Consider the following 288,358-nt stretch of genomic DNA (forward strand, 5'->3'; position numbering starts at 1 on the left):
GAAGGGGTGGGGGAGGGCTGGGGAATCTCAGGGAGGGAGACCAATCCATCCCTTAGCCCAGCTGCCCGAGACAACCTCTCTGCCCTGGCACGTGATGCTCCAGCAACTACGGCCGGCCGTGGCTGAGACCTTTCTGTTCCCTCTATCTGCAAACCTCTTCTCCCAGCTCTTCTGATGGCTGGCCCCTTTTCCTCATTTCGGTGTCTGTTCCATTGTCACCTCCTCAGAGAGGTGTTCAGTAGCAGACACTCCCTGCACATTGGCTCCACGCACGCCCCTTGGCACACACCACCATGGCTTCCGACTGCAAGCACCTTGGCCTCTCTGAGCAAGGTCTTTCTCTGGCACAGGAAGGTGCCCAGACTGTGTACCTGTGGTACTGGTGGACCAGGTAGGGAGTTACCACCCCTGGGATGGCACTCAACCCATCAAGGACGAGTTGGTGGATAATGCCCTATCTTCTTTACTCCTGGGTTGGCCTGCATTAGAGGCATAACTACACATTTTCCCAGAAATCCATGCAGCACTGAGCCCCAGCTGCCCACGGCTCTAACCCGCTCACTGATGCACCCTTCACTGGCTCCAGCCCTTCCCCATCTCACGTCTCTACTCTCACTGGGTCTTCCTGGGACCACCTCCCAAATACTTGGTTCAGAGTCTGCTTCTAGGGGCCCCAAATCTAAGACCCTTTTCTGGCCACTGGAAACAAAGATCCGCCCACGTTCCCACCCCCTGCAGTCTCTCTGTCTCTCTCCCCCTCCCCCATCTCTCTCTCTCTGCTTCATTTTCTCTGAATTTTATCACGATGTGAGATCGCTTTGTTTCTAAGTTAGTGTGTGTTTCTCAGTAGTCTGTGAGTTCCCTGAGCCCTGGGACCCTCCCTGCTGGTTTATTACTCTCGCCCCAGCCTAACCCAGCGCTGGGCTCTAGCTGGCACTGAATGTCATTGGCAGTGACTGCAGACCCCCTCATTTCATCCTCCCCACCCTCTGTGGTGTAGAAACAGCAGATGAATCTTTCTCTTGGGCAAGTTACCTGCAGCCCCATGGAGCTGGATTGGAGCCCCCTCTACCAGCCAGCTCGGGGTGACCCCCTGTAAGCACTGCCCCTCCCGGGGATGCACTCACCTGAATGCCAGGTGAGACATTTCCTCTGCTCAGGGGTCATTTTCACCATTTGCCAAAGGACATGCCCCCACGGGAGGGCATCTTTCCAAATCCCACCCTCCTCCCTCTCAGAAACTGGAGGCTGCAAGGGCTTGTTTTAGTCTGTTTGTGCTGCCATAACAAAATACCACAGGCTGGGGGCTTAAACAACAGACATTTATTTTCTCACAGCTCTGGGAACTAGAAGTCCAAGATCAAGGTGCTAGAAAATTTGGTTTCTGGTGAGAGCTCTCTGGTGAGCTGCCTCCTCACTGTGTCCTCACATGGCCTTTCCTCTGTGTGCCCACAGATATAGAGAGAACGTTAAGTGTCTCATCTCCTTATAAGGACACCAGTCCTATGGGGTCAGCGTTAGGGTTCTGACCTCGGTTAACCTTAGTTACCTCCTTAAAACCTGATCTTCAAATACAGTCACCTTGGGGGTTACGGCTTCAACATATGAATTTGGGTGGGGGATGGAATTCAGTCCATAACAAGGCTCCTTAAAAGAAACATGATCTCGGCCCAAGTCCAGACAGCCAAGAGCCTGCAGAAGCTTGGCACCCACTGTGAGCTGTGCTAACCCAGCAGCAGGGCTGGTGTGAGATCATCAGTCACCATGATGCCACAGGGTAGGAAAAGGTGAGCCCTCGGATAGCGCTGAAGATGAATGGGGAAACCAACCTGCGATTAAACTGGGCTCCTCCGCTGATGGCTGATGGCCCTCTCTGAGTACAAAGTTAGCACAGCCAGGCCTGGGCTCCCGGCACCCACCGAGGCACATGCCCCTCCTCCTGCTAAGGTTAAAGGATTGTCCCTCCAACCACACAGCTCCCTGGGATCCCAGCCCTGTTAATGAGGGGGTGTGGCATGCCATGGGGCCAGAGCAGGTGCTGAGAACCATGCGGGAGATAATATCATTACCCACCATTTCAGGCTGCCTGGCTCTTGATGATAATTAATAATGATAATGACAGCCCTGAATGAGCACTTGCTATAGGTCATTTCCTCATTTTCACACATCAAACCAGGGAGGTAGAGTTAAGTCAGGTAGTGAGGACAACAGTTTCTGGAGGAAATAGAGGAGCAGAGAGGGATTCATGTATCTGTTCATTCATCCAGTGGATTTTTACTGAGCACCTACTATGCACCATTATATCCACAAAGGTGAGCAAAGTCCCACATGGTCTCTGCTTTCATGGGGTTACATATTAGTCAGGGTCACAGATGGGGAAAAACTAATTAAATATGATAATTTCAGGTAATGATAAATTCTAGGAAGAAAATTAATTAAGGTGATGAGAGAGAGAGAGAGAGAGAGGAAGAGAGGAAGCAACTTCAAACAGTTCAAAGGGGATGGTCAGAGAAGGACCCTGGAAGGAAGAGACATGTGAGCTGAGACCAGGAGGTGAAAGAAGCTGGCTGTGAGAGTAGCTGAGGGGAGAATGCTCTGGGCAGAGAGAATAGCACGTGCAAATGCCCAAAAGCAGGAATGAACCTGGTATGTCTGAGGAATGGAAAGGAGGCTCATGTGGCTGGTTCTGCAAAGTGACAGGCAGGGGGTGTGAAGTGTCATCAGAGACATTGGATGGACCTCATAGGCCAGGGTAAGGAGTTGGGATACTACTTTAAGTGGTGTGAGATCCCTCTGGAAGGTTTTCAGTAAGAGGCTTTTAATAGAATTGAATTTTTGTTTTACAAGGGTCACTATGGCTGCTGTACAAAGGATAGATAGGAGGGCAAGGAGGGAGAGTAGTTAAAAGGCATGGAAGCCACTGAGACTTTGTACCATCACCACCACCACCACCACTGCCATCAACAACACCCCCACCATCATCATCACCACCATCACCAGCACCATCATCACCACCACCATCATTATCACCATCACCACCACCATCATCATCATCATCATCATTATCACTACCACCATCATCATCATCATCACCATCACCACCATCATCATCACCATCACCACCATCACCACTACCACCATCATCATCATCATCACCATCACCACCACCATCATCATCATCATCACCATCACCACCACCACCATCATCATCACCATCACCACCATCACCACTACCACCATCATCATCATCATCACCATCACCACCACCATCATCATCATCATCACCATCACCACCACCATCATCATCATCACCATCACAGCCACCACCACCATCATCATCACCATCACCACCATCACCACTACCACCATTATCATCATCACCATCACCACCATCATCATCATCATCACCATCATCATCATCATCATCATCATCATCAAAGGCATCTAGATGACAGAGGCTTGGACTAGGATGATAGTAGGAGCAAAGGAGTGAAGTGGGGAGGGATTGGGGTATATTTTGGTGGGAGATCCAACAGGGCTTGGAGGTGGTTTGTACGGGGCAGGGAGGAATTGAGGAACAGAAGCAGCAACTCTAGCTGAACCCAATATGGAAAATCTACCCAATCTCCCTATGTCTGCTCTTGACTGTCCTCTCTCACTAGCACCTACCAGGGCCTTTTCCTGCTTCAGGCAGCAATCATGGTGTGGCTGAAAGAGCAATGGATTTGGAATCGGGCATCCAAGCTTCTCAATCTCAGTGTGACTTTAGACACATGGTTTAGCCTCTCTGAACTTCAGTTCCTTCATATGTAAAATGGGACCATGGTAATACCTATTTCACAGGACTTTGGGGCTAAACTCATGCTTCATCCAGTCTGTGCTCTTCGGATGGGGCTGATGGGGAAACTGAGACCACTTAAAGGCTTGTAACCTGCTACAATCTCCAAATGCCCTGCCAGGCAGTTATAGGATTAATGTCGATCCCTCCTCACTAAGTTTTCTTGGTTCCCTCTTTCTGCTTCTGAGGGTGTTTGCATTGTGGGAGGTGGGGAGAGAGAAGTGGAGACTGACAAAGTGATTATCATGAAAATATTTTAAAATATAGATATTTAAGGCAAAATAGTGTGGATTTGTAGTCTAAAATAGTTAAGAGCTTGCATCTTGACACCAGACTAACCTGCATTGGTCTTGAATCCTGTCATTTATTGGTCATAATAATATTGTGTTTCAGAAGATTGTTGTGAGGATTAAAGGAGTAACATATGTAAAGTACCTGGTACGAACTCAGTGCTTAGTGACCATTAGCTGCCGTCATCACATCCTCACTCAAACTAAAACACTGGATTATGGTGAAGACTAAGTTTATAAAACTCTTGGTATCATCACTGTCATCAGCATCACCATCATCACCATCCCCATCGCCATGATGGTCACCAACATCACCATCACACCCATTATCATCACCATCATCATCGTCACCTTACAGGGTCAAGCAGGTACTATCAAGGCACCAGCAATATCCTTTCATCACCTACCATTTCAGTGTCCAGTGGTTAACGTCTAATTGCCAGCATCTACATCCCTTTACCTGAGGGCTATCTCTGGCTACCAGAGCAAACTATGCCTGTGCTCATGCTGGCTGGAGGCGCCAGGGAACAAAATGCCCACGCCTGTCAGGAGGAGCCCTCAGCCAATCACTCACAGGAGCTGATGAATAAATATCCAGATCCCTTGCCCTCTGGGTGTGGATAACTGATGAGTATCTTCTCCATTGTTTCTCAGAGTTTTCCAGGAGAATTAAGCTCTGGTGCCCACAGTGGTAATTTGCTTGATGATGCATCCTTTTATGGGCTGCCTCCCCCTTTTTTTTTTGTGGGGGGTACACGGGCCTCTCACTGCTGTGGCCTCTCCCATTGCGGAGCACAGGCTCCGGACGCGCAGGCTCAGCGGCCATGGCTCACGGGCCCAAATCCCAGACCGGGGCACGAACCCGTGTCCCCTGCATCGGCAGGCAGACTCTCAACCACTGTGCCACCAGGGAAGCGCTGCCTCCCCTTCTTGACTTCCCACTCCCTTGTGTTTCCTGGGATCACTCTTTGCACTTGAATCATTATTTCAGGGTCTGCTTCTGGGGGAACACAAATGCAGACCTGGATTACTGTGAAGATTAAACTTATAAAGCTCTTGGCATATATGAAGGGCTTAATAAATTCATTGTTGAATGAATGAGGCTTCACCTGTCCCAAGGAGACAGACCCAGGGTAGGGGAAAGAGGAGGAAGAGACCTGGGACCATAGGAGAGGGGTGGGACAGGACCCCAGAGAAGCTGCCCCTGCAGCCCCCCACCCTTCAACAATTGTCGTCATGACTCCAACCCTCCCCCTCTGATTCTCTTCCTGGCCCCTCTGGGTGGCTGCAGGTTCAAGGTGTGAACAGACCACGTTGAGAAACACAGCAAGACGTCCTCATCACCAAGCTCCCTTGTTAGCTCCCTGGAAGGACGACACTCACTGAGAGCCAGACTGGGGAGAAAAAAACGTGAGTGAAGTAAGAGTGACATTTAACTGATGCCCTGAATGTTCAAACGGAACTTAAATACCATTTTACAAAATGACATGATTGTCCAAAGCAATATTTAAAATATGGGCGCCGTGAAGGGAGAGGTTTTTCCTCTTTCCAGTCCCTTCTGGGGCTGTTCCTGGCCAGTGCTTGCTCCCCTTCACTGAGGCCCAATCCTCTCATCTTTCACAAGGGCTCAGAGAGGGCAAGAGGCTTGCCCAAGGCCACAGAGCTCTCCTGGCTTCTCCTCCAGTTCTGTCCACTGTACATCATAGGGCCACTCTCAAAGCAATTTTTTCCTGGAAAAAAAGGAAAACCTGCCCCTTGATAGGGGTGCTATATTTTTTATTCTCCTTAGGGCTGGGAATCACAGACAAAAATCCATGCAGGTCTAAGTCCCCAAGAGGTGTTGGCATACAGCAAGCGTGGTGTAGGAGCCCACCCTGGAGTGAGGGCTCAATGCGTGTGGTTCTACGGGGTCCTTTGTGGGTTCTGAGAGGCATCTCAGAGGAGAAGGTCACCTTGGAGGACAATCTCGACCTTCTCCTTAAGTAACTGTGCTCCCACGCCGAGTACATCCAGCCCGCAGGGGCAGGGATGTGGCATCCAGGCTGCTTCTTAGAGCCCAGGGGCTTAGGTGGGGTTCTGTATGATGACCCCCACTCGCCATGGGGGTTGGTGCGGTACAGATCTAAAAGGTGGGCATCTGGGTCCAGGCGATGCTCACCTGTGGGAAGCAGGGGTGAAGGAGGTTGAGGTAGGAAAGACCAGCCTCCCTCCCCGCAGCCAAAGGGAACCGCTCTGATGCAATTTGTGCTCCAGAGCCCCCTTGTGGCCACAGCTGGACATCACCCCTTCTCCTCCTTCCCTCCCTCTCTTGTAAGGCTTTGCCTGAGGACCCTCCCTCAAAGCATCACTACACGCAAAGCCTTGTCTTAGCCTCCGCTCCTTAGCTGGTGGCTCTCAAAGTGTGGTCCTTGCGTTAGCAGGATGTGGAAACTGGTTAGAAATGCAGATTCTCAGGGCCCAGCCACCTGTGTCTTAATAGCCCTCTGGGTGATTCTGATGCACCACTCAAGTTTGAGAATCACTGCTCCAGAGAATGCAGCTGAGGACAGCTGCCTATCCTCGGTCCCCACAAAGCTGGGGACTCTCAGAGCTGGACACGTGTTTACAGAATTCCTTAAGGAATCCATGGTCACTGGCCCGGGAGGAGGCCAACTTCAGCTAGGCTGGCCCAGAAGCATCAGTTTCACTGGAGGTACTGACAACTGTCACACTAAACAAAAAATTCTGCCCCCTCCGTGTCTGATGCCAGCTCCAGGCAAAACTCCAGGACGGAATCCTAAGGCATGCACAAGCTGACCCTTGCCTCACAGCTGGGTTCCACTTGGTTTCACAGGAGACAGAGGGCTGAGGGGGAGATTCATCCCAGGGTGGACTCTGGCCTCCCCCAGAGGGGTCCAGTGAGCCCTCAAGGTCAAAGAGCTCCCAGTGATCTGGGCTCAGACTCATTCCCCCCTGGAAACTTACTGATATTCCCTCTGACTTCGAGGAGGAGGATGCCGGCTGACTTCATGGACCTGTTGCTGTAAGACAGAGAGAAGCAAGCCACTGGCTCTTCTAGAGGCAGCAAGAACATCCACTGCGTATGGAGCCCAGGACTGGAAGGGGCGGCCTCACTGATTTTTGGTCACAGGTGGGAGATGAGACATATGGACCCTCCTGAGAGAGCCGGAGCCCAGGAAGGAACCCAGCACCCAGAGGCAGGGAAGAGGCAGTTGGATGGCACTAGGGGAGGGCCAGCCATGGGTCCCCTGCCACAAGGCCCCTTCCTGCTGGGCATCAGAGTGGAAGCTATGGGAGTGGTGGGATGAGTGACAGATGAGGACAAGAGCCTGCAGTGAGGGGCAAGTTCTGAGTCAAGATGGATTATGAATGTTGTATGAGTATATATATTAATTATAACTAGTATATAAGTATCATATAATTATCATGTGATAATTATGGATATCCTGAGCTCAATTCCAAAGTCTGTCCCCAGTTTGCTGTGCGGCTCTGGGCAAGGCCCTTTCCCTCTCTGAGCCTCAGTTTTCCCATCTGTACAAGGAGGAACTGGACTAGACACTTGCTAAGGACCAACAGTCCAAGACTCCTTTGTGCCAATTCCATCAGGGAGGCTCCTGAGGGTTCAAGCTGTTTCTTACATCCTGGAGTGACAGCTGCAGATCATCCCCATGGATCCTCTTCCAGCTCTTTGGCCACACTGACTCAGGACCTTTGCACATGCAGTTTTGGGTGCCTAGATGCCTTACCTCATTTCCCACACTATACCAGGTGCCTTGTTTTACATTCACATGGTTCCCTGTATTTCTTATACAACCTAATACAGCTTGTAACTTGATATTTACTTTGTGGCTATTTGACTCATGTCTATGTCTTCCACAGGGCTGTGAACTTGTAGGTCCAGGGCCCCTGTCTGTTCTTTTCCTTGTGATTCTAGCATTCCACATGGTACCTGGTCTAGAATAGGCATTCATTAAATACCTGTGAAATGAATGAATGAATAAATGAATGAATCATGGCTATCACCATTACGATTTGGAGCCAAGAAGTTCTCTGAGAAGGCTGGAGAACCCAGCTCTGACCACCCCAGAAAGGGAAAGGTCAACAGCAGGCACAACTCCCCTCAATGGCCTTCAGCTCGAGGGGCTGAACTCTCACTGCACCAGCACCCTGTTCCCTGCAGGGGAGAGGCTCCTGTAAGGGGTAAGGGGAGGTGGCCTGCACTCAGAATACAGGATGCACACACACAACACACCCACACCAGCTGCTTGTGCACGGATCATATGTCCACATACACAATGTCCCCCAAAGCGTGCATACATAAACACAGGCTATAGAAACATGTGTGCACATGCGTTCACCCTCACACACAACAGGAGTGCGTGCAGGGCACCTCCAGACGCATGCATCTAGGTTTACATAAATACACATGATGCACAAGGCGACACTGCCAACTTCCCTGTTCTGGACTCCTCCTGGAAACACTCAGTATTCTTAGAAGTCCCTTCTCTTCTACTACCCCCCTCCCCACCCCAATCACTCGACACCCCACAAAGCAAACCCCACTTTCCTAACCCTTGGCAAAGCACACAAGTGCTGCCTAAAAATGAGGCAGGGGTGATAGCTTCCAGGAGACCCCGCACCGCCCCACCGTTTCCTCCTTACTCAGCCGCGTCACCTCCCTCGTTTCTGAGACCCCGCCTCCTCTGTCGCTGCGACGGGCCCGGGACGCCCCCTGTTGGCCACAGTCGGCAGCGCCGTTCCTGGCAGCTTGGTTGTGAGTCCTGGCTGATGCAGAGGATGCGAAGGCACGGCCACCAGGTGCCCTCCCGCCACCCCTTGCCTCTTTCTCTTCCACCTGTGGGGGCGGGGCAGTGGTGCAGGGCTCACTTACCAACTCGGGGCCGTCCGTCGCCTTGTTCCTGTCTGCGTGCATCCTTCGCAGCCAGGTCTTGAGTCCCCCATCGCAGAGCTGGGGGCACCGGCGAATGCTGTCGTTCAGTTTTCACACCTGGACCACCAAGAAAGACCTGGCCAGAAAGAATCAAGTCTTAGCAGGGGCGTCGGGTTGCTGGGGTGAGAAGCAGAGCCGCCAGGGTCACTGGGGCCTCTTCCCTGTCCCAGCGTCTCAAACAGAGCTTGGCAATATGTATTTGTTGAACTTGGGGCTGAAGCACTAGTTGGATGGGAGGAGGGGGGCCATTTAGTCCCTAAATGGAGCCATGGGGACTCTGAAAGCAGAACCCACCCTTGGGCTCCCTGACAGGGATCTCCCAAGACAGAGGCTGGAGGGTACTGCACCTTCTGTGGGACAGGTGCTCATTGTCTTACCCAAGCAAGGGTGTCCCCAAGAACACACCTGCAGTGGGCTAAGGCTTTGAGAACCCCAGCCAGCCCTCACTGGCGGATCCCCAAAGACCCCCGGATCAGCCCATACCCTCTGTCACATCAGAACCCAGCAGACAGTCAGGAGAATCCAGACTCCATGGACCCTGATAATAAAGGGCATGTGCCCTGGACTCTGACAGGACTGGGTTCCATTCTGGGCTCCTCTGTTTACTGGCTGTGTGACACCCAAACAAGGTGACACATATGAGAGGGAGAGGAAGAGGATTTTTCTATTTTACTTTACCTACATCTGTGTTGCCTGAAAGATTTACAAGAAGTCATTAAGGTATTTCTTGAATTTAAAAAACTGCGTACAGGGCTTCTCTGGTGGCGCAGTGGTTGAGAGTCCACCTGCCGATGCAGGGGACACGGGTTTGTGCCCCGGTCCGGGAAGATCCCACATGCCGCGGAGCGGCTGGGCCCGTGAGCCATGGCCGCTGAGCCTGCGCGTCCGGAGCCTGTGCTCCGCAGCAGGAGAGGCCACAGCAGTGAGAGGCCCGCGTACCGCAAAAAAAAAAAAAAAAAAAAAAAAAAACAAACCTGCGTACAATAAAAAGTGTTTTAGTAGTCCCATTAGCCCAGAGAGCTGAAAGAGCATGAAGAAAGGGACTCTGGGCATGTAGGAGGGTACCTGTGATGGGGAAGGGTGGGAGTTCTCAGCAGAAGAGTTGACTCTTGAACTGGGTCTTGAAGAATGAGCAGAGAGTACCAGCTTTCTGCTCTTTCTAAAATGGAAGGGAATCCCAGGCAAAGTGAACTACCTAAGCAAAAACGCAGAGGCATGCAGTGCAGGATGAGTTTGGAGAATGAGCTGGCATTTGGTGCATTTAGAACAGAAAAGATTGCTTGAGTTTGGAGGAGGGAGAAACTGGAAACAGTCAGAAAGCTTCACTTGTGGGTTTCTGGAATTAAAAAAAAACTATCTTATGACTTTATAGATGAAGGGAAGGATAGAAGGGAGGAAGGGAGAGAGGGAGAGAGTGAGAGAGGGAAGGTGAGAGAGAGAAAGGGAGGGGGCAAAAGTGAGTGGGTGGATGGGTGGATGAATGCATGGAGGGGTGGATGGATGGGTGGGTGGGTGGACTGATGGATGGGGGTGTATGGATGGGCTGTGCCCATCCGGGAAGCACCATTTCCTTCCAAGACCCATCTGCTTTCTTTAGAGAAAAAGTCTCAGGAAAGACTTGGCGGGACTTCCCTGGTGGTGCAGTGGTTAAGAATCTGCCTGCCAGTGCAGGGGACATGGGTTCGAATGCTGGTCTGAGAAGATCCCACATGCCCCGGAGCAATTAATCCCATGAGCCACCACTACTGAGCCTGCACTCTAGAGCCCACGAGCCACAACTACTGAAGCCCGCATGCCTAGAGCCCGTGCTCCACACCAAGAGAAGCCACCACAATGAGAAGCCCGCGCATCGCAACGAAGAGTAGCCCCCGCTCGCCGCAACTAGAGAAAAGCCCATGCACAGGAACGAAGACCCAACGCAACCAAAAATAAATAAATAAATAAATTTATTTTTTAAAATGTCTTGGCCATCATGGTTGGTGACCATTGCACCCCAGCACCTGGCATAGTTGTGGAATAAATGAATGAGCAGATTTGGAGGCGTTATTTTGGGTGTAGGCCGAGGCCGTAGAGTGAAGGCAGCTCGTGGTAACTTTTCCTTCGGGATGTTTCTGCTGGGTTCTGGGAGGATCAGGATGAACAGTGAAGGGCCTGCAGGCACTGGGTCAGGTCGGGGATGTCTGCGGGAAGAGGGAGGGCTTGGTCTCCTGTCCCCATGGGAGGTTCAGGAACCATCCCTCCCTGGGGTTGGAGGCCTCTTCTCGAGGAGGGGAGACTCTAGAGCTGGAAAGAACAGGAGTGGCCAGGAAACCTTTCCTCCTAAGGCCTGGAACTGTTTCCCGGGCTAGTGTAGCTCAGACAGAGGCCCAGCCAGTGCTGGTCTCAAGGCTCACTCTCTGCACTGTGTGAATAAAAAGTAACACACATGTGTGCGTGCACACACACATTCACATGCACTCACAGACATGTGCACACACACACACACACATGCCCAGATGTGCAGCCTCAGACCTGTGGCCCAGGGTCAGAAAGGCAAGGAACCAGCCATCACCTCTAGGAAGTGAATAGCTCCTGGAGACAAGGAGCCATTAATGAAAACCTTCGTGTTTTGAGGGTTGGAAAGGAAAAGCTGTCCCACACCTGAGGTCAGGATCTCTGGAGCTGTAGAATTCAGAGGAACAGTTCACCAGAGCCAGGCCACACCCATCAGCGGTGATCCAGCTGGAGCCCGGGGAACAGCTGTGCGGGGGACACAGAACCTGAGTGCCTAGGGTTTTGTCCCTCAGAGCCTGTGTGGCCTTCATTCATTCATTCACTCACTCAGCAAATATCGTTAAGCATCTTTTAGGTGCCAGGCTCCAGTCCGAGGACCCAGGACATTGTGGTGAAGGAAATAAAGGGGCAGGTTTGTAGAGTGTATGTTTCAGGGGGAGAAGACAGACAATAACAAACAAAGAAATAACTAAGTAGCTTCAAACACTGATTTGTACTAAGAAGAAAACAAGCAGAGTATTATAACAAGTGGTGCCTGGGTGGGCAGGCTTGCCAGGACAGGAGGGTCACTTTCCAGCCCTGACATTGAGCTGAAATATGAATGCCAAGATGCAGTCAGCCTAATAAAGGGGTGAATTTCCAGGCAGAAAGAGCAGCAAGTGCAGGCACTCAGAAGAAGGAAAGAGAAACGGGCACGTCGAAGCAGGGGAGCCTGGCCGGGTGGTGGTGACAGAGAGGGGCACAAGATGGGTACAGAGTCAGAGTTTATTCCCAGTGGGTTTCAGAGGGTTTGAAGCTGTCGAGTGATCGGCTCTGATTCCATCTATATGAGAAGCAAATGTTGGAGAGGATTTCTCAGGGTCTCTGCCCTCTGCTTGGGAGTGGATATCAGACTGCCTGAACTCTGAAGCTTTTTGGAGAATCACAGAGAGAGAGAAAGAGAGCGTATCCTTGGGTTTCCCTCAAGGTCAAAAGCTTTATTCTTCTGCGAAAACCAGAAGTGACTGTGTTTACTCTCTATGGATTGGGAGGAAGTCCAGGCAGGAACTTATACATGTGGGATATAAACAGAGAGAGATCCAATGTGATTCATGCCGGTCTGCAGACGGACACACAGGTGGACGGCTGTGCACACATGTGCCCACAGATACACAACTAGACAAACCCAGTAGGGTCGACCCCATGGATATCGTGAAGGGAAGAAAACCGGTCCAGTGGGGACTGATAGGGACTGTGGTGGGCAAACACTTGCCCTCCTCTCCTCCCCGTCACACTACACACACACACACGTGCATACACACACAGAACATGCATGGACACACATCCACACCATACACATGCACACATGTGTGTGCATGCACATGTACTTAGCATGCACACACATAGTCAAATGTGCATGCACTCACAGCTCGAGGTCACAGGGACAGTCCTGTCTTCCCACCACTTCTCCAACCAAGGCCAGTGTCATCAGACACTTTTCCCCCCAAACACAAAGGGCTGGGCATGCTCGCTGGGCACCACAGGGAAGGCCTGGAGGTACTCCGCGGTGAGCAGAGGCACCGGCAGTGCCTGGATGGGCATTTGGAGCAAATCAGATGCGTCGTTGTGATTCAGCTTGTGTTCCAGCCCCTGAAGGAAGGAGGGGCGCTGATGAGAAGTTGGCTTGAGGCTCCAGTAAAAGTCACTCTGCCACTCCTCTGGGCCTCAGTTTCCTCATCTGCAAAGTGGTGATAAGAGGATTAAATGGCCTAATGTGTGTAAGTCACTCAGCACAGGGTTTTGCTCAATAAATGTGAGTGGTCTGACTCCAGGGCCCGCACTCTCAACCCCTCTGCTGTATTGTGCCACCTTCACCCTTCCAAACTCTCCTGGAATTCCATGACCCAAACAGATACCAAAGACAGAACACTGATAAACCATGAAATGGATTCTCTCCTGGCTTAACACACGGAGGAGGGTGCTGGGAGATGCGGCCTCAACGAAGTGGGGAAGCCAAACCATGACTTTGACCCTGGCACCCTGGGAATGCCCGATGTGTCCAGCCCTCTCTCTTCCAAACAGGACAGCAGCTATGGGAGAAAGAAACCAATGTTTAAACCAGCAACCAATGGAAAGCGGGATTCAAACATGTGTGTTTGTCTCCCATGAAAACCAGAAAGAAGAGAGAGTTTGGAGGAGCTTTCCCTCAAAATGAGAAGAACAGCATTCTTGGCCGCTGCCATGAGCCAGGGATTGTTCTGAGAGCTTTACGTGCATTTATCTCATTTCATCCGTAATAAAAGGAGCATGCTGTTATTCTAACCTTCCTCTGCAGATACTGAAAGAAAGGCTCATAGAGGTTTAAAAATTCATCCCAAGGATGACTATAAGTTACACGTGGACTAACCTCCATGCTGTTCAAGGGTCAACTGTAATAATTTGACTCTCTTCCAATTGAATGTTAAATTCTGTTATTTGTGCAAAAATTTTTTAAGTTTAAGACATTATTAAAGACTCCTATGTTAAAAATTCAAAAAAAATTCATCCCAAGTTTCTCAGCTACCAAATGTCAGAGGCCGAATTTGAACTCAAGTCTCCCGATTCTATAGTTCACACTCATATCCCAGGCTAGACGTCTCCCAATAATGGCTCCAGAGCCAGCCTCTCTTGGGCTAAATGAGCCCAATCTGGGGATAACTTCCGGCTTGAAAGACCAGCGGGACCTGGGTGCTGGGGAGGGATCTACGGTCGGCTTCCAGCAAGGTGTCAAGGGACACGCTGAAAAGGCAAGTTTCTGAGGAAGTCAAAGAGCAGAAGGGGAATTTCACTTCCTGGAATGACAGCTGGGCTCCAACCTGCGAGATCTCGTGGGTAACTAGAATCAGACTCTTTTCCCTGCATGAGGACTGAGCTCTCTGGAGGATGGTTGAGCTAAAAATTCTCCACATCTCTCCAACAGAACCTTTGGCCTCAGTGATCATGAAAACGTTAGGTGCACCACAAAGCAGAAAATCTCAGCTGGATAAAGAGATGTTCAAAGGAAAACGTGCTGCAGCCCCAGGGAGTGCTGAGTATGACATGTGACAATGGCCTGGGGTAGAGGGTCTAGATCTGCAAGGACAGGCTGAGTTCTGAAGAAATGTATTTCTCATCCTGCCTTGCAGTCTTCTTGGGCAAATTCCTCCTTCCCAATCTTCTCTAATTTCCTTCCTTCTCCCTTCAACCACCTACATGTTTCTCTGAGAAACCCCTACCTCTGGCCTTTCTTATCCCCCATCCTCTTGTCTTTGAAGAAGCAAACAAAAAAAATCACAGTGTGTAATGTTGACAGTGATGCAGTGAGATGAACACTCTCATACACTATTGAAGGCTAATATATACCAAGAACTGAATAAGTATATTCTAAAATAATCTAAGATGCATTCAAAGTTGTGTGTGCAGCCATAGTGATTGTGTTTTATAATAGAAAATCATGAAATAATAAATGTCCACTAATAAGAAATGGTTAAATAAATCACATCCACAAGGAGGGAAATAGTGCCCTGATTAAAAATCATGTTTTCAAAGAATGTTTAATAGTTGTGGTAAATGATAATACTGTTCCAAGGTCATTACCCCTCCTTGTATCCATATCCTTTGCCATGTGAATTTGCAATCCTTCCTATGAAAGAAGCAGAAAGTACTTTCCCACTCCTTGCTGGTCAGTCAGGTGATAGCTTTGGCCAGTGGAACAGTAGATTCCGTGACGCACACAGAGGTTTAAAATGCATGGTGTGGTAGGGTTTGCCCTCTCGTGCCCTCTTGCCATAAGGACAGGCTCCAGATAGCCTGCTAGTCCCAGGAGAATGAGAGAAATATGAAGCAGACCCAGACCCTGCCAACAGCCTAGATCAGCCAACTGACCCCCAGTTCACCCCCAAACAGAGTAAATAATTGTTTTAAGTCATGAGTTTTTGGGGTCTTATTATGTAGCATTACTGTGACAATAGCTGAATGATACAGTGACTGAGAAGTGCCCATAATTCTAGAATACTTAGTGAAAAAAGGCTATACACACACATGAAAAACAAAAAGGAAGATGATACCCTGAAAGTTAATAGAGCTTATATCTGAATTGCATTTTTCGTTTTTGTATTTTTGATCTATTTCCCAAATGTCCTACAATGAGCAGGAATTGTTTTCACATGCAAAATTTTATATATATATATATATATATATATATATATATATATGAAAGAAATATCGCAGCTAAGCATATTTTGGTGGAACATTCCCCAGGCAGCTCCCTCGATGAGAAAGCTGGGACTTTAGCCTCAGGGTTTTTGATGCGCTGGAACCACTGACCTGTCCCCTTCCGTTTGCCGGCCTTGCTCTTTTTTAGGTCGAAGCCCAGGACATCACAGAGCATGGTCAGCTCGATAAGGGCTAAGGCAGGGACCTTCTGATATCCTGTAAGGACAAGTCTCCTACCCTAGTCAGGCCAAGTCTGCCCTTGGGGATCCTAATTTCTAAGGAGAAAAGGAAAAACAATCGTTCAAGCCATGCACCAGTATGTGCGTTGAGGCTCCCCCATCCGCCCAGGCCACCAGGAAGAGGAAGCGCAGAGTGGAGAAGCGCAGGGGCTGAGGACTCCATCCCAGGTTCAAGTTCAAGCTCTACCTCTGACTGATGGGGTCACATTCTGAGCCTCTAATTCCCCGTTTGTCATCATAAAATTGTGCCTACCTTGTGAGGTTTTTGCAATGGTAAAATGGGCTAAGGGGTGTAAAGTGCTTCGGGTGCCGGAGGCCCCAGTGAATGGAGGATGCTTTTACTACCTGCATTCCAACAGGAGGGGCAGGAGGAAAGTGGCCACCCCACAGGCCTCTTCTCATTATGTCTATTCAGGTCCTTTGTTGCTCTCTCTCACCCTATCTGTCCCTACGCTTGGCCGTGTCACCCACAGCTCCCCTCTTCCTCACTCTGCGTAACGACAGAATATTAATTGAAAAATAAATGATGTTAGACTGCGCCATCTAGAGGCAATAGTGGGGATCTGCAGGCATTCCTGCTATCAGAGGTGAAAAATGCCGAGAGACGGGGGGGACAGATTTCTTCAGTATTACCAGAAGACTTAACCAGAATACTCCCCAGTGCCCCATTAGAGTGCTCTAAGAAGGGAACGGAATCATGCTGTGGTTGTCGATAATAATGTTGTGGCTATAATACAGCCCAGTGCTCGTTGTATGGGCTATGGAGTCACACTCTCTGGGCTCGGATTCTGACTTCAGCTGTGAGTTTGGGTAATTTTACCCTTTTGTGTGTCAAGTTTCTCATCTGTAAAATGGGGCTAATAATAGCATCTACTTCACAAGGTTGTTGAGGATATTATATTGGATAAAGCATATAAAACACAGTTCCTGAGGGAATTCTGTTGCGGTCCAGTGGTTAGGACTCTGCGCCTTTGCTGCTGAGGGCCAGGGTTCAATCCCTGGTCGAGGAAATAAGATCCCAAAAGCCACGTGGCCAAAAAACACAGCACCTGACATATACTGAGTACTCAGGCATTATAACTATTACTATTTCTTAGTTTATTTATAGTTAATTACTGTCAACATAACAGAATGAAATTCAATCATGTATATAAAGTACTTGGTCTAATAACTGATCCACGGTAAAAGGTCAGCAATATGTGGTACCCTTTAGCATTAATTACTATCATTACTCATAGCTGAGTGGGGAAAATCAAATTACCAAGATGAGAAGATAAGATAATGTTGAACATTAATTATCTCCGATGCTTTAGGAATAGAAAGTCATTATTTAAAAATTTTATTTGATGAACTATGGTTACATAAGATATTAACACTGGGAGAAAGTAGGTGAAGAATACATGGGAACTCTGTACTATTTTTGCAACTTCTTGTGAGTCTAAGATTATTTCAAAACAAAAGGTTTAAAAGAAGATTCCATTCGAGGGAAAGACAGTGCTTTCACATTGGAGTGGGGTTCTTGTGGGGGTGGAGGGCAAATTTCCTAAGCAAGAGGGAGTAATGGTCAATCTGGAAGGCTGTGGGTCAGGCTGCTGGAGGCTCAGTTAGCTCCATCACTTCCCTCTGAGCTTCATTTCTCTTTTTTCTATCTATAAAGTGGGAGTACAATGACAGCACCCATCTCGTAGGGTGAGGTAAGGAAACAAGCCAGTGCATGTGAACGATGCCTCTGGAACAACTCCTGGGGCAGGGAAGCCCTCAGTAAAATGTTACCTAGGATTATCCAGCCACATCAAAATATGATCAATGAAGAACCTCTTCCTTCAGCAGCACGAGGACCTGGGAAAGACTCTTCCTGATGAGAGATCAGAAGCCTGGTTACCCTGGGGGGAGGGGGGATTAACTGGGAAAGGACATGGGGGAGCCTTGGGGTGATGGGAGGGTTCTATATCTTGATCTGGTGGTAGTTACACAGGTACACGCATCAAGATGTACAAGGTAAATATTTGTGCACTTTACTGGAAGTCTGGGACTGTACTGGGACAATTGAACATTTGGAAAAGAAAAAAACTAAGAAGTTGGGTCTCTCGCACCAGACACCAAAATTAATTTTAAAAACACAACTAGAAAAACACATGTAGGTAGATAGTTAGTTTGCTGGATGAGGGAGGACTTTCAATGCATAAAAGCAAAGAAGAAAAGGATAAATGAAAATAAAGAGGAGCATAAATGACTGTAGTTCCCTAGTCCCCAGTCCCTGACGTGGGCAGTCACTCATTAAATATTTGTGGAATGAACTAAAAGAATGTGTGATTCAACAACTGTCTGCTGGGTGCCCGGTAGCATGGAAAGGGTGAGGATGGAGGGACAGGATGTGCTGGTGCCTAAAGGCAGGGTCTAGCCACCAGCCCTCTGCGCAGTAGCAACACTTCCGGCAGGGAGCCCTTGCCCCAGGCACAGGTGCCTCCCGGGGGCCACCTGCCTCTCTGCAGAAGCAGCACAGCTTGTTCGGAGTAAGCGGGGTCCATGACGAAGGTTTCCCCCCCGCCAGCCTGCACCTGCAGCCCTTCAGACTCTGCTGCTGTGGGGAAACAGAACACAGAGGCTGTCAGGACCACTGGCTCCCTACTTCCTGCAAGCCCAGAGCCCCAGGAAGTGATTTCCCAGGCTTGTGCCCATGCTCAAGCCCAGTAACCTCAGTAACAGTTGCCTAGGATACAGGGGCCGAGGTCGTGACTCAGGGAAGCAAGCTCTTAGGCTGAGGACTGAGGCTTTTGGCCCAAGAACTGATTTCCAGGCTCAAGCTCAAAGCCCCAGGATCCTCGAATAAAAAAGCATACAGCTCAGACCCATTGCCCCAGGAAGTCGTTTCCTAGCTAAGGCCCTTGCCCCAGGAAGTGTTTTCTTAGCTAAGGCCCTTGCCCCAGGAAGTAATTTCTTAGCTAAGTCCCTTGCCCCAGGATGTGGTTTCCTAGCTAAGGTTCATTGCCCAGGAAGTGATTTTCCAGGCTGAAGCCCATGGGCCTGATAGGAAAAGTCCACTCAAGGGCCCAAGTTTTCCCCTCAGGGTTCCTTCCTACTGCCCTCAAGCTGGAAAGGCAAACAGATAGAAATGTTCAGAGGTGTGCACGTTCTCTCACTTCACAGAGCAGCCCCTCTATGAAGACTGGAGGATTCCCAGGGCCCTGGAGAGTGAAGGCCCCTTATGTGGAGGAGACTCAAAAGCCCCGGAACTGAGCTTGTTCCAATTCACACCCAAGTCCCCACTCTCTGGAGACATTTCCTTTGCAAATTACAGACAGCTTCCAGTTAGTCACGTGGGAAGCAGATGATACTCACACACCCCAGGGAAATAGGAGCCACTCACTACTCTTTCTTCATAGATGGAGCGGCTGAAGCTCAGAGATCTTCCCAAGATCCCGTGACTGCTAAGTGGGAGAGTGGGCATTGGGACCCAGGTCTTTCTGCTTTCAGTGCTTATCATTTCAATTGCTGGGTTATGCCACATCAAATCTATTCCAAGAAAGAAGATGCCCACAACCTATCAGGTTTCAAGTGCCAGCAGGACATATAAATGACAATAAAAAGTATGAGAGTTGCACTGATAATGGCTATAGAGAGAGAGAACCTAAGCTTTCAGGCCACCCAAGGACACACAGTGGCAACGGACATATGCATATTGGCCTACACAGCTGACGAAGACCTAATGTAAAATGGGGACGCAGCGCATGCAAGCTATGCAGTTAAAGAAACCTCAGCTAGGGGGCTTCCCTGGTGGCGCAGTGGTTGAGAGTCCGCCTGCCGATGCAGGGAACACGGGTTCGTGCCCCGGTTCGGGAAGATACCACATGCCGCAGAGCGGCTGGGCCCGTGAGCCATGGCCGCTGAGCCTGCGCATCCGGAGCCTGTGCTCCGCAACGGGAGAGACCACAACAGTGAGAGGCCCGCGTACCGGAAAAAAAAAAAAAAAAAAAAAAAAGCTAGAATTGGAGTCGGAACAGGCCTGTAGGGGGAGCTCTCACACCCTGCCATGCGTCACCAATTGCTCCGAACAGGAAGAGACCTATGCCTACAACTCCAACAGGAAGGGGCCCCTATTTATTTATTTATTTATTTATTTATTTTTTTTTTTTTTTTGCTGTACGCGGGCCTCTCACTGTTGTGGCCTCTCCCGTTGCGGAGCACAGGCTCCGGACGCACAGGCTCAGCGGCCATGGCTCACGGGCCCAGCCGCTCCGCGGCATATGGGATCCTCCCAGACCGGGGCACGAACCCGTATCCCCTGCATCGGCAGGCGGACTCTCAACCACTGCGCCACCAGGGAGGCCCGGGGCCCCTATTTAATATCCGTCAGGAAGAAGAAATTTTTTCTCCACCCCACGGACAGCCCAGCCAAAGACTGTAGCAGTCCAACCAATAAGAAGCCTCCATGCTTTTGTCTTCCAGCTTCCTCTGATGGGCTCTTTGGTTATCACACCCTTTCCCAATTTCCAGCTTTTCCCTATAAAAGCAATTTTCCTTTCCTTGTTCTCTGGATTTGCCTGTGGTCCCCCATAGTTGTGTATGCTTGGCCTGTTCTAGGCACTGAGGCTACAGCAGTGAGAAAGGACAGGAAATGTCCCTGGCCTCATGAGTTTACATTCTAGTGGAGGACATCAACAAATGCACAAATAAATGCACTATGTGATGTCAGGTGGTGATAAATCCTCTAACAATACATAAAGCAGGTCAAGGGGCTAGTGAGTGACAGGGAAGGGGGGCTGTTGGTGACAGCTTTCCAAGGAGGTGACGTTTGAGCCCAGTTCTGGTTGGAGAGAAGACGCCATGCAGATCCCCAGGGGAAGAGCATTCCAGGCAGCAGCAGCTGTGAGGACAAAGGCCCTGAAGCAGGAGTGGTCCAGGAACCACTTCATGGTCTAGGAACAGCAAGGAGGCCTGAGTGGCAGAAGTGGGGAGATGGGAAGGGGGGGTGGGAGGAGAGGAGGCAGAGTGGGGCACAGGACCAATTCTGCAAAGCCTGCTAAGCTGTGATGTGGTGGTTTTACATGTCTCCAAATTCTTTGACTCTCACCCCATTAAGAGATGGGAGTCTAATTCCTCTCCCTTTGAATATGGGCTGGACATAGGGAAATAGGATGTGGTAGAGTGATGCTTTCTTCCAAAGCTGGGTCATACATGGCGAGACAGCTTCTGCCTGGTTCTCTCTCTCTCCCCCTGCCCGCCCCCTCCCCCAAACTCTTGTTCTTAGAACCCAGTCACCATGCTGTGAGGAAACTCAGGCCACACACAGAGGCCTAGAGTAGGCTTTCCAGGCGATGGTTCCAGGTGAGGCCCAGCTGATGGTCACATCCACCACCAGACACAAGAGTGAGAAATCCTTTGAGGTGACTCCAGCCTCAGCCACCATCTGACTAACTGCGTGAGGGTCCCTGAGTGAGAACTGCCTAGCTGAGCCCTGTCAACCCCCATAACAGTGAGATATAATAATAGTAATAATAGTTGCTTTACACTGCTAAGTTGCTAAATTTGGGGTGCTTTGTTATGCATAATACATAATGGGAACATACAGTTGTCTATTATTCTGAAAGAGATGGAGACACATTTGGGAATTTGAGCCTAGGACTGAGAATTCCACTGGAATGTTCGCTCCACAGGGGAGACTTTGGTTTGTGTTCATACACACAGGAATATTATTCCACCATAAAAAAGAAGGAATTTGTGACAACATGGATGGACCTTGAGGGTATTATGTTAAGTGAAATAATTCAGACAAAGACAAATACTGTATGATGGAACCTAAAACAGCTCATAGAAACAGAGAGTGGAACGGTGGTTGCTAGGGGTTGGTGGGGGCAATGGGGAGATGCTGGTCAAAGGGTAACTCCTAGTTGTACAACGTGTAAGTTCTGGGGATCTAATGATTAGCATGGCGACTACAGTTAAAATACTTATACGTTGCTGAGAGAGTAGATCTTAAATGTTCTCACCACACACAAGTGCTAACTCTGTGAGGTGATAAAGCTCTTAATAACCTTTTTGTGGTAATCATCTCACAAAATATATGTGTATCAAATCATCACATTGAATACCTTAAACTTACACAATGTTATATGTCAATTATATCTCAATAAAGCTGGGGAAGACACATGTAATGTAAAAGAACAAAAGTTAAAAGTAAAAAAGGTGGTCCAAATATTGGGTAAATGTTAACACAACGGACGAAGATATCAATAGCACTTTCAGATTGAGAAGCATTCTAAGGAGGGAAAAAGAGTAAATCCACAAAGAACCTGTGACCGTGAGGAACCTTTATGCGCTTCGTAGCACAGCAAGAAAAATAAACAAGAACTGCTAGAAATGTGAGATTGACAGAAACACGTGGGCCTCATCATTTGCCATTTCCCCACGTGAACGTTGCTTTCCAGTTATGAGTTGGCAAGTTCTCCAGTTTCTCTTAGACCTCCGTGTCTTTGCATAATTCGTCCCCCCAGCCAAGGCTGGGGTTTCCCCAATCCTGGCCACCGTATCCCTTTTACATGAGACCTGGCCCACTCTTACTGCACGAAAGGCAGTCTTACAGCAAGAGCTTGGCGAGGTAAGGAAGGCATATTGCAGGAGGCCGTCAGCATCTCGGGGCCAGATGAGGACAAAGGGACATCACGACGTCAGGAGTGAGTGGAGCACAGATGTGGTGGGCCTTGTGGCTGCCTCCCCAGCATCCTTTCCACGCATCCCCCATTATAGCAGCTGTGACCCCCTCCCCCCCACCAGCCTAGTCACAGACGCAGGTCCAGGTAAGCTTGAATTAAGAACTGTTGTGTGAGTGCCTGCTGATGAGTACAGCGTTTTTTTAAGGGGATGAAAATGTTCTAAGATCAATTGTGATGAGGGTTACACAACTCTAGGAATAGACTGAAGACGGTTGGACTGCGTACTTTACAATGGGTGAATTATATGATATGTGAATTATAGTTCAATAAAGCTATTGTTTAAAAAAAACAGAAAAGAAAAGAACCATTGTGTGCATTCCTCCAGCCACAGGAATTGTTTCAAGAAGATAAAGCTCAGGGCTTTCGTTGGGAATTCTGAGATGTAGACAACTTGCTGAAGACATGTGCGAAAAATAAGTAGCCTCCCGGTGTTGGCAGTCACCCAGCGGGGATCTGGGCTTAGAACAAAGGGGATACCACGCACAGCAATAAAAAGAAATTTTAAAAGCGGGGCCTTAGATAATCTTGAGCAGTCGAATCATAAGAAGTTCACCCACAGAGTGCATTTTATCTGAAGTATCCTTACCTGGGGAGGTATCTTGGTTTTTTAATCCATGCCCTTTTTTAGGGGTGGGGGGGATACGCGGGCCTCTCACTGTTGTGGCCTCTCCCGTTGCGGAGCACAGGCTCCGGACACGCAGGCTCAGCGGCCATGGCTCACAGGCCCAGCTGCTCCGCGGCATGTGGGATCTTCCCGGACCAGGGCACGAACCCGTGTCCCCTGCATCAGCAAGCAGACTCCCAACCACTGCGCCACCAGCGAAGCCCTAATCCATGCCCTTTTGACAGATACTTGGATTGCTTCCATTGGGTCCAGATCATGAGTAAAAAGCAACCTCGTATTTGTTACCTTGTACCTTTGCACAGAGGTAGCAGTGGAAGAGAGTCGAAAGTGGAATTGCTGAATCAAAGGGTTTGTATAAAAATTTGACACTTCCTGCCAAGTTGCCTCCCCCGCAGAATTGTTCTATTGGATTTTTCTCTGTTTGTTGTCGTAGTTGTTATAGCCTGGAACAGGAGGCCAGTTTTGCTCCTGCTATCTACCTGGCTTCTGCCTCGTGGAGTCCTGTGCCCTGGAGTCTCTGAGGCTGTATTTTGCCCTCAGCCTGACACCCCACCCATGGATGTCCCCCCAACTTCTGGAGGTGTGATCCAGTACCTAGGACTAGCATCACAGGTGTGTGATCTGGTTAGTCCCACAGGATCCCAGGCTTAGGAGGAGCCCATGCTGGGTTTAGTGCCCTGCAGGCTCCGGATGCGCAGGCTCAGCGGTCATGGCTCACGGGCCCAGCCACTCCATGGCATGTGGGATCTTCCTGCACCGGGGCACGAACCCGTGTCCCCTGCATCAGCAGGTGGACTCTCAACCACTGTGCCACCAGGGAAGCCCCTTGAAATTCTTAATAATTTTTGAACAAGTGCCCCCAAGCTCATTTTGCACGTGGCCTGTCCCGCCAGCACCTTACCCACAGGCCCTGGCTTGCGCCTTTCCCCCAAGTGTCCTGCCCACACGCTGAGCTCCACCCTCCCATCCTGAAACGTCCTTGAAAGTGGTAAAGCAAAGCAATCCCAGGTCTGCCAGTGCCCGAGGAAGAGGCAGGGCACCAGTGCTCCCTGGACAACCTCTTGGCCAATTTTCCCGAGCGGAAGCTTAACTGGAGACTGATTCCCAGTTAATTATAAAATTGGCCGTTTAGCTTGATTTATGCTTTTTGAGAAAACTGCCAGTCCGGGAACCTCCTGTGTCTTTTTGGAAACCCCTGCTGGTGCACAACATGATTTCTTTAGTTGCTTTGTGATTTACTTGGAAATTACCAGCCTCTGGGTGTTTTCGTGACAATTTGAAAACTGCGGTGACTAAACCAAAACAAAAGTCATTACCTTTGTCCCCGTTTTGACAGCTAAGCAGGGAGAGGGGAGTGAACATTTCTTTGGGTGAACTTTTTGAGGAGGTCAGATGGGACACAGGAAGGGACAGAAATGAAACAAAACCCTAACAGTTCCAATGGCGTCACTGTCCCAAGGTCACATGACACAGTGCTGCAGTGAGTCCCGCATTTCACCAGAGAACAAGGGCACTCAGCACATCCACAGAATTTGTTCTGAGCATCACTAAGAGCCGATTTTTTGTTTGTTTTGTTTTCAGTGTTTTATTGACGTACAGTATATGCAGAAAAGTGCACAGATCCTCCATGTACAGCATGAATAACTGTCTCCTGTTGTCATTTTGTTTCCAGTGTTTCCTGAGCACTTACTACGTGCCCAGCACCAGACACGCGCCGGCATCAGTTTAATATTCACAGGTGGGTGCTATTGTCCCCAGTTTACAGATGAGGAAACAGACCCAGCAGTAGATGACCCACCCATACATACCCAGCTGGCAAGCAGCAGAGCCAGGATTCGAACCCACGTTGCAAGCCCCAGCTCTAGTGCTCTCAACTGGTATGCGCTGTGGTTTCAGGAAGCCCTTAGGTATGAAGGAAGTGATCTGAACCCATTCTTTCCCCACCATAAACTCTGATTCCCCTTCTGAACTCCTGGTCTCACCAGGTATTACCTTCAAGCACGCTGAGGGCCACTCCTGAAAATGCTCCCTTGTAATTCCCCACATTCAATTAAACACTAATTAATTCAGCCCTTCATACATCTCTTGCATCCACCCACTTCCCCCCATTCCCACAGCTGCCATCTTGGTTCAGGCTACCCTCCCCTCTTGCCTGGACCACAGCCTCATCACAGTCTTCCTACATGGCTTCTAGGTACCCTTATCTGGTTCAGAAGGATCTCCCAAGCTCTTGAAGCTGACTTATCAGTCTCCTGCTTGAGAGTACCCTGAGGATAAAATCCAGATACCTTAAGATGGCATGGGTGTGGCCTGACTCCATTTCCAACCTCATCCCCCGTCCTTTCTTCCTTCCTCTGCTTGGAGTGTCCTTCCCTCATCTGCCAGTTCTTCCTCAGGTCCCTGCCTGAAAGTCACTTTTTCAAAAAGACCTTCCCAGATCCCTTACCTGGATTAGGTCTCTGCTCTTTTGCTTTTGGATAACACACATTCATTCTTCCTGGAAATATCGATGGATTGTCTTCCCTAGTCACTGCTGTCTCCCCAGTGCCTAGAACACTGCTGGCAAATAGTAGGTGTAGTGTATATAGTAGACGGTCCCCGAGTTCTTTGACACCCTGCCATGGAGGGTGTCAAAGAGAGAGGTGGGGTCTATGGAGAGGTGGGGTCTGCATCTGCACCCTTTGAACCTGGCAGACTTGCAACCGCTGCAACCGACAGAACACAGCAGAAGTCAAGCTCTGTGACTTCTGAGTCGGGTCATGAAAGCCCCTACCTGGCTCTCTCCCTCTGCTTGCCCCTTCTCGGTGGCCATGCTGAGAAGCCCAGGCCAGGTACGAGGTCACCCCTAAGCGCTCCAGGTAACAGAGCTGGTCGAACCATGCCTTTGAGTCATTTTGGTCTAGGTTTCTGACATATGAGTAGAGAAGCTTCTAGATGTTTCCAGTCCCCAGCTGTGAAGTCACCTGCAACTGTTCAATCTTCCCAGCCAAGGCCCCAGAAATCATGGAGCTGAGACTAGCCATCCCCACTTGTCCTGCCCCAATCCTTACCCACGGAATCCATGAACAGAATCGCATATTTGTTGTCTTATGCCACTAAACATATTTTACAGTGTTTGAAAAGTTCTCCCAACAGAGTCCTAGGTGTGCAGCTTGTGTTGTCCCTCTGTCATTTAAGTTAATCACGGATAAACCAAATTATTGTTATCAATTCATTACCCCTCCCTCTACTTAAGGCATCTGCCATTCCTCCAACAGAGGCAGGGGCTACTGTCCCCCTGGCCCATCCACTGACTTGGGCTTTGGGTGCATGATGTGCCTTGGTCAGTGGAATGGTAGCAGACTTGAGGCTGTGTGGTGGGGCTGGCCCTCTTGCACATCCCATCACCATGGGACACGCTATCCCTGGATGGCTGCAGCCTGGGTCCCAGAATGAACTCATGTGGCACAGGCCAGAGCCCAGTGAGCACTCACAGCTTGAGCCTAGGGCCAGATCAGCCAACCCTCAACCGACCATCGACACATGGCGTGAATAAGTGTTACTTTAATAAATGGTTGCTGGTGAGTTTGGGATCATTTGTTACACCGCCATAGCTGACACATACAGTGTATTATTGAACAACCCTAACAGCTTGCCCAGAGGAGGAGAGGGCCCACTCTCTCCCACTCACACACATTCCTAGATGCTAGATGACACACACCCACACCGTGTCCCACCCTACCCCCAACCCCCAGATGAAACTGCACATCAGGCTCTGAGTCATGTGAAGGGTGAGAATCAAGCCTCTGAGAGCAGAGGTTGAAAAGTCAGTCTCAGGGCAGGGCGTAGCCAAGTGCACATGCGTGTGCCAGGGAATGTGTAGGTCCATACTCTCCCATGAACGTGTATGTGGTCATGTGCGCCAATAGGAGCTTATGAAGGAGGATCTCTCCTCTGCTGCTTTAGGACTTTCCAGGAAGTCTGGATTCTCCATGCCCACACAGGTACTCTCACATAACTTAGTATATGACTATGATGTGGACAGTGCCCCTTTGGATGGAACATCTTTATGCAGTACACAACCTGAACAACAGTACACAACAACACTGCCATCTATGAAGCAATCCCTGTGGGGACCGTGTGGGGGCCGGACAGGAATGAGATCTTATAAAAGGCAAATCCTCAGTTAACATTTTGAGTATCATCTTAACTGAGCCCCTAAAACCCCTATAAGGCAGCAACTTTCCCCTTAAGACAAGAAGGTTTATTCCTAGCAGTGTGCTCATTCTTTGAATTGTCCAATGATGCTCTCCACCTTTCTTCCACGAAGTAATTCTGCTAGAGCTGATGCCTGGGTTGCAAAATTTTCAAACATGACTATTTTGTGTTCTAGAAAACAAGAATGAAAACATCTTGAAATAGAATCAATATAATTTAGCTTCTTGAATCCGATCTGAGGCTGGGCCAGGAGACAGAGAAAGGCACAGCTGTGGGTGTTCCCTTCAGCTGGTCAAGGCAGGTGAGAGCCAGAGAAATAAGAGACCTGCTGGGCCAAGAAGCCACATTCTAGGTGTGGAGACCAGACCGACAGACCAGTGGTTCTCAACGCTGACTGTGCACTGGAATCACCCAGGCAGGCTTTCAAAGTCCCAGTGCCCAGGCAACACTCCAGACCAATTGCACCAAAGCCACTGGAAATGGGACATGGGCACCTGTATTATTTGAAGCTGCCCACTTCATTCCATTGTTCAGCCAAGGCTCGGGAGCACCGCTGGAAGCATCCTTATGCCACTTGGGTTCAGAGAATTGCACAGAAGTTTTCAAGAGTCGGGTGAAACGGATGGACTGCATCAGAATTGTCACATAGCACTTCTGGGAGGAACCACCTGCATTTCTGAGATGGCTGGGGGAGATTACGGTACTGCCTGTGACCTCTGAGACGACAGATGTTCCCACCCAGAAGACCAGGATCCAACAATCTCCATTCGAAGTAGCAGAGTGGCCACTGCCCCCACTGGTTGTTAACACATTGAATATAGCTTGCCATCGTTTGAACATAGGGAGGTCTCTCATTTAAAATCCTCTAGCTCCAATCCTCTCCAAAAAAAATCAAAAGAGAGGATAATCCTGGGGCCCCATCTCTGAGGGACGACAATTTGCTAAAGCTGAGCGGTGGCTGCACCTTCCATGGGCTTCCCTGCAGGGCTTGCCAGAGAGGTTCTGGAAGTTCCCCAGGGGGTTGAGACTTGCCCTGACCCTTCCTTTGACCAAGGTCATAGACACTAGCCTGTCCCTGCCTGAGTCACTTAATCAGCCTATTTTCTATGCTGTGTTGGCCAGTGCAGTAACCACTAGCCACGTGTGACTACTGGGCTCTTGAACTGTGGTTGGTATGACTGAGAAAATGAATTTTTATTTAATCTTAACTAAGTTAAATTTAAAACTGAATGCTTGAAAACTTGGATATGTGAATCCACTCTGCCAGTTCTCAGTCTTTGCCGGAGAATTGTTGAATTAGAAACTCTGGTCGGGGGCAGCAATCTGGTCCTCAGGTGGAAATGAGGAGAGCAACGGGGCTCCCTTGCTGCAGGCGTGTTCTGAGCTACAGCATTTTTTGGAGGACAATTGGGCAGGAACTATCAAGATTCTAACTGTTCCTTTAAAACCTACAATTACCCTTCTAGGAATGAGTTTTACCCACACAAATCCCCAAAGATGTCCATTACAGTATTGCTTAGAATGGTTAAAAATTGGAGCCAATCTATATGTCTAAATTAGCCAGGAACTAATTAACGAAAGGATACCCATAAAACTGGATTCTGGAAGATCATTAAAATGAATGAGTTAGATCGTTATGTTACTGACATGTAAAGATGTCCATAATAACATTAATTAAGGGTTGAAAGGAAGCGTAAAGGCACAACCACTACCATGATTGTATTTGCGTAGAACTATATAGGTACAGCTTTATATATGTCACAACATTCTCCCAAAGTATATGTCCAAAACTTAACAGTAGTAGGTTCTGGGAAATAGGCGCATATACTTCTGTACTGTTTGAATTTCTGTCAGAATCACATTTTGTAATATGCTGTAATCACAGTCAAGGAGAAATGACATTTTAAAAATTCTGATCTGGGCAATTCCCTAGTGGTCCAGTGGTTAGGACTGCATGCTTCCATGCCGAGGGTCCAGGTTCAAGCGCTGGTTGGGGAACTAAGATCCCACAAGCCGCACAGCACAGCCAAAAATAATAATAACAATAAAAATAAAAATTTTAGGGCCTCCCTGGTGGCGCAGTGTTTAAGAATCTGCCTGCCAATGCAGGGGACATGGGTTCGAGCCCCGGTTCAGGAAGATCCCACATGCCACGGAGCAGCTAAGCCCGTGCGTCACAACTAGTGAGCCTGCGCTCTAGAGCCCACGAGCCACAACCACTGAGCCTGTGAGCCACAACTACTGAAGCCCTCACGCCTAGAGCCCGTGCTCTGCAACAAGAGAAGCCACCGCAATGAGAAGCCCGCGCACTGCAACAAAGGGTAGCCCCTGCTCACCACAACTAGAGAAAGCCTGTGCGCAGCAACAAAGACCCAATGGAGCCAAAAAGTAAATAAATAAAATAAATTTAAAGACATTTTTCTAATAAATAAAAATTCTGGTCTTGCTGTGAGAGGCACACTGAGCAGGGGGAAAGGGGTGACGGTTCTCAGTTGAGATGACCACACTAACCCAGCTGAGACTCCACAGCTTGGGGTCCTGAATCCTGAGCCCCAAAGAAGCCCTGGAGTCCCTAATACTCTCTTCATCCAGAGGAAGGGGAAACGGCACATGTTGGGGGTTACTCACATCTCAAAGTATCCAAAAATCAGTGACCCAGTGTAGTGTGTGGCCCAGGAAAAGCTTGGGTTTGGGGTCCCACGGACCAAGGTTTGAAACCCACTCCAGGGACTTCCCTGGTAGTCCAGTGGTTAAGACACCGTGCTTCCATTGCAGGGGGCATGGATTCAACATGCAGTCAAAAAAAGAAAAAGAAAAAATGAAACCCGCTCCACCCCTTGGCGGTAACCTTGGGCCACTTACTTGACCTCCCAGAGCGTCTATTTCCTCATCTGTAGGATGAGAGGGGAATTCTTGCTTCACAAGTGTGTGGTGAGGGTGACGTGAGATGATGCACGCCCCCAGCACATATGGGTCCTCAACTTGGTCCCCTCGCCCCTCAGGCTTGGCCCTGAGACACCAGTGGCCCAAACCTTCCCTCTCCTCTCCTGGGATTCCTGTACCTGCATCCCAGGTCTGCCCAGCGCCAGGCACAGTGCCCCAGCCGCCTGGCGATGAGGGCCCGTGGGATCTGGGGACACAGTGGAGCCAGGGCCATCTGGGCAGCAGGGAGAAGGACACACACACACACACACACACACACACCCCTCCTGCCTTATCAGACAAAATGCCAGAAAGGGGGCCTCAATCCATCCCCCTCAGAGGCCTGGGGTCTCAGCCTCCCACCCAAGCAGGGAGGGCATCTTTCCACAGACAACCCGTACACACACAGCCAACAATCCTCCAGAGCTGCTAGCCTTCCAGGGGCTCCAGGGAGCTGTCTGGCCCGCCTTCTGCTGCAGGCGCCGCTCCGGGAGCACGGCCAGACGTTCTTCCTGCAGAGCCAGGCTGCGGCCGCCCTCCCTCAAGGCCTGAGCTCGCCCCAGGAGGCTCCTCTGGCTCCTGCAGAATGGCTGGGGGTGGGTGGTGGACAGGGGAGGGGCGCTTGGTGGCTTTTCTGGGTCAGCAGGAAGCTGAACGATGCCCCAGCAGCCCCCTACAGACAGCAAAGGGGCAGTGGCACTAAACGGTACGTGGCATTGCACGGAGCAGGGCAGTTGGGGAAAATGTCAGACAAAGCCGGGGGGGAGCTTCAGCCAAAGGGGAGCTTTTTGTTATTAAAAGTGTTTATTCGATGCCAGGAAAGCCCCCAGAAAGCACAGCACTGACAGAAGCTCGTGACAAAGCGTGTGTGGAGAAAGGGGCGTGTGTGTGTGTGAGAGAGAGAGAGAGAGAGACACACACACACACACACACACATACACACACAGAGACAGAGAGAGAGACACACAGAGAGAGGGAGAAAGATAGGGGTGGTGGGGAGAGACATGTTCCGATTTGTGTTTTGGATGGATTGTTCTAATAGGGCAGAAAAAAGCAGAGCCAGAGAGAACAAAGTCCAGGAGACTAGCTAATAATTCAGGTGCTAATAATTCAGACTCATTCTCTTGCCTTTGTTTAGAAGTCTTATAGTGGCTGGTGGGATGTGGGGTGAGAGAGAAAGAGGGGACACAAAGATGACACCCAGGTGATCCCTGAGAGGGCCTGTCCCCTTCTCCAGCCCATCAACCCTGCTGCTTGCCCGTAGCCAGTGGGGGTACAGGGACAGGGGGTTTCTTAAAAGGTCAGAACATTATGTCTCCTCCATATTCTCCTCCAACACCCCAACCTGGAGAAGAACTGGCACAGTGGATCGGGGACCAGGCGCTAGAGTCAGGGTCCAGGTTCAAATCCCAACCCTACCTGTGTGACTCTGAGCAAGTTGCTTGACCACTCTGTGCCTCAGTTTCCCCATCTGTAAACTAGGAATAACCAAAGACCCTACCTCACAGAATGCTTGTGAGGGTTAAAAACCATCATGTGGGACTTCCCTGGTGGCGCAGTAGTTAAGAATCCGCCTGCCAATGCAGGGGACATGGGTTCGAGCCCTGGTCTGGGAAGATCCCACATGCTGTGGAGCAACTAAGCCCGTGAGCCATGGCCGCTGAGCCTGCACTCTAGAGCCCGTGAGCCACAACTACTGAGCCCATGTGCCACAACTACTGAAGCCCACGTGCCTAGAGCCCGTGTTCCACAACAAGAGAAGCCACTGCAATGAGAAGCCCGTGCACCGCAACGAAGTGAGGCTGCGCTCACCACAACTAGAGAAAGCCCGTGCAGAGCAATGAAGACCCAACACGGCAAAAAAAGAAAAAAAAAATCATGTGTATAAAAAATGCATAGTGAAGCACCTGGCACACAGTAAGCACCCACTAAAGGTGAGCTCTTCCTACTGTAACTAGGCAAATGGTAGACAATGTACATAGTTATAAAATTAATATTTGTTATTAAAATCAACCTGAAGACTAATCAAGGAGTGAGTTTGAGGGAATTCCCTGGTGGTCCAGTGGTTAGGACTCGGCACTTTCACTGCCGGGGACCCAGGGTTTAATCCCTGGTCAGGGAACTAAGATCACGCAAGTTGCGTGGCATGGCCAAAAAAAAAAAAAAAAAAAAAAAGGATGAGTGATTTTGAGCTTGATTTCACATACAGTGAGTTTGAAATTAGAGAACAGAAGTTCAGAGCAAGATCCCCAGCCCTCTGAACGGGTGGGAAAGAGATTCCCAAAGGTCAGGATGGCTCAAGGTGGTGCCAGGGCTGGGCCCGGGCTGCACAGCTTGTCAGATGAGTGGACTTGGTCAGGCCCAGCAGGTTTCTCAGGGGCCTGCCCTCTCAGGCCTCTGAGTTCAGTCGGCAGCTTCTCCCCAAGGGCCGGCTTATACTGTCTTCACAGGCTCAGGCTCCTCCCTGGGGGGACTGGGAGGTGGTCTGTAACGGAGAAGAGCCGGGTCTCTGGAGGCGTTCGTGTGTCCATCAGTGGAGGAGATGAATCGGGGGTCCCTGGGGAGCACCTCACTCGCCAAAGTCCTCTCCCCTCCCTGGCGGGTCTCCCATCCACCTCGGCCGCTGCCGCAGCCCCGCTGACTCTGGGAAAACCAGGCTGGGAAGCACTGGAACATTGGATCTAGGGTGACAATGAGATGAAAGAGTAAGAGGGAGACAGACCCACGGTGGGGCAGGAAGGGCTCTATATCAGCGTCCGAATGTCTCCTTTTCTTACCCCATTAACTGTACACAAACAGGACGGGCTATGTGATTTGTGCGGCCCATTAAAAAAAAGAACCAATGTGGGTCCCCTTGTTCAAAAACTAAGAATTTCAAGGGAATTCCCTCGTGGTTCAGTGGTTAGGACTCCGGGCTTTCACTGCCGAGGGCCAGGGTTCGATCCCTGGTCGTGGAACTAAGATCCCACAAGTCACGTGGCACAGCCAAAAAAAATTAAGAATTTCAAGACAGTGACAGCAGAACATTAAGCAAAGCATAAGGCTCTTCTGAACACGTGACCTTGTGGAACCGCACAGGTGACAACCTGTGAACCTGGCCCTGAGCACAGAACTCTGAGTGCATGTCCAAGTGTGTGTTTTTCTGGGGAAAGGGCCCTCAACTTCCTTTTTCAACTGTCAAGGTCATGACCTGTCAAGGTCAGTGTGACTGAGGTTACGTGAGAGTCCCTGTTTCTCACCACCACCTCCTTTCTCCACTCGGACAGGCAGGGGCTCCAAGAGTGAGACATACAGGCAGACCTTGGGGTAGGGCAGGCCATGGTGGCCCTGGGGACAGAGAGGAGTGGACGCATGAGAGATGGCATTTAGGACTTGCTGATGGACTGGACGTGGGTGGGAGGAAAAGAAAGGCACGATGGCTGACTCCCGGGCTTGCGGCTCAAGCAACTAGACCAACCAACGGCAATGCTGTTCATGGAGATGGGGACCAGCTGGCAGAAGATCGGGTGCTGTGTTTTGCTTTGTTGGGTAGCAAAGGGAATTAAGAATCCCATTCTAGCCATGAAAAGGCATCGAGGGGGACAGATAATAGAGCTCAGAAGGGAGATTAGAGTGAGATACATTTAGAGTCACTGGCATAGAAATGGCATTTAATCCCACTGGGATGGATGAGGGGTTCAGTGAGGGTAGAGCTCTGATACTTGGGCACATTATTTAACTGCACTGACACTCTGAATTCCCATCTGTAAAATGAAGATAAGAATAATATCTTCTTCGTAGGACTTCCGTAAATGAGCTTGTGAATGTTTAGCACGGGCTCTGGTACCTATTAAACACTCAATGAATAGCAGCCATTATTATTACTATTACTATGACTATTGTTATCAAGTCTTTCTCCTTCCTTTTACAAATATCTATGGAGCTTCCATTGTGTGTCAGGCATTGTTATGGATGCTTTGGAGACATCAATTATCAAGCATGTCATGGGTAATAAGTGCTATGGCAAAAGAAAACGAAGAGCAGAGTCAGAGTGGGGAAAAGATTACAGCATTAAGGAAGGTGGTTGTCACTGAAAAAGTGACATTTGAGCAGAACCCTCTGAGGTGAGGTATGTGTGGGGAGAAGGGTTCCAGGCAGAGGGAACAGCCAGTGCAAAGACCCTAAGGAGGGTGCTCGGAGGTGAGGTCATAGAGATAATGGGTAGGGGGGCCTTTGTAAAGAAACTCTTCACGGCAGAGGTGACTGGTCCTCTAACGTGGCAAAAACAGGTCTCCCACACAATAAGGCAGAAGGTTCTCTGACATGGCAGAGACAGTATGATTTCTAACATGGTAGAGGGAGGAGAGCTCTAACATGGCAGCCGCCCTAGGCTTTGGGCAGGCCCTGAGACTCCTGTTTCCAGCCCCCCACCTCTTAGAGGGGTCTCACCTGGCAGAATAGGCTCACTAGCAGGGCCTCTCCTCCTCTTGGCTATGGAGTGTCTTCTGGCAAAACTTGGCGGGGCCTTTGCTCCGGGGCTCCCAATCAAAGCAAACATCTGAGTCATTTTCCTCTGAATCTGTGGAGGGACAAGACAAGGCCTCTTCAGTGGTCACATCCTATCTCCTATTTTCGATGCTAAAGGAGCCCCCTGCAGGGCCCAGGCATCCCCTGCAGCCTTATCTGAGGCCAGGGGGCCAAGGCAGAATCATGGCAGATGAGACAGCCCCAAGACCTCAGGAAGACTTTAGGGCCTTGAATGGTGAGCAGGGACCAAGAAAGAAGGTTGGCCCATGACACATCCACCTTCTAGAAGAGGAAGGACCCTAGGGGTGAGCAAATGACCTACGTGTATTGAGCATGGTCCAGGAGGGGACAGCGAGGAGACACAAGCCCACCCACCCACCTGTCCATCCATCCATCCACCAGTTCATTCATTATCAAATGTCTGAGTATATGTGTCCAATGGTTTCCCTTACACCACTGTTTTATGGTGAAACACACACACGCACACACACACAAAAAAATACCCTGGAAACCATGTGTGTGTCCATCATGAGAGGTCTGGGTGATGAAGTGTGGCACACTCACGTGTGGCATGTCATGAGGCTTGTAAAACACCCGCATTAGATCTGTATCTTTTAACGTGTTGGATGTCTATGGTATATTACAAGAAAGTTGCAGAGAAGTATATGGTAGAATCCCTTTTTTAAAAAAAAAGAATGCCCCCTTCCCCCGCCAAAGCCCCCCACCAGGGATCAAACCCAGGCCCTGGCGGTGAAAGCACCGAATCCTAACCACCAGACCACCAGGAAACTCCCTCAGCCTTTTCTTGGTCTGAAATCTGAGGGGCTGTCTTCAACCTCCTCTACTTCTCTGTAACCAGTGAAACAACTTGAGTATATCAGAAAAATAATCATCTCCCCTTCCCCCTCTTTTCTCACCTTGCCTTCCCGAGATAGGCCATGTTAGCAAGCTCAGGTACCCATCTAATAAAACGTGTAGGTTTTCCTGCCACTGGGAGGTGGCAGCGCTGGACGCAAAAGCAGGTCCCGGCTCCACAGTCCCGTGGAGTTCCATGGGGGCCCTTGTCCAAAGGCAGGGAATTTGGAGGCTTCATCCTCCCTTGCTATGTCAGGCTGGGGATCAGCACTGCCCTCCCTGGCCAGCGTCTCCAGGGCTCAGCTGCCAACCATCTTTTCTTGCCTCTGCACCCATCTCACCAGGTAGCTCCCTCCTCCGCCCCACTTGCTCTAGCCTCCACTTGGAAAAGCGCATTGGCATCCTCACATCCTCGTGGGCCACGTGGCACTTGCTGCTCAACCTTCTGCCTTCTGGGCTCTGAAACCGCCCTGCTGAGCCAGGCCAGGTGGGCGTGGGGAGGGGTGAATCAGAGCTCCTCTTGACGGCTGTTCATACTGGATTCCAGGCCAGACTGATTCCAATCAAGAGATCCATGGCAGAAGAGAAAACCCCAGGCCAGGGTGTCCCGAGCCCCAGCCCCCCACACCCCGGCAGGTCCAGACCCTGGGTTTGAGCCAATTCTCAGCACAAAGACAGAACACAGTAATAGTGAGATTCCCAAGAAGATGGGGACCCTGAGGGAGGGCTGCTTGCCTCACTTTAAGGACAGTTTCTCTTCAATGCAAAATCAACAAAAGGACCTGTTTCAAACCGCCACGTGAGATGTCGGTGGGTAAACAGCCTCTCAGGAGAAAGTCTGAGAGTGGGGTCGGACAGGGCAGGTTGTGGATGGCTTAGAGATGGGCCTCCAAGGAGAACGAACTGCTGGAGGAGATTAGTGCCTTGGACCTCAGGGAAGGTGTCCCACCTTCCGGAAAATCCATCCAAAGCTACGCCTACACTTCCTCCTACCTTGACAAAACCGACACTGCCTGGATTATTTCTCAGCTTCCAAGCACCTGCTATGTGCCATGTGTGTACAGGTACCCTTCCCCTGACATGCATCTCTCCACAGCCCCAAAGGGTAGGGACCGTTATTATCTCCATTTTGTAGGTGAGAAAACTGGGGCTCAGAGAGGATTTGCCCCAAGTCACACAGCTGGTAGGTGTCAGAGCCCAGGTGGGACACTGGACAGTCGGCACTCTTAAGGGTGTGGCCTTGGACAGGTAACGTCTCTCCAAACCTGAGTTTCCTCACTTGTATGATAAGGATTCTTTCACAGGGTTAGTCTGAGGATTAAATGAAATAAGGTACACCAGGTGTTTAGCACAAGGCCTAGCAGTGTTCGAAAAAGCTATTGTTATGAACGATTAAGGGGCAAAGCTGAAACCCGGGCCCACATCCCCTAGACTCTGGAGAAATGGGATTTTATAGCCACTGCAGGCAAGGGCTCTGCCTTCTACCCAACACTAGCCCTCAGGGAGGGCTGCCGTCCACCCTGGGAACAGGAGGAGAAGACACTTTAAACAAACATTTTCTGGAAGCTCTCGCCAAGAACTCCTAACAGTTGCACAATTGCCAGCCCCTACATGTGAGATTATGGGGCAAGTTGGGGGTGAGCTGCTCAGCTTGTCTGAGCACCATCTGAGCAGAGCTGGCAGCACACTCAGTACCCTCCCTGCCCAGGTGGTCAAAGGTCATGGGGCTGCTGAGCAGGAGGTGGGAGGTCAAACAGTCCCCAGGAAGAGGCCCCAGGTGATGGGAGTGCCGGGGGAGACGGGACACCTGAGGAGCAGAGTGTCATTCCTGCCACGTGGCCAGGCTGTCCCCCGTCCCCACCAGCCCACCGCTCCCAGCCTCCCTCAGGCCTGCTTCACCCTGCCTCCCACTCCTCTGGGTGGCATGCTGAGTTCAGGATGGCTGTCGGTCAGCTTCTGTGATCCTGTGTCCTACAGAAACCCAGATCCTCCCTGATGTGTGGTCTGGGCAGGAAACTGTGTGAGTGGTCTCTGGGCACCTGCTAAATGCTGAAGGCTGCTGTACCCATCGAGCTGGTTGTTGACTGCAAAAGCACAGGGCTGAGGGCCGAGAAGGGCTGAAAGCCAGCCCATGCTCTGCTCACTGGGCCTTGTGCCCTGGCTGCATTCACAGGAAGGGACATCTTTTACTAATTCATCTGCCCAGAGGGGCCACCTCTTTCTGATTTGTACCGAAGACCTTATGTGCTTGCTAGCTGTGGCCCTGAAGGGACACCTTTTTGTGTGTGTATTTATTTATTTGTTTATTTATTTATTATAAAGATTCAATTCCTTCTAAATTAATGACTGGTCACAAAAACAGAAAGCATTTACTGCCATGCTGAAACATACATTTTACATTTGACACATTTCACACAAAAATTATAGTTCCATTATTCTGTATATATATATAGTTTACATACACATTTTGATAATAATAGCTTCCATTACCGGTGGTATATGAGTACTGCTTCTTCAGAAATAAGATGAATTTTGTATACACGATAACCAATTCCAAGTCCATTTCTGCTCCAAGTTTATTTTACCACAAATATGTTTATATTATAGCACAAAAGTAATAAATTGTTTTATCTTCTATCTAGAATATCTTAACTAAATTCGCAATCACACTCACAATAATTTCCTATGTACCAAAGACCTTATATGCTAGCAGTGGCCCTGAAGGGAGCCATGTGCACACATACATATTGTTTTCCCAACTCAGGATTCACTCTGGGACTCCAGGTTAAGAAACGCTAAACTACCAAGTCAATGCTTTCTCGGAGCCAGCAGGAAACCCCTCTGCCTGAAGGACACCCCTCTCTCGGCAGTTGTTTTGGGACTCCCACCCTATCCCACGCCCTGCCCAGCCTCCAGGATTAGGGCCCGGCCTGGGCAGCTCACCTTGGCTGAGTAAGAAGTGTAGCCAGACGATCAGCAAGAGCAACAGCAAAGCCACAGGCAGACAGAGCCAGAACACCAGGAAAGAAAACGTCAGCTCGTTCACCAGCGGCACCAGAGGGTACTTCATGGTGCGTGTGTGGCTAAGCCAGGCTGGCCTGGGCTGGGCTGGCAGGGCTGCCCTGGGGAACTGGCCGGGCCACGCTCCGCTCTCAGCCCAATTGTGACTGAATGGGTGACGTAATAAGGAAACCACAAGGTCCTTCAGGCAGCTGAAGAGAGCTGTTTTGGACGAGTGGGAAGCAGCTGGGGTAGTGGGACAGTTTGACTGAGAACAGAAGCCCAGGCTTCCTGGCCTGGGTTTGAATCCTAGTAAGATGCTGTGGGTTCACGTGACACCTCCCCAACCCTCTTGTAGAATGGAAATAATCCTTACCTCGCCAAGCTGCTAAAAGTTAGAAAAGTGGATACAAATTGCCCCCAGGTGGGTGTTCATATATCTGAGGTCACATATTCCTTCTGGAGCCACCAAGGCCCTCAGTAAATGACTGTTATTTAATCTGGAAGCTTCTGCATCTCTCCTTATTAGGGTTTTCAGTGAAGAGCTTCTAAGACTTTAACCTTGTTCCTTTATCTCCCAAGTGGGCAAGACACCCCCAAATGCTGAGCTTCTCTCTCCCCCTCGCCTCTGTCATTCTTTCATTATGGAGTAGTCAGTAAATCTCCGCGTCAGGTCCCACGACAGGAAGGAGGCGCTGGACCTCCCAGGGCCTGACAGCCCCTGAGCTGGAGGGGGACTCTGGCCAGGCTGGGAGCCTGGTGGGTGCGGGAAGTCCACAAGAAGAGCGGCTGCTGCTTGTGGAGGGGAGGAAGGCAGAAGCGTGGTATTCTCCAACTGGCCCACCTGCCTCAGCCACTGCCAGCAGAGGGGCGGAGGGGGCTGGACGGTACTTATGAGACATGCCGACTGGCGTGCTCACCCTGCTCTGCTGAGTCAGAACCTCCAGGGGGTGAGGCTCGGACTCCACACATCAATGGGCAACTGGTCTGAGGCCGACCTGATTTTGAGACCACGGCATCTCGTGGAGCATAGGTTGGAAAGTCAGGCAGACCCAGTTCCAGGCTGGGGGAGCAGCTGTAGGAAGTGGGTGGTAGACCTAGGGGAGACATGGAGTGGAAGGACCCCCTTAGAGGAAGACACTGGCCCAGGGAGAAGGGTAAGAGGGCTCCAGCCACAGTAAAAACGGGGGCGGGGACAGCTGGGGTTTGGAGGGCCAGTGTGTTTAAAGGGAGTCTTAACCCAGCTGTGGAATGACCTGAGCCCCCAGCAGAGGGTCAGGGCAGATGGTATTAGAATGTGCATCCATGAAACACGGTAGCCTGGCAAGCTGTGCCACTCAGGGCCCGGGGGCCAAGACCAAGAGCTGGGTGGTCTGGATTGGGGTGATTTCTTGGCACTGTTTTTTGTTTGTTCGTTTTTGGCTGTGCCAGTCGTAATTGTGGCACGCAGGATCTTTAGCTGCAGCATGCGAACTCTTCGTTGCGGCATGCAGGATCCAGTTCTCTGACCAGGGATCGAACCCGAGCCCCATGCGTTAGGAGCACGGAGTCTTAGCCACTGGCCCACCAGGGAGGTCCCTTGGCACTGGGTTCTGAAGGGGCTGGGGTCAGAAAGAGCTGAGCCGCACAGCTGAGAAAGGCTCGAACACACATATCCTTGCCAGACCCCAAAACAGGGCCACCGTGCAGTCAGCCCAGGGCTAAGCACCCCCAGCCACCAGAACCCAGCAGCAGGTCCTGTGGTGAGGAGGCAAGCAGGTGCGGACACACACCTGAGGGGATGCAACTCGCAGCCCTGGCTTCCAGTTGCACTTTAGGGGGTCACGCATTGTCACGTGGAGTCAGTGCCAGGCTGGAGGGGTGGCTCTTGGCAGAGTCATGCACCACAGCTGTTTGCCCAAGTGGTACCCCACCCCCACGTGTGACCTAGGCATTAGGTGTTAATTGGCCCCATGGAACCTTCTGCAGCCAAGACCCTACTCAAAGGGCCAGTGGGCAGCGGGAGGACCTCCCCCTGCATCTCTGCTTTCCTGACTGGCCAGCCCTGGCAGAGCTCAGATCTTCTGCAGGCAGGGAGCTCAGCTGGCATTTCTGTGTTCCCAGGACACAGAGAGCCAGCCAGCTGCTCAGCAATTGCTAGCCTCTGTAAGGTGGGCCTCTGTTGGCAGTGCTTGTTACACAAGCTCCTTCCAGCATAGAAGACCAAATAATTTTCTTTTTAAATTTATCAAATTTTGAGTATTTCATGATACTCTACAAAACCAGGGTGAAAACCTACTGATCTAAATTATGAAGAACACCCATGCAAGAGTCAAACCAAAAGCACACATGACATTTTTAGATAAGAATCTCCTTAAAATTTAATTGACTAAATGTATTACATTCAATATTCCATGGGTTTCTTCTGGACAAAGGGACTGCATAAATACAAACAAGCCTCTGGGCCTTCTTCCCTAACTGACGAAGAGGAAACACAGGAGGCGAGGGTACACAGGACACCTTCATATTTACATTTCGCCTTTACTTTACAGTTCAGTGCCAGAAATATTTACAGAAAATACAATAAGAAAAAGATCATGTCTTGGCAACATACCAAAATTCATACAAATTGTGTATATGATTTCAAGCAAATAATGATACTGCTTACTTTTTAGCCACAACTGCCAAGCCCTTCAGAGGAGAAAGATGTTCTTGGTCACTGCAAGAGACAAGGACTTGGGAAACTTGGTTTGCTTCAACAAATATTTATTGGGCGCCTACTGTATGCAAGGCACTGTGGAATCCCAAATTATACCTTTCCCTCACCATTAAAAAAAGAAAAGCATCTGAAAAACATGAGTTGATACTCCGAGAAAAACACTATACAGTACATGGCTTCTTTAGCTACTGAGAACCCACAGCTTGATTCCACATTGAACGGGTGGATTACCTCCAATCTCTCCATCTCGGGAAAAGAGGCTATCATGGAAATCCCTAAAACAGACCACCTAACGCAACTTACCGTTTCATGTAAACATATAAATCAATTCTTTTTAGGAAGATATAACCTGAAAGGGTTTAAAAATGCTGAATGGAGAACTACCAGCAGGAGTGTCAAATTACCGCCGATACATTTTTTACCATTTACATGTCTTTGAGCAAGGCTGACTCCCACTTTCTTTGGGTAAAATTCCACCTTCCAATATAAATAAATACTCTTGAAGACACTGCTTCTCTAAAAATGACTCTGCAGAGTCTGACAAATGCTTCCTCAGTGTATACAGGAAGTAACCACTCATGAAGGCCTCACACACAAAACCTGTAGGGAACTGACATTACTGGCCAAAGATGTAGGTATTTTGTTTTTATAAATGAGTCCAGAGGAGAATGGGTGGCCTCAGGGGACCTGAAGACCTGGAAATGGAGGACAGCATGCATGCATGTTGTGTATATATTGCCAGGACGGGAGGCGGTCAAACCACCATGTAACTATCCAGGTCAAAGGGCCAATGGACAGGAGGGGGTCTTAGGAGGAAGCACTGGACAAAAGAGAGCCAGCTGAACAGGAAGGCAAAAGCCCTCCTCTCTGCCCTCAGTGCTCCCAATCAGAGAGGGGAAGAGAGCCCCTACCCCCCAAATGTGAGAAGGGACTACGAGGGGCTACCTGCCTCTGTCCCCTGGGTAATGCTTTCCTTGTCAACAAATGCCACACTCACCCACACCCTGGTGCACCTGTCACATGCAGCAACTAAACTGTTTAAGCCAAAGACCGAAGTGGTCCTGGCTTCCCCCCAAAGGTTCTGAACCTATGTTAGCAAATTTATCAAGTGGACTACTAGAGATTATTATTAGAGACTAAATATGCTCCTCTGGCATTACTGTACTCAAAGTGACTTTTACAAAGGCAGTTGAGAGAACTTAGTGGCCATGAACTCAAACCCACACTAGTGAAAGGTCCAAGGGTCCCCACCACACTCCCTTTTTAGGTAGATGTGATTTTGAGCAGAAGGAGTCGGCACCTGACGAGGTATGTGTGCCCCATACTCCGTCTGTGCTGTGCACACCAGGGTTTCACGCCTTAGGGAGCAGCACAGTCCTAAATCCATTCCTCCTTCCCTGGGAGACCACTACGTCTTCCAGATCATAAATGCATTCAACATGGCTGTTCACTGACTTATCAAAGCCATTAGAATTACAGAGTTGTCAGAAATTAGAGCAAACTGAAGCATCAGGAAGGCCACCCCAACACACACACACCACCGTACATTTTGCTGACAGCAGAACTATGCCAAAGGTAAAAGTGTTATCTGAAGAGTCACACTGAGGAGGCACACCTACATCAGTTATTTTTAACCTCTGGAATGTTATAAGTTGCACATTAATTTATAGCCTTCTTTGTCCACATCCATCAGAACAAGTGCCCATTTTTTCCCATGAAATGTCAATCTGGAAATTCCATGAAAGTTGTTAAACCTCACTTTACATCTGCTGAGCTACTAAAACATTTTTAGGGTAGAACGTGCTAATCATACAACCCCCTCCCCCATGCTACCATCTGGAAACATCAATTTATTGCCCAGATTAAAAAAAAATCAATTAGTGAATAATATTATACCCTGAATGGAAACTGGAGTCATAGAAGGAGGTTACCTTTACCTGAGCTTAAAACAAACACGAAGTAAAAGGTACGGCAAACTTAAAACCAAGAGCTGCTATGCCGTTTCTTGCTGATAGATATGAACATGTACTTCTGGAATAGAAATATCTGCACAGGGAATTAGGTCCTATACTATTCCCCACCCTCTAATTAAACTACCAAAACATCAAACCAAACAGACCGTTGTAGGCCTGACCTACAGAATCTACTGACATCAGAGTTCAAGTGGGAAATCACCCCTTATACAACTGTGATCACTCCTCTTTGGACTTTTAAATGTCACTTATTTTCTTAACATAAAATAATCTTAATAAAGAAGAAAGCACATAAGAATAGGAGAAATGAGCAGTGTATACTCTAGCACTGTAACAGGAATCCTTGTAAGGATGTTCTGGGTCTGGCCACCTCAAAACATTTATCCCTGGCAGAAAAGTAGCAGCGAGGTAACAGAAGTATTTCAAAAACCCGGGCAGGGATTTGTTGTGCCTTCAGCTGGCAAAGTCCAGAAAATGTAACAACAGCCATTTCTAAAAGCAGCCACCCAAGGAGGTGGTCACTAATGTTTGTCAATTATGATGAAACCTAGTAGCTCTCTGGGAGAGATCTGAATTAGTAGCATTGAGAGGCTACTTCCTGAACCCCAAATTAGAATCCTTCATAAACTACTGCAGTTTCCTGCTTGGTCCTGAAATGAGACAATGGATGAAACCAAATAATGTTTAACCTTTGCTGTGAATTTATATTTCTTAATATTTAACCAAGAAATTACCAAGGAATTACAAATGGTTAACCTGTCATAATGTCACGGAGCTAGACAATAACGGAGAGAGTGGAGGCATCACAGCTGTCTTCTAACTTAGCTCCACAAACTCCATTTGTATCCTCATTAAAGGACTGGGCCACGCTTCCATTTTAGATCTGTTCCTGGGCTGCCCAGAAACTGAGGCCTTCAGACAGACCTCTGCAGTGATGAGAGTAACTTTCTGAAATGTGGAGAAAAACTATGAAATATTTTAATCTCAGACTTCTTATCTGAGCAAAAAACACTTAAGTTCTTTTCCGTCAGTTTGACATTTGGATGACAGCTGGATGACAAATGGATCTACGAGTGAGCAGAAAGTTGAGGTTTCCTTCCTTCTCCTCCATGCCATCAACACGAGTCTTTAAATGTCCTGGAAGATTCTGAGACAGATTTTACTTTTGTACACAACCTCCTAAAAAGTGAGGTATAAAACTATCTTCAACTTCTAATTTGCAAATTTGAAACTACCAATGCACATGTTTAACTGAGATGCATAAAAGCCTTTCTCCTCAAAAGGCTTATATTTAACTAAAATTGTCACTTTTAAAAGAAAGTTTATGGCTAAAACGTATATCATCATTACCAGCAGGAATATGATTGTGTCTGGGAGCCCATTTCACTAAAAAGCCGAAAAGTCTTCTCTCAGATGGGTTTATAATGTGTCTCTTCTATTCTGGTGATTAAACAGTAAGCTCTTGGGGAGTGATTTGTTTTGTTACAGTGATCACCTATCAAATTGTTTTGCTTTGATATTATAGCTCCAAACTAGAGTTCAATAGTCCTAGACAGACAGTGGTCTAAGAACTACAGTTCTTGAGTCCAACCTCCTGAAAAAGTGAAGTATAAAACTCTGGCTCCAACTGCTTGTTCCGGTACTTGTTGACAATGTCGGTGATCTTCTGTTTCCGGCGGACATGTGGTGGACTGTACGAGTCACTTTCCAGTCTCTTTCTTCTACAAATGTTAATTACAGTCTGCCTCACCAGAAAACCTTGAAAACAGAGGGTTTTAGTCAGCTAGGTGAACTATCAGTATTCAAGTGAACTATTCTCTGCAAACTCAAACTATTTCATTACATTTGCAAAACTCCTTGTCCCCAGAGAGACAGAGCTCTACTAAGATAAAACTGTCAGAAGAAACACACAACGACATGGAAAAACAAAATCAAAATCTAGCCTGACAACCCATTTCCTGCCCTGGACTGTAAACAGCTATGCTTGTTTTCCAGTACTGGAAGTTTGTGAATTATAGTTGTGCTCCTACTTAGCAGATTAGGCACACTTCAAAACAGAACCAAACATGCTTCCTTTTAACAAGAGCCAGAGGATTTTCCACATGTGGGACCTACTAAGTAATATCACCATTTCCTTATTTATACTTCTTTTTGGTTCATGAAAATGTTAAATAAAAAAAAAAAATAGAAAACTCAATGGGACTTCCCTGGTGGCGCAGTGGTTAAGAATCCGCCTGCCAATGCAGGGGACACAAGTTTGATCCCTGGTCCGGGAAGATCCCACATGCCGTGGAGCAACTAAGCCCGTGCGCCACAACTACTGAGCCTGTGCTCTAGAGCCCATGAGCCACAACTACCGAGCCCGTGTGCCACAACTATTGAAGCCCGCGAGCCTATAGCCTGTGCTCCGCAACAAGAGAAGCCACCGCAGTGAGAAGCCCACACTCACCGCAACAAAGAGTGGCCCCTGCTTGCTGCAACTAGAGAAAGCCCACACACAGCAACGAAGACCCAACACAGCCAAAAATAAATAAACAAATAAATAAATTTATTTTTAAAAAAAGGAATGAAAAGAAAACTCACTCCTTCAGCCACATACGACTTACCGAGTGCTCGCCTACTGACAATCATCCCATCCACGAGAGGGATGACCATGTTAAATTTTCCAGTGGCTCCTTGAATTTTAATCCGGAATAATCCAGTGTTTAAAGGGTGGATGAAGATGACAGGAACTTCTTTTTCAAGAGCAGTAGATCTTAAGAAAAGAAAAAACTCTTCTTACTCCAGATATTCAAGAGCTAAAGTCCCCCATGTATAATATAAGAATACCAAGGGGACTTACTGCCAGGCAGTATTTGAGAAGAGACAAGTGATCACTCTGCTCAGAATCTTCTTTCTGGGAGCCCATGGTGAAGCTCCCCACACCAACACCTGACCCTAATTACCCATCACTGGGGTTGGCCTTTTGAAGCTGACCAAAAAAGGGGCTAAAAATTGTGCTTAGAAACACTGGGGACACGGGGTAGAAGGAAAGGCCAGAAAAATGTATGGTGGGGAACCATCAATAGCAACCAGCCATGGGACTTTTACTTAGTTCCTCCTTCTTGTAGGGAACAAAAGTGGGGCTGGCCAGAGGGCAGGGAATTCCACCACAGTCAATGCTGGCACCTCAGAGCAGAAGTGGAAATACAGTTTAGGCTCACTATGGGAATCCCTGATATGATTTTTTTTAGGTGCTGGGGAAAGAGGTCGGGAGGACCTTAGTCTGGGTCAGTTGCAAGTGTCCTCCTCAGCAGAGGTGATAAATGGCTGAGTCTTAGCACAGTCAAAGCCCTCAAAGCCTCTGAACAGGTAACACAGCTGCCAAGGTCAGCAACCGTACCTTTAGAAGACTGAATTACACATCATGTGTCAGGGCTATGCCAATGCATCTAGAGGTACCCATGTTACTCTTCGATGCTATATGCCAGGGTTTTGGTTTGTTTTTGTTTTGCAACACAATGAGCTTTCTTTCTAAAGTGATTTTGGCCAAAGGGACAGTGAGTCAATTTTTAAAGACATTTAATAAAAATCAATCCTATACTAATTCTGTCCCCGAGACAAATTCTAAACTTTGCTAAACTACTAGTAAAACACAAATTTTACAGTCCAATCATATTAGAACTTTTGACCTAAAAAGATTAAAACAACAACAAACAGTACAAGAGACTTAAAAGTTCTCTTCCAAACTAGTTCTAGAAAAGTACCCCTTATGAAATCTATCCTGGTCTCTTCAGCAAGTGTCAGTGTCATGGACGAAAAAAAGAAAAACAGGACTGTTCTGTATTAAGAGAGACTGAAAGAATTAACACCAGATGGATGAAATGGATGCTGGTTTAAACAAACCAGCTATAAAGACTATTTTAGGGAAAATGGAGAAATTTGAATGTGAGCTGGCTACTAGATAAAATTAAGGAATTGCTACTAACTTTATTACTGTGATAATATTATCTTTATCTATTTGAAAAGTGTTCTTAATCTTCAGAGGTGCATATTTAGAATGTTAGAAAATCTGTAATTTGCTTTAAAATACTTTAGCATAAAAAACATGGGGACTTCCCTGGCAGTCCAGTGGTTAAGACTCTGTGCTTCCACTGCAGGGCACATGGGTTCCAATCCCTGGTCGGGGAACTGTCAATACGATCCCGCATGCCACGCGGTGTGGCCAAAAAAAACCCCAAAACAAACATGGAAGTTTTAAGAATGACTTGCCCTATTCTAGAAATTTAATATGATAATGTTAAAATAAACCACCTTTACTGACTTCATTTCTACAACAGTAATATAAATTCATCTTACGTGCAATACAAACGAGATCATGTAAACAGAAGGAACTTACTCAAAGTTAAAATATCAAGTTTAGCTTGATATAAATTATTTGTTTAAACCAAAGACAAGCAAGCAAAAATCTTTGAAACGATAAAGCCTGAACAGATATATTCTTATTATTCTTAGAATCATATTATTCTGTTTTTATCCTTTTTGTACATGAAAAGCTAAAATAAAAATCTTATTATAATAAAGTTAGTATGACGTTTTACTTAGAAATATTTTTCCATTAAATAGCTCCTATGTGATGAGGATATTTTAACTGCTATCTATCCAGAATGTTTTGACCAATTTAATTCCATTATTTCTATCTAATATTGCTACTCTATTATCAGCCTTCACTAATACTTAATTGCCTCCACTTCTCCGTCTTTCTTTTTTGCCTCAGATAAATTTAAACAGCAATTAATTATGCCATTTAAAAATCCTTGCTAATTTGATCACCTTGTGCATTAATCTACAAACTTCTCTCTTTGATTCTTTTCCCCTAATTATGTTTACTTCTTACTGCCCTCATCCCTTTTGTTTCATTAAAGTCCTTATCTCTTAATGAAACTGCAATCAACATATTGTGAAAAATAGGTTCCTCTATGCTTAAACACAATGCTGATAAACTTCAAGCAAGTAAGGAGCGTACCTCAGAGAAGTGCTACTATTTGCAGTAGTTTCCACACCAGTACTGATTTCTGTCATCAGGTCTGAGAGGGGAAAGTTTTCTGGAAGAAAATCATAGCATTACAATTAATATCTCCCTCCTAGGAAACCTATTTTCCTAATCTCTTCACATAGCGGGCAACAAATATATGGACTGTGCTATCCTAAAATATATAATCCTAACTATTCTTCACAAATTAAAAAAAAAATTCTCCCTTAAGACGTATTTTAGATAAGTTCATCTAAAGCAGAGAGTTTTTACAGAACATAATCTATAGTCTTAGAGGGCTTGGAAATAGCTTTAGAAGTTCTGGAAAGCAACTATCACACTTTCTTATAAACTCTAAGCTGGATGAGATTCTAGAACATTTCTAATGTTCTTATGCAGCTTACATAAAAATCATGAAAAACATATCCATAGCAGAATCCCTAAGGACAAATTAATCTTTACACTAAAATAAGACAGTAGGGTCTGTGGAAAGAGGGTGAGGGAGGTGTTCCCCCTTCTCCTTTCCAGAGGTTCTGGGGTACCTGGGGGCTACATGCAGTGGGACCAAGTGGCCACAAACCAGTAACTGGCATACGAAGAAGAGCTAAAGGCTTTTTGTAACCATGAGTCTCATCAAATCTTCACAACTATGAAATAAGTGCTGGATCACTCATTTAACAGATGAGTGACCTAAGGCTTAATGAAATCGAGGCTTGCTGAACTCCAGTCCCAGCTCTTGGCCACCATATAGGGCCTATGCTGCCACTCCCTTTAGATATTTAACAAGTCATCGTCATCCTATTATAATCTTATTAATGGACAAAGTCCTTACACAGTACCTATATCATCATAGCGTTCCACCCAGACTACAGAAACTCTTGTCTCAGGTCCAAGGGGAGGCACAGGGCGCCCCTGAGGCAGCTTCTTCATTCTGGAACTGGGACTGAGCTATATGAGGCAGAGAAGAGCAGAAGAGAGGAAGAAAAACAAACAAATAAAAAACACTGGCTTAATAAAACTACAACCATACATTCATCAAGCTACCCAGTGAAATAAGGATCACGTCATGGGAAGTCACTTCTGGAAAAAAGTATAAAATACATTTGCAAAAAAGCCCTTCTTCGGTTCCTCTGTTTATCAAGTCTCAAACTAGAACAAGGAAATGAAGGTCTAGAAACTTCAAATGAAAAAAAGATAAGGAACAGTAAACAATTATAGTTATAAAAATAAAATTTGATGCAATGCCTTAATGAGTGCTTAAAAAGGATCTGAGTCTATCTCTATGGTCAGAAAGCAGTACAATTTTTCCATCATAGCAACATCACTGATTTGCCCGGGGATCCTTTCAGTGTTGAACTCTTGTCAACAGCTTTTCCTGTATCTACTGATATAATGATATGATTTTTCTTTCCTTAAGTTTGTTAGTAGTCTGCAAAGTATGTGGCAAATGAAAACATGGTGCTTTAAGAGTTGTCATTCTTTGGATTTTAAGAAATAACCAAGCTTTATGCGTTTTATTTCTTTATCTTATTTCCCTGCATAAAACCTCTACCTTGTGAATAGAAGTAGTGAGAGCAAACATCCTTGCCTCCATTTGGGGGGAAAGCTTTCAGAATAATGTGTAAGTATAATGTTAGCTGCAGGTTTCTAGCAGAGTTCTGTTTCAGGTTGAGGAAGTTCCCTTCTAATCGTAACCACGTTGGCGTTCAGAAAATGAGTAGCAATCCTTGACTATTAGATCTGACTAAAATTCTGCATTACCTGACTTGTTCTTCTCCAAACTGTATTCTGTATTCTATACCTTTTTAAAGGTAGCAACTCATGATTTTCAAAATCGGTCTACTTCAGAGAGTTTTATACAAGTTAACTTTTTTCCTAAATCAATTTTAAAGGTGAACCTCTCCCATATACTTTTAAGCAAATACTTAACGTTAAAAATAATTTTAAGTGTAGAAAGAGCCAAATTAAACCCCTTTACAATGGAAGAAGGGCTTCAGGAAAGTTTACATTACACTTCTTTTGTCTTTTTTACCATTTGTTCTAAATCAATTTTCTTACACCTGTAAACAGATCCTGTACTCTTGTTATCACTTAGTCACCTTCCAGTAAGGATTATGACATAACATGAGGGGAGAACACAGATAAGACATAACATCTGATAAGGTAAGAAAAAAGGATAAAAGTAAAATGCTGTCTTCTTGTAGTAGCTGCTGTGTTGCCTCACTCAGTGCATTTATTCAAACACTGGGCGATTCTTCAAAATGCTGTCATCTGTATGTTGTCAGACTTAAGTTGAATTTTGCATGATTAATGCTATGAAATGTATAGTAATTGTTGTATCTTTAGTGGATATTGTAGGGACCAAATAAAAACCTAGGCTTGAGACAGAATGGGTGAAAGAACCGAGCACGGAACTGAAATGGCTAAATCAAGGAAAACAACAAAGGCTGAATTAGAATTAAATATTTGTTGCAAAATGAAAAAAAGAAAAGCATAAGAATTTGATTAAAAAAATTAAGATACTAATGAATCAGTACTGCTATAATTACTCTCTGGGTTAAAGTTAAAAGCTTTTCAGGCGTGATTCTATAATTACTCCCATTTCACTACAAATTTTTGGAGGTTTATCAACAAAGTGACTTACCCTCTGTGAGGAATTAAGATTGTCTGTGTGATTAGGGAAAAGCTCAAGTGTCAGGGATGGCTGTTTCAGAATTCCTGGCATAAGATCCATATTTGAATCACTATCTTGGTCTGAGATGTTACTTTCCAATGAATCAGCTATAGCATAAAGAAAAAAAATAATTATAATACCTACTACTTCCTTAGAGCAAACATGTTTATTAAACTAGTTATGCTAACAGTCTAACCTAAGTCACTTAAGCAAAGCACTGCTTCTAGAGCAAGGGTTGGCAACGTTTTCCTGCAAAGGATCAGGTAATAAGTATTTCAGGCTTTGCTGGCTATACAGGTCTCTACAGCATATTCTTTTTTGTATTTTATTTACAACCCTTTAAAAATGTAAATACCATTCTTAGTGTTCTGAATTTTGCCTGTGTGCCATAATTTGCTGGCTCTGGCTCTACTGAGTTGGTGCAAACAGGCTGGGCCAGAGACACCAGGCAGGGACTCAGTTCACAGAGGACAGACGGGGCCTGGCTTCTGGAATCAGGTGGTAGATCACAGCCTTGACATGAAGGCAAACAGCTGCTAAGACACTGACCTAGAACATGGAAGGCCCCTCCTGCCAGGGACACAACTGGCCCCAGAGTAAGAGACAGAGAGGGGCCTAGAGTGCAAAATTAAGGGTCCAAATACAAAGGTTAGGAGGCTGCCTAGGTAGGCTAGAGTACACACAAAGTCATTAGCCTAGAGATGAGATCATCAAAGTGTGATGTGCAGCATCCTATCCTATGGATGGTCTCAATGAAGAAGCTGAAGTTTTCCACCTACTGCTTGGTCAGGCACAAAGAAATGAGTTTAATTTGCAGGAAGCAAAGGTTCTAGGCAAAATAAGACTAAGAATTCAGACTGAGAAGTAATGATCACTCCTGATCCTTGAGAAGAACAGGCTTAATCACCACCTTTTCTAGGCTGAAGTTTCTCCTCCTCAGTGTTAGAAGATCAGCCAGATGCCATCATGAGAGCCTTCCAATTGCAGGATTCTCTGGGGTTCCATATAAAGGCTCTCACATGGAAACAGGGAAGCAGGTGAGAGCTTACTCATAATTAGAGAAAGAAATGAATAAACTGGAAAATAGGGCTTCTATGTATTAATCAGATTTTAAAAAGTTAAAAAATGGGCCAAAGTGGATCTCCTTTATTTAAAAATTATTAGAGAGCCAGTCTTCTTGTTTTTTTTTTTTTTTTTTTTTTTTTTTTCTTTTTGCGGTATGCGGGCCTCTCACTGCTGTGGCCTCCCCCGTTGCGGAGCACAGGCTCCGGACGCGCAGGCCCAGCGGCCACGGCCCACGGGCCCAGCCGCTCCGCGGCACATGGGATCCCCCCAGACCGGGGCACGAACCCGCATCCCCTGCATCGGCAGGCGGACTCCCAACCACTGCGCCACCAGGGAGGCCCAGTCTTCTTGTTTTTAACCACCTTCCTTTAGTTAAGAGGGGATAACATCCTGTACCTCTGCATAATCTAAAAGCTATCATGCCTTCGAAGCTGAAGAATGTCTTAAGATGACTTCAGAATCTCCCCCAATGCAATACTACTGCACAAACCAGTGAATACAAAAATAGTTCCATACAAAAAATGCCCTTACTTAAGGACTCCACAGAAGAAGGAACCACAAAAGCTATTTCTGTAAGGGCATCAGCATAATACAGCACCTTCTTCTGTCCGTTGAAAATGCTAGCCCCAGCATCTTCAGAGGAAATCACTTCATCTAGGAATGAGAAACACTACATTACTGCTCTAAAAAGTGGGGAAAACCAGTATCATCCTGCTTCCTGAAATTTTAACTGGTTAATAAAGTGATAATAAATAGAAGGTACATTTCCAACATGAACCAATTAATGTGTAAGAAGAATAAACCATAAATGTTCATTAAATGTCTTTACACTAACTTTATTTTTTAAATTAGAAGTTGTATTTTTTTAAAATTTATTTTATTTATTCATTTTTGGCTGCATTGGGTCTTCGTTGCTGTGTGCGGGCTTCCTCTAGTTGCAGCGAGTAGGGGCTACTCTGTTGCAGTGCACGGGCTTCTCATTGTGGTGGCTTCCCTTTGTTGTGGAGCACGGGCTCTAGGCATACGGGCTTCAGTAGTTGTGGCACACGGGCTCAGTAGTGGCGTGCAGGCTCTGGAGTGCAGGCTCAGTAGTTGTGGTGCACGTACACTAACTTTAAATCATAAAATCTTAATTTCATACTTTCTGAAACTACTCTAAATCAGACCACTTCTTTTTTTTTTTTTTTTTTAAGATGTTGGGGGTAGGAGTTTATTAATTAATTAATTAATTTTTGCTGTGTTGGGTCTTCGTTTCTGCGCGAGGGCTTTCTCTAGCTGCGGCAAGCGGGGGCCACTCTTCATCACGGTGCGCGGGCCTCTCACCATCGGGGCCTCTCTTGTTGCGGAGCACAGGCTCCAGACGCGCAGGCTCAGTAATTGTGGCGCACGGGCCCAGTCGCCCCACAGCACGCGGGATCCTCCCAGACCAGGGCTCGAACCCGTGTCCCCTGCATTAGCAGGCAGACTCTCAACCACTGCGCCACCAGGGAAGCCCCAGACCACTTCTGATTAGCAGGACCTTTAGCTCATCTGTATAAGGCGGATTTAGGGAACAGTCTTTTTGGAAGAGGTAACAGTAATCAAAAGGGATAAGACTGCCACAGTCCCTCTGAAGGGAAGGGGGACAGATGTCTGCCTGTGTGTGTACTCTTGCTTTCAAGGCATTTCCTGTCCCTGGTCTCTCTCTACTGCTCCTCAGCTTTGCTTCTGTTCCACTTTCCCCAGTGATCAGTGATATAATATCAAAGTGTACAGGCAGTTTAGTAATAATATCTGCTCTAAGCCAGCAAGATTGAATTAAAAAAGTAACACTCCTGAGAGCTAGTATAGTTTTCAATTAAAATGGACACAATGAAGATGTGGCACATATATACAATGGAATATTACTCAGCCATAAAAAGAAACGAAATTGAGCTATTTGTAATGAGGTGGATAGACCTAGAGTCTGTCATACAGAGTGAAGTAAGTCAGAAAGAGAAAGACAAATACCGTATGCTAACACGTATATATGGAATTTAAGAAAAAAAATGTCATGAAGAACATAGGGGTAAAACAGGGATAAGGACACAGACCTACTTGAGAATGGACTTGAGGATATGGGGAGGGGGAAGGGTAGGCTGTGACAAAGCAAGAGAGAGGCATGGACATATATAGACTACCAAACGTAAGGTAGATAGCTAGTGGGAAGCAGCCTCATAGCACAGGGAGATCAGATGGGTGCTTTGTGACCGCCTGGAGGGGTGGGATAGGGAGGGTGGGAGGGAGGGAGACACAAGAGGGAAGGGATATGGGAACAGATGTATATGTATAACTGATTCACTTTGTTATAAAGCAGAAACTAACACACCATTGTGAAGCAATTATACTCCAATAAAGTTGTAAAAAAAAAAAAATGGACACAATGCCCTGCCAGTAATACATAAAAGATCAACAACCTGACAAAAAACTGGGAAGAGGAAATGAACAAGTAGTTCTCGGGTAAGAAATAAAAATATGAGAAGATGCTGAAACTCAATCATAATTAAAAATAGAAAATTCCTCACCTAACAGACCAGAAGACACCTAAATTGGTGAGGATGTGGAAAACAGGAAGTTTAGACCAGAGGTTAGCAAACTTTTTCTGCAAAGGATCACAGTAAATAAGGCTTTGCATGCCATATGGTCTCTGCCACGACTACTTAAGTCTGCCGTTGTAGCATGAAAGCAGTCAGATAATACATAAAGAAGCGTGGCTGAGATCCAATAAAACTTTATTTACAAAAACAGGCATGGGCTGTAGTTGCTGACTCCCGGTTTAGATGCTGGGCAGGCACTTGTGTCTACTGCAGTACACACTGTGGTTACTGCCCCAAGATCCACTCCACCCTCCCCTCCTCTATCTTGTTTGTTTCTGTCAGGATCATTCCATCTCTCTTGCCACAGGGACAGGCTCAGGGTGGTCCAATCACTGCGTATCTCAGGATTTGGGGAGAAGGGAGGTTCTGAGACTCAGCTAATCTCTCCTCTTCAGACTAGTGTGGTATGTGAATGTAAAGCCTAGAACTGCCTTATTTGCACTATGAGGAAAGCCAGGCTGGGACACAGCCAACACATGGAAAAGAGAGCTAAAGGAAAACTGCAGAGAAATAGAACAGGACTGCTGATCAAATGGCAACAAAAAATGTACACTGATCTCTGGAATTTTCAGTTATATGAGGCAATAAATGACCTTCAAAATCTAAGCCAATTTGGGTCGGGTTTTCTGTTACCTGCAACCTTAAGCATCCAACTGATACATTTATCAAACTAAAAAATGTGCAAATCCTTTATCAATTCTACTTATGAGAACTTAGTCTATAGATACACTCAAGCACATATTAAAGGTTATGTGGCAATAAAATTAGAACATATCCTCAAATACTTTGATTCAACCTTGGTTGAAAGTAGAAAAAATTACAAGTTACAGGTCACAATGATATTCGATGGGAAACCTTGAGAGAGTATAATCTTGTTGACAGAAAAACTCTGCTAATTCAAAGCACTGGACACAGGCATTACCCGCTTGAGAGAGGTATTATTAACTTTCCAGTGATTTCAAGAGCCCCCAGAACAAAAAGCACTAGCCAGGTGGTGCAAAGGCCTTAAGTTTAAACTTATACTTGCTCTGGTACTTGTTATCCTGATTATAGTTCCTCAGGAGGATTTGCAGAGATAGGCATGAATCTCTCAGAGACAGTCAGCTGTTTACTACAAAGATTTTTATATAATATCCCAAGAATGTAACTTAAATGACAGCCACAAAGTCTAAAAAACACATCTGTTAATAGAAACCTATATTTATTAGACAAAATACACTTGTTAGGAAACTGCACTGTTTGCTATAATCTAAATTTATTATAATATTGTTATAGAAAATGGAATTTGTTCACTCACACTACAAAAAAAGGAACTTATTAACCTTGTGATAATTAGGTCATTAATTTTATATTAATTAACTCATTATATATGTATATAACATATACATTCATTTATATATACATGTACATAAGTATTCCCCATATTAACAGAAAATGTCTGGAAGACTATACAATTATTAAGTGACCTCCTGTGAGGATTAGAGGAAAGAGACTTTTCCATTCTATACCTCTGCTTGTTTTTTTTAATAAGACTACAAACTAATAGTAAAGGGGGAAAAGCCAAGAGTAACAAAACAAGAAAAAACAAATGAACATATGAGTTTTACCTTGTTCAGGTCCTTCACCATCATCGCAACTGTTAATAGACCAACTGGTGGAAACATGCCCAGTCCAGCCAGGGTGTCTGCCCACATCTACCGCCCAGCCAAGGGAGAGCAAAAATTCTAGGAAATGTGGCTGAACATTTCTGGAAGACTCCACATTCTTCAAAATCTGAAATACATACCAATCATCAGATATAATGAAGGAAACAAAAGAGCATATCAAAATAAGCTTCATAAAAATCGATTCACTTTGAAGTGTCTGATAAATCAAGCCCAAGCTTAGAATAAACTGGGGACTATATATATCACTGTAGTTAAAAATGCATGCTTCCAAGTTAGACAGATTTGGGTTCAAATCCCGGCTGGGCCTCGGGCAAGTTTCTTAACCCCACTGCTTCAGTTTCTTCATCTATAAAGTGAGTAACAATGATGGTTGTGAAGATTAGGTGAGATAATACAAGAAAATCCTTTAGCTCCCTCCCTAGCAAAGTAATTATTGAGCTAGACATGTTTACTAAAAGTAAACAAAAAACACTAAGTCCCCGCCTTCACAGAGTCTGATTAGTGAAAAACATTACATAGGTATGTGATTATTTACTTACAAATCTTGACAAATGCTATAAAAAGTATAAACCTATTACAAATCCAATAATTAATGAGTGGGAAAACATCCTTCTCTTAGTCCAAAGAAGAGAATGCAACCATTCCAGAAAAAATGAAGTGACCAGAAGGGTCTCTCCTCTTCACCAAGTACCAAACTTAATTCCTGGGCCTCAGAAAGAAAAGTCCCTTGTTCTAAAACAGTGGTTCTCATGGGGGTGATTTTGCTCTCCAGGGGACAAATGTCTGGAGACATTTTTGATATCACAACTGGTGGGGCACTGCTGGGACCTAGTGAGTAGAGGCCAAAGATGCTGCTATATGTCCTATAGAACAGCTCCCATAACAAGGAATTATCCGGCCCAAAATAGCAACAGTGCTTCTGTTGAAAACCTAATGCTAGAGGAAGAAAAAGGAGAAATCTTCTACAAATTAAAAATGAGAGGGGTAGTGTATCAACATCACCTGGGCAATCTCTTAAAACATAAGATTCTCTTAGCCTACTCTAGAACTTCTCTATCAGATCAGCAGAGATAAGATCCTGGAATTACTATTTTTAAAAGCTCTCCCAAGTAACTTTTGATGCAGCCAGTCCACAGATCACTGATGTAGTTCATACAATGTTAATCAATGGCAAGGCCATCTGGAGGCCTAATAAAGTCAAAATATGTGGTGTGTTACGTCGAATACTTCTCAATCCACTGGGCATCGTTGCCAGGCCATTATCTCTTAAACATATCATCTCTTAAACACATCATCTCCTTAGAAGTGTACCTGTTTAGTTCACCCATATCCCTTCATATTCTTCTAAGTGCCAAGAAACTGATTTGACAGCCAGTTCTCGTTTTCTTCCAATTAAAATTTTTTTTCAGAAGTGAAACTTTTAAATAAACAACTTGAAAATTTAGTCAAGATGCAATAAGTAAGTCAAATTCAACTTGCAGGCCACTGGCTGGCAGCTGGAAATTAATCTAAATCTTCCCTGTGGCTAGGGAAGGCAGGTCTCAGCCATTCTAAAGGAGGCCTCAGAGAATCTTATTGTTTTCTATTCACACTCAGTTCCTAGAAAGCTAAGGAAACTCAACCGGTGTAAGAATTACCTCAAGGGTTTATAAAATTTACAGCATAAAAATTTACCCCCAAAATCCAGAAATCTTACCTCCTGGTTTGTTTTCTGACCTGGCTTCATATAGAAAATAAAAACTGTGTCGAAGGGACGACATGGCAAGAGATCCAGATACCCAATGTCATCAAAAAATCCAGGTATCATGGAGTCAAGTGCAATAAGGTGAGGAGGTAGACGACTATTTGCAGGTTCCTATCGCCAAAGGAAGAAAGGAGAAATTCATCATTCTAATTGTAAAAGCAATACTTGCTCATGGTTTAATGAACATTAAGTAAAAAAAAAAATTATAAAGTGGCAGCAATAAGCACAACCATAATCCCAAACTATAGAAACTATTTAACATGCTTGTGTACTTCCTCTCAGTTCTCTTATTTGCCTTTTTCTGTTGAAAGACAGTTGAAATCTTAATATGTATATAATTTAAAATCCTATTTTCTCTATAAAATATCAAGCTTTCTAGCAAAAAATTTTATATGTATTTTATTCTTATTCATTGCCGGGCTTAATGCAAAATGGTACAGCCATGCCGGGAGGCAATTTGGCAGTTTCTTGCAAAGCTAAACATAGTCTTACCACACAGTGAAGCAATTACATAACTTGGTATTTTCCCATATGAATTAAAAACACGTCTACACAAAAACCTGCACACAAATGTTTACAGCAGCTTTATTCATAATGGCCAAAACTTGCAGCAACCAAGGTGTCTTTCTGTAGGTGAATGGATAAGTAGACTGTGATACATCCACACAATGGAATATTATTCAATAATAAAAAGAAATGTGCTATCAAGCCACAAAAAGACATGGAGGAAACTTAAATGCAAATTGCTAAGTGAAAGAAGCCAATCTGAAGAGGCTACATACTATATGATTCCAACTATATGACATTCTGGAAAAGGCAAAACTGTAGAGACAGTAAAAAATCAGGGGTTGGGTGGGGGAAGGAGGAGGAAGTATGAATAAGAAGACTACACTTGATTTTTAGGGCAGTGAAACTATTTTGTATAATGCTATAATGATGGACACATGTTATTACGCATTTGTCAAAACCCACAGAATTGTACAACACAGAGTGAACTCTAATGTAAACTACTGACTTCAGTTAATAATCCATCCCATACTGGTTCATCACTTGTTACAGATGTGTCATAACAATGCAAGATGTTACAATACGAGAAACTATGTGTGTGGAGGAAGAGAGGTTATATGGGAAGTCTCTCTACTTTCTACTCAATTGTTCTGCAAACCTAAAACTGCTTTAAAAAATAGTCTATTAATTTTTTAAGGCATTTTTTGTTTTGTTTCCCCCCATCCCTTATCTTCTTTGAGATCCTGATCTTGCCCAGCAGGTTGGGCCATCCATGATATTTTTCAGGAAAGCATCCCCCAGAGATGGCAAGGATTACTCTCTTCTACAATAGCAAGGATCGTGAGCCTGGTCTTCCAGTCCATTATGTAACATTCCTAACAAGGGTTGAGGCAACACCCTATCATCAAAAACATTACTATTTTTGCAGTCAAACAGAAGAGTATTATTCACACTATGAAATAAGTAAGACTACAAATAGGCTCACATCAATTCAGGTCAGATTTTTCCACTAAGTTAATTTTATACAAACATACAAAAGATCTTCTAGTTTTCATTTTTCACTTTGAAATCATGGATAAGGAACTGCAGACCTGCAGCATGCTATGATACACCTTATAGGACAAAGGCTCCTCATTCTTTGCTTTTTAAATAAGCTATCTCATCAGCTTGTTCTTCTGGATGATCTTCTGATTCAGGAACATAACATGCATATATTTTATATCTCTCAACTCTTAGTAACTTTAAAGGTTTTCCCTCTAGGTCTGTGTTTTTTTTGTTTTTTTTGTTTTTTTTGTTTTTTGCGGTACGCGGGCCTCTCACCGTTGTGGCCTCTCCCGCCATGGAGCACAGGCTCCAGACGCGCAGGCTCAGTGGCCATGGCTCATGGGCCTAGCCGCTCTGTGGCATGTGGGATCTTCCCGGACTGGGGCACGAACCCACGTCCCCTGCATCGGCAGGCGGACTCTCAACCACTGCACCACCAGGGAAGCCCTAGGTCTGTGTTTTAATACATTTTCTTAGAATAACTTTTGTCAATATCGCAGTTGTAACTGAGGTATTTTGGCATCATATTTCTAACTGGATATTAGAGCCACAGTCATTAATAGCTGTACTTTGTGTGTAGTGATCTTCTCATTTACTTTAAACATTCTATTGATTCTCTTATGGCTGTCTAATTAGAAATCATATTACCTGGGAACTGTCTTTTCCTTTCCAATGGTTTTTTTCCTTTTAGTTTCTTTTAATATTTCACTGACTTTCCTGGTTTTGATACTATACTGTAGTTATGTAAGATGTTACCCATTGGGGGAACCTCCCTTCACATTTTTTAAAAAACTTTGTTAATCTATAGTTATTTAAAAATTAAAATAGGGACTTCCCTCGTGGTGCAGTCATTAAGAATTCACCTGCATATGCAGAGGACACGGGTTCAATCCCTGGTCCGGGAAGGCCCCACATGCCACGGAGCAACTAAGCCCACTTGCTGCAACTACTGAGCCCACGTGCCTCAACTACTAAAGCCTGCATGTTCTAGGGCCCGCATACCACAACTACTGAGCCCACGTGCTGCAACAACTGAAGCCCACGCGCCTAGAGCCCGTGCTCCGCAACAAGAGAAACCACCACAATGAGAAAGAAACCCACGCACCTCAATGAAGAGTAGCCCCCGCTCGCCACAACTAGAGAAAGCCCACGTGCAGCAATGAAGACCCAACACAGCCAAAAAAAAAAATTTTTTTTAATTAAAAATAAAATAAAAATTAAAATAACTTTTCATTAACTAAAAAACTCTCAGTGTTAAACAGTGGCCAAGGTAGATATCCTTTACCTCTGATTTTTAACAAAGGGTGGTTCTAGTTTCCTCATTCTCCATCTTGTTTCCTAAACAGGCTGCCATTTACTGAGATCTACATTACTGGCCCTGGCTAAGTTTTTGGTTTTTTGTTTATTCACATTTTAAAAATCAGACTGAATATTATTCTATTGAATACTGACTGTTTTATTGACTGATCTGCTAAAATAGGATCAAATTATTTTCTTAATAACTTTAGTAATATTTACCAATAACTGACTCTCCTTGAGTTCCTAGGATAAACCTTGCTTGGTTGTAGAAGTTAATTTGTTTAACACCCTGCTGAATTCAGTTTTACTAGCATTCTCCTTAACACTTTTGCACATATATTCATAAGTAAAGATTGGTTTATAGCTTTTTCGTATGTGTGTGCTGTCCAGTTTAAGTTATTAGAGATAAGCTAAGATTCATAAAACAAACCAGTTTACTTTCTGACTTTTTCCTGTTCTTTTTTTTTTTTTTTTTTTAAATATTTATTTGGCCGTGCTGGGTCTTAGTTGCAGCACGCGGGATCTTCATCACAGCATGCAGGCTCTTAGTTGCGGCATGCGGGCTCTTAGTTGTGGCATGCGGGGTCTAATTTCCGGGATCGAACCTGGGCCCCCTGCATTGGGAGTGCGGAGTCTTAACCACTGGACCACCAAGGAAGTCCCTTTTTCCTATGTTCTGAACCAGGTGAGAAAGCATGAGAATTATTTCCTTGAAAGCTTAAAAATTTCAAGCAGAATAGATAACATGAAAGGAAAACTGCAATCTCAGAGACAGGCCTGTTAAGGCTCTTCTTGTCTCCCTTCAGTCCACAGAATGTAATATTTTCTTCTAGTATATTTTAATTTACTGCTTCTACTTTGTTCAATTTTCTCCACTAGGAATACTACTAATCATTTGTAGGTTGTATCTTTGTTCCTGGCCTTCCATATTTACCACTGTATTTCTCATTATTTTCCTCTTTCTGTTGTTTTCTTCTGCATTTTAAGAGTTTTTTACTTTTTACTCTCCACCACTAACTCAATTTTCTACAACATAAAATATTTTTCATCTACATGCTGAAATCCAAACTCAGTCAGCAATGTTCCCCCGTTTTCCTTAAAAGTTAAATGGCCTTTAACCAAGTAGCTGTTGGCGTGTAAGGGCAGGGGGCAACTTGTGCAATAAGCAACTTCTTGCCTGGCAATCGTCAGTTGTGCTTTTCAAAACAAACAGGCCTTAGTACAAACTCTAAATCCTCATTCAGGGAAGCCATTTCACATTTTTGAGGCCCTGTTTCCACATCTGTGAAATAGAGATACCATTACTTTCCTTGTAAAATTGTTTTAATGGAATTAAGAATAATGACATTATTTACCTTACAGGCTGGTTGACTTTGTACTACCTACTACATGAAGCACCTGACACGATCATAATGAGATGGATACCCTTATCACCCCTATTTTATTTATCTATTTATTTATTTATTTTTGGCTGCACTGGGTCTTCGTTGCTTTCTCTAGTTGCGGCGAGCGGGGGCTACTCTTTGTTGCGGTGCGCGGGCTTCTCACTGCAGTGGCTTCTCTTGTTGCGGAGCACGGGCTCTAGGTGTGCGGGCTTCAGGAGCTGTGGCTCGCAGGCTCAGTAGTTGCTGTGCACGAGCTCTAGAACGCAGGCTCAGTAGTTGTGGCGCAAGGGCTTAGTTGCTCTGCGGCATGTGGGATCCTCCCAGACCAGGGCTCGAACCCGTGTCCCCTGCATTGGCAGGAGGATTCTTAACCACTGCACCACCAGGGAAGCCCACCCCTATTTTATAGATGAGGAACTAAGACTCAGAAAAGTTGGGCAACTTGCCCAAGATCACATAGCTGGCAAGTAGTGATGCCAGGACATAAACCTAGACAGTCTGATCTCAGGAACTGCACAACATAAGAAGTACTTATACTTGTTCCTTTTTAAAAGTGGCATAAAAGAGCAGAGTAAATTGTAGCCCATACTTTCAGTAATAAAGTTTACTGGGGAAGGGTTTTAATATTCTTTTTTCTAATTATCTATAGATTTCATTAATATGTGTGATTTGAGTCCTACATTACCTAGGAAAATTCAGAGGCGCATATATTATTATATTATAAGCAGTCCCCTCAGACAGAACTCTAAATATATTCATGGGAAAACTGTCTTGGAGCTCATATTATAATCTACAGCATCATGGAATTTCATTTCCTGTATGAAGGGTAAGGTTTTAAACAGTTTTTGTTTTTTTAAAATTCTATTTTCATAAAAATGCTTTAGCTATCAGCAGCTGAATGTTAATTTATGAATATATTTACTCATAAAAGTTTATAGAAATTACCTTCAATGCTTCTAAGGACAAAAATCCAAAGTGTGAAAGGAAAAGGCGTGCTGTTTGGAATTCCTGGGCAGGAGGTGGGGGCTTACAATCTGTAATCGGATCAGGAAAACTTCTCTTCTGCAATTTCTCCTCACTTTGTTGTTCAAGGTGTATTTCATAAGCAATCTGCTGGGCCATGCCATTCCTTAATTTTTCATGTCTCTCTTCTAACTGAAATAAACCGAACATTTCATTTTTGGGGAATTATCATAAAAGTAATAGAATTAATCAAGTTTTAAATGAAAATAAAGCAACAAAATAAATGAAGATAATTTTCAGTGATCAACACTGAGCTTCAATTCAGTACAACCAAGAGCATACAATCAAGCAAATACGTTACAAGGTTAAAACAAATACCCAAAACATGTCCCTACAACCTCAAAAATTGCTCCTTCATCTCCTCGCTGTAAGTGAAACCACTCTGTCTCTGCTTTCCTTCACATTGGCAAGAAAGGGGGCAGAGTTGCTGCTCTCTGCCAGATCCCTGTCCCTCTTCATCCTGCAGTGATTCCCTCATGTTTTGAAGTCCACAACCATATGCATTAGTTGCTATACTCTTGGAATTACCTCTGCTTCCCTTCTGATCCATCCTATTTAAAATTCCACCCTCTTTGGTGAACAGTCTGGCTTATATTCCTACAACCTCCTCAACCTTCACAACTCTGGCCATCCATGACACACTTTGCACCTCAGATGTGCTGGACTTTCAAGAGCTACAATCCTGAAATTCCTTTCCTACAGCTCACCCGTACCCCTACTCCCCTGTACTATCACTGAAAGGCAAACAACCCCTCCCCGTATTTCCCCAAGCCATTAGCATCCTTCTGGCTTCATCTACCTCCCAACCAAAACTAAATCCCCAAATCTGACATCTTAATACCCTCTTCTAAGCATGTAACATAGCTGTGTTGTTCCTTATTCTTCCTTATTCACCCAGCCAATCTCCACACCATTCAAAATTTTTACTTATGCCTCTGGATACCAAGGACTTTTGAAGAAAGTCAGCAGAGTGCATTAAGTAACTTCACTACAGATGATGCTACTTAAACCTAGCTGGGCTGCCTGGCAATTTTAAGAATCATCTTTGCTTCCCTATTTCATTGCTAAGAACTAAGATTAAAACTTATATAAGCTGCTTCACTTTTCCTCCTTTCCACCTCTAAATGTCTCTGAACCTTCGCTGACCCTCTCCTCTCCTGTCTTACCAGAAGTGTCCCTTTTCTAGACTCAATCACAGGTTCTTGACCCTACTGCCTCCAGGGCTTTGCTCTGTTACTTATCATTTTCCCAGCCCACCTTACAGTGTTGGCAGGTGCAGAACCTTTTCCACTGGTTCCTTTCCACCCCTAATTCTTCTTGAATTAAAAACAAAGAAAGAAAAAGAAAAACCAGCCTTGCCTTTCCTTAGCTAAGGCTATTTCCTCACACTATTTTTCACTCTGTACCCTTCCCTTTACTGCTAACAGCAACAGTGTAGTTTACATTCACTGCCTTTTCCTCTTTAACCATTCATTCCCCAGACCCTTACACTTTAATACTCCTTTGAACTTGCTCTCAAAGGTCACCAACATTTCATGACAAAATCCAGGGGCCTCTTCTTAGTGCTCCTTCTCCTTGATCTCTCTAGCATTGGAAACTGCAGGCAGCCTCCATTCCTAACCTTATATTCTCTCATGCCCTGACATACCCGCCTTCCATTTCTTAAAATTCTTCTCTCTTGACCTAGGCGACCAATTACTTAATCTAGTTAAGTATCTAATCTAAAACGAAATAACTTTTTCCCATTTTCCCAAACCTGTCCTCTTCCTATGTCTGTATTTCTATAAATGGCACTGTTATCTTTGTCACTCAAGCCTGAAATCTAAAGTTCTTTGGCTCTTTTCCTTCCCTCGTCAATCCAAGACTGTCTGGATCTACCTCTACAAGACATGCCATATATTTAAACTTCCACTATCAATGCTTCCCATCCCCTGTCTAGATTGTCATAACTGTCTCTGAATTGGGCTCCCTTCTCCAAATATCCTCCACTAGGGTCTGATCATATCAGAACACTATTGAAACCACAGACCAGCCCAGGCAGCCCAGTACCACCTCTCTATAAGATATGTCCAGTTCCTTTCAATCAGCCACAATCTATATTTGTCTTACTACATGGTAACCTCCTGGATGACAAATACCCAGGTCATCTTATGAATCACCTCCAGGAATACCAAAGAAAGGCAGTGTCTTGACCACAGAAGTTGTTGAAGAATGTTAACAGTCATTCTCTTAACAACAGCTCATAATAATTTATCTTACTTCTTCAGTAACGATTTCATGCAAATCTGGAATGCTCAGATCTGCTTTCACAAAAGGAATCTTGTCCACCTCTTCAGGAAATGGTCGATGTTTCACAGTATATCTAAATCCAACATCATTTTTAGGAACTGGACGAGGTTCAGGCACAAAAAGCTGTTAAAATAAAACAAATAACATTATGTTTATTACATTTGGGTGCCATCTGAAATGACATGTATTTCCCTGGTCTCTTAGATGCCTGTGTTTCCCTAGGACTGCATAACACAGAAATTCAGTAAGAATCTGCCAATACTACTGCTAATGGTAAAGGTACCAATGTACTCTTGTATTTTTATAAAAATGTTCATCAACTTACGACAGATTTTTTGTGACTGATAAATGGGTTACGGACCTCCACTGCACCAGGCCTGAATCTTCCATATTCAGTGGTAAGCCAATAGGTAAGGCATTTCAGAGCTTAAGACTCAAACTTCCTTCTTCCCTAAGGGCTCTCAAATCATTCCATATAATAAGGTACAAGTTTACATCCACTGGGCATCTCTAGACAGTGAGTTCAATAATTAGAACCTTAGCATGGCTTAATTGAAAAGATATGGCACCGAATCTAGGTCTTCAAGGCGCCAAATCCCTGCTTTAATATATATTAGCCGTGTGACTTCCGTTTTCACACCTGAAAAATGGAAATAATCCACCACAAGACTGTTACAAGGATTAAACAAAAAAATATATGGCACATATTAAACTATCAAACAGTTTTAGTGCCTTTCCTCATCTCCTTCTTCCTCAGTCTTTAATGGCATTCAGTGGCTTATACAGTGCTGCTGACAGAATGTAATTGGCGTGACGCCACCAGGAGCAAATAGGGGTGTGCTCCTCACAGCAAACACATCTCATCTAACAGAGACATATGGAATGTTCAATTGTTTTAGGCATTTGCTCCAATTTTGTGAGTGTCTCTCTTAAATGCTGGTAAAATTTTATTAAGTTATGTTTTAAAGAATTTTTAGTAACATAAGTAAAAGCTTACAGTGTGATAAGTGAAAAGAGCAGTATACAAAAATGACTAAAATTCTATTTAAGTGTTATGTACAGAAAGGAACAAAAAGATTGGAAGGAAATCCACTAAAATATTAACAGTGGCTATCTACTTCTGGAGAGTAAGAGTACAGGTGATTTAAAATTTCTTCATTATCTGAATTTTCCAACTTTCTCCCGTAAGCAAATTTTATTCACATAATTACAACTGTTATAAAGAAAATAAACTGTGCCACCCCAAAGAAAGATTTCATTAAATTATACAGCACATTAAAAAATTATAGAGCATATTACCAATTATACAGTTATATGAAACAATTTGAAACTAAGTACTGTTGCCAGAGACATCAAGGCTCTGGCAAAATTTTTTTCATAATGGCATGTACCTAAATTTTACTATATTAAACACTGCATGAAAAAAATTGGGACAATGTTCAGAACAGTAGTTCTTAATCATAAGTGGATGTCAAAGTCACCCGGAAAGCTTTCTGAAAGTACATCTGCCTTGAAGATGTCTTTAAAGAGTATTTCAGTGGACCTGGAATTCTAGGCTCCTAAGATGATTCTGATGTGAACTCACTGACAATCTGGCTAGGATCAAAAATATTTATCGGTGATTTTTGTTGTAATATTATTTAACCTTTAAATCACAACGCACACAAACACGTGCACACACACACTCACTCCTAGTCACTTCCCTGTAACTTCTGATGGATACCTTCTGATTTGCTTTTGCTCCTCTGGGTAAAAGGCAAAGTTGTTGTGCCCAAGCAAGTCTTCCAGACATTCCCCGGACCAGCACAGTGACAGAGGGGAAAAAATCATCTAGAATAAAATGTTGGTGGAAAAGTTTTTATTTCTGACAGCATATAAAATATACCTACTGTCAATTTTAGAGCCTCTAATAATCAAAGCCCTAGCACAGTGCTTCCCTAACTTTTATCCTTTGTGAACCATCTCTGTGGATTCTGCCATATTCAAGTACCGCTATTACTATTTAAATTTAAACTTAAAATTTTTGAAGGAAATGATATATTTCTACCTTAAAAGGAAAACCATGAATTTTGGTGTGCTAATTATATATTTTAAAAACACATGTTTAAAAATACATAAAATAATGTTCACCGATGTATCAACCAACATCATCTCACATACCTCCAGCAATACACATACACATTTTTGGGTAACACTATCCCAGCAAATACTCTTAATTTTCAGTGTTGGGAATGACCTAAATGCAGAAGACGGGCTGGGTGCTTGCGGTGCTGATGTTACATTCACCCATGCCTTTGTGCACCACGGCCCACCACAGGCAGGCACTGTTTCATCCCAACACAAGTTCAGGGGCAGGAAGAAGGGAGGTAAAGAACTCAGGATGGACTTCCTGAGTACCCAGATCCTTCTTCCTATTCCCTTCTTTTGTCTCTGGTGTAGGAGTCAAACTTGTTCAAACTTCTCTCTCTTACTTCTGTTATTAACTATTACAATGAACCATTAAAATATCCTTGTAGTTCTATAAAATCTCAATTGTTTATATTTTTGGTAGAATTCCAATGCAATGAAATTGCTTAGAATGAGAGTAATGGAGTCCTAAAAAATCTGAAAGGGTTGACATTTACCCCTCAGGCCAGGAAACCTGGAGAGGATACTGGGATTTTATAGACTCTTTAGCAGGTGGCTTGGGAGTGGGAAACTGGAGGAATCATGAATAACTGGCACAAACCAGGGAAGAAAGTCAAGCAACACCCAGGTCTAAGGTAGAGAAGGATGAGGTGCCTTAAGAAGGAAAGACTTGGGACCAGTGCTTCTGGAGTTGGGCAACGATTAAAGGCCCCATCCACTTCATATTAAAGTCACTGTATCTTACCACAAGAGGAAGGAAACCTGTGATGGTATTCACTCGTCCCTGAACTACTGGGAAACGTCTCATTTCATTTTATGGATTTATGAGATCCTACCTATATATACTCAACAGAATTTGCATGGGACTCTAAGATCCTTTTCACGTTTGCAAAAGTAAGAAGGTTAAGTCTTTAATCACTGAGGAAATCCTATCACTGTGGGGCAACAATAACAAAGAGACAGTATGAGGTTCAGAAAATTTGGACTCTAGTCCTGGTCATACCATACACTTCTCAAGTAACCCTGGATAAGTCACATACCCTCTCTGAGCCCCAGTTTCTTAACCTGTAAATGCGGGAACTGAACGCCAGGTGATTCCCTGTATGCCCAACGATTCTGTAACCTTCACTTTCCTTTACCTTCCCAGCAATGAGGGTCTCTCTAAGAACATGCTTCCTTTACATACAGGCTGATTCCAATTACCATCAGAAAAAAATGTACTTTGAGTAGTCTGCGTTGCAGTGGTAATCACACACCTTGAGATGGTTTATAATTGGGGGAAAGAGGGGAAGAAAACAGTGCATGTTATGTCAATGGAAAATCACTGAATAATTTTCAGGAGGGCACTGGCATGGTCAGATCTGCATTTGAGGATGAATGCAATGGTGGCAGCAAGTAGGATGGAGGTAACGGTAACAAATTTTGGAACTGGAAGGAGGAAGAATCAGATCAGGTAGGAAGCAATAATCCAGGTAAGAAATAATAAAGTCCTGCATTTGGCTGTACTGGGAGGAATGCAGAGAAAAGAAGATTCCAAAGTCACTAGCGGGGTAGAAACTTGGAAACCAACTACATAAGGGAGTAACAGGAAGGAGAAGGCAAAGATGACTCCTCCAATGCCCAGCCTGTTTGGGTGGCACCAATAACTGAAAAAGAACAATGTGGAGTGAAGGGTGGGAAAGGAGAGGGGCAGGATCCAAAGTTCAAGAAGGACGGAAGAGTAATACTGATTTTTATACACAGTAAACAACAGAAATATCCCACTAAAGTAAACTTTTTATAAAATTATGGAGCTCTTTTCTAATAAAGAGCCTCTAAAAGATTCTATTTAATATGTATATTGCATTTTCTGACCCTCTATTTTTTAGTTGCTATTATCTCATCAGCTAGAAGGCTTTCTGACAAATGCACAATTACTTAGAATTTGCAGTCTTTCCTTCCCCGATCCTGGAAACAGCTTGCTAATACTGATGAACATGTTGATTTAGCAGTGGAAAAAGCCCAAAGTGCTGAAACTTACTCTGTTCATTTCCAAGAGGTTGCTCCAGCATTGCCAGGATGACACTGTTATCCAAGACAAAGTACCGGAAACTATGCTTGTTTATGGTTGGCAGTCTGGAGTATTTAATCAAAGTGGTCTCATTCACCAGACTACAAGGAGAGGCAGGACCACTGGGTGAAGGAAATGCGCCAAGCAACTGCATAATACTACGGAGAATGCAAAAGATAACAGTTAATCCCCAAAGGGAAATCTTAAGTTCACCTCATGCATCAATCTGTCCTTCTGTTCTTTTGGATTTATTTGACCACAGCCACGCTTCCTCTTTGAGAGTCAGATTTACTCCCTGTGGCGGATGCTGTGGTGTGCTGTCCAGCTTTCCCTCTCCAAGATTGAAAGACCCAGTCCCTCAGATGCAGGGAGATGGTGGCCATAGCTTTCAGCTGAGTCCTGGAGAGGCCAATGAGAACCACTTTACTCAAGATCACAGCTTCCTCCTGGGACAGTTCTCGTCCAATGAACTGTTAATACAGGGGTATAAAGTCCCAGCCCCCTGGCCCCAACATGAGAGAATCCTGAAGGGCCGGCCCAGCTCCAGAGCTCTTTGTTGCAAATGCATCACAGTTTATGTCTTCCCTCTGCTCAATCCTACTTCCTTCATTCCCTCATAAGGGTTGATCCTGAGAGCACTTTCCAATAAACTTCCTGCAAGCAAATTTCTCTCTCCCGAAGTTTGCTACCCAGGGAACGTGACTAATCATACTTCCAAATCATGAAGCTCCTAAAGATATATTTTAAAAAATGTGTGTGCTCCAGGTTTCAGGATAATGCTAAAGCATTCTAGACCTAGAAAAGGATCCAAAGATCAGCCAAGCCCCCTCAATTTTTCAGACGGGGAAACTCAGGCTCAGAAGAGATAAGTGATCATCAAGAGACCAGAAACCAGGGCCTACTGCCTTCTCACTGTGTGGCCACGCATAGATATCTTCATTTTACAGATGAGGAACTTGATGCACTAGTAGTTACATCTCACAGAACCACTGTAAGTATTAAATGAGAATGTATAAGAAAAAATGCTTTATAAACTGGAATTCAACTGATCAAGTCTTGCCATTCTGAAATGTTTATATCCACAGAGATTTCTGCATACCTTCAATGCATAACAGTAATAACTTACATATACCACTTACCATGTGCCAGGCACTGGGTCTAAGCACTTTACACATTTTATTTAGTTATCATAACAACCCTATGAGATAGGTACCATTATTATTCCCATTTTATAATTAAGAAACTGAAACACAGACAGAATCTTCTTAAGAAAACTTAAAAGATTTTATCTTGTGGTCCTAATATCACCTGATCCTTCATACGTAACTCATTTGAAAATTAGTATTCCCCAACATCATGGCAATCCTCTCCCTTTCTCTTTCATTCTAATGCTTGAACCCAAATCTCTCTAATAGAAGGCAACACTGCTTAACAGATACTTTCCTTCCATTTTCTCTCCTCCTAGGAGGAGGACTATCTAAGAATTTCAAGGACCAGGAGAATTTCATGATGAGTTCAGGCCTAAGGATTTATGAAAAACCAAGAGACGAGTAATGGGAAAATGTGGGTTTTCTAATATGGGACAGAGATGGTTGTCACAAAGCATATGGACCATGTGAGCTTATGTTCCATGCAAGATCCTAAGACATTATCAAATAGGTTGCTGGCAAGGGTATAGGTCACACCAGCCTAACCTCATTTTCTCCTCTTGATGATTACTAGACTGGAAAGGCAGAGAAATATCTCTGAAATCAAGACATGCAAGTATTTGGCAGTGTATCATTATAAACTTACAGACAAGATTTAAAAACCTCTGTGAACCTGAAGGGAAACCTCTTATCATGTGCTTTGTGAGTCTTTCTCTGTTCAATATATATATATTTTTTTTTTCAAGAACTAACCATTTAATTAATTTACTTTTTTGGCCACGCCGTGCGGCACGCGGAATCTTCCCCAACAGACCAGGGATAGAACCTGTGCCCCCTGCAGTGGAAGCGGAGTCTTAACCACTGGACCACCAGGGAAGTCCCTGTTCAATATTTTTATCAGTGTCTTTGATTAGGACACACAGGGCAGGCTCATTAAATCTGCAGCTGGGGACTTCCCTGGTGACACAGTGGCTAAGAATCTGCCTGCCAATGCAGGGGACATGGGTTCGAGCCCTGGTCCAGGAAGATCCCACATGCCGCGGAGCAACTAAGCCCGTGCGCCACAACTACTGAGCCTGTGCTCTAGAGCCCACGAGCCACAACTACTGAGCCCGCTCACCTAGAGCCCGTGCTCTGCACCAAGAGAAGCCACCGCAATGAGAAGCCTGCGCACCACAGTGAAGAGTAGCCCCCACTCGCAACTAAAAGAAAGCCCGCACACAGCAACAAAGACCGAACACAGCCAAAAATAATAAATAAATAAATTTTAAAATAATAAATAAATAAAATAAATCTGCAGTTGACCAAAAGTTGAGCTGCAGAGTTAATATGTCAGAGTAAGAGTTGGGATCCAAAAGAATCTTAAAAGATTAACAATAATGAGGTAAATCTTACATAAAGAAATTTCAAGTTTAAATGTAAAATTCTGTATATTACATCCAAATACCCCCCCCAAAAATAAGTACAGGATGAGAAAGACAAAAAGTAAATGTGTTAAAAAAAGCCTCTAAGATTTTAGTTGACTTAGTACAAATCACCAGGTTCTCAAAAACCCAATGCAGTCTCTAAGTACACTTTAATGAAAATATAATATTCTACAATTTAAAGGTCATTGACCTTTAAAGAGGTACACAGCCAAACCTGCACCATTGAAAGGAAAAAGACGAGGATGATAAAGGTACTCTAAATCCCTGTCATATGAAAAACAGTTGAAGGTACTGGCAGAAATGAATCAGAAAGGACATGAGCATTGTCTTCGAATATCACCACTCCTCAGAAAAAAGGGTTTCATTATTAAAAGTCTGAATCAGAACCAATGGGTAGAAGTTAAAGTGGGAGAGATTTTAGCTCAGTGTAAACATCAAGTTTTTAACAATTAAAATGAAATGGGCAAACTTGGGGGTTAAAGTATCCCAAAATTAGAGGCTGAATAACTTGGTAAATAAGTCTTAAAGGTGACTAAGCAGAGGGGCCACTAAAATGTCTTCCAGAGTCCTAATGTATATTATACAACAAGGGAAAAAACACCAACCAGCTGATCTGCATTCCGTAACTATCTCCTGTGTGCTCAGCACTGTGAGGGGTGTGAAGAGGGAAATGTGGTCTTTACCCAGGTTGGGGAGGTGACACTAACATGTTATCAAATATAACCAGGTGTGATCATGACACTGTAGAATTCATGCAGTGTGGTAAGGTCAGACTAATTGAGCACAGAGGTGTGGAAAAGAAGCAGAATGACCAAAGAAGGTCCATAGAAGTAGTGGATATGATGTGAGCACCGAACAATGGAGGATGTGGCCAAGAGAAGAGGGAAGTCCTGAAACCCAGGGCAAGTATACAGACAGGTATGAACATGTGCACTTCACGGCCACAAGTGGCCTGCCAGCTGTGGCAGAAGGGATGTGCTGGGAAAGATCAGACAGTTTGAGTGGGGACTCAAGGAGGGCTTTGAAAACGAGACCAAAAATTTCACACCACATCGCAGTAAACAGCAATCTATTCAGTTTTCAATCACTCAAGCAGCAGAATAAGCACAGTACCTAAGATGATGAGTTCAGCAACAGAATGCAAAATGAGAAGTGTGAGAGACTGAAAACAGGGAAATCAGGCAAGAAGTCATAAGGGCCTGGACTGGGAATGCTATCTGAGGTCAGAACAAATGGAGGAAATACTTTCAAAAGTAAAGTCTATTGGACTCAGTCACTGGCTTCATATGGGGAATAACAGATAAAGCAGAGATAAATCAGAAAATGAGTCAAAGTTCTGTGTTTGCATAACTGGAAAACAGCAATGATACTGACATAAAGCTGTAATTGTGAGGGAACAGAGAAAATGTGATTTGGATATGTTTCATGATGACTCTTCAGGGCCCTCTTCAAGACTTAAAACTGAAGATGCCTTTTGTAGAGTTGCCAGCAGAGATAAGACAGATGAGCCACCTGGATAACTACTGGCTAGCCCTGGAAGCATCCCAGGACTCTCTACTTATTCCGAGCTCATATCCGATCCTCACTGCCAATCATATTCTCAATGGAATGTCCCATCCAGCCTAGGATGGAGCAAACTTATTTTTATATAATGCAGAGTCCCAGTGAGAAATGTCCTTCCCCCTTTCTCCATATCCCTTACTCTTCAATGTACACACATCAAGTCTTAGTTTTTTAATAATGCTTTTAAGTCCACCCCAGCCCACACAGGTCTTCTCTCTGGACTGCTATTATTTCTAGTACTCAATCGCATTTTTCTAATTTTCTAGCTATTAGCCAAACCTCCACAAAGTCAATGAAAGCCCATCATTAGCATAGTGAGCAGGACTGAACTAAAGCAAGTGTGCTTCTGAAACTTTACTGAATGACCTAAGCCCATGAGGAACTGAAATAAACCCAACTTTATTGTGCACACTTTAGTGTGAAGCTTTCAACAGGTCACAAAACTCATAAAAGATTCTGGGATCTTGGTAAGGGCTGATTTACATACAAATCTACAAGCTGTCTTACCTACCACTTTACTAAGAAGACCAAGATGAGCCAACCCAGACTGACTTGACATTCCTCCTTCCTGTTTTTATGTTGTTCTGGGGTCTCATCCACATTTACCCTTTCATAAGCCTCATCTTTCCATCTGTACCAATTCCACCTAATCTTCTCCACCTACCTCTTCCTTTCAGTTGATAAATTGCCTTTCTTCCCTCTTTCTACTCTGCTCACTAACTGGCCAAACACACTCTTTCAATTCTAATACTTTTTCAAGATACCAACCTGTCTCTGTCCCTTCACTACCAAATTGCTTGACGTAGGAGTCTTCTCTTGCTGCCTAACCGCCCTGCAATCTGACTTATGGCTCAAACTTTATCCATTCTCTAAGAGCCAGGTCAACGTCATTTTCCTTAGGAATCTTATTTTGATTTCCCCAAATCTGGAAGTATTCATTTCCTCCTTCCAACACCCCAGCATTTCATTTGTACCTCTTCTCTTAGAGCATTTAATCTAACTAGCATTATAGATATTTGTGTTCACATCTTATCTTCCTTACTAGACAAGAAGCTCTTTGACGGTGATAACTGAATCTGATTTATCTTTACAATCCTATTACCAGTTCATAAGAGAAAGTTTATAAATCTTGCTGAATGAACCTGTAACATGTAATATAAATGGTATAGCAGAGAATACAAACCACTGAGCTGGCAAGTAGGAGACCTAATGGTGTGACCACGGACATACCCTGTCTCTGGACTCAGCCATCAAAGTGAGGGGGTGGGTAAGGCTCTCCAAGATCCTTTCCAGCTCTAAAATGATATGACTTGAATTAACTAACAACCAGCATAGAAAAACAAGGACCCAAACTCTCAGCCCCAAGTTCCTGGTTTCCTTTGGTCCAAAAAACAAGAGATTTTCTTTTCCATTTTATTTCTGGAGAAACAGTATCCTAAATGGGGTTGTGTCACTTAATGCTGAACAACTGGGGAGGAGATGAAACAACACAGGATCACATCTAATCCCATCTAACTCTTAGGCACAATCCCTGTGCAGTCACTTTCATACCATGTTAGGGTGGCTTCAGCAGCATCCTTTACCCTCATAGATGCAGGGTTTGGCTCCTTATCTCCTTTGTACTTGACCTCTTGCTCACTGTTCTTGGACTTGCTTCCTGAAATACCCAGTTCCACAATCTCCAGCACTTCCTTAAGACAGTCCTAGAAAAAGGAAAAGCAGATTAGCTTTTGTAATACACCTGTTTTATGAGACGACAATACATGAAAGTGTCGATATGGGTGTGTTTTGGTGGTGGGACTCTAATTTCTCATTTTCTTGAATAGGTATATATTAACTTCATAATAATTTAATAAAATAAACTTGTTCCCCCCCACTGTTCTTTAAAGAACTAAATTTGAGTGTTGAGATTCAGATAATAAGTAATGATAAATTCATTTCAATTTTATCAGTCACAATTCTTGTAAAATTACCATGGACTGTAAATCGTGAAAGGCCCAGTGAAAGAGATGTAACAGTAATTCAGTTAAACCTACATGGTGTAAAATATGTTACATTATCCAAAGGGAAGCTCATAGGTTATTGACATTTTAAAGCAATTTCTGGTATGATAACTTTACAAGTCATCATGAAAATGACTAAGAGTTAATCAACAGTATTATTTTTAAAAAACTATATAAAACTCTCTATAATTTTCCAATAAACCTGGTATCTCTTCTTTTATTTACACTGTGAATTCTTTGTAACTGTCTGCCTTCCCATAAGAAAAGTATTACATGGAACAATGGTAGAGAAAGCAGTCTAGATATCTGTGTCTACTTGAAAAGAAAGAAACGTGTGTGAAATGAAATTTTTAGATACAAGCAACCTTTATGAACAAGCAGTGCTCTAGGTTTGCAGCCTGGCTATCAACTGCCCTTCTTGGTTTGATGACAGGTGACCAAAGTACCTATTGGCCATCTCTTTTGACAGTTCACAGATAAATTATTCAAAGCCCCATCTTTGAAAAGAACTTCTCTATGGGTTAATTTGCAACCAAATAAAGTTGACCCCTGAACAACACGGGGGTTAGAGGCGTTGACCCTCAGTTCAGTCAAAAATCCACATGTATATCAGCCATCCATATATGCGGTTCCTCCTTATCCACAGTTCCACACTCATGGGTTCAACCAATCAGGAATCATGTAATAGTGTAGTATTTACTATTTTTAAAAATGTGCATGTAAGTGGACTCACACAGTTTAACTCCATATTGTTCAAGGGTCAACTGTATAAGTATGGGGCTGACAGTTTTTGAATTATGCTCACTAGGACAAGTGTTCTCCTGAAATATAACAAGTATATTCAGTTTAAAGTATGCAACGTTGTATTTACATTTAGATATTCTCTTTCAAAAGATATTTTCCAACATACATTTGTGTTTCTATTTACTGTTTAAGATCTAGTAGACTAACCTTTTCATCAAGCATATCAGGGTGCTCTGTCAGCCAGACACAGAGACACTGAAAAGCTGCCACTATCATGGAGTGAAGATCCCGGGAGTGAAGAGGAGCTGGCCGACTACACTGGTACACAATGTAGCTGCACACGGAACTGATGGCGCGCTTCCGGTCACCTGAGTCAACCATCACCTTCACCTGAGCGTATTCGTACGGTGAACACAGTTAGCCAGGAACCACTGTACCAATGTCAAAGCCTCAACACTGAGGCCCAGCCTTTCTGAGAATATGACACACCACAGGAAGCCTTGCTTTTTAAAGTATTATTTATATAAAAGAACATAACATTTCAGATGTATTATCATACACTACTCTATAAAAATAGAGGGCATTTTTCAAACCTTAAAACAGTATTTCACTTTAGCATAATTTTTCATGCTCTAAAACCTAAACTCCTGGGGTGCAGCTACTCATCACTGCCACAAATCACAAGAATAGCTGGCAATGGAACATGTGCACATTTTTTAAGCCCCCTAACCCAACCCCACAGCAATGCTCTATGGGTTACAAAGTTCTGTGCAGCTGCCCGGAGGTATAATTAACATACAGTAAACTACATGTATTTAAAGTGTAAAATTTGATAAATTTCAGCCTAAGTATACACCTGTGAACTATCACAACAATCAAGACGGTGGATATATTCATCACCCCTCAAAATCTCATGCACCTTTGTAATCCTTCCTCTCACTCCTTTTTGCCCCCTCCCTAGGTTACTGCTGATTTGCTGTCACTATAGATTAACTCGCATTTTCTAGAGTTCTATATAAATAAAATCATAGAGTACTGCACTATTTGGTGGGGGTCGGGGGGACAGTCTGGCTTCTTTTACTCAGCACAATTATTTTGACATTTATCCACATTTTTGTGTGTATCAGTTGTTCATTCCTTTTTATTGCTGAGTAGTATTCCATTATATGGATTATATCACAATTAATTTATACAGTCACCTGTTGCATTTGGATTGTTTCCAGCTTCTGAATATTACAAATAAAGCTGCTATAAACATTCAGGTACAAGTCTTTGTACACGTATATGCTCTCTTATTTTCTAGGAGTGGACTGATTGAATCATATGATAGATGCATGTTTAGTTTTTTAAGGACCTGCAAAGCTGTTTTCTAAAATGGTTGCACCATTTAACATTCCCTTCAACAGTATATGAGAGCTCCAATTCTTCTACATCATCACCAAACATTTGGTATGGTCAGTCTTTTAAATTTTAACCATCCTAAAAGGTATGGAGTGGTATCTCACTGTGATTTTAATTGCATTTCCCTACTAAGTAATGATAATGAGCATCTTTTCATGTGCTTATTTGCCATCAGTATATCTTCTTTGGTAAAATATCTGTCCAATCTTTTGCCCATTTTAAAACTGGGTTGTTTGTTGTATTATTGAGGGCTTTTGCTGTCATTGTTATACTGTCTTTTCAAAAGACTGTATTAAAGGTCTTTACAAAGCAACATCCAGACTCCGTATCCAGGTGCCAAGAAGACCATGTTATGCAGTGGGGACTGGCTCGAGCATGGCAGGTAGTTCTGGCTTCCTATCCTTCTGTCCCAAGATGGAAATGATGGATAATATCTCATCCTTAGAGTCCACAATGTTCATGTGGTCAGAAAGGGGCTTCTTAGGGCCAGTCTTACCACTTGGATCCCAGGACAAGATGATCTTCACTCTGATGCCCAGCACAACACTGACACACAGGGGTATCAATATAGTAGTTAACGGGGTCCCCACTGTGGATCATCACACCATCCAGAAACTTCATGGATTCAGCCCTCTGTCCTTGGAGTTTCCCTGACATCCATGACCCTGTAGCCCTTGGCCCCCCTCTCCATGATGAACTGCAGCACCCCACAGCAGGCTCTCTGCAGAGCCAGCCCTCCTAGCAGTTTGTAATGCAGAGGTTCTGTCTGGGCAATGGCACACAGACCTCGTGTGGCCACCTTTTCAGCACAGAGCTCTACGTAGCCCTCAGGGAATCCACACTTCTTCTGAACTACATCAGTCAATTCCTGGACTCTTCTCACCAAGAACATTCTGCTCCTGAAGGCCAAGGTAATGATTTCTGTCCTGGTTGGTATAATTCAGACCTCAATTCCAGAGCAGTCATCTTCAGCCAGCCTCTGAGTGAGAACTCATTCAGTTTAATTCTGAAAAAGCCATCAACAACAAACATCCTCTTCTTGGAAATTTTCACCACCATGTTACTACTGCACACCACCAAAATGAAAGGCTATTACTGAGTTTTGAGAATTCTTTACATGATCTGGATACAGGTCCCTCACCACACACATACTCTGTAAAGATTTTCTCCCAATCTGTGACTTGTCATCTCATTCTCTTAACAGTATTTTTTGAAGAATGGTAGTTTTTAATTTTAATAAAGTCCAATTTAATAGTCTGTTCCTCTGTGGTATAATATCTAAGAAATCTTTGTATAACCCAAATCTCTGTACAACCAATAAAGATTTTTCTCCCATCATTTCTTCTAGAAGTTTAGAGTTTTGGTTTTATATGTAGGTCTACAATCCATTTTGAGGTAATTTTTGTACATAGTACAAAGTATGAATCAAAGTTCTTTTTTTTTGTATATGAATATTGTTCCAGCACCATTTGTTGAAAAGACTATCCTTTCTCCTTTGAATTACTGTGGTACCTTTGTCAAAAATCAGATGTCCATACATGTGTGGATCTATTTCTGGACTCCCTATATACTACACTGTTGATCTAGGTGTCTAACCCTATACCAATACCAGACTGTTTTGATTACCATAGCTTTATACAGCAAGTCTTGAAATCACATAGTGTTAGCCCTTTATGGTTTGTTAGGTCCAGAGAGCACTCCATCTAGGACTAATTATTCCTTACCCCTGCAAGTGTACTCAAGGTCACAGGCAACAGTACCTTGCTCTCAAAGACAGTGTGGTCCTGCATGTCTCACAAATGGCTATTCTTACCTTCTGCATCAATACTGCTCCTCACAAAACTATGGCCATTTCATCTATCCTTGAGAATCTCTGAGGTAAAGGTAAGCTGTAAGTGGTGGTGACTTGCTTATTTTGTCTCTCATGACTTAGGTAAGTCACAGCCTCTGTTTACCTGTCCCCTCATCTGTAAAACGAGGGCTTAAATTTTATCTCAGACAATATCACCTTATGTGTGTACATCACCTTTGTGTTTACAAAGTGTTCTATAAATTTCATTTCATTTCATCCTCACATCACCAGGTGTTATACAAGATAGATAGATAGATATATACATATACATATACATATATATATATATACACACATACATACATACATACACACACGCAAGATAATCCTGCCCATTTTACAGATAAGAAAACATTTAGATGTTAGTGAAGATGTTAGTAGAGAAATTGGAACCCTCCTATATCACTGGTGGAAACGTAAAGTGATTCAGTCGCTGTGGACAACAGTTTGGCAGCTCCTCAAAAAGTTAAATATAGAATTACCATATGACCCAGCAATTCCACTCCTAGGTATATACCCAAAACAACTGAAAATTGGTATTCAAATAAACACATGTATGTCCATGTTCATAGCAGCACTATTCACAATAGCCAAAAGGTAGAAACAGCCCAAATGTGCAACAGAGGAATGGACAAATTGGTACATAAATATAATGGAATATCATTCAACCATAAAATGGAATGAAGTTGTGACAGACTCTACAATATACATCAACCTCAAAAACATATTAAGTGAAGGAAGCCATACATAAAAGTTCATAGGTTGTATGATTTAAGTTATAAGAAATATCCAAAATAGGTAAATCCATAGAGACAGAATGCAGATTGGTGGTTGTTAGGGATTAGGGGAAACGGAGACCAGGAAACAACCGCTTAATGGGTACAGGGTTCTTCTGGGGTTATAAATGTTTTGGAACTAAATAGAGGTGATGGTTGCACAACACGGTGAAAGTACTAATAGGCACTGAATTGTTCACTTTAAAAGGATAATTTTATGTTATGTGAATTTCACCTCAGCAAAAAAAAAAGAAAATACTTAGAGAAATGCAAACAGACACCCAGCTCTAAGGTTCCACAAAACTGAAAAAGACCTATGAAAGAAATTTGAAAATACAGCCAATTTTCACTTATCTCTGATAATGGAAGATGGAAGAATCACAGGTAGTCCCAAATGGCATATTTTAGGATAAGCTTTTCTTTTGTTGCCAAATCTGCATTTGTTCATTGAAGTTAGATGAACTTACAATGGCACAAAATGTTGTTGAAAATTTAAGGGTATTATAAGCAAATACAAAATCAACAGGTATAAATCAACAGGTATTCTATTATTATGTACACATGAATAGCAAGTATTGAAATGTTTCCAGTAATTTAACAGCAAAAAATACCATTCACACTCTTTGAACCTATTAAACAAAATAGTAAAGATCATTTTGTAAAATCTCACTTGGAGGCTCATTTCTGCACACCTTGATATCAACTGCATTGAATATAACCAACACCGCAATACCCCAAGAAGGGGTCAGGAGATACAGAAAAAAGAGCCATAGTCCAAGGTCGCTGGGCTAAAATAAATGGATTGTCCTTCTCACCTTCGCCAGGCCAGAGAGGAGCTCTAGAGCTGCCAGTGATATGCTCATGTCTTGCCGCCACTGGGAGTTGAGTCTTTGGGTGACGAGATGAATGCTGCGAATCAGGAGCCCAGCAGCTGAATCTGTATTAAGAGCTAGGATATAACCCCAATGCCACATCCCACAGGGAGGGAAAACAACTAAGCATTAGTAACGAGAAGCACAGCATTCCACTAGGCACAGACCACAGCAGCCACAGTGAGCATGATGGGCACCCACACAGCGCTATGCTCCCCGCCCCACTGGCCTGAGCGTCAAGCCCGACTGAACAACAGTGCACAGGGCACACACACTGGACCAGAGCAGCTTCTAGCTCCCAGCTCATGTACTTTCATACAGACATCCACTGGGATTTGAAAGTTTCAATATCATTTTTATAACAATGTAAATCTTAAAATGTCTAAATTAACTGACAGAGTTACATTTTTTTAAAAAAAAGCAAAACAATGAAAAGGCTATCAATTATTTCTTTGGAATTTTAAAGAGGAAAGAATTCAAATTCTAGAATCTCCTCAGATGCTGGGAATTATCCTAAAGCATCTACTGAAATTATTTTCAGGGTTTAAACCACCAAAAGTTACATGCAATCCCTTTTCAAACAAATTTTAATATTGAATTCTCTAAGACAACTTTAATACTTCTAAAAAAATTACATAACCAAGTTATTGTGTTTTTATTTAGCCTCCAATTCTATATTTAAAAGTAATTACTACTTAGTTAATAATAAATTAGGACAAATTAAATTGAATTTATAAAGGAAGCTTTAGGGACATTATACCTGTCGATCCTATCAGAAAGAGGGCAGTGACAACAAAAAAAGGAATGATCATTAAAGAGAGACATTCATGCGACACTAACACATATCTGGATTTCTTAGGAAAAATATTTTATGACATTACAAGCAGAACTCACTAACACCAGTTCAAAATACTGAAACAAACAATAACCACTTCAAACATTTATATTAGAACACATAATAATGCGAAAATTTCTTTAGTTTAAAAGTGTCTTAGAAACATGAAAAATAAAACAAATTTTCACCTACACTTAAATCCACAAGCATAATGAGTAAGATAGCAATTCAAATAACTTCTTCATAAATGCAATATTTAAATGTGTTTAATAGCCACATAATGAATGACCTTATGTATCTGACATGTTGAAGGATACTTAAAACAAACTTAAATCACTGAACTATGTCTGGACTCCTGGGCTCATGAACTCTCCAAATGATTAAAAAAATTAAGCTCACATCTAAGGAGCTAGATTTCATTCCAATCTAGTTGGATTAATACTCACAGATTCAATACACCATTAGTATTTATGTGTAAAAACATAAAGGCACCCATAAACTCACAGAACCCATAAAGTAACTGCCCAGGATAAAGGACATTATTGAATAGGATGCTCTAATGGCACGTGTTTCCTTACTCTTCCTTACATTTTGTGACTGAAGAATCTAACCAGATAAAGTAGGCTATATAGCCTTCAAACACAAAGACAGACTCTCCTCTGAGCTGCCATCTAATGCATAAACCATCACCCACCCTTACCACACTGCAAAATCGGGTAGACTGGCTGACTCTGCCACTAGACTCTGAGGCAGAGCGTAAATCCTATTTGACTCTGTACTACTAGCACCTGGTACAGAATTCAGAAATGTTCCCTAACCACACATTATAATCACTTATAAAATCTAAGAAACCACGCAAAATCCAACTACTAAAAGCTACAGAGCTAAATGTTTTCTTTTTCTTAATGTCTTGGACTAATAGCCTCTCTGTTACACTTAGATACATAAAAGTCATGAACTTAAAATCTGGTTTAAAATTTCTTTGCTTGTTTGTTTTGTATATCTGTGCGTTAAAAGTTATTCTATAAACTTTAGATTTCAAAAAAAACAAAAAACAAACATGGATTACCATAATCTCTTAGAAGAGCCTGAGCAGGTCTTTCACTGTCAGGAGTTGTGGGCTCCGTGCTTCCACCACTTGCTGAACTAATACCACTATTCGTGCGACTATGACTCTTCAAGTTATTTTCTCCACCACCCTAGTCAAATAAAAATGAATCAAATATTTGACAGCTAGACCCCTAGTTTACAAGTATAGACAGAGGTCAATCACTAAAGCCATGTTGATAAAATGGAAGGTGCCAGCTAAACAGCACAAACTGATACACAGATAAAAATTGACAAAGGATTAAAACTGCTGTGGTGTTTTCGCATAACCACCTATTGGAGGTATCAAGGGTCTGATGATTAGAGGGTGCCCATTCTGGAGTTTTCTTTGATGCTGTTTAAAAGGGCCAGACCTTTTCCATCTTCACTAGACTTCACTAGCTAATGACTCTGGGTCCTTAAAGAAATACCCTAGTGCCTCCCAAGCAAAACATCAGAACAGGAATACAATCTTAAAAAAAAAAAAAAAAAAACACAAATAAACAAACAACAACTTTCAAATGTAGTTATATGATAAAACACAAACAATAAAACATATGATTAGTACAAAGATTAACTCCTGTATGTATAGGGGCTAACAAAGGTGTCTGTTAAAGACATTCCTCATTTTCTTCCCCTACAAACACAATTCATTTTATCCAGATAAGGTGACTGTTATTAGCCACCTACTGGGACATGAACATAATTTCCTTAATAATAACTTGATCACCCATCCAACATCCACCCATCTCACACCAGTATACTCTATTAATTCCCCACCCACCCACCGCCCCACCTCTACTCCAGGTAGAGGGATCACATATCTTGAAGACAGAAGCAGGGGGAACTGGGAGTCTCTGGAAAGTTTTTTTGATTTAGAAGCATTGGTGCTTTGCGGGGGTCTTCAAACTTTGGTCTAGAGGGGCCAGAAAGAGCTGATGAGATAGAAAAGAATAAACTAGATGCTGTTTACAGCCAACACTAGATCTACAAGGGATACAAGGAATTATGGAGTAGGGGGCTTTTCCTAGATTATTCAAGCCAATTCACCAACACAGCAAAAGAAGTAAGAGCTTTAAGTAAACACTGTCCAGAAATAAAGACAGTGTTTAGCTGGAATTTCTCTCATGCAGAATCTCTCAGGGACCTGATGAGGCACTGAAAGGTAAGAAACCTCAAAATAGATATTTTAAAAAGGATCCTTTCTGAATCAGTGAGCTGAATTTACAAACAAATGCCTTTAAAAAACACAAGGACAGACATTTTGGAATATAATTTACATAAAAACAGAAGTTGATATTCTCTGACAAATTACGTGTTGTATGCTTCTTACCATCTCCATCTGGCAACCAATGGCTTCTAAGAGTGCTGAATCTTGAACAATATTTAACATTGCCCCTGAAACAACAAAAAAATACATTTAAATACATGACAAGAATACTAAAATGGCTAAAACATCTCCATTAATACAGAGATAAGAATATTACTTTAGCTGAGTATTCCTGAAAGTTCCATAAAATTACTAATAAATCTACTGGTTGGTCAGAAAAGATAGTCTTTAGAAATGACCTAAACTTCTGATCTCTCCCCCAAATTTTAAAATAACGTTTTCCTAAAATAAATCTGAAGGTATTTTTTAATTGGTGTGAAAGACCAGATGTAAACATCTCAATTTCGAGGGTAATATAAACTAAGAAAAATATTATGCAATACTTTCAAAACCAGATTCTGATCTTTCCTTTTTCTTTTTTTAATAAATTTACTTTTTTAAAAAATTTATTTTTGGCCGCACTGGGTCTTTGTTGCTGCGCGCGGGCTTTCTCTAGTTGCGGTGCGTGGGCTTCTCATTGCAGTGGCTTCTCTTGTGGCAGAGCACGGGCTCTAGGCACACTGGCTTCAGTAGTTGTAGCACACGGGCTCAGTAGTTGTGGCACGCAGGCTCAGTAGTTATGGCGCACGGGCTTAGTTGCTCCTTGGCATGTGGGATCTTCCCGGATCAGGGCTTGAACCCATGTCCCTTGCATTGGCAGGCAGATTCTTAACCGCCGCGCCACCAGGGAAGCCCTGATCTTTTCAATATAAAATAACAAAATAAAAATCACAGCTATATCTTTCTGACCAACTGCTTTTTACGAATGGTTTAGGGTTCGCCCATGGCTGCATATTCTGAAGGCAAGCTGCATGTATTTATTCCCAAGGAACTCATAGCCCTAGAAAGACTAGGACAGAAACAAGATAGTGAGCCTAGCACACTGCTTCTCATCCCAGTGGGGGAGTGCTCTTGTGCACTATGGATAAAGAGGACAGACACAGCTTTGCCAATCTATGGCAAGACCGACAACTGATTCTTCCTTGGAACACACATAGGGAGCGTCTTCAGAACAAGGATAAAGCAGAACTAAATACTCTATCCACTGTAGAAATTATCTGATTTCAAGTGATGTTATTTGAATAACCTAAAAAAGTACAATTTGGAGGCTCTCTCAGATCGAGATTTAACCTCTGTTCCTTCAACTCCTTTCCAAAATGAAAGGATTTACTCTTCCCTGTTTATTCCCCTCTCTTGCCGCATAACATACTATACTTCCTGAGTAGCCACTCCAACCACTACTGCCACCACCAATGCTCTGGCCTTGTCATTTCCTCTCCTGGAATGAAATTCTAACCTCACTGGCGCCTATTCAAATCCTGCCCTACAAGATCCAATTTAACTTCCACTTCCCTCTATGAAGTTTCCTTGCTCTTTTGGTTTCTTCTTTCTCAACCCTGAAGACACTCAACATGATACGCAATCAGCACTGCCTTCTGCTGTTATCTGAGTACTCTGTGAAGGTGTTCCAACCTCTGCAATGAGACTTGCTCAAGGATAAAAGCCATGCCATTCTCTTCTTTCTCCTTGGAGTATCTGCACATAGGACCATGCCCTTGGCTTTGATAAAAAAAACCAGAAGTACAGTGAGAGGCAGCTTCAGTAACCAAGCTGAGAGGTGATAAGTGTTTAAAATATGTAAGTGGCAATAATAATAAGGAGCCATTTAAGACAGAGAGTCAGTATGATTAGAAAACCAACAGGAAACAATAAGGAAAAAGGGAGGAGGCACAGCAACAGCTACTCCTCAGTCTCCTCTTGGCATGTTCAAACATGGCTTCCAGAATTACACCCAACTCCAAATATTTTCACATGTACGTAATAGGCAGGAGGCAGAGGCAGAAGTAATGAGGACAGAAAGGAAAGAGAAGAGAGGGAAGGGGAGAAGAAGGGGAGGGAAGGGGAGAGAAGGAGAGAGGAAGGACAAGAGGGAAAGAGAAAAATGAAGAACACAAATAAAACTAAGCCAACATGACCTACCAAGACAACTAGGATGCTTTCCTTCCCTCATCTCACCCCTTCAAAAATTTTCACATATAAAAGCAAACAAATTCTGCCTGTGATTCAGAATAAGTAGGGCTATATTATGCTTAGGTTCCCATCCCTGACCCCTGCCTCCTCAACATGCCTGAGGTCAACATACCACCTGGGTCTTCACTTATAAAAAAACATGTGAACACAAACCTAGTATCATTTGAGTGTTGTTGGGGTCCGTTTCCGTTTGCAAGGCACCTATTAGTATATTCACAAGTCTCAACTTCAGTGACAAAAATGTTATTGGTTTATCATAAGAAGAGCTGTCATCATTACTAAATTTTCCTTCCAGGACCACCTACGGAAGAAACAAATAACATTTAACATCGTCTGCTGTGGTACACTACGCCCATGTAGGAACTGCTACAGTGGACACATAGATCAGTCTAACAAGCAAGGCTTGCAGTCTAATATTAGCCACTGTGCTAAGTGTGTCACTAACTCACACAACATATGAGATCAGACATCACCAGCCCAGCCCATCACCACTTGAAATGGTAGGCCAAGGGCATGCTGGCTCACTGACAGAAGAAATACCTCAACAAATCAACTTTGTTGATTCACTTGAAATAATTTGAAAAATTTTTTTAAAGCTCCTGTTCCATTTAAAAACATACAATTTCACGTGAATTAACACACAAAAGAGAATACAGAATATAAAAAACTTTAATAAAACTACCTCGGATTTGACTGTGCCAAAGTGATGTGGGAGGGGCAACAAAGAGAGCAGGATATTAATGGAAGATCTTCTCAATTCTGTTGGACTTACATAGCTTTTGAATTTTGAGAGTTCTCTGCCAAAAAAAAAAAAAAAGATAGCTATTAGTATTTCTGAACTAAAGTATGTTTTTAGCTATTGCCAAATATACATTATGCCAATTTTTTATAATACACGTACTGGGTTTGGTTTTATAAAGAATGCAGTAACTACTTTCCACTGAGTTCATATTCTGCAATCTGTGTGTGTGTGATAGAGAATCTCTATGTTAAACTGTTATGGAATTAAACTAGAATCTGACTGATTGATTGATTTTAAATGTAAGGCCTACTCCGTAAAAGACCTCTGGGCTGGGGCTATTCTTACCCCTCTAGACCAGACCAAGAAGGATTCAACATGCCCGTGGACAAAGAGAACTGAAAGAGTTCAGGGACGAGGTAGGCCTGGATGTTCTACACTCATTTAATATGGCCTGAGTCCCCTTGGGCTATGAAGACAACTGGACAGGATAAATTGGGAAACTGGGGTGGAAGCACCAAAACAGACCAGGCCAAAACTGACAACTGACATACTGGTACAGAATGAAAGCTTACCTGTCAGGCAAAATGGTTTCAAGAGCTGAAATAAAGTAAGGAACCACAACATCAATCCCTTTCAAGTCACAGCAGAACAAAGGAGGGGAGTTTAGAATAACGCTGGCCAAGACAGGATGGCACACATAATCAGTTATCTGCAAACCTTGAATTAAAAGCATGTAAAATCTAGGAAAGCAAGAAAAAAATTTTAAACAAACTGCTGATCAATTGTTTTCATAATTATTAATATTTTCTACACAGTCATCTTAAAGTCTATTTCCAATCTTCACTACTTCTATCCTTTAAAAGGTATTACTGGAGTTAGAACAATTCAGAATCACATACACTAAGAACCAAGTTATATTTCCTAATCAGAAGAAAAAAAGATTCATGTCTATTACACTTTCTTGAAGTTTTAAGCCTTGCAATTCAGTTACAGGTGCCTGCAAATGAAGTAACTACTGATAAAAACAAAAGGCTGCAGTAATTATCAATAAACTGGAGGAATTACTGAATTGATTTCCATGTCAGTAAAACTTTGTAGTGTTTCGCAATTCCTGGAAAAAAGTGTGTTGTGTCCCTTTCCCCCTCCCCCATTATTTTTGGGGGCACAATGAAAGAAAGAAACCTCATTCGACCCTGTATTCACCACGACATGAAGGTCACTCTGAATAAGAATCCCTTTAGGAAGGTACTTGAACATACCTTACTTTCAACATCCTCCCCTAACCCCCAATGAACTAAGCATTCAATCTTCCATCATTCAAAAGCAACTATACTAGTATAAGTATACTCTTCTGCTGCTGTCAGGTACCTTTTCTCCACAAACCTCCTCAGAAACAACTTCCTAACCTCCTGGTCACTGCTCAACCCATTTCAATCTATCTTCTCTTTCCAGAACTCAACGAAAACCATGTTATAGCAAATAACCAATGGCCTCTCAATTGCTAAATCCAAAAGACATGTCTAAGTCTTAACTTTGCCTTTTTAAAGCATTCAACCCTTTGATTACTCCCTTCTGCTCTTAATTCTTCTCTGACTTCTATGGCTAGTTCCTTGAACAGATCTTCTTACTCCACGTGCCTCCTAACACTGGGGTTCCTCAGGCTGCCAACCTCAGTTCTCTAAGCTATCTCTTTTACTAGCCTGGTTTTAAACACTACTTAAGCCACCAAACATAATCAAATCAGTCTCTAGCTCCAGATCTTCTAGCCAAAAGCATACTGGAGACCTGAGGGCAGGACATGTCTACTGATTACTCTAGTACTCCCTGTGCACAGCGACTGGCACAAAGTAGGAACTTAATAAATATTTGTTGATAAATAGCCCGCAGGCACCTCAAATTCAACAGGTTCAACACTAACCCCATCCTTGGCCCCCGTCACAAATCCACTCTTCAGTCACACTACCACCCATCCAATCTTATGGGACAGATGGAAGGCTCGTGTTCACAGCCTTCTCCCTTACTGCTGTTGATACCGTTTGGAGTATCGTCCCAACCTATCGTCTCCCTCCTAAGAAATGTGCCCCCACCACATGGGGTGCCAGTATCCAGTGTGACCCACCTTCACAGCTGTAGCTGATTAGACCAGAGGTAGACACCTGATTAATCAGATCCTCTTTCTCAGGAATCTGAAATTAGGATTCAGAATGCTAACTGGCCCTGCTGGTCACCTAGACAAAGGTCATGGAAATTTGAACTTAGAAGCATACTACAATATAAGAACATGATCTGCAGGTAAGAGAAGAATGAAGCAGTTCTGGGAGACCATGATGACAGAGAAACAAAAAGGGGGAAAGTTGTTTTGGCCCCTGAACACTTTCTAGCTCCTGGTTCCTGCCCTTTGTGAGAGCCTGCTGCATGTCCTGACCTTAGAAGGAAGGTATTCAACAGCGTGAGTTTCTCATAACTCATTCCCCTTTTGCTTAAGTCACATTGAAAGAGTTTTCTGTTACTGAAAGTCAAGTGCCTATTAAGATACTGCTTACTTCCCTGCATGTACCATTCTGTTTCACATCTGTATTCTTCTACACTTTTTCCTTCTGAGTCAGTTTAATCCTCTCTCCTGAGAACCTAGTATGTACAGACACCTGAATGTTCTTATTAATATTAGTATCACTTCAGGAGCTGTGTGAATGATCAGTTGAGGAGGGCAAAAGACAGTCAAGAAAAATAGGAGGCCATTACAAGTTAATTTAGCAAAAAAGTGACAAGGCCTGAAGTGTCATGGTGAGGACAGAGTGGAGAGATTAGAAAGAGGGTTAAGTAGCAGAAAGGCAAGAGTCGGCTGACCATCTAAAGATACAGAGGGAGAGAAGAGAAGCCTAAAATGACTCCTAGTTTCTGGCATAAGCAACTGAATGGATGGCAGAGCCATTCAAAAAGACTGGATGAAGTTATAAATTTGGATAGGATGACCCTACCCAACTTGTTAACATAGTCTAAATACTAGTCATTTTATAAGTCCAGCACAATCATCCAATCCTCTGTAACTCTTTCCTGAACCCCCAGGGCAAGTGTATGCTGCTGCTTCCTCTGAATGCCTATAGCACTTTTTCTGTGTCTCTCTCTTACCAGCTTCCTATTGCTATCGGATTGGTGTTACTTGTGTACATGGCTTTGCTCACTTGAGAAAATAAGCTCCTTAGAGGCAGGATTGACAGCTAACATTCCTGGACCATCTATACTGTCTAGTACTGTGGTAAAAATGTATTAAAAATTTAGTGTGGCCCTTCAAATCTCTCTGTAATTAACAAATGTCATCTAAGATGGAATTAACAATACTTCTAAAATAAAAAGGGTGTTAGGGGTCCTCACCAAATCTGGTAAGGTAGGTAAAAAGGAAGAATTCAAGCAAAAAATTTCAGTTACTTACATACATTTGCAGGTATTTCAAACCAACATTTACTTATCAGTTCAACCTACTAAGCCATGCTATAATAGTTTCACTATCACAACTATATAAATGGAAAAATAAACAAAAAAAATTCTAAGACCTGGATAAATAAGCTGGCAGAATCTCTTCTCCAGTCTTCTTGCTACAAAAAATCCTACACAGTGTCCCACAAGCCTCAGCTCTTCCTGCTTCATAGTTATCAGGAAATTCACTTGCATCAAACATAGGATTGGAAACCATGGTGTCTGTGGACATTTGTGACCCTTTCCGTCGAAACTCCATGCTAGCTTGTGTTGTAATGGCTGGGGAGAAAAAAGGAGGGTTTTATTATATTTGTTGATATGCAAATAGGCTCATGGGACCCTGGACACAAAGATCAAATGTTGGTGTCATTAAATAGCTACTTGAATAGAATCCAATAATGCTTTTGTTTAGCAATTATGTCTTAATTTTTTTTTTTTAAAGGGCTCTCTGAAATCTTCTTTGAAAAGGGGTAACAATTTACAGTGGTACTGTCAGTTTAACAGATTCTACAAGATGCATTTTTCAACTGAATTTCTGATTAGCAGAGTACATCTGTATATATCTGTATTCACATACATACAGATATATAACACAGAATTTGGCTTTTCTATTATTTATTGTTTTTTTCTCTCCCTAAAAAAATGATGCTTAAACATTAAGAAAAATAGGTACTGCAAATTTACACATTACCCCAGACAGACATCATAATTGAATGGGTAATCCCATGCCAGGTTGTATACTTTAGGGAGAGGGCAAGGTAAGGATAAGAAATGGGTAGGGAGGAAGAGAGAGCATTCCCACCACCCACCCAACTCCAAAACACACACCAAAGAATCGCCCAACCAAGCAAAATGAGAATGAATTTTAACAACCACAGACAGCAGCTAACTTGAGGTTGATAAATCAGAAAATTGGATTGGTAAGAAAGATTATCATGGTCATTTGTTGTCACTGAAACAGAAGCCCTTCGAAAGTTGCTTTTATTTTTAACAAACGATTTCACAGTGTATTGAAAATCACTCTGAAATCTTTTATCACTCTACATGAAATGTTTAAATTATTTGTAATAACAGATTTAACAGAATGCAGAGTCAAGCATAAATCTTTATGCAACTTCCCATGAGCCATTTTTAGTCCTGAATAAGCTATCCAGCAATAATACATTTGAAAAACACTACATGCAGAATGCATACAAATCAAACACTAAATCTGTATAAAAATACGCTTGAAGCTTTAAATTAAAAAAAAAAAAAAAGCCAAAACACAGTTAGTGCAAAATCCTGGAATTCATGACATGACCAGACTAGTGTACGAAAATAATGGGACTGATTCAGGCAGATTAATTTGCTTTTGCCAACAATCTTCCCCATTCAAAACACAGAAAAGTATTTTTCTTCCCAAGTGCAAAAACTACAAGAGACAATGACAATCAAAATTTTTAATGGAATTATGAAAAAAATAAAAACATGACTGCAATTAAGGAGAAGCTTCTGGTTCCTACTTACAAGATTTATAAGAAAGAAGAATTTGGATAAAAGATGCTGCAAGATAATAGAAATAAATGGAAACAAATCAAAGGACAGTAGTAATTATAAAATACTTTAAAGATGGTGAAATTTTACAATAAGTTAAGAAGCTTTTTAGCTTTTTAAAAGTTAGATTAAAAGCTTTATGATACCACAAGCTAGTTCAAAAACAGGAAATTGTGCATTCAGATCCAAAATTATGATTTTTGTATCATGCAAAACAATGAACGAAGAAAATTACACAACTACAAAAAAATTGAGGTTTTGAACTGCCCATAACGTGCATTAAAATTTTAGTTCATTAACCCTTCCCAGCTCAATGTTACAATTACAAAGCACAGTGTACTGTCATGTAACTCTAAAGCTAACCAGTTCACAGAAGCAAACATTTTTAGAGGTGAACTACATGGCAGGATTCCTTGATGGCAGCCAGTACTTAGAGAACAGACTAACAGAATCAGTATTCTCAAACTTCCCACCACCCCCAAGACCTCAAGAGTAGCACCCAACAGCACTTTAACCCATTCAGCTATCTGGACACCTCCTATCTCCTGGGTAATACAACAGCCTTTCTCATCTCTGAACACAAGGTGGGGGAAGAAGAGCTTCTATCCTTTCCCCACCAAAGAAAATGGTACGAGTTAAAAGTAGGGATTTGTAGCCCACACATGAGTTGAATTTTAGTGTCTGTCTTTTGGCACAAGAGGGTGAGAAAAGCTGTTAAAAACTCCCTAGAGAGTGGGAAGATCTATAAATTCCCTTTAAGCAAGCCCACCAAGGAAGCAGCAGGTTGAACCACTCTGGATTCAGGGATTTTAGTGTCAACAGCTTGATACCCAAAAGTTACACTGTAAAGAATTGTATCCTAATAAAAATAAAAAATAAAAATATGACTAACTCAATCTAGAATATACAATACAAATTAATAAATATAAACATGGGTCATAAAACTCAAAATATAAGGCACATGAACATAAGAAAACGTAAGTCAAAATGTTTTTTAAATGTTTTCATTTAGTCATCAAATAAGTACATTTACTTATCCATAAGTCAAACTTGCAAATAAAATATGGAAATGGTAGAATATAAAGTGTCTGAATTTGAACAAAATAAACAAAGGAATCCCTAAACTCAATCATGCAATCTCAAATTATATTCCTGAAAATGCCTTTATATGTACTACTTTTCTAAATTATTTAAAGATTTGTAAGAACAACCAAAATAATTTACATGTATATAATGCTAACAGACCCTTAGTTCCGAGATGATACATAATAACAAAGAATGCATTTCTGAGAGAAAGCAGAGACCCTTATGACCATTTTATTAGTTTTATCCTTGAAATTAACACTCTTCCTAGAGACGCATAATCTAACACAATTAGGCATCCTTTTATCTCAAGTTATTTCCAACCCCAGTGGAAAAGTGCTTCTCTTACCAACCAATCAATATTAATTATATTATTACATAAAGCACAATTAATTCATAAAGCATAGTGCTTGGCACAGAGTAACTGCAGCTCAGTAAGTGCTAGCCATTATTATTGCTCAGCTCTATAAAACAGTCATAAATATTCAGTATATTCTGCAGTACCCCAGCCTTCCATCCTGCACCCTATGCCACTACTTTCCATGTGTAATGGTAAGATGACAAAAATAAATCAGATTTAGATAGAATTTCATTTCTGTAATAAAATCTAAATGAAGATATCAGGGTTGAGTTATTAATTCTTCACCAGTCTTATTTACTTACAGAGAAAATATATTTTTCAAAGTGTGCCCTTGAAATAAAGTTCTCTAGACTAAAACCTAAAAGGTTAAGAGTCTTCTGTGAAGCAGAAATTTTCTGATATTTATATGTAGTAATGAGTGAATGGCTGTCAAAAATCTAAGAAAACACTTCTTATGAATAAATTTCTGGTCGATTATGTTTAATTCTTTATATCAGTATTATTATCCTGGCTGACATGAAGGGAACTTCCAGGTCACCTACTGAAAGGAATCTGGTTTAACAAAAACTGGCTAACCTGAAGTGTTAGACAAAAGCCAGACAAAAGCCAAACCTCATAGAACGAACATAAAAAGGACAAGTAGGGAAACTTTCAAAATTACTTCAGCTGGAAGGGGTTAAGCACAAGACACTGCTTGGTCAGAGACAGAGAGCTTTTTAAGATACATATTAATCTTGCAGGTAGGAAAGATTAAAAAGAAAAAAAAGAAAAGAAAAACAATGACAACGTATTTCTTGAGCGATATTTACCAGTCATGCTGCTGTCTCTGTTTATCCCATTATGAAGTTTACAGTGAACAAATGCTGCATCAAATAACCATGATCCAAAGAGATTCAAGATGCTGTTAACCTTTGGTCTCTGTGGGGCAGGCAGTGGCCGGGGTTCTGAACTAGTCTGATTTGGACTTGACAGAGGAGAGGTGGAGGATGTCTGGTGCTGAACTTTTGAGGCGTGAGCAGTACTAACCTATTAGAAGAACACAAGAATACAGCCACACTCATGAAAAGTTTGAGAAAACAGCAGGATTTTTTTAAAGGAAGGCAGATTAAAAAGCCCATTTTATACAGTATAACAATGGTCATGAGAACTTACTGTGCTTGTCTTCATGGTGGCCTTATTCACAGTAACAGCCCGGTGCCTCCGGTTATGTGGTGGGGTGGTATTGACAGCAGTGCTTTGAGGCATACTCAATCTATTCACGGGTGTTGGAGGAGCACTGTCTGATCGGGGTCTAGAAATGCCTTTAAAGAAAGACAAATGGAGTTATTCTTCATAGTTCAAAATATGTGGTCAGTAGATCTTCCTCAAGCTACACCAGTGAAGGCTCACAACAGACTACAGCAGAATCTGCTAGCTGCCTCCCAATATCAATTTGTCCTTTCTTCCTGAGTTACAAAACACAAATTTTAGCTAGACATGGCTATGCAGAATAAACAACTGCCTTTTGAAGGCTCCCTTACAGACAGATGTGGCCATGTTCTGACCATAGAGAAGTGGGCAATTATTGGGTGGGTCTTCCCCAAGAAATCTCCTTAAAAGAACCAATCAGGGCTTCCCTGGTGGCGCAGTGGTTGAGAGTCCGCCTGCCGATGCAGGGGATACGGGTTCGTGCCCCGGTCTGGGAGGATCCCATATGCCGCGGAGCGGCTGGGCCCGTGAGCCATGGCCGCTGGGCCTGCGCGTCCAGAGCCTGTGCTCCGCAACGGGAGAGGCCACAACAGTGAGAGGCCCGCATACCGCAAAAAGAAAAAAAAAAAAAAAAAAAAAAAGAACCAATCAAAGGTAGATGCTCCTTCCTTCCCAATTCCTGAACAGGACAGCTGGAACTCTTTCAGCCATCATGGCCCATGAGAGTGTGCAGAAACGGATGAAGAGCCAGAAGACGGAAGGGCCTTGGGTCTCTGACAATGGTGGAACTGCTATAGCAGCCCGGTATACAGCTTAGCCCTGCGCTTAACACATGTGAAAGTAAACTACCTTGTTTAAACCACTAGTACTTTTGGCCAGGTGGCAGCCAAAGTTAACTGAACTAATATATTACCTCTGTAATATATTAATTGCACATAACAAAACGTTTTTGAAAATGATTGGAATTAAATATCACTGCCTTTTAACAGGTTAAAAAAATTCTGACTTTTCATGTGAAAAACAGTTTAAAACAACGGTTCACAAGAAGTATAAACTGTTTCCTAATGATTCACATAAGAATGATACCTAATGCATTTTAATCTGTATTTTCTTGGATTACTAGTGAGAATGAACACTTTTCTCTTTTGCAAATTATTTATTCATAGTCTTTGTCCATTTATCTACCAGGTCTTATTCTTGTTCTTTGCATTATTTGATCTATTTATATAATAATAACAAAAACCCTCTAGCTATCACATTCATTGCAAATAATTTTTCCCAGTTTATTATTAGTAATCAACTCTGATCATCTTTTGCTTTGGGCTGTCCACAAAAGTCTCTAAAACTAGACTCTAGAGTTATCTTCAAACATCTAGCAACATACACAAAATTCACCTAAGAATGCATCCACCAGACAGCTGATTCCACGCATGGCACGAAAAAATATTTGAGGCAGATGTTTAAGGCAGGGATACTGATTCAATTCTTGCGGCATTCCGCTCACATTTAAGAACTGTTCCTGAAATTTGGGAGTCGAGCTTATAATGGCTGGGTTACTCAAATCCACGGGATTACTATCAAAAGAGAGAGCAAGAATTAATTATACATTTAGAAATCTCTTTAGCAATAAAATGCATGCAATCTAATTTAAGAACGGGCTGTTTGTGCCTATTTCTTTGATGATTCAGAGAGGAGATTAATCTGTATTTAATAAGCTAGGGACTCAACACCAACACTACTTTACAGAAGACCTGCAGTGTGCTTACATGAACCTACTTTGCCTATTCAGAGAATGAGAATCAAAATAAGACTAGTTTTTAATTTTTTTAACGTATACATGGATATTTTGTAATATGTTTGGAACTAAGCAATGGAATGGTAAAACTATAAATAAATCAACAAGAACCCCAAGGAGAAAATCTTACTTTAATATTAACATTTCCAATTTTTTAAAAACTATGTGAAAATTGGGATTAGTGTTTGTGTTCACATGCACACATTAAAGCCATACATTTCAATGTATTTTTTTTCTGTTCCATATTTTTTAATTAATTTATTTAACATCTTTATTGGAATATAATTGCTTTACAATGTTGTGTTAGTTTCTGCTGTACAACAAACTGAATCAGCTATATGTACACATACATCCCCATATCCCCTCCCTCTTGTGTCTCCCTCCCACCCTCCCTACCCCATGCCTCTAGGTGATTACGAAACACCAAGCTGATCTCCCTGTGCTATGCAGCTGCTTCCCACTAGCTAGCTATTTTACATTTGGTAGTGTATATATGTCAGTGCTACTCTCTCACTTCGTCCCAGCTTACCCCTCCCTCCCCACCCCCGTGTCCTCAAGTCCATTCTCTACATCTGCATCTTTATTCCTGTCCTGCCCCTAGGTTCCTCATATCCATTTTTTTAAATTCCAAATATATGTGTCAGCATACGGTATTTGTTTTCCTCTTTCTGACTTAATTCATTCACTCTGTATTACAGACTCTAGGTCCATCAACCTCACTACAAATAACTCAATTTCGTTTCTTTTTATGGCTGTATATATGTGCCACATCTTCTTTATCCATTCATCTGTCGATGGACACGTAGATGGCTTCCATGTCCTGGCTATTGTAAATAGTGCTGCAATGAACATTGTGGGACATGGCTCTTTTTGAATTATGGTTTTCTCAGGGTATATGCCCAGTAGTGGGATTGCTGGGTCGTATGGTAGCTCTGTTTTTAGTTTTTTAAGGAACCTCCATACTGTTCTCCATAGTGGCTGTATCAATTTACATTCCCAATAACAGTGCAAGGGGGTTCCCTTTTCTCCACACCCTCCCAGCATTTATTGTTTGTAGATTTTTTGATGATGGCCATTCTGACCGGTGTGAAGTGATACCTCATTGTAGTTTTGACTTGCATTTCTCTAATGATTAGTGATATTGAGCATCCTTTCATGTGTTTGTTGACAATCTGTATATCTTCTTTGGAGAAATGTCTGTTTAGGTCTTCCACCCATTTTTGGATTGGGTTGTTTGTTTTTTTGATATTGAGCTGTGTGAACTGCTTGTATATTTTGGAGATTAATCCTTTGTCAGTTGCTTCATTTGCAAATATTTTCTCCAATTCTGAGGGTTGTCTTTTCATCTTGTTTATGGTTTCCTTTGCTGTGCAAAAGCTTTTAAGTTTCATTAGGTCCCATTTGTTTATTTTTGTTTTTATTTCCATTTCTCCAAGAGGTGGATCAAAAAAGATCTTGCTGTGATTTATGTCAAAGAGTGTTCTGCCTATGTGTTCCTCTCAGAGTTTTACAGTGTCTGGCCTTACATTTAAGTCTTTAATCCATTTTGAGTTTATTTTTGTGTATGGTGTTAGGAAGTATTCTAATTTCATTCTTTTACATGTAGCTGTCCAGTTTTCCCAGTACCACTGGTTGAAGAGGCTGTCTTTTCTCCATTGTATATTCTTGCCTCCTTTATCAAAGATGAGGTGACCATATGTGTGTGGGTTTATCTCTGGGCTTTCTATCCTGTTCCAGTCATCTATATGTCTGTTTTTTGTGCCAGTACCATACTGTCCTGATTACTGTAGCTTCATAGTAGAGTCTGAAGTCAGGGAGCCTGATTCCTCCAGCTCCGTTTTTCTTTCTCAAGATTGCTTTGGCTATTTGGGGTCTTTGTGTTTCCATACAAATTTCAAAACTTTTTGTTCTAGTTCTGTGAAAAATGCCATTGGTAGTTCGATAAGTATTGCATTGAATCTGTAGATTGCTTTGGGTAGTATGGTCATTTTCACAATGTTGATTCTTCCAGTCCAAGAATATGGTGTATCTCTCCACCTGTTTATATCATCTTTAATTTCTTTCATCAGTGTCTTATAGTTTTCTGCATTCAGGTCTTTTGTCTTAGATAGGTTTATTCCTAAGTATTTTATTCTTTTTGTTGCAATGGTAAATGGGAGTGTTTCCTTAACTTCTCTTTCAGATTTTTCATCATTAGTGTACAGGAATGCAAGAGGTTTCTGTGCATTAATTTTGTATCCTGCTACTTTACCAAGCTCACTGATTAGCTCTAGTAGTTTTCTGGTAGCATCATTAGGATTCTCTATGTATAGTATCATGTCATCTGCAAACAGTGACAGCTTTACTTCTTTTCCGATTTGGATTCCTTTTATTTCTTTTGCTTCTCTGAATGCCATGGCTAAAACTTCCAAAACTATGTTGAATAACAGTGGTGAGAGTGGGCAACCTTGTCTTGTTCCTGATCGTACAGGAAATGGTTTCAGTTTTTCACCATTGAGAACGATATTGGCTGTGGGTGTGTCATATAAGGCCTTTATCATGTTGAGGTAGGTTCCCTCTATGCCTGCTTTCTGAACAGTTTTTATCATAAATGGGTGCTGATTTTGTCGAAAGCTTTTTCTGCATCTGTTGAGATGATCATATGGTTTTTATCCTTCAATCTGTTAGTATGGTATATCACATTGATTGATTTGCATATACTGAAGAATCCTTGCATTCCTGGGATAAACCCCACTTGATCATGGTGTATGATCCTTTTAATGTGCTGTTGGATTCTGTCTGCTAGTATTTTGTTGAGGATGTTTGCATCTATGTTCATCAGTAATACTGGCATGTAGTCTTCGTTTTCTGTGACATCTTTGGTTTTGGTATCTGGGTGATTTGGTGACCTCGTAGAACGAGGTTGGGAGTGCTCCCTCCTCTGCTATATTTTGGAAGAGTTTGAGAAGGATAGGTGTTAGCTCTTCTCTAAATGTTTGATAGAATTCGCCTGTGAAGCCATTTGGTCCTGGGCTTTTGTTTGTTGAAAGATTTCTAATCACAGTTTCAACTTCAGTGCTTGTGATTGGTCTGTTTATATTTTCAATTTCTTCCAGGTTCAGTCTTGGAAGGTTGTGCTTTTCTAAAAATTTGTCCATTTCTTCCAGGTTGTCCATTTCATTGGCATACAGTTGCTTGTAGTAATCTCTCATGATCCTTTGTATTTCTGCAGTGTCAGTTGTTACTTCTCCTTTTTCAGTTCTAAATCTGTTGATTTGAGTCTTCTCCCTTTTTTTCTTGATGAGTCTGGCAGGTGGTTTATCAGTTTTCTTTATCTTCTCAAAGAACCAGCTTTTTGTTTTATTGACCTTTGCTATTGTTTCCTTCATTTCTTTTTCATTTATTTCTGATCTGACCTTTATGATTTCTTTCCTTCTGCTAACTTTGGGGTTTATTTTGTTCTTCTTTCTCTAACTGCTTTAGGTGTAAGGTTACGTTGTTTATTTGAGATTTGTCTTGTTTCTTGAGGTAGGACTGTATTGCTATAAACTTCCCTTTTAGAACTGCTTTTGCTGCATCCCATAGGTTTTGGGTCGCCGTGTTTTCATTGTCATTTGTCATTTGAAACAAAATAATTTGTTTCAAATTATTTTTTGATTTCCTCTTTGATTTCTTCAGTGATCTCTTGGTTATTTAGTAACGTATTGTTTAGCCTCCATGTGTTTGGAGTTTTTACAGTTTTTTTCCTGTAATTGATATCTAGTCTCATAGCGCTGTGGTCAGAAAAGATACTTGATACAATTTCAACTTTCTTAAATTTACCAAGGCTTGATTTGTGACCCAAGATATGATCTATCCTGGAGAATGTTCTATGAGCACTTGAGAAGAAAGTGTATTCTGTTGTTTTTGGATGGCATGTCCTATAAATATCAATTAAGTCCATCTTGCCTAATGTGTCATTTCAAGCTTGTGTTTCCTTATTTATTTTCATTTTGGATGATCTGTCCATTGGTGAAAGTGGGGTGTTAAAGTCCCCTACTATGATTGTGTTACTGTCAATTTCCCCTTTTATGACTGTTAGCATTTGCCTTATGTACTGAGGTGCTCCTATGTTGGTTGCATAAATATTTACAATTGTTATATCTTCTTCTTGGATTGATCCCTTGATCATTATGTAGTGTCCTTCTTTGTCTCTTGTAACAGTCTTTATTTTAAAGTCTATTTTGTCTCATATGAGAATTGCTACTCCAGTTTTCTTCTGATTTCCATTTGCATGGAGTATCTTTTTCCACCCCCTCACTTTCAGTCTGTATGTGTCCCTAGGTCTGAAGTGGGTCTCTTGTAGACAGCATATATATGGGTCTTGTTTTTGTATCCATTCAGTCAGTCTATGTCTTTTGGTTGGAGCATTTAATCCATTTACATTTAAGGTAATTATTGATATGTATGTTCCTATTACCATTTTCTTTGTTGTTCTGGGTTTGTTTTTGTAGGTCTCTTCCTTCTCTTGTGTTTCCTGCCTAGAGAAGTTCCTTTAGCATTTGTTGTAAAGCTTGTTTGGTTGTGCTGAATTCTCTTAACTTTTGCTTGTCTATAAAGGTTTTAATTTCTCCGTCGAATTTGAATGAGATCCTTGCTGGGTAGAGTAATCTTGGTTGTAGGTTTTTCCCTTTCATCACTTTAAATATGTCCTGCCACTCCCTTCTTGCTTGCAGAGTTTCTGCTGAAAGATCAGTTGTTAATCTTATGGAGATTCCCTTGTATGTTATTTGTTGCTTTTCCCTTGCTGCTTTTAGTATTTTTTCTTTGTACTTAATTTTCGATAGTTTGATTAATATGTGTCTTGGCATGTTTCTCCTTGGATTTATCCTGTATGGGACTCTCTGTGCTTCCTGGACTTGATTGACTCTTTCCTTTCCCACATTAGGGAAGTTTTCAACTATAATCTCTTCGAAGATTTTCTCAGACCCTTTCATTTTCTTTTCTTCTTCTGGGACCCCTATAATTCGAACGTTGGTGTGTTTAATGTTGTCCCAGAGGTCTCTGAGACTGTCCTCAATTCTTTTCATTCTTTTTTCCTTATTCTGCTCTGCAGTAGTTATTTTCACTATTTTATCTTCTAGGTCACTTATCCGTTCTTCTGCCTCAATTATTCTGCTATTGATTCCTTCTACAGAATTTTTAATTTCATTTATTGTGTTAGTCATCATTGTTTATTTGCTCTTCAGCTCTTCTAGATCCTTGTAAACGTTTCTTGTATTTTCTCCATTCTATTTTGAAGATTTTGGATCCTCTTTACTATCATTACTCTGAATTCTTTTTCAGGTAGGCTGCCTATTTCCTCTTCATTTGTTTGGTCTGGTGGGTTTTTACCTTGCTCCTTCATCTGCTCACAATTCTCTGTTGTCTCATTTTGTTTAACTTACTGTGTTTGGAGTCTCCTTTTCGCAGGCTGCAGGCTCGTAGTTCCCGTTGTTTTTGGTGTCTGCCCCCAGTGGGTGAGGTTGGTTCAGTGGCTTGTGTAGGATTCCTAGTGGAGGGAACTGGTGTCTGTGTTCTGGTGGGTGGGGCTGGATCTTGTCTTTCTGGTGGGCAGGGCTGCATCCAGTGGTGTGTTTTGGGGTGTCTGTGAACTTAGTATGATTTTAGGCAGCCTCTCTGCTAATGCATGGGGTTGTGTTCCTGTCTTGTTAGTTGTTTGGCATGGCGTCCAGCCAAGCTGAAGCTTGCTGGCCGTTGGGTGGAGCTGGGTCTTAGCATTGAGATGGAGATCTCTGGGAGAGCTCTCGCCGACTGATATTACGTGGGCCAGGAGGTCTCTGGTGGTCCAATGTCCTGGACTTGGCTTTCCCACCTTGGAGGCTCAGGCCTGACACCAGGCCGGAGCACCAAGACCCTGTCAGCCACACGGATGTCTTAAGTAAGGTCCTGGAGCAACATCCCAGCATGTGTGGCAGATGGGTAGGATAGGGCAGCAGACCCATTTCAATGTATTTAAAACAATGGGCTTGAGGTATATTTTATATTTAAATAATTTTAAACATTTCCATTAAAAAATAGATTTAGGCTTCCACTCAAAATAGTCTGCTTAACTGTCCATTAAACAGCCTTTCCAACCCAAGGTAATATTGTTAGTCAACCTACAGCCAGCACCTGGAAAGAACTTCCACCAGCTTCAAGACAAAAAGAACTAGGCTGAGAAACATAAATCAGTGGTTTATAGATGCCCTGGACCTTTGAAACCTTTTTCCATCTACTCAGACTCTGAATTTCACATAACTGCAAGTGGGGACAGGGGCGTATGTGTGCATGTACGGAAAAGGGGCTTCTAGTGTTAGTACACTGTATCCAAAGAACTGTGGTCTACTATGTGGTGTAGGGAAGATAAGAAGTCTCTAGAAGCAGTACCTACTGGGGATTATAGTTCTCTGTTCAAAAATTAGAAAAATAAGCAGTAAGCTTGGAATGGACTACACCTCAGTCCAGCAGAGCTCTGCTTAATTCATATCTGTTTAATATTGAAAACTGGAGAGAAAGAAACAGGGGTTCAGGGGGAGCCTGCCGGAGAAAAGAGAGCAGTGCATATGCACAAGAGGAGCAAAAAAGCCAAGAGACAGACAATAGAGCAGCCTGTCCCAAGGCTGCCTTGATCCCTCCCTATCATGATTGAATGTTCACTGCTTCCTGGAGCCCTGTGAGACTGCTCTATCATCACACAATAACCCCTCTTTTTCACCTGCATTTGTTTAAGTAAGTTCCTATTCTGTATATCAAAAAAACCCTGACTAAAATACTAAAATCTTTCAGCTCAAGAACAAAGAGAGCCTGAAGAGATCAATTAATAGTGAAGGAACAGGAAAAGGTTATCCAAGAACTACAAACTCTTAAGGAATATATAACTTTCATGCAACAGAGCATAGAAAAAGATAGGTAGTTTCCTATTTAAGTTACCAAAATATAGATTAGTCAAAAAATAGAAACGGAGATAATTTGGGAAAACATTAAAATAGCATTCCATAACCAAGCACAAGTTTTCTCTAAAGAATGAAGGATGATTCAATAGAACAGCATTCCATAACCAAGCAGAATTTTTCTCTAAACAATGAAGGATGATTCAGTATTGGGGAAAAATTAACATACTATCAATAGGTAAAAGAAGAAAAAACATTTAATTGCTTAAATGGACGCCAAAATATGATTTGAAAATAATTCAGTACTATTTCTGATTTTACTTATATTTTTAAATTCAAAATGTTTTAATTGCTTAGGAAATCAGGAACATAAAAAAGAATAACTATCTAATATCAACAACCAATATCCCACTCCAAATTTCACACAATAGAGGCATTCCAATGAAAATCAGAATGAAAGAAGGATGCCCAAACAGTATCATTTTAACTCAACAATGTTCTAGAAATTCTGCCTAATGTAGTAAAACACATACAAAAATAATTATAACAACAATGGCAACTTTTCAAGCATTAGATGTACTGTTTTACATACTTTTTCTTCAGTGCTTATAACAAGATGGGATACTATTATTATCCCCATTGTATAGATTAAAAAGAGACTGAGACTCAGAGAGACTAAACTGCTTGCTCAAGTTCACAAAGAAAAAAGTAGCAGAACATGAACTCATATACAGATATTACTGCAATCAAAGCACTTATAATTAATTACCACAGATTCGAGTATGAATTACTAGAAAGGAGACATTTATTTGCAGATATGTATTCATTATATCTAGAAATTTAAAAAGAATCAGTGAAATACTCAGAGCATTTTTAAATCCCAAGTATATAAAAAATATACAAAAATAAAATAAGTAAAACATTTTCTTTACAGCAGCAATAGCCACTTAAAAGATTTAACAGTAGAAAAAAAGTTAGCCTTTCACAACATCAGCAATAAATACATAGGAATAATGGTAAAAAGAAAAAAATTATGCAGATCTCTGTGAAGAAAACTACAAAACACTTCTGCAAGATATTTAAGATTCTAGGGGCTTCGCTGGTGGTGCAGTGGTTAAGAACCGCCTGCCAATGTAGGGGACATGGGTTCGATCCCTAGCCTGGGAAGATCCCACATGCTGTGGAGCAACTAAGCCCGTGCGCCACAACTACTGAGCCTGCGCTCTAGAGCCTGTGCTCTGCAACAAGAGAAGCCATGACAATGAGAAGCCTGCACACCGCAATGAAGAGTAGCCCCCGCTTGCCTCAACTAGAGAAAGCCCATGCACAGCAGCAAAGACCCAACACAACCTAAATAAATAAATTAATTAATTAAGATTCTAAAAAAGAAAAATACCTACTCTTAGAAAAGCAAACACAATATATTAAGATATCAGCTGTTCCTAAATATAAATACAAGCTTAATGCAATTCTCATCTTTGGCAGAGTCTGGTTAGATGTTCACTAGCTTGTCTTTTCCTCCTATGTTCTCTTGCTATTAAGTGTGGCATATGTCTGAGTTCCAGCCAATGTAATATGGGTAGCATTGATTTACATTACACTTCAGGAGCTGGTCCATGAAAACCTTCCACACAATTTTCCTTGCTCTCTCTCTTTTCCATCTTCTAGCCAGATACAGAGGCACCTGCCTACAAAGTTAAGGCCCTAATAAAGCCACATGTTGAAGATGGCAGAGACTCTGCCAGCCTGGGTCCCTGAACAACTACCTAAGCAGAGCTGCTCCTTACCCAAGACTTTATGAAACATACTGTACTAAGCCACTAAGATTTTCAGGTTCATCTGCTAAAGGAGGACATGTTCCTTACCCTAATTAATACACACTCCAAACCCCAGAAGGTTTTGTGAGGTTCTTCTGTTCACTTGTGTTTTGTAACATGTCAAGTGGATTCTAAAATTCATCTAAAATGTTAAACAGGCAAGAAAAGATTTTTAAAAATATTCCAAGAAATGTTTTAGGGAAAAAGATATTAGTCCCACCAAATATCAATAACTACTATAAGGTTAAAATAATTAAAAGTGTTAATCTCCTATAAGAATGAATTAAAAGATCAATGGAATAATATGTGACCCAAAGACAAAACCCATATATATAAAGGAACTTAATGGCACAAAGGAAACAAAGTCAGAAGAAATCATAGGTGAATATCTATCTGATCAAAGAACAGAGAAAGACTTTCTAATCTTAAAGGAAACAGAAAATAATCACAGAAAAAGACAGATTAAAAAAATAAACTAAAATCACTGAAATGTGAAAAACACACAATACAAACTGAAAAAAACATGATAGAAAATGGTTAAGATCCCTAATGCATAAACAGGTCATACAGAGTAATTTAGAATCACTAATACACAAATAGAAAAATGAGGCTCGTCAAACCAGAGAGAAAAGATATGCAAGGAAAAAGTTTACAAATCAAGACAGTATACAACAGAACCAAAGTTCCACAGAGCACAAGGATGGGGCTAGTAGAGAGAAAGGTAGGAAGCAATGAAATTGAATTGAATAGAATTACTATAAAAAAAGAAAGAGCATGAAGAATTACTTTTAGCAATTTGTCCCTCTGTGAAATTTTATGGTGTACCCTCAGTGAAATTTTAAACAACGCTACTAGAAGAGAGGTCCTGGGAGCCAGACTGACCAGTAAGTGCTGGTCATAGACAGGAACAAGCTAGTCCCCAGTCCCCACAGAATGTGACAAAGTCCTGGGAGAGAGATCATCATCCAAGCTGCACCAACAGGCAAGAGAACAAATGCTGCACCTACTGCAGGGAACAAGCCTCTAGAGAGTGTGGCCCAAGAGCAGCTGAGGACAGCCTGACCCTGCTGGGACAGGGAGAGCAGGGGCACATGATGTAGATGTGTGTGTTGTCCAATTTGGCTCTATCTGATGACTGGGCTTAACAGCCACACTGTGAACTCCAACAAGGAGTTATAGCACCATTCCTGCCCTAAGACACTCACTGCGTAAAAACCACATGAAATACAACAACAACAGTACCTTAACATATGTAAAAAGCGAAACCATGTCTGTGCAACACACTCATTATCCATTTCAGGAGGGATCAGACTGGCATCTTCATCGGGAACTTTAAATGGAGGAAATGAAGGACCATATGTAAAGCGTAGCAATCTAGAAAATAAAAAAAAAACCCACCACCAAGTTCATTTTGTAACAGAATGGAAAATATATTCAAGCATTAAAATATACTAAGAGAAATATGATAAGAGAAAATAGATGAAACCTGTATTATACCTCACTGAAGTGAATAAAATAAATGAAAACCCTTGTTTATAAAATAGATAAACTGGAAGAGGATTTCCAGTTTTGTAAAGGATTATTTAAAACATGTATTTCTTTTTTTAAATAATTGTTATTTATAATTTAGTTCATATATTTTTAAGTTATATAATTTATAAGTTTATTTTATTTACTTATAAAATTTCTTTATAATTTTATAAATTTATGTATTTAACTCTAAGTTTATTTTACTTATATGATTTTATTATAATTATCAAATAAGTGATTTTATAAATTAAATATATCTCATATAAATTTTATAATACCTCTTGTATATAACATTATAATATGTATAACATGTAACATCCAATGGTGTATATAATTATATATAATATAATTTTATAATATATATTATAACATAAGTTACAAATTAAATATTACTTTATAAAATTAAAAATTACTTAGAAGTTTACTTTATAATTGCAAATAACAAATAATTATATAATCATAATATACAATTATGCTTATGTTGATTATATAGTCATGTAATATAAATATTAAATTCTTTTTTTTTGCTTTATAACAAATTTAATCAGTTATACATATACATATGTTCCCATATCCCCTCCCTTTTGCATCTCCCCCCCATCTCCATCATGTAATATAAATAATAAATTCTTTAAATTATTTTTAAAAGGTTCATCGCACTGAAAACGCCTTCAACACAACTAAGCTATAATTTATTCATAATAACTGCTATATAACTTTAAATGAAGTTTAGAATTTATGGTGTGTGTGCCATAAAATGAATCTGACAATTCAATTACTTAACTAAATAGTAATATTCCAAATGTATTAAAACTGTTCAAAGCCCTTTGACCTAATTATTAACCTATTATAATTAGAATAGATTATAATCTATTACATTATAGTTATATAATCTAAAGATGATGTCTTAATAAAATAACCAGAATATACACAAAGACTATGTATAAAGTACTCACATATCAACAATATTTTTAAAATAAAACACAGGGAAAAACTTAAGTATCAAAACAGCAGGGAAATTATTAAATGAATTATAATTCCATTTATAAAATGAAAAACTATAAAGCCATTAAAAAATGATCTTGAGATCTATTTAAGAAGAAAAAAGGTACATGTAATTACTGGGACAAGAATCAGACAACAGATAAAAAAAGCAGATAATACTATATCAAATAATCTCAAATTGATTTTTTTAAAAAGAGAAAACAGAAAAAATACATTCAAACTTTGGTTATTTGTAAGTGATGGATATTTCCCCCTACATCTTCCAAATTTTCTATTATAAGCATGTATTGCTTTTATAATCAAGATAAAATGATATATTATTTTAAAAGATTCATAATATTGACATTCACAAAGATATACCAGAATCAGTCTACCTTCTGATACATGATACCACCTACGAATGATCTGTTCTTACCTCCACCACTACCCTACCCCCCATCAAATCTGAATCAGATCAAGTCTCTAGATCTAACCACCAGTCGACAGGAAATACAGGGGACAGAGGAACATGCTAATTAACACAACTAGGACATAATCAGAAAAATCCAAACTGTGAAGCATTCTATAAGACAAACAATCCAGTTCAACAAAAAAACTGCAAGGAAATAAAAATAAGAGAACAGTAACCTACAGTTTAAAATAGGCTTAAGAAACATGTCAACTAAATACAATGTCCAAACCTTGTTTGTGTTCTGATTCAATGGAATCAACTATAAAAAAAATTGAGCCATTCAGGGACATCTGAACACTCAACAGCCTAACCAATATTAACAAACTATTAACATTTTGTTTAGGTGTGATAAATGGTATTGTGATTATGTTTAAAAAAGAATGTTCAACTTTTAGAGTCATATTAAAAGAAATGAAAAAAAAAAGTCTGAAAAAAATGAGGCCTAACAGTTTACTCACAGAATAGTGATGGCATTATATATAAATGGTAAAAAAAAAAAAAAAAGTTAAATTATTATAATAAAATACTGCCTACTTTGGTTACACAGGAGAACATTATAGTATGGTCCCATTTCTGTAAAATTATGTATAAACATATATAACAAGACTTCTGGTGAACTTAATTCTTTCTGTTATACCTTTCTTTGGTTTGTTTTTTTAAAATAATGATCATGAATATTCTAATAATCAGAATAAGAGTGGGATTTGGGGGGTGGGAGTGGCAGGGCTCAGAATTTATCTGCCTCTCCAAAATACCTGCTTAATCTAAAATGTTTTAGATTAGACAGGCACTAGCCAAACTGACATATCTATTTTTAAAAAGTGGTTTGATTCTCTATCTAAAGTACAGTAATGAGAGGCACAGAATAGAGACTTTTTACCATGTACTCTGTGAATCCCAGAAAGACACAGAACTAGGGGAAAGCTACCCAAGGCCAGACGGATGAAGGAAGGCAAGTGGATGATGATAACTTACCTTGAAGTGAGCGCACAGATGACCTTGCTCCACTGCTCCACCACTGCCGGGTGGTGCCTCCAGTTAGCCACCATCTCCTTGGCTGTTTTCCAGTAAGGAGGTGTTGGGAAGCACCGAGTACAAGCTAGTAACCAAACCTCAAAGAGAACACCAATCAACTTCTCTGCTAGATTCTCAGCAATGCCGCCTTACCAACAAAAAGAAAACATCTTTGGCATACTTATTTGTAAAGCAGAATCTTTAATACAGTGACTTGGGAGAACTGGTCAAAAAATTAACTGCAATGTTAAGTTTTGACTTTCAAATAACAACTTAACAGTGAGAACAAAAAACTATTCTTAGAAGCTCCTATGAAGGAAATCATGGATACATCAACCCATTATCACTTTGAAAGTTTTCAAGTGGCCCTGCTTGGTCTGTATTGAAGATCTTAATCTTCCAGCAGTGAGACAAGGAGTACAGAGGGAGGAAGGGAAAGGATGAGTGTCTATAATGAATGACTGCTATGAGTCAGTTTCTGTGCACACAGCTCATACACATTAATTCTGCAGGACAGGTATTTATAATATCTCTTACCAATTATCGATTATACCTATTTTGAAGATGAGAAAACAGGTTCAGGAAATTTAAGTAGCTTGCCCAAGTTCACACAGCAAATAAGTAAAGGAATCAGAACAAATACCCAAGACTTTTTACCTCTAAACTTTGCTATCAAATGCTTCAGGTGTTTGAAAGCGACCCTTTCAAGGGAAGCGGGCCCAAGGGCTGGTACTGGGAAGGACAGAGCCTCAACCATGAAAACAGAGCTGCTCCTCTGTTCCAAGCCCTGGAACTAGGAAGAACAGCAGTGGTCTGTACTCTGCATGGCTCCAAAAGACAAACTTGGGACGAGAAGGAAAAGTTCTAAGGATTCCTATTTCAAATGTGCAAAAATGAAGTTTCAACAATAATAAGCCCCCGAAGTGGATGGATTGCCGGCCTTATGGTGCTGAAATCCCTGCCATGGGGAGTGTGTAGCAGAGACACACACTATCTGTGTCTGGCCAGCTATCATCAATACCACACAGGGTATTCCTATTATGGGGTCCCTTGCTACACTAAAATTCTAGGGGTTTTTTTAAGATATCTTCCTGGACACTGCATTTGTGTGAGAGCACAAGCACACTCACATGTGTTAGTAAAGAGACTACACAGATGAATAAGCAACAAGGGAACTAAAATATCAACTTATTGTCTGTGTATACTGTGCATACAAAGCAGGATGTCTAAAATACACTCTAAAATCTTATAAAATTGGAGGCTTTTTAATGGCTAGGCAATGAACGACATACTGTCATACTTCCAAATAGAACTCTTTAAGATTCTGTAGGGTTCACTTGCTAAACAAAATATCTTCCAGCTATCAAGTTTTCAGAGTCTACCTGGATAACTACTTTGTAATCCGGTACATTAGTTGTTTCGTATTTAGGCTCTATCCTAATATACTGAACAAGCTACTGTTACTGTCATTATCAAACATGCATTAATTCACTGAGTCCCTCCCTATATTAGCAAAATCATCACTGAAGTTAACATAACTTTGCACTGTGCCTTTGAGGGTTTTCCATTCTAAGAACTGTTCATCTTGGTTTGTCAACTGTAGTGCCAAAATTTAAATCCCCACAGTCTACTACTCACTGAGTCTAAAAGTAAACAGCATTTGGAGCTCAGAAATAAATGAGAAAAAAAATGAACAAACCTTGAACAGTTGGTGGTGCTAGAAGTATGTCATTAATCTGCAGAAGAAACAACAGTAAGACTTCCCAGGTTTCTCGGGCCATAATGGATGACTCACGGGCCAGTTTCTGAATGGCTCTCAGGACCTGTAAGCATAGTCGGATCTGACTGGAGCCCTGTTCCTGTCTGAAGAAGACAGACAGACATCACTGACAAGCCTTAAGGACAGAATGCAACAGTTAAGGACAGGAGACTTTTGGACACAGCAAGCAATGATCCAATGATACTCCCTAACAGCATCAGCAGACAGAATTAGATGCACCCTCTTCAGTTCCAAGCTACTTCCTCGTCATACAGTTTGGCCCTCTGGGATCTCAACCTACCACTCTTAAAGAGTTTGAAGAGCTCCTGGGGAGACAGAGGATAACAGAAAGTAAACTTCACTTCTAGATTTTCTAAGTGTGAAATGTGCCTGGTGCATACAACAGATACTCAATAGGTTTCTGCTGAATGAATGAGTAAATACCCACAGCCACTTCCGCTGCTCACACAGCAGAAGGGCCTTTGTATTCTTTTTAAAAATTGTAAACACACATTTACAAGAATTCTGCACGTGATTTCATAGTGCTCACAGTCCCTCTGAAGCTAATGTCTGCTAGAGAAGAGCCTACAGAATGGAATATCCTAACAGGTCCCCAAAACTGACGAGATAGAGGCAATTGCCTCAGAAATGAGCACCTGCTACTGCTGCTCTACAAAAAAAAAAGGCAACATAACCCAAGATGGGGGCTCCAAAGGTACCCAAGATACTCCCGAAGAACAGTTTTATAACGCTTTTTAGTCCACAGGACCATTTTTCTCCAACAGAATTAGATCAATATATCAGGTCCAAGCTCCAGCCCTTATCCCCACTGTCCAAAGTGGATCACCTTGAGAATTTCAAGAACCGTAGTAAACCCACTGCATCAGCAAATGATGAACTGCCCTCCGGAGTTCTCATGTGAAACCCAAGACAAGTAACTAATACTACTGAAATAAATCTTGAGGCCAAGTTTCTATATATTATGACTCATGTTACAAATTCATAAAACATGTCTGAATGAGAGTAGAGAATCGCAGAGCTGCCTCAGGAAATCCAGAAAATGAAGTGACTGCCCTTAGAACTCCCATCAAAACCTTAGAATAAAGATTCTCAGATTCTGGGCCATGACCCAAAAAACCAGAAACTTACACTGGAGTTGCAAAAAAATGACAACCTTAAGTTTTCCCTGAAGAAGTCAGATCTAAAGTAAAATGATGAGACATTCACTTAGGAAAAGCCAAGAGTCCCCAAGAGCAGGAAGATATCCCATGTTCAGTTTGAGGTGAATCCAGTCCATGGGAAGCCATGAGGCTCAAGCTTGTGTCTGTTGCTCTGGCTACTAAAGAAGAGTAAGAAATACATACCAGCCCCAAACCTCATGTAGCCATGTAAGAGGAAACCCAGAATAAGAAACAAAAATACCACTAGTAGTCCTGGGGGTGACACTCTTGCAAGATAGCAATGACACTAGAAGCCTCCCAAATGGTAACCCAGGCCTACCCACCCTTTCTAGGTACCACCTGCCCAGTGGCAGAAAAGGAAACATCTGCTCCTTAGGTACTGTAGCCTCACTCAGACAGCCTAAATTTAAGAAGTGTCCAAGTTTCTACAGCTAAGAGAAACAAGGTAATCTTTACTGGAAAATAAACAGAAAGGTCCAAACACCAAAGATGTTCCTTTCCCCTTAATATTTTCAAAAGCAACTTGTGAACTTCAGAAAACTGTTCTAGAACGTGGGGTGGTGAACTATGTATGGCCAATGGGTCAAATCTGGCCTGCTATCTGTTTTTGTAAATAAAGTTTTATTAGAACACAAGCATGCTCATTTATTTATATATCTATGGCTGCTTCTCTACACCAGCAGAGTTGAATAGTTGTGACAGACACCGTATGGCCCACAAAGGCTAAAGTATTTACTATATGACTCTTCACAAAATGTTTGCCGACCACTGCTTTAGAAGAACATCACATTTTCTAAAGAAGTTTATTTGAGCAATGAAAACACTAATCAATTTTAAATGATGGGTCACTCTTCACTCAGTTATGCAAAAAAAGACCCCCAAAAACTGATAGGCAAAAAGAGAAAGGTTACATCCACTCTGACTTAATCTCTAGCAAAGTAGTAGAGGCTGTTTCCTCTATTCTGAGTGTTAGTTTTCATAAAAACAACTAATTAAGTAAACTTGATGACAATTTTGTGATCTGAATCAAAAAAAAAAAGAAACTTCCAGTAATAAGAGATGAGATCATAACTCCCAATATTTAGCACTGAAAATATTCAGCTCCCTAAGACATTACTGGCCATGAGAACTCTAATACTCAGTTTAGCACCCACTCAGAAGTATGCACACACACACACTTTTGAGAAAATAAGCTAATTACCAAAACAGTAAGATGAACAATTTATAAGGTAGTCATGTTTCTCAAAAGAGAAAAGCCAAAGCAAAAGCCTAATTAACTCAAATGCCGTTGATTTTTCTCATCAATACAAACTAACTGAGCACTGAGAGTTGGTAAGAGTACAAAGAGGAAAGAAACACAGTGACAGTACTATCCATGAGACTGTCCCACGCACTAAGAAAAAGCCTAGGTCTCCTAAATGGGATGACAAGAAAGCATTAAAAGTATTATATCATTTTAGAAGAACCTGCTTAGCCACAAACAATATGCCACTTACTTCCCATCATTCCTGTTATAATTCTATTTGAAATCAATAAATATAAGCAACCAGCATTTTATTCACCCTAATGTAATACCAGTACTGCTCTAGGTACTGTGGAAGTCCAAACTATATACAACCTAGTTCCTACCCTCAAGTTGGTTAGATGGGGAAATGAGACATACACATTTTAAAAGATAAGCAATAAAACTGGAGAGATACCGGAAGTACACAGGAAGTACCCTACAGGCTCAAAGAAGGTGTGATCACTATGGGCCTGAATGACCAGGTAAGGCTGAATTTAAGATGAACCATCAAGAGAGCGATGTGGACAACTAGGACAGGGAGAGGAGGAGGAGGATGGCAAAAGAGTAGGTAATGATGGAGAAGATATTTAAGGAGTCTTGGGAGAATGTTTAATTTATGAGTCTGACCAAAGGGCAGGGCTCACGCAGAATTAGCAGCAGCTAATGTGGTGAGGGGCCAGATTACAGCAGGTATTGCACACAAGATAAGGAGTTTACAGGCATAACTCATTGTATTGCACTCCATTCTGTTGCACTTCACAGATATTGCAGATTTTTTACAAATTGAAGACTTGTGGCAATCCTGCATTGATTGAGCAAGTCTATCGGCATCATTTTTCCAACTGCATTTGCTCACTTTGTGTCTCTGTGCCACATTTTGGTAATTCTCGCAATATTTTCATTATTATATCTGTTATGGTGATTGTAATTGTTTTGGGGCACTACAAACCATGCCCATATAAGACAGCGAACTTAACTGATAAATGTTGTGTGTGTTCTGACTGCTCCACTGACCGGCCATTTTCCTGCTCTCCCTCTCCTCAGGCCTCCCTATTCCCTGAGAGATAGCAATGTTAAAATTAGGCCATTTAATAACCCTACAATGGCCTCTAAGTGTTCAAGTGAAAGGAAGAATCATGTCTCTCACTTTAAATCAAAAGCTAGAAACAACAAGGACCTACCTTATAGCACAGGGAACCATATTCAGTACCCTGTAATAACCTATAATGGAAAAGAATCTGAAAAAGAATATACATATATTTGTGTGTGTTTATATATGTATGTGTGTGTATATATATATATATATATATATATATATACACAAAAAAAACTGAATCACTTTGCTGTATACCAGAATCTAACACAACATTGTAAAAAGATAGAAATGATTAAGCTTAGTGAGGAAGGCAAGTCAAAAGCCAAGACAGGCTGGAAGCTAGGCCTCTTGCACCAATTAGCCAAATTGTGAATGCAAAGGAAAAGTTCCTGAAGGAAATCAGAAGTGCTACTCCAGTGAACACACAAATGATAAGAAGAGAAACAGGCTTACTACTGATATGAAGAAAGTTTTAGTGTCTGGATAGAAGATCAAACCAGCCACAACACTGCCTTAAGCCAAAACCTAATCCAGAGCAAGCCCCTAACTCTCTTCAGTTCTATGAAGTCTGAGAGCAGTGAGGAAGCTGCAGAAGGAAAGTCTGAAGCCAGCAGAGGCTGGTTCATGAAGTTTAAGGAAATGTCTCCATTTAAAAAAAAAAAAAAAAAAAAGTGCAAGATGAAGCGGCAATTGCTAATGTAAAAGCCATAGCAAGTTATCCAGAAGATCTAGCCAAGATAATTAAAGTGGCCACACTAAACAACAAATTTTCAATGGAGACAAAACAGCCTACAGCCTACAGCCTTCTATTGGAAGAAGATGCCATCTAGGACTTTCATAGCTAGAGAGAAGTCAACTCCTGGCTTCAAAGCTTCAAAGGTCAGGCTGACTCTCTTGTTAGGGGCTAATGCAGTTGGTGACTTCAAGTTGAAGCCAATGCTCATTCACCATTCTGAAAATCCTAGGGCCCCTAAAAATTATGCTAAATCTACTCTGCCTGTGCCATATAAGTGAAACAATAAAGCCTGGATGTCAGCACATCTGTTTACAACATTTTAAGCCCACTGATGAGACCTACTGCTCAGACAAAAAGATGCCTTTCAAAATATTACTGCTCATTAACAATGTACCTGGGTCATCCAAGAGCTCTAATGGATGTGGACAAAGAATGTCACCTGCCATTTCAGTAAACAAACAATACTGTGGCCATAAAGCCATCAGCCGCTGCAGATGCCCCCCCCACTCCCATGGTGCACCATGAGGGGACTTCAGGACAGAGAGAAACAAAATAGTGGCCCTAGATAGTTAAGATGCATACCAAAGGAATTATTTCAATGAGCCCAAACTCTTGCACCTTCCCATACACAGAAAGGCACTAAAATCATTAACTTGAGATGTCTGTTTTTTGATTAGCAGTAATCTTTTGATGTTCCACTACACAGTTTTGTTTTTTTGTTTTTTTCCCAGCAAAACTCCTATACATCCTCGCTCCTCCCTTACCTCTTTGGAACAGCCCCTCAGAGCTGAGAAACAGTATCCGGGCTATAGTCTTCAGTAAGTCCGCCGAATAAAACATAATTCTCAACTTTTCGACTGTGCAGTTTTTTCCGTCAACACTGAGATGTACAACAAGATTAATGTTTGCCTGCTAACCCAAAATCCATTCTGCTGCCCACGGATCAAGGAGCAATTTCGACTTTCAAGTTTTATTATTTAAGAAATACATTTCTTAAGACTATAGATGCCACAGACAGCAATTCCTCTGATGGATCTGGGCAAAGGAAACTGAAAACCCTCTGGAAAGGATGCACCATTCTAAATGGCATTAAGAATATTTATGTCATGGGAAGAGATCAAAACATCAATATTCATAAGAGTCTGGAAGAAGTTGATTTCAACCCTTACAGATGACTTTGAGGGGCTCAAGACTTCAGTGGTGGAAGTAAATGCAGATGTGGTAGAAATAATAAGAGAACTAAAATTAGAAGTGGAGCCCGAAGACGTGACTGAATTGCTGCAATCTCATAATAAAACTTTAATGGAAGAGGAGTTGCTTCTTATGGATGAGCAGAGAAAGTGGTTTCCTGAGATGGAATCTACTCCCGGTGAAGATGCTGTGAAAATTATTGAAATGACAACAAACAATTTAGAATATTACATAAACTTAGTTGATAAAGCGTCAGCAGGGTCTGAGAGGATTAACTCCAATTTTGAAAGAACTACTGTAGGTAAAATGCTATCAAAAAACATTGCATGCTACAGACAAATCGTTCATGAACTGAAGAGTCAATCAATGTGGCAGACTTCACTGTTGTCTTATTTTAACACATCGCCACAGCCACCCAAGCTTCAGCAACCACCACCCTGATCAGTCAGCAGCCATCGCATTGAGGCAGGACCCTCCACCAGCAAAAAGATTTCAGTTCACTAAAGGCTCAGATGGTTAGCATTTTTCAGCAATGCCAGTATTTTTTAATCAAAATATGTAATTGGTTTTTTAGACATAATGCTATTGCATGTTTACAGACTACAGTATAGTATAAAAACTTTTACGCACTGGGAAACCAAAAAATTCATGTGACTTGCTTTATTTCAATGATCGCTTTATTGTGGTGGTCTGCAACCAAACCTGCAATATCTTGAGGTATGTTTGTACAACTGATCCTATAGACCAGAGCTCTTAATGGAGATTCCTCTTTTTTAATTCAGATTTTCCAAAGTAATCTTCCTTCTAAATCTAAAAAGTTAAAATTTACAGGGCTGGTTTTTGTATGATTCAAAGTCCTCATCATCTGACAGACCAAAAGCCCTAACCAGAACTTTTCCAAAAGGAGGGAAGCCCACTTGCCCCTTCCAGACATAAAAAACAGCTGAAAACAGATTTTTCTCAAAGGAAATCCCCACAAATAGTTAGGCAACTAATGCTTTCTTCTCCATTATTTTCTATATTTCCAAAATCCTTTATAGTGACATATAATTCTTTTAGAATGGGAAAAAATGTTTTAGGCACAAGTAAGGCAATCTTACATTACAATATTTAAGGTCTCTGCCGCAGAGATAGGGGAAAAACTCAGTAACAAACTGTCAAGAGTATTCTTTTGGCCTACTACAAATGGGCCTATAATTTCAAATCTGCTTACTTCAACGTCTTCATTCTCTCATAAGAAAGATTCATTTTAAGGTAGATGGCTTAGTCGCCTTTAGCTTAAGTGGAGATAAGAATTATGTTAGGCAAAAAGTATGTTTTTTTCCGACTGGAAGGGAAAAGGGTCACAGTATTTTAACGTCTAATAGCTATCAGATCTTAGAAGCAAAGCCAAAAGCCGTTAAAATGAACACACACTTGTTAAAGAGTCCTAGTAAACATTATATAAGCTCATCTCTCTCATTCATATTCACACACTCTTTAACTGAACAAGTAATGAAAGCTACTGTTCAAAGGTCTAACAATGAAATCAGTTCCTATAATATAAAAAAGTAACATTGATGAGTAGTTTATTATGATCCTGATAACAGGCCAGATAGACTAGTATAGCTTACCTTGGTACAAAAAGATTCTGCAGGTGTTTTAGTATACTTTGAACATATAGATTAGGCTCTTTAATAACTGGCAATGGAATAGAATCTTTCGGCAACACTAAAGCCATAATCCAGTCAGTATATACATCAACACAATATTTTACAGTCTCTCCATCCAATGGAAGGGTCAGTCCATAGCAAATTACTTCCATGGTCCATTTTACCTAAACAAAAGAAAATATACATATAGAATTATTACACATTCCTATCTGTGTATCAGTAGACTGATATAAAATGTTAAGCTCTTTTATTGTCAAAAACATCTCAACTGAAGTATATTCATCTCAACATACATCAGATTAATTCTACAGAATGTACTTTCCATGTATAAGACATACTCAGGGGGCTTCCCTGGTGGCGCAGTGGTTGAGAGTCCGCCTGCTGATGCAGGGGACACGGGTTCGTGCCCCAGTCCGGGAAGATCCCACATGCCGTGGAGCGGCTGGGCCCGTGAGCCATGGCCACTGAGCCTGCGCATCCAGAGCCTGTGCTCCACAACGGGAGAGGCCACAACAGTGAGAGGCCCGCGTACCGCAAAAAAAAAAAAAAAGACATACTCAGATAACGTTTCCTAAGCAAAAGATTTAAGAAGAAAATAAATTACTTATTTCTAATTATTAAGCCTATGTTGGCTTTCACCCCAACATAGGGTGAACATATTATTATTATTATTTTACAGAGCAAACAATAATATGTTTGCTCTGTAAAATAAAAAGTACAGGTCATCTTGATTTTCCATAGAGATTGGAAGCACAGAAATAGAAAATTTTAGATATTTTTCTCCACTTAATTTGCATGCGGGTATGTGTGTCATTTAGGAAATCACTTACATAAATTTAATTATATTCCATTTCCAGATTATGCAACTTTAACAAACAACAGGAAGGAAGATGAACTGCCCAATTCTTATTTTGTGACTATTTTCATTGGCAAAGAAAACAATATTTTAAATGGAAGGGCAAGAACAAACACAAGTCAGAAGGGACTGAAGCTGGGTAAGATCTTAAAAAGGCACTTAGCTGCACTAAATGAGTTCCAGCCTCCTGACCTGTCTGAATCATAGGGGCCGAGAGAAGGTGCCTAAGAGACTGCTGAACCACTGCTTGCAGTCATGAACGAATAAGGCACAATGAGAAAGGGGAAATGGCCTAATTTGCAAAAGAGGATGAAACTATATTCCAGATAATGTAGACTGGAAAGTTTAAGTGAATTCCAGACAAAACTCTGGGACAAATTACTAAGCAGATGATCAGTGAGCACTTATGAAAGGGAAGCAGGGTCGCTGAGAACCAGCCTGCTCAAAAAGAACAAGTCATGCCAGACAAGCTTCATCCCTTTATTAAGAGAGTTACTATGAAGGCAGCTGACAAATGTAGAAACCTGGCACTGATTTAAAACCAGTTTCTGAGGTATTTTCATAAATATTATCTAAACATCAAAATAACCGGTGTGAGAGGGTAAACTATTCTCATTTTATTTTTATTTTTTACTTTTATTTTCTGGCCACACTGCATGGCTCATGGGATCTTAGTCCCCCAACTAGGGATCAAACGTGTACCCCCTGCAGTGGAAGCGTGGAGTCTTAACCACTGGACCACCAGGGAAGTCCCCATCCTCATTTCATACATAAGAAAACTGAAGTTTAGCAAATTAAGCAATTTGGACCATGGCACTCGTTTGGAAATGCTGGAGCTGAAAACTTGATCCCTGGTCTTCCAACTAGAAATCTAAAGCTATTCTCACCATGCCATTAACAGCCTTCTCTGGCAAAGGGGGATCTGGGCTTTAAAAAGAAATTTGGTCCTTGTGGACAAGATGGAAAGATACAGTCCAGAAGGAGGTAGAATGGTTGGATCTGTAACTGGTCAAAATAACATGGGAGAATAGCAGTGGATTACTGTACCAAGATCGTTTTGGAAGAAGATGCCCAATGGCATGCCAAAGGCTCTGCCAAGATTTTAACTTAGAGAAAAACAGATTACATGCTGACCATTTGTAGATATCACAAAGCTAAAAAAAAAAACTAACTTGTTAAATAGAAATTCAGGACAGCTTTGGGCTTCCCTGGTGGCACAGTGGTTAAGAATGCGTGTGCCAATGCAGGGGACACGGGTTCGAGCCCTGGTCCTGGAAGATCCCACATGCCGTGGAGCAATTACGTGCACCACAACTACTGAGCCTGCACTCTAGAGCCTGCGAGCCACAACTACTGAAGCCCACGTGCCTAGAGCCCGTGCTCTGCAACAAGAGGAGCCACCCCAATGAGAAGCCCGCGCACCGCAATGAAGAGTAGCCCCTGCTCGCTGCAGCTGGAGAAAGCCCGTGTGCAGCAAGAAAGACCCAACGCAGCCAAACATAAATAAATAAAAAATAGTAATTTAAAAAAAGATTGTAACAGCTTAAAACTAAAGCTGAATCTAACGAGATAAATACATGTACTGCAATTTTTAACCTCAGAACTACAAAGGCTAAGGGTAGAAAATACATAACAACAATATAATAGAAAGTAACATATAACAGCAATAAATGTTAAAAGTGACTATGAAAACACAGTGAAGCTATGACAAATGAGGTGGGAAGGGGTATGGAGGGGTGGGATTTAGCTGAACAAGAGAAAGAATTTTAAAAGAGCTTGCAAGTCCCTAATTTTAAAAGACGTTGCAAGTACCTAATTATCACAGGAAAGACCAAGGAGAAGATATCTTTGGTAATATCTTCACACAATAGTTCAACTGTACAATTCGAGAGGACACTGGATTCAAGACCTATTCTCTCATATCCTTTTGAGGGTAGGAAAGGAGAAAAAACAAGGGCTGCACTGAGCATCTTTATCTACTCACATGCCATCTCTTCCCAGGAGAGGGCAGAAGGAATTACAGACACACCAAGAAGAGAGTGCGCCAGGACAAGTGCTGGTCCTCGGGGTAAGTCTCTGCCAGGGCCCTCTGAGAAGAAAATGCTCCTCAGTATGAGGGGCTTCCCCTTCGGCAACCCAGGCTCTTTGGCCTACAGAGGGTAAATAAAATGCTTCCTGAGCTATAAACCTTAGTCTCCTATCTACAGTTGTCTTATTTCTAGACTAAGTCTAATCTCTCCTTCACAAGAAATCAAAATGTAAGTGAAAAACGGTGTGGTGTCTGAGAAATAGGTAAACCCAAAGCCTAAAGGTTGCATGAATGTTCTCAAGCACAAGGGACAAGTTCTAATCCCGATTAGCCAGACCTCATACTAGCAAGCTCCGTATCACTCCATTCTCAGGGCCCCTTCATGACTCCCCACTGGCAACTTAGCTTCAGCCCCGTCCCCTGAACCCAAGAACAGAGGACTAGCTCTAGGCCAAGCCACTCCAAAAGCTCCTCATCTTTAGGAACAGTAAACACAACCCCCATCCCAACCACGTGGGCTCACAGCTATACAGACTTAGCTGCTCTGTAGCACTCTTAAACCCAGAAGTCAGACAAGGGTAGACTGGGATGGAGACAGCGGGAGAGCCTCAAGCGCAGCGCACATGTGTAGCCTGAAGACAACACAAGATAGGCCTTCAGTCAGAGGCCATCTAGAGGTAGGAATGAAGACCTTCCAAACACAACCTCTGAATGGAAATCTGAAGACTAAGCCTAAAATTTAGGGAAAGGGACCTGATAGGCAAGTCTCTGTCTCAGCTCACAGCTCAAGTGGAGAACTGGGTCCGGATAGCAGGAAGTCCCAACAGCACAATGGTACAACCTATTCCTCATAACTCCCACAGACTCTGGGCCCCAACCCTCAACCCAAATACGGTCAAATTAAGACATCACACTACAGTGAGAAGAAATCCACTTAAAAAGACAATGTTAAACAAATTATTCTGTAAAGAACTTATATTTTCACAGAGTAGAATGAAATGAAAAAACACTTACTTCTTTGTCAGTTTTCAACAAACTCTCACCACCAGCCGCTGAAAGGGTACCTAAGGCCTGCCCGAGAGGATGAACCACCGCATTGGCCACCTCTCGCCCAACGCTCTCTGGATAGCTGTGTAGCACACTGGTGTGGCCCTGATCATTCTGAATCACCAAATGCAGCGACCTCCACTCAGAGTACATCGTGCCGCTAAAGGACTATCCAAATGGCACCTGAAAAGACAAAAGAGAATTACAAGTCAAACTATATTGCTGCAAACTAATAAAACTTAGTAAAATACACATTTACCCTACATAGCAAGATAAAGAAGCCGTAAATATACTGCCTTGAGAAGACTGAGGAAAAAAAACATTTAAATGTCTTGAGAATGTCCTAAATAGCCTCTTAGTGAGATCAGGTAGGAAAGGCAGACCCTGGGAAGCAGCTGTCTGAGCACCTCCCCAAAAGAGCCCTCAGAAGCCCAGAGTAGAGCTGGGGCAGATGGCCACCGTGCAAGGGGATAAAATAATCAAATTTGGTACACTCACAGCATGAGGGAACCTTCTACATTTCATGTTCCAGGATAGAAAAAGATAGAAGAATGGTATGCTCTAAGTAGGAAAGGGAGACAAAGGAAAGGGTTTACTGTAGGCCCCAGATTTTTCAGTCAACAGTTTCCAAGTACCTATTACTTGCTAGAAACATACCCCTGCAATTTCCCACCAATGCCCTCAAATCAGACATAAAATTCTTTGAGAATATTTCATTCCCTACAGCAGTGGCATACATTCTTCTGGTAATGGAACCCCTGTAAGTCAGTGTCCTTCAGAAAACATGTAAAGACCTGCCACTTACTGAGCATTTACTACATACTACTCATGAAATCACACAACAACTCTATGAAAATTAAGTAACACTATCCCTAATTCACGGATGAAAAAACTGAGGCATAGAGAGGTCTGCTGCTTCCCTGAGGCTTCACAACTATAACATGGTAGAGGTGGGTTTTGAGTACACATCTGTTGGGCTCCAGGGACCATGCTCTTAACCACAGCATGTACTGCCCCTCCCTAACCTATACATTCTCCATGACATGTCCTGCTTTTCCCTACGCTGTATATTCTCCATTTAAAGATATTTAAGTCTACCATACAAATGAGAAACTTTAGCCACAGAAAACATATCTATATGAATGCAATGTAAATATTACAATCATAAATGCCATACTCATGAAGAGAATCAAGGATGGTTAATCCTTTCCAATTAATTTCTATTAACTTTCATTTTCTACTTGCTCTGAAATCTGTTTGCCCAGCCGGCAGAGTTTAAGGATACACTTAAGCTTTAAAAAGTTCCATCCCTTAAACTAGTTTTTCTTCAAACTGGTAGCTTTGTTTAATTTTATCTTACAAAACCTCATTCCAGCTCAGTAAGTATCAGTGTATTTCAAGAGGATATGGTCCTCCTCTGAACCAAGAGGCCCTGACAATGGGAAGGCAGAAAGGATGCACCAGAATCGAACAAGGTACCTACAATGTGAAGGATGGGTGGATGTGACTGACTGTTACAAGTTGCCTCAATTTCCTTAGGATCTATAAGGAACCCCCCTAAGGATATCCTGATGTTCCCCCAACCCCGGCACCACTGCCCTAAAATAAGCACTCTCAAAAACGGAAGGGAAAATTTGTGGCCCTGAACCAAGATGACGAAGTAGAAGGACTTGCTCTCACTCCCTCTTGTGAGAACACCAGAATGACAACTAGCTGCTGGACAATCATCAACACAAAGACACTGGAACTCACCAAAAAAGATACCCCACATCCAAAGACAAAGGAGAAGCCACAATGAGACGGTAGCAGGGGCACAATCACAGTAAAATCAAATCCCATAACTGCTGGGTGGGTGACTCACAAACTGCAGAACACTTATACCACAGAAGTTCACCCACTGGAGTGAAGGTTCTGAGCCCCACGTCTGGCTTCCCAACCTGGGGGTCCGGCAACGGGAGGAAGAATTCCTAGAGAATCAGACTTAGAAGGCTAGCAGGATTTGATTGCAGGACTTCGACAGGACTGGGGGAAACAGAGACTCCACTCTTGGAGGGCACACACAAAGTAGTGTGCACATCGGGACCCAGGGGAAGGAGCAGTGACCCCAGGGGAGACTGAACCAGACCTACCTGCTAGTGTTGGAGCGTCTCCTGCAGAGGTGGGGGGTGGCTGTGGCTCACCATGGGGACAAGGACACTGGCAACAGAAGTTCTGGTAAGTACTCCTTGGTGTGAGCCCTCCCAAAGTCCACCAGTAGCCCCACCAAAGAACCCAGGTGGGCTCCAGTGTTAGGTTACCTCAGGGCAAACAACCACAGGGAGGGAATCCAGCCCCACCCACCAGCAGTCAAGCGGATTAAAGTTTTACTGAGCTCTGCCCACCAGAGCACCAGGCAGCTCTACCCACCACCAGTCCCTCCCATCAGGAAACTTGCACAAGCCTCTTAGATAGCCTCATCCACCAGAGGGCAGACAGCAGAAACAAGAAGAACTACAATCCTGCAGCCTGTGGAACAAAAACCACATTCACAGAAAGATGGACAGGATGAAAAGGCAGAGGGCTATGTACCAGATGAAGGAACAAGATAAAACCACAGAAAAACAACTAAATGAAGTAGAGATAGGCAACCTTCCAGAAAAAGAATTCGGAATAATGATAGTGAAGATGATCCAGGACCTCGGAAAAAGAATGGAGGCAAAGATCGAGAAGGTGCAAAAAATGTTTAACAAAGACCTAGAAGAATTAAAGAACAAAAAAACAGAGATGAACAATAACTGAAATGAAAACTACACTAGAAGGAATCAAAGGCAGAATAACTGAGGCAGAAGAACGGATAAGTGACCTGGAAGACAGAATGGTGGAATTCACTGCTGCAGAACAGAATAAAGAAAAAAGAATGAAAACAGCCTAAGAGACCTCTGGGACAACATTAAACGCAACAACATTTGCATTATAGGGATCCCAGAAGGAGAAGAGAGAGAGAAAGGACCAGAGAAAATATTTGAAGAGATTATAGTCGAAAACTTCCCTAACATGGGAAAGGAAATAGCCACCCAAGTCCAGGAAGCGCAGCGAGTCCCATACAGGATAAACCCAAGGAGAAACACACTGAGACACATAGTAATCAAATTGGCAAAAATTAAAGACAAAGAAAAATTATTGAAGGCAGCAAGGGAAAAATGACAAATAACATACAAGGGAACTCCCATAAGGTTAACAGCTGATTTCTCAGCAGAAACTCTACAAGCCACAAGGGAGTGGCATGATATACTTCAAGTGATGAAAGGGAAGAACCTACAACCAAGATTACTCTACCCAGCAGGGATCTCATTCAGATTCAATGGAGAAATCAAAAGCTTTACAGACAAGCAAAAGCTAAGATAATTCAGCACCACCAAACCAGCTCCACAACAAATGCTAAAGGAACTTCTCTAAGTGGGAAACACAAGAGAAGAAAAGGACCTACAAAAACAATTAAGAAAATGGTCATAGGAACATACATATCGATAATTACCTTAAACGTGAATGGATTAAATGCTCCAACCAAAAGACACAGGCTTGCTAAATGGATACAAAAACAAGACCCACATATATGCTGTCTACAAGAAACCCACTTCAGACCTAGGGACACATATAAACTGAAAGTGAGGGGATGGAAAAAGATATTCCATGCAAATGGAAATCAAAAGAAAGCTGGAGTAGCAATACTCATATCAGATAAAATAGACTTTAAAATAATGTTATAAGAGACAAGGAAGGACACTACATAATGATGAAAAGATCAATCCAAGAAGATATAACAATTATAAATATATATGCACCCAACATAGGAGCACCTCAGTACATAAGGCAACTGCTAACAGCTAAAAAAGAGAAAATAGACAGTAACACAGTAATAGTGGGGGACTTTAACACCTCACTTACACCAATGGACAGATCATCCAAAATGAAAATAAATAAGGAAACAGAAGCTTTAAATGACACAATAGGCCAGATAGATTTAATTGATATTTATAGGACATTCCATCCAAAAACAGCAGATTACACTTTCTTCTCAAGTGCGCACGGAACATTCTCCAGGATAGATCACATTTTGGGTCACAAATCAAGCCTCAGTAAATTTAAGAAAATTGAAATCACATCAAGCATCTTTTCTGACAACGCTATGAGATTAGAAATCAATCACAGGGGAAAAAACGTAAAAAACACAAACACAGGGAGGCTAAAAAATACGTTACTAAATAACCAAGAGATCACTGAAGAAATCAAAGAGGAAATAAAAAAATACCTAGAGACAAATGACAACGAACACACAACGATCCAAAACCTATGGGATGCAGCAAAAGCAGTTCTAAGAGGGAAGTTTATAGCTATACAAGCCTACCTCAAGAAACAAGAAAAATCTCAAATAAACAATCTAACCTTACACCTAAAGGAACTACAAAAAGAAGAACAAACAAAACACAAAGTTAGCAGAAGGGAAGAAATCATAAAGATAAGAGCAGAAATAAATGAAATAGAAACAAAGGAAACAATAGCAAAGATCAATAAAACAAAAAGCTGGTTCTTTGAGAAGATAAACAAAATTGATAAACCATTAGCCAGATTCATCAAGAAAAAGAGGGAGAGGACTCAAATCAATAAAATTAGAAATGAAAACGGAGAAGTTACAACAGACACCACAGAAATACAAAGCATTCTAAGAGACTACTACAAGCAACTCTATGCCAATGAAATGGACAACCTGGGAGAAATGGACAAATTCTCAGAAAGGTATAACCTTCCAAGACTGAACCAGGAAGAAATAGAAAATATGAACACACCAATCACAAGTAATGAAATTGAAACTGTGATTAAAACTCTTCCAACAAACAAAAGCCCAGGACCAGATGGCTTCACAGGTGAATTCTATCAAACATTTAGAGAAGAGCTAACACCCATCCTTCTCAAACTCTTCCAAAAAACTGCAGAGGAACAAATACTCCCAAACTCATTCTATGAGGCCACCATCACCCTGATAGCAAAATCAGACCAAGATACTACAAAAAAAAGAAAATTACAGACCAATATCACTCATGAATATAGATGCAAAAATCCTCAAAAAAATACTAGCAAACAGAATCCAACAACATATTAAAAGGATCGGGGCTTCCCTGGTGGCGCAGTGGTTGAGAGTCCACCTGCCGATGCAGGGGACACGGGTTCGTGTCCCGGTCCGGGAAGATCCCACATGCCGCGGAGCGGCTGGGCCCGTGAGCCATGGCCGCTGAGCCTGCGCGTCCAGAGTCTGTGCTCCGCAATGGGAGAGGCCACAGCAGTGAGAGGCCCCCGTACCGCAAAAAAAAAAAAAAAAAAAAAAAACATATTAAAAGGACCATACACCATGATCAAGTGGGATGTATCCCAGGGATGCAAGGATTCTTCAATATACGCAAATCAATCAATGTGATACACCATATTAACAAATTGAAGAAGAAAAACCATCATCTCAATAGATGCAGAAAAAGCTTCTGACAAAATTCAACACACATTTATGATAAAAACCCTCCAGAAAGTGGGCATAGAGGGAACCTACCTCAACATAATAAAGGCCATATACAACAAACCCACAGCAACCATCATTCTCAATGGTGAAAAACTGAAAGCATTTCCTCTAAGATCAGGAAAAAGACAAGGATGTCCACTCTCGCCACTAGTATTCAACATAGTTTTGGAAGTCCTAGCCACGGCAATCAGAGAAGAAGAAGAAATAAAAGGAATACAAATTGGAAAAGAAGAAGTAAAACTGTCACTGTTTGCAGATGACATGATACTATACATAGAGAATCCTAAAGATGCCACCAGAAAACTACCAGAGCTAATCAATGTATCTGGTAAAGTTGCAGGATACAAAATTAATGCACAGAAATCTATGGCATTCCTATACACTAATGATGAAAATCTGAAAGAAAAATTAAGGAAACACTCCCATTTACCATTGCAACAAAAAGAATAAAATACCTAGGAATAAACCTAGCTAGGGAGACAAAAGACCTGTATGCAGAAAACTATAAGACACTGATGAAAGAAATTAAAGATGACACCAACAGATGGAGAGATATACCATGTTCCTGGATTGGAAGAATCAATACTGTGAAAATGACTATACTACCCAAAGCAATCTACAGATTCAATGCAATCCCTATCAAATTACCAATGGCATTTTTTATGGAACTAGAACAAAAAATCTTAAAATTTGTATGGAGACACAAAAGACCCCAAATAGCCAAAGCAGTCTTGAGGGAAAAAAACAGAGCTGGAGGAATCAGACTCCCTGACTTCAGACTATACTACAAAGCTACAGTCATCAAGACAATATGGTACTGGCACAAAAACAGAAACATAGATTAATGGAACAAGATAGAAAGCCCAGAGATAAACCCACGCACCTATGGTCAACTAATCTATGACCAAGGAGGCAAGGATATACAATGGAGAAAAGACAGTCTCTTCAATAAGTGGTGCTGGGAAAACTGGACAGCTACATGTAAAAGAATGAAATTAGAACACTCCCTAACACCATACACAAAAGTAAACTCAAAATGGATTCGAGACCTAAATGTAAGACCAGACACTATAAAACTCTTAGAGGATAACATAGGAAGAACACTCTTTGACAGAAATCACAGCAAGATCTTTTTTGATCCACCTCTTAAGAGTAATGGAAATAAAAACAAACAAATGGGACCTAATGAAACTTAAAAGCTTTTGCACAGCAAAGGAAACCATAAACAAGACGAAAAGACAACCCTCATAATGGGAGAAAATATTTGCAAACAAATCAACGGACAAAGGATTAATCTCCAAAATATATAAACAGCTCATGCAGCTCAATATTAAAGAAACAAACAACCCAATCCAAAAATGGGCAGAAGACCTAAATAGACATTTCTCCAAAGAAGACATACAGATGGCCAAGAAGCACATGAAAAGCTGCTCAACATCACTATTAGAGAAATGCAAATCAAAACTACAATGAGGTATCACCTCACACCAGTTAGAATGGGCATCATCAGAAAATCTACAAACAACAAATGCTGGAGAGGGTGTGGAGAAAAGAGAACCCTCTTGCACTCTTGGTGGGAATGTAAATTGATACAGCCACTATGGAGAACAGTATGGAGGTTCCTTAAAAAACTAAAAATAGAATTACCATATGATCCAGTAATCCCACTACTGGGCATATACCCAGAGAAAACCATAATTCAAAAAGACACATGCACTTCAATGTTCATTGCAGCACTATTTACAATAGCCAGGTCATGGAAGCAACCTAAATGCCCATCGACAGATAAACGGATCAAGAAGATGTGGTACATATATACAATGGAATATTACTCAGCCATAAAAAGGAACGAAATTGGGTCATTTGTTGAGATGTGGATGTATCTAGACTGTCATACAGAGTGAAGTAAGTCAGAAAGAGAAAAACAAATATCGTACATTAACGCATATACGTAGAACCTAGAAAAATGGTACAGATGAACTGGTTTGCAAGGCAGAAATTGAGACACAGATGTAGAGAACAAATGTATGGACACCAAGGGGGTAAGCCACAGGGGCAGGGGGGTGTGATGAATTGGGCGATTGGGATTGACATGGATACACTGATGTGTATAAAACTGATGACTAATAAGAATTTTTTAAAAAATGGAAGGGAAAAAAGGGGAGCCTCTGATAGGTTGCCATTCTCATCAGAGTATAACTTACACCCACACATTTTTTCTCACTTTTATGAACATATATATAAACACACACACACACACACATATACATATAGTATATAGTATAATACACACACTATAACCTCTTCAATAAATGCACAAGAACATTATACTACAAGGGTTTTTGTTTTGTTTTAGTGTGATTTTTTACCCTTTATATTTGTCTTCATTCCCTACCCAAATAATTCACTTCCCTGAATAGATAATCCATTTAAACAACCTAACACTTCCTTGTGTATTTTGCTCCACCCTAACTCAGTCATATTAAAATAATTTATATGCACACATAGCTAGGGACTATATACTTTTCTACATCTTTTTTCCATTCACCAGTACCTCATGCATATCCTTCCAATAAGATTCTTTTTAATGGCTGTGTAATATTCCCTGATATGGTACAATTTAGTCTCCCAATGATTTACATTTACTTCATTTCCCATATTTTGTCACCAGGAAATAATGATGCAATAAATATGCTTGCTAATATATCCTTAAGTACTGGCCTTTTAATTTCTATGGAACAAGTTTCCAAAAGTGAAACCATTGGATCAAAGAGTATATATATTTTTAATGTTAATAGGTCTTGCCAGATAGATTCCCAAAAAGCTGTAACAACTCCTATTTACATTAAGAATGGATGAGAGCCCTTCCTCCTCTCAGTCCCAATCTTTTGCCAAGAATCAGATTTATTTACATATTTATTTGCCAATTTGGTAGGTATGAAGTGAAATTTCATTATTCTAGCCAAATATATATTTTTTTATTTTATAACTTCTAGTTTTGAGTCTGGTTTAGGTGATTTCTCCCTCCTATCCCCTGTATCAGTGTTTTTCAAACTGTGGGTCATAAAATAAATGAAATAGATAATACTTTTTAATTATATGGAATAGAATATACAGTAAAGGCACCACACACAGTAAAGGTAAGCAATGTTCTCTAAGACTTGTTTCATTTTTTATATATGCATATGTTCTGGGTCATAATGTAAAATACATAAAATATTTATTATGCACCTAGGTCCATAGGTTTAAAGACATAACCCTAAAGTGTATAATGTAGTTACTAGATTTTCATACAAGATAATTCATTCTTCACATTTAAGTTTTATATCACCTGGAATTTACTTCTACGAGTGGTATAGGAAAGATCCAATTTTATTTTCTTACAGATGTATAGTAAGTTGTGTCAATATCATCTATTAAAAACACATCCTTGGGCTTCCCTTGTGGCGCAGTGGTTGAGAATCTTCCTGCTAATGCAGGGGACACGGGTTCGAGCCCTGGTCTGGAAGGATCTCACATGCCGCGGAGCAACTAGGCCCGTGAGCCACAACTGCTGAGCCTGTGCGTCTGCAGCCTGTGCTCCGCAACAGGAGAGGCCGCGATAGTGATAGGCCCGCGCACCACGATGAAGAGTGGCCCCCACTTGCCGCAACTAGAGAAAGCCCTCGCACAGAAACTAAGACCCAACACAGCAAAAATAAATTAATTAATTAATAAACTGCTACCCCCAACATCTAAAAAAACACACATCCTTGCTACTGAGCCCGCATGCTGCAACTACTGAAGCCCAAGTGCCTAGAGCCCGTGTTCCACAAGAGAAGCCACCTCAATGAGAAACCCACGCACCTCAACGAAGAGTAGACCCCACTCGCCACAACCAGAGAAAGCCCATGCACAGCAACGAAGACCCAATGCAGCCAAAAAACAAAAAAACAAAAAAATAAAAGCACGTCCTTTCCCACTGACCTGAAATACCAATTTTGTCATATATTAGACTCTCATTTATATAGGAATCTATTTACAAATCTGTTCTGTTCAACTATTTGTCTATTCCTATGTTAATGCCATAACGATTTTTTTAAATTAATTAATTAATTAATTTTTATTTTTGGCTGCACTGGGTCTTTGTTGCTGTGTGAGGGCTTTTTCTAATTGTGGCGAGCGGGGCTACTCTTTGTTATGGTGCACGGGCTTCTCATCGTGGTGGCTTCTCTTGTTGCGGAGCACGGGCTCTAGGCGCGCGGGCTTCAGTAGTTGTGGCACGCAGGCTCAGTAGTTGTGGCTCGTGGGCTGTAGAGTGCAGCCTCAGTAGTTATGGCGCACAGGCTTGGTTGCTCCGCAGCATGTGGGATCTTCCCGGACCGGGGCTAGAACCCATGTCCCCTGCATTGGCGGGTTCTTAACCACTATGCCACCAGTGAAGTCCAGCCATAATGATTTAAATTCAGTGGCTTTACAGAATGTTTCAACATCTGAAAAGGAAGCTCCCTTTACTTTGACTACTCTTTTTCAAAACTTTATCAGCTATTCTCAGGCATTTACTCTTTTATATAAAAGTTAAGATGACTTTATCCAATTAAAGAAAAAAACCTTGCTAAAATTCTAATTGAAATTGCTTATGCATGTTCCCAGTTTTATCTTCTATGGCCACTTTCCCACCCCATCCTCCAAGCTATGACCCAAAGAACCACTGATGATTGCTCAAAACCGACAAGTTTGTTCATACTCTATATTACTGTTCATGCTGTTCCCCACCTCTTTCCACCTTATGAAGTCTTCACACTTCAAAGCACAGCTCAAATGTCCTCTTTGGTAAAACTTTTTTTGACTCCTCCGGTCACCCCTCTTCACCAGCTCTGAGTGCCTACTACAGGCTATTAATATTAAGCTTCACGTTTGGTTATTCGTTAGCTTTATAAAGATATCTTCACCACAAGTGTGTCAACCTTCTTTTTGAGGGGAAACCTCACTTCCTGAATCTTTGAGAAGTCCTTGGCACACAGTGAATACTGAATGTTTCAGAATGCCAAGGTTTATCAATGGGAAAAAGGAAGATGTTAGAAGGTGTTCCATTTATGCCACTGAAGGAAGTCCAAAATTTTGCATGCTGTATACATATAAAAATTGAAAATGTCCATTTGCTTTAAGCTATTTATTAGTATTAAAAAAGTAGTTGGATGGTTTTCAAATATTCAAGGAATACTTAAATAATATTTAGTGGCCATTTCGGATAATACATTGTTGGAGGGAAAAAAATGTTGTAAGAAAAAAAAAAAAGACAAGCTAGCTCTCAAACTCCACTGTATACATAAGAATCATTGGGGGGGGGGCGCCTCTGGTTTAAAATGTAGATTTCAAAACTCCATCCCCAAAAAGCTCAATTCTGTAGGTCTGGGTTAGGGCCTGGGAATTTGCATTTTTAAGAAACAGCTACCACCCTTCCCAATTTTGAAGTAAAGACAGGAGTATCGGGCTTCCCTGGTGGCGCAGTGGTTGGGAGTCTGCCTGCCGATGCAGGGGACACGGGTTTGTGCCCTGGTCCGGGAGGATCCCACATGCCATGGAGCGGCTGGGCCCATGAGCCATGGCCGCTGAGCCTGCGCGTCCGGAGCCTGTGCTCCACAACGGGAGAGGCCACAACAGTGAGAGGCCCGCGTACCGCAAAAAAAAAAAAAAAAAGTTAAAAAAAAAAAAAGTCAGGAGTATCTTCCTTGAAAAAACACTATGAAAGACCAATCAAAACAGGATTAATAGCTCTTAAATTCTTAAAATTTTTTAAAAAGTTTTTAAATATAAGAGATTTAAATTCTTCAAATCTATTAATGTTTAAACGATTACATGGAAGAAAATGAAATAAATGCTTCAAGAAACATGTAAGGTAGGGACTTCCCTGGTGGCCCAGTGGGTAAGACTCTGCGCTCCCAATGCAGGGGTCCTGGTTTCAAACCCTGGTCCAGGAATCAGATCCTGCATGCATGCCGCAACTAAGAAGTCCGCATGTCACAACTAAAGACCCCACATGCCCCAACTAAAGAGCCCACGTACTGCAACTAAGACCGAGAGAGAGAAAAGGTTGAACTAAAATATTTAACACATGTAACAGAAAAACATAGCTGCTAAATTTCAACAAAATGCATAAAAGACAAAAAATAATAAGACAAAGATGTACCTTATAATTACAGTTGTCCCTTGGTATCCACGGAGGACTGGTTTGAGGACCCTCCAACAATACCAAAATCACAGATGCTCAAGTCCCTTATATAAAAGTATGTGGCATATAACCTATGCACATTCTCCCATATACTTTAAATCATCTCTAGGTTATTTATAATACCTAATACAATGTAAGTGCTATGTAAATAGTTCTAATTACAATATAAATGCCGTGTAAATAGCTGCTTACATACAGCAAATTCAGGTTTTTCTTTTCGGAACTTTCTGGATTTTTTTTCCCCAAATATCTTTGATTCATGGTTGGTTCAATCTGCAAATGCGGAACCCACCAACAGAAAGGGCCAACTGCAGATGCAAATTAAACAATGAAGAGAAAATAAACATTGGAAACAAACATTAAAAAAAAAAAACACAAATTAACAAAGGCATTATTTTGTAAATATTAAACTAGCAAAATGATTAGGAGGTAAGGCCAACAGGACACACTCAAGAGTTTAGGGCAATGATTTTCAATTTAAAAAAAAAAAAAAAAAGGACTGCCCCCACCCAGGGTATTTTGGAAATATTAAGTGCACTTTTGGTTAACGCAACGACTGGGGCATGTTACTGGTATTTATGGGTAGATCCAAGATATCTAGACATCCTGTAACCCAGGTAACAGTCCTGCACAATGAATAATTTTGCTACATTTCACCTGACTTTCTAATGTCTGCCAGAAAATCATTCTGTTCTTAATTGTCTAAGGCTAAAAATCTAACTTCATTTTACTCATAAATACAAAATATTTTGTGCTATTTTAATATACACTTAATTTTCCAGTAACACAATTAACCATGCAAACCGAGGAAAGATTCAACTTTTTTATGTTTGGAACCTTACCATACCAAGAATTGTTCACCATTTCAGAACAATCACATCACCAAAGGCCATACCTTTTGTGGTGTCTGAGTTGCTAATACCACACACTGCTGTCAGGAACACAATCCCAAGAACTACATGCTACTTACTTAGCCCTTATTTCAAATGTCAAATATAAAGTGCCATATTACTGTCTTACTTTCTCAAGTTATAAGTAGACACAAGCATCTGACCATTTTGTTATGTCCTCTAGTATAGCTCTACCTGAGCATTTTTACCGAAATACCAATTTTATTGGAAGGATAGTAATTTATGGTTATCATTTGTTATTGTTAGTTTCACAGATTTTTTTAAAATTCTATGTGTTGGTCGGTTATATATTATCTGTTAATTTCAGGATACTGAAGCAGTCATTACCAATATTAGGTCTGGGAAGGATGAAAACCTCCAGTCTAGGAAACCAAACATGGGGTGAAGTGGGTAGGGTGCACACTGGGGCAAATTAGAGAATTAAGGTTCTCTTTAAAGGACACAATCACTACTCAGCCTTAGCCAACTATTACCTTGAAGGAATGTAGACCCAGTGTTGCCTGATAATCCAGTTTTTCAAGAGACACAGAAAATCTGGACATCTCTGTGAAGTCCACTCTTTAAATGTTAGCAACTAATTCAAGTTTTAAAAAAAAACAGGATGTAAGCTAAAAAGAACTCATCTATGGGTCACTTTACGCCTCTGATCAAAGATAAAGGCATATGCTAGTTTTGGTAACTGAATTAGCATGATTCTTGTGGAGGGAAGGTAGGGAGGCATACACTATGAATGAGACATTGCTGCCCTGAAAGTCACCCTAACCCGCCTCTGATCCAGGGTCTGGGCTTATTACCCAACTATGGAAGTCCTATAACTTCATTTTGTTTCATGTTTGTTGCTGTTAGGAAAAAAAAAAAAAAAAGATGAGGGCAGAGTGTAATGTCACAGATTTGGCAGGGTAAGTCCCATTGGGTCCAGTTTTGTCAGTGGCCAGCCTAGTCTTAAACACACAAATAAGAGCCTCCTCTTGCTGTTGCACCTCAAGCTGTCCAAAGCAACCCAGAGATCTCAAAGAACATCTGTAGTTTCAAGAACCAGAATTGTTTCACAGCCTAGGTCCTCCTGGGCAAAGATGTTCATATGTGCATCAACCTTTCAGGATAGCACCATGGTAAAACCCTGCTGGGCCTTGATTGCCTAGTCCACTTGCCATGGAATTGTTTGTAGCTCTATCCTGCCGATAAATTGACACACCTGTAAGGCACCTCAGGCTAATGCCTAACCATTCACCCAAGGATAGCACGAATGTTTTGCCAATACACAGTGGGAGACATAGTAATATCAGGTGCTTTGACCCAGTAATACCACTTAATTTATCCTGATAAACAACTCAATAGAAAAATGCACAAGGCATTCATTCACTGTAGTATTATACATAAGATGGGGAAGTGATCAGAATTTAACTGTCCATCAATAATGGAATACCTTCACAATTAGGGCATATTAACTCTATATACTATGATGTAGCCATTACACACAGAGATGAGAAGCATGAAAACAAATAGGAGACTGGTTAAGAGCCAGGACTCTGGAACTAGACTTCTTAGATTCAAATCCCGGTTCCACCACCTGCAAGTTGGAAAATCCTGCAAAAGTTGCTCTACCTCTGTGTCTGAGCATCCTCATCTGTTAAATGGAGATAACAGTAGGATAACAGCCTACTTTGGAGTTGTGATCAGAAAACCAATACATGTAAGATGTTTGGTCCTATCTAGTCCAAAGTAAGCAATCAACAAACAATAGCTCTTATGGAGGAAGAGTACTATGAATCCTCAGATTGGAGATTTGAAATTAACTTAGTAAAAACTGAGGGCAGAGAATGAGAGAAAGTTTAACTTTATCATAGGAATAATACAACAGGAACTGAATTCCTATTAAGGAAATTTGATGGAAGTATCTAAGACAGGCTGAAGGGAAAGCAGACTCCAGTGTCTCTAATATATTGAGGACGGGGAGGGCAGGAAGGATGGGAACATTGCAGGGAGGGCTGGGCACTGTGGTGAGATACTGAAGTCAGACGGCTGAGAGCTTTGGCTGCTGTGTTAGGATCCTGTGAGTCTCCTTCCCAGCTAGGCTCTGTTGGCTATCAACTTGAGCTGCGAGCAGAGAAGCCTCCACTTTCAATACTCCAGAAGTGATAGGAGGAAAGCAAAGATGACAGTGCTACCCTGCAGATCACTTAATCTCCTTCCCAACTCTGCATGTATCCATTTTCTAGGTAATCTCTGGATGTTTCTACTATCAGGTCACTGTGTGCTGGGTAACAGTTTATGACTTGTAGGTACTACCACAAAGTAACATGAAGGTTTGGTCTAATTGTCAAACTACCAAAATGATCAATACAGTGGTAGACACACTAAGACCACAGCTTGGCATTAATTACATCAATTAACTCAACCAATATTTATTACATGCCTTCTTTACACCAAGCACAGGGACTATAATAATGAATAAACATCATCCTTGCTCCCAAGGAGCTTCAAATCTAATTACAGAGAACAGTTTTTTTTAACTTTGTAAATTCGTACAGCAGTCATTTCATTAAATAAACATTTATTAAACACCTGCTATGTGTCAGGTATTGTCCTAACATGTAGGGAAGCAGATATGAACAGGACACAATGGCTGCCCAAGAGAAAGTTTCATAGTGAAGAACAGAAATCCATGATGAATAAATCCATGATACAGCAGTATTCAACATGGTAACTGAGGTGATGAGTTACGAAGGTGGCATCCTACAACAGAAAAACTATTGCAGATCTTGCTTGATAACAATGTACCTTTGCATAATTGATCATTTTCAAAGAGCTTTCACATGTTATTTCATTTCAGTTCAATAACAAGCCTAGAAATTTAAGCAAGACAGATGTCACTAGCCTCTACAACTTGCTCAGGGTCACATCAAGTAACAGTAGAGCTGGGACAAGAAACTCCACCTCTTGCCTCGAAGTCCAATGCTCCTTCTTTTGTTCTGACTCGGTACCTCACTATATGACCTTGGACAAGTCACTTGGCATTTCTTTGTCATAGTTTCCTCACCTGTAAAACAGGGAGAATACCTGCAGTACCTAGCTAAAGTGACTTGGGAAAAGGATCAAATAAAACAACATAAGTCAACATACTTTGAGCTGTACAAATGCAAGGTACACACTATCAGGCATGCCTTGTTTCTCTTAGGAAAAATAGGGTACAGGGTGCCAAAACACTGAATAAATGAACTGAGTAAATAAATGCTGGATTTTAAGGTGCATAAGTGCATTCAAGGTCATCCATATAACCTTTACAACTAATAAAGGCACAAGGAACATATTTCATATTTCTGTTGTAGTCCTATTGACCCCCAAGGCAAATATCAATCAAGCTTGGCCAAAAAGGAATGTATTCACCTGTGCACCAGATTCTGTTAAGGATCCTATCAAACACCTGAGTTACAAGAAAGGGAGACAGGTTCTGCCTGCATTCTTGAACCCCAAAAGTGAAAACAGGTAGTTTTTGCTAGTCTGTCCAAAAAAGTATGGATACCCTGCCTGCTCCCACCTCCACCACAGCTCTCATCTTTTATGCCTCAGACTTGCTCTAACACAGCAGCCATAACCACGTGTTACTTAAATTTAAATTAAATTATAAATTCAGTTCCTTAGTTAAACTAGTCACATTTCAAGTCTTCAATATCACATGTGGTTAACTGCTACCACATTAGACAGTGCAGATATAGAACAGTTCCATCATTGCAGAAATTTCTATTTGACAGAGCTGCCTTAGATACTACACTTTTACTTTTATTACAACCCTGACTAGACTATAGATTCCTGAAGGAAAGGGGCAGTGTCTTATTTATCTTAATATCCCCAGTTTATATAGCAAAGTACATGTCATACTACAAGCACTCATTATATATCTAACTTAATATCTCAAACATAGCAGACTACTCTGTCCACTTCCCCCATCCCCAACACACACACACACACAACAACAACAAGAAACAAGACATCCTCTCACATGAGGGGCATGAGGGTGGAAAGGGATACTGAGTCCAGAGGAAGGAGACCTGCATTCTATTCTTAGATGTGCTACAGCCAACCATGTAGTCTTGGGCAGGTTACCTATTTTCTGCATCTAAAACTTAAACTCCACGTACCTTAATTCTAAAACGTTTAATCGTCTTGCACCAAAGAAAATCATGTATTCTATCGAAAAGCCCTTTACACATGTCAGGGAACACATCTGCTAACACTGATGGGTACCTCAAATTAAAAAGAATCCATTTCTAGGTCTCAGGCTATCATGATTAGAGTCATTTTTGGTCTCTAACTGAGCACGTGTAGTTTTTCACCTTTTCTGGGGGATCAAACTAGAGACTTAAACCTCAGGCTTGAAGATTGAGTTTCTTCCATGTGCTAAGGCCAGAACTGGATACTCTGCCCATATCTGATCAGAGAAACAAGGGCAAGTTTCTTGAGTATCTGAATTTAACATAAATTATCCCATCAGTTTCTACATTAGCCTTAGCCTAAAATTTGAGTAAATAGTACAAAACAGAACCAAGAAAACTCTATAACAATCTGTATGATGTAAAGAATGTCATTACGTGAAATGTGTTTCTTATTCAGTCCACATACTTTACCATATTTAACTACTACTGAAAATCTTTATTGTCCAAAAACCTCTTCATAATGACCTTCACACACATACTCACTCAATCACTTTTATAAACCTTACATGGTTTTAAGACCAGCCAAGAACAAAGATAATCTGAATTACCAGGCTGCCTTCCTTTATAATTTGTAAATATGTTGGGCAACAGCAGTTCAGGCATTCTGTAATAAATATATACTAAGTTTGTCAATTCCTCTGACATCAAGGTTTTAATCTTTATTAAGTACTTCTTAAGTCATCCCTCCTAGTAACAGGATGAACTACTACCAACAGCACTTCCCCCTACTAGTATTTACCAAGTACCAGCAAGGTAACAACATTTAGTGGATGACAACTAAACGCTAGTTTGGACAGCATAGTGTTTAGTAGGGAACACATGCAAAGGCCTAAGGGCAATAAAAAGGTCTCCATTACAGAACTGATTGTATCTGACTATGATAGAACTATATAATATAAAGCAACAAGGCTTCCCTGGTGGCACAGTGGTTGAGGGTCTGCCTGCTAATGAGGGGGACACGGGTTCGACCCGTGGTCTGGGAGGATCCCACATGCTGCGGAACAACTAGGCCCGTGAGCCACAATTACTGAGCCTGCAAGTCTGGAGCCTGTGCTCCGCGACAAGAGAGACCGCGATAGAGGCCTCAGCACCGCGATGAAGAGTGGCCCCCACTTGCCGCAACTAGAGAAAGCCCTCGCACAGAAACGAAGACCCAACACAGCCATAAATAAATAAATAAATAAAATTTAAAAAGAAAACATCATGAAGTCTTACTATATGACACCATATAGTAAGAAGTCATTAATTAAAAAAAAAATCAACCAATGTTGACTGCACATAGTTAGTTTTCCCTAGTGTCTCGTCAGTTCTAAGAACTCAATGTGTTTATTTAACTGCTGGATGGAAAAGTTAACGAACCTAACTAGAGTATTTTCAAGCAAACAGAACAAAACTCTGTAGAGCAAGAACTACCAAACACCTTTTGCAAAAGTGGAAATAGAGAAGAACCGATTTGCAGCATGCAGTCTGTGACATAAAAGGGACACAAACATTCCATTCAGTAAAACCTTTGTGAGTCTGTATGTCAAAGAACTGGGAGGAATACAGAGATGAGAAAACATGGCTCAAGTCGATCACAATCTAATAAAACACAGAAATACAACACAGAAAAATCACTGGTAAATTCCATTATGATGATGCTAAAGAGCAAACGGGAAAGACCCAAGGTGGTTGGAAGCAAGAGGTGTGAGGGTCACAGAGGCTTCTTGAATGCTGGGAGTTATGCAGCCAGAGGTGGGAAGAAAAGACTATGTTTATGTGTGTAAGAAACAGCAGAAGGGTGTGTGTCTGGGCGGAGCAGGGAGAAAACACAGAGGACAGGCTAGGCAGATAACAGCATATTCAAACAAGACCCAAAGATCAGAGACACTATAACCATGAGTACTGTGTATCCAGGAAAATTGCAAACTAACAGTTTTGCATGAGATGGACCTTTAAAAGGTCCAGCTGACTCAAATCCTGCAGAAAAAGTTACTTCCCACCCCCAACAGGCTTTCACAAGGTGTAGTAGTCCGTGGGCCTAATGAAAAGGTCTCTGCAGGTGGAAACTGCATTTTAAACAAACTCCCAGAAAATTCTCCTACACACTTAAACTGGAGAAACACCGAAACGTTTTACTGAGATGCAGAATTATCTACGGTAGCAGTTCCCAAACTTTGCTGCACACTGAATTCATGTGGGGATCTTTAAGAAATACTGCTGTCTGGTTTCCCCCACCGACCCCACTCCCAAACACGGTGATTTAATTGGCCTGGCTCTGCTACCTGGGCATCAGGAATCTTTAAAAGCTGCCCCAGGTGATTTCTACGTGCAGCGAAGTTGGAGAGCCACTGACCTAATTGTTAAGAACTTGAATCTCGAGTCAAATTTACCAGCTCCGTGACCTTGGGCAAGGAAGTCACCTAACCATTTAGGGCCTCAGTTGCCTCGTCAGTAAGATGGGGATAATCATCCTCCCGTACCGGGTTGTTGTGAAGTTAAGATGGGGTGAACGTAACGGTCTGGCACAATGGCCGGCGTATAGTAAGCGCTTAACAAGGGCTAGCTGTTTATTCTCATTATTAACTCTTCCTCCTCCGACAGTCACCGTGCAACGGGCAGCATCGTCCCAAAGGGCGACAGCCACTCGACCAACCTTTCTGCTGGACCAGATTCTTCGCCAGAGTTGTCTAGCTCCGCTCCAGACCCGCCCCCTCCCCCAGGCTGCCAGGAAAGAGCTTCGCCCGGCCGGGGCAGCTCTCAAGGGCCACCCCGGGTTTGAACAGACCCGACAGAAGCCTCCGACTCCACAGCCAAGCTGCCCCGGACCCCGTGGGTCCCCCCCAAAAATGAGATGCGCTTCCGAAGGGCCCTTGGAGCCACCAGGGCCGAGAAACAAGGCTTAGCCATCCCTAGACCGCCCGGAGGGGAGGAGAGGGGAGGGTCCGGTCGCGACGGGGAGGGCCGCCCGGTTACCTGAGGCGACGGGCGGGGCCCGCATTGCTGGGGCGGGCGCCGCCGCCGCCGCCGGCCGCACTCGGCCTTCCGCCTCACGCCACCCGCGCCATAGGCCCGGCGCTTTCGCTGCCCCGGCCGGCTGTCTTCAGGCGGTCGCTCCGTCCACCCGTCAGCGACTCTCCCAGGGCGCCCGGGTCGACGAAGGCCACTCGGGCCGGCCGGCTAGGCTCTGCTCAGGCAACTTCCGACTGCCAGGGGCAGCAGCGTCAAATAACTCCCCGAGCCTAGAGGATCACTGCGCGTGCGCGGCGCGCCTGATCAGAGGCTTGTGTGGGGCCGAAGCGGCGGCGTCAAATAATTCCCAAGACACGGAGCCGGAAGCTGCGCGTGCGCAGCTATCCCAGATCGCCGCGCGCGGGGTATAGTCCCGCCTCCCTTTCCGGAGGAGCAGGAGGGGTGAAGTGACGGACTCTCCTACTCCATCGCAACACAGGCGTGAAGGCGGTCCACATGCGTCCCTACGAAACAGTTGGGACTCTGCGTGTTTTTGATGCGGACGGAGTAAGGGTCTTCTCTGCAAGATTCTGGCTCCCACTCAGGTTCTAAGAATTTCTCACACCAGTACAGAACCCTTCCTTTGAAATGTTGTCCTTTACCCGCCGCCCCCTTATATTGATAGCATTATGAGCAATGTTCAATTCCAGGCCAGATGTGTGTTACAAAGATGAATCGGACATCAGATTCAGAGCCTGTCATTAAGGAGCTGAGTCTGATATAGGCGATAAGACATTATTAATAGTAGTAATAATAGCAAGAGCTACCGGTTTGAGCACCTACAATGCACCACACATTTCGTAAACAGTACCACTTCCAATCATTTGGTTTCAGCTTCAACGAAGAAAATGATAAATACCATTAGAGAGATACAGCTCAAGTCCCTTGGGAGTGTAAAGGAGGAAACTTGGGCTGAGAAAGAAGAGGAGGGAGAACCTGGCCTTGAGACTGTCCTTGATATTCAGAGAGGAAGGGATCAGGGTAGTAGTGCTGAAGTCACGGTGTCTGAAAAGAGCAGAATGGAGCAAAGAAGATGCTGACTCCTCCTCCTTACCCTCAGTTAGAAGAGACCATGGAGGAAGGAGTGACAAAGGAACTGGTATCCTCATGGAAAAAAAAAATAAGAGTGTTTCCTCAATATTTTGTCTCCTCCCACACACACACACACACATACATACCCAGGAAAGGAGAGAAAAGGAAAAGAATGTTCCAGGACAAGAACAGGCTATATCCAGGATACTTTGTGGATCGAAGCAATACATTTCAATTAAACGTAGTGTGGCACATGTTGTAAGAGGCTCTCAATATTTCTTCCAATCACTTATCCCTTGCTTTTCCAAACTACAGAGGCTGGAAAGCAAAGCACACAGTTCCCACCTTCCCTTGCAGCTAGAAGTGGCAATAAGACAAAGTCCTGGCCAATAAGATGTAGGCAGAAGTCCCAAGGGACAGCTTCCCTTCCAGAATAAAAAGGAACTCTTTGGAAGTTTGTGACCTTCACCCTTCCCCTACTTCATGCTTGGAACTAAGGCACAACACCCGGAGGTGCAGCAATCACCTTGAGACCATGAGGAGGATTGTGCTAAGGAAGATGAAATAAAAGAACAAAAGAAGTCTGGTTCTTTAGGTCGTACTCAAGCCCCTGCACAAACCCTGGACTGCCTTCCTGTTTTATGAGGGGGAAAAAAAATCTTTTTTAGACCACAGTTTGTCAAGTTACCTGTTACATTCAACCAGACTCATTCCTAACGTAATAAATATGGAACATGTGTAATATGTCAGACAGGTAAGGAGCTGATAATGGAGGTGATGGCTTAGAAGAGCAATAGGTGATGGGAACTGGAAAAATGACAGACACAGAGGACTGGGAGGCTGTCAAAGCTTTTAGGGAGATGATGAAAGTACATCTATCTCCCACCTGATGACTTTAATTGACTCCTGAAAATTCTGCCTCTAAGTGAAAAGCTGATAAATGAAAAAAATACATATTTCCATTAATTTTTTAAATTTTTATTTATTTATTTTTGGCTGCATTGGGTCTTAGTTGCTGTGCACAGGCTTTCTCTAGTTGCAGAGAGCGGGGGCTACTCTTTGTTGTGGTGCGCAGGCTTCTCATTGTGGTGGCTTCTCTTGTCATGGAGCACGGGCTCTAGGCGCATGGGCTTCAGTAGTTGTAGCACGTGGGCTCAGTAGTTGTGGCTCACGGGCTCTAGTGCACAGGCTCAGTAGTTGTGGCGCACTGGCTTAGTTGTTCCGCAGCATGTGGGATCTTCCCGGACCAGGGCTCGAACCCGCGTCCCCTGCATTGGCAGGCAGATTCTCAACCCTGCGCCACCAGGGAAGCCCTTCCATTAATTTTAATGGGAAAAAGATAGGTGTTCAATTCCAACCCAAGACACCTAAATATTTTTAACAGACAAACATGTAGCAATGGAACAATGGAAACAAAAATCATATAAGCAATAAATAAATAATTTTAAATTAAGAATATGGCTTCTGCAGGGGGGAAGGATAGTTAGGGGGTTTGGGATTGATATGTACACATTGCTATATTTAAAATGGATAACCAACAAGGATCTACTGTAGAGCTCAGGGAGCTCTGCTCAATAATATGTAACAACCTAAATGGGAAAAGAATTTGAAAAAGAATAGATACATGTATACGTGTAACTGAATCACTTTGTGGGACTTCCCTGGCGGTCCAGTGGTTAAGACTCTGCGCTCCCAATGCAGGGGACATGGGTTCGATCCTTGGTCAGGGAACTAAGATCCCACAGGCCACATGGTGTGGCCAAAAGATAAATAAATAAATGAAACTGAATCACTTTGCTGTACACCTGAAAATAATACAACACTGTTAATCAACTATACTCCAATATAAAATAAAATGCTAAAAAAAGAATGTGGCTTCTACATAAAAAATGTAACGTATAAGGACTAATGTACTGACCAAGATGACAAGATTTAATATTAGGTGAGGGGTGGTGGGTGGAGGAAAGATACAAGTGAGCAGTCATTTTTTAAAGGTGATATTATATCTCTGCATATTTTCTTTTCCAATTTTAAAAAATTTTTTCAGTGTTTCTCTTAAACCAACATAAAAATAAAGTTATAACACACACAAACACCTTGAGGGAAAATTAAACATCAGAACACTTTGAAACATATGCGAAAAGTGTGCATGCACAATAGACTGAAGAGACATATGAAATGTTATACAGAATAAAACATTTGGATTCTCCAAACAGGGCACAATTCAAATCTGTTCTACATCGTAAATTCTAACTATAAAAGTAGAATGAAGTGGGGAATTGTCTTCATCTGAAACTGTAGTCAGAATAATCACTTTGTATCATGTACTTAATTACATGTATTAAAAGGTATTGCATTTGAAAAAAGGAAGAAAAGTGGAGCAGTTGTATCAACCTTATGTGGAAGACTTTTTTCCTGAACTGACCTCACCAATATGTATAATCCATCCCCCAGTTCTTCTTACAATGTAACCAACATCTTCCCGCTGAGAGATGGATCCATATTCCCTCTCCTTGAATCTGGTTGGCTGCTGTGACTGTTCTGGCCAATAGGGCAGAAGTAATGCTTGGCGACTTCTGGGGCTAGGTCATAAAGAGGATTCAGCTTCCACCTGGCTTACCCGCTTTTGCAATGCTCACCCTCAGTACCCAGTCACCATACTGGGAGTAAGCTCAGACCACATGAAGAGAGCATGTGGAGATGTTCCAGCTGACAACCTGAGACAACCTGTCTCAGCTGACAACATCAATGGCCAGACATGTGAATGAGGAAGGCTTCAGATGATTCCGGTCCCCAGGCTTCAAGCCAACTCACCTGAAAGCAAGCAAAGCAGAGACAAGATAACCCCAGCCCAAATAGCAGATTCATGAGCAAAATAAATATTGTCATTGTTTTAAGCCACTAAGTTTTGGGGTAAGTTGTGTGGAACCATAGTAAGTGGAACAGTTTTCAAAAGCCATAATTGAGAAGAGTGTTTAACTGCACAGATGTATGAGAGGTATGTCATCTGTAGCCAGTTTTTTTTCCCCTTTTCTTCCTTTTTCAGTTGTGCAGAACTAGCTTGGTGTGGAAAATGGCTGAGAAGATCCACTTCTATTTCTCCTGAACCTAACACAATACTAGCACGGTGTATGTGCTCAAGAAACATTTGTTGGATGGATGGGTGGGTGGCTGGAAGATTCGTTGGCTCAGCACTGAACCCAGTTTCTTGCTGGACCATTAAGTCTTAGTGAATAATATCCAGTGGTAGAGGTAGAAAATATCATTAGATCTAGGTAAGAGGTCCCCTGCCCCAGACCTTGTGCTTCAAATGGTACTGCATTTTGGATTGGTGTTCCCCAAAATTTTCTGAGTGCCTCTCCAGGCCACCAATGCCATCTTGGCCTGGTGCCCCAATCCAGACCAGGCCCCGTGTGGGTCCTGTTGGCCAGAAATTTCTACCTTGAAATCTTCCAAGTCTCACTTCAGTGGTCGGGGCTGGCCAGAGGTGCCGTCTAGGAACAGCTACCCCGTCCCAGACCATGTCCATCCCGGGTGGGTCTCATTCTCCATTACTTTTCTTTGAAGAACTCTTCAACCCTCTATCTTACCCCCACCCCCCTCTCACTTATGTGTGGGGTTGACCAGATGCCCTGAGATACTCCAGGACTCATGTCTTGGAGCCCCATAGCCAGCTCTGATTCCAAGAGGACAGCCAGGCAAGGACCTCACTCTTGCTATCTGATACAGTAGTTCTTTCACCCTTTGTGCAAGATTGGGCTGCCAAAATGGTTTTGGTATGATTCTGATGATTCTCACTCACTTTGGAACCAGGCTAGGTTTAAGACTGTGAGCAACCAACAATCCACTGCAGACGCTTGAGCTGCACGTGTGGACCCAGGTATTGGCTTGCACCTCTCTGTTCAGACCACAGTGCCCCTCTGACCTAGTGCAGCCAGGGACATGGGAGAAAAGGGCGGCAGATGTCCTTTACCCTGTGTGTTCTGCTGTCCCTTCCCCAGCCAGCCCCCAGGCTGGTCACCTCACTCCCTTTGGCAGAAGCGGCCATGCCCGTTTCCTCCAAGGACTTTTGAGATGTTGAGCTGCAAGGCCGATGTGCTCTTTCCATCGATGTACTTTTCATGCCTCCAATCAGTGCAATGACATGGTGCTCTCATCTGTCTTAAGCCATGGAGAACAAGGGATGGATGGATCTTGTATGAAGGGGGCCGCTCTTCTCACTCTGCTCACAGGCCCCTTTCCTGTGATCCCCGCTGGTGTGGTGTGTGGAAGGCAGGACTGTGGTCAGCATTGAAAGCAATCATAATTCAGGAATGCAGTGATTATGGCCTAAAGAGTCCAAGACATGTAGTCGAAAGGAAAGCTTCACTAGTGTTAGCTTAGTCTGAGTGAAGAGAAGACAAGAACCCAAAGTTGAGGTGAGGGTTCTTTTGCCCCTCAAGAGATCTGTCTGGGCAAAGGGGAGCTCTGGGCACAGCTCTGGCCCCTGAGGCTTCTGAGGAGGAGCTGCTACCATCATGACAAGCATCAATTTCTGTACATGAGCCCCTTTGGCAAACTGGTGACACCTACAGACCTCTTCTCAGAGTTGTATTTTTAAATGCATCAAATGAAATATGTCAGATTGCAAGGGAGGCCGATTATATTAAAATAAAGCTATTAGAATATTTTTTAAACCTGCAATATGGTAATATATGTGCCTCTTTAGTAATGCATTAAGTAACAAGATCTAGCAGCAGGTCTTATAAGTACCATAATTTTGAAGTAGTTGTGAACTTGAAAGATGTTTTGAAATGTCTACAACGACTCCAGCATGATGTGAAAAATCCATGATTTGTATTGGCGACAAAGTCAAGGTCACGCTAACATTACTGTGATTTGTTGCTTACATTAACAATTAGAAAACATGCGAAATTTCAGTCAGAGATTAGTGAAAATAAAGATGTAATTTATTCCCATGCAAGTTCACAAACCCTAGGTTAAGAAGCCCTTCAATAAATTCTGATAGACTGACAAACTGTGTGGCAAATTCTAACTCACTCAAAACTATAATCGAGGGGCTTCCCTGGTGGCGCAGTGGTTAAGAATCCGCCTGCCACTGCAGGGGACACGGATTCAATCCCTGGTCTGGGAAGATCCCACATGCCGTGGAGCAACTAAGCCCATGCACCACAACTACTGAGCCTCCGCTCTAGAGCCTGTGAGCCACAACTACTGAAGCCCGCGTGCCTAGAGCCCGTGCTCCACAACAAGAGAAGCCACCGCAATGAGAAGCCTGCGCACCACACCGGAGAGTGGCCCCCGCTCGCCGCAACTAGAGAAAGCCGTGCACAGCAACGAAGAACCAAAGCAGCCAAAAATAAATAAATAAAATAAATAAATTTATTTAAAAAAAAACAAAACTATAATTGTTCCAAAATAGGTAGTATGTAGACCCTTAGAGAGGGACCAATGAGCTCTAGGAGCCAGTAAGGGATTCCCAAGAATAAGTTATAGCAAGTAATCCTATCTGGTTTTTGTGATAGAATCAGAGACTAATAGGTTGGGAAGGCCTGTGTGTAACCATATTATGCCTGAAAGGCCCTTGACCCAAACCCTCATGATATCTTTTTAACTGAGATAAAGAGATGTAAGCTGGACAATAACGCAGTTGGTTGACTGCCTAGCGAGTTCAGTCAGTCTCCAAAGGGTCAAAGCCAAGCTGGAGAGTGTGTTCCAATAGCATCCTAGAGGACTCAGCCCTAAGCTCTGGCTGAACCAACAGTTTCTTGCCGAGACTTGGATGAGAACCTAGAAAACCAGCTGAGCCGATTCTCAAAAGACATGAAGCCCTGAGGCTTGGTGAATACTCTGGATAGCAGAGTCCAAATCCAAAGCGATGCTAGGGAGCCAGAAATAAAAATGAACAGGGCTTCCCTGGTGGCGCAGTGGTTGAGAGTCCGCCTGCTGATGCAGGGGACATGGGTTCGTGCCCCGGTCTGGGAAGATCCCACATGCCGCAGAGCGGCTGGGCCCGTGAGCCATGGCCACTGAGCCTGTGCGTCCGGAGCCTGAGCTCCGCAACGGGAGAGGCCACAACAGTGAGAGGCCCGCGTATCACAAAAAAAAAAAAAAAAAAAAAAAAGAACAGAATTTCTCAAGAAGGAATTTAATGAAGATGGATGCATTGGGGTTGACATACATACACTATTGATACTATGTATAAAATAGATAACTAATGAGAACGTACTGTATAGAGCAGGGAACTACTTAATGCACTGTGGTGACCTAAATGGGAAGGAAATCTGAAAAAGAGGGAATATATGTATATGTATAGCTGATTCATTTTGCTGTACAGTAGAAACTAACACAACATTGTAAAGCAACTATACTCCAATAAAAATTAATTTAAATAAATAAAACCAGAATTGGAAAAAAAAGAATAAAATTAGTTAAAGAGAGAGAAAATATATATTACCAAGAAACAGAATGAAATATTGACTTCAGAGAAAAGACTTGTAATAAAAAGAGAAATACGGTCTTCTCAGCAAATCTAGGCTTTCGTACAGTAGATATGTAAGCATCTCTTTTGTCCCTTTTCTGTTTGTTCATCTCTGTTTTTCTCAGACTTCAATCATAAAAATGATATCACTAGGTAATGTTTAACCTAACTCTTGATTTTTGCTTTACTGAATGTACACAATGCCTTGCCTAACCTGTTGATTCCTTTCCTGGATTAGAAGGAGTAATAGGGCTTCCCTGGTGGCGCAGTGGTTGAGAGTCCGCTTGGCGATACAGGGGACGCGGGTTCGTGACCCGGTCCAGGAGGATCCCACATGCCGCGGAGCGGCTAGGCCCGTGAGCCATGGCCGCTGAGCCTGCGCGTCTGGAGCCTGTGCTCTGCAACGGGAGAGACCACAGCAGTGAGAGGCCCACGTACCGCCAAAAAAAAAAAAAAGAAGGAGTAATAATGAAGAATTAAGTAGTTAAAGAATGACTTACTATCTACCCCTAGCTTCCCCTTGGTAAACTTGCAGGCAGACCACGCGGGCAGGAGAGCATCCAAAGGAAGATCAGAAGTCAGCAGGTCTGCACGCAATGGAAAAATGACAAAGAATATGACCTCCTTGATATTTAACTGCGATTATTTCCCCTTTTTCCCTTTAAAAATTGTCATGGCTGACCAGAATCTTTGGAGTTGTTCTTGGGTCATGAGTCTACTTTCTCCCCAGATTGCTGGCTTTCTGATTAAAGCAACTTTCCTTTCTACCAAAAAAAAAGAGAGTTCAAGTCATGATTGGAAGATGTATTACTCCACATTTACAAAACAATATTGCAAATGATAAATTTAACATGACCAGAAAATAAATCATCATTCTCATTTTCCTGCATACTCTCGGTAAGATTGATATTCGTAGTTCTCATCAATGAGGCACAGTAAAAATCTTTGAGAGAGTCCTTGGAAACCAGCACATAGGGACCACCACCATGGATGCTGCAGCATCATGAGTAATGTATGAATTGTAATGTAATATATAAGTAAAGAAATGTATTAGAGAAATACAAAGTTAAGAAGATCTATATTGCTTCAATACTAACAGGTTCCAAACGGCATGCCGTTTTTTGCAGTGGGAAATAAGAAACTAAGCAAGAATGGCACATTTTACAATAAATAACATGAAGAGATGGTTCTTGGAGTTGAAGAGTAGGAGATGGTGTCTGGATATTACCAAGAATCTTCATGTGCACTGATAGGACACGAAATAAAGTCTCAGCACCCCTCTACCCATGATCTAAATCTTCATCAGTAAATCACAACGCTCCACATGGGGCCCATGAATTTTTTTTTTTTTTTTTGTCGCGCAGTGTGCCTTGTGGGATCTTAGTTCCCCAACCAGGGATGGAACCCAGGCCCTTGGCAGTGAGGGCACGGAGTCCTAACCACTGGACCTCCAGGGAATTCCCTGTAATACATTTTTAAAAAATATTTATTTATTCAGCTACACTGGGTCTTAGTTGCAGGATGCGGGATCTTTAGTTGCACCGTGCAGAATCTTTTCGTTGAGGCATGTGCGATCTAGTTCCCTGACCAGGGATCGAACCCGGGCCCCCTGCATTGGGAGTGCAGAGCCTTCGCCACTGGACCACCAGGGAATTCCCCTCTGTAATATATTTTTAAGAAAATTGTTTATATAGACAGGGGCTATACAAAAAATATTTGCCAAGGCCTTGCACATACTAGGACTGCCTTGGCTGGTGTCCTCCTCTTCTCCCGATAGGCCCCTTGAGCTCCTCTGAGCTCACTTCTCCCACTCTTGAAAGCACCATTTTCCAGGCAGTCTTAATTGCCAACTTGGGCCCCCACTGGAGTGGCTGCCCCAGAACATCCCCTCTAGTCAAAAGGTCCAAATCACACATACATCTCCCGCATGGACGGAGTGTGCCTACTCTTTTATTTTTAATACCAGGAAATAAATTTAGTGACCAACAAATAAGGACAAGCCACTGAGAATGGACGGATGTCTGAATGCCAGGAGCAAAGGCTGTCACTACATGTTTATTTTGAGACCTCAATACACTGCCCTGTTTGCTGGAATCCCCGTTAGGTAGGCAAGGTCAACCTGGATAAGCAAACCCTCCATGGAACACCTTAACAACTGGCCATTTGGGGCAAGTTAAGGGGAAAACTCGGGCTTTTAGCAAGGATGCATTGGCGATGGAAATCTAACTTATACTTTAAAAAGAAATATTTATTGGAAAGCTTATGTCGTCAAATAAGGGGAGGGCAGAGGTCAAGTTGGGCCTTCAAGACAACGAGCACGGGGGACTGGAATTCCTCTGGGAGTCCCTGTCCTGCAGCTCTGCCCCTCCCTGTGTGTGGACTTCTGACTCCACACTCACTCTGGCTTTTTGCATACAGTTAGAGACATGCTCTAGGTTTATCCCAGGCATGTCTCCATCCACCTTCCACTGCGGGTAGGCAGGTTTGCCACATAGGGCACTGTACCCCTCCTGGGAGCCATTCACATCATACTTCATAGCTGAGAAGCAGAGATGCTGGGGATGCTTGGTTGAGCCCATGCCATAGAAAATGCTTGACTGAAAGAGAAGGGTAGGTTTTCTTAGTACATTCTTCTCTGGTGGGGAAGGGTGGTCCTCGACAAGCCCATTCCAAGGGAGCTCAAGGAATCCCACCCTAACCGTTAATGATCTCCCTGGTAAAGCTGCCAGGGAATAGCTCAAAGAATCGGCACTTTGAAGCTTTGTATTCCCAGGCTTGATCACCTCAAGCAGAAGACAGCTAAACCTATGAGAGCAGAACCCACACAGGGTCTATTAGAAGTGGCAGGAGTTTTACAAGGAGGTGGCCTATTCTGAAAAAGGTAGCACTTAAAGGCAATACCTGTGACGTCGGAGCAAACTTCATTACTTAGAATTTTTTATTTTAAGAAGAGGTTAAACCTATATTCTTGTGTACTTTTTTCACTGTTGAGAAGCTGTCTTTCTTGCATTTGGAAAGGACAGCTTTTTAAAAAAATTATAAAACTCTTGCTCCCAACAAAACAATGTCTTTAGCAGATCTAAATCAAAGATAACATAAACTCTGGTTTCCCTCAACACCTCTGATGGATATCACAACTGAAACTTATTTCACAAAGCTAGCGTGGGGAAAATATCTCATCCCTTTTCTTTTTTTTTTTTTTAATTGAAGTATAGTTGATTTACAATGCTGTGCCAATCTCTGCTGTATAGCATAGTGACTCAGTTATACACATATATATATTCTTTTTTATATTCTTTTCCTTTATGGTTTATCACAGGACTTTAAAAAAATATATATATTTATTTATTTATTTGGTTGAATTGGGTCTTATTGCGGCAGGCGGGCTCCTTAGTTGTGGCATGTGAACTCTTAGTTACGGCATGCATGTGGGATCTTAGTCCCCTGACCAGGGATCGAACCTACGCCCCCTGCATTGGAAGCGCAGAGTCTTAACCACTGGACCACCAGGGAAGTCCCTATCACAGCATATTGAGCATAGGTCCCTTTATCCCTTTTCTTCGTAGAATCGAATAGGAACTGTTCTGTGCCTCCATTTTTCGGAACTGGTGGGCCATTCAATCTCAGTGGTTCACTGTGGTTCTGATTCCCTCAGGGTTTTGCTAAAGTCCTGGAGGAGTGCCCAAGACCATAACACTGGGGAGAAACCCTCTGAACTCCTGTCCACACTGGTCAGTGGAGGTAAGTCTCCTGTGTGATGAGTCACACTCTCCCTTTACTGTAGGAAATTTCTCAATGAAGGCCTTCGAAGTTATAAACTTCTCCTTATGTACTGTTTTAGCTGCATTCCACAAGTTTTAATATATGGTATATTCGTAATAGTCCAAGTCTAAGTATTGTGTGAAGTTTTGTTTTTACGTGTCTTTATGTTGTAGTCATATTGTAATCTATGTGATACTGATGCATTGGTATTTGAGACTCGCTTTGCAGCAGATAATGTGGTCATTATTTGTAAATACTTCAAATGTGCTTGAGAAAGAGATATACTCTCTCACTGTTGGGCAAAGATTTCCAAATATGTTTTCTTAAATATCTATTAAAATCAAGCCTATATTCCAAAGACTAGAGTACGGAAAGGGAAAAATAGTAACTTTATAGTGGGGAAGTCTGGCAGCTACCACCTTAACCAAGTGATCAAGGTTAATATCATTGGTGATAAGTCATGTTATATACTCCCTGATAGGATGTGATAAGAGGGGCTTTTCACCTCTGTGATATTCTTCCTCCAACCCCATAACTCCAGTCTAATCATGAGAAAACATCAGAAAAGCCCAAATTGAGAGACATTCTACAAAATATCTTACCAACACATTTCAAAACTGTCAAGGTCGGGACTTCCCTGGTGGCCCAGTGATTAAGAATCTGCCTGCCAATGCAGGCACGGGTTCGATCCCTGATCCAGGAAGATCCCACATGCCACAGAGCACCTAGGCCCGTGTGCCACAACTACCGAGCCTGCACTCTAGGGCCCGCGAGCCACAACTACTGAGCCCACGTGCCTAGAGCCCGTGCTCCACAACAAGAGAAGCCACCGCAATGAGAAGCCTGCGCACAGCAACGAAGAGTAGCCCCCCACTCGCCACAACTAGAGAAAGCCCGCGCGCAGCAACAATGACCCAACACAGCCAAAAAAACCACAAAAAACAAAAAAAAATCCTTTCAGCCTCTTATTCCAACCACTACTGCAGTGACCTTAAAAAAAAAAAAAAAAAAAAGACTCCGTGCTCCCAATGCAAGCGGCACAGGTTCGATCCCTGGTCGGGGAACTAAGATCCCACATACTTAGCAGCCATAAACAAAAACAAAAACCTGTCAGGGTCGTGAAAAATAAGGAAAGACTAAGAGACTGTTGCAGATTGGAGGAGATTAAGGAAACATAATGACTAAATGTAATGTGGTATTCTGGATTGGATCCTGGCACAGAAAATGGACATGAGTGGGGAAACTGGTGAAATCCAAGCTGAACTTGGAGTTCAGTTAATGGTAAGGTACCAGTATTAACTTCTTAATTTTGACAAATGTGCTTATTAGGGGCACCTGGGTGAAGGATCCATGGGAACTCTTTGTACTAGGTTTTAAACTTTTCTGCAAATCTAAAACTATTCCAAAATAAAAGGTTTATTTTTAAAAGTCATCTATTACTTGTACTGTTCAAATTTTCTAGTAAAAATAAAGCAAGGGAAAAAATAAAGGGGGGGGGGAGGTTTCTGTCTCCACTTCTTCAAACACTTCTACTTTGGAGACTTCTGAAGTCCCCAAGAGAAGGAAACAAACACAAAACTTGGCCATCTTCTTGATATGGTGCAGAAGAACCTTCAATAAATAATAAAAAAGGCCAACAATTTAACAATGAGGTAGGGCATTTGCTATATCAAGAGTTTTCATACATCACTCTGTTTAATCTTCACCACGTCCCTCTAAAGGAGGCCACTGGGGCCCAGACAGGTTGAAACTTGTCACGCAAGTTTCTGGCTGGGTTGGGCCAGATCTGTGCGACTCCAAAGTTAGCACTCTCCCAGCCGCTCCAGGCTGCTGCCCTAATCCTCAGTGGTGCATGTCATCCCCACTGGCTGTCTTAGAGCTCCTCCCTGCATCCCCCATGCTGCTTTTGCACGTGGACCACTCCTCCTCTGCCCAGTTAATTCTACTCCCTCCGAGAGAACTTCTCTGACCCGCAAAGAGGTCAGGTGGCCCTGTTGAATCTCACAGCACCTGTCATTTGTCCTCCATAGCATTTCTTACAGTTTTTAATGATTTCTTCATTTATGGGTTACTTGTTTATCATGATGGGACTGTGAGCTATCAACTGTCTATGTTCACTGGTGTGTGTTCCCAGTGCTTACTTAGCACAGAGGCTGGCACTTAGTAGGTGCTCAATTAACAAGTAGTAACTGACTGAATGAACGCACTCCCAGCACACTAAGGTTAACTCTAGGAAGTGGGGCTTACACTGGGCGAGCACTATGGAACTTGGCATCCTGCCTCCAGTAGGTTCTGGAACATGATGCAGGGATTCCATCCGGCATACCTGATATATACCTGGCCCTGCTCTGCCAAGATGGGGAAGAGGGATTCCAGGGGACGGGGAACCCAGGCTGGAGGAGCTTCTTTACCAGATGCAGCAGCCTTCCTGTAAAGAAGGCATCCTTGCAACACTCTTCTTTCATGGAATTAGCCTCAAACCCCTCATCATCTAGATCTGTGTGCTGTCCAATAAGGTAGCCACCAGCCACACGTGCTGTAAGCATAACCAAGACGTGCTATAAGCATGAAATGTACACCAGATTTCAAATATTTAGTTTGGGGGAAAAATATAAAACATCTCAATCATTTTTATATTGATTATATGTTGAAATGACAATATTTTTTGATGTAGTGAATCAAATAAAACCATATTACTAGAATGTATTTCATCTGTTTTTTATTTCTTTAATGCAGCTAGTAGGAAAATTCTAAATTACACGTATGGGTTTATATTGGACAGTGCTGTTCTAGACTGTACACTCCATGAGGCCCCTCCTCAGCTTTGTTCAGGATTGTGTGCACAGCTTAGAGCAAGGCCCGCACATAGTGACTGTTCCATAAATATCTGGAAATAGAACTTACTATGTATATACCTGTATATGATCCCCATGAGGACAGATCCTGCTTCGCAGCACAGTGCCTGACAAATCTTTTTTGCATGGACAATAAACCTTCATTCTCCCAGATGGCCGTTCTCCTGGCTTGATTATACTATACATAAAACTCCCACCAGCTGCCTCACCTCTGGTACCAGGCACCAACTTGCTGATAGGATCATGGCCCTTCTTGACCCTAATCCTGGTTCTTGGGCCACCTCGGTCGTACCCTGCCAAGGTTTTTTCAAGCTTAGAAGACCTAGGATGACTCCTGCCTCAGACACAGCCGTAATGAGATGTGCACTTGATACTCTGGTGTTGGCTGAAACATGCCTATCGTCTCTGTACATGTCAGGTTCACAAGTTCAGTCCTCAAGACTGGTAATTTAGATGGGGACTATTTTAGGAAGACTGGATAATAGGCCGTAATTTGAAACAGATGGAGGGAATAGTAAAATATCCTAATTTCCAGTTTCCCAGTACAAACAAGCATCTGACAGCCTCGTATGCTTGTGCTATTTATGAAATCAGCCTGCAACATTTTTCACTACTTGATACACCAGGAAATGGAAAGCCAGCTGAACCATTCACTGGAAGGGAGACAGGTCCCTTCATTTCTCCAAGCTTTGGTTTCCTCATTTATAAAATGGAGAATAATTAAGTCTACCTCACTGGTTGTTGTGAAGATTAAGTGAAGTAATTATATATACAGGCTCACTTAGTACAGTGCGTGGAATTTAATAAAAGTTCAATCAATGGTAGGGATGATTAACACCAGCCCCCCTGGGACGTCTGCAAATTTGCAAAGAAGTATTTATGGTGTCACGTTAATAGATGACTGATAAGTCTGTCATAATGACATTTTATATTTGTTCTTCATTTTAACTATCAACAAGCTAGACATGCTCATCGAATAAAAATAGCTGATGTGTACAGAGTACTCAGTGTGAGGCAGGTACTGTGTTATGCATTTCACAAGCATCATCTTATTTCATCATTACCATTTGTGGTAGGTCCTATTCTGATGGTCAAACTACAGAGCCAGAAACCGAGGCTCAAGGAGGCAAAAGAATGTGCTCCAGGCCCCAAAGCAATTAAGGGACAACATCAGAATTCAACAGGCTCTTAACGATTTCTCTAGGTCGCTTCCTACGAGTTAGGTATCCTGGTGACATGCCAGTTGTAGTCATGGGGGAAGAGGGGCCTCAGTGAACTATTCCTGGTACCCATGGTCGAGGCCACCACTGGCTTCATCCCTCATCCTTAAATGCAGATTGAGCTCCTTGCCTGTGTCAGCCACTACACTGGTAAGTAAGTAACACCCTGTAGGCTGTTATGAGCAGACACTCATTTAGCTCCCTCTACTCATGGTACAGTGATGGTGAATGTAACGTCTCTTAGAAAGAAAAGGAAGACGGGAATTTTGGTCACTTGGCCCCGCCTTATAAGAATTCAGGGAAAACTGAACCCCAGGCCTTGTAGCAAGTGCTGCTCAGACTCCATAGCCAGGCCTTGTACAGCAGCACAAACATGGTTTGGCAATTGGAGTCTCATCCTCTCCCTGTAAAAATTCTAGAAATGGTTCTCTTGCCTACAACAGGAGCTCAATGCTCTGCACCTCTGGACTCTGCTGTTAAAGGGACTTAATTCTTCCATCTCTTCCTGTTTTTGTTCCTGCAACCAATCACTCAGGCTCTTGACGCGCTAAGAACTCCCCAAGAGGAAAACATGCCTGGCTTGGTTAGCACTGTTCTTGGTCCTAGACCAAGGTCATGGGTTAGGCCTGCCCATGGGTGATGGCACCGAGTCCACCGAGCTGTGGTCGGGGGGTGGGGCGAGGGGCTGCGCGCTGACAATGCAGAGCCTGCCCTCCAGACGTGCACAGCCTGGTCTGATGACTAGCTAATCCCAACTTGATTCGGCTGCTGCCCTCACCACACAGCAGACGTTGCTAACTAGCCGTCGCCCTGCAGAGGCCTCAAAGGTGTCTCGTCCCCCCAGTTCCCTGGGCCTGGTATCCCAGAGGGAAGATTCCTCCCATCACTGGTCCGTGCCGTGATGGAGACTGCACAGGCTGCCATGAACGCCCAGAGGTGAGAGCTCCTCCCTCTACTCAAATCACACCTCCTAGGTGAGGCCTTCTCCAACTACAGATTCAAAGGCCACGCCCCCTGCTTGCCCCCAGACTTCCTGTCCTGTTTCTCTGCTTGGCTAATTTTCTTCTCAGTCCTTGTCTAGCACACTAGACATTTCCGTACTTCGTTTATGGTATGTCCCTGTCCTCTAAAATGGAAGCACCATAAAGGCAGGGGTTTTGGCTCTTTTGCCTTATTTTATTTATCATTTCCTAGAATTGTGCCTACCCAAAATTGAACTTGATGTGAATGAAAGGAAGGGCAGGGGATCCAGTCTGGGTGGAGGTTTAGCCGGTGAAGGCTTCCTAACAGGAAGTGACACAAGCGGAGTCAGGCGAGCATCTGAAATGGAAGGGGCGTTCCAGGCACACAAAACGCAGGCCAGGAAAAGGGCAGCATGGTCAGGAACCTTACGTGGTAGCATGGCTGGGGCCTATGGTGCTTGTGGGGCATGATGTGTGAGATGCGGGTGGACAGTAGACCATGATCACAGGGGAGGGCCCTGCGTGTCTACCCTGGCGAGTGGGAAGCCTAAGCTGGGGCTGAGGGCCAGGTGGGCGAGGGTAGCAGAGGGCAGGGGAGGGCAGACTTCAGAGGCTGGGTCAGGGGCGAGCGTCATTTATAATCTGAAAGTGAACAGGTTAATGATCAGGAAGCGCTGTCCTCTACCGAGTGTTACATGCGGGGCGGGCAGGCGGGGTGGTGCAACCTGCACTTCTAATGCATTACTTCACCCACTCCCACCTCCAGTCATTATACCAGGATGCCACGGAAACTGGGCGAGGAATGAGTGACACCTCCGGAAAGTGACCAGTCTGGCGAATTACGAAGGAAATTTTGGTGCCCTTGGGCCAAGCCACGGTCAGAGATCACGCCTCCGTAGGCTTGTGACTCCCCTCCCCTCCTCTCCCCCATTTCACCAACCATAGCAGCTCGCGCCTCTCCCCTCTCCAGTGCTCCATTGCCGCCCCCTCCTACAGAACACAGACAAAATGGCATCCGGGACCCCCAGGCTATAGGATTGAGGTGGGGGGGGTCCAGAAAACCATGAAAGAATAAACTGAATAAAGGGCAGGGGAATGGGGCACAGATACTGGTACCAAAAGCTGACAGGAAGTTGCTCAGCAATGAGGGGACAGTCTGTGTTAAAGAAAGAGGGCTCCAAGTGTCGAGGCAACAACCAGCAGCGGGGCTTTGGCTAAGTGGGCGGACATGTGCTCCTTTTTCACTAGAGGACTAGGGCCACGGTGGGATGAAACTGGCCCAGAGGGGAGTCAGAGCAGGTGGGGGGTCTTCAAGAGAGCAAATGGGAGACTTCACGTGGCCCTTGGGCAGGTACTGAGAGGGGAACAGCAGAAACAAGGACCTCTGCTGCGGCTGCCCAGCAGCGTGGACCCTCCAGGCCCCAAAATGCCTCCCACTGGCAGAAGCCATCAATTTGCTGACCTCACATAGGTGGGCCTGACCACCTGGTTTCTACTTCAGCCCCAGTCAAGGTGATTCAACGGCACTGGAAGGAATGGACAGCGAACTCCTCCCTTCTCACCAGGGCCTTTGGGAGACTTCCCCTGTGTGGACGACACCTGAAAGGTGAGCAGAGTGCCATGTACCCACAGGGTGGTGAAGCGCACCACTGCCGTCATTGTTACTGTACCAGTAACCCCAACACCTGGCCTTTGCCCACCACACCGCCAGAGTTCTCCCGAGGGCAGCTGTTCCTCATACATCCCTCTCCCAGCCCTGCTCCAAACCATCTCCCCAAATTCACCCCGTGTACTTTCACCCCCACAGCCCAAGGCTCTCCTGCCTTCCTCGAGGACTTCAGCCCGACTGTCTCTACGTCCACCACACCCTCATCCTCTCTTCCAAAGCCCTGGAGCAAACATCCCTCTGCCAACAATTCCCATCTCTGCTAAACCTGAGCCCCCAGAAGCACTTGGGATTATTCAACCCCATGTCAATTCTACATCTCATCCCCCATCCCTAGGTCAGGCCTCAGGAGTGTGCTAAGTGGAAAGTCTCAATGACTGAAACCTGGAAGACCTGTCCCTGTGGCCCACTGTCTCTATACCTAGCTGTGCACATGGAAGCAAGTATTAAAAAAAGAAAACAAAACCATAAAAAGCGGCAAGGCAGTTTCAAGGTTTATTGAAGTGGGTGAGAGGACACGATGCCCAGCACAGAAGACTCCAATGGGAACTCTTGTTTCTAAAAAGTTACACCAGGAGCAGACAAGGGGACACGGAGGCCACTGGATGACCTGGTCCAGACGGAAGGAAAGCAGACTTCTGGGTCCCCAGTGCTCTGTGGCACCTGCTGGAAGGGCAGAGCCAGCTGAAGGTCTCCAGTTCTGAATCCCGAGTCCCCAGAGTCCCAGGACTTTCCCTCTGCCCCGCTCACAGGGGCCAAGTCCTTCCATATTGTGCTAAGGCAACAGGAGACGAAGGTCTGGTGACGATCAGCGGCACCACCCCTCTTCGCTCTGCTCTGCCAGCATCCGTGAACAGCCCCAAAACCACCTAAAGGAGGAAGTCACATGAGGCCGGCAGCTTGGAATTTCTATTTCAGAAACACAGGCCGACTTAGCCCCTTGGCAGTTACTCACCATGAGGAAGCCCCTCCAGGGGAGTTGGGACCCAGGTCACCATCCTGAGAGGCCAGAGCTTCCATCCCTTGAGGCTTCCTCCAAGGCAGCACCCCAGAGTGACGAGGAGGCCACGGGGCAGGAGGTCAGGACCAGGGGTAACTCTCCAACGTTACCGTGTCTTCCTTCAAGCTGACACGCGTGAGAGTGCCCCCAGTTAGTCAGGCGTGAGCTGCGGGCTTTTCACACCAAACCTGGCTCAAAACGGAATCTCAAAACTCCCAGAGAAGAGTCAAAATGAACACTGTGTTTAAAAAATGGGCCTTCTCATGGCGACAGAGCAAATGCACTAACTGGCAGAGAGACGGCCGGAGAGCTTGCTCTCAGGAGCTCTTCCCACTCGGCCCTACCCCTGTGGCAGGAGTGGGGACCGCCACCCCCAGCAGCTGTCCCCCGCACCGTCATTACTGCCTGTAGACCGGACTCCCAGGTGCTCACGCTCACCCCAGCCTCAAATCATCCTCGTGTTCCTCCCTTCCCCCCGAAGACCTTCCTACAGCCTATCGCATCCCACTCCTTCAAAGGCCAGGTCCGCCACCTCCAACAAGCTGCTTCCCTTTGAAAATCTTACAGCAACCACTATACACCACCCAACATCGTGCTTATTCATTATGTGTAATTCATCCTGGTTCCTTACACCCCTAAAGTATCTAAACCTGACACAGATGTAGCCTGGCTCTGCTAACAGGAGGAAGCTGAGACAGGCCGAGCTCGGAAGTCTCCTGTCACTGCCTGTCACACAGCAGCCCCCAGTGCCTGAGGGCTGGAAAGCACAGGCTGGAGAGAAGCAGGAGTGTGTGAAAGCGTCAGCATTTGAAAGGGACAGGTGTGGACCCTCCAAACACGGGAAATTGCTTTCCACAATTCCTCTCCCTGCATTATCAACGACCAGAGCACGGACAGCCCATGGTCACCTTTGAATGCAGGTGCGTACAAGGCAGAGAGAGCTCCAGGAAGAGAAGGGAGTGCCAGTGGCCTACACGGTAGACTGAGTCTGGGAAAACCACCCAGCCAAGCACAGGACCCACGGAGTGGCCATTCTTTCCTGCAAAAGCCCAACAGAAACCTTCGCCTAAGGGGAATCAAAGAGAAGTCACTTTGGGGCTTCCCTGGTGGCACAGTGGTTAAGAATCTGCCTGCCAATGCAAGGGACACAGGTTTGAGCACTGGCTGGGGAAGATCCCACATGCCGCGGAGCAACTAAGCCTGTGCGCCACAACTACTGAGCCTGTGCTCTAGAGCCCGCAAACCACAACTACTGAAGCGTGTGCGCCTAGAGCCCGTGCTCCGCAACAAGAGAAGCCACGACAATGAGAAGCCTGCGCACCACAACGAAGGGTAGCCCCTGCTCACCGCAACTAGAGAAAGCCTGCACACAGCAACAAAGACCCAACACAGCCAATCAATCAATCAATCAATAAATAAGCACAGAAAAAAATCCACTCAAAAAAAAAAAAAGAGAGAAGACACTTTGGACAAAAACGGGAAAATATTACGGTTGGAAATTACAGAAATCATGTGGTCTTAAGAACCACAAAGTCACCTCTAACACAGCTTTGGTTTTTCAAATGAAGGAAACAAGGTTCTGAATAGGACACTGCCTTAAGACAGCACCAGAAGGGGATTCAAAGCCAGGGGAGGAATCTCTGATGCCCAGGTCCACCCGTTTTCCATCACAACATGCTTCTGCCCACACTCCAGGGAAGGACAGATACCCCACAACTCTCAACGCCCCAGTGGAACTCTAGAGGCTCCACCCCTGCAGCAGCCACTGCAGACAGTGAAGGGCCAGATGTGGTCCAGGATGCCCAGGGCTGGGGTGGTGAGCAGACCTGGGGACTCGTGGATGCTGCCTTCAGCTCACCTCTCGGCTCCCCTACATCTTCACCCAAAGCCCCTGGGGACACACACACACGACTACCGGATCAGAGGACCCAACACTCCAGAGAATGGATGAGAGATCTTACCTCAAGGACACTGAGGTCTAGACCACTCCTGACATGACAACTTCCATGACACCTCCGCACACAGTGGACTCATCTGCAACAGACAAGAAGCCAAGGATGAGCACCCGACTTGTCCCTGCTCACAGCAGAGCATGTCAGGCACCAGGAAAGGACTTAGTGCAAGAGTTACCAGACAGTAAACGTTCTGCATATGTTGGCTGTTATTATTTCCTGAACAGACACACTATTTCTTCATAAAAAAAACAGTAGTTAACTCTAAAAAGGGAGACAGTGGATGGCCTATGGCAGGGTGGCCAACGCTGATCAATGTGTAATTGATCAGTGATAGGCGGAAAAGGACACCATTGCCAGGTTTACGGGAACGTGCCATGGCCGACTGACAGCAACTGGGCATCAAGGGGAAGTTAAGCAGCACACAGGGCCTGGTTCCCAACAGCAGGGGCAGGAAGCGAATGCCCCAACAATGACACCAATGCACACATGATAGACCCCAAGGCCCTGGAGGCCCGAGGTATGGCAGGCAAGAAGCAGGAGTGTGTAGGAAAGCTCCCGGAACTGGAGGGTGAGGATGTGACCCCTCCAAATGCAGGACAACCCTACCATGTTTCCTCTGCCTGCACTACCAAAGTGCAGGCCACGGGAAGCCCATGATCACTTCCAAGTGCAAGGGCAGGAAAGGACAGAGGCCTTGCTGAAAAAGGAGGCCAATGGCAGAGGCCTGGAGCAGTTGGCCTAACGGAGCACAAGCACCCAGTATCTGCTTCTAATCCTGCAAAAAAAGCCTTCCACATGGCCCGGAAGGGAGAGATAAAGGGAGGCCACCTTTGAAAGAAAAGTGGCAGAGTTCTTAGGTTGTAAAAGACAGGGACTCGGTGATCTGAAGACAAATGGCCTCATTGTAGTCCTGCTTTATGGAGGATGAAACCAGTGATAAGAGAAGGTCCCAAAGTTAGGAGGAGGCAGAGAAGTGACTGACACCTGGGTACAGGTGGGCATACCGAAATCCTTTCCCTGCCTCTGTTCACACATTCTGCTGCCAACATAACAAACAGTCTGAGGAAGGGCTCCCCAGGGGCTCTCAGAAACAAGCACATAAAGAGGAACCAGGTGTGTTCCCAAAGGCCCCAGAGAGGGTAAAGGTGAGGGCCGGGTCGAAGCCACTCTTGTCTCTCCTCTAGCTGCTTCCCAGACCACCGCGGGACCTGCATGCACCTTGAGGGAGGCAAAGCCCCAGATCTCCAGGGAACAGAGCTCACCTCAGCAGCACGTGGTCCAGCTGCTTCTTGACAGGATGGGGACACCTCTCAAGAGTCTCCTCTGCAAAAATCGAGAAGCCCTGGATGAGTAACCTAGATCCCACCTGACCACAGCATGTCCTGGGAAGCCCAGGCTGAGTACATGCATAGCGGCCACTTCACAAACGTGGGCTGCTGTTACCACCCACGAGCCACGCCACCACTCATGAACAGGACGGAAGTTATTACTCCACATGGGACAACAGCTCATCTGCATCTGAGGCAGAGGCCTTTTCACATCATCTTTTGTGCAAACTCTAATGACACTGTACAGTTTCTGGAAGCTGGATCTTGAACAGAATAAAAGTCCAGGACAGGTCTGGTAGCGTGCAGCACCTGACAGGCTGTGCCTGGCCTGGTCTGGCCTTGACCCGGGGGTGGGGTAGGAAGGGTAAAGGCACCTCAGGCTGCCTGCAGAGGTGAGGTCTGGTGTCTATTTAAGCCTTGTCCAAGTGCAGTACCGTTCTGGTTCCTGCCACCATAACCGCAGGCCATGGGGAAAGTCTCCCCTGGTGGATTGGGCTCCATCTCATGCCAAGGGACCTCCAAGGGATAAATACTGGTCAACAGGAAGAACAATTCCAAGAAAAGGAAACACAGGAAGTGCCCCCACCTCTCCCCTGGCTGGCTGGCTCACAAGCAGTCTTTCCCTGATTCTCCATGACACGATGGGCCGCGCCACCTCACCGGGATGCGTCTGTCCTTTCCTTCTTTCCTGCTGGGCAGTTGTTCCACAGTTGCTGAGACCGGACACCTGCCAGGCACTGAGCCTGCGGAGAGGCAAAACTCAGACACTGACCTTGAGATCAGATCAGAGAGAGGCAAAAAAACAAGAAAACCAATGATATTCATGAAGTATGATTAGTGCCCTCATCTCACATCAAGCCACTTCCCACACTGCATCACACCAGGAAACATGCTTGACTAAGGACCTGGAAAGGGGAGAAGGGGGAGGCAGACCTGCTTCCTGGAGGGAAGCCCTTGGTGAAAATTACCCGAACAGTGGCTCCACGGCCAGCCCATAGCTCCTTAGACACAGCCCATGCTTTATCTTCCTTTTTTAAAAGCTTCTCTGCAACTAGCACTGGGCCTCGCATAGGCAGCACTCAGTAAGCCGAACACCAGGGGCCAGGAAGCAGATGTAAAGGCGGCGAGAGGACGGCCATGTGGGACAGCTCCAGAGTTGGGAAGGGACAGGAGTGAACGAACCCTCCAAACACGGGGAAACGCTTTCAGCAACTCCTCTGCCGGCACTACCAGTGACCAGGGCACGGCCAGCCCACGATCACTTCCGAATGCAGGGGCAACAAACGGCAGAAGAGCCAGGCAGAGGAGCCCATGTGAGCAGCCGGCTCTCCGCCCAGGCAGGGGAAAGCTGCCCAGCCAAGCCCGGGACCCCAACGCTATCCTCACTTCATGGAAAGACTCCACCTCCCCTCATCAACAGAGGCCACACGAAGACCAACTTCTCGTAAAAATGCCTCAAGTACTCATCCACCCACAAAATACCAACTAAGTACCTACTAACCACTTGCCAGGCACTGGGGGTTCAAAGACACAGACCAGGCCTCTGCCCTCCAGGACTGCTTGCTGTTTCCCCCCTGGAAGGAAAGGAAAGCTCAGGAGAATGAAGTAACTCACCTGAGGTTCCACGGCTAACGAGGGGCTGCGCCAGCATCTGAACTCAGGCCTTTCCCGCCCCCAAACCCAGCCCCACTCTCCTGCACAAGGCTTGGCAAGACTGTTCCCAGAACCCCCCTGAGCCCAGGGGCCACCCCTCTGCGGCGGGGCAGGAAGGCCACAGCCCCCAGTTCAAGGCCCTCAGGAGCAACACTTGCCCAAGGGACAGCTCAGCCCCTGGACACAGTGGGGCGCAGCAGGCAGTGCGGCTCAGGGTCCCGCAGGAGAGAAGGGGGCGCTGGCAGAGGCAGGCGCAGCAAAGCCGTTCGAGGGAGGGTCTTCAGCAGCGCAGGGCCCGGCCAGGGAACGGGTGCGGGAGGGTTTCAGTGCGAAGCAGGCAGACTCTGCCCCTCGGGGGCCCTGGGGCGCCCTCACTTTAAAGCTCAAACACCCGTTTGGAAAATGGACGTTTCAACACTTTCCCTTAAAGCTTATTAACGGGAAATGGGCTAACGGTCACCAGAGTATTTGGCCGGTAACCAACGAGCGGCTTTGGGGCCTGAAACGCTGGAGTCGGAGGTGATGGGCAGTGAATCAGGGGCTCTGGCGCCCCCCGGGCCAGGTTCACACGGGCTCTGCACGACCCCCTGCGGGACCTCGGGCACACGCGTCAACCGACCGGTCTCTCGACATCAGCGGGCACAAGTCTCCCCACGGGGCGGGTGAGGCCAGGGGACCTGACGCTCCGAAGCGGCGCCGGCCGGTGGCTCGGTGACCCGAGGCCTCTTTGTCGAGGACACAAGTCCCGAAAGGCCCACACGCGGCGGAGGGGACGGGCTCAGAACAGGGAGCGGACAAGGGCTCCGAGGAGACCTGCGGCCGGAGCTTCCCACCCCCTCGGGCCTGTTTCTCCCCCTGTCGGGGGCGGGGAGACGGAGCACCGGCCTTGAAGGCCGCCGGGGGTCCCTGGGAAGCGCGGCCCCGCAGTGACTCACCCAAGGTGCCGGGACTGTCGGCTTCAGGTCATAGGAGACGACGTGAGAAGAAGCTGCACGGTTCTCTCCCACTAGAACGCAGAACGCAGCGTCCGCCGGTTGAACGCCAGCGGAAATGCAGTTGAGGCGCGGCAGCCTAGAGCGGCAGCTCCCAGGGCGGAACCCGCGCAAGCGGTTCCTTCGCGCCCCCTTGTGGATGAGAACGGAAACTCTGACCTGCCAAGTCTCCGAGCATCCTTTCCTCTTCCCAACCACCCATCTGAATATTAAATGGCTAGGACAGCTGTAGTTTTGACCTGTCTACTCCTTCTCCCTGATTTTCTTGTGGCATTCACTTTTCCTGTTGAATTCAGCCTTGTTGGGAATATCAATTATGGAGTCCTGCCCTCTCCTGAGAAAGGGTTGGGCGTGGGACCCAAGCTGGGAAAATTATACTTTCTTCCTTAATTATGTATCTCAAGTGTGAGAGAGCAGGGATCCTAAAGGAGCTTGGAGGCTAGTTGTGGAGCTATGAGTGGAGTCATACTTCAATCAATTTCCAAATTAAGGTGGTTTCTTGTAGGTGGTGTACCTTAGCAGGGTTTTGAAGGATTCAAACAGAAAGGGGGAATGGGAAGATGTTCAGAAAAGGGAGGAAAAGGAAGACGCACAAGCTGATGTGGGGGAAGGGATGGGGGAGTGGATCCATGCGTTGGGATGTGAAGAAGTTAGAAACTGGATAGGGCATCTCATTGCATGGCCTGTAATAGATGAATCTTTAAATGTTACAAGAGAAGAAATTCTCATTGTTGCAATGGGAGAGGCACTCACTTGATTCTGAAATGTAAGAAAAAGTCCATGTGTCTCAGTCCGCTCTTGGTTCCTGAGGGCTTAAAAAATGAGGAAAAGGACAATTGAAATGATCCAAATAAAGTAAAATCAATAAAACAATGAGTAGAAACCAAAATGGCAGAAAATGAGCCTAACCATTTAGAGCAACATAGCCAAACAACTTTAGGAATGGGAAAAGGGTCTTTGTACAGTCAGCAGAGGGTAAAAAGCTAGAGAACAATATGTTTGACTTTTTGCCCGTAAAATTTTAAATTTAGGTAAAATGAACGCATTCCTAGAATATATTTAACAGAATTGCCTTAAGGAAAAATAGAAAACCTAAATAATTTCATAACACTTTAAAAAATTGAATCAGTTAACAATCTTCCCACAAAGAAAACATCATACCCAGGTGTCTTTTTTTTTGTCTTTTTTTAAAATAAATTTATTTATTTATTATTATTTTTTAAATTTATTTATTTTATCGATTTTTTTTTTTTTTTTTTTTTTTTTTGCGGTACGTGGGCCTCTCACTGTTGTAGCCTCTCCCATTGCGGAGCACGGGCTCTGGATGCGCAGGCTCAGCGGCCATGGCTCACAGGCCCAGCTGCTCCGCGGCATGTGGGATCTTCCCGGACCAGGACACGAACCCGTGTCCCCTGCATCGGCAGGTAGCTCTCAACCACTGCGCCACCAGGGAAGCCCTATTGATTTATTTTTTTGGCTGCATTGGGTCTTTATTGCTGCACGCGGGCTTTCTCTAGTTGCGGCGAGCAGGGGCTATTCTTCATTGTGGTGTGCGGGCTTCTCATTGTGGTGGCTTCTCGTTGCAGAGTACAGGCTCTAGGCGCGCAGGCTTCAGTAGTTGCAGTGTGTGGGCTTCAGTAGTTGCAGCACGCAGGCTCAGTAGTTGTGGCTCGCGGGCTCTAGAGTGCAGGCTCAGTAGTTGTGGCTCACGGGCTTAGTTGCTCTGCGGCATGTGGGATCCTCCCGGACCAGGGTTCGAACCTGTGTCCCCTGCATAGGCAGGCGGATTCTTAACTACTGCGCCACCAGGGAAGCCCCCGGGAAGCCCCCAGGTGTCTTAATAGGTAAATTCTACAAAGGTTTGTAGCGTTACACAGTCTCCCAGGTTATAAAGAGAGAACAGTTCTCAGTTCACATAACCTCCAAATTAGAAAAGGTTAATAAAAGAAAAGTAAATTACAGGTTAATTTATTCAGTAATGTAGACCTAAACATCCTAAAAGTATATTGGGAAGTTTCAGGCGGAAGCAGCCTTGGTCAGTGATGACCAAGGAGAACAATATGTTTGACAGAGGACCCAGCTCAGATTCGATCACCTTCAGGCTCCTCTTCCTTTCACTGTTGTTGCCCACCCTCCGCCCACTGCATCACTGGGTAGGGTCTGCCCAGTGAGCTCATTCAGGAAGGAGCTGGGTCTTGGCCAAGCATCCCAAGCAGGGCAAACCACAGAGACTCTGAAGTCTATGCATGCTTAACACCTATGCACCTATGCACGCTCAGCACCTCCCAATCCACCCATAAGATGAGAGACCTCTGAGATGGGTGACTCCTCCCACAGCTATGAAAACGTAGAAGGGCCTATCCTTTGGCCTGGAAAGTAAATTTGAGGATTGAGAGTTCCAAGAATGTGGCGTTAGGGCTGCATTTCTCAGAAGGCCCCTCTACTTCTTGCAAACCTTTCTCTTATTCTAATGGACCTGCATGGGTTACACTGTCACAGGTTTAATTATCTTCTGCTTGTCCTCATGAAGCTTGCGGGAAAATTTCCCCAAAGTGTTGCCCTTTAAAGATATTCCCAAGAGTCTTCATTAGAAAGGCCCACCATTTAAGGATTAGAATGGAGATTTTTGAACCCCTCTCTTCAGGATGGTAGAACGTAGGGTGACTCTGCTGGACGAGAGAAGGATGTGCTAGGAAAACATCAAGTGTTTTCTATGTTCAGCCAAGTATCCTTAACATCTCTGCTTTTCAGCCAGAGTCTATGATGTGAATGGCACGTCCATGAGTTGGGCAGTACACAACCTGCACACCCATATGTGGCAATCCTGCCTACCTACAGTGGAAGATGTATGGAGATGTACTTCAGGGCAAATGTAGCATATGTCCCCCCCACCCCATATACAAGAAACAGAGTAAATGTAAAGTCAGAAATCCACACACAGAGAGAGGGGGAGATGCAGGACAGAGAGTACTGGTGGAATTTCAGTCCCTGGTGTTTGTCATCTTGGAAGCCCAGTTCCACCTCTGCCTTTCCTTTTGTTCGGTTACATAAGCTTTCTAAGAATGTAATTCTTTTTTTTTTTTTAGCATAAGTTAGGTTTCTGTCACCAACACTCCTGGCGCAGTGCCTAAGTCTTTTCCTTAACTTATCCTAAATGGCCAGTTATTGAGGTATTCCATCAGTGGGGGTCAGGGCGGGGAGGTTGGCATTGCACGAGGCACTGCGTGCTTATCTCAGATGACTTTCCCATCTACGACACTGGCCTACATAACTGGAGATTCCAGCAAACAGGGCAGCATGCTGAGGTCTTGAAATAAATGTGTTACGACAGCCTTTGCTCTTGGCGTTCAGATAACAGTCCATGCTCGGTGGCTTGTCCTTATTTGTCAGTCAGCAATGTGTCTGCAGACGTTAAAAACAAAATAAAACTGCAGTGCACTCTCTGCAAGCTCCAGAAGGGATGGATGTTTCAAGTGGGTCTTTTGCCAGAAGGGAATGTGTTGGGGACCTACCCAGGCAGGAGGAGGCTGGTGATTAGGTCTGCCTGGACCAAGGCTCTTTCAGGAGTGGACACAGGGGGCTTAAGGAGGCTGTAGGGGGAGGAGGAGCCACCAGCCACTTGGAGCCACTGGTCATCGAGACAGAACAGTAGTAGCAAAAAGGGGGCAGAGGCACTGCTGAGCCAATGAACCTTCTATTCATTCATTCATTCATTTATTCAATACATGGTAAATAAGCACTTCCGCTCTATGGGGTGCTATGCTGGTGGGTGTGTCCAACAGATGTCAACAACAGCCTGATTGGCAGGAAATTGAGAAAGGAACAACAAAAACTACCACCTAAATAATTCCCCAAACAACTGTTCAAATGATTTTTCCCCATAAAGGCACTGGAAAAGCTATACCACTTTTCCAATACTGTTTTTGTTTTTTTTTTTTTTTTGCAGTATGTGGGCCTCTCACTGTTGTGGCCTCTCCCGTTGCGGAGCACAGGCTCTGGACACGCAGGCTCAGCAGCCATGGCTCACGGGCCCAGCCGCTCTGCGGCATGTGGGATCTTCCCAGACCGGGGCACGAACCCATGTTCCCTGCATCAGCAGGCGGACTCTCAACCACTGCGCCACCAGGGAAGCCCTCCAATACTGTTTTTTTTTGTTTGTTTTTGTATAATGACTGGAGGCAAAGGGATGAATGAAAAAGCCTATTGTGTCTGCCTTCCTCCAAGCTTATAGTCTAATAATCCACTATTAGCAAATAAGTTCTGTCCCATAAATGCAAGCATGGCTTTCTATTGGGAAGTCTAGTAGTTTATCACATTAAGAGGTCAAAAGTATGGTAAATATCACAGAATTTGGAGGAAGACAGATATTATGGATTAAGTTATGTACCCCCAAAAGGTGTTATGTTGAAGTCCTAACACCTGGTACCTAGGAAGGTGACCTGATGTGGGAATAGTATTTGCAGATGTAACTAAGATGTAAGTTAAGATGAGGTCATGTTGCAGGACGGAGGACCATTAATCCAACATGACTGGTGTCCTTGTAAGTGAGGAGAAAGACACCCCAGGAGAATGCCAGAGATTGAATTGACACAGCTGCAGGATTGATGGGCACCACCAAGCACTAGGAAAAGGAAGACCCCCACCCAGAGTTTTAGAGGGAGCATGGCCCTGCTGACATGTTGATTTCAGACTTCTAACCTCCAGAATAGTGAGAGAATAAATTTCTGTTTTAAGCTACCCAGTTTGTGGTAATTTCTTATGGCAGCCCTAGGAAATGAATTCAATAGACATACTTGAAATTTTTCTCTACCACGTTTTACACATTAGCAAGCTACTTAATCCTTCTGAACTTCAAGTTTTCAACTTCAAAGTAGATAAAATATGCAAAATGGTGTGTGCCACTATGGAAAATAGGATGGTGGTTGCTCAAAAAATTAAAAACAGAATTGCCCTAGGATCCAACAATTCCACTTATCCTCGAAACAAATGAACGCAGGGTCTTAAAGGGATATTTGTCCACCCATGTGCATGGCAGTACTATTCACGATAGCCAAAAGGTAGAAGCTACTCAAGTGTCCACTGATGGATGAATGGATAAACAAAATGTGGTCTCTACATACAATGGAATATTATTCAGCCTTAAAAAGGAAGGGAATTCTGACAAATGCTACAACATGGATGAACCCTAATAATATTACGTTAAGTAAAATAAGCCAGTTATATGGGCTTCCCTGGTGGCGCAGTGGTTGAGAGTCCACCTGCCGATGCAGGGGACACGGGTTCATGCTCCGGTCCGGGAGGGTCCCGCCGCGGAGTGGCTGGGCCCGTGAGCCATGGCCGCCGGGCCTGCGCGTCCGGAGCCTGTGCTCTGCAACGGGAGAGGCCACAACAGTGAGAGGCCCGCGTACTGCAAAAAAAAAAAAAAAAAAAAAAAAAAAAAGAAGAATGAAATAATGCCATTTGCAGCAACATGGATGGACCTGGATATTGTCATACTGAGCGAAGTAAGTCAGACAAAGACAAATATCATAGGATATTGCTTACACGCGGAATCTTTAAAAAATGATCAAACAAACTTATTTACAAAACAGAAACACACTCACAGACTTAGAGAACGAATTTATGGTTACCAGCAGGAAAGGGTGGCAGGGGAGGTATAGATTGGGAGATTGGGATTGACATGTACACACTGCTATATTTAGAATAGATAACCAACAAGGACCTACTGTATAGCAGGGGTAACTCTGCTCAATACTCTGTAATAACCTAAATGGAAAAAGAATTTGAAAAAGAATATATATATGTATCTGTATAACTGAATCACTCCGCTGTACACCTGAAGCTAACACATTATTAATCAACTATACTCGGATATTAAAAAAAAAGAGTTTTTGCTAATTAAAGCTTCTCATGTGAAAGAGTCACCATTCCTACAAATTAATGACAAATCAGTGACAACAAACAGAACACACACAGAAAAGCAAAATTTCAGACTGCTTCTGGAAATTACCAAGTCATCCCAACGCAGAACTCGGGCTCCGCTCCACCAGAGGTCGCTGCAGGATCGCGCGCTCCCGGCGACTCCGCTCTAGGCCGCAGGCCTCGTCTCTGCTGCAGTTCCGCCGCCGCTGTGCGGGTGGAGGAGGTTCCCGGCTCCGGTGGTTTCTGTTTCTCTTGGATCCACGCCATCTCCCAACATTCGCGGACATCCGTACCTTCCCGCACTGTCTGCTGTGTTTCCGCCTCTGTTCCGTGCCATCTCTCACGGCGCCCCGGGTGCGTTACTGAGGGGAGCGCTGGGCACGTGGTCTGCTCCGCCCGCCCCCCCCAAGGGGAAACTGAGGCCCGAGGGGGCGGTGAGCGCCGCATGGCGACTTCTCGGCCCTCGTGTCTTCGACAAAGAGGCCTCGGGTTACCGAGCCACCGGCCGGCGCCGTCTCGGAGCCTCACCCGCCCCGTGGGGAGACTTGTGCCCGCTGATGTCGAGAGACCGGTCGGATGACGCGTGGGCCCGAGGTCCCGCAGGGGGTCGTGCAGAGCCCGCGTGAACCTGGCCCGAGGGGCGCCAGAGCCCCTGATTCACTGCCCATCACCTCCGACTCCAGCGTTTCAGGCCCCAAAGCCGCTCGTCGGTTACCGGCCAAATACTCTGGTGACCGTTAGCCCATTTCCCGTTAATAAGCTTTAAGGGAAAGTGTTGAAACGTCCACTTTCTAAACGGGTGTTTGAGCTTTAAAGTGAGGGCGCCCCAGGGCCCCCGAGGGGCAGAGTCTGGCTTCCTGTCCCTGCTTCGCACAGAAGCCCTTCCACACCCGTTCCCTGGCCGGGCCCTGCGCTGCTGAAGACCCTCCCTCGAACGGCTTTGCTGCGCCTGCCTCTGCCAGCGCCCCCTCCTCTCCTGCAGGACCGTGAGCCGCACTGCCTGCTGCGCCCCACTGTGTCCAGGGGCTGAGCTGTCGCTTGGGCAAGTGCTGCTCCTGAGGTCCTTGAACTGGGGGCTGTGGCCTTCCTGCCCCGCCGCAGAGGGGGTGGTCCCTGGGCTCAGGGGGGTTCTGGGAACAGTCTTGCCAAGCCTTGTGCAGGAGAGTGGGGCTGGGTTTGGGGGCGGGAAAGGCCTGAGTTCAGATGCTGGCGCAGCCCCTCGTTAGCCGTGGAACCTCAGGTGAGTTACTTCATTCTCCTGAGCTTTCCTTTCCTTCCAGGGGGGAAACAGCAAGCAGTCCTGGAGGGCAGAGGCCTGGTCTGTGTCTCTGAACCCCCAGTGCCTGGCAAGTGGTTAGTAGGTACTTAGTTGGTATTTTGTGGGTGGATGAGTACTTGAGGCATTTTTACGAGAAGTTGGTCTTCGTGTGGCCTCTGTTGATGAGGGGAGATGGAGTCTTTCCATGAAGTGAGGATAGCGTTGGGGTCCCGGGCTTGGCTGGGCAGCTTTCCCCTGCCTGGGCGGAGAGCCGGCTGCTCACATGGGCTCCTCTGCCTGGCTCTTCTGCCGTTTGTTGCCCCTGCATTCGGAAGTGATCGTGGGCTGGCCGTGCCCTGGTCACTGGTAGTGCCGGCAGAGGAGTTGCTGAAAGCGTTTCCCCGTGTTTGGAGGGTTCACTCCTGTCCCTTCCCAACTCTGGAGCTGTCCCACATGGCTGTCCTCCCGCCGCCTTTCTATTATTTTACTTATGTTTTATTGCACACCGCACGGCTTGCCGGATCTTAGTTCCCCGACCAGGGATTGAACCAAGGCCATGGCAGTGAAAGCGCACGGAGTCCTAACCACCGGACCTCCAGGGAATCCCCCCACCACCACCTCTTTAGATGTCTTTTGGCTCCTGGTGTCTGTTGAGTGCCCTCTGCCTGGCTTGGTGCTGGTTTCTCTGAGGCTTTAAAAAAGGAGAATGGGAGTGGGTCTTGCCACAACTGTGGTCTTCTGACCCTGGTCTCCAGTCTCAGCAGCCCTGTGTTCTTTTCTACCTCTGGATTTGAAGTGGTTACAGGCTGCCTGTGTCCTGGTCATTGGTAATATGGGCCGAGGAAAAGTTGCAAGATTTTCCCCATGTTCAGGGGACCCATTCTTGTCCCTTCCATACAGGACAGCCTTCAGTGACTAGCAGTGACCAAGCATGAGGCAGTCTGAGGATGGAGGGAGTCAGGCTGTAGTGCGTTCATTGCTTAAGACCCGAATCCCCCCAACACACACACCATGTTTTCCTGTCGATGAGCATAATGGTTTCCTGCCAGTTGGGCAGATCACGTGATGGCTTCTTGTCCCCTGCAGGAGTGTCACATGGCTGCTGTTACATGAGACGTGTCGTCAGGGAGAACCGGGACTGAGTCCCAGGTAAGTGGTGTCCCGCCGGTTCTCTATTACTTGAGTTGTGTGCAGGCTGTGAGGCCAGAGATGTTGGGTGCTGAGGTGTGGAGAGTGAGGGTGCAGTGGAGGCTTGGGCCCCCTTCTGCTCCTGAGAGCCTGGATGGAGGCTGCTGTGATGTTGACAGGACAGAGATTCACATCCAGTGTCCAGCCAAGTGTTCTTCTGTGAGCCTGAGTGAGAATTCTGTCAGGTGTTCAATCCTGGTGCCACTTACACACGTTCCTTCAGTACCTAAGAGTTCTCAGTATTTCTGCCGTTAGTCTCCTCTTCAGCTCTTGGCAGGGACTGGTGAATAATCGGGTGGTTCTGTCATCTTAGGCTGTAAGTCTGGTCATTGACCTGTCTGCTGGTGTGTTCCTAGGCCAGGCCGTTTCCCAGGATGCTGGCTGTGGCCTCCCTTCTCAGCTCCCTCACTGCCCTTTTCTGCCCCTGCATTCGAAAGTGATCGTGGGCTGCCTGTGCCCTGGTCATTGATAGTGCAGGGAGAGGAATTGCTGAAAGCCTTTCCCCGTGTTTGGAGGGTTCACTCCTGTCCCTTGCAAACTCTGGAGCTTTCGTACATGTCTTTCTTCCCACTGATTTGTGTTGCTTCCTGGTCCCTGGCGCTGTGTGCTCACTGAGCGCCCCTTTTCCCGAACAGGGCCCTGCCTTAGCAGTTCACGGGCTGGCAGTGGAGGGCTCCCTTCCGGAAGTTTTCTCTGATTCCCCATCGCACCCCTTCCTCATCCCACATCCTCAGCCCCGCCCCTCAGCACTGATCGCACCTAGAAAGTGTTGATTTGCTGATCGTGCCCCTTATGCTGTAATCTTGAGGGCAGCACCTCCCTCTATTGTGTTGCATCTGGTGCCTGATGCATAGCACCTGGACCAAAAAAAAAAACCCCAAAGAGGTGGAGATGACCCATCTGTTGTGAGGTGACAGGGCTTCTCCCATTGCAGAGTGTCAGGGAACCAAGCCCTCCAGCAAGCCAGCCTGCCGGGTCAGCCTCCTTTTCTCCACTGGAATTGTTTCTGTAATGAAAGGTAGACTTACTATAATCTGCCTTAATCCTGGTCATGAGCAGGGCCCGTGGTCCACTGTGGGTGATTTTCTAGTGACCGACCTGGACAAAGCCCAGTATAGTTGAGGATGCATATATAAGTCGCCCTTATACTACGTAGCAGGCACGGGGCCCTCCCCCACCTGGTACCCCTCCCGGTCCATTCTAGTCATTGCCAGGCAGCCACAGCCTGCAGACTGGTTAGCAGCAGATTGCTCACAGTTGGCACATAGGGTAACGTAGGTGTTATTCCCGTCAGAGGTGACCTGCAGACCCCTTCCTGGGGTTAAATTGTTCTTGTTCCTGATACCGTAGTGTGGCTGTTCAGGTACTGCAGTAACAGCCTGCCTTCGTGGGTGCTAGAAACTGCCAGCTGCTGTGCCAAGTGCTCTGTGTGTCCCCCAGGGCCTGCTGTGAGTGCCCGTTCACCGATTTTCCTTTGCAGCTGGGTCTGTGTGCACAGAGGCTCCACAGGAGGCGTCATCTTGGTGTCAGCCAGGCACTAGGCTCTGGGGCCCCAGGTAAGGCTTTTGGACCTTTCTCTGGAATTTTGTGTTTTTTGTAAAGTCACGTGCGTGTTTTCTGGGGCTTGGATGATCATGTAAGGGGAAGTGGGGTGACAGTATCCTGCTGTGGGGCAGTCCCCCTCATGCCTAGGGGAGGGCTCTGGAAACCTGCTTGGGTGAAGGGCTCCCCGGGGCACCTCCCTTCCGAGCCTTGGGGTGTCAGTGCAAGTACCGTTGTGATGGAGACCGGTCCCGCCTCTCAACCTGTCTAGCGCTGTGACCCCGTCTCAGACTCCACATCTTCATCTGAAGAGCAAAGCTGGGATAGCAGCAAAAGTTCTAAAAAATTTTTCATGGTGGTGCCATGACCACATGATCCTGATCTTTTTCAGCCCGAAAGCATTTGCAGTTTCTTATGCTGGAAGTGTCTTGACTCCCCCTGGCAGGGAGGTTTTGTGGGGTCTTGGCAGGACACGACAGAAGCTGCTGGGACTCGGCCAGGCTGGGCTGCTCTCCCTGCCCCAGGCCCCTGGCTCCAGCCTCCCGCCCTTCCTGGCTCTATCTGTCCTTTGCTGCTCCTGCATCGAAAGTGATCGTGGGCTGCCCGTGCCCTGGTCATCGATAGTGCAGGGACAGGAGTCGCTGAAAGACCTTTCCCCGTGTTTGAAGGGCCCAGTTGTCCCTTCCAAACCCTGGAGCTTTCACACACTAGCTTTTTGGTCCTGCCATTTCCTTCAGAGCACGGGCCTTTGCCGGCCCACATGTGATATGGTTACCGGGCTGGGCCCAGGACTTGTGGAGGTTCACTTTGTCTTTGAAGTAAAGGAGCCTCCGGAGAGAAACCAGTCCATACGTTTGTACTTGGACCTCACACTGGAATAAGTTCAGATAATGCTGAAGGGCACATGGGAGAACTGTAAATCGTGGGTTCTGCTCTATGAACTTAACAGGAATGGAGGACAACCCATAATAATACATTATTCAAGGCAGCCCATGACCGACATGCTTGTTTGTGTGTTGACTTTGCTCCTTTACTCACTTTTTGGTTTTTTTCCCTTTACTGTTTCTTTTTTTTGCGGTACGTGGGCCTCTCACTGTTGTGGCCTCTCCCGTTGTGGAGCACAGGCTCCGGACGCGCAGGCTCAGCGGCCATGGCTCACGGGCCCAGCTGCTCCGCGGCATGTGGGATCCTCCCAGACTGGGGCACGAACCTGCGTCCCCTGCATCCGCAGGTGGACTCTTAACCACTGCGCCACCAGGGAAGCCCCCCTTTACTGTTTCTTTTTTTTTTTTTTACAACTTTATTGGAGTATAATTGCTTCACAATGGTGTATTAGTTTCTGCTTTATAACAAAGTGAATCAGTTATACGTATACATCTGTTCCCATATCCCTTCCCTCTTGCGTCTCCCTCCCTCCCACCCTCCCTATCCCACCCCTCCAGTCGGTCACAAAGCACCCAGCTGATCTCCCTGTGCTATGCGGCTGCTTCCCACTAGCTATCTACCTTACGTTTGGTAGTGTATATATGTCCATGCCTCTCTCTTGCTTTGTCACACAGCTTACCCTTCCCCCTCCCCATATCCTCAAGTCCATTCTCAAGTAGGTCTGTTTCTTTATTCCTGTTTTACCCCTAGGTTCTTCATGACATTTATTTTTCTTAAATTCCATATATATGTGTTAGCATGCAGTATTTGTCTTTCTCTTTCTGACTTACTTCACTCTGTATGACAGACTCTAGGTCTATTCACCTCATTACAAATAGCTCAATTCCGTTTCTTTTTATGGCTGAGTAATATTCCATTGTATATATGTGCCACATCTTCTTCATCCATTCATTGGATGATGGACACTTAGGTTGTTTCCATCTCTGGGCTATTGTAAATAGAGCTGCAGTGAACATTTTGGTACATGACTCTTTTTGAATTATGGTTTTCTCAGGGTATATGCCCAGTAGTGGGATTGCTGGGTCATATGGTAGTTCTATTTGTAGTTTTTTAAGGAACCTCCATACTGTTCTCCATAGTGGCTGTACCAATTCACATTCCCACCAGCAGTGCAAGAGTGTTCCCTTTTCTCCACACCCTCTGAAGCATTTATTGTTTGTAGATTTTTTAATGATGGCCATTCTGACTGGTGTGAGATGATATCTCATTGTAGTTTTGATTTGCATTTCTCTGATGAGTAAAGATGTTGAGCATCCTTTCTTGTGTTTGTTGGCAGTCTGTATATCTTCTTTGGAGAAATGTCTATTTAGGTCTTCTGCCCATTTTTGGATTGGGTTGTTTGTTTTTTTGCTATTGAGCTGCATGAGCTGCTTATAAATTTTGGAGATTAATCCTTTGTCAGTTGCTTCATTTGCAAATATTTTCTCCCATTCTGAGGGTTGTCTTTTGGTCTTGTTTATGGTTTCCTTTGCTGTGCAAAAGCTTTGAAGTTTCATTAGGTCCCATTTGTTTATTTTTTTTTTTTTTTTTTTTTTTTTTTTTGCGGTACGTGGGTCTCTCACTGTTGTGGCCTCTACCGTTGTGGAGCACAGGCTCCAGACGCGCAGGCTCAACGGCCATGGCTCACGGGCCTAGCCGCTCCGCGGCATGTGGGATCCTCCCAGACCAGGGCTCGAACCCGTATCCTCTGCTTCGGCAGGCGGACTCTCAACCACTGCGCCACCAGGGAAGCCCCTATTTTTGTTTTTATTTCCATTTCTCTAGGAGGTGGGTCAAAAAGGATTTTGCTGTGATTTATGTCATAGAGTGTTCTGCCTATGTTTTCCTCTAAGAGTTTGATAGTTTCTGGCCTTACATTTAGGTCTTTAATCCATTTTGAGCTTATTTTTGTGTATGGTGTTAGGGAGTGATCTAATCTCATACTTTCACATGTACCTGTCCAGTTTTCCCAGCACCACTTATTGAAGAGGCTGTCCTTTCTCCACTGTACATTCCTGCCTCCTTTATCAAAGATAAGGTGACCATATGTCCGTGGGTTTATCTCTGGGCTTTCTATCCTGTTCCATTGATCTATCTTTCTGTTTTTGTGCCAGTACCGTACTGTCTTGATTACTGTAGCTTTGTAGTATAGTCTGAAGTCAGGGAGCCTGATTCCTCCAGCTCCGTTTTTCGTTCTCAAGATTGCTTTGGCTATTCGGGGTCTTTTGTGTTTCCATACAAATTGTGAAATTTTTTGTTCTAGTTCTGTGAAAAATGCCAGTGGTAGTTTGATAGGGATTACATTGAATCTGTAGATTGCTTTGGGTAGTAGAGTCATTTTCACAATGTTGATTCTTCCAATCCAGGAACATGGTACATCTCTCCATCTATTTGTATCATCTTTAATTTCTTTCATCAGTGTCTTATAATTTTCTGCATACAGGTCTTTTGTCTCCTTAGGTAGGTTTATTCCTAGATATTTTATTCTTTTTGTTGCAATGGTAAATGGGAGTGTTTTCTTGATTTCACTTTCAGATTTTTCATTATTAGTGTACAGGAATGCCAGAGATTTCTGTGCATTAATTTTGTATCCTGCTACTTTACCAAATTCATTGATTAGCTCTAGTAGTTTTCTGGTGGCATCTTTAGGATTCTCTATGTATAGTATCATGTCATCTGCAAACAGTGACAGCTTTACTTCTTCCTTTCCAATTTGGATTCCTTTTATTTCCTTTTCTTCTCTGATTGCTGTGGCTAAAACTTCCAAAACTATGTTGAATAAGAGTGGTGAGAGTGGGCAACCTTGTCTTGTTCCTGATCTTAGTGGAAATGGTTTCAGTTTTTCACCATTGAGGACGATGTTGGCTGTGGGTTTGTCATATATGGCCTTTATTATGTTGACGAAAGTTCCCTCTGTGCCTACTTTCTGCAGAGTTTTTATCATAAATGGGTGTTGAATTTTGTCGAAAGCTTTCTCTGCATCTATTGAGATGATCATATGGTTTTTCTCCTTCAATTTGTTAATATGGTATATCACGTTGATTGATTTGTGTATATTGAAGAATCCTTGCATTCCTGGAATAAACCCCACTTGATCATGGTGTATGATCCTTTTAATGTGCTGTTGGATTCTGTTTGCTAGTATTTTGTTGAGGATTTTTGCATCTATGTTCATCAGTGATATTGGCCTGTAGTTTTCTTTCTTTGTGACATCCTTGCCTGGTTTTGGTATCAAGGTGATGGTGGCCTCGTAGAATGAGTTTGGGAGTGTTCCTCCCTCTGCTATATTTTGGAAGAGTTTCAGAAGGATAGGTGTTAGCTCTTCTCTAAATGCTTGATAGAATTCGCCTGTGAAGCCATCTGGTCCTGGGCTTTTGTTTGTTGGAAGACTTTTTATCACAGTTTCAATTTCAGTGCTTGTGATTGGTCTGTTCATATTTTCTATTTCTTCCTGATTCAGTCTTGGCAGGTTGTGCATTTCTAAGAATTTGTCCATTTCTTCCAGGTTGTCCATTTTATTGGCATAGAGTTGCTTATAGTAATCTCTCATGATCTTTTGTATTTCTGTAGTGTCAGTTGTTACTTCTCCTTTTTCATTTCTAATTCTATTGATTTGAGTCTTCTCCCTTTTTTTCTTGATGAGTCTGGCTAATGGTTTATCAATTTTGTTTATCTTCTCAAAGAACCAGCTTTTAGTTTTATTGATCTTTGCTATCGTTTCCTTCATTTCTTTTTCATTTATTTCTGATCTGATTTTTATGATTTCTTTCCTTCTGCTAACTTTGGGGTTTTTTTGCTCTTCTTTCTCTAATTGCTTTAGGTGCAAGGTTAGGTTGTGTATTCGAGATGTTTCCTGTTTCTTAAGGTGGGATTGTATTGCTATAAACTTCCCTCTTAGAACTGCTTTTGCTGCATCCCACAGGTTTTGGGTCGTCGTGTCTCCATTGTCATTTGTTTCTAGGTATTTTTTAATTTCCTCTTTGATTTCTTCAGTGATCACTTTGTTATTAAGTAGTGTATTGTTTAGCCTCCATGTGTTTGTATTTTTTACAGCTCTTTTCCTGTAATTGATACCTAGTCTCATAGTGTTGTGGTCGGAAAAGATACTTGATACGATTTCAGTGTTCTTAAATTTACCAAGGCTAGATTTGTGACCCAACATATGATCTATCCTGGAGAATGTTCCATGAGCACTTGAGAAAAATGTGTATTCTGTTGTTTTTGGATGGAATGTCCTATAAATATCAATTAAGTCCATCTTGTTTAATGTATCATTTAAAACTTGTGTTTCTTTATTTATATTCATTTTGGATGATCTGTCCATTGGTGAAAGTGGGGTGTTAAAGTCCCCTACTATGATTGTGTTACTGTCGATTTCCCCTTTTATGGCTGTTAGTATTTGCCTTATGTATTGAGGTGCTCCTATGTTGGGTGCATAAATATTTACAATTGTTATATCTTCTTCTTGGATTGATCCCTTGATCATTATGTAGTGTCCTTCTTTGTCTCTTGTAATAGTCTTTATTTTAAAGTCTATTTTGTCTGATATGAGAATTGCTACTCCAGCTTTCTTCTGATTTGCATATGGTAGTTCTATTTTTAATTTTTTGAGGAACCTCCTTGCTGTTTTCCATAGTGGCTGCACCAATTTACATCCCACCAACAAGGCATGCACAGGGGTTTCCTTTTCTCCACATCAAGCTGAAACTTGTTATTTCTTGTCTTTTTTATAATAGCTATTATTAAATATTATTTGATAATAATTCCAGCAGGTGTGAGGTGATAGCTCATTGTGGTTTTCATTTGCATTTCCCCAATGATTAGTGATGTTGAGTATCTTTTCCTGTACCTGTTGGCCATCTATATGTCTTCTTTTGGAAAATGTCTATTTAGATCCTTTGCCTATTTAAAAATCAGATTTTTTTTCTCCATTGAATTTATGAGTTCTTTATCTATTTTGATTATTAACCTCTTATCAGATACATGATTTGCAAATATTTTCTCCCATTCAGTAGGTTGCGTTTTCATTTAGTTGACGGTTTCCTTCGCTGTGCAGAAGCTTTTTAGTTTGATGTAATTCCACTTGCTTATTTTTGCTTTTGTTACCTCTGCTTTTCATGTCAGATCCAAAAAATCATTGCCAAGACCGATGTCAAGGTTACCATCTATGTTTTCTTCTAGAAGTTTTCTGGTTTCAGGTTTTACATTCAAGTCTTTAATCCATTTTGAGTTAATTTTTGTGTATGGAGTAAGAGTGGGGTCTAGTTTGATTCTTTTGCATGTATATTTCCAGTTTTCCCAACACCATTTATTGAAGAGACTGTTCTTTACTCATTGTGTATTCTTGGCTCCTTTATTGTAAATTAATTGACCTTATACACGTGGGTTTACTTCTGGGCTCTCTATTCTGTTACATTCATTTATGTTTCTGATTTTATGCCAATAACACACTGTTTTGATAACTACAGCTTTGTAATATAGTTTGAAATCAGAATGTGTGATGCCTCTGGCTGTGGTCTTATTTCTCAAGATTGCTTTGGCTATTTGACGTCTTTTATGGTTCCATATAAACTTTAGACTTGTTTGCTCTATTTCTGTGAATTATGCCATTGGAATTTTGATAGGAATTGTGTTGAATCTGTAGATTGCTTTGCATAGTATGGATGTTTTATTATTATTAATTTTCCTTCCAGTTTTATTGAGATATAATTGACATACAGCACTGTATAAGTTTAAAGTGTACAGCCTAATGATATGACTTACATACATCATGAAATGATTATCACAGTAAGTTTAGTGAACATTCATTTTCTCATATAGATGCAAAATTAAAGAAATAGAGGAACTTCCCTGGTGGCACAGTGGTTAAGAATCTGCCTGCCAATGCAGGGGACACAGGTTCGAGCTCTGGATTGGGAAGATCCCACATGCCGCGGAGCAACTAAGTCCATGCACCACAACCACTGAGCCTGTGCTCTAGAGCCCGCGAGTCACAACTACTGAGCCCACGTGCCACAACTACTGAGGCCCACGTGCCTAGAGCCTGTGCTCCGCAACAAGAGAAGCCATCACAATGAGAAGCCCACACACTGCAATGAAGAGTAGCCAACGCTCGCCGCAACTGGAGAAAGCCACGCGTGGCAACAAAGACCCAATGCAGCCAAAAAAACAAAAAAAGAAATAGAAAAAAAGTTTTTCTTGTGATGTGAACTCTTAAGATTTGCTCTCTTAACAACTTTCATATATACCGTACAGCAGTGTTCATTATATTTATCATGTTGTACATGACGTCCCTAGAACTTATTCGTCTTATAATGGAGAATTTGTACCTTTTGACTGCCTTCATTCAGTTCCCCCTCTCCTCACCCTCTGCCTCTGGTAACCACAAATCTGATCTCTTTTTCTATGAGTTTGTTTATCTGTTTGTTTTTGAAGTATAACTGACCTACAACACTATGTTAGCTCCTGTTACACAACATAGTGATTTGGTATTTCTATTCATTTCAAAATGATCACCACCATAAGTCTAATTATAATATGTCACCATACAAAGATACTGCATAGTTATTTACTATATTGCCCACACTGTATATAGCAGTCTATATGTGATTATTTTGAGTTCCTGATGTCTTAAGTTCAAATACATTTTTACACCCTGCATTTTTACTTTCCCCACACCCACATTTACTGTTTTTGACATCATATTTTACATCTTTTTTTGTGTGTATCGCTTAACTACTTATTGCAGTCATAGATGATTTTACTACTTTTGTCTTTCAACTTTCACAGTAGCTTTACACACTGCTAATTTACCTTTATTGTGTATTTACCTTTATCAATGAGATTTTTTCCCTTTGTAATTTTCTTGTTTCTAGTTGTGGCCTTTACTTTTTCACTTAGAGAAGTCCCTTTAACATTTCTCTAAGGTTGGTTTGGTGGTGCTGAACTCTTTTAGCTTTTGCCTGCCTGTAAAACTATTTTTTTTTAAGATATTCACCATGTATTTCTTTAGGTCTTCTTTTAAAATTAATTAATTAATTTTTGTATTTATTTTTGACTGTGTTGGGTCTTCGTTTCTGTGCGAGGGCTTTCTCTAGTTGCGGCAAGTGGGGGCCACTCTTCATCGCAGTGCGCGGGCCTCTCACTATCGCAGCCTCTCTTGTTGCGGAGCACGGGCTCCAGATGCGCAGGCTCAGTAGTTGTGGCTCACGGGCCTAGTTGCTCCACGGCATGTGGGATCTTCCCAGACCAGGGCTCGAACCCGTGTCCCCTGCATTGGCAGGCAGATTCTCAACCACTGCACCACCAGGGAAGCCCCAAAACTTGTTAATTTAATTTAATTTAATTTTTTAAAAAATTCTGGCTGCTTTTGGGTCTTCGTTGCTGCACATGGGCTTTTCTCTGGTTGAGGCAAGCGGAGGCTACTCTTCGTTGTGGTGTGCAGGCTTCTCATTGTGGTGGCTTCTCTTGTTGGGAGCACAGGCTCTAGGCATGTGGGCTTCAGTAGTTGTGGCACATGGGCTTAGTTGTTCCGTGGCACGTGGGATCTTCCCGGACCAGGGCTCAAGCCCATGTCCCCTGCAGTGGCAGGCGGATTCTTAACCATTGCGTCACCAGGGAAGCCCAGCCTGCCTGTAAAACTTTTGATCTCTCCATAAAGTCTGAATGAAAAGAGCCTTGCTGGGTAGAGTATTTTTGGTTGTTGGCTTTCCCCGTTCATCACTTTGAATATATCATGCCATTCGCTTCTGGCCTGCAGAGTTTCTGCTGAAAAGTCAGCTGGTATTCTTATTGGAGTTCCCCTGTATGTAACTAATTGTTTTTCTCTTGCTGCTTTAAATATTCTCCCTTTAATTTTTTCCATTTTAATTACAATGTGTCTTGGTGTGGTTGATCCTGTTGGGACTCTCTGTGTTTCCTGGACCTGGATGTCAGTTTCCTTTCCCAGGTTAGGGAAATTTTCAGCTATTATATCTTCAAATATGTTCTCTGCCCCTTTCTCTCTCTCTTCTTCTGGGACCCCTATAATGTGAATATTAATATGCTTGATGTTATCTCAGAGATCTCTTAAACTGTCCTTATTTCTTTTTAATCTTTATTCTTTTTTCCTTCAGCTTCATTGGTTTCCACTAATCTGTCTTCCAGCTTGCTGATCAGTTCCTCTGTATTATTTAGTCTACTGTTGACTCCTTCTAGGAAATTTTCTAGAAATTCCTTCTAGGTATTTTTCATTTCAATTATTGTATTCTTCATCTCTGGTTCTTCTTTATATTTTCTAATCTTGTTAAAAAATTCTAACTTCTGGGCTTCCCTGGTGGCGCAGTGGTTGGGAGTCCGCCTGCCGATACAGGGGACACGGGTTCGTGCCCTGGTCCGGGAGGATTCCACGTGCTGCGGAGTGGCTGGGCCTGTGAGCCATGGCCACTGAGCCTGCACGTCCGGAGTCTGTGCCCCGCAACGGGAGAGGCCACAGCAGTGAGAGGCCCGTGTATCACAAAAAAAAAAAAAAAAATTCTAACTTCTCACTCTGTTCATCCAATATTCTCCCAAATTCTTTGAACATTTTTATGATCATTACCTTGAACTCTCTGTGGGGTAGATTGCCTATCTCAGCTTCACTTAGTTCTTCTTCTGGGGTTTTATCTTGATCTTTCATTTGGAAGATATTCCTCTGTCACCTCATTTTGCCTAATTTGCTCTTTCTATTTCTATGTATTTCGTAGGTTGTTTACATTTCCCATCCTTGGAGAAGTGGCCTTTTGTAGGAGACGTCCTATGTATCTCAGCAGCACACTCCTCTCTCTGGTCACCAGAGCTATATGCTCTAGGGGTGCCCACTATTTGGGCTGCGTGTTGTGGCAGACTGACTGCTGTGGGCAATCTGGTAGGTGTGGCTGGCACTTGGTCTGGTTTGTTGTCAGGCCCTACCTTGTGTAGAGGCTGCCAGCCACTGGTTGGCTGGCAGGGCTGGGTCATGGGGCTGCTGGCTATGTGATCCTGGGGGTTTCTGGAGCTAGTGCTGGCTCACTGATGGGCAGGGCTGGGTTCTGGAGTGGGTGATTGTGGGGCTGGGGGTCTCAGATTTAGTGTCAGCCTGCTGGTGGGTGGGGCCAGTTCCTGATACAACTGGCTGCAGTATCTGGGATGTCCCAAGGCTAGTGTTGGCCCACTGGTGAGGGAGACTGGATCCTGGACAGATGGCTGAGGGGTACAAGGTGTCTCTTCTGTGGACTTTGGCTTGCAGGGGAAAGGTGCATTAGAGGGAACACTGAGGACAGCGGGGAAATCATTTACTCTGCTTCCCATTTAGCAATCTGAAAGAAGCCACTTCTTGAACTATCCCCTGTCCTATCCTGTAGTATATCCAGGACAACTGGACAGCCTGGTGGGGTCAGGCAGAGGGAGCTATCTTCATTATCTTGGACTGTCAAAACAAAACACCATAGACTGGGTGGCTTAAATAAAATAATTTATTTTCTCACAGTTCTGGAGGCCAGGAAGTCTAAGATTATTGTGCCAGTCAATTTGGTTTCCTGCGGGGTCTCTCTTCCTGACTTGCAGATGGCCGCCTTCTCACCATGTCCTCACATAGCAGAGACAGAGAGAGACAGAGAGTGGCCTCCCTGTTGTCTCTTTTTGTTGTTGTTATTGTATTCGTTCACCTGTTTTATATTTTAGGTTTCATGTATAAGTGATAACATACAGTATTTGACTTTCTCTGTCTAACTTATTTCACTTAGCGTAATACCCTCCAGGTCCATCCATGATGTTGCAAATAGCAAAAGTTCATTCTTTTTTATGGCTTAGTAATACTCCATTGTATATATGCCTGGTGTCTCCTATAAGGACACTCATTTTACCAGATTAAGGCTTCACTCTTATGACTTCATTTAACCTTAATTAGTTCCTTACTCCAAATACCGGTACACTGGGGGTTAGGCTTCAACATATGGATTTTGGGGTTACATAACTCTGTCCATAGCAGGAGGCTTTGAAATTTAGTTTCCCTGAGCTGCCTGGGATCCTGAGTGGTCTAAGTAGACCTAGAGATGGCTGTGGAGCTGGATGGAGAGCTTGCTAGAAGGGACCACAGTACCAGAGTGAGGTACCAGATATGCCCTCTGCCTAAAATTCAGCATGTGCCATGGTGAATTGCAAATGTTTATTAAAAGAATCAGTTGACTGTGCCTTCTTTTTATAGGTGTCACATGAGTGTCCCAAGTTCTCCAGCCTTCAGGAGTCACCCTTTCCTTGAACATCCACTGAATATCAGCTCCCAGATCTGCAGGAAATCCATTCAAGAGCCCAGTACATGCTGATGTGTTTCTATAGATCCATCCTGTAGCTGTTGCATTTTTCTCTGAATGGCTCCATTGTGCCAGGCCTCTTTGTGGTCACCTACAGCCATTTCTTCACCTCTTCTCCCAGTTGCTGTTCTTTCCCTAAGCTATTTTGCTCTGAACATCCTCTGAGTGGCCATGGCTGGCTCCAGGACAGCACAGACTCCAAACTCTGGCCTGATCTTGTTTCTGCCTCAGAAGCATGTGGTGCTGTGGCCTCAGAGGCCATCAAGGCGTCTTCTAGCTCATCCAGGCAGGCCTGTTCTCAAACGTGCAGCTGGGAGAATGTGACAATTTTCTGGAGTTTGATAATCTTCCATCTTTCTTGGTGATCCATGGATGGTCTCACAACCCAGCTGAGTACTTATATTTAATCCCAGGAGATTCTGAGAAGGTATAGGTTTGTAGAGGAGGAAGGATGGGAGATGATGGGGAGGAAGAGAAGATGCGGGGAAGCCAGAGAAGACAGAAAGAGGAAAACATATTACAACTTAACCCAGTTTAACTCAAACTTGAATGTGCATCCAAATCACCTAGAAGGCTTGTTAAAGCACAGAGTGCTGGATCCCACCTCAGATTTCTGATTCAGTAAGTTTGGGGTGGGGACCAAGACTTCGCATTTCTAACAAATTCCCAGGTGATACTGATGCTGCTGGTCAGGGGACCACACTCTGAAGACCACTGACTTCATCCCCAAACCATATGGGAGGCAGTGCACCCCCTTCAGACACAGTGTTTTGCTTCTCACAATGGGTAGGCAGATCTGTTCCTTCTTAAATATCCTTGCGGCCAACAGCCAAGTCCATCTGTTTGTTCACATAGTAGCAAGATGTCCAACAAATCCCTAAAGAAACTAATGAGCAACTTGGATCCAACTCTTTATTGTCTGCCAGAGGAAAGGCATCCATGCTTGGTAATGAGCCTTTGGTCTCTCTGCCAGGCTCTGTGGCCAGAATTAAGCACTTTGTCATCTAGCTGGTAAAGGACTTTCTTGACAGTATTGAACCAGAAAGCCTAACCAAGTCATTTACTTACATCCCATTATATTGGGGGAACAGTGGATGGTCTGCTCTCAGAAACCTGTTTGTTTCCACCTTGGTGGTGTGCAGGACAGGAGAGGGTGTGTGTCCCACATCATGCAGAGTCCTGGGACGTGATGGCCGCTGCTCCCGTTCACACATTCCACCAGCATTTTGTAGCCGCCTGCATAGTCTGACTCTGAACTAAGTCAGAACAGGGCACAATGACAAAATACATCCAGGATCTGCTTCAAGGCTAGGCCTGTGACACAGCTCCATGCTGGGTGTATAGTGAACCCTCACGAAATGTCAGCCTTGATTATTATGAGTTTGATTAAGAGCAGAGTGTTCCCATCACGATAGAATTGCTTGATGTAATTCACAATCTCCTTCTGGGAGGAAATTAGCATTCTTGATAAATGTTTAAGCAATTTTCTGATAAACTCTAACAAGATTAAAACCTCCTTGGAGAAATCAGCTACCCAAACACTCAGCTGATTATCAGACATTCTTTATCTTATATTCAGTTTAATAATGCTTATCCAACCATTCTCTTTTCCTGGGAAATGTCCTTAACAAAAGGGAACTCTGACTTGGCTTTGTGGCATGATCAAAATAAAACTTTGACACAAGCTTATAACTAATTTATCTGAAAAAATTTAAAACAGTCATTATGGAGGTAGGACACAGGAGTAGTAATTAACATTTTTAAGTACTTGCTGCTTGCCAGATATTATAGGAAATGTCTTATATAGCTCATCTTTCTTTCTCTTTATAATGAGTTGGGTTATCGTAGCTCTGTTTTACTTATAAGATGCTCAGAGAGGTGAAGGGACTTGCCCAAGATCACACAGCCAGTAAACGGCAGAGCCAGGTTTCGAATCCAGGTCTGTCTGAGTGCAGAGCTGGAGCCAGCAATAGCTTCCCTCTTCTGCCTCTGCCAAAGGATTATAATGGGAGATGGAGAATAGGATATTCTCTGAGAGAAGGACAAGTATAGGGCTGTGGGACTGCAGAGCAGGGACAGGTCCCTCCTAGGTACAGGGCTTGGGAAGGAACTATGGGGGAAGAGGTTTCTCAGCCCAGAAGAGGATGTAGGGGAGGGACATTGAAGATAGCAAAAAAGGCAGTCAGGAGCAATGGTCTGCACAGAGGCAGAGTCAAGGCCCAGGTATGTTTGGAGGATATGGTACAGTTCAATCTGGCAACTGCAGGAGTGGTCCCCAGTCCTTTCAATAATGAGAACCATGTCTTCTAGTGTTGTGGACCCTACGTGCTGCTAGTTGGATTCTTATGACTCTGGATTGAGAGAGCCCATCCCAGTTCTATCACCTACTGGCTGTGTGATCTTGGGCAGATTACTTCACCTCTCTGAGGTGAAGCTTTCTTCATGTGAAAATTGGAGGGTAATAGTAGCATTTCTCTTATAGGATTGCTGTGAGCATTTAATGAGATAAACCATGAAAAGCACATGTCCAGCACCTACTAAGGGCTCTGTAAAAAGGCGAGGTTTTAATGTGTAACTGATTTATGGTGGCATTATGTCACTATTTTCTCAGTAGGGCTGTGAAAAAATTTTTTCTTAGTATAATTTCAGACTGCTAAAAAAGTTGCAAAAAGAGTACAAAGAATTCCTGAGCACCCTTCATCAAGATTATACATATATATACATAAATTTCCCTCCTGAACTGTTTGCAAGTCAGATGCAAACCTGTTGGCCTTTTACCCCTAAACACTTAAGTGTGTATTCCCTAAAAGCAAGGACATTCTCTTATATAGTCATAGTACAATGATTAAAATCATGAAATTGACACTTATACAATACTGTTTTCAGCAGACTATATTCAGATTTTGTCAGCTGTCCCATAACATCCTACATAACGAATGAAAATCTTGGATCATATATTACATTCAGTTTTCCTTTCTCTTTAGTCTCCTGGTAACAGTTTCCCAGTCTTCTTGTCTCTCATGACCTTGACATTTTTGAAGAGTATAGGTCAGTCACTCTCTTTAGGTTTGTCTGATGTTTCCTCATAATTAGATTCAGGTTAGGTGTTTTGGGCAAGAGTGCATTTCAGTGCATCACATCGTTGTGAATATTTTTGTTCATGCCTTAAAATAGGGTCCCCTCATGGGAAGAGGTGGGGGGTACTGGACCACCTGCACAAGAATCCACTGAAAGACTCGATAAACATGCAGACACCCCAGTACCCCTGAGAGTGTAGGCCAGGAATCTACGTGATTAACCAGCAGCAGTGTGACCAGTTGTCTACTTGTTTACGTTCCTTCCAAAACATGGCCAGTAGATGGCGGTGCAGTCTGCACTTTCAATGCAGCTGCTGCATTTCTGGAAAGATCTCCCTGTGAAACTTCCTGTGAATTCAAGTTAACATCCACCAGGAGAGCTTGGCTGCTTAAGCTGCTCTCCCCTCCTGTCCCTTCGGAGTGACTTCTCTTGATGCCCTGGGACCTCAAAGTGGTCAGAACTCACTTGGAGTTTCCTAAACTCCTAGAGGTGAGAGGCCCCTCTTTCTGAAGAGCTAGCCAGCAACTGTAAAATAATAATACCCCAACTAGCATTTACTGAGAACTTACTGTGTGACTAGCAAGACTGTCATTTTCTCATTTAACTCTCACAGCTACCCCTGAGAAGGAGATTGTTAACCTTCCCACAGTCACACAGCAAGTTCCCATCACTACCTCCTGTTTCCATCTTGGCTGGAACTTGTGCTTGAGTCAGAGTTGCAGAAGGGGAGCAATAATGTCTGTGTCTCAGGCCCAGGCTCTGAGAGCTTGGGGAGCGTCCTGAGAAAGGAGGGGATGCCCTTCCCTGCCTTGGGGGCCAGGGTGACTGGGCAGGGAGCTGCAAGGGACAGACACTGGGTCAGTCCCCCTGTTAAGGGGGCTTCAACTGTTTAGGGAGGCAGACACAACATGGGTCACAGCACATGGAGGGCCAGTGGGCAGGCTGTCGAGAGATTCTGAGACGCTGGAGGGACTGGGGGGGCTTTCAAAGACGGGGTGAAACTGCACAACTCAGATTGGGATTTGAACCCATGGGCTGGGACTCGAACCTGGCCAAAACCCAGATGGTAACTTGAATCCACTGTCTTTTAATTAAAATCACATATCTGGTCTCAGGACCTACTGAAGTCTTTATGTCTCAGCAATTCAGTGAGAGACAAAGCAATAGGTAAAAAGTGGATTTACTTAGAGGGATACACATTCCATAGACGGAGTATGGTGTGTCTCAAAAGGCGAGAGTGGCCCTGGGAGAAACACACTCCACAGACAAGAGTGTGGGCCATCTCAGAAGGCGAGAGGCCCCAAAATATGGAGTGTTTAGTTTTTATGGGCTGGGTAATTTCATAGGCTAATGAGTGGGAGGATTATTCCAACTATCTTGGAGAAGGGGTGGAGATTTCCAGGAATTGGGCCACCACCCACTTTTTGGCCTTTTATGGTTAGTCTCAGAACTGTCATGGCCCTGGTGTCATTTAGCATATGCTAATATATTACAATGAGCATAAAATGAAGCTCAAGGTCTACTGGAAGTCGAATCTTCTGCCATCTTGGACCTAGTTGGTTCTAACCAGTTTATGTCAGATCCAAAGGCTATGTCATCTTTTAAAGGTTGTGCCCTGCCCCCTTCCCACCTGTTTCAGGGGGACACTGTGGGACATTCAGTCTGTGTAATGCTCATAATAGAGCAAATCATACTTGTTGAATTTGTTTCCGCTTATTTAATCCTTTTCTAAGAGGATTGAGGGGATTTTCAAGGGAAGGGATCCATGGTATCGGGGAGGATGGTGTGAAATTAGCCTGGAGACGTGGACAGGTAAGAATGTTCACCTGGAGATGTGGGCAGGTGGGGATTTTCACCAATGGGTGTGGTCAAGGGAATTGTCCTAGAAAGCAAAGTTTGACTGGAGATCTGGAAGGCATCCTTATCAATATGTACTTCTGTTGAGGTCAACGCTGCACATTGTCTATGCAAGACCTCAACTCCCCTTCTTTGTTGTTAGCAGAACCCTGGATTAGTTGAAGTGGCCACCTGCCCAGCTAAAGAGCTACATTTCCCAGCACTGGCAGCTAGTCCTGGCTAATGAGATGTGAGCCAACAAAGCTGGGCTGGTGTATTAGTCTGGATTCAATCAGGAGAGAAAAACCACATGGTAATTTGAATAGGGAAAGTGTAATATAAAGAATCATTGACTATAACAGAGGATTGAAGTAATGAGGGGTTGCCTAGTAAGAGGTAAAGAGAACTCTGAAGAATACAGGTGAAGTAGCAGGTATAAGGAGCAGTCATGACTCTCAGGGCTGAGAAAGAGCTTTCCCTCCCCTATGCCCTCCCCCCAGTGCTGAGGTTCTGACTTTGTTGGATTGGGCACAGCTGTGGTTCACTGAACAGCAGAGAAGTTACTGAGGTCTGCCCTGGTGGAACTTGCCAGAAAACTGCCCTCTATCAAACCAGGGAAAGTTACCCTGATACCACTGAGGTATCTCAATGGAAGCACTTGAATACAAAATTGCCAAAGGTGGGGGTGCTGGGGGAAGCTACTGGCCTGTCAGTGCTTCTGGCTGCTGTAGACTGTAGGAACAGGTGCTGGAGCAGCTGCCTGCGCTGTAGGAGGCTGCTGAGTGACCCACCTGAACCAGGAAAGGGTGGGCTCCTGGAAAAGCCCTCTAAAAGGGATTAGATTTGGCTAGTTTGTCCCTTTTGCACTTTGATCTTCCCTTTCTTCCTGCATCCTGGATCCAGAATGAAGAGGACTTGGCACAGAGCTGCAACTGACATGTCACGTGAGTGAGAAATAAACCACTGTGGTGGTCAGCCACTAAGATCTTGGGGTTGTTTGTTCTGCAGCACAACCTGCTGAAACCTGACCAATACACATGAAGAATGTTTATGTAATAATTGCCAGTTACAGTAAATAGAAATTTCCTGTTTTGTAAAATACTATGAGGAGGTGAGAATTATGGTTAAAGAAAGAGCCAATAAGGTCTAAAGCAAAGAGAAAGAGTCATAAAAATATTTCCTGGACATTAGAAACACTGATCCTTTCAAATTTATTACAGGAACAGGAGAAGAAAGAAAAAAGAAAAAAATGGGAAGGAGAAAGAGAAAGGTAAAACAGTAAAGAAAAAACAAAGAAAATTTGAGAATACTGTGTTTATAGACAGCTCAACTGACTCCTTGGTATTGCTCAGGAAAATAAGAGGAATATTATTAAACCAGAGCAGCCTGGTTGCTGCTTATCTAGAAGCCACTTCGAATTGCCTGTGGGAGACACAATAGGGAGCATCTCTCTGTCCTCAAGACATATGATTGAAGCCATTGTGCTGCCTCTCAAAGGCATCTTAACATGCCTTGTCTGTCCTCATCAGCAAGCACATGGGCTTCCCGCTGAACTCTAGTTTCAGAATGACCTTTGAGGTGTCCCCAAGGATCCATAAAGTTAATAGATTTTATTTTGAGTCAGACACTTCAGCACACAGTCTCTCAATTTAGTGAGGATCCAGCTATTGGCTTTCATAGAACGTGGCAAGAGACAGAAGCAATTGGCTTTGATGAGTATTAGGAGGAAAAGGTGGCAGAGTGAAAGTCCCGCTGACCCTCTCCAACACCTTTCAGGTGAACAACAGCAGCAGCAGAGACAAATTGACGGAGCAAGTAACAGAAGAACGTGTCATCTGAAATGAATGTGGCAGAATTGAGCAAATTGGCAAGAGTACCTTCCAGACGCACAGAAATATCTGTAACACATTTAAGGAAGACATGGAGAGTCCCTACCTATCTCCCGGATATTAGGTAGGTACAGGTTTCCTAAAAGTAAGTAAGAGGGTCTGGAAGGGTCTGACCAACATCTTTACTTGGAAAGATGAGAACTCAGAGCAAAAGAGGACTCAAGACCTTGCGACTGTCTTCAAGCCCCGAGGTGATGGGAACCAGGGCTGTAAGGATGACTCTGTAATTTTACCACCCTTGTAATTCTCTGAGCTGGGGTCCTATATCAAGCCAACGAGCTAAGGGCAAGGTGAGGAGAGAGAGGTGAGAATCACACTCTGATATCACCCTTGTACAATGCCAGCTGAACAGAGATAAATCAGCTCAACCACACTGGCTAAAGGGCTTTACCAAGAGCCACAAGTCACAAAGGGATACAGAGGATCCGAATCAAATAATGAATCAGGTTGATATTAGTAATAATATGGCATTGTGCAAACAAATGGATATGTAAACAGTGAATATGTCTTCCATTGAAACACCCATGAGAATAGTTATAAAACTTGACCATGGCTATAAAGAAAATATCAGTAATTTTCCCCCAAATAGAAATAGTAGAGACTTCTTTGACCACCAAGTAATAAAACCAGAAATTAAAACAAAAAGTAGAAATGAGACAAAAACCCAACCACATGGAAAAATTAAACCCCCTCCTTGGGACTTCCCTGGTGGTGCAGTGGTTAAGACTCTGCACTCCCAATGCATGGGGTCTGGGTTCGATCCCTGGTCAGGGAAGTAGATCCCACATGCATGCGGCAGCTAAGGGTTTGCATGCCACAACGAAGGAGCCAGGGAGCTGCAACTAAGGAGCCCGCATGCCACAACTAAGACCCAGTGCAAGCAAATAAATAAATAAATAAAATATTTTTTAAAACCCTCCTCAAATTTTATTTACTTATTTTAAAATTGAACTATAGTTGATTTACAGTGTTGTGTTAATTACTGCTATACAATAAAATGATTCAGTTATACACATGTATACATTCTTTTTTAAAATATTCTTTTCCATTATGGTTTATCATAGGATATTGACTATAGCTCTCTGTGCTATACAGTAGGACCTTGTTGTTTATCCATTCTTTATATAAAAGCTTACATGTGCTAACCCTAACCTCCCACTCCATCCCTCCCCCAACCCCCTCCCCTTGGCAACCACCAGTCTGTTCTCTATGTCCACGATTCTGTTTCTGTTTCATAGATCAGTTCATTTGTGTCATATTTTAGATTCCACGTATAGGTGATATCTTATAGTTTTTGTCTTTCTCTTTCTGACTTCACTTAGTATGATAATCTCTAGTTGCATCCCCTCCTCAAAATTTAAAACTCCATTTGAGAACAAAAGAAAGTCAAAATTGTAAGTTCAAACAAGATTGGAAAACAAAGATGAAAACACTGTGTCTAAAACAATGAGATACAGCTAAAACCATTATGAGAGGGACTTCCCTGGTGGCTCAGTGCATAAGAATCCGCCTGACAATGCAGGGGACATGGGTTCGATCCCTGGTCTGGAAGATCCCACATGCCACGGAGCAACTAAGGCTGTGTGCCACAACTACTGAGCCTGCGCTCTAGAGCCCTCGAGCCGCAGCTACTGAGGCCCACGCGCCTAGAGCCAGTTCTCTGCAACAAGAGAAGCCACCGCAATGAGAAGCCCACGCACTGGAACAAAGAGTAGCGCCTGCTCGCTGCAACTAGAGAAAGCCCACGCACAGCAATGGAGACCCAACGCAGACAAAAATAAATAAAATAAAAAAACATTATGAGAGGGAAATTTCTTCTTAAACACGTATATTTCTGAAAAAGAAAAAAGAAAGACAAATATAAATGAATCAAGCATTCAAAGCTGGAAGATACAAAATGAGGAACAAAATACATCTAAGGAAAGAAGGGCAGAATGAAGACAAGCAGAAGTTAATGAATTAAAGTACGAAACAAAGGTAGAATTGGTAAATGGAAGAGCTGATTCATTGTGGGAAAGAACCCTGCACAGTAAAATAGAGAAGCCACCAGCCAGCCTAATCAGGAGGAAAAAGACCACATACAGAGAACACATAATTAGGATGAGAAATGAAAGACGAGCATGATAAGAGAACATTTTAATATGTATTTTTTAATTACATAAATAATGCACGGATACATAGGCATTAGAAATAAAAGTCAAAGAAGAAGAAAAAATAGAGTAAAAAGTTAAAGTCAGCTCAGGCTGCCAGAACAAAATACCACAGACTGGGTGGCTTAAACAACAGAAATTTATTTTCTTATACTTCTGGAGGCTGGAAGACCAAAATCAAGGTGCCCACACAGTTGGTTTCCTCTGAGGCCTCTCTCCTTGGGGTGCAGACAGTTCCCCTCTTTACACGTTCGCCCCTCTGTACATGAGCCTCTGGTGTCTCTTTGTGTGTCCAAGTTTCCTCTTCTTATAAGCATACCAGTCAGTTTGATTAGGGCCCAGCCTAATTTTAAGTTCATCGACACATTAAAAGGCCCCATCTCCAAATATAGTCACATTCTTAGGTACAGGGGGTGGGGTGGCGTTTCGGGCTTTAGTATATGAATTTTGCGGGACACAGTTCAGCCCATGACACACACTCTCCCTTTTCCCCCCTCAAGTTCCACATCTCTCCCAGAAGTCATATGATTAACCCCATGACATTTGCGGGGCCCAGGACAAGAGTCAAACCAAGGCCCACATACCATATATCTACATACTTTTTGTAAATCCAACTAACAAACTGTTAAATAGAAACGTTCTATCCTCCTACCTGGACAAATATACCTTCATATTGACCTGAGAAACCATGTTTGGATTTAGAATTCCTGGACTCTACAGAGTCTCTTCCTAGAATGTGGTGTAGGGCCTCCCTTCTCTTCCCTTGCCCGGCTCCGTCTACACCACCAGGGCCTCATGCATACACAGATGGAGGCTCCAACCTGCACATCCAGGTTTCTCCACACACCCCTCAAACAGGACCTAGCAGTGGTCACAGCAGTGGTACACTCCATCCTCAGGAAGACATACCTGAGGCAAGGTCCCTACAGACTCTGGAAGGAATGCTGGGGTCCCAGGAATAGGAAGGCTGGTCTAGAAGGAAGGTTCAGACTCTAGATGGGCATGTCCTCTGTGGATGTGGTGCATCTGGAAGGAGGATGAGCAGCCCCTCTAAAGAGCATGCCCAAGGGAGGGGTCCCTCTTGCTCAGGTCTAAGGGGAATACTGCTACAACTAGATATTAGTGGGTATCTTTTTAGACCATTTTACATCCATTTAATATATAAAAAGGAGATTCTAATTCCAAAATAAAAACTTATTTTAAAAAATGGATTCTCTCTTTTTCTGAGACTTGCTAAACCCCCATTCTATCTTGTAGATCTTTCCATGTCAGCATATATAGATCTACTTTATTCTCTTTAATTGTTGAATGATATTATACAGTATAAAGGTAAGGGGGAAATTATGAAGGCCCATTTAACACAATGCAATGTTAATCCTCTTGAAAATTTGGATGATTTAAAACCAAAATAAATTAAAAAAAATAAAAATTCCCAAGACTGGCTTAAGAAGAAATAGAAAACCTGAACAGACTAATAACTATGGAAGTAGCTGAGGAAGTTGTCCAAGACAACCTCAAGGTTTCTTTCAAATCTATAAGTGACAGGTAATTCCAAAGCTCACCAAACTCTTCCAGAGCAAAAAGAAAGAAGGAAACTGCCCAGTGATTTTTTTTGGAAGAGTATTAATATTGATATGGATTGTATTGTGTCCTTCCCCCAAATTCATATGTTGAAGCCCTAACTCCCAATGTGATGGTATTGGGAAGTGGGGCCTTCCAACTGGGAGGTGGTTAGGTTTGGATGAGGTCATGAGGATGGAGCCCTCATGATGGGATTAGTGTCCTTATAAAAAGTGTCCTGAGAGACATCTCCCTTTCTCTTTGCTATGTTAAGACAGCCAGAAGATGACCATCTGTAAGCCAGGAATTAGACCCTAACCAGAAAGCAAATTGGTGGGACTTTGATCTTAGACTTCTCAGCCTCCAGAACTGTGAGACATAAGTTTCTGTTGTTAAAGCCACCCCAGTGTTTTGTTATAGCAGCCTGAGTTGACTAAGATAAATATCAAAACCTGACAAAGCAACAAAGAGAAATTCACAGACTAATTTAATCTATGAATATTGAAGCAGAACTTCATGAAAGATTAAGAGGTAGAATCCAGTAATATAGTTAAAGAATAAAAAACTATAGTCAAGGGACTTCCCTGGTGGCACAGTGGTTAAGAATCCTCCTGCCAATGCAGGGGACGTAGGTTTGAGCCCTGGTCGGGAAGATCCCACATGCCGTGGATCAACTAAGCCCGTGAGCCACAACTACTGAGCCTGCATGCTCCAACTACTGAAGCCCACGCACCTAGAGCCCATGCTCTACAACAAGAGAAGCAACCGCAATGAGAAACCCGTGCACTGCAAGGATGAGTAGTCTCTGCTCGCCACAACTAAAGAAAGCCCGCACGCAGCAATGAAGACCCAACACAGCCAAAAAAAAAAAAAAGCATACTTGGAACAGCTGTGCTTATTTTGCAAACTCAGTGAGAAGCTGACTTTTGCATAACTAATTAAAAACCCATTGGTGGGGGCTTCCCTGGTGGCGCAGTGGTTGAGAGTCCGCCTGCCGATGCAGGGGACGCGGGTTCATGCCCCAGTCCGGGAGGATCCCACATGCCGTGGAGCGGGTGGGCCCGTGAGCCATGGCCGCTGAGCCTGCGCATCCGGAGCCTGTGCTCCGCAACAGGAGAGGCCACAACAGTGAGAGGCCCACGTACCACAAAAAAAAAAAAAAACAACATTGATGGGACTTCCCTGGTGGTCCAGTGGCTAAGACTCTGCACTCCCAATGCAGGGGGCCTGGGTTCGATCCCTGGTCAGGGAACTAGATCCCACATGCCTTGAATAAGAGTTTACATGCCGCAACTAAAGATCCTGCATGCCACAATGAAGATCGAAGATCCCGTGTGCCGCAACTAAGACCCAGCGCGGTCAAATAAATAAATGTTTAAAAAATAAAAATCCACTGATATTTTTAGCTCAGCAAAAAGCCTCCCACTCTTGTGAAGTTGACATTAGGTGCTCATTTTATGGATGGGGGAAGGAAGCATGGAGAAGATAAGTGTGTTACTTTCCTAGGGCTGCTGCAAAAATACCACAAACTGGGTGGCTTAAAACAACAGAAATTTATTGTCTCACAGTTCTGGAGGCCAGAATTCTGAAATCAAGATATCCATGGGACAATGCTTCCTCAGAGATTCTGGGTAGAATCCTTCTTTACCTCTTCTTAGCTTCTGGTAGCCTCAAGCATTTTTTGACTTGAAACTGCATGTCTGATCTCTGCCTCTGTCATCATCTTGTTTCTCTGTGGGTGTCTGTCTCTATGTCCAAGGACACCAGTCATATTGGATTAGGGACCACCTGAATGACCTCGTTTTAACTTGATTATCTCTATCAAGATCCTATTTCCAAATAAAGTCACATTTTGAAGTACTGGAGGTTAGGACTTCATCATATCTGTTTTGGAGGACACAATTCAACACATAACGGTAAGTAATTTTGAATCATGGAGTATTAGATCTAAAAGGGACTTTTTCTGTGAAGCCATCCCACTCTATACTTCCTCTCTGCATGACCTTAACCATGCCCAGGCTCTCCTAAAATGGAAAGTCACCAAGGAAATTCACCAAAATATTAACTATGCTAATCCCTGCAACCCTTGATGACCCTTTAAAATGTAGGCCTTTCAGATCCTCTCTTGTTTCCTGCTGACCTGGGTTTCCACCCTCCTGACTTAACATTTCATGGCTCATCTACCTCCCGAATATCCTCTGGAGCCCCAGCAGAGGGCTTAGACCCATCAGAAAGAGCAAGAACCGGGTGAGATGTCCTTCGGGGAGCTCTGTGATCTGAACAGGAATGATATGAAAGTCAAACGCAGGGGCACTGAGCATGTGCAGCACAGCATAGACAAAGATATGAAGACAATTAACAGCAGACTCTAAATTGGAGGAGCTATGTGAAAAGGGCCTGGGGCAGCCCATAGCTGGGGAAAAGATTGGAAAATTAGGTTAAGTGACAAGAGACTTCAAATCAAATCACCAGATACATATTAAGTGCCCAACTCAGTACTGCAATGAGGCATGGGTGATACAAAGACATATAATATCTGTTTCCTGCCCTCAAGGAAAGTATAATCTACTTACAGAGGTTAGACATAAAACTCGAGAAGTAAGATAACAAAATATTTAAATAGCAATTTACAGTTCCACACAATCATTTGCTAAGTGAACTGTAGAGCTGATGACAAGCTTTTAGAATTCTGAACCAGGGGAGATTATCTGGTTATTTATGGTCTAGATAGGCTGCATATTTTCTTGCTGGGGGGAAACGAAGGGTTAACTGAGCAGGGCAAATCAATGAAACTAAGAGCTGCTTTTTTACAGAGATCAATGAAATTGATAAACTTTTAGCTAGACTTAAAAAAAAAGATCCAAATAAAATCAGAAATGAAAGAGGAGACATTACAACTGATGACAGAAATAAAAAGGATGATAAGAGACTACTATAAACAATTATATGCCAACAAATTGGGTAAGCCAGAAGAAATGGAAACATTCCTAGAAACATACAACCAAGCAAGGTTGAATCATGAAGAAGTAGAAAATCTGAGCAGACCTGTAACTAGTAAGAGATTGAATCAGTAATCAGAAATCTCCCCCCCAAAAAAGCCCAGGACCAGATGGATTCACTGAGAATTCTACCAAACATTTAAAGAAGAATTAATGCCAGTACCTCTCAAACTCTTCCAAAATACGAAAGAGGAGGGAATACTTCCAAACTCATTTTATAAGGCCAGTGTTACCCCAATGTCAAAACCAAAGTCAGTACAAGAAAAGAAAACTACAGGACAATATCTCTGATGACTATAGATGTAAAAATCCTCAACAAAATACTAGCAAATCAAATTCAACGGCACATTAAAATTATCATACAACATGACCAAGTGGGATTTACCTGTGTGGGGCAAGGACGGTTCAACATATGCAAATTACACACCACATTAACAGAATGAAAGATAAAAATCACATGATCATCTCAATAGATGCCGAAAAAGCATCTGACAAAATTCAACACCCTTTCATGATAAAAACACTCAACAAACTAGGAGAAGAAATGACCTCAACCTAACAAAGCCCATATGTGACAAGCCCACCACAAACATCAAACTCATTAGTGAAACATTGAAAGCTTTTCCTCTAAGATTAGGAATAAGGCAAGGATGCCCACTATTATCACTTCTATTCAACATAGTACTGGAAGTCCGTGATACAGAATGATTCAGGGATCCGGGCTGCTGGAGGCTCTGTCATCGTCAGTACATTTATCTCAAGTTACCTTGGATGTCAAATCCGGATGGGGGAGGGGAGAGAAAGAGAGAGAATGAGACTCAAATAGGGGTGTTTATGGGCTACACCCAGAGTGGCACACATCACTTCTGCCCACATTCCACTTACCAAAGCTCAGCTACATGGTCACATCTAACTGCAAGGGAGGCTGGGAAACAGCTGTGAGCCCAGGAAGAAAGAGAAATGGTTTTGTGACTAGCTGTCTAGTCAGACTCTCATACCTGCTCTTTTCCAGGTGAGGGAACTTAGGCTCAGAGAGGTGCTAGGTCACAGTGAGTAGAGAAATTGAGAGACCCCAGCTATATATAGTTGATGGAGCAAAAAACAAATGTACGAACATAGTATCTGAAATTATAAACTGACCAACAGAGAAGCCAAAAATATGAAGTTACTATAACTATTTTGAGAGAGGGACTGTAAGTGGGGCAGGTTAATGAAGTCAGTAATTTTGTTTCATATTGGTAAATAAAAAGAGAGAGAGAGAAAGAGAGAGAGAAATAGGAACATTACTTAATATTTGAAGGTATCCAGAACTAAAAACAGAAATGTTTAAGGAATTAAAAGTTGTTCCCTCTGAGACCTTTGCTGCTTATTACGGACCCTTTTGTACATTGTTGTTTTTGTTCTTTTTTTTAGTTTAATTTTTATTTTATATTGGAGTATAGTTGATTTACAATGTGTTAATTTCAAGTGTACAGCAAAGTGCTTCAGTTATACATATACATATATCCATTCTTTTTCAAATTCTTTTCTCATATAGGTTATTAGAGAATATTTTTTTTTAATATTTATTTATCTATTTGGCTGTGCCAGGTCTCAGTTGATGCATGCGGGATCTTCATTGCCACATGCGGGATCTTTAGTTGTGGCATGCGGACTTCTTAGTTGCTGCATGTGAACTTCTTAGTTGCAGCATGTGGGATCTAGTTCCCTGACCAGGGATCAAACCGGGGCCCCCTGAGTTGGGAGCAGAGAGCCCTAGCCGCTGGATCACCAGGGAAGTCCCTATTACAGAATACTGAGTAGAGTTCCCTGTGCTATACAGTAGGTCCTTGTTGATTATCCATTTTGTACATTGATTTTTTTAAAGCATGTGCCGAAAATTGCTTTGATTGACATCTTAAAATTTTTATTTTTATTTTTATTTATTTATTTTTTTGTGGTACGCGGGCCTCTCACTGTCATGGCCTCTCCTGTTGTGGAGCACAGGCTCCGGACACGCAGGCTCAGTGGCCATGGCTTACGGGCCTAGCTGCTCTGCGGCATGTGGGATCTTTCCGGACCAGGGCACGAACCCGTGTCCCCTACATCGACAGGTGGACTCTCAACCACTGCGCCACCAGGGAAGCCCGCCCCCCATCATATTATCTCTCCTCTACTGGTTATTTCCCTGGGATCCTCTTCCCAGTAAACTACTTGTACCGGCCTCCTTGTTTCAGAGTCTGCTTCTGGGGAGCCCAAAGGAAGGTAGGTGATAATTGCATCAGCTGTTTACCAGGACCTGGTTATGCCCTATCCTCCCCTCACCCCCAGAAGCTGGATGTGAACCCACTGAGTCCCTAGTCACCCTGCAAGGAGGTATTCCCAGCAAATTTGACAAGGGAGGACACTGAGGCTTTAGAGAGGCCTTTCCCAGAGGCCCAAAGCAAGTCAGTTGGAGTCAAGACTGGCTCTTTCCACAGTGAGGCAATGTTCTGAAAAACAGACATAGGAACTGGGTCTGTGCTGCCTCTACTTCCCCTGTGCTGACCAACTCAGTGCCTGCAAACAGGAGGATGCTCAGTAAGCACGTCCAGCCAATAAATATTGAATTCCCACTAGGGTTAAATAAATCCTTTTACATGGATTACCTAATATCATCATTATAAGAGTCCTAGGACATGGCTACTATTATTATCATCCTTATTTTATAGCATAAAGTGGGGGAAAGGGAGAAAGGGACCGGTCCAAGGCCACGTGGCCAGTGCTGGATGAAGCTGAGCCCTTCACAGTCCATCACAGGATGGATGATGGCGGCAGACAGGTGAACAAAAGGGACGAGGCGAAGCCATGGCTCACCCCGCCTCCAGCTGGGTGACAGTGCATCATCCCATCTTGTAATGCATCTCTGTCACACACAGGGTAAATGGGTCTATTCCCTGTGAATTATCTGCTAGCCAGCAGCTCCATCCATCCGCTCATTAACACAATTAAGAAAGCATCCAACGAGCCTTCTGATTCCCAGTCCCTGGGGGCCCAACCACATAACTTGGAAATGACTGTTTGATAAAGTCTGATCAAAGGCTGGTTGTTCAGTAATTAGAAATCACGGCCTCTTTCTCCAGGCTTGGGGCTCATAAACAACAGTTGGATGAGTCTTTTATTCGGATCGGACCCAAAACCTAGACAGATCCATTTCCTCCTAATTTACACCTGTTTCAATGGGGAGGGCAGCAGGAGGCTGAATTTTTGCTCCCGGAGACCCACTGGCTCCTGTGTCTGCAGCAGACAGAGAGGGAGGGAGAGAGGGAGCATGTACTGAAATGAGCCCATGAACTGCCCCCAAACTGAGATGGACAGTTGTCTTAGAGAGCCAGCATCAGCTCCAGGTCCAAGGCTGAGGAGGGAGTGGACTCCCATGTTCTCGTATTGAGGTTCCCACAGCAGCAGCGCTGAGAAATGGGAATGTGGTCAGGGTTCATCCTTGAAGACCACAGATGGAGCTGACCATCCAAAGACCCCTTAAGTAAGAGAGGGTTGGCAGTAGGGAGGATCAGCTAGAGTACCAGATGTTTCCTTCATTGAGCCATTCAATAAATATTTATTGAGGACCTACTAAGTGCAAGCACTCTGCTAGGCACAGGGATCCGATGGTGAATAAAAAAGACAGTGCCTGCCCTTAAAGATAGTACAGGCTAGTGGGGGAGGACGGTCCGTGCTGGTGGGAAAGTAAAATCCAGAGTTAGAGGGGTTGTGGGTGTACGTGCTGAAAAGGAGGAGTGTGGGGACAGAGGCCAGGCCCCCAGAGCTGATAACAGAAATGGTCTTCATCCTCCCAGAATCTCCAGGAATATGCTGCACATCTGGAAATGCAACTTGGCAATCCAGCTATGGCCCCCAAGCCCTGTCTTTCACCCGGTCCTCAAACTCTCAGGTACCGGACGTTGGTGCCCAAAAACAGGAAGTCCTAGGAGAGACAAGACAGGACAGGATGGTAAAAGCATCCTCTACTCCAAAAAGATGCACCTCTGATTTAAAAGGAGGCCCACGTCTGGGGAAGCACAAGCTCTGCCAGAAACCAGGTCAGTGCATAAATCGAGCGTGTGCCTCTGTTCCCAAGGTCTCCATAAAGCACAGCTTTTGCCAGCTACCTTCTCTAAGGTGGCAATTTATCTGTCATTTCCCAAGCTGCTGCTTCCTGGCAGACCTCATAAATGTCCCCTGTGTCACCTAAATTCTCTCTCCTTGGTGAATAAGACAAAACTGTGAGCTGCTGGGGTTTATTCTCCTACTTCCTCGTAAGTTTCCATCACCAAAGGGGTGGGAATTCTGAACTCAGAGCAAAATCCAATTCTTTCCTACAGCAACCCATCCCCCTGCCTTTGGGGGTCAAACACATGGGCAGAGTTGACCTCAAAATGTTAATGGAGGGCTTCCCTGGTGGAGCAGTGGTTGCGAGTCCGCCTGCCGATGCAGGGGACACAGGTTCGTGCCCCCGTCTGGGAAGATCCCACATGCCGCGGAGCGGCTGGGCCCGTGAGCCATGGCTGCTGAGCCTGCGCGTCCGGAGCCTGTGCTCCGCAACGGGAGAGGCCACAACAGTGTCTCACTGCCCGCGTACCGCAAAAAAAAAAAAATGTGAATGGATATGATAGTATATACAGTTGACCATTGAACAACTGCGGGGTTAGGGGCACCGATGGGTGGGAAAATCCACGTATAATTTATAGTCAGCCCTCCATATCCGCGGTTCCTCACGGCCGCAGTTGCTCATACACAGATTCAACCAACTGCAGAGATGGTGTAGTACCATAGTATTGTATTTATTATTGAAAAAAATCTGCGTATACCCGGACATGGGGCCATTCAAACCTGTGTTGTTCAAGGGTCAATCTAACAAATCTTCTAATGACTTTCATTGTGCCAAACTGAGCTAGAAGCTCTAATCTTCATAACTGCCCAGTGAGGTTTGGGCTACACCCCACTTTACAGAGGAGAAAACTGAGGCCAGCTGCATGAACTGTCACTCAGTCCTTGCTTTGAACAATGATCTGTCTCACTCCTTATAAACTCTCAACCATAGTTGGATGTTGAGTATCTCTGGGCACAAAAGGGCTCTGGATATTTGTTTTTCAAATGTCTCAGTTGATCTCTGTTTCAATGTTCCTGGTCACTCTGCTGCCTGCCCCTCTCTTTAGTAGCTGTTGTTTGCTGGATGTTGACTATGTACCAGGCACAAAGCAGCATCTCCTTTAATGCTCACAAGCCTGCCAACCCAGTCATCCCACCTCACGGATGCTCTTCTAGAAAGATAACCTGAACCGTGGGGCACAGATGGCGCATAAAATGCTTGCTCAGAAGAGTGGAGAGTCTGGTGAAGAATCAGACATATTCCTTGGTATTCAAATCGTTAAGTAAATTATGGTCCCTTGCATGCTTGGGATAGAATTTAACATTGGTGGGGGGAAGGGAGACTAGACTGCAACCAAAAGAAAAGAAAGGAAACAGGTCTGAGCGCTAGCAAGGCAACTATCCATAACAAGAAAACAATTTCAAAAAATGCTTGGAGGAGACAAAAGGCTGGAAGGACGTACACCATAAGTCAAGCTATGAGTGTGGTGGGGCCATGGGTCTATGAGGGACGGCACACCAAACATGTATCTATTAGTACATCAAAGCTCTTCCACTTAAGAACTTAGAAGAAATTTTATTTTAATTAATTAATTAATTGATTTTGGCCTCACCACACGGCTTGTGGGATCTCAGTTCCCAGACCAGGGATTGAACCTGGGTCCTCAGCAGTGAAAGTGCCGAGTCCTAACCACTGGGCCACCAGGGAATTCCCAAGAAATTAGAAGAAATTTTAAAAACTTACGAATGGCTCTCAGAACCTGAGCTGTTGGCATGGCTAAGATTGCTGTATTTTTAAAACGAGCTGGTCTTGAGGTTCTCCCAGGTCACCCACGGCCCGGGGGCGGGGCGGCGGGGGGTGGAAAGTTGTGACACAGGTTGTGTCAAATCCCTCCTGCCCCCATAGAGGTGCCACTTCTAAAGGACATGTGGACGGCTTCATGGCATCCAGCTGACCCTGAACCATCCCACCCCCGTGGAGGCTTTCCCAGCTGCAGGGTTGGGCTGGGTCCCACCCACTGAGTTATAGCCTGCAAACCAGGAAAGCTAACCAACCCCCCTCCCCAATTCCTCAGAACCCTGCTGAACCCACTGACCTTGTGGATCTGGAGAACAGGGTCATAGAGCTGAATACGCTTTAGCAGAGGGAGGGGGAAGCCTTCTGCCAACTTATCTGGAGGTTGAGGCAGAACATCCAGAGAGATTTGTTAATAAATAATTACAGAGAAAATTTTACACCAAAAAGTTCCTCTCTGCAAACGCTATACATGGTATATTCCCATTTAATTATCACCAAAGATTGGGATTATTATTCCCATGTTACAGATAAGGAAATTGAGGCACAGAGTGGCCAAGTAACCTGTCCTAGGTTACATAGCTAGAAAGTGGGAGAACTGGGATTTGATGCCAGGCAGACTGACAGAGGAGCCTGAGCCCTCAGCCATGGTGCTCTGTGGAGACATTGGCAGGGATGGGGCAGCGTCTACTCATGATAAGAATCCAGTGGGCATTTGCTCCCTGCCCCCCACTTGCATCCTGCTTTCTACTGCAGCCAAATGAAGCAGGGTCTCATGGAAACAGGGTTTAGGTCTTTAAGCTTTATTTTTTGACCAGGGAGATAGCAACTAACTGGGGAATGTGATTTTAGAGGTGGGCTGCCTTGTACCCTGTATATTAATTTGGTTCTCAGTCTCACCTGTCACTTCAGGGTGTGTGTGGGCACTTCTGTGAGCCCCTCTTTCTCTCTTAGGAGGAGGTTTACTGTGTTCCAAAAACTGCCCCTATCCTCAGCCCTCCTTAGAGGCCCGGAATGAGGTGAGGCCGACTTCAACACTCCTGTCTCACAGACAGGCCACTGAAGCTCAGAGAAGAGAAGTGACTCACCCAAGGTCACACAGCCTGCAGGAGAGCCCTGGTCCCAGCTTTCTTTCCCTGAAAGAGCAGTGTCCACTCTTGACTTGGAAAAATCCATAGTGATACTTACCATTGACCTTGGGGTAGAGGGTGTTGAGAAGGTAGTAATTGAGCAGCGCCTCCAACAGCTCCACCTGGTGGAGCATAGGAGAGGTACACCATAACCACATGTACCATCTTGCCCACCAACAAACCTCCACAGAGGCCACCCCATGGGTGGGGTGGTTTTGTATGGGTTGACATGGCAAAAGGCTTGAAAAAAAGCAAATTTCAGGTAGATACCTACATCATGCTACTACTTTATAAGGTAAAACTATTTTGAGATGCACATTTATATGTGTACAAAGGGATAGAAAAATTTGGAAGACTACACACCCAACTATCTATCCTCCAGGAAGAACATCAAGGTTTGGCTTAGCCTTATCTTTAGTAGCTAATTTTTCTTTTTACAGTGGAAATGTTTTCCCAAGTTACTTATATAATAAAAAAGATTTTTAAGTCAAAACAAAAATTATGAAACCCAACTTTTAACACTCACTATGTGCCAGGTATAGGGCTCAGAGCATTACGTCTACACCTGATTCCATTTTCACTATAACACTTCGAAGCTAATATTAACGTCCCCATTTCACAGATAAGAAAACGGAGGCCCACAGAATGAAAGTGACTTGCTAGAAATCAGGCAGCAGGGTCTGAATTTGAATCCAGATTTATCTGATTCTACAGGTCTTATTTTATTTATTTATTTTTTTGCAGTACATGGGCCTCTCACTGTTGTGGCCTCGCCCGTTGCGGAGCACAGGCTCCGGACACGCAGGCTCAGCGGCCATGGCTCACGGGCCCAGCCACTCCGCGGCATGTGGGAATCTTCCCGGACTGGGGCACGAACCCGTGTCCCCTGCATCGGCAGGCGGACTCTCAACCACTACACCACCAGGGAAGCCCTACAGATCTTATTTTTTATGGTCGATGTTCTGAAAACATGATAGGATGTCTTTTTGTGACTCTTTACATATGAATAATTTACTTCATAGAACATTTTTACATGCCATGCACAGATACAATATTAGTGTGTCATTATTCACTTTAGCCTTTGTTCTCTGAAAGGAGTCATCCTTCAGGGTCCCTGTGGGCAATGTTTCTCCCCACACTTGATGTATTTTTTCCACTTCTACTTGAGGGAAGGTCTGGGAAGTGGGGGACAGGTAAAGTGTGGTCAGAGGGAGCCAGCATCCATAGGATGGTAAAAAGGGAGCCAACTGCTGTAGATTAAAGTCGTTCCATCTCCTCCTTGGCTTGTGAGCAGCTGCCATCACCCCACCTTCCCTCTTTTCAGAAATCTCTCCTCGATTGTTTCAGCCCACATAAAACTTCCCATTCTTTTTCCTCCTTTAATATGGCGCCATCTATTTCACCACTTTTTCCTCTTTGTGGAAATCATCCTTTGGTTTTGCCTGCCCAGCACTCAATTCCTTTTGTTTTAATAATAGTCCCTATTTTCTCCTGGGGAACCCTCCTTTCCAATCTCAGTCCGTGTGGTTTGGGACTGCAAATCCTGGCTCGGGGAGTGTAGATTAAACCCATGCTCAGCCAATTGACCTTGTCCAATTTCCAACCACGTGATTGGCTAAAGAATGGGCACATGACTAAGATTAATCCAACGAGGGCTTTTTTTTGGGGGGGGGAATTAAAAAAAAAATAAAGAAACTACAGGAAATTTGTGAGTTTTTCACCAGTGGGAAGAACCTGCCTGAGAATGAAGCCAACACAGATGAAAGCAGAATGGAGAGATAGAGATTCTTTTTTTTTTTTGGAATATATTCTTTTTCTCTTTTTCAAAAATTGAATGAAAGATTCTTTAAATTCTGTAGCACTCTACAATTTTCAGAAGTTTCACACACGTGATTTTATACAATCAGTTAATAACCGTTTTCCCCCTATCCCTATATCGCCCCTCTCCCCTTCCCTTGGAGTGAGATTCTTGTACTAATTTGAACACCTGGATCCAGCTATGCCTGAAACCTCTAGCCTTAGCTTTTTTGTTTTTGTTTTTTGGTTATGATCCTATACATTCCTTCTGTTTGCTTAAGACACTTTTAGTTGGCTTTCTATTCTTTGCAGTTAAAAGAATTTTGTCCAATAGATGATTTAATTATACTGTCTTATATTGGGAGGTAACTGTTCCTCTGCCCTATGGTTCCTGTCCTCAAGAACTTCTATGCTTTTCTAGGGCAGAGAGTAACTCTTCTCCTTTTCTATTTTCTATTATAGGTGCCAAAGCATTGCTTAGTAAATACTCTAAATTAATTATTACCCTAATCATTTCATAAATAAAAACAATAATAACTTACATTGAATACTCCAACTTTAGATTCTTTCAGTTCCACTTGTATCCTATAACAAATCAGAGAAGATTCAGAGATGTGGGCATTATGTTCAAGGGAAACCTAAGCAATGTAGGGATCCCTAGAAAGGAGGAGACACCAGCTTGAGAAGGCACAGGGCCAAGGGTGTGGTAGCAGTGAGAGTGAAATAGGTGATTGAGGAACCAAAAACAATGATACAACCTTATTGGGAAGACTTGCAGAGGGGAAGTGTGTAACATGAAAGAACTCAGTCTCTACAATTTCAGGAAGTCAATATTGCTGATGTCTAAAATTCATAGATTAAGAAAAAGCAGTATTAGTAAATTCTTTAGAAATTTGGAAGTAATGGGGGTTAGGTGAAAAGGAAGTTTATGGAGGCAGATCCAGTTGGCCAAAGGAATTGGGCCAACTGGGGTAAAATTTAAGTTTCCTTCCCAAACTGTGGGCCCCACGGTTTGACAGGGGGATCTGGTTACATCCCACCTCCAGCTACAGGGAATCAGCTGAAGTGTCAGATGGAGCCCAGTTGAGCACCCCCCATGTAAGTCAGGAGGCTGACTTACTTTTCTGGCTTCAGGAATCCAGTGATCTTGCTGGTGTTGAAGGTCAACGTGACAGACACATTAATGGCCTGGTAATTCCAGTAGAAAGAAACAGGTCTAGATGAAGGAGGTTGTCATGTACAGAATGGATAACTATGAGGACTGGCTGTCTCCTCTAAGCAAACATCTCACTGAGTTAAAGTAGGAACTTTCCCACTAGATTAGACTCCCAAGAAGCTCATCATGGGTGCTCAATAAACATTTGAACTTGGACTTGAACATTTTTACTTGAAACTGCTGACTATGATAACAATTAAACTTTGAACATACTACCAAGAGAAGGTTTAGAGGCCTATCCCTGGAGATCTCTAAAGGGACCATTTCTAGCTATCTCAGGGCCAAGATTCAGCCCTAGTAAATAATAATAGTAATAATAGCTTATGTTTTAATTTAGAATATATTAGGGACACATAGTTTTTCAAGGCAGAAGTCTGGGGTGTTCCCCTTTGCCTGGCAAAGCAATAAAGCTATCCTTTTCTGCTTTACCAAAATAATAAAAATAATAAATAATAAAATAAAATATATTGACAACAATTTTGATAACAATAACAACAATATCAAATTGCAGATATAACATGTGGGAGCAATTACTCTTCTAGAAATTTGTCTTGCTGAGTTTCAAACCTGGAACAAGAGAGCAAAGTTCTCCATCCTGTGAGCAGGACCCCCAGAAAACTCAGAATCCCTTCTCTGTTTGACAGGGTCCATTGAGAAGGGAGACACAACTCTCAATATTTAACCAAGAGGGACTTTCATACAGGGGATTGGTTATACAAATGATGGAATTGCTGAGAAGTTAAAAAAGAGTTGGACAGGCAACTCAGAGATTAGCAGAGGTGGGAAGCTGCTTCCACCCCAGGACTGGAGGAACAGAGGGAGGAATTGGGGAGGCACCATGGAGGAGACACAGTCAGTGCCTGAGTCTCTGTCCAAGATAAAGAGAGAAGAAGAAATACTCTGGCTTCTTCCTTCCTCCCACCCTCTGTTCTCCTGACAGTGTCTTCCATTGGCTGACCTAGCTGGAAGTCAGTGCAAGGAAACCTGGGAAATGTAGTCTTCAGGGGTCAGATATAGATACAGAGCAGAGCAACAGGTCAAAGATCCCCTCTGCCTTCCTCCCCACAATAGCCCAGACTCACTTAGTTGGGCAAACATACATTAAGCAAATAAACCTGCAAACAGCTACATTGGTATCTTTACAATAAGTCCTATGAGGAAAAATAATAGGGTGCCACAAGAAAAAAAAATGACAAGGGGCCTAAGGTAGATCAGGGGTAAGGGCAACCAAGAAAGGCCTATCTGAGGAAGTGATACTTAAGTTGAGATCTACCTTAAGGAATTAGCCAGGTGGGGAGTGGGGGAAAAAGCATGTAGGAAAAGGGAACAATGTTTGCCAAGCCTTTGAACCTTACCACACCAAGCCGGAAGACAGGCTCCTTGACAGAGTCGGGCAGGAGCACAAAGGCCTCAATCTCCATCTGGGCAGCTGAGGACAGATTCCCAGGGCTGAAGTTCAGGAAGGGGGCAGAGACCACTGTGCCTTGGAGCTCTAAGTTCATGTTGGGGTACAGTCTGGCTAACTGAGGGCAGAATGAAGAAATTATGTCAAGAGAAGGAAACGTGCAGGTTTGCTTGGAGAACCTTGAGGGAGTCAGGTCAAGCTGAGAACACTTCTTGGTTGGTTTAATTTCCACAAAATGCTCTGTGCCTTTTTCTCTTGAAGGTATAACTGGACATCCTTCCACGTCAGACATATGGAGTCTGTGTCATTTATCTCATGGATGCATTGTATTCCACTGTGCATGGGTACTGCAATTGATCTAACTTTATTGTACATCAAGTTGTCTCCAAGGTTTTGCCATTTTAAAGACCACTCTCCTGTGTACCCTTGGCTATTATTTTGGGGGATACATTCCTAGACATGGAATTGCTGAGTCCAAGGGCAGGGATTTTTTTTTTTTTTTTTTTTTTTTTTTTTTTTTTTTTTGCGGTACGCGGGCCTCTCACTGTTGTGGTCTCTCCCGTTGTGGGGCACAGGCTCCGGACGCGCAGGATCAGTGGCCATGGCTCACAGGCCCAGCCGCTCCGCGGCATGTGTGATCTTCCCAGACCAGGGCACGAGCCTGTGTCCCCTGCATCAGCAGGTGGACTCTCAGCCACTGCGCCACCAGGGAAGCCCCAGACAGGGATATTTTTAAAGCTTCTGCCAGTTATTGATTGCCAAACTGTCCTCCAGAAAGATTAGGCTGATTTTTTTTTCACTCCACACCCCTCCCTCGGCAATGGGTGAGAGCTATTTTTTTCTCTATACCCCCATCACACTCAGGTAACTGCACATGCAAAGACCAGACACCAATGTTTTTGAAGCACAGCACACCTAGATCCCACCATTTCAAAGAGCTGGCAATTTTCCTTTTAATTAGAATTTAATTTGGGGTCAAGACTTCCTTTTACGGGGGAAGTTGGTGGAGGAACGACAGTCCCATGAGCCTTTTGGTTATGCAAATATAAAATCTACATTCAGTTGTAAAAGGGAGATCTTTAGAAGGTTGAGGAGGTAAACCACTTGACTAAGAAGGTGACCTGAGCTGCTTCTGTGTCAGGTTGATTACGATGTGAGCAGGAAGGGAGAGGGAGAGTTTCCTCCTCTTTCTGGGCAAAAGGGATGTTGGAACCAGGATGAAGCCAAGGTCCCTCTAATGCTAGTGCCGACAACATGGTGGCAGCTTGGGCTTTTTTGGGGCTCTAGGGAGAGAAGGGGCCTGCTGTGAGGGTATGTTATGGAAGGACGTGACCCAGGTACCGCAGTATTTAAAGTTCAACCATTTTCCCACCGTTATAATTCCTCTCAGCCATCATCAAGCCTCCTGCAAGGAACTTTAAGCACTACCACCTGTCTGAGCTGTGTCTTGGGGGGACTCAGAAGATAGGGGAGAGGGGACAGGACAGGTGGATTTCTGTGGGATTAAATGAGATATTGAACATGAAGAGCTTAGTCCAGCAAAGACCAAGCTACAGGGTTATTCACTGCAACACTGATGTAGCAAAAGACTGGAAACAACGTACATGTCCTTCCATGGGGGACTGATTACCCAAACTATGGTCCATCCATAATACAATGGCAGACTGGATTCCCAAGAAAACAAGAGTGAGGAAGCTCTTTATCTACCTACATGGAATCATCTCCTGGTATACTAAGGGAAAAAGTAAGGTACAAAATGGAGTGTAAAATATACCTCCCTTTCTGTAAAAAAATGGAGGAAAGACATACATTTGTTCATATATACATAGAATAGCCCTGGAAAGATGTGTACGATCTGATAATATTGATAGACTCAGGGTGTGAACTGTATGTTTAGGGGACAGGAGTGGATGGGACTTTCCACTCTATAGCCTTCTATGTCTTTTGAATCTTGAACAATGAGAATTTATTATCCATTCAAAAAATAATTTTTTAAAGCACCAAGAACAGTGCCTGACCCCTAGTACGCCCTCTGTAATTGCTTGGTGTTATTAATTAGGATACATTTTGTGGGACATGTCGGCATTCCTTGGTATTGTCAGAGATCATCAACAAAAGACTGGGCAGGCCTCCCTGGTGGCGCAGTGGTTGAGAGTCCGCCTGCCGATGCAGGAGACACGGGTTCGTGCCTCGGTCCGGGAGGATCACACATGCCGCGGAGCGGCTAGGCCCGTGAGCCATGGCCGCTGAGCCTGCGCGTCCAGAGCCTGTGCTCCACAACGGGAGAGGCCACAGCAGTGAGAGGCCCGCGTACCGCAAAAAAAAAAAAAAAAAGACTGGGCAGCCTGTGGTCCCACGAGACACAGGGCTCAGGCCTCTGTTATCTGGGCCTTGAAGGGAAGGGAGTCCCCAAACCTGCAGCACCACGGCCTTCACTGGGGGCCCCACTGCTGGCCTTCTGACTCTTGGTCAAGCTGAGAGGAGTGTGGAGGTTTTAAAGAAGACCCCTGAAGTATTGGGGGCTCAGCCTGCACCCTGAGGGCTAAGGGAAGCCTTACCCGGGGGCAGAAGGCGCGGAAGGACTTGGTGGTCAGTCGGATGTTAGAAGTAGGCGGAACCTGCGGCAAAGGGACACAAAAGAAGTTTTAGGTGCTCCGGCCAGAGCCGAAGTTCTGAAGAGAGATGGGGAAGTGGGGGGATATTCAATAATGTAGCTTCTTGACTGCTCAGGGTTACCATGGCAATGGCGAGATGCCTGTTCTGCATTCACCATGAGCACACAAGTCCTTGGGATCCTGACTGCTCTCCTTGGGCCATAAGTGACACGCAGGACTCAGTCAGAGGATCCACAAGGGTGAGATTTGCAATCACGCAGATCTAGGTTTGACTCTTGGCTTTGTGACTATGTGATCTCAGGTGAGTGCTTTACCTCTCTGAGCCCCAACTTCCTCACCTATAAAATGGAGATAATTATAGTCCCCACTTGTTGGGTCACTGTGAGGGCTAAGTGAAATGGTGGGTACAAAGCATCTAGCCCAAGGCTTAGCACATAGTGAGTGCTCAGTAAAACACAGCTACCGTGATCCCACCCACTGAAAGAAAGGACTACCACAGGTGGGAAAGGTGACTCAAACATGGCAATAGAAGTAAAAGACCTGGGTGTGGGTGAGTCAAAGGACAAGTGTCACTCCATCCATCACCGCTGGTCCTCAATTTATTACCAGCGTAGGCTGGACCATCCAATACGGACTGCATTGTGTTTCCCCCACCATCCCTACATTGTTCACGGGGCCTCAGCTTTTACAAAGAGCTACAAGAAACATCCATCTAAACCCCAGAAATATTAAAGAAACTGAAAGAAATATTAACCACATGATCCACTCTAAAATTTAGTAACCATTATACAAAGCCACATCTGAGAGTTATTTTAGAGCTAAGTGCTCGGAAGACTTTGTCTCTCCTTTTTCCTGTGAATCACTAAATCATGTACCCTTTCCATTTTGGCTACAGGAAGCTCCTGCACAGATTCGTGATATTTTAAAAAATCAATTTTGGGGCCCAGTGTCTTTATAAAATTGTGCTTTACTTTTAACTTGGTCTTTATTTTCTATTCTATGTAACTTTATGCATTTATCAGTGTATCTATTGTCCTGCCCCATTCACTAAAATCTTTTTTTAAACCTCCACAGACTATCAGGATGAAAGAAAGTATGAATTAGAATAACAGATCGAGTCTGGAGGGAAAAGTAAAAGACAGACAAGCAAGCCACAAAGTCTTCCACAATTGTTCTAAGGGAGAAAGAACTTTGAGCTTTCTGGCAGCCAAAGTGAAAAGGGAAATCGTACTAACTTATATTTTCCTGCTCTTGATCTTTCTTCTTAGTCATAATTTACTATTTCACTGATGTAAATGCGTGGAAAGGAAAGAAGGAAGGAGACAGTGTCATTTGTGGGAGCTATTGTGCTATGATTCTCACCATGTCATCTGTGATGGAAAAGTTCAGGTATCCCACTTTGTGATAAACTAGGCTGGCGGTGTTGAAGGCATAATTAGAGATGGCAAAGTAGACCATTCGGCTGTGTTCTTCAGGAAGGCTCATGACAGGAGCAAGGAAGGCAACCGGGGAGCGGTGATCACGGCTAAAAATTTCACCCTGGAGAGAGAGAGAGAATCCATTTGAACTTTTCTAAGTCTATCCCAGGGCTGGACATCTGAGCTAGGTAGTTGCCTATAGAGTCTGATGAGGGAACATGGATTGGAGGGAACATGCCTGAAACTCCACCATTAAATAAGTTTTCTTTGGAATCTAAAAAAAAAGGGTACAAAACAGAAGTAGAGTCACGGATGTAGGAAACAAACTTATGGTTACCAGGGGATAAGGGAAGGAGGTATAAATTGGGAGATTGGGACTGACATATACACACTACTATATATAAAAAAGATAACTAATAAGAACCTGCTGTATAGCACAAGGAACTCTACTCAATGCTCTGTAATGACCTATATGGGAAAAGAATCTTAAAAGAAAGGGGGCTTCCCTGGTGGCGCAGTGGTTGAGAATCTGCCCGCTAATGCAGGGGACACGGGTTCGCGCCCTGGTCTGGGAGGATCCCACATGCCGTGGGGCGACTAGGCCCGTGAGCCACAACTACTGAGTCTGCGCATCTGGAGCCTGTGCTCCGCAACAAGAGAGGCCGCGATAGTGAGAGGCCCGCGCACCGCGATGAAGAGTGGCCCCCATTTGCCACAACTAGAGAAAGCCCTCGCACAGAAACGAAGACCCAACACAGCAAAAATTAATTAATTAATAAAACTCCTACCCCCAACATAAAAAAAGAGGATATATGTATATGTATAACTGATACACTTTGCTGTACACCTGAAACTAACACAACATTGTAAATCAACGATAATCCAATAAAAATTAAAAAATAAAAAGGATGTTTTCCTTTGGATCAAAGTGTGTATCCAGAATCCCTTAATGAAACGATCCGCAGAAACTTTGGTCTGTTAACCTATAGGACCTCCTGGCCGGCTCCTCCACACCACTGAGGGCCAGCTCTGATTGACCTCACCTGCTTGGTGGGAATGGTGAAAGAGGGGAGGAAGGGGGGAAGGGAAGTTTCAAGGCCTAAGTGATGTAAGACAGCCTGCGAGGGGCTTCCTTTGTGGCGCAGTGGTTAAGAATCCGCCTGCCAATGCAGGGGACATAGGTTCGAGCCCTGGTCCGGGAAGATCCCACACGTCACAGAGCAACTAAGCCCGTGCGCCACAGCTACTGGCACAGCCAAAAAAAAAAGCTTAAAAAAAAAAAAAGACACCGTGGAAGGATCCTGGCTCTAGGAACACCCCGCAGCAATCCATATCGCCCCGCCCTTGACACAGTGGGAACCACGGGGAGATGAGGACAAATCTGAAGCCAGGAGAACAAGAGGCCCCAGGAAGGGCTGACCCTGAGGTGATGCCACACCTGGCCTGGACCCGCCCAAGCTCCCGCCCCTGACCCTTTTACCTTAAGCATCACGTCCAGTATTTCCACTGTTGCCTGAGGGGCCTCCATTAAGCTGTAATCAAGCCCAGCGAAAATGTCCAACTCCATGGTGACTGAAGGAAGGGCAGAATTAGGAGGCAGGAGGGGGAGAAGGGGTGAGGGCTCTGGCTGACCCACACTCTCTGTGACTTTCTTCAGAGCCCCCTGCCCCTCCACCTTAAGACCCTCCACCCAGCCCAGTGCTGGGGGCAAAGAACGCCTTTGCCAAGAAAGAGATGACATGGGTTCTTCGGTTCCACTGGTGATTAAGCCACAAGGGGGCTGGTATGCTTAGCCCAGAGCCTGAGCAGTTTCCAGAGTCTCACATACCCAGACACACAGTCACACACACACACAGACACATAGACACACACACACATACCCTGAGGGCAGGAGGAACTCAGGTCTGGCAGCCCTTCCACACCTAGGAAGCTACACAATAGGAAAAACTCTCCAGCCGAAGCTATTGCTCCCCAAGTTTACAACCGAGACCTTGATCTTCCGGGAAACCAGTCTCCTACCAGTACGAACCAAATAACCAGGAAGGCTGGGCCATGTCCAAAGGGCCCAGAGACTCCCCTCCAAGGCCCTGGAGGGACTGGAGTTTTCTGTCCCAAGCACTTGGGTGTCTGTGCCTGCCTGGGTCTCTGCTGAAGGGGAATGTCAACAGGTGAGTGTGGAGGACCTGGGGGCCAAGGCATGAGAGAACACCTCAACAACTTGCCAGGGCCTGTCTCTACCAACTTTATGTGTGTAGCCGAGATCCGGGGCCTCCACTTGCTACATTTGAAGGGGAAGAGGTGGTGTGAGGCGCTCCCTGCCCCACTGTTGGCAATAGCAAAGGATGGCAACAAACCTACCTATCCAGCAGCTGGGGACTTATTAAATAAATGGAGACATCCGTTAAGATAGAACACTGTGCAGCTATTAAAATGAATTCCCCTGTGGTCCAGTAGTTAGGACTCCATGCTTACACTGCAGGGGGCACAGGTTCAATCCTTGGTCAGGGAACTAAGATCCTGCAAGCCACGTGGTGTGGCCAAAAAAAAAAAAAAAAAAAAAAAAGAGGTCTATTAAAACCACTTTGGAAAACTGTTTGGCAGGATCTGGTAAGGCTGAACCTGTGCACACCACAAGAGCCTGTAATTTCTCTCCTGGGTATATACCCAAAGACGTACATCCACAGGAGCTAGAATGTTCACAGCACCTACCCACGATGGTCTAAAACTGAAACTACCCAAATGGGCTTCAATAGTACAATAGATAAATCAATGGAGAGACATGGACACGGTGGATTACACAGCAGGAGAATGAACTCACGATATGCAACAATATGGATTGACCTCATATTTTAAAGGTGAATAGGGCTCCCCTGGTGGCACAGTGGTTAAGAATCTGCCTGCCAGTGCAGAGGACATGGGTTCGATCCCTGGTCTGAGAAGATCCCACATGTCGCGGAGTAACTAAGCCCGTGCGGCACAACTGCTGAGGCTGCGTGCCACAACTACTGAAACCAACAGGCCTAGAGCCTGTGCTCTGCAACAAGAGGAGCCACCGCAATGAGAAGCCCGTGCACCGCAACGAAGAGTAGCCCCTGCTCACTGCAACTAGAGAAAGCCCATGCGCAGCAACAAAGATCCAACGCAGCCAAAAATAAATAAATAAAATAAATTTAAATAAATAAATAAATAAAATGTGTATCCTTTAAAAAAAAAAGTTGAATAGAGAAAGCCTCCAGCTCTTGATAAAAGACTTTGTACATCAATGGAACCATTGATGTACAAAGTGCAAAACTAACCTTTGCTAGCAGAAGCTGGGTTAGTGGTCACCCTGAGGGGTGGGTAGTGTCAGAAGGAGACACGAGAGGACTCTGAAAGGCCAGTCGTGTTCTGTATATTGATCTGTAAGCTGGTACATGCATGTGATCAGTTCGTGAAAAGTTTCTAAAAACTCTTCACTTATGATTTGAGCACTTTTCTCTCTGTATTAACTTCTACACAAAAGTTTTTAAAAATGAGATCAATTTGTATGTGCTGATGTAAAAAGACCTCCAAAGTATACAAGTTACAAAAGAACAAGGTATTATTATAGACTAATATATATATTCATAATTATGCATATTCACATATATTCATGAACAAAAGGAATATATATGTGAATGTATAGTTATATGCTTATGTATGTGTATATTTATATTTGTACATTCAAAGGAAATAGGTTACCTCTTGGAAGAAAATTTGGGGAGAAAAGGGGATTTTAATTTTAACTTTCAACACTTCTCTTCCATGTAAGGTTTTATAAGGTACATGTATGCACTTATAAAAATTAGTAAAAATCAAGTATCCCAGGTATGGGTGGGGTGTCCTACCTGGCAGAGTTTGGAGATAAGGCTGTAGGTCAGAGGTCACCGAGTCCTGGATTATTTTGCAAATCTGAAAAATATAAGAAGAGAAAGCCTGAGTGAGTTCCCTGGCTTTGGTCTGGCCCTGTGCTAATTGCTTTAGTTCCATTATTTCACTTATTTGCTAATTGGTCATTGATTCTACAAAAATGTATAAGTACTTATGATGTGCCAGGTACTGAGAAAGTAGAAATGATCAAAAACATGTCAGCCCCCGTGTAGACCCCAATAGGGTCCAGCTGGACCTGTCAAAGTCCATCCCAGGCCTGGAAATCGGAGCTAGGTAGTCACCTACGCAGTGGATGAGGGGACATGGCTAGAGGCGCTGCCTGAAACTCCATCATGAAGGACCTTTCCCTTTGGGATGCCCTGGTCTCCCAGGGTCTAGAGTGGAAATAGCAGAACCAGACAATAAGTAGCAATAGCCACACAAATAAGTGTATACTTAATGCAGATACTTCTTAAATGTCATCACTTAACAGGTTAGCTGGATTGATCAATAGTCCCCATGTCCCCTGCTGCCCATGGAAGACTGAACCCTCCCATCCAGCAGACTACCACACACACTAAGCACTCAGAATTTTTTGCCCCAGTTGAACTGCGTGCGTCTCAAGAAAAGGAAATGTGTGTTCTCTAACCTGTTTGCTTTCCTTGCTATTGCAATCACTCAAATTATTTCTTATGTAAACCCATGAAATATGACTGAGACAAGAGTTGTTTCTATGAAAACCTACGTTTTCTTTCCTTCTTCTTTTTTTTTTTTTGGCCATGCCCTCAGGGCTTGAGGAATCTTAGTGCCCTGACCAGGGATCAAATCTACACCTTTGGCAGTGAAAGCGCGGAGTTCTAACCACTGGACCACCAGGGAATTCCCAAAAACCTATGGCAAGTGTTTTGGAAAGGTGAGTTGCTTAAAGAAAATGCTGGTAAATTGGTGTGGACCAGAAAAGCTTACAAGGAAGACAATCATAAGAATTTAGAAGGATTCTGCACTGGGATTGCTTTGCAAATGTCTTTAGTTTCTCATTGTGGTTAAAGAAATCTGAGCTGGAATTTGTAGCAGATCCATGTTGAATGAAAGAAAGACAGTGCAATGCCAATCAAGAGACTGTTTACAAAGGACAGTTCTGGGCCTCGGTCAACTGAATTTACATTTACTGTATCTTAAAACATTTGGATTCATATGTAAATATTTTCTTTGTTCAGGTGTGTATGAGTGAGTCCTCACTTTAAACAGCTTTTTTGATTAACCAGCTATCACCTGTGGTGCAAACGGATGCACAGATACAGTGGAGGGAGGAGCACGTGGGCAGGGGGTCCAAGAGCATGGATGGGGCCCTGGCCTAGTGAGGGAGTCACCGACGGCTCCCTTGAAGAGGTGGCCTTTTAAGGGCAAGCTAAAGGGTGAGCGGGCATAAACCAGGCACAGGGTTGTGGGAAGGACAGGCTGGGGGTTGGGCAGACAAGGGGTGAAATCTTCACCTCCCTTTGCAGCTGGCCTAGTTTCTGGGAGAAGAGTTTGGTAGTGGGGAGCTGCCATAAATAAAGGAAAGAGGTGGTGAGGAACCTTCATGGTTAGTTTCAAAGGAGCCAGGAAACTCTGTCGACCTCACCCAGTGGGGGAAGGGAGGCCTTCAGGTGCTTCGGCCCCAGACATGCAGTAAGGTCTCCCAGAGAGGCAGGTTGGGGCAGTGGTTAAGGGTGTAGTAGGGAAGTCTGAAAACCTGGGTTCAAATCCTGCTAAGGGGAGATCGGCTCGGTGCTTTGTGACCGCCTGGAGGGGTGTGATGGGGAGGGTGGGAGGGAGGGAGATGCAGGAGAGGGGGGATGTGGGAGCAGATGTATATGTATGACTGATTCACTTTGTTGTAGAGCAGAAACTAGTAAAAAAAAAACAAATCCTGCTAAGTCTCCACTGGCTCTGTGACCTTTGCAGAATCTCTCTCTGCTTTGGGGTCCTCACCTCAGGATACAGTGACAAGGCCCAGTGCTTTCCAGGGTGTTTGGTGGGGGTGGGGTGAGGTTATAAGCTTATGAGTGTGTATGGCCCAGAGAGTAAGCTCAGCAAGAACTCATTATTCTTAGCCCTGCTAGTCAGATACCTCATCCCTCCCTGAATGGGGAAGCCGAACGGTCCTGCACCAGGCTCTTAGTTGCCCTGGGAGAAGGAGATTTCTGAAGCCCTATAAAGATCAGGGGTCAGGACTTCCCTGGTGGCGCAGTGGTTAAGAATCCGCCTGCTGATGCAGGGGACACGGGTTTGAGCCCTGGTCCGGGAAGATCTCACATGAGGCTGAGCAACTAAGCCCGTGCGCCACAACTACCGAGCCTGCGCTCTAGAGCCCACGAGCCACAACTAGTGAGCCCACGTGCCACAACTGCTGAAGCCCGTGCTCCTAGAGCCCGTGCTCTGCAACAAGTGAAACCACTGCGACGAGAAGCCCGCGCACCAAAACGAAGAGTAGCCCCTGCTCACTGCAACTAGAGAAAGCCCACGCACAGCAACAAAGACTCAACGCAGCCAAAATAAGTAAATAAACAAATTTAAGAAAAAAAGATCAGGGATCAGGGGAGAGAGATCTCCGTCTTTCCTGAGACACCAGCCCCCACAAGGCCTTTGGTACAAGCTGCTCCAAGCTCCAGGAAATTCAGATCCTGACCTAGCCTCTTGTCAACAAGGTGACCACTGAACAAGTTACTCCACGCTCAGAGCTTCTCCCTCAAACGTGGGAAACGGTATCTCCTTCAGAGGCTGTGGTTAAGATCCAGTGGCATTGCCTATGTGAAGTGATTAGTACATTACTCTTAGCCAAACCACAGGCTCAACAAATAGCCACCATTATTATTATAAATAAGAATAGTTATATAGAGTGACACATTCTGTATAACATTAATTATATTAATTTATCAAAATAATACTTATCAGGGTAACTTATTACCCTGATAATTATTATATTATTATTAATTGTAATATGGTACTATTTTTATATATTATTATTATTAACCATTATTATCTCCATCATCAACAGGGGAGTATAAATCCAAACCACTGAAGAATATTATGTCCCACTCAGAAAGGCATGGCAATATGGCAGTGGGGTGCTTGAGAAGGAGGCTGACATACTTCCCAAGCTCACCTAGACCCCAGGACACCAGGATAAGACAAGGAACAGAAGGCAGCTTGCTACATCCAATCTGTGGGGTCTGCATGCTATTCTCTCTTCAACCACCAGGAGGCACTCAAAGCCAAACCAGATGTTGTACCAAGAGCGGTGTGTGCGCCTGTTTCTTCCTCCTTTGTTACTTTCTCCTTCCCAAGCACAGTCATTGCTACAGACACAGATCCAGGTATATGATACCCCAGAAATGAGATTTTGGGGTGAAGTGAGTGAGTGCAAGAACTGAAAGTTAACATGAAACCTCTTTCTTTGAGCCAGAGATTCCAAAATTTGGAGATTTCACATAATTTTTTAATGGGAAGAACTGACAGTCTGTTACTGCTTCCGCGTACAAAGCAGGTGCTCATCGCCCAGGCAGGAACCAGAACTCCCACCTGGTCCACACACTCCCAAAGTTTCCTGCTTGGTCTCTGCAGCCACCTAAGTGTTGATTTTCTTTTTTGCGTTTGTGGCTTGCAGGGCCAGGGCGGGCAGCGAGCAAGGCCAAGCAGGCGTCTCCATTTGGCCCCTACTGTTTTACCCTTGGCCAAGCATCTAACCATTTTCTGTCTCACTGGATAGACTCGGAGTCCAGAGACCTACGTTTTGTCCCCAGCTTTGCCGCACACCAGCTTCATGACCTTGATTTGTCCTCTCTGGGCCTTGAGCCCAAGTGTGCCTGGGCCAGCCCCTAGGGCTGTTCAAGGCCAGAGCCCATTAAGGACTTGGGCCCAGCCCCTTGAGCGGCTCGGCAGCGCCAGCCACTTGGACATTCTTACCTTGTTCTCCAATACTCTTCGGAACTTGGACTCGATCTGATGTTGGAAGAGATTCAGCAGCCACCTGGGGAGAGAAGCACAGTGGATGATCAGCTGTGTGCCACTGAATGCAGGGACAGTGGGAGAGTAGGGAGAGCCAGGCCAGTCCCCAAGGGAGCCCTCCCCACCCCATTCTGGTCCCCTGCTGTGTCCCAGAATCCTGGATGGGATGAATATGCGGAGTCCCAGTTCCCAGCACACTCACTGATTCAGCGCATCTGGCATCCCAGCCCCCTGCTGTGCCCCCAAGTCAGTAGATTTGGGGGAGGGGCTGGAGAATCCATGTTTTTCTAATCAACAAAACTGAGACTTGAAGAGACTTGCTCAAGGGTTTATATATTTTCCACAAACTCTCCTTTGGCCAAAAGCCTTTGTGTTTCTTCAGTAACCAAATTGCACTTGCCTGTTGGTGGTGAAGTTTGTCTTTTGGTGGAAATGGCACACTGGTACTCCGAGCTTAAATCTGCTTCTGTTAATTTCAGCAGGTTCCCCAAAGAATTACCTCCAAGTGCACGTGATATACCCATGCATTACGCCTGGACCCTCATGCTTATCAGTGACCAGGCCTTGGGCTGGATGTGCCTCTAGCTGCAGCCAGGGGTCAAGCTCGTCAGTGTCCCGATGGTGACCTACCCCAAATCTCCCGACATGTGCACCTCCACATCACGGATGTGGCTGCTGCAGCTAGAAACAGTGACCTTGGGTCTCCCAGAGGGCTCGCTGCCCAAGAGAAGATTGACTGAAATGGTGATGCCCTTGACTGTCACATCAAAGGAGCCGTCTAGTTTCCTAGAGGAGATAAGAGAAGTAGTAATTGATTCCTAGACTAGGGTCAGCCACCATTTGGGGGGAAAATATAAATCTCAATTCTTACCCCCAAATAAGTGAAGCTGCAGTAAAAATTTAATTAAAAAAATTATTACAAATACTTATTACAAAACAAAGATTTATTACAGATAAGACAATAAAAGTTCAAGAAGAAAGCTTGGGTTCATTTACTTATGGTCAGGGATGGGCAAAAGCCTTTCTAGGTTAGATCCAAGTCTCAGCAGCCATGAACGAAATGGTGGATAAACTTGCCAGCACTGAAAATTAAAACTTTAGTGAACAGCAACAAAAAAATGCCATATGCAAAGTAAAAAAAAAAAAATTGCATCTTGATCTAGGCAAAGAGCTAATTTCCGTAACATGTGAGCTAATATATGAGTTAATTTCCTTAATACACAAAGAATAAGCCTATACAAAGAAATAAGGAAAGGACAAAAGGAAAGAAAAGGGATCAAAGATATGAAAAGGAAGTTCAATTGCAAATAAGCACATGAGAAGTTACTAAAAATGAAAATAACAATGATGCCAGTTTTCACCTAACAGGTTGATAAAAAGTTTAGAAGTTTTTATACCCAGTGCTTGTGAAGATATGGAAAACAAAACACTGGTTGGGAAAGCACATCTAGAACACAAGCTGGTGGAATCTATCCTGATTTTAACCACAAATCTTTGGCCCAGTAATTTTACTTCTAAGTCTTTACTCTGTGGTTCGTCCAGTCAAGATATATGTGTGGGGCAGCTCACTGAAGCATCATGGGTAATAGCAAGAAATGAGGAAGCAACCTTAAATGTCAACTAGTTGGGATAGGTTCAATAAATTGTGGGCATCTATGCTATGCAGCCTTTAAAAAGAATGAAGCCAAATGTGGTCTAGTTACACAGTGAAATATTACCCATCCATACAAAAGAACAAAGCACTGATGCATGCTATAGTGTGGATAAACCTCAAAAATATTATGTTACATGACAAAAGTCAGAAACAAAATGTCACATACTATACGATTTCATTTATATGTCCCAGATTGGCAAATCCATAGAGACAGAGGCGGGTTGGTGGTGGCCCAGGACTGGGGGAGGGGGAAATGGGGAGTTAGTGCTTAATAAGTATGGAGCATCTTTTGGGGTGATGGAAATATTGTGGGACTAGGTAGAGCTGGTGGTTGCACAACATTGTGAATGCACTAGATGCCACTGAATTGTATACTTTAAAATGGTTACTTTCATGTTATGTGAATTTCACCTCAATAAAAATATTACAGGGACTTCCCTGGAGGTCCAGTGGTTAAGACTTCCCCTTCCAATGCAGGGGGTGCTGGTTTGATCCCTGGTCGGGGAGCTAAGATCCCACATGCCTCATGGCCAAAAAACTAAAACATAAAACAGAAGCAGTATTGTAACAAATTCAATAAAGACTTTAAAAATGGTCCACATCCAAAAAAAAATCTTAAAAAAAGTTACATTAAAAAAAAGTTTTAAAAAATGAGGTAGATATTCATATGCTCATATAAGAGATCTTGAAGAGTATGGCTTCATTCCTGTCATGGAAATTGAAGAAACATGCAAATATAGGTGACCTATATACTGAGCATCTTTCTAAAGCAGTGTTGTCCAACAGAAATATAATGTGAACTACATGGGTAATTTAAAATTTTCTAGTAGCCACATTAGAAAAAGCAAAAGGAAAAAGGTGAGAATCATTTTAATAGTATATGATTATCATTTCAACATGTGATCAATGTAAAAATTATTAATGAGATTTCTTATGTTCTTTTATGTGCTGAATCTTCAAATATGGTGTTTCACACTTACAACAGATCCCCATTTGTTCCAGCCACTTTTCATGTATTCAGTAAGGACATGTGGCCACAGGCTACTGTGTAGGACAGGGCAGGTCTCCAGTGTCTATATGGCCAGGTCACCCATAGTTGCCCTCCTGTTATGGGCTGAACTATGTCCCCCCCACATTCAAATGTTGAAGGCCCCTCAGTAACCAGAATGTGACTGTATTTGAGACAGTGATTCAGTTAAAATGAGACCATTAGGGTGGGCTAGAGTCCAATCTGTCATTCTAAGAAGAGGAGATTTGGACACACAGAGAAGCACCGGGGATGCAGGCTCATGGAGGGATGACCATGAGCGGACATGGCAACAGAGCAGGCATCTGCAAACCCAGGAAAGAAGTCTCAGAAGAAACTAAACCTGCCCACATCTTGATCTTGGACTTTCAGCCTCCAAAAGTGTGAGAAAATAGATTTCTGTTGGTTGAACCCCCTAGTGTGTGACGTTTCATTATGGCAGCCCAAGGAGACTAACCCACCTTCCATCCAAGGACCTCAGAGGTCAGAGAACAGTTCAAAGTGCTGGAGAGGTCGTGCCCCTGAGAGCTACCCTTGACCAATGGCAAACAGGAGGTTGGGGTACCTCAGAAGTGTGCTCTGCCTACACTGTCCCCAGGGGTCCCCGGGAGGGTTGAGCTCTAGTAGCTGCCAAGCTGACCTCCTTCCCCACCTCACTTCTGCACACCCCCTCTATGTTTCCTTAGGTCGCTCCCCAGATGAAGTACTTGCCTTGAGGTCTGCTATGGGGGAAGCTAGGAACACCTTGGACCCAAGAAGCGTGGAATGAAAGCCAAAGCCAAGGTTCCAAGGGCCTGGAAGCAGAGTCAACTTACAGTATCCGCTTGCGCACCTTCCACTTGCCCTTGACTCTGATGAAGGAGTCGGAGATGGAGAAATGCAGGCCATGGCTGGGGAGGGGCTTCAGAGCAGCACCGAGCAGCTCACAGCTGTGGATGTCCAGGCTGGAGAGAGACCCACAGAAGCGGCATCAGCCCAGAGGCAGAGGCAGGTCCAGCCTCAGCAGGGGTCTTGCTCTCGCCCCCATCCTACAGGGACTAGGCCAGCTGAGCCTGCATCAGACAGGCTTCTGGCTCCCCACACTTACCTGCTGTGTGCCCTGTGCTGACCAGGCAGCCATGCCAAGTACTTTATATGCATTATGTCAGTTTGTCTCACAGAGGGGTTCAGCACTGTTCAGGTTCCCTTTTTACAGAGGGGGACATAGAACCTCTCAGAAGGGATGCATTTGCCCAAAGCTGCACAGTCAGGATCAGAGCTCATGTGTCCCTGGCTGGGATCCTGAGTAGGGTGCATAGATGCACCCCATCATCCCTTTCCTCCACACCTCCAGGTGGGGGAATCAGATTCAGAGAAGGCCGAAGGCAGCTTCAAGAAGAGACACAAAAGGGCTGGGAGAAGCAAACCAAGATGACGTGTATTGTGGAGCCATCATTGGGAAGAGAATGGTCAAGTTCCATCTTCTTTGCCCGGTACACAGTAGGTGCCCAATAGATGTTTACTGATGGACTGAATAAAAAAAGGACTGAATGAAGCCATCAGTGGTGAGCAGAGAGGTGTGTGATGAGCTGTGGGCTCAATTGCCCCCATTCCATTATCAATCCTTCAAAAAGTGTTTGATGCCTTTTTTAAAAAAAGCATCAGCTGTTCAGGTCTAAATATCCTTTGAAGACTCAGCTCAAATGCCATCGCGTCCAGGAAACTTTAGCTGACTCCTCCAGATGTGCCAACCTCAGGGCTAAGAGGGCTACTACATCTAAAATTTAAGGTTTATTTAAAACAATGTTTAAGGTCTAGCTTCCCTTCCAGGCTACATCCAGTGGCCAGGCCAGAGCCTGGATAATCACTCCAAAGAGGCAGCAAGTTATCCCCATTTTACAGATAAGGAAGCTGAGGCTCAGGTCACACAGCTAGTGGGTCTTCATTAATATTTGTTGTATGAATGAATGAAGGGGCCCAAGTTCCTCCCAGAACTTCCCTCTGAATTCTGTGAGGAACCATCCCACCGTCTGCCCCAGAGACGTCCCGAATCAGTCCTGGGGCTCTCCCTCCCTTCCTCTCCAGACCCCCCGGCCCCTGCCCAGTCACCTCAGAGCCCCACCTGTGGAATTCATAGTGCACATTGCCGAGGTATTTGATCTTGGCGTCCCCACTGAAGTCGGGCAGTGTGACATCATACAGTTTACTCTGCAGAGTCACCAGCTCCTCTTGGGCCACTGTGGATGGGAAAAAGCTGGGAGTCCGCCTAGTCAGCCTGCCTCCCTCCCTCTAAACCCTTCAGTGGCTCCCACCTGCCCTGGGGAAAGAGGTCGACTTCCTGATTAGCATTAATTGCAGTTGCAGGTTATTGAGCCCCTCTAGAGCACCAAGTAGCAAGAGAAACACACAGGAGCATCACTGCATTTCTGGTGGGGTAGTTATGTTCATGCCCATGTTATGGATGAAGACACAATGTCTTTGTCAGCAGCTCCGAGAGGGAGGAGTGCTGTGTGCTTGGAGGGTGGCCCTCTTTCCTGTCCTTCATGGCATCTAGCCTGTGTAGAAGAGACTGTAAGGATTTTAGGGCTAGGATTCTGGTGTTGGCATGTTTCTAGGTGGGTGACCTTGAGCAAGTTTTCAACCTTGGTGTTCTCTGTCAGTTAAATAGCAATGATAATAATACTTTCCTCACTGGGGTGGCATGAGGGTTAAAAAAGATCATTGCAAAGCAAAAAGGGGCTGACAGGATAAAAATCACCCTTGCTTACCCTTTTTGACCTACCTCCTAGAGAAATGGAAATAAAAACAAAAAAAAAAACAAATGGGACCTAATGAAACTTAAAAGCTTTTGCACAGCAAAGGAAACCATAAACAAGATCAAAAGACAACCCTCAGAATGGGAGAAAATATTTACAAATGAAGCAACTGATAAAGAATTAATCTCTGAAATATACAAGCAGCTCATGCAGCTCAATATCAAAAAGACAAACAACCCAGTCCAAAAATGGGCAGAAGACCTAAACAGATATTTCTCCAAAGAAGATATACAGATTGCCAACAAACACATGAAAGGATGCTCAACATGCAAATCAAAACTACAATGAGGTATCACCTCACACCAGTCAGAATGGCCATCATGAAAAAATCTACAAACAAACAAACAAACAAAAAATCTACAAACAATAAATGTTGGAGAGTGTGTGGAGAAAAGGGAACCCTCTTGCACTGTTGGTGGGAATGTAAATTGATACAGCCACTATAGAGAACAGTATGGAGGTTCCTTATAAAACTCAAAATAGAACTATCATATGACCCAGCAATCCCACTGCTGGGCATATACCCTGAGAAAACCATAATTCAAAAAGTCATGTACCACAATGTTCATTGTAACTCTATTTACAATAGCCAGGACATGGAAGCAACCTAAATGTCCATTGACAGATGAATGGATAAAGATGTGGCACATATATACACTGAAATATTACTCAGCCATAAAAAGAAAAGAAATTGAGTTATTTGTAGTGAGGTGGATGGACCTAGAGTCTGTCACACAGAGTGAAGTAAGAAAGAGAAAAACAAATAACACACATATGTGGAATCTAAAAAATGGTGCTGATGAACCTAGTTGCAGGGCAGGAATAAAGACACAGACACAGAGAACGGATTTGAGGACACAGGGGGCGAAGGGGAAGCTCTGACAAAGTGCGAGAGTAGCAGTGACATATATACACTACCAAATGTAAAATAGCTAGCGAGTGGGAAGCAGTCACATAGCACAGGGAGATCAGCTCGTGCTTTGTGACCACCTAGAGGGGTGGGATAGGGAGGGTGGGAGGGATGGAGACGCAAGAGGGAGGAGATATGGGGATATACGTATATGTATAGCTGATTCACTTTGTTATACAGCAGAAATTAATACAGCAATGTAAAGCAACTATACTCCAGTAAAGACATTTAAAAATTAATTAATTAATTAATTAATTAAATTTATTTTAAAAAGCACCCTTGCTTGGTGTCTGACACATCAGGTACTCAGTAAATGCAGGGTTTATGTCATTAAAAATATGGAAAGGGGCTTCCCTGGTGGCATAGTGGTTGAGAGTCCGCCTGCCGATGCAGGGAACACGGGTTCGTGCTCCGGTCCGGGAGGATCCCACATGCTGCGGAGCGGCTGGGCCCGTGAGCCATGGCCACTGAGCCTGTGCGTCCGGAGCCTGTGCTCCACAACGGGAGAGGCCACAACACTGAGAGGCCTGCGTACCGCAAAAAAAAAAAAAAAAAAAAAAAAAAAAATATGGGAAGGACCAAAATGTCCAACTCTGGAGGACTGGTTACATTTACACAGTGGAAAGGAGCAAAAGGCAAATTTTGCCTGATCTAGGGTTTCAATATAAACAGCATTCGGTAGGACCTTCTGTTTATCTGAGGTATGAGAGACCCAGGATTCTGCCCTCAGGGAGGGTGTGTGTACACAGATGACCCGGGGTCTCCCCGACTCTGCCTCATACCACTTTGCAGTCCTCCCTCCAGCAAATGCATGAGCCGGTCTCTCTGCCAAAATGCTATCTCTTGTCCCTGGTTAACGTATCTTTTCTACCTCACCTCCTCCAAGACCCCTTCCTTGATTTCCCTCTCTCTGTCCCCAGCCAATCTGGGCTCCCACCAACTACCTGAGGGAATGTTATTACCCCAGTGAACAGATAAGGCAGTTGAGCCTCCATAAATGTGAGGAGCAGCCCTCCATCAAGTGCTGAAGGGAGCGGTATAAATACCCTAGATCCCTTGCCCCTTGGACAGTTTATTCCTGAGACTTTGTTTTAGCATCTTTTAAAAAAAAATACTACAAATGAATCTATATACAAAACAGAAACAAACTCACAGACATAGAAAACAGCATGGTTATGAAAGGTGTGGGGGAGGGACAAATTAGGAGTATGGGATTAACAGATACAAACTGCTGCACATAAAATAGATACTCAACAAGGATTTACTGTATAGCACGGGGAACTATATTCAGTATCTTGTAATAACCTATAATGGAATATAATCTGCAAAAAAAAAAAAGCCTGAATCAGTTTGGTGTATACCTGAAACTAACACAATATTGTAAATCAACCATATTCCAATAAAAAATAAAATATAGTCCTGCTTTTGCCCATTCTTTAAAACTGAGGTATAACATCCGTAGAGGTATAACCTAAAGGGCACTAATCTTAAAGGTATTGCCAGGTAATTTTTACATGTTTATGTACCCATGTAGCCACCGCCCAGAGCAAGATGCAGGGCATTCCCAGCACCCCTGCAGGCTCCCTGTGCCCCTTCCGGGTGGTAACCACCATTCTGACATCAATTTTTTTTAATTAATTAATTTATTGGCTGTGTTAGGTCTTCGTTGCTGCATGCGGGCTTTCTCTAGTTGCCGCGAGCAGGGGCCACTCTTCGTTGCAGTAGGCGGGCTTCTCATTACGGTGGCTTCTCTTGCTGCGGAGCACGGGCTCTAGGCGCATGAGCTTCAGTAGTTGTGGCGTGTGGGCTCAGTAGTTGTGGCTCGCGGGCTCTAGAGCACAGGCTCAGTAGTTGTGGCACACAGGCTTAGTTGCTCCACAGCATGTGGGATCTTCCTGGACCAGGGCTCGAACCCGTGTCCCTGCATTGGCAGGCAGATTCTTAACCACTGCTCCCCCAGGGAAGTCCCTAGTTTTTTTTTTTTTTTAATATATATATTTTTGGTTTTTGTTTATTTTTTGGCTGTGCTGCACAGCATGTGGGATCTTAGTTCCCCGACCAGGGATCAAACCCGTGCCCCCTGCACTGGAAGCGCAGAGTCTTAACCACTGGACCGCCAGGGAAGTCCCTGACATCTAGTTTTAAGGCATATGTTTTCAAACTCGAGCAAAAATTTTCCAGTGGAGCTGTTCCCATCACTGAGGCGGTAGCTGGTTTAATGATACTCCTCTCCTGGCCACCTTGCCTTTCTCATCTCACATCACTACTCTCTTACAGTGTTTCCTGGAATCATCTCCCAACTCAACTACTCGCACCCAAATCTTTACCTCTGTTGGCTAGTGGGGAACCCAGCTAAGACAAGTAATGTGCCCAAGTGGCCCAGGGGTTGGGTGACGAGGCCAGAACCCGAGCCAGGTTTGCCTGGCCGGGAAGGCTGCACCATCCCAAGGGAGAGAGTCCCCTCTGTGTCCCCTGCCGTACCCAGAGCAGCCTGGGGCCAAGCGGGTCAGCCAAGTCCAGCCAACAGCCGCAGCTCCTTACCATACTCCAAGCCCTTGTCGGTGATCCTGGCGACCAGGCCAGGGTTGGCACCCAGGGCCCCGGGGGTGGATGTGAGCAGCATTCCCAGCAGGAGGGAGGACAGGGCCCCAGCCGAAGTCCCCATCCTGGGTTCCCAGAGGGCTGGGCCAGGTCTGTCTCAGCCTCAGGCTGGGCCCAGCTCCCTTAAGTAACTGAGGCCTGTGGCCTGGGGCAGCTCCTGAATGGGGCAGGTTCCTGGAATCAGGAAGGGGAGGCCTAGTGACTGGAACCTGCTTGCGACACTGTTGGGGTCATGGGTCATACTTCAAAGCCTGTGGTCGCCGCCCCGGGTGAGAGGATGGGTTGGCCTGGGCCCAGGTGACACTCTCTGTCCCCTCTTCCCACAAAAAGACCCCACGTTCATTTCCAGGAAGGCCCGGTTTTATAGACAAGGAAGCTGAGGCTCAGAGGGGCCAGGTCACCGGCTCAAGCTCACACACCCAGCAGGTGGCCGAGCTGGGAGTCCAAGCCAGCTGAGCTAGACTCACCTCAGTTTATGTGAAAAAGAAATCTCCGCCCCACACCCCCGCTCCCCATCCCCTGTGGGAAAACAGGCTTCTCAAGCCTTGCTAGTGGTAAAATCTTCTGGAAGGCAACTTGGCAAATCCTTAAACAGCTGCATGCCCAGTGACCCAGTAATTCTACTGCTGGAACTTTACTCTAAGTACATAATTAAGTCAGTGTGGAAATATGTCACAGCAGTAGGATGCCCTTTGCTGCTCCGTGTGACATCGGCAAGGTCAGAGTGGGACCCAACCTAAGACGTTCAACAAAAGCGCACTGGGTATACTATCATACATTTAAAGTGAGACTGCAGAAATAAATGTATTTCTTGATACTTCAGAAAGATGCTTATGAGGGGCCCATTGCCAATGGCATCATAGGGTGAGGTTCTATTTCTTTGTTCTATTCTCACGTTTGCCAATCTGGAAAATTCTTAGCAAGGAGTTATGAGGGATCATTTCTGGTTGGATGGGCAGGATTATGGGTGTTTTGAAAACCTTTTTGTTTGCTGGTATTTCCATTTTTATTCTCTTGGCATATATTGTATTTGCAGTAAGTAAAGAAAATAAAATTTTATTTTGGGAAACAAAATTTATAGTAGGGATTGTGCTTAATTTGTAGGGATCTCTCCCCTCCCAAGGACTCCCTATATTCGTGAGTTTTGTTTTGCCCCCACCTCCAGGAAGCCTTCCCCGATCACCTCCATATTTCCCCGGATTAGAGGAAGGTCCTCCTCTGAGATCCCAGAAAACTTTGCACTTTCTCCATCATAGCATTAACCATTCTCTGCTTTTCTGTAATTGTGGTACTTTAAAAATATGTCCACAAATTCAAAAGGTGGGGTCTCTGTGTCTCCACCTTGAAATTGGGTGGGTCTTTGGACTGCCTCAATACACTGACTGTGGCGGGAGTGACAGGGTTTCTTCCCAGTGGGTCATAAAAGGCACTGGATTTGGGGTTGGGATCAGAATCTCCCACACTGAGCGCAGGGAAGCCCACACTGGGGCCTCTCTGCTCCTCTGTGTCCTATTGTTTCTGTCCATCAGGCTGAGGTTTTGGGGGTCCTTGTCCCACCCCCCCCAATCCCCCTGCAAGAGGCCTGAGTGCTCCTGAGGGCAGGGCTGAGCCCTGTGAATCCTATGATCCTTCCCGCTTCTGGTGGGAACTGGCAGGGAAGCAGCATTTATTGAGCGCCTACTATGTGCGGGGCACCATGCTGGTTATGCCACCCCCCCCTCTCGGCCCTGCAGCAGCCTTTTATGGTGAGTACTGAAGTCTCGTTTTGAGCTGAAAAAACTGAGGCTCAGAGGAATGAAGTGATTAAGCCATAGTCACCCAGCAGGGGTTTGAACCCGGATCTGTGGGATGCCATTCCAAAGCGATGGTCAGAGAAGGCTTCTCTGAGGTGACTTGCTGAGCTGGGACCCTAAGGATGAGTAGGATGTGGCCTTTGGAAGAGCCATTCCAGGCCAGCAAAGAATAAGGACAAAAGCTTGGCAGCAGTGTGCCTGGGGGCATCTGCTCCCTGGACTCTGCCTGTGGAGGTAGGGCGGGGCGCTGGGCTGGGAGCCGGGAAACCAATGTTCCGATCTGGCTTCTGCCTGGCCATGGGGCCCCCAGCAAGCCTTGTGTCCTCCTGTGCCTAAGTCTCCCTCTGTAAAATGAGGGAGATAGAGCAGGTGACTCCCATGGGCCCTTCAGCTTGGAGACGAGGGAGGACATTCTAGAGAGTGGGGACCTCATGGGGACACAGATGTCACTCTTCCTCTGGCAGAGGTCTGAGAATGTCCAGTCTGGGGGCTGTTTGCAGGGGCAGGAGTTCCCATAGCAGTGAGCTTTGGACATTAGAACTTCCCCGGCTGGGCAGCGTGCCCCATGGGCCCAGGCCCAGCCTCCACCGCCACAGGTGCCCACCCCCAGGTCAAAGTCCCTGCTGGTGACCCAGGACCCAGCAGAGGCCCCTGGGAGCAGCATGAATCCAACACTGGCCAGAACCCCTGGACTTTTCTCCTACCAGTCTGTCCATCCACCTCCACGAAAGCCAAAGCCGCTGTCACTCCCCCACCATCAAGTCCTACAGCAGAGAAAACGCTCTCCCTTTGAACAGGAACAGTGTTTACTGTGTTCTGATGACAAAAGTCTCGAAAAGAATTTGGAAAACCCAGAATTTGGAAACCACAGTGCCTGGAATACTGAGCACCACATAGTAGATAATTGAGTGAATGAACGTAAATCGGAAAAGTGAAAGGTTAACGGCATGGATGTTGGGACCAGGTGGCCTGGGTTTGAATCCTGGCTCACCCACTGGGTGACCTTGGGCATGCTGACTCAGTTTTCTCATCTGTAGTTGGGCTCAGCCAAAGGCCAGCACGGCAGGAGGTCGGAGGTTAGGAAGAGAGCAGAGTCAGGGCACTTCTCCCTGCTTCCTCCTTGCTTTGGATTTTAGGTCTGGCCGTGGTTGCCTCACTCTTGACACTCCTCTCACCCTTGGCTCCAGCCTTCCCATCTCCCCGCCAGGCTGGGACACCACTACTGCTTTCTTTGCTGCTTCAAGCTTAGGGAGGCTAGTTCCTGGGGGCCTCCCATCCTTCACAGGTTTCCTTAAGCCCATCCCCCAGCTCTGTAAATAGCCCCTTCATTCGAATCCCAAGAACCATCTGAGCTGGATTCTGATTTCCTGCCTAGACCCTGATGGACACAGTTGGTACACTGAGTATTTCTTCTGTTATTGACCTTTTGTAGCAAATGCCTTCCTCTCGTGGAGAGCTCTTTTCCAAAGTCTGAACAGGTCTTGTGCGGGAACAGTAGCCTGTGACACAGAACTAAAAGTACACAGCAACCCTCACTCTGCCACCAAGGATGTCTCTGGGGGCCATCTTGCCTAGGGAGGTGACATCCTCTTGGATCTTGAAGGTCACACATGGTTTTACAGAGGAGAGAGCCAAGGGCCGTCCAAGAGAAGGAAGCAGGGTGTGTCGAAACACAGAGCCAGAACATGTGACACACTGGCAGCAAGGAAGCCTGGGTCCCTGTCTAGGCTCTGCTCCTGATGGGCTGTGTGACACGGGGTAAACCATGCCCCTCTCTGATCCTCACTTTGCCTCCAAATGCAGATGAAAGTGTTGGATTAGGACAGTGTTCCTCGGATCCCAGGGATCTCATTTATTTATTTTATTTTAAAATTTATTTTCATTGACATATAATTGACAGGTAAGTTTAAGCTGTACAACGTGTTGACTTGATGTATTTATATATTGTAGTGTGATCACCACTGTAGCGTTAGCTGACACCTCTATCACAGCACATGATTATCATTTCTTTTTTGTGGTGGGAATAAGTAAGATCTAGTTTCTTAGCAACTTTGAAGTTTATGATACAGTATTGTTGTCTGTAATCATGATGCTGTGCATTAGACCTACAGGACTTATTTATCTACTAGTTCCAAGTTTGGCCCTTAAATATCATCTCCCCAGTTCCCCCCTGCCCGAGGCTCCCAGTAATAACCATTCTACTCTCATTTTTACGAGCTCAGCTCTTTTAGATTCCACATATAAATGATATCATACAATATTTATCTTTTTTTTGCTTAGCATAATGCCCTCAAGGGCCATGTTGTTGCAAATGACAGGATTTCCTCCTTTTTCATGGCTGAATAATATTCCATTGTGTATAGATATACAAATTCCAGATGTGGAGATAAGGGAATGCTTGTAGACTGTTGGTGGGAATGTAAATTGGTACAGCCACTAGGGAAAGAGTATGGAAGTCCCTCAAAAGATTAAAAATAGAACTGCTGTATGATCCAGCAATTCCACTTCTGGATATATATGCAAAGGAAATGAAAACAGGATGTTGAAGAGATATCTGCACCCCTGTGTTTATTGCAGCATTATTCACAATAGCCAAGACATGGAAACAACCCAAGAGTCCATCAACGGATGAATGGATAAGGAAGTTGTGGTATGTATATATATACCAGGGATCTTGTTAAATACAAATTCTGATTCATCACGTTCCTTTGGTAGCTGAGACTCTGTTTGTCTAACAAGCTCCAGGTGGTGCCAATCTTGGACCGTACTTTGAGAACAATGGACTAAATGGGCTCCAAGTTCCCCCCAAGCTCAGTGATTTTATACCTCTGTTCACTCTTATTTTCAGGGCAGTTTTCTATGATGGTGCCTGCACTCCTGAGCACATCGGCTCTAATTGAAGAGAAGGATGTCGTGAAGACCTGCCTTTTTGGAGCTCCGTAGGCACTTTGGAGTTTGATGTCTATGGCTGCCCCCTCTCCCAACCCAGTCACCTGCAGATCTGTGATGTGTGTGCATGAACACACACACACACACACACATGCATGAGCCCTGAGGCATGTGGATTTACAGAAAAAAAAAATAGTACTGTCACTGCCGATCCAATGTGGTTTGAGATTGTGTCACCTACTTGGGAGGCCAGGAGATGTCACCTACTGCAGCAGGGCTGGCCATGAGGACACACAGCCTCTCACCCCGGGGAAGCTCTAAGGAACTTGAAAACCCTCCCATGTCTCCCTCCACCCCTCCTCCGCCTCTGCCATTGGCAGCATCTAAACTCCGAGCCATAGCCTCATTTCACCAGGTCTTAATAGCTTTCGGGACCCTAAGGAGCTTCTGTTAAAATGAAAATGTCTCAGCAAGAAAAGATTCTTTAATATTTGCCAGAGTTCACTTTATTGGATTCCTTTCCTGGAAGTCCAGAGGGCCCTTGCTTTTACGGAAGGGGAGGCTGAGACCGAGGGAGGGAAGACCAGCCACACAGTGAATCCATCACTGAGCCCAGATTTCTAGCCAGGCAGTCGTTCTGATTCCTGGGGTCAGGCCCAGCCAGGCAGGCAGCCCTGGATCATACTTTGAAAATCATGACAAAGTGGTTTTGGATTCAAATCCTAGATCATTTAAAAAATAAATATATATTGAGTGTCACCCGTACGGCAGGCATTGGGAAGAGAACTGTGGCAAGCCAGATAGAGTCCTTACAGTAGAGTGAGGATTAGTGGGTTTATTTAGTGCCAACTTTGATTACTGCTTGTCAGATACTGTACCACGGATTTCACATAGATTTGATTCTCATAACCACGTTTTGAGATGGGTATTATTATGATCCTAATTTTACAGATGAGAAGATTGAAGGCCAGAGGCTTAATTGCTCAAGGTCACACAGCTGGTAAACAGCAGAGCAGGGATTTGAATCCACAGCGTCTGGGACCACAGCTTCTGCGTTTAACCATCATGGCATGAGCTCATCAATGGTACCACTCATTCCTCACAACAACTTCATGCCACAGAGGAGGGCAAGGTTTTTCTTTTTTTTTTTGCGGTACGCGGGCCTCTCACTGTTGTGGCCTCTCCCGTTGCGGAGCACAGGTTCCGGACGCGCAGGCTCAGTGGCCATGGCTCACGGGCGCAGCCACTCTGCGGCATGTGGGGTCTTCCCGGACCGGGGCACGAACCCGTGTCCCCTGCATCGGCAGGCGGACTCTCAACCACTGCGCCACCAGGGAAGCCCAAGGGCAAGGTTTTACCTCTACTTCTCAGAGGAGGAAATAGAGGATTAGAGAGGTTAAGTGCCATTCGGAAAGTTGTGCAGCCCAAGAGGGATTGGGTTGACACGCCTTCTTCTCTCCCCCTGTAGGGTACCCCTCCTTCATATTTAAGTCAGCATTGCCAAAAGGAGCCCCAAGTGGGCAATGCTTAACCAGAAGTGAAGCTGCTCTGATGATGAGCTTTTAGGCAGTCCAGAGTGGACAATTCAATTCTTTTTTTTTTTAAACACCTTTATCAACATATTTCACATACCATAACATCCACCCACTTCGAGTGTACAGTTCAGTGGGTTTTAGTTTAGGGTTGGCCAAAAAATTTGCTCAGGTTTTTAACGGGAAAACCCGAATGAACTTTTTGGCCAGCTTTATATATTCACAGGGTTGTGCAACTCTCACTGTAATCTAATTTTAGAAGATTTTCTGCACCCCCCCCCAAAGAAACCCTGTACCCGTTAGCCATCATTTGGAGTGAGCAGTGCTTAGCCTGAAGGGAGAAGCCACTCCAACAGTGGTTTTATAGGCAGCGTGGCAGATAATTTGGAGTGTGTTGGGGGGATGCCCCTCACATCAGACCTCCAAACAACTGCATATTTCTCAGCCATTAGTAAGAGGTCTCCAGGGCACACTGTGTCCCACTCACCAGTCTTTTTTTTTTCTTTCGTTGCTGTGCATGGGCTTTCTCTAGTTGCGGCGAGCGGGGGTTACTCTTTGTTATGGTGCGCGGCGCAGGCTTTTCATTGCGGTGGCTTCTCTTTGTTGTGGAGCACAGGCTCGAGGCACGCGGGCTGCAGTAGTTGTGGCGCACGGGCTTCATTGCTCCGCGGCACGTGGGATCTTCCCGGACCTGGGCTCGAATCCATGTCCCCTATATTGGCAGGTGGATTCTTAACCACTGAGCCACCAGGGAAGTCCCACTCACAGGTCTTTAGATCCAAGAAATAATTGTACTTTTTTCTATAGAAAGTGGGGCACGGGCTGCCTGAATGTTTTGGAAAGTAGAGGGTAGGCGTGGGAAGGGGCTGACCATCTCCAAAGAGAATGATGGGAGAGGGAGTGAGGGTGGGAAAAGGCAGGGTTATGTCCCCTTACTTATCTGTTATGCTCCCACCCCAGCCAGAGGGGTCTTTAAAAAATGTGAATTAGATTGTGTCCTTCTCCTGCTCAAAACTCTCCAGTGGCTCCCCTTATTTTTTGGAACAAAATCCAGAGTCCTTAACAGTCTTCACGGCCTCCCAGCCTCATCCCATGCTGTGCTCTATTCGCCCTCTTCCAGCCTAACAAGCTGCTTTTCTCTGTTCCTATTCAGTGCCTCCATTAGTCTTTGGCAAACAGAAAAAGTGTACCCTTTTGGAGGACAAATTAGAGAAAGGGTTTTGTTCCCTCAGCCTGGTGCCTTTTTGCAGTGCACGGCCTAGGCAACTGAAACCAGTAGTCCTGCCTTCAATACGCCAAGCCCTAAACAGGCAAGATGCGGACATCTGGAAGGAGTGGAAACAGCATGGGCTCTGATGACATAAAAGGCAGGAATCCCAGCTCTACCACTTACCAGGTGTGTAATCCGGGGAGTGACTCAGTCTACAAGGACTGAACAAATCTCACCCTGGGGGATGGAAAGTGCTGTGAGGATTAGATGAAATCATTAGTATGCTGTGCTTGATCAGTGTCCCTCCCTTCCCCTGTGGCCCCAGATTCTCTACCTCCATTTAACAGAGAATCAAAGTCTTTTATCTGCTTTTCCTCACTGCAATGTTTCTCTCTATTTTTACCAGCACCAGCCTGGATGAAGTCTGAAGGACAACAGACTCCTAATTTGTGCCCACCCCCTTCCACTCTTGCCCTTCTAATGCTTTCAGAAGTCACACACACACAAAACATTTTTAAAACGAAATCTGATCATGTCATCCGTACACCACTGCCTGCTTCAAACTCTTCTTCATTCTTCTGGTCTCAGACCAAATGTCAACAGCTAAGGAGGCTTTCCAGGAATTTTCAACCAGTTTCAAGTACAGTGCTATTAGGACCCATCTAATGGCCTGAGATAGCCACACCTGATGTTCCATGATAGGAAATGGCCCAAAGTCCCCAGGGAAACTCACCAAGAGTCCAACAACAGTCTGGGCTGGTGATCGGGCTTCCATAGCAGCCTGGAGAGTCATGGGGAAGTGTTAATTGCAGCTGAGAATGTGACTGACTAAAAACTCCACAGGGCTCTGTCCCCTGGCTCAGTGTTCTGCTTTGGGCCCAATGGCTGGGCAGGAAAGCATGGACTAAGAGAGCCATCAAGGTGGAGCCCAAGTGTGGGGCAGAGAAAACGGGCTGTGCAGGATAAGCGCTCAACAGCGACCCCGCCTGGTGGTGACAGGAGCAACAGCCGCGGTAGATGACTACACAGGAAGACAATGGGCGGTGCGGAATCACTGTTCAACAGCGACGCTATGTGGCAGTGGCAGGAACAACAGCCCAGTGGACAGAGCCACTCTACAGACCTCTGCCTGACATGAGGAAGCAAGACCCACTCCCTTTGGACTAAGTAAACCCCAATTATTCTTGGGGATTGTTGAATGAGGGATGCCCTCAAAAAGGGACAGTGGGAGTTTCTGCTAAGGAAGGCATGTGGGGGGCTCAAGAAATTAATTAGAGAACTAAAAAGAGGTGATTGTATCTTGGCCACACTGCATACAGCCAATGAACGAATGAATGGACATAAAACAAGAAGAAACCATACCATCACATAGAATTCCACAGAAAAAACAGGGTTTTTGTTTTTGTTGTTTTGCTTTTTTAATGTTGTGTGAAGCACAAAGAGAAATATTGTGATTACAATTGAAATGCAATTCCTGGAGGAAATGTCCATGCAGCCTTAGCCCTTGAAAGAAATTCATAATCCCTAAAATACACACCACACACTTTTCCAAGGAACAAGGTTCCCATGTTTAGATCATTTCTGAATCTGAGTTCAGAGAAGTTTGCAAGTCTCCGAGTCAAGAGCTAGAGAGGGAAGCCTGGAGGGAGGGAGCCCGGGCCCCATGGGGCCTGTCAGGGTTAGGGTGCTGACAGCCCCTCACCTCCCGATGTGATTGACAGCCCCCAGCACCCATGGGGACTTCAGCTGTAGTGGACATCTGCACCGAACAGGAGGAAATCCTGGGGGAGAGATGAGAAGGCCATCATTAGGCGGAAGAATACCCCTCATCTGTGAATATGGGGATGCTGGGTTTTTAGAAGGAAATTTTGGGAGCCTGTCTGTTGGGAAGCAGAGAATGGCACAGGCCTGTCTGCTGACAGAAAGGCAGGAGTGAGTGGGGCGGGGGGCACCTGGCGTCCCACCCCTGGGGTCTGCACATCAGTGGCTGCCAAGGCCCGTGAATCTGTCAGCAGCTTCTCTGCCAGCTGTTTTCTTCTCAGACGTGGAGACCCCCGGGCTGCTGGGAAGGCCTTCACTTGTCATCCCTGCCTCTTGGCAGCTCCAGGGAGCCCTCCTTGCAGTCACAGTTGCAAAAACACTTCTCTTCTGCTCCTTCCTACCCTTCACTCAGGATTTTCAGAAATGAAGGCATTAAATTGTGCCTATGGGGTCATTTTTTTATTTTAAGAATGAACTTGGTAAAATGTAGGGAACGTGGGGAATGTGTTTCCTCTGCTCACTCAGCTATTTCTCTACTGTCTCTTAGCCCTGGTAGTTCTCCCATTAAGTTTAAAGAATCAGGGATTGACAGGCTGGATGTTGGGGGTGAGGGAGAGAGAGGAAGCTGGGCGGAGGTTTCCCAGGAGGGCCACCAGGTCATCAGGAAGCCATGGACAGCGTAAGGAATGTAAGAGTGGGTGATGGTTTCCTTGCAGAGTTATCAGCTTTGTTGGGACACAGTGGGTTTAAGGATGGAGGCACCAAGGAAACCAGCGTATGTACACTTTGGGCACATAGAAGAGACTGGAAGCACGGTCGGGTCACTGGGCGGCACAAAGGTGGCTTTTGAGCCTGAGTTGATGAAAGCGACCAGGGAAAGCAATAGCGGGGGAAGGGCCGAGGCTGGGGCAGGAACCCTGGAGAACTCCCACTGGTAGGGGAAGGAGGAACCAGCAAAGGAGACCAAACAGCCCAGTGAGAGGTGGCTGGAAAACCAGGAGAGGGAATCTTCAAAGCTAAGAGAAGAAAGCATTCCATGGATGGGGAAAATAGTGTCAGAGGCTGTTGGGGGTCAGGCTGAGGGAAGGGGAAGAGGAGGCCGTCCATTCCCGGTATGGTAATCTGCCAGACCCTGCGCTTTATAGCCCAGGGCCTAGAAGGTTGCTGGATGCAAAGGAAGGCATGTGACACCTACTTGTCAAGTATTTAAGTGCATCCACCTTATAAAAGAGGCTTTGGGGCCACCACGTGAGTTCCATTTTTACCAAGTGGAGGGTGGGAGTGGTGCAGCCCATGGTTAAAAGCAGGGAACTGGCTTTGACTTTGGACTTCATGGAATGGCCGTGTGGCTTTTCTGAGTCTTAGCCTCTGTTCTCTGTTTAGTAACAGCGCCCACCCTCTGGGATTATTGCAAGGGTAGAAGGCGCTTGATCCAGAGCTGACATGGAGGAAGGTGCCTATTGTGATGGGAGGTTTGGCGAAGGAGAGCTTGGGGACTCACCTGGTGAGGCTGAAGCACCAGGTTGAAGAGCCGGATGGAGGCGGGCAGTGGGAGAGGGAAGCCTTTCTGCAGCTTCTCTGCAATGGAGGTTAAGGTAGAGGTTAAGGTTAAGGTACTTCCTCTGTAGGGAAGAGGGAGGTAGAGGGAGGGAGGGACAGGGATCCGAGACAGACAGCCCGGCCGGCCGGCAGCTCCCCTGGCCCGGCTCCGGGAAGAAACCTGTGAAGAGGCTGCCTGGAATCTCCCACTCTCTCCTCCGCCGCGCTCCAAGCACCCAGGACTGCTGAATTCCCGCCCCCTCAGCCCCAAGACCACCCTCCTGAGGGTGCCGGTACTGCTGGTGCAGGTCCAGCCCAAGTGACAGCCGGCGCGGCTGCTTGCTGGGCTGTGGAGGCCCTCCGGGGACATGTGATGGCTATGCACATGAAGCCCCTCCACGTTTAGGATGAAACTGGAAACGGGCCGTGGTCCAGCTCCCCCATCCCACCCCATTCTGCTGTGAAACTCTGGAGAATTCTAAACTCCAACCTGGTCCCCTCAGGTCATTATGAAGCTGCATTTGTCAACGTAGGAGGAGCCAGAGACTATATGTAACAATTTGTTGTTCTCATTTACAATTTCTAAGTGTTCTAGTTACACAGCACGGGGGCCTCTATGTGTGCCCTTGCCCCTGGCTCTGCCAAGGTCAGGGGTTTCACCAGTGAGTGAGCTGAGTGGAAGCGTTAGCCCAGGTTGGCTCTTCTTCCTTGGTCCTTCTCTCTCAGAGTTGGAAAAAGACCTAGGGCTCTGGCTTCAGGGCTGGGATCAAATCCCAGTTCCATCTCTCACCTTCTCTGTGACCTGGAACAATCACTTAACTTCTCTGATCTCCCATTTCCTCCTCTGAAAACTGATGGCCACTGCTATCCCCTGTCTCTAGGGACTACCAAACGTAAAATAGATAGCTAGTGGGAAGCAGCCGCATAGCACAGGGAGATCAGCTCGGTGCTTTGTGACCACCGAGAGGGGTGGGATAGGGAGGGTGGGAGGGAGGGAGACACAAGAGGGAAGGGATATGGGAACATATGTATATGTATAGCTGATTCACTTTGTTATAAAGCAGAGGCTGGCACACCATTGTGGGGCAATTGTACTCCAATAAAGATGTAAAAAAAAATATGCTTATAATAGAAAGAATAATTAGAAAACTAGAATAAAAAACTTATGCATGGTATGATCACAGTGTGTGAACATATGCAAAGGATAATAAAAGACTGAGAAAAGCTCAATAAAAAAATTAAAAATTAAAAAAAAATTTTAAAAAAAGAATGTGATTTTTAATTTTTATATATTCAATAATGTTAATGTATGCCATAATTTACTTAATGACTCCTATAACTTAATTTTGATTTTGGTTGTTTTCACTTTTTCCTATTACAGACAACAGTATATTAAACATTTTTGTAAATCTTAAAAAAAAAAAAAAGGCTGGATGGGCACATAGGAGGAACTCAACCCTTTTTCCCATCCCTTTTCTGGGTCAGATGCCATTTGAGGTCCATTTGAGGCACCACTTCCAGCTACCACAGCTGGGGCTGGGTATTCGGTGGTTTCAGGACCGAACCCCCCCACCCCCACCCCGCCTCTCCCCCAGGACTGAAAATCAATCCTTTCTCCAAAATTCCTTACTGTTAATCTTGGGAATCACGAGAGTGGGCACCACGTAGTTCATGATAGTCTGCAGCAATTCAACCTGGGGGTCACGAGGAGGATGGGACACACATCAGGGCGCTGTAGCATCAGCTGTCCTCCGTCACCCTCCCTCCCACCCAGGGCAACCTTGCAGCTGGGAAAACCGTTGAGAGATGGACACAGGGGTGACGCGAAAACTCTGCAGCTCCATCAAGGTCACCAGAGTGACCCTTTTTGCTTTAAAGGTTCCAGATGCAAATCACATTCTAGACTGTAGGGGGCAAGGCTGAGGTAAGGAAGGTCTTCACAGAGTATTTAAATGTGAAAAACTTTGCATAAGAAAATGCACCCGCTCAGACACTGTGGGCTAGAGAGCAAATTAGTTCAAACTTTTTGAGGGCTATTTGGCAATGTTCATCCAAAGCCTTAAAAATGTGTGTGCATGGTGGGCCAGCAAACATGCCTCTAAGGCATTTATCCTAAGGAAATGAAGTAGTGCAATAGATAGAACCAAAACAATAAATTAACAGCAACCTACATGTCCAACAATTGGGGAATCATCTGAGGAACATGGTGGCACTTTGATACTAAGAGATACTATGCACCTATTAAAAATGATATTGTAGAAATATAATTATCAGCACAAATTTTTCGTGATATCTTTTTGAGTAAGAAAAAGCAGGCTAATGTATAACTGATTCACTTTGCTGTACAGCAGAAACTAATACAGCACTGTAAATCAGCTATACTCCAATAAAAATTTTTAAAAAAAGAAAAAGTAGGCTACAGAAACCATGTAATTCCATTCTGTTATTAAATATGCATAGAAAAAAAGTCAGGAAGGATGTACTCCAAATTATTAATTAAGTGGTGAAAACAGGAATGGTTTTTATTTTTTGTTTGTTTGTTTTGCAAATCTGTAGGTTCTGACTCTTCTATAATGTATATGTTTTGCTTTTGCTATAATTGAAAAAATTCAAAAATAAGGTAACACCCTCAAGATGATTGCCTGTAGTGGTGACATTTACAACTTGTAAGTATGTACATTTTTGTTTCTAGGACAATTGAGTTTCCTTCCCCAGACTGTAGTCCCCTGGGCTCATCAAATGTGGTGCCCTTCTTCTCATGAATCTGGGAACTTTAAACTTTTATTTTCTGCGGAAGCAGAAGTTAGTTACCGACTGAGTCCAGCTGCCACCATGAGAGCCTTGGCACCAGTAAATCCATGAAAATACAATGAGGTTGCTTTGGGCCCTTCTGTTTGTTGCAATCTTACGAGATGGAAGTGGCTGGATGGATGTCCATTGGGTTTGGAGGGGATGTTGGGACTGACTTCAGGGCTGGGTGGCTTATAAGGCACCTACTCAGTAGAAATCTTTGGGGGCATTTCAGAGATCTAAGGAAATGTTCTCCAGAGCTTTAGCAAGAGGCTCTCTGGAAGATTCGGGCCATGTGCAGTAAAGTGCTGTGGACAGAATTAGCACACTGTGTCTTCTAATGGAAGTCACAAGAGCGATGCTCATTCAGGTCGGCTGTTGAAGTACACTTGACCTGCTATCTACAGGGGCAACTCCCCACCAGTGCCAGAGGGTAGTGATGGGGGAGCATCAAGGGTGAGTCTATTTGATGACAGTCTGTGATTCCGGGTAGTGGAATCATCTACTTGGGCCGGCGAGACACCTGTCGTCTCCCTCCCACCTCCCCTACTCAATCTCTAAGTGACTCTGCCATTCATTCATCCAGCTGCTCAAGCCAAACAGCTAGGAGTCATTCTTCATTGCCTTTTCCCCCACCACACACGTCAAATCTCTCACCAAGTTCTAATTCTACTTCCAAAGTGTGTCTCCAATCCACTATCTTTCTCCTTCTTCCTGGCCTAGACCCAGCCTCCATCATCTCTCACATGGGCAAATGCACCTGCCTCCCCAACGATCCGCATGGTCTGACTCTCGCCCCCCATAATCCATTCCCCCCATCCCAGCCAGAGGCATCTTTTACAAAGTATAAATCAGATCATGTCACTCCATGCATGAAACGTTCACCAGCTTCTCGCTGCCCTTTGAACACAACCTATTCTAGTCCAGAAGGCTCAGGCGAGCCAGCCCCTGCCTGCCTCTCTACAGCCCCTACTTGCTTTTTCCAGCCACACTGCTTCTCTGCATTCCCCAAACATGCCAAGCTTGTTTCACCACAGGGCCTTTTCTCCTGCTATTCCCTCTGCCTGCAACAGATCTTCACCTTGCAGGCTCCTTCAGCCCAAATATCACCTCCCCAGAGAGGCTTTCCCTGATCACATGGTCTAACCCTTAACCTCCCCCATCACTTTCTACCCCACCTCCACTTAGTTTTTCATAGCATTGATCTTGACTGAAATGATCTTCTTCATTTCGTTTTGTCTGTTTCTCTACTACAGTGTAGGCTCTAGAAGAAGTCACTTTCTTGTCTAATTCATCAGCACATTCCCACACCTGGGGAACAGTGCCTGCCACATAGTAGGTACTCAATAAAGTAATTAACTTGTTTTTTCAACAAACATCTGTTGAGCAGATTTTCTGTACCTGACTGTGCACATTTAATCCCATTTAAAACTCACCACACTAACTCAGGTGGAAAGGATTATCCCTGATTTGTGGGGAAGATATGAAGTTCACAGAGGGGAAGGGACTTGCCCAAGGCCCACAGTTAGTAAGCTTGGAGCAGCAATTCCAGCTCGGGTCTCTGTGCCCACAAAGCTCCCTGCATCATTACTTCACAGGCAAATTATATGCAAATGGACCAGTGGTCTATTGAAATGATGCTATGAGCCCAGGTGTCCTCAGGACAGTTATCTCAAGATCAGAGGAAGGAAGGAGCCACCAATGGCCTCAGACTCACCGGGAAGGGGCCAACATCTGAGTGCTTTAGTTCCAGGAGCAGCCTGTGAGAAGGGAGGGGGAAGTTGAGACCACCATTAGCCTGACTCATATTAGAGTTCAGTTGCTGGGGAGAAGGGGCCCACTCTGGTGGATACTGTCTGGTTTTCCCATCCTGTATCCATTCCCCCTTTCTATGGTGAGAGCCCCCTGATTTTTCCTTTTGGACGGTCACCCATTCCCTACATTATTAATGCTGGGTTCTGGGGTGGGCTGGCCAAAGGGCAGAGTCTATCTCCCCTGCCATGGTGATTGCTTCAAGGATTGAACTCTAGCCCATGCTGGTCCAATGAGAGTTGGTCCCAGGACTTCTGCTGGAAATATTGGAAGTGAGGTATTCTCTTTTCTCCAGCAAAATTAGGGAGATGCTGGTAACAATTTTTGCCATCACTTGGTGACAGCCTGCTGGGAAATGAAGCCAGCATAAGGGATAGTAAAGCCAAGAGATCAAGAGAGTCAGAGTTGTAAGGATATCATTTGAGCACTTGGATCCACCCTTGCCTGAAACCCTTGGACTTTTCAATTATTTGAGCCAATAAACAATCCCATATTTACAGACTTTATGGCATCTTAACTATGATCTAGGAAACAGGTAAATAAATGGCTATTTATTGAACCCCTATCATTCGCTATGTTGGTTGCTTTATCCAATTGAATTCTTGTAATACCCAAAGCCAAGGGCCATCACACTCCCATTTTACAGACGAGGTCCTTGACACTCAGAGAGCTCAAGCAATCTGCCCAAGGTCATACAGCTAACATTCAGCTAAGTAGAATTTCAAACAGGTCTCCCTGATGTCAAAGTTTTTGTTGTCTCCAGTACCCTACAAAGTTTGAAAACTCTTGCCTATGGACTCTCACCACCCCCATCCCTGCATACTTTAGAAAGTCTGTGTTCAGCCATCACCCAGCTCTATTTTCTCCAGCTCCTCTACTTGAGAGGCCCATGGGTGTTTCCAGGAAAATTAAATCCACATGTTTCTAAAGCAGTAACACTTGTCAAAATGATGCCAGGAGAAATAAGCAGCACGTAAACCTCAGGAGCCAAACTCAAGGTTAAGAAGGACAGCTCTGTGCCAGAGAGAAGGCAGAAATGGGGAGGAATGTGGGTCAAGACTCAATTTAAACAGTGTGAAAGTGATGCAGATGTAGACGCCAGGTTGGAATGCGGGGGTCACCGCATCGGACTCTGTGCGTCTCCCTCACTCTTGATCTCTGTGTATCTGCTTGTCTCTCTCTCCTCTTTCCTCCTTTTGTGTCTCTCTGTCTCTCCTGTTAATGTGTCTCTCCATCTGTCTGTCTGTCTTGCTCTCACTCTCTCTTTCTCTGCGTCTCTCCCTCCCTTCCTTTGTCTCTCTCTGTCTCTCTGTCTCTTTCTGACTCTCCCTCATTTCTGATTTTTTTTTCTTTTTCTGTGTGCTCCTCTGTCTTTCTCTTTTCCTCTTGCTTATTGTATCCCTCGAAGTGTTCTAAGCACTGCAATACATATTAATACCTCATTTCACCCTCAAAATGATGCTGTTGGCAAAGAACAATTATTGGGCTTATTTTGCCAGCCAGGGAAACTGACTGAAGTTTGGAGAGTTCAGTGCTTGCCAAAGGCGAGCTGCGCTTCCAAGGCAGCAGGCTCAACCTCAGAGCCCACATCCGTAACCACAACCTCCTCTGCTGGGATTCCAACCCAGGCACAGATTCCAGAGTCTCCCAGCAGGAGATGGCTGACGAAGTCCCAAGGAAGGGTGTGAAGAAATTGAAGTATTTTCCAAGTGCCAAGGAAGGCGAGGGACGTGGAGTGGCTGGGGGCTGGAGCAGATTCATCAGCTGGCACTGCCCAGCCATGAGTGGGCCTAGGATGGGGTGGGGGGTGACCTGGGCTGCAGGGCTTTCAGTGCTAAAACTGGGACACTGCAGACAAACCGAGATGGTTGGTCACCCTATAATGTGTGGTCTCAGGTCACTTCATCTCTGAGCATCAGTTTCACTGTCTGCAAAATGCGGATATTGTGCCCACCATGCACTGTTTGAGGCTTAAATGTGATGGATGAACAGGAAAGCTTGGCACATTGTAAGGTCATTGCTAGCCCACGGGCACCAAGAACAGATGGGCAGTCCCTTCCTCGCGTGCCCACAGGCCCACTTACTTGTCCAACTTGAGCTCTCCAACAAGTCTCTCAGACCTGGCACCAATATCCACAGAAACGTTCATGTACTGCAAAGAAACAATCCAGGAAGTGAAGGCCCCTGACCCAGGGGCTGGGGACTCTGCGAAGCCTCCAAGACCGGAAGGTAAGCTTCACAAAGGCTCGGCAGAGGAGCCCTCATTGTTGGGTCAGATCTGCGGGACCCACGGAGGAGAGGACTCTTCCTTTTGCAAACCTTGTGCTTGTTGATGAGTCCTGGCCTGTCAATCAATTACCATTTTCTCCCCCTGCTTCTGAGACCATTTCAGCGTTCCCAGGCCACTCCCGTGGACTGTGGGAGACAGGCTGTGGGGCTGGAGTCCAGGCCAGCCCTAGTCTCACATTCATTCATTCATTCATTCATAAAACGAATGTTTACTGAGTCAGGAAACCAAGACTCCCAACCTCAGCTTTCCTGCCCACTGTCTGTGTGGCCTTGGGCAACCCCCTCAGAACCCACTGAATCTGCAAAGTGGGGAAAATGGGCCTCAGCCTGAGACTGGGCAGACCTGAGTACCTCCTGGTGGGGAGAATCTGGCCCTCACCTTCAGTTGCCAGAGTGGGTACTACCAAATGTTTGCGGTGTGACAGAGTGATCAAATGAACGAATGCACAAGTCAATCATGGAATAAATACTTGAATAAGTGAAGGATTAAACTCACAATGGACAGAATAAAGATATGCATGGATGAATAAATGATAAAGGAATGAATGAACAAACAAATATACAAATGAGTGATCAATTGAACAAAGGTATAAGTAAATGAATAATGGAATAGATGAATGTATGTATGAACCAGCAAAGGTATAGTATGTTTCAAGATAGCAGTCAAATGAATAATTGAATGAATAAATGAATGAACAAATCCACAAATACATAATTGAATGACCAAAGATACAAGTGAATGAATTGGAAATAGTACGCATATTTCAAGCCAACGACGGAACGGACAACGGAATGAATGAATGCCGGTAGAAGTAAGAAGCAGTAGGACAGTGGCTCCAGTCTCAGGCCCTGGAAACACACAGTCCAGGTTTGAGTCTGGGCAGGAGTCACACTGGTCCCTCTGACTCTGAGGGCCATGCTCTTGGCCCTATCCAGGGCTCCCCATCTGCTCTCACCCGGGAGCAGCTTACCATCTCAAGCAGGAAGAGGGGGGCCAAAGACGAGTCTGGGAGGACAGCAACGGCCTGGGTATCCAGGGCAAAGGTGAGGTCAAGGCCAGTGGGGCACACGGCAATGTTCGGTGGGGAGGAGGCCCAGATGAGGAGTTGCATCTTCATGTCAGGGAACCTCTTAGCCATCTGCAGCCCCCAGCAGGGACAACCAACAAAAGGGGCAATTTTATTAAAATGTTTCTAAATCCAATCTTGTCCTGGTCCTGCATAAACACCACCAATGTCTTCCCATTGCTTTTGGAATAAACCGTAAAGACTGCATAATTCAGCACTTGGTACCCTGCCAACCTCACACCCCATGCTTCTACCTCTTGCCCTTTAACTTCAGCCACAAAGGACTTCTCTTCCTCAAATATGACCTGCTCTCTTCCCATCTAAAACCCTTTGCACTCTCTGTTCCCTCTCCCTGAATGCTCGTCCTGTATTCTTCCCTAGCTTCGCTCTTTTCCTTCCTTCAAGTCTAGAGAGCAGTGGTGGCTTCAAGGGGGATCAGAGGAGAGCTTTGGCAACACCCCCATCTCAGCTCGCCTCCAATCCTCCCCCAGGTAAACTCACAGTCTGAGTAAAAAGAATGCTATTGTTATGCAAATGAAGCTTCAAGATGATTCCCCTGGCCCCCTACCAGTCACACTTCCTCTACACCAGTACCTTCTGTATAGAAATTTCTGGAAGTGCCACCACCGAAGAGGCCATTAGGGACTGAAAGTTTGTGTCTCCCCACCCCCCCCCACCATCCCCCGCAAAATTCATATACTGAAGCCCTAACCCACAGTGTGGCTGTATTTGGAGATGGGGCCCTAAGGAAGTAATTAAGGTTAAATGAGGTCATCAGATTGGGGCCTGGTCCAACAGGATTACTGTTCTAATAAGAAGAGACACCAGAGCTTTCTTGTTCTTTCTCCATGTGCTCAGAGGACAGGCCATCTGAGGACACAGCAAGAAGGCAGCCATCTACAAGCCAGAAAGAGAGCCCTCACCAAAAACTGAACCTGCTGGCACCTTGATCTTGGACTTCTTGGCCTCCAAAACTGTGAGAAATAAATTTCTGTTGTTTAAGCCAGCTGGTCTGTGGCATTTCCTTATGGCAGCCCAAGCAGACTGAGAGGCCTTCCCCCGCTACCTTGTCTGAAGTGACCTCATCAACTTCAGCCAATTAGTGTTGGCTTCACTTATCACAGTCTGCATTTTCTTTTTTATTGTTTTGGGTGTCTAATAATAATTTTCTCTCTCCACTGGACTGGAGCTCCTGGAGGGCAGGGATATGGTCTGTTTTGCTGGATGCCCAGCACAGGGCCCCAGAAATGTGGTGGGCACTCAATGAATATTTGTTGAATGGATGAGCCCTCGGCATCTACCCTCACACCTGGTCACGTGGGTGCTTGGAGCCTTTCTCTGTACTGGGGATGGGCTGCACAAAGCTCTTTCCATACTCTCGGGCTGGGTTGCCTCTGGATCTGGAGAGGGGCGCTCTCGGCAGGCCGCTCTGCAGAGCCCTGTCCTACTTAGCTCCCCCAGGCCTCCTTACTGAGCTGACTAAAGGGGAGCAGATCCTTTCTCACCTCAGGTATGAGGGCTCCAAAGGATTTTGTTGTCAGGAGGAACTTGGATTCCTTTGGTAACTGTAGTGAGAGAAGAAGAGAAAAGAATCTTGGAAGATTATGTTATAGATTGGGTGGCAAATTCCATATGAGGGGTGAGAGGCTGAATATACAAACAGACCATGGCCAGACCACATATGACAATAGAATGCCGACCCAGAAGGGTCAGGGCATGATCAGTGACTGCCAGCTTCCCTATTTTTTGCATTGAAAAAGTCAAATATGCTCCTCAAAGCAATCCCATAGGCTGCCCGGCTTCTGTTAGCCCACCTCCAGCTTCCCCACACCGACAACCTCCGTGAGAGCCTACCTGAAGCCCTCCCTTTTTTTCACTATAAAGCTTTCCTGCCCCCTGTCTGCCTTCGAGTCTCTGCCAAACGCAAATGATAGAGGTTGACTCCCTTGCCCTGAAGAGTTCTCATTCGGGTGGTCATTCTTTATTTCCACAGGGGGGACATGTGGGGGTCAGCATCCCTTTGGTGCCTCTACAGAGAGGGAGGATCTGGCATCTCTTCAGGGAGCAGCGTAGGAGGAACCCTGTGCGGGTGGTGACCAGCGTGGGATCAGGTTGCCCCTAGACTCTGGAGAAGATGGTCGTTTCCTCATTTTACAGATGGGTAAACTGAGGCCCAGAGCAGGACTCAGCCACAAATATACAATGAGGATGATGACGATAATGGTGATATGATGATAAGGCTGGATTACAGACCAACATACGGCAGGTACTCAGTCAATGTTGGCTGTTACTGTTAGTATTCAGAGGACTTCCTCCATGCTGATAAACCTGTGCTGGGGCTGCACAAGCATTCATATCTCAATTAACCCTCATTAAACCCTTTGGAGGAAATAGAGGAAACCAAGGTTCTGAGAGGCTGAATAACCACCTAAGGTCACCCAGCTGGAAAAGAGGGGAGCCGGGATTTGAACTCAGGTCTGGTTGACTCTAGAGTCCAGACCTTGATCTCCCCAACTGTGAACCAAGACTCAGATCCAGACCGTCTACTGCGCTCTGAGTCTAGAGCTCTTCACACATCTACCTCTACCTGGCCTTACCATGTCATCGCTGAGGGTCATATTCAGGACTCCAGCCTCTTGATACACGAGCCCGGCCGTGTTGAAAAGATATTCGGAGATGCCCAGGTACACCATGCGGTTGTGGTCGGTGGGAAGGGTCAGCGCCGGCGGGGCAAAGGGAGGGGGCCTGCGGTGGGCCAGCCTGAAAAACTCCCCCTGGGGATGGAGGCGGAAGAGTGAGCCTGGGCATCCTTCAGGATATTACAATTCGATGCCTCCATTCCAAGAAAAAATGAGCTAAGGGTACCAATCACGTATTCACAGAGGAGAAAGCCATGGCCAGAAATGAACAATAGCATCTCCTCCTGGGGCTACTTTCTAAGTGCTTTTCCCACCAACACTGTGAGGTAGGTGAGATTATACTCATTTTACAGGAGAGGACACCGAGGCTCAGGGAGGTGAAGTGACTTGCCCAAGGTCACTCGGAAGGGTAAGTGGCAGAGTCAGGAACTGAACCTGGGCAGCCAGAGTCCGGCAAGCACGCACCCAACCATGCTGTTGGCTTTGCCTCAACCTTGCAAAGAAGCGCAGAAATTCTCCTAAGAGAACAAGGAGGCTCTGTTTGTTTGTTTTCATCGATCAAATTAGCAAAATTTTCAAGAGAGAGGTAAACTGTTTTAAGTGTGTGTGTATTTTAAGCTCATACTACTCAGTTTTTGGTGAAAGCATTCACGTGCTGCTGGGGATTATATGTTTATGTTTCTGAAGAGTAATTTGGCAACACATGGCGAAAACAAAAATAAGAATGCCGAGTTATAAAAAAGCAAATTGTAGATGGATACATATGTTAGAATACCATTTATGTAAAATTTAAAGGCCTATAAAACATACTATATAAGAATTATTGGGCTTCCCTGGTGGCGCAGTGGTTGAGAGTCCGCCTGCCGATGCAGTGGACACGGGTTTGTGTCCTGGTCCCAGAAGATCCCACATGCCGTGGAGCAGCTGGGCCCGTGAGTCATGGCCTCTGAGCATGCGCGTCCGGAGCCTGTGCTCCGCAACGGGAGAGGCCACAGTGGTGAGACGCCCGTGTGCCGCAAAAAAAAAAAAAAAAAAGAATTATTGACACACACAGGCAAGAAGGACACACAGGGGCATCACCCGTGTGATTCCCTGGAGGGTAGAGGGTCCCCAAGGGGGCCTCAGCTATTTATTTCTACAATGTTTCATTTCAAAAAAGTCAGAGGTGAGTATGACAAAATATGTAACATGTCTGAAGTCTGGGTTGTGGGTACGTGAGAATGTGCAATATTCTCTGTACTTTTGGATCATCTCATTATTTACAATTAATGACTGAGACACCCATATGATAGAATAAATACCATATGCAACTCTTAAAAATATCAGGTGTAAAAAAAACACGAAAAAAGAAAACATAAAAGACAAAAATAGAAAAAATCAGGTGGACCTATGTACCAAACAGGAACCGGCTCTAATGTATATCATTAGGTGAGAAAAGCAAGTGAAGAACAGTGTGTATTCATACGTGCAAACAGATTTTCAGCAAAACTAGATGGGCTTTCACATATGTGTATGTGAATGCTTAGGATCAGGGGACTGGAGGGCTAATACCCTCCACGGCTGACAGCCATTACCTCTGGGCAGGAGCCCCGAGTGGGGATAGGGGGCAATAAACAGGACATTCTCATTTGCTAGGGATAAATAGGAATTGTTTTAATCTTTTATTCCATCGTATCACTTAGATTTTAAAAAACTATACTACTTGGTCCAGCAATTTCACTTCTACGAAATAGTCAAAGTTGGGCAGAGATCCAGCTATAAGGATATTCGAGGCAGCTCTGGTTAAACTTGTGGGAAACATGGAAAGAGCACAGACACCCCAGGAGGGGACACTGTCCACATACCTTACCACAAGCTGTCCACTGACAGACCCAAGAGCCAGTAAAAGGGCTACGGGAGGACATTTTATTGATAGATGTTCACATTATACTGTTTTGGTTTTAAAAGTTGTAAAACAGAATGTAAAATATGACGTATACATGCACATGCATGTATGTACTTCTACGTCTATATATGTGGGTTTTTTTTTTTTTTTTGCAGTACGCGGGCTTCTCACTGTTGTGGCCTCTCCCGTTGTGGAGCACAGGCTCCGGACATGCAGGCTCAGCGGCCATGGCTCACGGGCCCAGCCGTTCCGTGGCATGTGGGATCCTCCCAGACCAGGGCACGAACCCGTGTCTCCTGCATTGGCAGGCGGACTCTCAACCACTGAGCCACCAGGGAAGCCCTATATACATGGTTTTTATGTGTATTTGTTTCTGCCTCTGTTACGCGTGTCTGTGTGTGTGTGTGTGTGTGTGTGTGTGTGTGTGTGTGTGTAATTTCCTGTGTCTCAGCAGAGACAAGGATTGGAGGGTTGGAAGACTGTAACTTGTGTGTCAACAGTGCATATCTCTGAGTTGTAACATTAGGGTAATCTCTCTTTCCTTCTTCCCTTCCTTGCTCCCTTCCCTCCCTCCTATTTATTTCTCTGCTCCTTTGTATTTTCTACATTTTCTTTTTGACATCAAATGTGTTTTAGAACAAACAAGTAAATAGTAAACAAACAAGCCAGTCATTGATTGTGGAGGGACCGAGGTACATCCGGAGGGGATTCAGGGAGTGGGACTTATTCCAGCTGAGGAGGTCTGAGAAGGCTGCTCGGGGAGCGACAACCCAGCCCACATCCACTGGAGGATAAGAAGAAGCCAGTGGGGTAGAGGAGGGCATGGGAGGGAGGGGAGTCCAGGCAGAGGGAATGGACAGGACGAAGGCCCTGAGGTGGGAACTAGCTGGATATGTTGAGGAAGTGCAAGGCCAGTGAGTTTGGTTGGAGGCTGCGGAATAAGGGGGAAAGTGGCATGAAATGAAACTAACTCCATCCATCCATCCATCCATCCATCCATCCAATACCTATTTACTGAGCACCTATTATATGCCAAGCATAGTTTGAGGTGCTACACATACAGTAAAGAACAAAGTGGGCTTCCCTGGTGGCACAGTGGTTAAGAATCCACCTGCCAATGCAGGAGACACAGGTTCAAGCCCTGGCCAGGGAAGATCCCACATGCCACGGAGCAATTAAGCCCATGTGCCACAACTACTGAGCCTGTGCTCTAGAGTCCACGAGCCACAACTACGGAGCCCGCATGCCACAACTACTGAAGCCCACGTGCCTAGAGCCCATGCTCTGCAACGAGAGAAGCCACCGCAATGAGAAGCCTGGGCACCGCAATGAAGAATAGCCCCTGCTCGCCGCAGCTACAGAAAGCCCGTGTGCAGCAACGAAGACCCAACACAGCCAAAAATAAATAAATTAAAAAAAAAAAGAACAAAGCAATCACAGCCCTTTTTCTTTCATCACGTTGAGGGAGACAAGCTTGCGACAGTGTGTATTAAGTGCTGCTGAGAAAAATAAAGCAGGATATAGGGGAAGAGGAGGGCGCTATTTTAGCAACAGTGGCCTGGGAGGGCCTCTTTAGGGAGAGGATATTTGAGCAAAGACTTGAAGGAGGAAAGGGAGAGCTTCTGTGGATATCTGGGCCAGAGTCTCCTGTTTAGAAGGGGCAGCAAGTGCAAAGGCCCTGGGGAGGGAGCAGTCGCAGCGCATTTCAGGAATAGCCTGAAGGCCAGTGTGACTGGAACCGGGAGAAGATGAGGAGAGTGGACTGGGGAGGTCAGTGAGGATGGATAGGAAAGGGGTGGAGTCATAAGATCTGTCTCCAAGGGGAGTCTGGGGGGGAGGTGGTCTGAGGCAAAGGTGTGAGGGTGTATGATTCTTGGTGTAAGTCTTACCTTCAACAGCACATCCAGGTTATCAGCTGTGGCTTTTGGAGGTGCAACCAGAGAGTAATCAATCCCAGCCACCTTGTCTATTTTGGTTGTCACTAGGGAGAAAGAAGATGTACCATGAGCTGGCTCCCCATGGCAGCATCTTTGGGGCCTTGGATGCAGGGGCAGCATCCCCTAAAGTTGAATCAAGACCTGCAGTGCTAATTCCATTCCTACCTCCTCCAGGGAGCCCTCCCTGAGGTCTCCTTAAAGGAAAATGAGCCCACACCCCACATTCACAGATATCATCTCTCTCCCTTCTTCCAACAGCCCGGAGACGTGGCTAAAACAGAGTCAAGGAGCAGAAAGACCTGGGCTTGAATTGAAATCTATGTGACCTTGGACAAGTCCTTTCATTTCTCTGAGCCACATTTTTTCATTTGTAAAATGGGGTACTACTAGTGACCTTGATGATGCCCTGTACATGGTAGGAACTCAAAAGCCAGAAGGGATCATTATTAGCAGTGATAATATTCCAGGCTGAGCCCAGACTGGCTTCAGGTCTGAGTGGTTTCTCTGCTTCCCAGCAGTAATCAATGAGAATTAAATAAATATTGGTTCTTCCTTTAGCCCTTTCTTCCCATGTTAGAGGGGAATAAACTGAGTCTCAGAAAAGGTAACTAGTCTAAGATGGCAAAGCTGGTGAGTGACAAGGCTGGGACTCAAGCCAAAATCTTTTTCCTGCCTGGTGAGGCCAAACCCTGGACACTGCAACTGCACTGAACACGTCCAGGAGGGGCCCTGCGCCTGGAGGGGCTGGGGCCATGCCTCGGGGAAGGGAATGTATCTGAAATGGACATGTGCCATGTGCCAGCCAAACCAGGCTCCACAGGGAGGCAACCCAGGCAGCAGTTTGGGGCACAGGCTTGGGATCCTGTTTCTGCTTGTTACTGCCTCTTGACCTCAGGTAAGACTCGGCTCCTTTCTTTTTTTTTTTTTTTGCAGTACGTGGGCCTCTCCCTGTAGTGGCCTCTCCCGTTGCGGAGCACAGGCTCCGGACGCGCAGGCTCAGCGGCCATGGCTCACGGGCCCAGCTGCTCCGCGGCATGTGGGATCCTCCCGGACCGGGGCACGAATCCGTATCCCCTGCATCGGCAGGCGGACTCTCAACCACTGCGCCACCCGGGAAGCCCACTGCGCCACCAGGGAAGCCCTCGGCTCCTTTCTGAGCCTCTGTTTCCTGGTGGTAAAACTGGGACAAAACAGTGATCTCAGTGGGGTGTTAGGAGGCCGAGAGGAAACCGTTCTGCTGGGTACATGACACATGGTGAGCACTTGGCCATACGGGTCCTCCCCCACCTCCTGCAGCCCTTCACCATTTACCAAGCATTTGGGGAAAGAGAAGATTGTCCCCATTTTAAAGATATGGAAACTGAGGCCCTGAGAGGGGAAGCGATCAGCCTCAGATCTCAGGCCAGCTATGTATCTTTGGCTCCAGAGAGCTGCAGGTATTTGTTGTTTGGCCCCTGCAGAGCTGCTTTTCCATTAAACTTCTGGACCTGTCACAAGGACCTGGCCCAAGAGGGGATCTGATGCCAATTGCCATTTGAAAATAATCTGTGCTACCCATTCCCACCCAAGCCCAGGCCTGCCTAGGGAAATTGCTGGCTCCATCACACTCTCCCTGTGTCCCTCACCCCCTCCCCCTTCTACTCCAGCCTCCTTACCTGGCAGTGTCTGGAAATAAGGTTGCAGCTTGGAGGATACGCTACTGGTCACTACCTCGCAGATCTGGGGAGAACAAAAGAAATGATCAGCAAAGGTTTCCTATAGTGGAAAATGTCTTCTGAGAATAATTATCCAGACATGTTTCGCTCTTCTTGAATGTTTCCTTGAAAATCATATAACTACTTAAGTTTCCCTTTTCTCTTTGGCCGCCAGGAAGCTCAGAGTTCAACATGTAACTTGGAAATAGTAAGTTTATATGACTGTATGACCTGCACGTCTGCATTTTATTTCCTACTCTGGCATGGAGCTTTCCTGATGGTATTTATGTTTTTTTATTTTTTAATGTGAGATTTTGTTTGTTTGTTTTTGTTTGCACTCAGACCCTTTGTGGAATGAGGTGGTGAAAAAATGAACAGGAGGTGGTTAGATGTCAGCCTTCCCCTGTGTGTGCTTCTAGGAGCAGGGGGCAGGCCCTCTGCTCAAGCCTGGGTGGGCACCCTCATCTTTGCTTTGTGTGGCCGGAGAAGACTTCCCAGCAGTCCCCCTCCCATAACTCATAGGGGAACAAGCACTGGTCTGAGAAGCCCTGGGTCACATGCTGATTTTGCCACTGAGGAAGTTACTCCATTTCTATGAGAAAAGAGACCCTTATTTTCTCATCTGTAAAATGGAGCGCTGCGGGTTATATTTTCCATTCCTTTTGCTCTTCTGGAATGTGGCCCTCTCACACCCACTGAGAGGTGGAGTCTGTGAACTCTCCCCTACAATCTGGGTGGGCGGGATGGCTACTTGCTTCTAACCAATAGAAAACAGCGGAAGTGACATTGTGTAACTTCCCAGGTGAGGTCATAAAAGGCTGTGCAGCTTCCACTTTGGTCTCTATTTTTTTTTTTTTTTTTTGCAGTACGTGGGCCTCTCACTGTTGTGGCCTCTCCCATTGCAGAGCACAGGCTCCGGACGCACCGGCTCAGCGGCCATGGCCCACGGCCCCAGCCGCTCCGCGGCATGTAGGATCTTCCCGGACTGGGGCACGAACCTGTGTCCCCTGCATTGGCAGGCGGACTCTCAACCGCTGCACCACCAGGGAAGCCCCACTTTGGTCTCTTGAGATGGTCACTCTGGAACCCATTGATGAGCTGTGCAAAGCCCCAGCCCCATGGAGGGGACACGGGTAGATGCTCCAGTCGACAGCCCCGGCTGAGCCGAGCATCAAGTCTTCCCAGCTCAGGCACCACGGACATGAGAGAAGATCCCATTGGATGACTCTAGCCCCAAGCTTTGGAGTTTTCCCAGATGAGGTACAGACATCATGGAGCAGAGACAAGCTACGCTGGTCCCACTGTGCCTGTTGATTTCCTGATCCACAGAATCCGTGAACATTATCAAATGGTCGTTGCTGGATGACGCTGTATTTGGTGCTATTTGTTTCGAAGCTATAGCTGGAGGAGGATTAAAATCACAGGCTTCCTTAATTTGACCCATTGGGGCTGATGGGGTAGGTGGTGCAGTAGGTGGCGGCGGACAGATAAGCCCCGCCTTCACGACGTTGCTCTCCCCACGTCTTTTTTTTTTTTTTTTTTTTTTTTTGCGGTATGCGGGCCTCTCACTGTTGTGGCCTCCCCCGTTGCGGAGCACAGGCTCCGGATGCGCAGGCCCAGCGGCCATGGCTCACGGGCCCAGCCGCTCCGCGGCATATGGGATCCTCCCAGACCGGGGCACGAACCCGTATCCCCTGCATCGGCAGGCGGACTCTCAACCACTGCGCCACCAGGGAGGCCCTCTCCCCACGTCTTGAATGACCTCATTCATCCAGCGGAGTCTCTCCAGTCCTTGCCTTTCTTGACTGTTGGGCAGCCCCTGGCATGATGGGCCACTGTCTCTGACTGAGGACCCTCCCCGCTCTCCGCCTGGACCTCTACTTCCTCTTCCTTGGACACCCAGTGAGCTCCTCTTCCCTCGTGAAGATGATGATCTCCTTCCACCCAGGAGCCCCTCTGCAGCCTGCCATACATGCCCATGGCCCCTGTGGGACATTGTTGGTCCACCCCGGGGGTCCCCTGCGCTTGGCGTGACAGCTCCCTACACACCCAGCAACTCTCCCTGCCTGAGGACTTTAATCCCTGGACCTTGCTCCCAAGTGCCAAGGAGTTACAGCAGCCCGAAAGAGGGGTGAGAGTTGGTGGATAAATACCCATCTTCCCCACCCCTTTGGGACAGCTCTGAGGTATGTGCCCCGAAGTCCCGCAGCACTGAGCCCCAGCTGTCCAGAGCGGTAGCCCACTCAATAATGTTCCTGCCCCCAGGTCCCTTCCCCACCCCTCGCCTGGGATCCCTGCCCAATAAAACACTCGCACCTGAATCTTTGTCTCAGCCATGCCTAGGGGGGTGGGGGGACCCTGGTTGGGTCCCCCGCTCCACGTTCCCAACCTGTGGCCAGCACCCAGACCTTGGTTTGCAGCCAGACATCTCCCCTGAGCTCCAGCCTGAGGGTCCAGCTGCCTCCTGGACCAAGTCCCTGGAGGTCCCACAGGCCCCCAAGGCCAGCACATCTCAACCAAACCCGTCAGGTTCCCACTCCTCCGCAGTGCTGGTCCCCCTATCTGCCCACAGGGCAGATAGGGCACCTCCATACGTCCCTCCCGCCTTCCCCACTGTCAATCAAGTTATTTTATCTGGGGGGTGGGAGGGAGGAAGGAGAGAAAGGAAGGAGGGAGAAATTTTGGTTTTCCTGGAGTGTGTTTCTATCACATAAAACTCTGGATGTCCCAAGGAGACTAAGAATGTCACTCTCGGAGAAACCCGTGCCTCTGCTCCAAGTGGCCCAAAGGTGAGAGCGGGTGGCACATCTGGCAGCGAGGGGCCAGCTGGACACCTGGGCTGCCTGCCCTCAGCTACTGCCCTCCAATGCCAGTTACTAATGAGGGCCACCAGGGGGCTCCAAATCACAGCAAATCACATGGCAGCCTGGCGCCTGCCTGTTTGCTGCCACCCTCCTCCGCCCCCACCCCCATCCACACCCTCTATAGGCCCTTCCTTCCCTCAGACGCCCACTCTTCTCTCTGAATTCCTGGGGGGTGGACTCCCAAACTCATTCCTCGCCATTTCCAGGCCTACATAACATCATGGACACCCTGACACTTCATTTATTCATCCATTCATCCATTCATTCATTCAGGCCCATACTCTCTTCTAAACAATATCTTGGACTGATTAAGAGCTTCACCTCTGAGGTGGGGTGGCATGGGTTTGAAGCCCAGCACTATCACTTCCTCTATCTGTGTCTCAGCGTTATTATTGTTCAGCTTGGCTGCTCTCAAGGGGTCACTCTTAAGGCGTTAACAAGAAATAATCTGTTTTAATAGTTCTTTATGTTAAATACATGCTAACACTCCCCTCATACTATTACTTAATTACAGAGACTAAACTAAAAATAGAACTACCATATGACCTAGCAATCTCACTACTGGGCATATACCCTGAGAAAACCATAATTCAAAAAGATAAATGTACCACAATGTTCATTGCAGCTCTATTTACAATAGCCAGGACATAGAAGCAACCTAAATGTCCATTGACAGATGAATGGATAAAGATGTGGCACATATATACACTGAAATATTACTCAGCCATAAAAATTGAGTTATTTGTAGCAAGGTGGATGGACCTAGAGTCTGTCATACAGAGTGAAGTAAGTCAGAAAGAGAAAAACAAATAACACACATATATGGAATCTAAAAAAATGGTGCTGATGAACCTAGTTGCAGGGCAGGAATAAAGACACAGACATAGAGAACGGACTCGAGGACACAGGGGGCGAAGGGGAAGCTCTGACGGAGTGCGAGAGTGGCATTGACATATATACACTACCAAATGTAAAATAGCTAGCTAGTGGGAAGCAGCCGCATAGCACAGGGAGATCAGCTCGTGCTTTGTGACGACCTAGAGGGGTGGGATAGGGAGGCTGGGAGGGAGGCTTAAGAGGGAGGGGATGTGGGGATATATGTATACATGTAGCTGATTCACTTTGTTGTACAGCAGAAACTAACACAACACTGTAAAGCAATTATACACCAATAAAGATATATATATAAAAAAAGAGGTCTGGGTGAGAGCAGAAGTGTCCAGCGATGCGTGAGGTATGTGGACACAGAAGGCCCCACCCGCTCTGACAGGAGGTGAAACTCTGAGCCCCTCGTACCTTGCGGTTCATGCTGTTTCGGAGTGAAGACTCGATTTTTTTACGGAAGAGTCGGATCAGCCACCTGGAGATTGACACGTGGGGACAGGCATGAGGCTTCCCAGGTGTCCCTGGGATGCATTCCAAAGGCTGCCTCATCTGGGAAGCCTTCCTCCCTTTTCCAAATAAACCTAAACTCCCTCATCCCTGGGCTCCAACTCTGTACACCCCCATCAGACACTTCTTCCCCTGTGGGCAGTGACCTGCTTCTGAGGTTATTTCTTCAATAGGTGCACGGCTGGACCCCCATCCCATCTCAGCCTCATTCCTCACCACTCCCTCTCTCTGTACTCCAGCCACACTGCTTTGCCGTATCCTCCTGTGTCCTGTGCTTCCTCTCACTGCAGGGTCTTTGCACATACTGTTCGCTCTGCTTAAAACACCCATTGTCCCCAAGTTAATTAACTCCTACTTATTCTTTTCATCTCAACTGAAATGTCATTTCATCAAAGAAAATGAAATGGCCAGCCCCCAGCCTAGGTCAGATCCTCCAGTTCTATGTGTTCATCGCACCTGGTACCTCTTTTTCTCAGGTCTTATTGTGAGCCATTCATTCATGCAATGATTTGATTAATGTTTGTCTTCCCCACAGGCTGGAAGCTTCAAAAGAGCAGGGACTGTGTAGCTAAGACTCTGGGGCCAGCAAGTCCTGGGCTGAATCCCAATCCCTTCTCAGTACTCACTAGGTATGAAAACTCAGGTTATTTCCTATTCTTTCTGTGCCTTGATCTTCTCCTCTGAATATGGGGTAATAATTGACTAACTGCACAGAGTCACTGTGTGGATTGAATGAGATAAGGAACATGCTTGAAACAGTGCCAGGCATGCAGTAAGTCTCCAATCGCTGTTAGCAAGGCCAAATTTTTAGTGACCACTGCTATTTCCTGAGCACAATGCACAAGCCTGGTGCATAGCAGATTCTTAGTCGATATTCGTTGGATGGATGGAGAGATGAATGCTTGCAGGCTTGTGGTAAGGACTGTATAACTTGGTGCACTTAAAGTGTTTAGTGCACAGCCTGGAGCATAAGTGCTCAGTAAAGTTTGCTGAATGAATATTGAATGAGCAAGTGACTCTTCAAGGCAGAGGTGTTGTGTGTTCCATCTGTAGACCCCTGTCCCCTTACACCTGAGGCCTGGCATAGAAGTGGCATTTGGGATGTGTTTTCTGAATACAAGAATAATTAGGACAGGGACTGCCCTGGTGGCACAGTGGTTAAGAATCCACCTGCCAATGCAGGGGACACGGGTTTGAGCCCTGGTCCGGGAAGATCTCACATGCCGCGGAGCAAGTAAGCCCATGCGCCACAACTACTGAAGTCTGCGCTCCTAGAGGCCGTGCTCTGCAACAAGAGAAGCCACCGCAATGAGAAGCCTGTGCACCGCAGCTGAGTAGCCCCTGCTCGCCACAACTAGAGAAAGCCCATGCGCAGCAACGAAGGCCCAACACAACCCAAAATAAATAAATAAATTTATAAAAAAAAGAATAACTAAGACAGTCCTGTCCCTCCTCCCATCCACAGCCCCAGGAGATCATACCCCAGGTTGCTGCCCGAGATGTGTACGTGGACTCTGTTGATGTGGCTGCTGCAGCTGGAGCAGGCGACTGTGGCATGGCCCGAGGTGGGGTCATAACCCAGCTTGAGACCAGCCATAATGAAGATGCCCTCCACACTCAGGTCAAAGTTGCCGCTGACTTTGCTGAAGGGAAACAGAAAGAAAAGACTTGGAGCGAGCATTTTCTGCTCGCTGCCATTCAGACTTCGCACCAATGCCGGAAGGCAGGTTTTGCTATTATCTCCACTCTGGGTGAGGAGATGGAGTTCAGAGAGGGAAGGCAGCTTGCCCAAGGTCACACAGCAGCTGAGTGAAAGAGCCAGGATTCCACCCCGAAGTTTGAACCCATGTCTGCCTGGCAGAACCCTGCACTTACCCACTGCCTCAGCCTCTGCCTGTGTGCTGTGTGGCACTGAGAATGTTTCTCAACCTCTCTGAGCTTCAGTTTCCTTACCCAGACCCTGGACCAGCAGTGGGACACCAGCTTTGCCACTAGAAAGTTGAGTCTGGGGGACAAATGACTTTAATTAATGCCCTCATTCATTAAATGGGGTTAATACCTCCTCCCTCAGGGATGAAATGAGTTTGGGATAAGACAGTGAGTGTGAATGTAGTTTGTCAACTCTTCTATAATGTGAGGAAGCATTGTTATCATTTTTTGTATGTGTGTGATCAGTAAGTGAAATGATAGATGTGAAAGAGCCCAAGTGAAGAAGTAAGCAATTCTTGTTGTGGGGAACGGACACACCCAGCAGTCCTTGTAACAGAAGGCAGACTCACGCCCCTCTCCTCACCAAAGTGTCTGTTTTCTCCCTGGATTCACCACAAAGGAGAAGTTGATAAACTGACAGGTCAGTCTGAGCCACTGTCACTGCTGCACGGAGTCACTGCAGTGAGGGCCCAATATTTAGATTCAGAGCTGTAGTTTGGATGATCTGCCCCAATTTTCACCCTTCCCTGCATCCATACCCTCACCATTGCCTACCTTGGGGACATATGTGTGTAGTTCCATGCTCTTGACCTTGGACTTGACCACATGACTTGCTTTGGCCAATGGCATATGAATAGAAGTGACCATGGGTCAGTTCAATCCCTCCCAGGCCTTAAGGGGACCTGCATGTTTCTGGTTGCCCTTTTTGCACCTCCATCATCACTAAATATGCTCTGGGTAGCCCACTGGTCCAGGGAGGAGGAGGAGATACATGTGTAGCAGGGCTACCTCAGCTGAGGTCAACCTACCCCAGCCAACACATAGATATGTAAGTGATGATCTATGACTTGTTTTAGGTCACTGAGTTTCGGTCACTGATGGTTTGTTACAGAGCGATAGCTAACTGATAAAGGGGTAAACTAAAGGTCCCACTTAGGGCTTCCCTGGTGGCGCAGTGGTTGAGAGTCCACCTGCCGATGCAGGGGACATGGGTTCGTGCCCCGGTCCGGGAAGATCCCACATGCTGCAGAGCAGCTGGGCCCGTGAGCCATGGCCGCTGAGCCTGCGTGTCCGGAGCCTGTGCTCCGCAACGGGAGAGGCCACAACAGTGAGCGGCCCGTGTACCGCAAAAAAAAAAAAAAAAGGTCCCACTTAGCCTTCCATCCTAAGCCACATGCACCAACTCAGCCTTGCCCGCGCCCTGCGTTGAGATGTGGGAAAATTCTCAGCTATTAGCCAAGGGTTATGTTGAAAATTCTTCTGTGAAAAGTTCCCCCAGGAACTCTGAGGGGGCAAATGGTAATGGGCCAGGCAAAAATTGGGCATTCTTGAGACCTTGGCTCTCATCTCCTCCAAATATCACCAAGAGCTCACCCACACACTCAACAAACACTGAGCTTGGAAACGCACATGAAATTCTTTCGAGCCTTCCATTTTCCACTCATCTTGATACTGGCATCTTTGATGGAGAATTCAAGGCCTTGATCAGGCAACGGTCTTATCTGGGAATTGGGAAGCTTGAATCCATGAATAACCATGCTGCAAAGAAGAAATGATCAGTTAGTCTCTAAGTGTCCCCACAAGGACTCAGTCAATGGTCAGTGCAGACTCATTCCCCTCCATCCTGGCCCTTTACCCCAGTTATTCCAAAAGAACCCAGAAGCTATGAGAGCAGCCTGGGGAGCTCTGTGGTTAGGCTTTGAAGTCAGACAAATCTGCATTTGAACCCTGCTCTTCAGTTTACTATTGTGTGACCCTGGGCACATCACTTAATCATCCTGAGCCTCAGTTTCCTCATGTTGTAAAATGAGTACAGTAACCTCTGTCTTGCAGGGTGTGTGATGATCAGTGAAGATAACAAATGTTATCCCAGTGACTACAAGTTCTGTAAAGGGTGGAATGTGTCTGCCTTTTTTTCACTATTGTAGCATAGCCTGATGAGTCAGACACATAGTAAGTGCACAAAAATATTTGTTGAATGAGTGAGTGCATAAAATTCTTTAGAGGACGTTTATGGATTTCTCTCCCCAGCACCCATACCCCTCTCTTGTGATAACGGAACTGCCATTTTACTCTGGAGGAACCCTTCCCCACATCTAGTCCCTGTTGCTCCAAAGAAAGTTGACTTCACTGCCATCTTCAGGGGGTGGAGCTTGAGACTTCAGCACAAGCTCCTTCGTGTCTTCTATCCCCTGGCCACAGTGATTGGTCCAAGAGTGTGTACATAACCTAAGACGGACCAATCAGAGTGAATCTTAGGAGTTTTGCTTGAGCTGTAAGGAGAAGGTGCCCTCCTCCCACAGGGCTGGGAGTGCTGAGAAGATGCTGGTGAGTGCTTCGCGGGGAGGCCCTACCCAAGAATTAGCCCTCCCGAGGGAAGTGGTGCTGAGAGGTGGCAGGAGAGAAACAGGTCCAGTGACATTTGAGCCTTCCTCAAGCTGAACCTGAAGACAGACAATTCCAGGGACTTGTGAGCCAATACCTTCTGGTTTAGGCCATTTGGGATTAGGTTTTCTGTCCTTGAAACCTCACCCCCACCCCTAATCCTAATTAACATGTGGGCTTGGCACAGAGTTTGGGGGTTCGTGACATCCCCGCAGGAGTCATGGTGAGTGCCTGAAAGACCGTTTGTGTGGTTTCCTCCACATGAAGCTTGGGGGATTGGATCCCCTTGGGATGGTGTGAACATTAGCTTTGGGATCCTAATGTCTCTGAGTTTAGGAGTCTGTGGCTCTGTGAGTCTAAGTCTTGGTGGCCCCAACACACTACAGTCCTGCACACTGAGGATTGAGCTTGACGGACCTTACCTGTAGAAGCTATACTTCCCTTTCCCAAGGATGTTCATCTTAAAGCTTCCTGAGAGATCGGGAATTGTGATCTTCTCCAACTCCTTCTGCAGAGTAGCCACTCCCTGCTGGCAGGCTGAGGGGAGAGAGCGGGGTCAGTGGTCAGAGGTGTGCAGCCTGTTCATGGCAGGGACGTTGGGATCGGAAAGATCTAAAGCAGAGCTCAAGCTAAGGTTTTTGTCAAGGGCCCCAGAGCAAAGATTTTCTGCTTTGTGGGTCTTACAGTCTCTGTCACAACCACTCAGCTTTGCTTTTATTGCACAAAAGCAGCCGTAGACAATACGTCAATGACTAGGTACGGTTGTGTTCCAATAAAACTTTATGGATGGACACTGAAATTTCAATTTCATATCATTTTCTCATGGTGTGAGATAGGATTCTTCTTTTGACTTTTTCCAACTGTAAAAGCCATGCTTAGTTCCTGGGCCATGCAAAAACATGCGTCGGTCCAGATTTGGCCTATAGGCTGTCATTTGCCAGCCCCTAGTTTAAAATATCACCCCCTCCAAATACCCAGTCAGGCAACCTGTGGGTGTTATTGAACATCTGCTCTGCGCTCTGCCCTCACAGATACTCTCTCTCTCTGGCTTTTGGACTCTCTCGCCACAGGACCTTTGCATGTACCATTCCTGTTGCCTAGGAAACCCTTTCCTCTCATCTTCACCTGGTCGTTCTAGTCATCACTTCCTCTAGGAACTTTCTCTGACTCATCAGATGAGAGCGATCCCCCTTGTTACCATTCTCATGATGCTGTGGGCATCTCTTCTGGAGCTCCCGTTACCGTTTGTAATTATGCATTTATTCATGTGATTTTTTTACTACTATCTCTCTTCCCTACTAGATGTAAGCCCCCCAAGGTCAGTGGTAGATGTCACGGACATCCCCTATCTTTACCACAGTGACTGGAACTTAATACCTGTTGGAGGAATGAATGAATGAATGTTCCAGGGTCAGGAATTCTGCCATCAGTTATTACGTGGTTAACAGCATCGAAAAACCAGTTAAAAGGCAAACACGTTAAATGAGAAGAGTAAGTAGCAGGATGAGGGATCCCAGGAGCCAGTTAGGAAGTAGTAAGAATAATAATAGTAATAATAACAGTTATCAAGCTCTTACTCTGTTCCACCAGGCACAGTTCTGGGCTCTATACACATATTAAGTTACTGAATCTGAACAATACTGGGTCGTAGGTCCTGTTACGACTCCCAGTTCACAGATGAGGAAGCTGAGACTCAGAAAGGTGACCACACAGCTGGCAGGTGATGGAGGCAGGATCTGAATCCAGGCCTTCTGGTCCCAGAGCCTGTGCCCTGGGATAGGCCTTCTGGGGGTTCAAAAGTAAACAATGCATAGATTGACACTGCCCAGAGGGAAAAGAAAATGTGGGATGGCCGCGATCTGTGGGTCTGCAGCAGCCAGGTCTTGAAGGGTCTCTAATGCCAAGCCCAAGACATCCACTGAGGGCACTAGGGAACCACTGAACAGTGTAAGTAAAGAGGGGGAATGAGCAGCTTTGCTGTATTTCACAGCTCTCACCGGTTGCCGCATGGGGTGTGAGTAGAAGGGGGAACCGAGGCTGCTGTGACAGAACATGAAGACTTCTGGGCTTAAAGGCCGAGCCCAAGCCTCTGCTCTCTGGAAGACTTCAGGACCACCCCAGCTCTGGGTAGAGAGCAGGGACATAATCCTTTCTCCTAGCTCATGGGGAACTTCCGTCTGCACCCCTGGGATTCAGAGATGTCCTGCCTGGGCTGGGGTAGGAATCCAGGGGTGGGATACCAGGTCCCTTTGGTCCTGTCCTGATTCCCCAGGGGTCCACCGCAGCTGTGGTTCTTCTGCCTTCTGGATCTGATTTCTCTGGCACTGGCTGTCCCCCACTGTTCTGCAGTTCATCTCTCTGCCACTGAGAGGCAGCATTGAGCAGCCCCACCCTGGTACATCTGACAAGACCAGAGCTCAGATCCAGGCCGCCCACTTCCCAGTCCCTCCTCCAAGTTTGTCTGCTCATCTGTAAAGGTCGCTGGTAACAGTATGTCCTTTTAGCACAGTGCCTGGCACCGATCTGAGCAGGTCAGGGGCTGCTTCATGCCAGTCTCTCCTCTGTCTGGGCCTGGATGCATGGCCTGGGGGACCCTCTCTGGGTCACCCAGATGGCTAGTGTGCACAATATGGCTGACAAACCCCTGCCCTGGGGGAGGGCCTCCCCACACTGAAGACTGAGCCAGGGACTTTGAGAAAAAAATCAGGGCTGAGAACCAGCTTGGAAGGAAGTGAAAGGCCTAGAAGCCCGAGTTGGGTATTGCGTAGAGGGAGGGGACCGTGAGGGACCTGAGCACTGGACTCAGAGTCCTCCAGACCAGGGCTCCAATCCCGGTGCTGCCGCTTCCCAGCCCTGTGACCTTGGGTAGCTCCCCTTACCTCAGCTTCTTCATATGTAACACAGGGGTAAGAGGGCCTCCTTGGAGGAGCTGTGAGCAGGCCATACACTGGATTTAAAGGGCTGCACACAGCAGGTGCTCAATCAGTGCTCCTCAGAGGTTGGAGGGGAGAAAAGGAAGGCATCCAGTTACCGTAGTCCAGGCCCTTCTGGGTGATCCTGGCCACGACGCCGGGGATGGTGTTTGCCGTCACAGCTGTGCCCAGGGCGGCCAGCACCACCAGGATCGCCCACCTCCGCGTGTCATCAGGGCCCCTGGCCATGTCTTCGTCCTGCACAGCTGCCAAAACCTCGAGGCCTTGGAGGGGAATCAGAGACCTATAAATGAGGCAGCTGGGGAAGTGCAAGTCAGTGGAATGTGGAAAGAGGAAGGAACAGGAGTAGGGGCGGGAGACGGGGTGGACGGCCGCCTGCCTGCAGTCCCCCACCATGGTCGGGGCCAGAGCCCCAGAGCAGCCAGCAGTGGAGCCTGGGAGCCCCGTGTGTGTGTGTGGTGTGTGTGTTTGTATGTGTGGTGTGTGGTGTGTGTAGGTTGAGACTTCTGGCTCTGGGCATCATTCTCCTCCCTCAGCACCCCTTCTCCCTCCCTGAACCCCCACCCCAATCCCTTTATCTAAGGACTTCCTGGAAGCTGGGGGGTAGGTACATCAGTGTTCATTATATTTTTCTTTTCTTTTTTTTAATGCTTTATTGAGGTACAGTTGACAAATAAAATTGTATACAGCTGGCCCTTGAACAACACAAGCTTGAACTGCGCAGGTGCACTTATATGGGGATTTTCTTCAATAAATACATGCTACAGTACTACGCCATCTCTGGTTGGTTGAATCCACAGATATGGAACCTCAGATATGGTGGAACCGCATATGTGGAGGGCCGACTCTAAGTTGTACGTGGATTTTCGGCTGCTGTCGGGGGGGTCAGTGCCCCAACCTCTGCATTGTTCAAGGGTCTAGTGTACATTTAAAGTGTACAAGGTGATAATTCGATAAATGTGTACATTGTCAAGTGACTTTCACAACCACGCTAGTTAACTCATCCATCACCTCACGTAGTTATCATTCTGTGTGTGTAGTGAGAAGGCTGAAGATTTACCCTCTTAGCAAATCCCAAGTGTGCAATAGAGTACTCTTAGCTATAGTCACCATGCTGGGCATTAGATCCCCAGAACTCATTCATTTTATAACTGAAAATTATATTTGTCTTTCTACTTTTGATTTCCTTGATGTTTTCCATAGTAAAACATTTAAGGAAACAGAACATTTAGCATTTTCTTGTCCTGAGAGGCAAAAATGGTAATAATTAAATGCTTGACTTTTGGAGTCTGGTATCTTTTTTGTTTTTTTTTTTTTTTTTTGCGGTACGCGGGCCTCTCACTGTTGTGGCCTCTCCCATTGTGGAGCACAGGCTCCGGACGCGCAGGCTCAGCGGCCATGGCTCACGGGCCCAGCCGCTCCGCGGTATGTGGGATCCTCCCGGACCGGGGCATGAACCCGTATCCCCTGCATCAGCAGGCGGACTCTCAACCACTGCGCCACCAGGGAAGCCCGTTGGAGTCTGGTATCTTAACTGTGGTTTTAAATCTCAACTCGGCCACTCTGTGGTGGTTTGACCTTGGTCAAGCCCCTTAACCTCTCTGAGCCTCAATTTTCTCTCTGTAAAGTGGGGATAAACAGAATACCCTCCCTCCCCGGGTTTTTGTGAAGACATAAAGGGCTTTAAACCACCTAAAGCACCTAGCACAACACCCCTGCATAATAAGCCCACAAATGGTAGCTATTAATGTCACTCTGGCTTTAAAAGTAATCCATGTTCATTGACCAAAATTTGAGAAAGAACCAAAAAATTAAAAATTACCTGCCACCCCTAATTCCAGAGAGGACAAGCAGGAGTGTATTTTAGAGTATTTCTCTCCCCTCTCCCCCTTTTGGTAAGTGTAGATAGAGTGTGTTTTTCAACGAAGAAATAAGGGATCACACTGACCAGTTCTGTAAAGTTCCCTTTTTTCAATGAACAGTATGTAGGGTTCTGTCTCCTTCTACATGCACTGCACTATATTTCATTGCTTCCTCATCCCACAGTTTTCTTCACCAAGCTTTTGTTTTTATTCCTTTCTTACCGCTTCCTTTGACAGATGTGGAACCTGAGGGTTCGAGAGGGGAAGTGTTCTTCCCACAGTCAGGCAGCTAGCTGCTAGCAGAGGTGGAAATCAAACGCAGATGCATCCCACACCATCCTGAGTCCTTCAGTGTCTTGGGGCTTGAGCGGGGTGGTGACCAGCACATACTCCCCACACCAGCTTTCCAGAAGGATCTCTGTCTGCTCTGCCCCTGCCCCTCCCTTTGCAGCAGCCTCAGGCCCAGTGTGGGCGGGAATCCCGCTGGGCAGCCTCACCATCTCCATGGTGATTAGAGGAGGGGCGGGGCTGCAGAAGGGGAGGATGGCTTCTCTTCCGCTGAGTCTTCATCAGCCCCCTGGCGCCCTGTCTCCCCGACTCTGATTTGATGAAAGTTTAATGAAGCCCATTGATCCAGGAGGACATGAGACCTCCTGAGGTTTGTTTTTTTTTTCCTTTCTTCTCTTCCTCTGTATCTAAAAGGGTCTCCCTTCCTGCCCCAACCTGCCCCAACAAGAATCCTTCTGGCTTGCATGAAAACAGTGACCATGTACAGAGCATCTACTATGTGACAGACACTTTACATACATTGTCTCCAAGCCTAAAAACAACCTGTGAGGGTGGGATAATTATTCTCCATTTTGGAGTTGAGGAAACTGAGTCACAGAGCGATTATGTCCCTATCAAGGTCACACTGCCTTTCATGGAGAGAAGAATTCTTCCCTCTAGCTTTCCAAGAGAACTTGTCACCCTGGGTCCTCACCCTAGCTCTACCTTCCTGGGCCCCCAGACTCACATGTCTGTATCTGTACAAGGAAGGTAGATGCCAAAACACATAGATCCATGACTTCTCAGAAAATTAGATTTTTGAAGAGTTATCTTACACAGTTTTGAACACCTGCAGCTCTAACTGCCCCAAATTCCTGAGTCCCCTGGGTTCAGGCAGATGTTGCATCTGTGAGGGTGTCAGAGAGGAAAGAAGTATTAAGAGGAAACTCACATGACGATGACTTACACTGCCGCTACATCAGAATCTTCAAACCAACTGGCACGTTTCTGAAGCAGCCAGCCCCACTGGCTTCCCTCTGATGTTCATGCTCAGTCAAATCCAGATGAGTCCATCAGCGACCCTCTGGCCTCCTTTTCAGCTCTGCCACTGGCCATGGAGGTGTCCTACTGCTTCAGGCCTGACTCTCTACTCGGTATGAGTGACAATGTCTTCAACCCAAGGAACAGAAATCCCCAGCTCACGTTGGCTTCAACAATAAACACATATAATATCTCAGAGACGAAGTCCAGAGAGAGGGCAGGTTTGAGGTTCTGATTAATTCAACAACTAACAGGACTTCCCAGACGTCCAGTGGTTAAGACTCTGTGCTTCCACTGAAGGGGGTGTGGGTTTGATCCCTGGTTGGGGAACTAAGATCCCACATGCTGTGCAGCCAAGAAAAACAAAAACAGATTTGCAATAAAAATGGGAATTAAAAAAATAATTCAACAGCTAACAGACATTTACCATCTCTCCACACCTGTCTGCTCTGACATCCTAGTGTCTCAGATTTACCCTCACACTGGCTTCTTTCATGGTTGTGTGAAATCAAATTCACATTTAATGGCAAGACAAGAAAATTTAAACGTAAAAAATTTTCTCTGCCCTTTGGCCTCCTCTCTCCCCTCTACTGTGCATTGCGTTAGGCATTGACCAAAACTTCCCCGTTGGCAGAAATACCTGCACATCTGAATTGTGTAAAATGTCAATAATATGTCATCTAACGTACAGCCCTCTGTCTCAAAAAACGTATGTAACTGTGTTTTGACTTCTAATGGGTGGAACAGTTCTCAGAGCTTTCTGAGATGCTGTTCCTGGGGTTTTATTTTTTTCGTTTTTTCGTTTTGTTTTGTTTTGTTTTAGATTGAAACAATACAAGCTTTATTCAGTGGCCAGAGAATGGAGAAGCAGGAACTAAGTTCACAGATTAACTTCTCCGGTTCCTGGGTTATAATCCTCAACTTGGCGTGAATAAAATTTTTCATTTCTTTCTTAGATCTACTGATTAATTTTTCATTGACAGTTGCAAGATGGTTGCAACAGCTCCAGCCATTGCGTCTAAACAGGCTTCTTCCAATGTCTCCTCCTCCTTTTCCTCCTCTTCTTCTTCTTCCTCCTCTTTTTTGGTCTTTTTATCATTATTGTAAAATACTTCAAACATATAGATAAGAATAGACTACCCAGGCTTATAAAATCTTAACATTATGCCATATTTACTTCTTATAGTTTCTTTTAGTTCTATGAATTGTAATGCATATATAGCTATGTGTATGTAACCAGGATCACAATAAGAATATAGAAAAATTCTGGGGCCTCCCTGGTGGCGCAGTGGTTGAGAGTCCGCCTGCCGATGCAGGGGATACGGGTTCGTGCCCCGGTCTGGGAGGATCCCATATGCCGCGGAGCGGCTGGGCCCGTGAGCCATGGCCGCTGAGCCTGCGCATCCGGAGCCTGTGCTCCGCAACGGGAGAGGCCACAACAGTGAGAGGCCCGCGTACGGAAAAAAAAAAAAAAAAAAAAAAAAAAAGAATATAGAAAAATTCTGTCATCCACTCAAATTCTCTCCTGCTATCCCAACTCAACATGGCTTAAATTATAGGAAAATATATTACCTCAGCAGGAGTTTAGAGGTGGGATGGGTCAAGAGTGGTTAATTCAGGGGCTGGCTCTGTTCATCTTTCTAATCCGTGCTCCTTAGGATGTCGAGTTTTTCTAGAGGAAAGTCCATTGGGCTTGGAGCCCTGGGTTCATAGTTCCAGCCAGGCTACCTACTCTGGTCAAGTTATTTGACCCTTCTGAAATTTGGGTTCCTCATTTAAATATAGGGAAACAATGCCCATCATGGGGGTTGTTCTGAGGATTAAATGAGATAACAGGTGTGGATCAATTTGCATAGAGAAGGTGCTCAACAAATAGTCATAACTTAACCTTCATGGCTAGCTGGCTGGAGAGTCCTGGAGCCCCCAGGAAAACACACTAGGGGCACAACATACTGAGCGCTCAGTTCTCGGGTCTTTGGGTTTGGGCTGGACATGTGCAGAGGGAGAGGAATCCAGGGCTCCCATGGCCTCTGTGAGCCGCCACTCCTCGGCCAGGCGCTCTGCGGAGGAACACCCACTCCCAGCACAGCAAGATGGTTAGGAGCGGAGGCTGAAACCTCACTGATCTGGGTGCAGATTCCAGCTTGCCACTTACTCACTCTGTGAGTTTGACCTTGTCACTTAACCTTGCTGAACCTGTTTCCTCATTTGTCCCCACACTCCATCCTCAGGGGCAGCTCTTCATCAGGCCTCGATGCTCAGGTGTTACCATGAGGTCATCCTTGCGGTCAGTGGAGGCCCCATAAACTTCTCCCTCCCCCTCAGCCCCTGATCCTCCAGCTCTTTCCCTCCTGGTCCCAATTGCTCTGTGTGTCTGGCTTCTGGTGTATGTTGTCAGTTATTTTCTGATCGTGGATTGGGGATATAGGAACAGGAAGGGGCTCGTGGTGGATCCGAGGGGTGGAGGGGAGGAGAAGAATAGGACCTCGTGGAGATCAGGCCTCAAGGTGTGTAGTATCTAAAAGGCAATCAGGGGCCTCCCTGGTGGCGCAGTGGTTGAGAGTCCGCCTGCCGATGCAGGGGATACGGGTTCGTGCCCCGGTCTGGGAGGATCCCATATGCCGCGGAGCGGCTGGGCCCGTGAGCCACGGCCGCTGGGCCTGCGCATCCGGAGCCTGTGCTCCGCAACGGGAGAGGCCACAACAGTGAGAGGCCCGCATACCGCAAAAAGAATAGAAAAAATAAAAAATAAAAAAAAAATAAAAGGCAATCAGATGTTTTGTACCATGGAGAAAACCTCTTGAGAGGGTGTCCCTCCTACCTTGTTATGCTAAAAAAATATCTCTTTCTGAGCCTTAAATCTCAGAAAAAGACCCCTTTGGGTACCCTGGTCTTGGATGTGAGGGCAGGTCTTTCTCGTGGTGCTGTTATTATTATTACTTTTTAAATTATTACTAGTGCAGTCCTGGGGTAGATCACAATGAATACAGCAAACTAGTGAATATAATATAAAAGAAGCAGACTTGTGAGAACAAACTAGTGGTTACCAGTGGGGGGTGGAGAGACAACATAGGGGTGGGGCAGTGGGAGGTACAAACTATTGGGTGTAATGTAGGCTCAAGGATGTACTGTACAGCACAGGGAATATAGCCAATATTTTATAATAATTGTAAATGGAAAGTAACCTTTAAAATTTTATAAAAATTAAACATTAAAAAAAATACCAATGAATACATGAAAGAAGGGTCAGAACCCAGAGCATAAATTCCAGACAATAAATGTATGTAGACTGAGAAGGACAAGCTCAGCCTGAGGCTTCCGGGAGGAGGTGAGAATTGACCTTGGCCCTGGGATGGCAGCCTTGGGGTTGAGAGAATGAGGGCCACTTCTGAGTCTGAAGGCATTAGCTTTGCAGGAAGGACAGTTTCTGGGGAGAGCTGAAGGCTGAGGGAAAGGGAAGCAGAAAGCAATGTTGTTCTCCCAGGGGGCAGAGGGGAGAGAGAGTGTCACTCTTGCTTCTCCGCTCTCTCTGGAAGCTGAGAGTGTTGGCTCTAGCAGGCTGGGCCTCCTCCAGCCCCACGGTGGATCACAGGAAGTAAAGAAACACACAGTTGCCAAATGTCCAAGGAGCATCCAGAACCATTTCCCCTCAGGCACATTAGGAAATAGGTGTGTGCTCAGCCAGCCCTGGGGGTCTGTGGCTGGTAAAGGGCAAACCACTGCCAGCCTGGCGCTGCGCAATAGTGGTAAGAGCACAGAGATGGAGACACAGGTGGGCTGGGACCACGGAAGGCCAGTGAGGAAAGGCCTGGCTTTGAGCCCTGGCTTGCCTCTACACGGCTATGTGAACTTGGACAAGTCTTTGCTCCTCTCTGGGCCCAGGGTCCTCATCCATAAGAGCAGCCCCCTCTTTGGAGGGTTTAAACCACACTGGCAACCAAGCCAAACCCTTGGCTAACATTCCCTTTTAATAATCCTCACCCATCCCTGAAAGTAGGTATCACTGGCTCCATTTCACAGGTGAGAAAATTGAAGCTCAGAGAAGTTAAGTAGCTTGCCCGAGGCCACACAACTGAGGAATGGCACATGGGTGTTGAGGGCCTCAAAAAGAGGGGAGGGAGTGCTTCCTGTTGGGTTGCATGATGGAGTTGACTCTGCAATGTCAGGACTCCCTGAGAAATACATCCCCTTAGCCCCCTGAGCATTTTCCATGGACTGTGTGGGGGGAGGCCAGGTGGAGGGAACAGGTAAGCAAAGGCATGTTGTGGTATTGTTCTCAAAGCCCACTGACTCCCAAGTTTTTCAAGTATGAAGGTCCTCCGTGATAATAGTTAACGTTTGCAACCAGGAGGTTGAGGAAAAGCCACTGCAAATTTAGCCACTCTTTTAAATGAATTTGCATTTTTCGAGCTCAGGGTTTAGACATTTGAGATGAGGAGCCAGGGGCACGTTCAGATGATAGTTGATAGTTTGGCAAAGGGACCTCTAAACGCCCAAAACTTGTGCTGCCAGTTCCCCGCCGCCTGGCCCTCACTACACCTGGGGAGCTGAATTCAGAGACTGTCAAGCTCAGAAACAAAGTACTGATTCATTGTCAGCGGGACCAGTGGCCAGTGGCTTAGCCTGGTCAGGAGCACAGACGCCAGGGGGACGGGTCTCTTCCCATGGCTCATCCCGTCCCCTCCCAGCCTTTGACTGACCGCGTGGTGGAGAAATCCCAACAATGGCTGGCTTGCGTGGAAAGAGAGGTGGGGGAGAAAGCCAGAGTGAGCTTGGGTTTGGCTTACTGGTCACAAGGCACAGAGCAAAAGAACAGAGAAAGGGCACTTGAGTGTGTGACCCTTTAGCCCCAGAGACTCCTGCTCACCAGCAAACAAGAACCCATCAGCGTCCTGGAATCCAGCCAATTGGAGTAGAAATTCCAAATTCCTAGCGGAGGGGGAAAGATGGCGAGAGCAGGGAAGCAGGTGGGGTTGAGAGCGTTTCTTACCCTCCTTGGGGATGTGAGCTGGCTTCCAGACAACGCTTCCTGACTATCTGGGTTCACAGATCCTTTGAAAGAATTCAGATCCTCCATCCCCACCTGCACCACAGCCTGAGGCCAGGACTACCTTGGTGACAGTAGGAGCCATTAAAGGATTTTGAGCAGAGGCGTAACATAAGATTATTCTTATCTTAGATAACATTTATGGAGCACTAACTCTGCAAAAGACACAATGTTATGTGTGCCTCTCAATTCATTTTAATGAAGTTCACTCTGCCTTCAGAGTAAAGGCCTGGAGATTCCTGTGATTCTGTGAAGCAAATTTTTATCCTTTCCATACATTTCTTTTCCTGCTCAAATCGGCCACAGTTGCCTTCTGTTGCTTGCAGTTAGGATCCCTGGTTAGAATATCCATAATTGCCTCGTGTGTGTGTGTGCGTGTGTGTGTGTGTGTGTGTGTGTGTGTGTGGTGTACACAAGCTTGCATGTGTAGATCTGCAGTGATCGCAGTGATAAGATCCATGAGAAGCAGTGTACTGGGTTCTGTTCCCGGGTGTCTGATAGTCTGAAGGTGGAGGATTTTTCTGAGAGAAAAGGGCAGACAAACATTAACAAAATGCTTCTGTGTACCACCTTTCATTGAATCCTCTCCACCCAGGAAGGGGTTAACATTTGTATTTTTTTATAGAAGAAGACACTGAGGGTCAGGAAGGTTGTCAAGGCTTCAGCACTACTAAGGGTGGAGCTGAGGACAAGTCCAAACCCTGGCCTCCTCCCACCGTACCCACTGTCTGTCCCCTGGAGCTCACAGGTGCATCTTGAGGACTAAACGTGTGGCAGACTGGCCAGGTGGGGTCTTCAAAAGGGGCAGAATGCTCTGCCAGCATGGGGCGCTGTGATTTCTGTAAGTGCACGGAAAACCCTGGCTGGACTGGTGAGTCCCACCCCCTGCCCCACACACCTCCCCAGCATATCAGTGGATTCTGACGTGGGCCATCCATGGCCTCTGAAAGAGATCTGTCCATGGGGTGCCCTACAGGGCCCCGTTGGCCACCAAGAGCCTACTGCGTGCCTTGCCCTGTGGTGTACCTTCCCCGAGGACCGAACAACAGTGGGCTCTGTCCTGGAAGTTGCTGCCAGTCCAACTGGGGTTGAGATGACCGCTGTAAAATGAGGCCACCATGGCTAAGCCTTTCCTGTGTGCCCGGCCAGAGCTGGAAATCTCCGTCTGTAGTGGACATGGCTGTTGATGACTGGAGGTGCCCAGGCTCTGCTTGAGCCCTGCCTGCTAAAGAGAGGCTGGCTCAGCTTCTTCCTGTCCTCCGCCCTCTGTAGAGGGGGCTGCAGGGATCTGGGTGCTCTGAGTGGCAAAATGATGAAGCAGGGGTGGGGGAAGAAAGAGGGAAAAGACCAGGTTCCAGGGCTAGCTCTGGGGGATGGCTCTGTAATCTACATATGGATAAAAGGATTCTTATCTGTTTTGCTCCTAAGTACCTAGACTGGCTTCTGGCACACAGTAGGTGCCTGTTGGCTGAATTAAGGGAGTTTGGAGAAGGGAGACCTCCAAAGAGATGATAGTGATGGTGGTGAGGGATGTGAACCACTGAGGAGAGGGAAATATTAAGAAGTATCTCAGGAGATTGTGCCTATTCCTTTCTGGGTGCTCTAAATCACAATGAGTTGTTTAAAAATTATTTGGGGGATATCAGGACAGTGACCCTGTGAGCACCGCATGCCCTGAGATGGGACCAGTAGGCTCATACATCTATCAGCGGGATTTTCACAGCAATCCTCCTAATCATTTGCCGAGCACTTAAATGGTGCCAGGCATCGTTCAAAACCCTTTGCACATGTGTGCGTGCTCATATACACATACGACATCCTGATGAAGGAGGCACCATCTTTATCCTCATGCTACAGAGGAGGACAGCGAAGTTGAGTTCCTGGCCCAGGGACACACAGTTGATAAGTGATTAATTGCGAGTCGATCCAGGGGGTGCCAGAGCCCGCCCTCTTGACCTTATCCTCATGTACTAGAGCCCAGGGTGTAGGGCCCCTGCCTGGGAGATGGCCAGGCTGCCTTGTGGCAACTGAAGGGGGCTTCTGGGTCTGAAGTTCTGCCCCCCTGTCCCAGCCTCCTGCCTTGTCTGCTCAGGGAGGAAAAATAAACATTGACAGGACGGGGCTCAGGGTTCATGTGAGGGCTGCTGTTTTCCCAGCTGTGGAATGGCTGCATCCTCCCATCCTCCTGGACTCCAGCGGTTCCAAGGAGCCAGGACAAAGTGTGGTCAGCGTGGGAAAATCAGCAAAAAGAGGGGCAGGGCTTCCCTGGTGGCGCAGTGGTTTAGAGTCCGCCTGCCGATGCAGGGGACACAGGTTCGTGCCCCGGTCCGGGAAGATCCCACATGCCGCGGAGCGGCTGGGCCCGTGAGCCATGGCCTCTGAGCCTGCGCGTCCGGAGCCTGTTGCTCCGCAACGGGAGAGGCCGCAGCGGTGAGAGGCCTGCGTACCGCAAAAAAAAAAAAAAAAAAAAAAAGAGGGGCAAAAGAGAATAATGATCAGCTGTGACCCCTCCACTCGGAGAGACGTGGACACCATTTCTGGTGTTGAGCCAGCAGTGTGTCTTCCTACCAGTGTGTGCGTGTATGTGTGCATTTGTGTGTATACACATTTGTGTATACACACATATACACACAAGCAGATGGAAGTCTATTACTTAGTTGTGTGCCATGGATATGCATTTGACAATGTTGGGAATGTTCTTCCATATCATTAAATGCTCTTACACAGCGTATTTTTTTCTAGCTTTCACGTGGTTGGCTTGTTTTAATTTATAAAGGTATTATACGCGTCACATTATACGCATCACCTTTTATACTTAGAATTTTTTAAATTGAGGTGTAATGTGCATACAGTAAGTCACCCTTTTTAGTGTTTATGTCTGAGTTTTGACAAACCCATAGTTGTCTAATCACCACATAATCAACATACAGAACAGTTCCTTCACCCCCAAAAGTTTCTTTGTACCTTTTTGCAGTCAGCCCCTCCCACCAGCCCTACCCTGGCAACCCCTGATATTTTCTTTTTCTATACATTTGCCTTTTCCCAAATGTCATAAATGGAGCGTATAGCCTTTTGAGCCTCGCTTCTTTTACAGGACGGAGCATGGAGGTATATCCATCTCATAGCAGTGTTTTGTTTTCTTTTTTAATTTCTGAGTAATATTCCATTGTATGGATGTATTACAGTTTGTCCATTCACCAGATGAGGGAATCTGTTTGTAGTTTTTGGTGATTATGAGTGGATCTGCTATAAACATTCACATACAGGCTTTTGTGTTTAATTTTTTATTTCTCTTGGATAAGAACCTAGGAGTAGGATATCTGGGTCCTACTAACATAGGCAACATTATTTTTTAACATAGGAAAAACTAATTGTGTGTTATTTATGTTTGTCTGATAGCACTGTGAAAAACTCGAACAATACACATAAACTGCTGGTATTTTAACAAATTCTTCCCCTTCTTTGAAATGTATCTATGAACAGATTATATAAAGAGAATTATACTATAGATGTGGTTCTACAGTCTGCTTTTCTCAGTATTTCTTTCCATGTGTGAACGAAAAATGTCACCTGCCGTATCAGAGGACAAAGGAGGTTGTGGCCAGCAAGCCATCAGCCACTGCAGCACCCCCAGCTGTGTACCCTGAGGGGCTTCAGGATGGAGGAAAACAGGATACTGGCCCTAGATAGTTAAGGTGGTATCAAAGGAATGATTTCAATGAACCCAGACTCTTGCATCTTCCCATACATACAAAAGCACTAAATTCATTAAGTTGAGATGTTTGTTTTTTCTTTAATTAACAGTAATCTTTTGATGTTCTGACTACCTGGTTTTTGTTGCAAAATCTCCTATATATCCTGGCTTCTCCCTTACCTCTTCAGAGCAGTCCCTCAGAGCTATCTGAGAGGCTGCCTCCCGGGCTTAAGTCCTCAGCAAGTCTGCCAAATAAAACATAATTCTCAACTTTTAGGTGGTGCATTTTTTTTCAGTCAACATATGTCACCACATTAAAACCTGCCACATCTTTTTAGATTACTATACTGTGTTCCAATGCATGGAGGTACCGTAATATATTTAAACAATCCCCTCTTGTTGGATATGCAAGTAGATAGTTTCCTTTTTTTTTTTTTTTTAGGTCTTACGAACAACATCCTTGAGCTAAGTGTTCTTTTGCATTTATAATTATTCCTTTAGGATAAATTCCTAGACGTGGACTTGCTGGGATGAAGACTTGCATGCCACTTTATTTCATTCTACTTTTTCCTTAACACTTTTTTTTCCTCATGCATATATGAAAAGTTGGTATACAACACAACTTGCATTGCAAATGCAGAAGGAAATATTGGTCTTTCCAATAAAGTGCCAGAATAATTGGCACAAATGAAATAATAATAATAATAATAATAATAATAATAATAATAATAATAATTGGCACAAATGAAAATGATTCCCTACCTCATGCCATATATTAAAAACCCATTCCAGATGAATTAAGAATTTAAATGTAAGTGGTAAATCTTACAACTTTAGAATAAAATGTAGGAGAGCATTTTTATGGAAAGATCCTTTAACCAAAGCTTTTAAAAACAAGATACAAAAGGTTTAAACTGTAAAGGAAATATATGATAAGTTTGACTACATGAAAATTGAGAACTTCCATTCATCAAAAGACCCCATTAAGAGAATGAAAAGACAAGTCACAATCTGCTATATTTGCAACACACATAACTAACCAAAGAGTAGCAACTATAATATATAAAAACACCTATGAATCAATAAAAGACTAATAAATAACCCAAAAGAAAATGAGCAAAAATATGAACAGAAATTTCAAAAAAGAAGCAGAAATGATCCATAAACATGAGAAAAGACACTCCACCTGTTTTGTGCTCATCTCAGTCTATCAATAAGCAATGTGGTTGGACCCGCCTTTGTGGTTCTTATTATGATTACAAGATGTCCTTCAGAAGTAACCATCAGGAAACTTTGAGAAAATAAAGGTTTATTACTTACAGGATCTGAAAGTACACAGCACACCTGGGGCCACACAGCAAGGCTGCAAGCAGCAGGAGAGAGAACACATGTGAGGGCCTGAGGTTCTGCTTTTATTGGGGTAGAGGGTGGGGTCTTCAGGTTTCCTGGGCTCTCTCTCTATTGGTGAATTTAAAACATAAGAGCAGGAATGTAAAGTGCAGGAAGAGAAAAAACAAGTGGTCCATATGGTCAATTATTGAAATTAACCAGGATGTCTAAAACAAAGGAGCTTCAGTGGGGATGCGGGCCTTGCTCTTTACCTAGTTGTTTATTCAAGATAGCCCTCTTTGGGGTTTCCCTGGTGGCGCAGTGGTTGGGAGTCCGCCTGCCGATGCAGGGGACATGGGTTCGTGCCCCGGTCCAGGAAGATCCCACATGCCGCGGAGCAGCTGGGCCCGTGAGCCATGGCCGCTGAGCCTGCGTGTCTGGAGCCTGTGCTCCGCAACGGGAGAGGCCACAGCAGTGAGAGGCCCGCATATCGCAAAAAAAAAAAAAAAAAAAAAAAAGGTAGCCCTCTTTGAAGTAGATGCTTGGGCAATCACAGCTTAAGTCAGGCACATCTATTACAAAAAGAAAAGCCAGCCGTCAAGGCTTACACTACAATCTACCCTGTGATGTGGAGGCAACAGAGTCAACAATGAGTCAACTAACTGCCTGGATAGCTGGATGCTAAAAGTCAGGGGTAGGGCATGTTTCAACCCAGAAATTACACACCTAAATAAGATTATATTAGCAAATTCTACAATAATTATACAGCCAATAGTCTGAAATCCAGTTCGTGGCCATTGTCTCAAACTTGAAAGGCCTCATGATGGAACTAAGTCAGTGATCTGGGAGCCCTAGCAATCTGTTCAAAGATTTGAGTAGCATTATGAAATATTTTAACATCTTGGGCCATTTGGTATAAGTAGGTTTGAACCTGTCCTGATTTGGTAGATTGCGCCATATCTAATTGAATCAGCCTCTTAGTCCTGACAGTAGGTTGCTTCAGTTAAAGGGTTGTGTCTTCAGTTGGCTGTGATGCAGGTGAGTTCTCCAAGTTAGGCCAACATGGTGCAAGTACTTGCATAAGAGGCATTTCTATGGAAACAAAAGATTCTGAGTTTTGAAGGCAACCAGTTGAGAAGATTTCTAGATGCTGAGCTTGAAGCATCTTCAGATGGAGTGAGGGCAGGCAGTGGTGATCTGACAGATTTTCCTGGTTTGCAGTTTGAATGCCTCTGGTGATCTTTCTGAGGGGCCCACATAGCAACAGGCATGAAGATCATCCATATATGAGCTAGTGTGGTGATTTCTCTGAAGTTTATTTCAAGTTGTTCCACTTTAGCTTTTGCGACTTTGGGAAAGGGCAGTTTTAGTTCTCAGAGGTTCCAAGTCAGAAAGCAGGAGAAAAATTGGAAACATTAGTTTGGAGAGTTGGAGCCAGATATCAGAGGAAATGAAAAGGGTTCAGTGTCCATTCCAGTTTACAGGTTGAAAACAAAACCACAAAGACCACTAACAGAACTAGAATCTAAAAACCACAAAGACCACTCACTAACAGAACTAGAATCTAAAAACCACAAAGACCACTAACAGAACTAGAATCTAGTATCCACAAGTGTGTATATAGTTTCTACTGAAAGATAATTTTTTTCTCTACGGTCACCCCTTTTTCTATCAGAGACAATCAAAGTAAGACTAATTTGTTCACAAAAGAAATCTAGTCTCATTAAACTTGGCCTTATTATTCACATAAGTGCAGCAAGAATAGTGATTGACCATACAGACTCTTTTATGTCTGATTTGCTGGAACTTTTCATAAGGAATCTCAGATTGCACTTTTAAAGGCTAGGAAGACAAGCCAAACATTTACCATCAGACTTTGCCTGCAATACCTATAGATTTAGATGAATTCCTCTCTTCTCGAGGTCTCCCAAATATCCTGAGGTTCCTGGGCCTGCCAGGGAGTGACCTTTCTTAACCACTTGGTAAGGCTGCCAGAAACCCTATAAGAAAGGTGCCAGGCTGATTTTCCAAGGGGCTGTTACTGGGCAAGGGCTCATGTGCCCCTGGTGCAGAAAACCAAACTCTAACAGTGAGTGTTTGCAACAAAATAAGGGTTTATTTGTCAGGCACCAAGCAAGGGAGTGGGAGACAAGTCTCAGATCCACTCC

At 44.6% G+C, this 288,358-nt stretch overlaps 5 protein-coding genes, 2 long non-coding RNA genes and 1 pseudogene across 19 annotated transcripts; 1 reads left to right on the forward strand and 7 right to left on the reverse strand.

Annotated features, from left to right (window-relative positions):
* Positions 1-6,192: 6,192 nt before the first annotated feature.
* ARHGAP40 (Rho GTPase activating protein 40) lies at positions 6,193-30,712 on the reverse strand (the record flags this gene model as incomplete). Its single annotated transcript, XM_082644488.1, is given in 16 exon segments — positions 6,193-6,216; positions 6,219-6,286; positions 7,093-7,148; positions 8,769-9,130; positions 9,134-9,155; positions 11,080-11,221; positions 11,224-11,259; positions 13,048-13,201; positions 13,522-13,641; positions 14,254-14,345; positions 15,896-15,997; positions 16,000-16,059; position 18,453; positions 18,456-18,655; positions 24,260-24,336; positions 30,618-30,712. Coding segments are annotated over 16 exon segments (1,611 nt in total).
* Positions 27,650-38,992, reverse strand: ADIG (adipogenin). 2 transcript variants are annotated; one of them, XM_082645751.1, is made up of 3 exons: positions 38,782-38,959; positions 34,906-35,035; positions 27,650-27,726 (listed from the first exon to the last, which is right to left on the reverse strand). In XM_082645751.1, the coding sequence occupies exons 1-2, from the start codon at positions 38,906-38,908 to the stop codon at positions 34,923-34,925; spliced, it is 240 nt and encodes a 79-aa protein (XP_082501877.1). In that variant the 5' UTR covers positions 38,909-38,959; the 3' UTR covers positions 27,650-27,726; positions 34,906-34,922. The 2 variants fall into 2 exon arrangements, with proteins under 2 accessions (XP_082501877.1, XP_082501878.1); XM_082645752.1 differs by lacking the exon at positions 27,650-27,726 and adding an exon at positions 32,993-33,158 and having other exon boundaries at positions 38,782-38,992.
* A 2,138-nt stretch (positions 38,993-41,130) lies between these two features.
* On the reverse strand, positions 41,131-142,918 carry RALGAPB (Ral GTPase activating protein non-catalytic subunit beta). Of its 2 annotated transcripts, none has more exons than XM_082645565.1 (30): positions 142,668-142,918; positions 122,799-123,014; positions 118,861-119,063; positions 111,699-111,862; positions 109,961-110,147; positions 107,242-107,373; positions 96,893-97,071; positions 95,462-95,610; positions 95,119-95,335; positions 91,410-91,611; positions 88,431-88,598; positions 87,799-87,913; positions 87,270-87,417; positions 85,050-85,114; positions 83,700-83,829; positions 81,739-81,860; positions 77,102-77,284; positions 75,699-75,850; positions 69,980-70,167; positions 67,556-67,662; positions 65,803-65,955; positions 63,466-63,675; positions 58,238-58,396; positions 56,482-56,647; positions 52,791-52,913; positions 51,165-51,301; positions 49,360-49,468; positions 48,515-48,593; positions 46,116-46,264; positions 41,131-45,267 (listed from the first exon to the last, which is right to left on the reverse strand). In XM_082645565.1, the coding sequence occupies exons 2-30, from the start codon at positions 122,982-122,984 to the stop codon at positions 45,074-45,076; spliced, it is 4,476 nt and encodes a 1,491-aa protein (XP_082501691.1). In that variant the 5' UTR covers positions 122,985-123,014; positions 142,668-142,918; the 3' UTR covers positions 41,131-45,073. The 2 variants fall into 2 exon arrangements, with proteins under 2 accessions (XP_082501691.1, XP_082501690.1); XM_082645564.1 differs by having other exon boundaries at positions 81,739-81,872.
* On the reverse strand, positions 77,530-79,702 carry LOC309817024 (small ribosomal subunit protein uS3-like; annotated as a pseudogene). Its single transcript has one exon. The product of its transcript is annotated as a small ribosomal subunit protein uS3-like (transcript).
* An 18,245-nt stretch (positions 142,919-161,163) lies between the features above and the next one.
* Positions 161,164-167,668, reverse strand: LOC309817477. Of its 2 annotated transcripts, XR_014296132.1 has the most exons (7): positions 167,553-167,652; positions 166,466-166,538; positions 165,551-165,707; positions 164,899-164,959; positions 163,643-163,715; positions 161,637-161,807; positions 161,164-161,550 (listed from the first exon to the last, which is right to left on the reverse strand). It is a non-coding gene; the product is annotated as an uncharacterized lncRNA (long non-coding RNA). The 2 variants fall into 2 exon arrangements; XR_014296131.1 differs by lacking the exon at positions 166,466-166,538 and having other exon boundaries at positions 167,553-167,668.
* A 5,959-nt stretch (positions 167,669-173,627) lies between these two features.
* Positions 173,628-225,575, forward strand: LOC309817347. Of its 4 annotated transcripts, XR_014296120.1 has the most exons (6): positions 173,633-173,885; positions 175,876-175,938; positions 177,458-177,533; positions 194,885-194,934; positions 195,441-195,617; positions 217,402-217,683. It is a non-coding gene; the product is annotated as an uncharacterized lncRNA (long non-coding RNA). The 4 variants fall into 4 exon arrangements; XR_014296117.1 differs by lacking the exon at positions 217,402-217,683 and adding an exon at positions 222,423-225,575 and having other exon boundaries at positions 173,628-173,885; positions 194,885-195,617; XR_014296118.1 differs by having other exon boundaries at positions 173,628-173,885; positions 194,885-195,617.
* Positions 188,849-234,735, reverse strand: LBP (lipopolysaccharide binding protein). Of its 6 annotated transcripts, XM_082645569.1 has the most exons (15): positions 234,551-234,735; positions 230,406-230,520; positions 229,120-229,248; positions 226,254-226,409; positions 225,582-225,645; positions 221,612-221,675; positions 219,226-219,317; positions 217,690-217,866; positions 216,271-216,330; positions 213,663-213,830; positions 212,212-212,279; positions 211,634-211,676; positions 209,353-209,416; positions 208,466-208,542; positions 205,824-206,205 (listed from the first exon to the last, which is right to left on the reverse strand). In XM_082645569.1, the coding sequence occupies exons 1-15, from the start codon at positions 234,672-234,674 to the stop codon at positions 206,161-206,163; spliced, it is 1,446 nt and encodes a 481-aa protein (XP_082501695.1). In that variant the 5' UTR covers positions 234,675-234,735; the 3' UTR covers positions 205,824-206,160. The 6 variants fall into 6 exon arrangements, with proteins under 6 accessions (XP_082501696.1, XP_082501695.1, XP_082501694.1 ...); XM_082645568.1 differs by having other exon boundaries at positions 205,824-208,542; XM_082645570.1 differs by lacking the exons at positions 205,824-206,205; positions 208,466-208,542; positions 209,353-209,416 and adding an exon at positions 188,849-189,169.
* Positions 234,736-243,776: 9,041 nt separating this feature from the next.
* BPI (bactericidal permeability increasing protein) lies at positions 243,777-273,178 on the reverse strand (the record flags this gene model as incomplete). Its single annotated transcript, XM_082645314.1, has 15 exons — positions 243,777-243,815; positions 245,297-245,373; positions 246,965-247,028; positions 249,842-249,884; positions 252,021-252,088; positions 253,197-253,364; positions 254,798-254,857; positions 255,890-256,066; positions 259,706-259,797; positions 261,409-261,472; positions 265,608-265,671; positions 267,185-267,346; positions 269,043-269,171; positions 270,440-270,554; positions 273,049-273,178. The coding sequence occupies 15 exons, from the start codon at positions 273,176-273,178 to the stop codon at positions 243,777-243,779; spliced, it is 1,452 nt and encodes a 483-aa protein (XP_082501440.1).
* Positions 273,179-288,358: the final 15,180 nt, after the last annotated feature.

The sequence above is a fragment of the Mesoplodon mirus genome (genome assembly GCF_964341445.2).
Source record: "Mesoplodon mirus genome assembly, chromosome: 15".
Classification (NCBI taxonomy): Eukaryota; Metazoa; Chordata; class Mammalia; order Artiodactyla; family Ziphiidae; genus Mesoplodon; species Mesoplodon mirus.

Coding starts and splice junctions, on each gene's coding strand:
- ADIG (XM_082645751.1), bottom strand. CDS start 38,908: ATGAAGTACCCTCTGGTGCCGCTGGTGAACGAGCTGACGTTTTCTTTC. Junction 35,036..38,781: donor ACACTTCTTACTCAGCCAAG/GTGAGCTGCCCA, acceptor GTCCCTCCACAG/ATTCAGAGGAAAATGACTCA.
- RALGAPB (XM_082645564.1), bottom strand. CDS start 122,984: ATGTACTCTGAGTGGAGGTCGCTGCATTTGGTGATTCAGAATGATCAG. Junction 111,863..118,860: donor CAGAATCTTTTTGTACCAAG/GTAAGCTATACT, acceptor TGTCTTCTTCAG/ACAGGAACAGGGCTCCAGTC. Junction 67,663..69,979: donor ACCTCTTGGAAATGAACAGA/GTAAGTTTCAGC, acceptor ATTTTATTCTAG/ATGATTTTTTCCCCTCTGTC.
- LBP (XM_082645568.1), bottom strand. CDS start 234,674: ATGGGGACTTCGGCTGGGGCCCTGTCCTCCCTCCTGCTGGGAATGCTG. Junction 226,410..229,119: donor AAGGTGCGCAAGCGGATACT/GTAAGTTGACTC, acceptor TATCTCCTCTAG/GAAACTAGACGGCTCCTTTG. Junction 213,831..216,270: donor TCCGCGCCTTCTGCCCCCGG/GTAAGGCTTCCC, acceptor TTCTGCCCTCAG/TTAGCCAGACTGTACCCCAA.